Genomic DNA, 256538 nt, shown 5'->3' with positions numbered 1-256538 from the left:
AAAAAAATAAAAAACTTGTTTCAAACAATTCTAGAAAATAAATAACGGAAAAGTGGTGCGTGCATATGTATTCAACCCCTTTGCTATGAAGCCACTAAATAAGATCTGGTGCAACCAATTACCTTCAGAGGACACATAATTAGTTAGATTGCACACAGGTGGACTTTATTTAGGTGTCACATGATCTGTCACATGATCTCAGTATATACAGTTGAAGTCAGAAGTTTACATACACTTTAAAACTCGTTTTTCAACCACTCCACAAATTTCTTGTTAACAAACTATAGTTTTGGCAAGTCAGTTAGGACATCTACTTTCTGCATGACACAAGTAATTTTTCCTCTTTGCTTGACATCATGGGAAAATCCTAAGAAATAAGCCAAGACCTCAGATCTTTTTTTTTAGACCTCCATAAGTCTGGTTCATCCTTTGGAGCAATTTCCAAACGCCTGAAGGTACCACATTCATCTGTACAAACAATAGTACGCAACTATAAACACCATGGGACCACGAAGCTGTCATACCGCTCAGGAAGGAGACACGTTCTGTCTCCTAGAGATGAACGTACTTTGGTGTGAAAAGTGCAAATCAATCCCAGAACAACAGCAAAGGACCTTGTGAAGATGCTGGAGGAAACAGGTACAAAAGTATCTATATCCACAGTAAAACGAGTCCTATATCGACATAACCTGAAAGGCCGCTCAGCAAGGAAGAAGCCACTGCTCCAAAACCGCCATAAAAAAAACACTACGATTTGCAACTGCACATGGGGACAAAGATTGTACTTTTTTGAGAAATGTCCTCTGGTCTGATGAATAAAAAATAGAACTGTTTGGCCATAATGACCATTGTTATGTTTGGAGGAAAAAGGGGGTTGCTTGCAAGCCGAAGAACACCATCCCAACCGTGAAGCACGGGGGTGGCAGCATCATGCTGTGGGGGTGCTTTGCTGCAGGAGTGACTGATGCACTTCACAAAATAGAAGTCATCATGAGGAAGGAAAATTATATGGATATATTGAAGCAACATCTCAAGACATCTGTCAGGAAGTTAAAGCTTGGTCGCAAATGGGTCTTCCAAATGGACAATGACCCCAAGCATACTTCCAAAGTTGTGGCAAAATGGCTTAAGGACAACAAGTCAAGGTATTGGAGTGGCCTTCACAAAGCCCTGACCTCAATCCTATAGAACATTTGTGGGCAGAACTGAAAAAGCGTGTGCAAGCAAGGAGGCGTACAAACCTGACTCCGTTACACCAGCTCTGTCAGGAGAAATGGGTCAAATTTCACCCAACTTATTGTGGGAAGCTTGTGGAAGGCTACCCGAAACATTTGACCCAAGTTAAACAATTTAAAGGCAATGCTACCAATTACTAATTGAGTGTATTTAAACTTCTGACCCACTGGGAATGTGCTGAAAGAAATAAAAGCTGAAGTAAATAATTCTCTCTACTATTATTCTGACATTTTACATTCTTAAAATAAAGTGGTGATCCTAACTGACCTAAGACAGGGAATTTTTACTAGGATTAAATGTCAGGAATTGTGAAAAACTGAGTTCAAATGTATTTGGCTAAGGTGTATTTAAACTTCCGACTTCAACTGTATACACCTGTTCTGAAAGGCCCCAGAGTCTGCAACACCACTAAGCAAGGGGCACCACCAAGCAAGCGGCATCATGAAGACCAAGGAGCTCTCCAAACAGATCAGGGACAAAGTTGTGGAGAACTACAGATCAAGGTTAGGTTATAAAAAAAATATCTGAAACTTTGAACACCCCACAGAGCACCATTAAATCCATTATTAAAAAATTGAAAGAATATGGCACCACAACAAACCTGCCAAGAGAGGGCCGCCCACCAAAACTCACGGACCAGGCAAGGAGGGCATTAATCAGAGGCAACAAAGAGACCAAAAATAACCCTGAAGGAGCTGCAAATCTCCACAACGGCGATTGGAGTATCTCCATAGGACCACTAAGCCGTACACTCCACAGAGCTGGGCTTTACGGAAGAGTGGCCAGAAAAAAGCCATTGCTAAAGAAAAAAATAAGCAAACACGTTTGGTGTTCGCCAAAAGGCATGTGGGAGAATCCCCAAACATATGGAAGAAGCTACTCTGGTCAAATGAGACTAAAATTGAGCTTTTTGGCCATCAAGGAAAACGCTATGTCTGGCGCAAACCCAACACCTCTCATCACCCAGAGAACACCATCCCCACAGTGAAGCATGGTGGTGGCAGCATCATGCTGTGGGGATGTTTTTCATCGGCAGGGACTGGGAAACTGGTCAGAATTGAAGGAATGACGGATGGTGCTAAATACAGGGAAATTCTTGAGGGAAACCTGTTTGTCTTCCAGAGATTTGAGACTGGGACGGAGGTTCACCTTCCAGCAGGACAATGACCCTAAGCATACTGCTAAAGCAACACTCGAGTGGTTTAAGTGGAAACATTTAAATGTCTTGGAATGGCCTAGTCAAAGCCCAGACCTCAATCCAATTGAGAATCTGTGGTATGACTTAAAGATTGCTGTACACCAGCTGAACCCATCCAACTTGAAGGAGCTGGAGCAGTTTTGCCTTGAGGAATGGGCAAAAATCCCAGTGGCTAGATGTGCCAAGCTTATGGAGACATACCCGAGGAGACTTGCAGCTGTAATTGCTGCAAAAGGTGGCTCTACAAAGTATTGACTTTGGGGGGGGGGGTGAATAGTTATGCACGCTCAAGTGTTCTGTTTTTGTCTTATTTCTTGCTTGTTTCACTATAAAAAAATATTTTGCATCTTCAAAGTGGTAGGCATGTTGTGTAAATCAAATGTGGTCCTCTGTAGCTCAGCTGGTAGAGCACGGCGCATGTAACGCCAAGGTAGTGGGTTCGATCCCCGGGACCACCCATACACAAAAAAAATGTATGCACGCATGACTGTAAGTCGCTTTGGATAAAAGCGTCTGCTAAATGGCATATTATTATATTATTTATACAAACCCCCAAAAAAATCAATTTTAATTCCAGGTTGTAAGGCAACAAAATAGGAAAAATGCCAAGGGGGGTGAATACTTTCGCAAGCCACTGTATCAGTAGGGGTACAGGGACTAGGCAACAGGATAGATAATACACAGTAGCAGCAGCTTATGTGGTGAGTGTGTCTGGCGTCAGTATCAAATCAAATGTTATTTGTCACATGCACCGAATACAACAGGTGTAGACCCTACAGTGAAATGCTTACTTACAAACCCTTAACCAACAGTGCAGTTAAGAATGAATAACAAAATAGTCTGGTTAGCCATTTCATTAGATGTTCAGGAGTCTTATGGCTTGGGGTAGAAGCTGTTTAGAAGCCTCTTGGACCTAGACTTGGCGGTCCGGTACCGCCTGCCGTGCGGTAGCAGAGAGAACAGTCTATGACTAGGGTGGCTGGAGTCTTTGACAATTTTTAGGGCCTTCCTCTGACACTGCCTGGTATATAGGTCCTGGATGGCAGGAAGCTTGGCCCCAGTGATGTACTGGGCCGTACACACTACCCTCTGTAGTGCCTTGCGGTCGGAGGCCGAGCAGTTGCCATACCAGGCAGTGATACAACCAGTCAGGATGCTCTCGATGGTGCAGCTGTAGAACCTTTTGAGGATCTGAGGACCCATGCCAAATCTTCCTTAGGGGGAATAGGTTTTGTCGTGCCCTCTTCACGACTTTCTTGGTGTGCTTGGACCATGTTAGTTTGTTGGTGATGTGGAAACCAAGGAACTTGAAGCTCTCAACCTACTCCTCTACAGCCCCGTCGATGAGAATGGGGGCGTGCTCGGTCCTCTTCTTTTTCCTGTAGTCCACAATCATCTCCTTTGTCTTGATCACGTTGAGGGAGAGGTTGTTGTCGTCCACCACACGGCCAGGTCTCTGACCTCCTCCCTATAGGCTGTCTCGTCGTTGTCGGTGATCAGGCCTACCACTGTTGTGTCATCGGCAAACTTAATGATGGTGTTGGAGTCGTGCCTGGCCAAGCAGTCATGAGTGAACAGGGAGTACAGGAGGGGACTGAGCACGCACCCCTAAGGAGCCCCCGTGTTGAGGATCAGCGTGGCGGATGTGTTGTTACCTACCCTTACCACCTGGGGGCGGCCCGTCAGGAAGTCCAGGATCCAGTTGCAGAGGGAAGTGTTTAGTCCCAGGGTTAGTGATGAGATTTGAGGGCACTATGGTGTTGAACGCTGAGCTGTAGTCAATGAATGTAGGTGTTCCTTTTGTCCAGGTGGGAAAGGGCAGTATGGAGTGCAATAGAGATTGCATCATCTGTGGATCTGTTGGGGCGGTATGCAAATTGGAGTGGGCTAGGTTTTCTGGGATAATAGTGTTGATGTGAGCCATGACCAGCCTTTCAAAGCACTTCATGGCTACAGACGTGAGTGCTACGGGTCTGTAGTCATTTAGGCAGGTTACCTTAGTGTTCTTGTGCACAGGGACTATGGTGGTCTGCTTGAAACATGTTGGTATTACAGACTCAGTAAGGGACAGGTTGAAAATGTCAGTGAAGACACTTGCCAGTTGATCAGCGCATGCTCGGAGTACACATCCTGGTAACCCGTCTGGCCCTGCGGCCTTGTGAATGTTGACCTGTTTTAAGGTCTTACTCACATCAGCTACAGAGAGAGTGATCACACAGTCGTCCGGAACAGCTGATGCTCTCATGCATGTTTGTGTGCGCATGTCATGAGTGGGTGGGCGTACTGTATGTGTGTGTGTGAGGGTAGAGTCAGTGCAAGAGAGTTAGTGCAAAAAAAGGGCCAATTCAGGTAGTCCGGGTAGCCATTTGATTAGCTATTTAGTAGTCTTATGGCTTGGTGGTAGAAGCTGTTCAGGGTCCTATTGGTTCACAGACTTGGTGCACAGGTACCACTTGCTGTACCTGTGAGAACAGAGAGAACAGTCTATGGCTTGGGTGGTGATGTAGTGACCTCTTCACAACCGTGTGTGGACCATGTTAATTCCTTAGTGATGTGGACACAGAGGAACTTGAAGCTCTCGACGTGGATGGAGGCTTGCTCGCCCCTCCGTTTCCTGTAGTCCACGATCAGCTCCTTTGTTTTGCTGACGTTGAGGGAGAGGATGTTGTCCTGGCACCACGCTGGCAGGACTCTGTCAAAAGTAGTGCACTAAATATAGGTCAGTTCTTCAACATAGCTCATGACTGCTCAGTTCTTCAACATAGCTCATGACTGTGCAGTTCTTCAACATAGCTCATGAGCTACTGGTAACTATTAGCAACTGTGGATAGTTGTTTCACGCTTGAGAGTACCTGTAATTATGCCAGCTAGCTGCCTACCATTCAGCTGTTTTTCTAACCTCATTGTCTGAAGCGTTGGCGTTAGGTAGTTAGTAGCTACTGTGCTCGAAATGTAACTAGCTTGTTGCTACCTGGATAGCTAACTAAACAATAGCTGGAACGACCTAGCGAACAGATGTGAACTGGCTGAGTCGATTCAGTGGCTAGCTTTGCACTTGGCTGGCTAACAGTAGCTGCTAGGGGTAAGTTATAACCTACATTTGTGTTTTGTTTTTACATACTGGTAACCAGAGTCGTTCAAGGGAATTCGGGACATGGGTGACTAGTTAACGTTAGCTTGGCTCTCTCTGTGTGTTCGTGCCGTGGGAGGAGGGGTTTTTTCGTTGGCAGAAAGCAATGGCTAGCTAGTATGCTAACTATTCTAGCTAACTAACTGGCTGAATAAGTTGACGACGGACTCGCTCAAGCTGTCGGGACTAACCCAGAACTTTACACAACGTTAGACACGGACACGAATGATCTGCTTGGCGTGTTGACACACTGATGGTTTGTTGTGGCCGAGTATTGGTGCTAAACCGTGTTGTTGGAGGCTGGCATGCTAGTTGGCTGTGGCGTCATAGGATTCGGAGCACTGGACAGTTTTCACAGAAGAATACTGTACCAAGTTAGCTAGCTGAATAAACTAAGTTAGTCTATTCCTAGAAAACATTGAACCACTGTAGTTTACAACAATGATAGTTTCTGAGGTGGAAGTTGGGAGAGATATATTTGGGTGTTTCAGTGAAAGGTAAGTGAGGGAGGCCCTGCTCTCTCGCTTTCCCAGATGTTTAGTTAATTTAATTCCGATCTCCTTTCCATTTTCTGTAGCCTGTGAACTATGTGTCTGTCTATCCCTGTTCTCTCCTCTCCGCACAGGCTATACAAACGTCTCACACCGCGTGGCTGCTGCCACTCTAACCTGGTGGTCCCTGCACGCACGACCCACGTGGAGTTCCAGGTTTCCGGCAGCCTCTGGAACTGCCGTTCTGCGGCCAACAAAGCAGAGTTAATCTCAGCCTATGCTACCCTCCAGTCCCTCGACTTCTTGGCGCTGACGGAAACATGGATTACCACAGAAAACACTGCTACTCCTACTGCTCTCTCCTCGTCTGACCATGTGTTCTCGCATACCCCAAGAGCATCTGGTCAGCGGGGTGGTGGCACAGGAATCCTCATCTCTCCCAAGTGGACATTCTCTCTTTCTCCCCTGACCCATCTGTCTATCTCCTCATTTGAATGCCATGCTGTCACAGTCACTAGCTCATTCAAGCTTAACATCCTTATCATTTATCGCCCTCCAGGTTCCCTTGGAGAGTTCATCAATGAGCTTGACGCCTTGATAAGTTCCTTTCCTGAGGATGGCTCACCCCTCACAGTTCTGGGTGACTTTAACCTCCCTATGTCTACCTTTGACTCATTTCTCTCTGCCTCCTTCTTTCCACTCCTCTCCTCTTTTGACCTCAACCTCTCACCGTCCCCCCCTACTCACAAGGCAGGCAATACGCTTGACCTCATATTTACTAGATGCTGTTCTTCTACTAATCTCACTGCAACTCCCCTCCAAGTCTCCGACCACTACTTTGTATCCTTTTCTCTCTCGCTCTCCTCCAACACTACTCACTCTGCCCCTACTCAGATGGTAATGCGTCGTCGCAACCTTCGCTCTCTCTCTCCCGCTACTCTCTCCTCTTCCATCCTATCATCTCTTCCCTCTGCTCAATCCTTCTCCCTCCAATCTCCTGATTCTGCCTCCTCAACCCTCCTTTCCTCCCTTTCTGCATCCTTTGACTCTCTATGTCCCCTATCCTCCCGGTCGGCTCGGTCCTCCCCTCCTGCTCCGTGGCTTGACGACTCATTGCGAGCTCACAGAACAGGGCTCCGGGCAGCCGAGCGGAAATGGAGGAAAACTAGACTCCCTGCGGACCTGGCATATTTTCACTCCCTCCTCTCTACATTTTCTTCCTCTGTTTCTGCTGCTAAAGCCACTTTCTACCACTCTAAATTCCAAGCATCTGCTTGTGACGGCCGGCCGCCCAACAACCTGCCCGCTTGACCCTATCCCCTCCTCTCTTCTCCAGACCATTTCCGGAGACCTTCTCCCTTACCTCACCTCGCTCATCAACTCATCCTTGACCGCTGGCTATGTCCCTTCCGTCTTCAAGAGAGCGAGAGTTGCACCCCTTCTCAAAAAACCTACACTCGATCCCTCCGATGTCAACAACTACAGACCAGTATCCCTTCTTTCTTTTCTCTCCAAAACTCTTGAGCATGCCATCTTTAGCCAACTCTCTTGCTATCTCTCTCAGAATGACCTTCTTGATCCAAACCAGTCAGGTTTCAAGACTGGTCATTCAACTGAGACTGCTCTTCTCTGTGTCATGGAGGCTCTCTGCACTGCTAAAGCTAACTCTCTCTCCTCTGCTCTCGTCCTTCTAGACCTATCTGCTGCCTTTGATACTGTGAACCATCAGATCCTCCTCTCCACCCTCTCCGAGTTGGGCATCTCCGGCGCGGCTCACTCTTGGATTGCGTCCTACCTGACAGGTCGCTCCTACCAGGTGGCGTGGCGAGAATCTGTCTCCGCACCACGTGCTCTCCCCACTGGTGTCCCCAGGGCTCAGTTCTAGGCCCTCTCCTATTCTCGCTATACACCAAGTCACTTGGCTCTGTCATATCCTCACATGGCCTATCCTATCATTGCTACGCAGACGACACACAATTAATCTTCTCCTTTCCCCCTTCTGATAACCAGGTGGCGAATCGCATCTCTGCATGTCTGGCAGACATATCAGTGTGGATGACGGATCACCACCTCAAGCTGAACCTCGGCAAAACGGAGCTGCACTTCCTCCCGGGGAAGGACTGCCTGTTCCATGATCTCGCCATCATGGTTGACAACTCCGTTGTGTCCTCCTCTCAGAGTGCAAAGAGCCTTGGCGTGACCCTGGACAACACCCTGTCGTTCTCCGCTAACATCAAGGCGGTGACCCGATCCTGTAGGTTCATGCTCTACAACATTCGCAGAATACGACCCTGCCTTACACAGGAAGCGGCACAGGTCCTAATCCAGGCACTTGTCATCTCCCATCTGGATTACTGCAACTCGCTGTTGGCTGGGTTCCCTGCCTGTGCTATTAAATCCCTACAACTCATCCAGAATGCTGCAGCCCGCCTGGTGTTCAACCTTCCCAAGTTCTCTCACGTAACCCCGCTCCTCCGCACACTCCACTGGCTTCCAGTTGAAGCTTGCATCTGCTACAAGACCATGGTGCTTGCCTACGGAGCTGTGAGGGGAACGGCACCTCCGTACCTTCAGGCTCTGATCAATCCCTACACCCAAACGAGGGCATTGCGTTCATCCACCTCTGGCCTGCTGGCCCCCCTACCTCTGCGGAAGCACAGTTCCCGCTCAGCCCAGTCAAAACTGTTCGCTGCTCTGGCACCCCAATGGTGGAACAAGCTCCCTCACGACGCCAGGACAGCAGAGTCACTCACCACCTTCCGGAGACACTTGAAACCCCACCTCTTTCAGGAATACCTGGGATAGGATAAAGTAATCCTTCTACCCCCCCCCCCTTACCCCACCCCAAAAAAATTAAAATTAAAAATATTGAAAGTGGTTGTCCCACTGGCTATCATAAGGTGAATGCACCAATTTGCATGTCGCTCTGGATAAGAGCGTCTGCTAAATGACGAAAATGTAAAATGTAATGTAAATAGGGATTAGGGTGCCTTTGTCAAAAGTAGTGAGTATACAAAACATCAAGAACACTTGCTCTTTCCATGACATAGACTGGCCAGGTGAAAGCTATGATCCTTTATTGATGTCACTTGTTAAATCCACTTCAATTAGTGTAGTTGAAATGGAGGAGGCAGGTTAAATAAGGATTTTTAACTCTTGAGACGATTGAGATATGGATTGTGTGTGTGCCATTCAGAAGTTGAAGACAAAAAATGTAAGTGGCTTTGAACTGGGTATGGTCGTACCCAGTTGCTGGGTTTTTCACGCTGCTGGGTTTTTCACGCTCAACAGTTTCCCGTGTGTATCAAGAATAGTCCACCACCCAAAGGACATCCAGACAATTTGACAACTGTGGGAAGCATTGGCGTTAACATGGGCCAATATCCCTCTGGAACACTTTCAACACCTTGTAGAGTCCATGCCCCAATGAATTGAGGCTGTTCTGGGGGAAAAAGGAGGTACAACTCAATATTAGGAAGGTGTTCCTAATGTTTGGTATACTCAGTGTATACAGTACATTCGGAAAGTATTCAGACCCCTTGACGTTACAGCCTTATTCTAAAATGGAATAAATTAATTGTTTTACTCTTCAATCTACACAATACCCCATAATGACAAAGTGAAAACAGGTTTTTATAAAAAATAAAAACAGAAATAGCTTATTTACATAAGTATTCAGACCTTTGCTATGAGACTCGAGATGTGGGGAAGGGTACCAAAACATTTCTGCAGCATTGAAGGTCCCCAAGATCACAGTGGCCTCCATCATTCTTAAATGGAAGACGTTTGGAACCACCAAGACTCTTCTTAGTGCTGGCCAAACTGAGCAATCGGGGTAGAAGGGCCTTGGTGAGGGAGGTGACCAAGAACCCGATGGTCACTCTGATAGAGCTCCAGATTTCCTCTGTGAAGATGGAAGAACCTTCCAGAAGGACAACCATCTCTGCAGCACTCCACCAATCAGGCCTTTATGGTAGTGTGGCCAGACGAAAGCCACTCCTCAGTAAAAGGCACATGACAGCCCGCTTGGAGTTTGTCAAAAGGCACCTAAATGACTCTCAGACCATGAGAAACAAGATTCTCTGGTCTGATGAAACAAAGATTGGACTCTTTGGTCTGAATTTTTTAAAAAAAAACTGTTTTTGCTTTGTCATTATGGGGTATTGTGTGTAGATTGATGAGGGGGAATGAAGGTAATCAATTTTAGAATAAGGCTGTAACGTAACAAAATGTGAAAAAAGTCAAGAGGTCTGAATACTTTCTGAATGCACTGTATAGGGAATAGGGTGCCATTTGGGACGTAGCCTGTGTTCTGAACACTCACCACATCACTGAGATTACAAGGGACACAATATGTAATCACTGCCCCAGTTGCTGCAGATATATATTGCCTTCTTGAACACAAACTAACGCCCAAACATCCCAGAATATGTATGACACAAATTATGGGACGTATTAATGGCGTGTCCTTAACCTGCCAGGTATATATTCTAATCTCGTGGTAGTAAATGTTAATCCCAATTGGTTCATGGAAAAGCACCTTCCTGCATATTAGCAGTGATTTTTTTATTGATCCTGTAGTATTGTTGTAATTGTGCACGCAGATCAGTGTGCATTTGAGAGAGAGCATGCACCATGTTCCTTTCAACAGTTTTGTCTGACAGGACTGGTGAGCCCCAGTTAACAACAACAAACTTTCCCACAGCTTTAGAGAACATTCCTTTAAGAGTCTCATTAGGTCATTAACTATCATTTTCATAGGAATGTTCCCGTGATGTGCAAGGAATGTTTCCAAGAGACCATCTCCTTAATGGCAATTAGAATTTACACAGAATGTGGTACCATGTTCTCAGAATGTAAAATATTCATGTTCTAGACACGTTTCATGGGAACGTTGCAAGAACATTCATGTGTCCAGTTTTCTGTGGATTATGAGAATATTTCATCAATGTCCCACCAAATATACACAGAACATGGTTGCCATGTTCCCAGATTAGATATTAATTTGAAAAAATTGTATGAAAAATGTATGCACTCACTAAAACTGTAAATCGCTCTGGATAACAGCGTCTGCTAAATGACTAAAATGTAAATGTAATTTGTAAAAAATATGTATCATTTTCTTTTCACTTTGAAATTACAATTAAATCTATTTAAATCCCACTTTGTAACGCAACAAAATGTTTAAAACATTTAAGGGTGTAGAGTTTCTATTTATCTATTTATGTTTATCGGTTGTTGGTCATGTGAGACTGTTAACCAATGGCAGTAGTGGATTAGACGCCGCCGGTGTGCCTTGACCGCGGACGTAATGGCCATGGCTAGATGAGATACGGTTTATGTCAGATTGCCGTCTGATAAAGTTTTATTATTTTGCATTCTAGCTAACCAGAACCCTTTTCCTAACAGTAATCTAATTCTCCTCACCTGCTACGTTAATTCGCTTAACCTGCGGCGTAAATTATCCTAACCTGCTACGGAAAGTCAATTCTGACATAAACTGTATCCCATCTAGACATAAACTGTATCCCATCTAGTCAAAATAGGACAGAATCAGAACGCCAATTTCACTCAGCCTTTATCAACGGAGCCTACCTATTTGTACATCTTGCTGTCGTTGCTGACATGTAGCCGACACGATAATTTGTCTGGCAGAAGTATTTACGGTAATTATGATGCATGTTAAATTGTTACAATGTTGCCGATTTAACGTGATACAAATTCAAGTGAGTATGCTACGCGAACAATCGTTCTTTGTTGAATTTGTGGTTATAGTTTTTGTGGTTATAGTTTTTCCAGTAGAGCGGTTTCTTAAGGCTATCTAGGGTATATGTACTTATGCAGTGGTTCCCAGCCTGGTTCCCAACCAGGCTGGGAACCACTGTACTAGGACCCCTGGGGGTACTTGGACCCCTGGGGGTACTTGGCCTAGCTACAGGGGGTACTTGAGAAGTCTCATGAGACCTAGGCCTACTGGTAAAATGCACATGGGGGGTACTTCAGTTACCCGACAGTGGTACAGTAACAGAAAAAGGTTGGGAACCACTTAGCCGAAGATGTACTCTTAGGTGTCCTTAATTTAACATCAAAATTATTTCACAAATGCAAAATATACACTTACTGTACACGAGGGGCACCACTTTGGTTTTAGAAATGGGGGAGGACATTTTTATTTATTTATTTATTTATTTTACCTTTATTTAACTAGGCAAGTCAGTTAAGAACATATTCTTATTTACAATGATGGCCTACACCGGGCAAACCCGATCGACGCTGGGCCAATTGTGCGGCGCCCTATGGGACTCCCAATTATGGCCGGTTGTGATACAGCCTGGAATGGAACCAGGGGGTCTGTAGTGACGCCTCAAGCACTGAGATGCAGTGCCTTAGACTGCTGCGCCACTCAGCGGGGGGTCTGGGGGACCTCCCCCTGAATTGTTTTGGACATCTAAAGCTATTTTCCTGCATTTTTACACAATCCAATATGCCGTCTCTATTTAGAACAAGAAGTAAGCAAAAATGCCCACAGTCATCAAGCTAGGTAAGAGATCATTATTAAATATGTTTGTGATTAATAAGACTGAACTAGATCAAAGGTAATTCAATAACAAATATTGTGTTGCACTTTTAACCAGTAGCCTAAAAAATGAACAACTCTTTAAAAAATACGAAGACTTTTGATTGTCTTTATTAAGACATCCTCTATATCAAATTTCAGCCAGACCGACCAGCCAGCCCGAGCTACCTGCACGTCCGACCCCCACCATCTAGTCAATAACTAAACTCTCTCCCAACACAAGTTCCTTCCCAGTTCCCAGCTTTTAATTTGTTTTGTTCCCAAGGGAAAGGTTTAAAAAATACCAAAAATACTTAAGTATAAGTAATAAGTATTTGATACACTGCCGATTTTGCAGGTTTTCCTACTTACAAAGCATGTAGAGGTCTGTAATTTTTATCATAGGTACACTTCAACTGTGAGAGACGGAATCTAAAACAAAAATCCAGAAAATCACAGTGTATGATTTTTAAGTAATTAATTTGCATTTTATTGCATGACATAAGTATTTGATCACCTACCAACTAGTAAGAATTCCGGCTCTCACAGAACTGTTCGTTTTTCTTTAAGAAGCCCTCCTGTTCTCCACTCATTACCTGTATTAACTGCACCTGTTTGAACTCGTTACCTGTATAAAAGACACCTGTCCACACACTCAATCAAACAGACTCCAACCTCTCCACAATGGCCAAGACCAGAGAGCTGTGTAAGGACATCAGGGATAAAATTGTAGACCTGCACAAGGCTGGGATGGGCTACAGGACAATAGGCAAGCAGCTTGGTGAGAAGGCAACAACTGTTGGCGCAATTATTAGAAAATGGAAGAAGTTCAACATGACGGTCAATCAGCCTCGGACGAGGCAGCGCATGTCCAGGCCCGTCTGAAGTTTGCCAATGACCATCTGGATGATCCAGAGGAGGAATGAGAGAAGGTCATGTGGTCTGATGAGACAAAAATAGAGCTTTTTGGTCTAGACTCCACTCGCCGTGTTTGGAGGAAGAAGAAGGATGAGTACAACCCCAAGAATACCATCCCAACCGTGAAGCATGGAGGTGGAAACATCATTCTTTGGGGATGCTTTTCTGCAAAGGGGACAGGACGACTGCACCGTATTGAGGGGAGGATGGATGGGGCCGTGTATCGCGAGATCTTGGCCAACAACCTCCTTCCCTCAGTAAGAGCATTGAAGATGGGTCGTGGCTGGGTCTTCCAGCATGACAACGACCCGAAACACACAGCCAGGGCAACTAAGGAGTGGCTCCGTAAGAAGCATCTCAAGGTCCTGGAGTGGCCTAGCCAGTCTCCAGACCTGAACCCAATAGAAAATCTTTGGAGGGAGCTGAAAGTCCGTATTGCCCAGCGACAGCCCCGAAACCTGAAGGATCTGGAGAAGGTCTGTATGGAGGAGTGGTCCAAAATCCCTGCTGCAGTGTGTGCAAACCTGGTCAAGACCTACAGGAAACGTATGATCTCTGTAATTGCAAACAAAGGTTTCTGTACCAAATATTAAGTTCTGCTTTTCTGATGTATCAAATACTTATGTCATGCAATAAAATGCAAATTAATTACTTAAAAATCATACAATGTGATTTTCTGGATTTTTGTTTTAGATTCCGTCTCTCACAGTTGAAGTATACCTATGATAAAAATTACAGACCTCTACATGCTTTGTAAGTAGGAAAAACTGCATTAAAAAACTACATTAACACACAGAAACAGCAAATCCTCCATATAATTCATCTCGTAGGCCTAATAGTACTGTAGAGCTCTTTTTACTTGCACACAATATAGCTGGGTCGTCCTGTCCCTAGGGGTCCACCACCCTGCAGCGCCCCAACCCAACACACCCCACTCAGCTTTAGGATCTTAGTGAAAGATTCATTATTGCTTTCGGGGGTGTTAGGCCAAGGCCAGAGTGACAACCCACAGGACGGCAGACCCACAGGGCAAGGACTGAGCAGCCCAGCAGCTAGGGATTGCCTAAATAGATATCTCCCCTGACGTAGGCATGTTTTCAATACAGACTCCTTTAGTCACACTGTATTCCATATAAGGCATCCAGACCTTATGAAAGTTGACCAGTATACCCTTAATCTTGTAATAAATCAAAGCTAGTGATGCATAACTTGACATTGTGTTAGGATAACCAACCTTCCAATTAATGGCAATGCATTTCTTAGCCGCTACAGTGAGGGGAAAAAAGTATTTGATCCCCTGCTGATTTTGTACGTTTGCCCACTGACAAAGACATGATCAGTCTATAATTTTAATGGTAAGTTTATTTGAACAGTGAGAGACAGAATAACAACAAAAAAATCCATAAAAACGCATGTCAAAAATGTTATAAATTGATTTGCATTTTAATGAGGGAAATAAGTATTTGACCCCCTCTCAATCAGAAAGATTTCTGGCTCCCAGGTGTCTTTTTATAGAGGTAACGAGCTGAGATTAGGAGCACACTCTTAAAGGGAGTGCTCCTAATCTCAGTTTGTTGCCTTTATAAAAGACACCTGTCCACAGAAGCAATCAGTCAATCAGATTCCAAACTCTCCACCATGGCCAAGCCCAAAGAGCTCTCCAAGGATGTCAGGGACAAGATTGTAGACCTACACAAGGCTGGAATGGGCTACAAGACCATCGCCAAGCAGCTTGGTGAGAAGGTGACAACAGTTGGTGCGATTATTCACAAATGGAAGAAACACAAAAGAACTGTCAATCTCCCTCGGTATGGGGCTCCATGCAAGATCTCACCTCGTGGAGTTGCAATAATCATGAGAACGGTGAGGAATCAGGCCAGAACTACACGGGAGGATCTTGTCAATGATCTCAAGGCAGCTGGGACCATAGTCACCAAGAAAACAATTGGTAACACACTACGCCGTGAAGGACTGAAATCCTGCAGCGCCCGCAAGGTCCCCCTGCTCAAGAAAGCACATATACATGCCCGTCTGAAGTTTGCCAATGAACATCTGAATGATTCAGAGGAGAACTGGGTGAAAGTGTTGTGGTCAGATGAGACCAAAATGGAGCTCTTTGGCATCAACTCAACTCGCCGTGTTTGGAGGAGGAGGAATGCTGCCTATGACCCCAAGAACACCATCCCCACCGTCAAACATGGAGGTGGAAACATTATGCTTTGGGGGTGTTTTTCTGCTAAGGGGACAGGACAACTTCACCTCATCAAAGGGACGATGGACGGGGCCATGTACCGTCAAATCTTGGGTGAGAACCTCCTTCCCTCAGCCAGGGCATTGACAATTGGTCGTGGATGGGTATTCCAGCATGACAATGACCCAAAACACACGGCCAAGGTAACAAAGGAGTGGCTCAAGAAGAAGCACATTAAGGTCCTCGAGTGGCCTAGCCAGTCTCCAGACCTTAATCCCATAGAAAATCTGTGGAGGGAGCTGAAGGTTCGAGTTGCCAAACGTCAGCCTCAACCTTAATGACTTGGAGAAGATCTGCAAAGAGGAGTGGGACAAAATCCCTCCTGAGATGTGTGCAAACCTGGTGGCAAACTACAAGAAACGTCTGACCTCTGTGATTGCCAACAAGGGTTTTGCCACCAAGTACTAAGTCATGTTTTGCAGAGTGGTCAAATACTTATTTCCCTCATTAAAATGCAAATCAATTTATAACATTTTTGACATGCATTTTTCTGGATTTTTTTGTTGTTATTCTGTCTCTCAATGCTCAAATTAACCTACCATTAAAATTATAGACTGATCATTTCTTTGTCACTGGGCAAACATACAAATCAGCAGGGGATCAAATACCTTTTTCCCTCACTGTATAAATGCTTGGTTACACAGTTTCTTCAGATAACAGTGTTCAGTATCAGCATTTCCAAGCAACCAAAAACAGGGAGAAGGAAGAATCTGTTGACATGCTGAGATAAAAGAACATACTCTTTGCCAGAATTTAGCCAGCCTTCACAAGACCATAACAAATGCAAATATATCCCTTTTGTGTTTTACACCTCCAGCAGAGGAATTACATTTCTGAGTGCATGTAATGCAGTTTCACTGGCATATAGTATGTTCTATGGATGGTCTTAAACTGCAGTAATTTCTGTCTGAGATGATATGAACATGACTGGGCATTCAAACATATCTGTATCCATTCATCATCATCATCAATAGCTTCTACCAGGTCTTCCTCACATTTTTGTTTTACATGGTTTGTGTTATCGGGAAAAGCCTCTATCAACCCTTGGTACAGTTTGTAAATCAATTGTTGAGGTTTGTCAGACTGCCTTGAAATAGCATCTGGCTTGTCCAGTGTTTGCTGCACAGAGAGAATAAAGTGTTGTATCTGTAAAAATTCACCTCAACTCTGTCACAGACTTCTTTTGCCTGACCCTGCTGAGTCCCTTGTCACCATCTGATCCTCCTGAGATGAGGCATGACAAAGATTTACCTAGGTGTACACTACCATTCAAAAGTTTGGGGTCACTTAGAAATGTTCTTGTTTTAAAAGATAAATACAATTTGTGGGTTCGATTACAGGCTCAAAATGGCCAGAAACAAATAACTTTCTTCTGAAACTCGTCAGTCTATTCTTGTTCTGAGAAATGAAGGCTATTCCATGCGAGAAATTGCCAAGAAACTGAAACACCTGTCTCAATGTCAACAGTGAAGAGGAGACTCCAGAATGCTGACCTTCGAGGCAGAGTTGCAAAGAAAAAGCCATATCTCAGACTGGCCAATAAAAATAAAAGATTAAGATGGGCAGTCTGAGATATGGCTTTTTCTTTGCAACTCTGCCTAGAAGGTCAGCATCCCGGATTCGCCTCTTCACTGTTGACGTTGAGACTGGTGTTTTGCAGGTACTATTTAATGAAGCTGCCAGTTAAGGACCTGTGAGGCGTCTGTTTCTCAAACTAGACACTCTAATGTATTTGTCCTCTTACTCAGTTGTGCACCGGGGCCTCCCACTCCTCTTTCTATTCTGGTTAGAGCCAGTTTGCGCTGTTCTGTGAAGGGAGTAGTACATAGCGTTGTACGAGATCTTCAGTTTCTTGGCAATTTCTCGCATGGAATAGCCTTCATTTCTCAGAACAAGAATAGACTGACAAGTTTCAGAAGAAAGGTATTTGTTTCTGGCCATTTTGAGCCTGTAATCGAACCCACAATTGCTGACGCTCCAGATACTCAACTAGTCTCAAGAAGGCCAGTTTTATTGGTTCTTTAATCAGCACAACAGTTTTCAGCTGTGCTAACATAATTGCAAAAGGGTTGTCTAATGATCAATTAGCTTTTTAAAATGATAAACTTGGATTAGCAAACACAACGTGCCATTGGAACACAGGACTGATGGTTGCTGATAATGGGCCTCTGTACGCCTATGTAGATATTCCATTAAAAATCAGCCGTTTCCATTTACAACATTAACAATGTCTACACTGTATTTCTGATCAATTTTATGTTGTTTTAATGGACAAAAAAAATTGATTTTCTTTCGAAAACAAGGACATTTCTAAGTGACCCCAAACTTTTGAACGGTAGTGTACATTTATACATTATTTTATCAGAGAATAGAATCAATGGTTCAAAAATTGAAATGACCATTATCCCCAGATCCTAGACTGTAGCTTTAAGCTTAAGCTGCTGTCCTGCAGCTACTGTAGGTCTACCCATCAATTTAAGATGGAACTTTGTATCATTCAAAGATATTGTTAATATACTGCAAAATTCACCTGAGCTCCGTAGGCTGGTCTTCCCTGGCTGTCTGACCCTGCTGGGACCCCTGTCGCCATCTGATTCTGCTAAGACATGATGAGCATAGTGTTGTGTACTGACTGTGCACTAGAGGGCTGCATTCCCGTGGGATGCCTGCAGGACCTGCGGGTCAGACAGAGATCATTGCGGCACGGTCTGCAGGCGATCAGACAGATGACTTTGGGATGAAAATATTTTTGTTGTCTCACAGATTATTTGGAAACGGTCCTCTTTCTGCTTTGTATGCGTTAGTCTACCTATTGTATTAAAAGCACATCATTTTCGCATTATTCACACCCTCAGAATTCGCTGCTTCAACTTCAGTATCCTACCTCTCCTAGTTGGGCGTGAGAGTTCAAGTGCAGCTAGTATGTGTGGCCTCATTGAAATAGAGTAGGCTGAATACATGGTCGGAGAATCTCGTGGCAGTTAACTTAAATATGATTAGACTGTAGTTTACTACAGTGTCTGTAAATAAATATTGATAATGGAAAGAAGTGGAGGGTGTTCAACAAATGTGAGTCGAAGTGCAGTCAAAAAATTTAATTATCATTGAAAAGGCACAAAGCGCACATAGGTTATGCTACTATGGTGAGCGAGCATTGCACCTTTTCATTTTCAATAAGTATTGATTGCCCATTTATTTGTCTCTGCCTGCAAATCGTCCTCCTAAAAAGGTAGGCTATATCCTATAGGCCTATGCAAAACGTAGCAAGTGTTGCTGTCATCATTGTTGCTGCTTCCAGTTCAGTAGCCATACCTGCGAGATCAGGTGCGCTTGTGGTCTCAATTAAATAGAGTAGGCTATAGCCTATGCATGGGTGGAGAAGCACGGGGCAGTTATCTTTCCAAGGAAATGTACTTCCTAAATAGGCCTATGATTAGGCTATAGTTTACTACATTGCCTAGAAAGGCCTAAATATTGATCACCCATATTTCTCTGTCTGAAAATCTATAAAAATAGCTTGAGAATGTGCAAGTCTCTCCAACTCTGCTCTCTTCAAACTACATCTAGCATATTGGCTGATCTAGCCCAGTAATACAGATAGCCTAATATAAGGGCCAGGTGAGAATTTCTGGTAATTGAACCTATTTCTTAAGTTATTTTTGCGCATTTGATATTGCCTATAGGGCACAAAATTGCTGGGACCATGGCTGGCAAGTGAGCTGTGTCACATACGCCTAAAATAACATTGTGGGACTGCGGTTGGGTTTGGGACCCGTTCTAGCGGTAGCAACTGGGAGTCGGACAGAAAGCCAGCGGGCGGGGTGCGGTATGAAAAGCTGCGGGTGCTGGCACAGACCTCCACTGTGCACCATGACGGTGAAGCCTGTAACGTTAGAGCTGTGTATTACTGTGTCAGTGTGGAAGGCTATTCCATGAAGGTTTCATCGTTTGATTCAGGTCTAGTGTGATTGAGGCAAAGTGAATAGCTAACGTTTGGCCAGCTCACACTCTAAGTGTACATCAACTAGCGAAAGCTAGCCAAGTTCATTTACTTCTGTTGAAACGGGACAAAAAAGTTACAAAAAATGTCCGTACCAACAACAGCTGTTAGTTAGTAATAATAGCCACCTCATATCGCTATCTGACAGATAGCTAGAGGCTAGAGCTGACTTGGCTGTGGTAGCTACTAGCTAGTGCAGCTAATTCACTTAAGTCGAGAGGGGATGAAACATTAGCTAACGTTACAGTCAGTTACAATACTAGCTCAGCACTGCGAATAAACACTAGTTTAGTTTTTTTCTCTTAAGTTAAACAGCAGTTACCTTGCCAGCTACATCAGTCAACTAAAGAGTAGCCAGTTTCTGCTCTGCATGCTTTTACAACTCGATTAAAGAGCTCAACACATACAGTGCATTTGGAAAGTATTCAGACCCCTTGACTTTTTCCACATTTTGTTACGTTACAGCCTTATTCTAAAATGGAATAAATTAATTGTTTTACTCTTCAATCTACACAATACCCCATAATGACAAAGTGAAAACAGGTTTTTATAAAAAATAAAAACAGAAATAGCTTATTTACATAAGTATTCAGACCTTTGCTATGAGACTCGAGATGTGGGGAAGGGTACCAAAACATTTCTGCAGCATTGAAGGTCCCCAAGATCACAGTGGCCTCCATCATTCTTAAATGGAAGACGTTTGGAACCACCAAGACTCTTCTTAGTGCTGGCCAAACTGAGCAATCGGGGTAGAAGGGCCTTGGTCAGGGAGGTGAACAAGAACCCTATGGTCACTCTGACAGAGCTCCAGAGTTCCTCTGTGGAGATGGGAGAACCTTCCAGAAGGACAACCATTTCTGCAGCACTCCACCAATCAGGCCTTTATGGTAGAGTGGCCAGATGGAAGCCACTCCTCAGTAAAAGGCACATGACAGCCCACTTGGAGTTTGCCAAAAGGCACCTAAAGGACTCTGACCATGAGAAACAAGATTCCCTGGTCTGATGAAACCAAGATTGAACTCTTTGGCCTGAATGCCAAGCGTCACGTCTGGAGGAAACCTGGCACCATCCCTACGGTGAAGCATGGTGGTGGCAGCATCATGCTGTGGGGATGTTTTTCAGCGGCAGGGACTGGGAGACTAGTCAGGATCGAGGGTAAGATGAACGGAGCAAAGTACAGAGAGATCCTTGATGAAAACCTGCTCCAGAGCACTCAGGACCTCAGACTGGGGCGAAGGTTCACCTTCCAACAGGACAACGACCCTAAGCACACAGCCAAGACAACGCAGGTGTGGCTTCGGGACAAGTCTCTGAATGTCCTTGAGTGGCCCAGCCAGAGCCCAGACTTGAACCCGATCTAACATTTCTGGAGAGACCTGAAAATAGCTGTGCAGCGACGCTCCCCATCCAACCTGACAGAGCTTGAGGGGATCTGCAGAGAAGAATAGGAGAAACTCCCCAAATACAAGATTATAGCGTCATACCCAAGAAGAGTTCAGGCTGTAATCGCTGCCAACGGTGCTTCAACAAAGTACTGAGTAAAGGGTCTGAATACTTATGTAAATGTGTAATTTCTTTGTCTTTATTTTTAATACATTTGCAAACATTTCTAAAAACCTGTTTTCACTTTGTCATTATGGGGTATTATGTGTAGATTGATGAGGAAAATAGTGAAAGTTACGCCCTGTACACTGTTTTAACCGGCTTTATCACAGTTGCAGCAGACTGTATTTTTCAGCGATAACATGTTCCTGGCGGCCTTCTTCCATTACACACAGGTGCATGCTAGATACTGTAGCTAAAAAGCACAGGTGGTCCCGCGGTCTTCCGTAAACACATGCTGTAACATGGAGATATGGCCATGTGGGAACACTAAACTTAACCCTATAAAGGTGTGTATCAATTTCACCATTTTGGTTTAGAAACATTATTTCTTGCTGATGTGAAAAATAAGGTCCTTATGCTTCCAAAACCGTACCGCAAGTGATGCGTGTTAATGTCCCCCAAACAGAAGACGCCTTCCTCCAATGACTGTGATTTAATGGAACTGAGTCATGATCGAGGGCTAGGAACCGCTGTACTACTGCATGAGTTATTGAGAAAGGGAAGTTTCCCCCTTTTATTAGTCTAAAAGAGGACAACAATTACTTATGTGCAGCGTGGTCTACCAATGTATGGTAAATGGTATGACTTTTCGGTCAATGTATTGGAGCCCCTGAACCATATTTCAGAAGCATGCATGTGTATGGTCTAGAATATATATTAGGCTTAACACATTGTGTTAAAGCACTATTTAAATATTTTATATGTATTTCTTACTGCATTTCATTTTACAAACTTCTGATGGGGGTTAGACATTTGGATTAGAATGAAGCATATTTTCGTAGGGTAAGGGTACATCAATGTAATCAACCCTGATCTAACAGATGTATCTATATTGTGGCCCCTGAGGCCCTCATAGCATTATCAGCCTAATAGAAGTAAAAGAGTAATCAGTCTGTAAGTACTGTATGCAGAAATTCCACGGTAACAGAAGGACACTGAGAATCCTATTTATCTGCTCAGATGCAAAGTTTGGTAACAGAATAACGGCCCAAACAGCACAAACCTTCATTCTGTTTCCAAACTTTGCATCTGCATTGTTCAAGTAAATGTGTTTTTGTAAAATGTTCAGTGGAAATTGTTAAAAGTAGTCCTTGTGCATAGAGTTGTATGGTTTGTTTAACTTTGCAATCATTGGTTTTTGTTTTAAAGGGAAAAGTCTGAGTCTGTCACTATAGAGGAATTGCCCTATGGCACTCTGGGGACCACAGTCAACTGTTGGGTAATGAGTCACAAACTGTCTGTATCTAAGCGGCATGCTTCACTGAAAAAACAGTTTTGTTCTGGTTCATGAGATTTATTATGGTGCTCTCCCTCTTCCAGTGATTTGTGTAGCCTCTCTAATGTGTGTGTGAAGCCTATACCAAGAGGTCTGAACATTTAGGGTCAGTTTCATGGGCACAGATTAAGCCTAGTCCTGGACTAAAAAGCATGCTCAACAGAGAATCTCCATTGACAGAGTATTTAGTCCAGGACTAGGCTTAATCTGTGTTCAGGAAACCGGCCCTTATAGCACAGGTGGTAGGTAGTGCATGTTCCCTATAACTGCAGGATTGCTGGCTCAAGCCCCGCTCTGGCTGTTCCTCTTGAATCACTACACTGTTACTTTGCAGGGGAAGTAACACTACCTGGCAGTGAGTGGCCTTGTATCTCCATTAGCCTACCCGACTCGCATTGCACAGCAGAAAGCCTTTAGCAACTGCTGAGATTTGAAGGTCAGTGGGCTGTGTCTGTTCAAATCATAGAGATAGGAGGACTCATCTTTGTATCTGTGCCATTATAGCGTCTGTGACAGCATGGGCAGCGTCATTGAGGTTACAACCCATAGGAATCCCCACTGAGTTGACTAATTTGACTACTTTAAAACATGGCGGAAGCCCTCAATGGTGCTGCCCATGCTAAAATGGCCTGTTGGCCACTAGAGGCCTCTATCATTCTCTATGGTTCAAATAATGAAACTCTTGATTCTGAGAGGAATATTGTCTCATATTTGCAAACTGTATGTACTGAGAGTTGGGGTTAAACATTTATTTCATCTTGTGCACATTCGCGGCTAAAAGTGGAATTACAGTATAGGCCTACAGATAAAAAAGGAACGAATAAAGGAGATAACAAGCTACACTGTAGATGGCCCTGTGTAGCTCAGTTGGTAGAGCATGGCATTTGCAATGCCAGGGTTGTGGGTTCGATTCCCACGGGGGGCCAGTATGAAAATGTATGCACTCACTAACTGTAAATCGCTCTGGATAAGAGCGTCTGCTAAATGACTAAAATGTAAATGTAAAAGGACAGCGATGAAGGGTCTAGCCAGCTTCGGAGGGTTCCTTCACAACGGAGTGGGTCTGCTTAGTGCTCATGGTGAATACTGCTTCTGCTGGTAGTGGCAACCTACTAGAGTTGGATGATATAGGATTGAGGATGGGGATGGTGATGGAGTTGGCTCGCCGGCCTAGAAGTAAACCTCAGTCGGTTACAGCTCATTGTTTACATGAAAGACAGGAAAATACATTGTCTCAGATAGGCAGTGGGACGGATTCGAAGGCTACCCAGACCAACACGGTAGACTACATGTGTACACTAGGGGTGGTAGCACTAACTGACACTGCATAGAATCCCATTGAACAGTCTCTGTATGGCAGATTCATTCAACGGAAAATAAATGTGGTAAATTGATCAGAGCACAGCCCTGGAACAGCCATGTCACACAACATTTTGTGTTAATAGCTACAGAAATGCATCTTCTTATGACAAATGCATGTACTGTATATCCTATTTCCTATACCCTTCAGTTCAGTTTAATCTTGTCAATTCAATTACAGCCATTATGTTCTAAAATCCCTCTGTCATTCAATCAACCAACCCATAGGGCTATACAAGATCAGTCTCTCAAATTGCCATACGCCTGTCAATGTGGAGCTTATCAGGACAGTTGGAGGCACCTCATTTGTATTTGCATACAATTTGTATTTGAGTGTATTTTCATTATATATAAACAAATAAAATAAAAATCCTGTTGCCTATATTATTTAATTGCAGCAAGTGGGAGAGGGCAACATAAAGTACTGTTTAAATGATCTTGACTACCAGAGAGAAAAGAAACAAGAACACAATTTCTCCCAAACACAGAAGTCACTGCCTTTGTTATTCATTTTGGGGCTGATCTTTTTGTAATGTGTTTCCTGTGATCTAAATTTAGTCTCTATTGTCATTCAGAGGCTGAGCGCCGGGCAGGGGAGCCTTACATCTCACAGCAGCTTACGTAATACCCATTGATTGAGTTGAACAGTTTAGTGAATGGAGGGGAAACTGAGGCGGAATAGATGCCAGACAATGTAGCGTGCGCGTGCACGTGCACACACACAACCAGCTAGATAACCATGTTACATAAGCTCATGTTTTTCCCTCCTTTTGCTGAGGAGCTGCTCCAGAAATAGGCTCAGTAAAGATGAGTTGCCAGAGGTTTTACCATCTGACGGTGGGTAGATGCTGAATGGGAGAACAGCTAGCTCAGACTAAAAGCAGTACCTGCAAAAAGACTGTTGATTGCAGGAAAAACGGATGAAAGGGATATAATTAATATGGCGCCATACGTTGGCAGGAAACCATTTTCCTGCATGCTGTTTGGTTAGTTACCATTGCTTAATAAAATAAATAATGTTGGATGTACATTACTATACTGATGGTGGCCTAACAGCCGAAAACATTGGTCTTCTGCTCGTTGCTTTTTGGTGTGGACCTACTACTAATGAGTCTGATCTTTTCACTTTGTTCACACCAGTTCTGAGCGCAGTGGTTCCAAGAACCTTTTGAAAACTACTGACTCTACCTATCATGTATCCCTGATACCACTTGGACATAGCATTCTGGGCATCAGCCTGAAGAGACGCGGTGGCGCTAGCAGACAGATGCTGTGATGTGCCTGTGTTGACATTCAAGGTCAGTGCATTCATTCATCCATCTGATGCGAGGCAACATTCACAGCCTCTGCTCTTAACGCTGTCTGCCTTGTTTAGTAGGCCTCTTGGCCTCAGAATGTCTACATATAGAAAGAAAAGGTGAAACACTGTGTGAGTATGCCACTCCTGTGCTTTATTCCTGCACCAGCATGGACAACGTTTCGGCCACAAAGGCTGTTTTTCAGAGTTTCAGCAGGATGCAGGCAAGCACACTGAATATTGACTACAAACTAAGTTCCCCATCCAGCTCTGACATTCTCCCTCTGTCAATAGAGTACCACAGTATGAGTCATAAAACCCATCAAATCTAGCTGTCAAACAAGGAAATACTTCCAATCGTTTTTCCACCATTTATTTTTCCCATAGGGATTTTAGAAACACTTAAAATAAGGACTGTGTTTCGTGTAGGTGTAAATCTCACTAGGACAAGGTGACTTTTATCAATATATTCGCCTGTATTTACCCCCCAAAAATGAAATGCTAATTAGCTGCTAATGTGGCTATCATAAAGAACTACAAATACCATGATGATCTGGATGAGACTGCCGAATTGAGGCAAAGGTAAGAATCTCTGGATTAACTATCTAATGTTAGCTAACTTTAGTAATGAGTAAATTGGCTACATTTCTTTAAAATGGAAAATTCTGTGTGCAAGTTAAATTGACACAATACCTGTTAGCAAAGGTGTAAACTAGAGGTGACGTGCAGGAGCTTGCAGGGATTTGTAGTCTTACATGATGTCTACTTTGATGCTAATTAGCATGTTCAAATCTGAGAGTGAATAGAGCCAAATATATTGATAAAAGTCACCTTGTCCGAGAGTGATTTACATAGTTTCAAAACGTCACGCCAGGGTAAGCCTACACGAAACGCAGCCCTTATTTTAAGTGTTTCTAAAATTCCCTATGGGAAAAATGAATGGTGGAAAATAATTGGAACCATTTCCCTGTTTGAGCACTAGGTTTTATGGGTATTATGACATCTCCACTGTGGGGCTCTATAGACAAGTTCTCCTTGAGGGCAATATGTGCTGATGTCATCATCAAGGTGCTGCGCCATCAGAAGGAAATATGATTATATTATTAAGGCAGAGCATGCACATTGCACAAGCTATCAAAAAGGTAAATTATGCAAATGTTCTTGTATTTATGCGAGGACTTCTGGTGTCAGTGACATTGCTGTTAGCCTTACAAACAAGTGTTACATATTAAGTCATCATATGATCTGCCTCAAAGATGACTGGATTTGGTTGAAAATTGAATCTGTCCAACCAGCCATTGAAAAAAATGATGATGTTGTGTTTGACAAGCCTATGATTAGAATGACTCATATGATCATATTAGATAATTTGTGAGATTCAAACCGCCACTGTCTCTTCATGGAGCTGTGAGCAGCGGCGCAGTAGTAGGACGGTGAAGGTAAGCGTTGCCTCGCATCTTAATAGACTGAGGCAGTACACTCACGACACCGTCAAACACAAACACTCACGACACACACTCCCACATATTCTCACACACACACAGTGTCACACACTCGCGCACGCTCACTCAAACATACACACACGGCATGGGTGGTAGATTTTACATCATCGCTGGGTTTAATTTATGTGCCCTGTTCCATGGAGTCGTTTTTTATGTGGCTGAACAGTGGAAGTGGCAGAGAAGAGAAGGGAAGGACACATTTAAACATGTAGGACCTGACCTGGGTGGTGTTCAGTAGGCAGATTAAACTGAGTGAAACGGGCGAGTGAAACCTGAACTTGTCCAATAAAAGACAATAAAAGACAAGTTTTACGATGTGCCATATTTAGGGTTGCAAAATTCCGGTAACTTTCCCAAAATTAAGAGGTTGAAATTCCAATTGGAAGATTCCTGGAATCAGCAGGGAATGGGAAGAAAATTCGGGAATCCTCCAACCGGGATTTCTGGAAAACACTCCGAATGTTTATGCTGTATCAGAGGTTTTAACAGTGTTAAAGCGGACACACCCCTCAAGCTGTTCCTCTCGTAGACATTGTCATTGGATATTGACACTATACCAATACCTGTCCTTAAAGGGATACTTCAGGATTTTGGCAATGAAGCCCTTAATCTACTTCCCCAGAGTAAGATGAACTCGTGGATACCATTTTTATGTGTGCGTGCAGTTTGAAGGAAGTTGCTAAGGAGCGTTAGCACAATGACTGGAAGTCTATGGTAACTGCTAGCATGCTAGTTAACCCCATAGACTTCCAGTCATTGCGCTAATGCTAGATAGCATTGGCTCACAAAACGACCTCTAACTTCCTTCATACTGAATGCAGAGACATAAAAAGGGCATCCATGAGTTCATCTGATTCTGGGGATGTAGATACATGGCTTAATTGCCAAAATCCCTAAGTATCCCTTTAAACTACACCGTAAATTGAGTGAACCTGCCGTGTCCTTAGTTGTTTACATCCATACCTCCAACAACCTCTCCGTCAAGGAATTAACATGGTCCACACACACCCACGCAGTTATGAAGAGGGCACGACAGCGCCTCTTCCCCCTTAGGAGGCAGAAAAGATTTGGCATGGGCTCTCAGATCCTCAAAAGGTTCTACAGCTGCACCATTGAGAGCATCTTGACTGGCTGCATCACTGCTTGGTATGGCAAATGCAAGGCACCAGACCGCAAGGCGCTACTACCTGCATTTATCCTTTTTTGCACTGACTCTACTCACACTCTCACCCCAACACACACATACGCCCACACAAGCGCACACATGCATACTGACGCCACACACACATTCTCACACACACACACACACACACGTTCACACTCACCACATATGCTGCTGCTACTGTCTTATCTATCCTGTTGCCTAGTCACTTTACCCCTATCTATATGCACATTGACTCGGTACTGGTACTCCCTGTATATAGCCATGTTATTTTTACTCGTTATTTAATGTGTATTTATTCCTTGTGTCACTATTAAAACATTTTTATTAAATGTATTATCTTTAACTCTGCATTGTTGGAAATGGACCCGTAAGTAAGCATTTCACTGTTAGTCTGCACCTGTCGTTACGAAGCATGTTACAAATAAATAACATTTGATTTGGCATATTATGAGGACCTTGCTGAAGGAGTTCTGGGGTTAAAGGGATAGTTCACCCAAATTACAAAATACATATTGGTTTCCTTACCCTGTAAGCAGTCTATGGACAAGAGAAGCAATCCATGCTTTGGTTTTGTTTACCTGCAACTGTCTCCAAATGCTGACATTTGTGCCCCAAATCCTATACAAGTGAATATCCCTAACATAATATGTTGTGTTTCATGTCCAAATCATCGTTATCTATACTGAACAAAAATATAAACACAACAATTTCAACGATTTTACTGAGTTACAGTTCATATAAGGAAATCAGTCAATTGAAATAAATAAATTAGGCCCTAATCTATGGATTTCAAATGAATGGGCAGGGGGCGGCAGGTAGCTTAGTGGTTAAGAGCGTTGTGCCAGTAACCGAAAGGTCGCTGGTTCTAATCCCCGAGCCGACTAGGTGAAAAATCTGTCGATGTGCCCTTGAGCAAGGCACTTAACCCTAATTGCTCCTGTAAGTCGCTCTGGATAAGAGCGTCTGCTAAATGACAAAAATGTAAATGTAAAATGAGCGCAGCCATAGCTGGGCCTGGGAGGGCATAGGCCCACACACTGGGGAGCCAGGCCCAGCCAATCAGGAGTTTTTCCCCACAAAGGGGCTTTATTACAGACAGAAATACTCCTCAGTTCATCAGCTGTCCAGGTGACTGCCAAATTCTCTAAAATGACGTTGGAGGCGGCTTATGGTAGAGAAAAACATTCAAGTCTCTGGCAATAGCTCTGGTGGACGTTCCTGCAGTCAGCATGCCAATTGCACGCTCCCTTAAAACTTGAGACATCTGTGGCATTGTGTTGTGTAAAACTGCACATTTTAGAGTGGCCTTTTATTGCCCCCAGCACAAGGGGCACCTGTGTAATGATATTGCTGTTTAGTCAGCTTCTTGATATGCCACACCTGTCGGGTGGATAGATTATCTTGGCAAAGGAGAAATGCTCACTAACAGGGATGTAAACAAATTTGTGCACAACATTTGAGAGAAAAAAGCCTTTTGTGCGTATGGAAAATTTCTGGGATCTTATTTCAGACCAACACATGGGACCAACACTTTACATGTTGCGTTTTTAATTTTTGTTCAGTATAAAAGACGTGTAATGACGTAGTAATTTCAACTTAACCCAGCTGGTGACTAAGCCTACACGGCCCAACCCTAAAGATCCTTCAAAGTCAACTCTGATTGATCTTATCTTAACGAATACACCCAGAGAAATATGTTTCTACTGTTTTCTTCGCCCAAGACATTAGTGACCATTGCCCAGTTGTTTCTGTTAAAGATGTGAGAAAACAAAAATCTAAGTATTGTGTGATCACAAAGAGGAACTTTAAAAACTTTAGTGAACAGGCTTTTTTACATTATCTTTATTTTTAGTGGCCTTGATTGTATTTCAGCTATCCCGGAACCTGATTTAGCTTTCAGACGTTTTCTTCAATACTATTGTGGATAATCATGCTCCCTTCAAAGAATTAAGGGTTAAAGGTAGATCCAATGCCTGGTACACTCTGTAATTATCAGAAGTAATTCATAAAAAAGTTGATGCTTAGGTCAAGGCCAAGAACACAGGCTTAGCCCCGGATTGGGAAGCTTTTAAGCAACTGAGGAATCATTGTGTAAACCGCTCATTCGAATTGTAATGGGAACCCGGCTAAATTCTGGAAAACTGTCAAATCCCTGAAGGGTTCTACTTCCTCATCTCTGCCACAACAAATTAATTCAGATACTGGCCTCATGTGGACGTGTCAAAAACTTTTGATACTGTTGATCATGCTATTTTATTGAATAAGTTGTCCTCGATAGGCCTGAGCTCTGACGCCTGTTCATGGTTTCATGATTATCTTAGTGACAGAACTCAGGCCATGGTGATTGAGGGGGTTAAGTCTAAATTACTTGAAGTGCATAAAGGTTTACCACGGGTCGATTTTTAGGACCTATTCTCTTCACTATTTATATAAACACCGTTGGTCAATCTGTTAAAAATTGTCAACTTCATCTATATGCGGATGATACTATTATTTATGCTATTGCCCCGACTGTTGATCTGGCTGTGTCAAAACTACAGTCAGATTTTAAAGCTATGCGGGAATCCCTTGGTGATTTTAAAACCTGTGTTTTAATACAGGCAAAATGGAATACATGTTGTTTTCAAACTCTCGTAAGAATGTTTCAGATGAACTACATGTTCACTCATTAGATGATTCTCCAATCGAACGTGTTCCCGTATAAAAATACTTAGGCATTTGGATTGATATGGATTTGACCTTTAAAAAACATATAAACTAATCAAATTAAGAAACGTCCCCTTTCAGGACCCTGTCTTTCAAAGATAATTTGTAAAAATCCAAATAACTTCACAGATCTTCATTGTAAAGGGTTTAACACTGTTTCCCATGCTTGTTCAATGAACCATAAACAATGAATGAACATGCACCTGTGGAACGGTCGTTAAGACACTAACAGCTTACAGACGGTAGGCAATTAAGGTCACAGTTATGACACTAAAGAGGCCTTTCTACTGACTCTGGAAAACACCAAAAGAATGATGCCCAGGGTCCCTGCTCATCTGCGTGAATTTCCTGCAAGACAGGAATGTCAGTGTTCTGCCATGGCCAATGAAGAGCCCGGATCTCAATCCCATTGAGCACATCTGGGACCTGTTGGATCGGAGGGTGAGCGCTAGGGCCATTCCCCCCAGAAATGTCTGGGAACTTGCAGGTGCCTTGGTGGAAGTGTGGGGTAACATCTCACAGCAAGAACTGGCAAATCTGGTGCAGTCCATGAGGAGGAGATGCACTGCAGTACTTAATGCAGCTGGTGGTCACACCAGATACTGACTGTTACTTTTAGATTTTGACCCCCCTGCTTAGTTCAGGGACACATTATACAATTTCTGTTAGTCACATGTCTGTGGAACTTGTTCAGTTTATGTCTCAGTTGTTGAATCTTGTTATGTTCATACAAATATTTACACATGTTAAGTTTGCTGAAAATAAACGCTGTTGACAGTTAGAGGACATTATTTTTTTGCTGAGTTCAGATGAGCTGGTTAAGAAGCTAAGATTTAAAGTTGGCTTTTTCAACAGAAACAGATTGTGCCTTTCTTTTAAGTAGTAGGAAGCAGATTATTCAGTCAAACTTTTTTATCTGTTCTTGATTATGATGATATTATTTATCAAAGTGCAGCTGCTACTACTGTTAAACCTTAGGATGCCATCTACCGTTGTGCCCTTCGTTTTGTTACAGGTGACAGTTTTGATACTCATCACTGCATCCTGTATCAAAAGGTTGGCTGGACTTTGCTAAAGACTCATAGATCTCTACATTACTCCCTTTTTGTTTACAAGGCCCTACTTCATAAACGTCCATCTTATCTAACTTTGCTGTTGCAGTATAGACACCTGAGTTGCCTAACCCCTTTACAGGATTGGTTAACTCGAGGTTCCTAGGGTCTCCACCGAGCTAGGTAAATCTGCTTTTAGTTTTAATGCACCGTATTGCTGGAACAAAATTCAAAATACATTTAATCTTGATGTTCTGGTGCCGTTCGGGCCATTTTAAAGTATTGATAAGGGACTTATTTGTGGAGGAATGTAACTGTTTTTCTGGGTGATTTGTGATGTTTTATTTGTGCTTCCCATTACTGTGTTTTTGTATTTTAATGTGTATATGTTTAGGTATAATGTGTATATTTATGCTGTGTGTGTGTGTGTGTGTATAGAGTCGTGGTCAAAAGTTTTGAGAATGACACAAATATTAATTTTCACAAAGTCTGCTGCCTCAGTTTGTATGATGGCAATTTGCATATACTCCAGAATGTTATGAAGAGTGATCAGATGAATTGCAAAGTCCCTCTTTTCCATGAAAATGAACTTAATCCCCCAAAAAAACATTTCCACTGCATTTCAGTCCTGCCACAAAATGACCAGCTGACATCATGTCAGTGATTCTCTCGTTAACACAGGTGAGAGTGTTGACGAGGACAAGGCTGGAGATCCCTCTGTCATGCTGATTGAGTTAGAATAACAGACTGGAAGCTTTAAAAGGAGGGTGGTGCTTAAAATCATTGTTCTTCCTCTGTTAACCATGGTTACCTGCAAGGAAACATGTGCTGTCATCATTGCTTTGCACAAAAAGGGCTTCACAGGCAAGGATATTGCTGCTAGTAAGATTGAACCTAAATCAACCATTTATCGGATCATCAAGAACTTCAAGGAGAGAGGTTATATTGTTGTGAAGAAGGCTTCAGGGCGCCCAAGAAAGTCCAGCAAGCACCAGGACCGTCTCCTAAAGTTGATTCAGCTGCGGGATCGGGGCACCACCAGTGCAGAGCTTGCTCAGGAATGGCAGCAGGCAGTTGTGAGTGCATCTGAACGCACAGTGAGGCGAAGACCTTTGGAGGATGGCCTGGTGTCAAGAAGGGCAGTGAGGAAGCCACTTCTCTCCAGGAAAAACATCAGGGAAAGACTGATATTCTGCAAAAGGTACAGGGATTGGACTTCTAAGGACTGGGGTAAAGTCATTTTCTCTGATGAATCCCCTTTCCGATTGTTTGGGGCATCCGGAAAAAAGGGTGGGGGTGGGGGGAATGGGACAAGGGCAGTGTTGGGAAAAAGTACCCAATTTTCATACTTGAGTAAAAGTAAAGATACCTTAATAGAAAATGACTCAAGTGAAAGTCACCCAGTAAAATACTACTTGAGTATAAGTATTTGGTTTTAAATATACTTATGTATCAAAAGTAAAAGTATAAATCATTTAAAATTCCTTATATTAAGCAAACTAGACATTTTCTTGTTTTTATAATTTACAGATAGCCAGGGGCACTCTCCAAAACTCAGACATAATTTACAAACGAAGCATTTGTGTTTAGTGAGTCTGCCAGATCAGAGGCAGTAGGGGTGACCAAGGATGTTCTCTTGATAAGTGTGTGAATTTGACCATTTTCCTGTCATGCTAACTAAGTATTCAAAATGTAATGAGTAGTAAAGTAAAAGTTGTAAAAAATATAAATAGTAAGGTAAAGTACAGATACCCCAAAAAACTACTTAAGTAGTACTTTAAAGTATTTTTACTTATGTACTTTACACCACTGGACAAGGGACTACCTGTCCTGAACTTATCCCATAAGAACACTCTGGTTATGTCCCAAATTGCACCTTATTTCCTATATAGTGCACTAGGAAATAGGGGTACCATTTGGGATGCAGCCTCTGCCTTGAAAATCCAACCGGTTGTTATTGTCTTCCCTGTAGCTGTGCGGCTGAGGCGGGCTGGTTTATGAGCGAGCCTGGATGACCGTGATGGAGGAGGCTGCCACTCGGCTGGAGAGGGAGCATGTGCACAGCGTCTACGAGAAGATTGCTCCCTATTTTAACGACAGCCGCTACAAGGCCTGGCCCAAGGTGCGCCAGTTCCTACTTGAGCATGAGCCTGGCAGTATCATCGCTGATGTGGGTATGTATGCTACTGTGTCTGTTCTACTGCTGATGGACATGCATTAAGTCTCTATCTGTCTTAATACTGGCCTCTGTCTGCCCTACCACGGACTATCTGTGGTGGCCTGAGTTTAATTGAAACTAACAAAAAGGCCAATAACCACATACTCTGCCTATGGCTGTGGCGGTCACGAAATTTAGTCAGCCGTTGATTGTCAAGCAAATAACTGTCAGTCTCACGGTAATTGACCGTTAATGAACATAAACACATTTCGAGTCTCCTGGCTTCCACATATAGCCTACAAGCCATTTTAAATAGTCTAATGAATCCATGTAATATAGCCTACACCTTCACAATAAATCCATTATTTATTTTAGACAGGTCTAAAGAAGCATGATGTGAAGAAAATGTAGACTATTTCAGAAGAAAAGAATAGCAAACTCTGAATTGTCCATACAGTGAGGGAAACAAGTATTTGATCCCCTGCTGATTTTGTACGTTGGCCCACTGACAAAGACATGATCAGTCTATAATTTTAATGGTAGGTTTATTTGAACAGTGAGAGACAGAATAACAACAAACAAATCCAGAAAAATGCATGTCAAAAATGTTATAAATTGATTTGCATTTTAATGAGGGAAATAAGTATTTGACCCCTCTGCAAAACATGACTTAGTACTTGGTGGCAAAACCCTTGTTGGCAATCACAGAGGTCAGACGTTTCTTGTAGTTGGCCACCAGGTTTGCACACATCTCAGGATGGATTTTGTCCCACTCCTCTTTGCAGATCTTCTCCAAGTCATTAAGGTTTCGAGGCTGACGTTTGGCAACTCGAACCTTCAGCTCCCTCCACAGATTTTCTATGGGATTAAGGTCTGGAGACTGGCTAGGCCACTCCAGGACCTTAATGTGCTTCTTCTTGAGCCACTCCTTTGTTGCCTTGGCCATGTGTTTTGGGTCATTGTCATGCTGGAATACCCATACACGACCCATTTTCAATGACCTGGCTGAGGGAAGGAGGTTCTCACCCAAGATTTGACGGTACATGGCCCCGTCCATCGTCCCTTTGATGCAGTGAAGTTGTCCTGTCCCCTTAGCAGAAAAACACCCCCAAAGCATAATGTTTCCACCTCCATGTTTGACGGTGGGGATGGTGTTCTTGGGGTCATAGGCAGCATTCCTCCTCCTCCAAACACGGCGAGTTGAGTTGATGCCAAAGAGCTCCATTTTGGTCTCAACTGACCACAACACTTTCACCCAGTTCTCCTCTGAATCATTCAGATGTTCATTGGCAAACTTCAGACGGGCCTGTATATGTGCTTTCTTGAGCAGGGGGAAATTGCGGGCGCTGCAGGATTTCAGTCCTTCATGGCGTAGTGTGTTACCAATTGTTTTCTTGGTGACTATGGTCCCAGCTGCCTTGAGATCATTGACAAGATCCTCCCGTGTAGTTCTGGGCTGATTCCTCACCGTTCTCATGATCATTGCAACTCCACGAGGTGAGATCTTGCATGGAGCCCCAGGCCGAGGGAGATTGACAGTTATTTTGTGTTTCTTCCATTTGTGAATAATCGCACCAACTGTTGTCACCTTCTCACCAAGCTGCTTGGCGATGGTCTTGTAGCCCATTCCAGACTTGTGTAGGTCTACAATCTTGTCCCTGACATCCTTGGAGAGCTCTTTGGTCTTGGCCATGGTGGAGAGTTTGGAATCTGATTGATTGATTGCTTCTGTGGACAGGTGTCTTTTATACAGGTAACAAGCTGAGATTAGGAGCACTCCCTTTAAGAGTGTGCTCCTAATCTACGCTCGTTACCTGTATAAAAGACACCTGGGAGCCAGAAATCTTTCTGATTGAGAGGGGGTCAAATACTTATTTCCCTCATTAAAATGCAAATCAATTTATAACATTTTTGACATGCGTTTTTGGTTACAAAGAAATAGGTACTCCTATATGCTTAATTTAGAGTTATTAATGTAACTTTAGTTGTTCTACAAATGTTGGGCTATATGTTTTGATTTGTAATACATTGTAAGGCTGCATGATGAGACTCTAATGATGATTTGAAAAAAGTTGCTTGAAAGGCATGAGCTCTGCTTTGTTTTTTGCGCAGGCTGTACACATTCTAATAGTCTCTCATTCACAATTTCACAAGCTCTTGATAATGGCTCGAATTTCACGGCGGCATCCCCTTTGTGGCCGTAATGCACCCTAAAAAAATCCATGCCTTTTGAGGCACGGAGTGCTGCGTTGTGTCCTTCTCCCTGAGTGCTGCGCAATCCGAAGTGCCTCTCACTCACATGGCTCTCCATCACGTGATCACAGGCTACAAGTGAAGACAGACACATCGGGGACGCAACTGCGTGTGTCCTTATCCAATTCCGAGGTGCATATTGAAGATATTGGAAGAACTGTCCACATTTACTTTTCGTCAGCCAACAAGATGAGTAGGCCTAACGAACAGCAAAAGCACTAGCCTATGTCAATCTACTATTCCCCCATAGCACAAAAGTCTACCTATTCTGTGTGCGAATTTTTTTAAATAATAGTCTGGGACAGTTGTGGGATGCGATAGATCCCAAATTAATACAACCACTAGCATCAAAACATTTTTTTATGCAATGTGGCTGACGCAACAGATCAGAACATTTAGCTTAAAATGTTGAAAAACTATTAGGCTATTTCTTCACATTATAAGCGCAGCAATGTGCACATGGTAGTAGGCTATAAGAGTGAATGTTCCATTAGCGGAAAAAACACCATTAGCAAAAGTGACCGCAAATGCAATTATGCATGTAATGCTTTTATTATTAAGGTGCATTTTTATGGTGAAAATTATCTTCCCCAAACTTGAAACTCACGTGCTACATGACTATGATTTAAAAAAAGTTGCAAAAAAGGCTTTATTTCTTTACATTCACAAGTGATAATATATAATTCACAAGTGATAGGCTAATATTGTCACCCATCAGACTATTCTTGATTTAATCTTGTCTTTACATATACTAAATAATATATGTGTGACATTTGTTTTGATTTAGAATGGACCATTATCATGCACCTGTCTCTAAACAGGGGAAGCGGGAAAAAATACATGTCATCTATGCACTTAAATAGCGAATGGAGGACGCTTTTCCCCGTGGTTTATTTTCATGCAGGTAGGCTATACTCCTGTTGTAAATATAAGCAATGTGCTTAATATTAGGAAAGTTGAGAAATAAATATAGTAGGCCTAGCCTATAGAAGGCTGATGGGATCCTCCTCTTTTTATTAGCGGGCCATCACTCTGTTTTCACCCGCAATTGCATAGCCTATAGAAATGTTGCGCAACATGAGCTCATGGGCTCTCATGAAGTTTTTGATTAGATTCGAATACATTTGAATTGATGTCCGAGTGATTTAGAGGGACAATAGAGTGCTGAGTACCAGGCAGTTAGCAAGTTTGGTAGGCTACTAATGACCAGCAGCAGCATCAGAGCTTGGAGAAGCCTAATTACCGTGATCAAATAAAATAAAATGTTATTTGTCACATGCGCCGAATACAAAAGTGAAATGCTTACTTACAAGCCCTTAACCAACAATGCAGTTTTAAGAAAAATAAGTGTTAAGTAAACAATAGATAAGTAAAAAATAAAAGCAGTAAAATAACAGTAAAAATAACAGTTGTGAGGCTATATACAGTGGGGGGAAAAAGTATTTAGTCAGCCACCAATTGTGCAAGTTCTCCCACTTAAAAAGATGAGAGAGTCCTGTAATTTTCATCATAGGTACACGTCAACTATGACAGACAAAATGAGAAAAAGAATTCCAGAAAATCACATTGTAGGATTTTTAATGAATTTATTTGCAAATTATGGTGGAAAATAAGTATTTGGTCAATAACAAAAGTTTCTCAATACTTTGTTATATACCCTTTGTTGGCAATGACACAGGTCAAACGTTTTCTGTAAGTCTTCACAAGGTTTTCACACACTGTTGCTGGTATTTTGGCCCATTCCTCCATGCAGATCTCTCTAGAGCTGTGATGTTTTGGGGCTGTCGCTGGGCAACACGGACTTTCAACTCCCTCCAAAGATGTTCTATGGGGTTGAGATCTGGAGACTGGCTAGGCCACTCCAGGACCTTGAAATGCTTCTTACGAAGCCACTCCTTCGTTGCCCGGGCGGTGTGTTTGGGATCATTGTCATGCTGAAAGACCCAGCCACGTTTCATCTTCAATGCCCTTGCTGATGGAAGGAGGTTTTCACTCAAAATCTCACGATACATGGCCCCATTCATTCTTTCCTTTACACGGATCAGTCGTCCTGGTCCCTTTGCAGAAAAACAGCCCCAAAGCATGATGTTTCCACCCCCATGCTTCACAGTAGGTATGGTGTTCTTTGGATGAAACTCAGCATTCTTTGTCCTCCAAACACGACGAGTTTAGTTTTTACCAAAAAGTTCTATTTTGGTTTCATCTGACCATATGACATTCTCCCAATCCTCTTCTGGATCATCCAAATGCACTCTAGCAAACTTCAGACGGGCCTGGACATGTACTGGCTTAAGCAGGGGGACATGTCTGGCACTGCAGGATTTGAGTCCCTGGCGGCGTAGTGTGTTACTGATGGTTGGCTTTGTTACTTTGGTCCCAGCTCTCTGCAGGTCATTCACTAGGTCCCCCCGTGTGGTTCTGGGATTTTTGCTCACCGTTCTTGTGATCATTTTGACCCCACGGGGTGAGATCTTGCGTGGAGCCCCAGATCGAGGGAGATTATCAGTGGTCTTGTATGTCTTCCATTTCCTAATAATTGCTCCCACAGTTGATTTCTTCAAACCAAGCTGCTTACCTATTGCAGATTCAGTCTTCCCAGCCTGGTGCAGGTCTACAATTTTGTTTCTGGTGTCCTTTGACAGCTCTTTGGTCTTGGCCATAGTGGAGTTTGGAGTGTGACTGTTTGAGGTTGTGGACAGGTGTCTTTTATACTGATAACAAGTTCAAACAGGTGCCATTAATACAGGTAACGAGTGGAGGACAGAGGAGCCTCTTAAAGAAGAAGTTACAGGTCTGTGAGAGCCAGAAATCTTGCTTGTTTGTAGGTGACCAAATACTTATTTTCCACCATAATTTGCAAATAAATTCATTAAAAATCCTACAATGTGATTTTCTGGAATTTTTTTCTCATTTTGTCTGTCATAGTTGACGTGTACCTATGATGAAAATTACAGGCCTCTCATCTTTTTAAGTGGGAGAACTTGAACAATTGGTGGCTGACTAAATACTTTTTTTCCCCACTGTATATTATCATTTGCAATGGATGTTTAAAAAAACACTTTCCTACATTTCCGCACGCTCCCTCAACATTATCAGGACAGAGAAACCAGACACATGCTCAATGCTCACATGGAGCTCTCCAAACAAAAGACGGGGGACCGGTATGATAAAAAAAAAATATATTATGTATGCACTCACTAACTGTAAGTCGCTCTGGATAAGAGCGTCTGCTAAATGACTAAAACAATGAAAACAATGACCAATCTCATAAATGATGGTTATGAAATTAACCAAAACTTATTTCTCACAAGTGTAGCAGGTTGTGAACTCTGCAAACAACGTTTCCACTGAGAACGGTAAATGACTGTAATTAATACATGCATTAACAGAAATTAATGTAACCAAATGACAGGGATTAACGGTACATTTACTACTAGTGACTTATGTAATAAAAAAAGTATTTAAAGGCAAACAATTCACACAATGAAACAATGAATGTGCAAGAATTGGCGGGAGACAGCTGAGCCATTCTGGAGAGAGGCTTGCCTATATCTTCAGCACACACCCCTCCCTTTCTTGTCTCTACATTTTAAATTAAACTCAAGACACATTATCTTCACACACATTTTGGATGCCACAAAGGTAGTGCACAGTCAAGCAAAGGGTGCCCTTTCATATTGGCCTCATGCATGTCTTTCTCCTGGGGTTTACATCTAGGCTGCGTCCTGATTCTCTGCCCTTCTCCCAAAGGGTGCACAGATTAAACAATGGTGGAAACTCCCTCCAGCCAATTCTTACACCAATCCAATTCTTTGAAAGCTTTGATGGCGAGTGAGCAAGTGCTCACTTTTGGAAAAGGGTGGAGAATCGGGACTGGGACCTGGTGTTTGTTGTTGATTGTCTGCCCTCATCCCCATCACAGGCTGTGGCAATGGCAAGTACCTGCACATCAACGGCAGTGTGTTCAAGCTGGGCTGTGACGTGTGTCGCCCCCTGGTGGACTCCGCCTGGAGCCAGGGCCACGAGGTGCAGCTGTGTGACAGCCTCAGGCTGCCCTACAGGGACAGCTGCTTTGACGGCGTCCTCTCTATCGCAGGTAGGCCTATACTTCACTCAACATGGGAGGGTAGTGGCCTGTGTGGTCTAGCGGTTAGTGTGTCTGACCCCGGTTCAATCGGAATGGGTTTGAATCCGGCCAACTGGCTTGCATTCTGACTCATACTACTGCTACCATTAATGTCTTATTTTTACTGTCCCCCTCACTCCCCCTCGGGCCTAACCCTAAAATGTTTGCATATCGGAAGGGTCTGGATAGGTATAAGCAGTGCTTGACTTGGGGTAAAATAAGTGCAGGAGCTGTCTTTTTCCAAGTCGGTCCATTAGACTATGTTCACCGAAATTCACAAATGACATTATGCTATAGAGACCTCTGGTTATTCACTGTTAAGGGTTTATACAGATTTATCATGACTATTATTATAGCCTACATGAAAAAGTAAGCATTATTGACACTGGAAGGCTGCTGTGTCTGATCCCATGTTGGTCTACCATCTCCTGCCATTGTGCCCTTGATCGTCACTTACACCCCCCCCCCCAGTAGAACTGCACCGTTAGTCACATGTTGTCAACATGTGGTCAACCCTCCATCTGGAGAGCTCCTGGGTGTGCAGGCTTGGCTTTTGATCCAGCCCTGAAACACCCAAGTCTGCTTATCAAGGTCCTGTTGAGCAGCTGATGCTAATGCTACAATGTGGTTAGACCAGGGCAGGAACAGAAGCCTGAACACCCAGTAGCTATCCTGGAGGATGGTTGCCACCCTCAGTGGTGGAAAACGTACCCAATTGTCATACTTGAGTAAAAGTAAAGATATCTTAAAAGAAAATGACTAAAGTAAAAGTGAAAATCACCCAGTAAAATACTACTTAAGTAAAAGTCTAAAAGTATTTGGTTTTAAATATACTTAAGTATCAAAAGTAAATGTAATTGTAAAATATACTCAAGTATCAAAAGTAAAAGTATAAATCATTTCAAATTCCTTATATTTAACAAAGCAGACGGCACCATTTTCTTGTTTTTAAAATGTACGGATAGCCAGGTGCACACTCCAACACTCAGACATTATTTACAAAATATGTATTTGTTTAGTGAGTCCGCCAGACCATAGGCAGTAAGGATGACCACGTGTTCTCTTGATAAGTGCACACACAAACACGCACTGAAGGGTCATTACGATAATGGCTCATATGTAGATTTTTAAGTGATTGATCATATTTTAAAGTGTGCTATCATGAATTACATTAACAAAAATTATTAAACTCATTTCCATTACTTTACAAACCCTCAAAATAAAGAAGAACCCTGGAATGAGTAGGTGTGTCCAAACTTTTGACGGGTACTACAGTGGGGAAAAAAAGTATTTAGTCAGCCACCAATTGTGCAAGTTCTCCCACTTAAAAAGATGAGAGAGGCCTGTAATTTTCATCATAGGTACACGTCAACTATGACAGACAAATTGAGGAAAAAAATTCCAGAAAATCACATTGTAGGATTTTTAATGAATTTATGTGCAAATTATGGTGGAAAATAAGTATTTGGTCACCTACAAACAAGCAAGATTTCTGGCTTTCACAGACCTGTAACTTCTTCTTTAAGAGGCACCTCTGTCCTCCACTCGTTACCTGTATTAATGGCACCTGTTTGAACTTGTTATCAGTATAAAAGACACCTGTCCACAACCTCAAACAGTCACACTCTGAACTCCACTATGGCCAAGACCAAAGAGCTGTCAAAGGACACCAGAAACAAAATTGTAGACCTGCACCAGGCTGGGAAGACTGCATCTGCAATAGGTAAGCAGCTTGGTTTGAAGAAATCAACTGTGGGAGCAATTATTAGGAAATGGAAGACATACAAGACCACTGATAATCTCCCTCGATCTGGGGCTCCACGCAAGATCTCACCCCGTGGGGTCAAAATGATCACAAGAACGGTGAGCAAAAATCCCAGAACCACACGGGGGGACCTAGTGAATGACCTGCAGAGAGCTGGGACCAAAGTAACAAAGCCTACCATCAGTAACACACTACGCCGCCAGGGACTCAAATCCTGCAGCGCCAGACGTGTCCCCCTGCTTAAGCCAGTACATGTCCAGGCCCGTCTGAAGTTTGCTAGAGTGCATTTGGATGATCCAGAAGAGGATTGGGAGAATGTCATATGGTCAGATGAAACCAAAATAGAACTTTTTTGGTAAAAACTCAACTTGTCGTGTTTGGAGGACAAAGAATGCTGAGTTGCATCCAAAGAACACCATACCTACTGTGAAGCATGGGGGTGGAAACATCATGCTTTGGGGCTGTTTTTCTGCAAAGGGACCAGGACGACTGATCCGTGTAAAGGAAAGAATGAATGGGGCCATGTATCGTGAGATTTTGAGTGAAAACCTCCTTCCATCAGCAGATGAAACGTGGCTGGGTCTTTCAGCATGACAATGATCCCAAACACACCACCCGGGCAACGAAGGAGTGGCTTCGTAAGAAGTATTTCAAGGTCCTGGAGTGGCCTAGCCAGTCTCCAGATCTCAACCCCATAGAAAATCTTTGGAGGGAGTTGAAAGTCCGTGTTGCCCAGAGACAGCCCCAAAACATCACTGCTCTAGAGGAGATCTGCATGGAGGAATGGGCCAAAATACCAGCAACAGTGTGTGAAAACCTTGTGAAGACTTGCAGAAAACGTTTGACCTGTGTCATTGCCAACAAAGGGTATATAACAAAGTATTGAGAAACTTTTGTTATTGACCAAATACTTATTTTCCACCATAATTTGCAAATAAATTCGTAAAAAATCCTACAATGTGATTTCCTGGATTTTATTCCCTCATTTTGTCTGTCATAGTTGACGTGTACCTATGATGAAAATTACAGGCCTCTCTCATCTTTTTAAGTGGGAGAACTTGCACAATTGGTGGCTGACTAAATACTTTTTTCCCCCACTGTATATATTTACAGTACTCTTGGCATTCTCTCAACCAGCTTCACCTGGACTAAAGCATCCGCCAACCCCTGGACAGTCTGTGGTGCAACGTGGCGTTGGTGGATGGAGCGAGACATGATGTCCCAGATGTGCTCAATTGGATTCAGGTCTGGGGAACGGGCGGGCCAGTCCATAGCATCAATGCCTTCCTCTTGCAGGAACTGCTGACACACTCCAGCCACATGAGGTCTAGCATTGTCTTGCATTAGGAGGAACCCAGGGCCAACCGCACCAGCATATGGTCTCACAAGGGGTCTGAAGATCTCATCTCGGTACCTAATGGCAGTCAGGCTACCTCTGGCGAGCACATGGAGGGCTGTGCAGCCCCCCAAAGAAATACCACCCCACACCATGACTGACCCACCGCCAAACCGGTCATGCTGGAGGATGTTGCAGGCAGCAGAACGTTCTCTACGGCGTCTCCAGACTCTGTCATGTCTGTCACATGTGCTCAGTGTGAACCTGCTTTCATCTGTGAAGAGCACAGGGCGCCAGTGGCGAATTTGCCAATCTTGGTGTTCTCTGGCAAATGCCAAACGTCCTGCACGGTGTTGGGCTGTAAGCACAACCCCCACCTGTGGACGTCGGGCCCTCATACCACCTTCATGGAGTCTGTTTCTGACCGTTTGAGCAGACACATGCACATTTGTGGCCTGCTGGAGGTCATTTTGCAGGGCTCTGGCAGTGCTCCTCCTTCTCCTCCTTGCACAAAGGCGGAGGTAGTGGTCCTGCTGCTGGGTTGTTTTCCTCCTACGGCCTCCTCCACGTCTCCTGATGTACTGGCCTGTCTCCTGGTAGCGCCTCCATGCTCTGGACACTACGCTGACAGACACAGCAAACCTACTTGCCACAGCTCGCATTGATGTGCCATCCTGGATGAGCTGCACTACCTGAGCCACTTGTGTGGGTTGTAGACTCCGTCTCATGCTACCACTAGAGTGAAAGCACCGCCAGCATTCAAAAGTGACCAAAACATCAGCCAGGAAGCATAGGAACTGAGAAGTGGTCTGTGGTCACCACCTGCAGAACCACTTCTTTATTGGGGGTGTCTTGCTAATTGCCTATAATTTCCACCTATTGTCTATTCCATTTGCACAACAGCATGTGAAATGTATTGTCAATCAGTGTTGCTTCCTAAGTGGACAGGTTGATTTCACAGAAGTGTGATTTGACTTGGAGTTACATTGTGTTGTTTAAGTGTTCCCTTTATTTTTTTGAGCAGTGTATATCCTTCATGTCAAAAACATGGGTAGTGTTCAAAAAGGTAAATAACGATTATACCACTTAGCTAAGCTAAGAATGACGTGAATAATCAAGTCAATAAACGTTGGGTAGTTAGATAGCATATAGTTAATATACTGGCAAGTTCGACGATGTATTAGTAGCCAACTAATGTTAGGAAGCTAGCTAACATACCGGTACATACTGCTGTAATGATATGCTATGCGGTTCGTAAGGATAGTTTAGCTAAGAAATTGTCAGCCAACATAACGTGTAACGTAACATAATTGAAAAGTCATTACTTTATTACATTGCTCAACAGTTTCTTAACATTTGTCATAACTAGTTAAAGCAATGAATTTGAATCCGCTCTCGTCGGACTTCAGCTGCATATTTTCCGCCATTTTCTTCAAATCTGAAAGCGTTGTGAAGCCACGCCCATTTTCTGAAGAATTGCATTATGGGCCCTAAAAGTATTGAAATAGTGTCCACTGCTTGTATACTTCATATTTTGGCGAATTTAGTATGACATCCGGGAACTTTTGGCATATTAACTTTATCCATACTATGACCAATAAGCATACTACATACTCAATTTACATCACAATAGTACGGTTAGTGTGGTTAGTATGAGTATTTGAACACAACTTATATCTAATGACGTTCTACTCAATATACTCTTTAAACTAATTTCCTGTATCCCCTTCTCCCTCATACTAGATCTCATCCTCTCTATTTCCCTCTGATACTGCCCACACTGTAGCAATACATGCTCCACGGTCTCTGTTTCCTGGCAATAATCACACTTTCCTGTTGGATGCTTTCCTATCACATTTAAGGTCTTATTCAACAGGCTGTGTCCCACCCTTAATCTTGTAAAAATAGCCTCCTCTCTTCTGTCCCTTCCTGCCGTCCTCCCCTCCCTGACTTTCCTCTGTACAGTGCATTCAGGAAAGTATTCAGACCCCTTGACTTTTTCCACATTTTGTTACGTTACAGCCTTATTCTAAAATTGATTTAAATGTTTTTTTCCCTCATCAATCTACACACAATACCCCATAATGACAAAGCAAAAACTGGTTTTTAGAAATGTTTGCAAATTAAAAATAAAGAACAGAAATATCTTATTTACATAAGTATTCAGAACCTTCTCTATGAGACTCGAACTTGAGCTCAGGTGCATCCTGTTTCCATTGATCATCCTTGAGATGATTCTACAACTTGATTGGAATCCACCTGTGGTAAATTCAATTGATTGGACATGATTTGGAAAGGCACACACCTGTCTATATAAGGTCCCACAGTTGACAGTGCATGTCAGAGCAAAAACCAAGCCATGAGGTCGAAGGAATTGTCCGTAGAGCTCAGAGACAGAATTGTGTCGAGGCACAGATCTGGGGAAGGGTACCAAAACATTTCTGCAGCATTGAAAGTCCCCAAGAACACAGTGGCCTCCATCATTCTTAAATGGAAGAAGATTGGAACCACCAAGATTCTTTCTAGAGCTGGCTGCCAGGCCAAATTGAGCAATCGGGAGATAAGGGCCTTGGTCAGGGAGGTGACCAAGAACCCGATGGTCACTCTGAAAGAGCTCCAGAGTTCCTCTGTGGCGATGGGAGAACCTTTCAGAAGGACAACCATTTCTGCAGCACTCCACCAATCAGGCATTTATGGTAGTGGCCAGACAGAAGCCACTCCTCAGTAAAAGGCGCATAACAGCCCGCTTGGAGTTTGCCAAAAGGCACCTAAAGGACTCTCAGACCAGAAGAAACAAGATTCTCTGGTCTGATGAAACCAAGATTGAACTGAATGCCAAGTGTCACATCTGGAGGAAACCTGGCACCATCCCTATGGTGAAGCATGGTAGTGGCAGCATCATGCTGTGGGGATGTTTTTCAGTGGCAGGGACTGGGAGACTAGTCAGGATCGAGGGAAAGATGAACAGAGCAAAGTACAGAGAGATCCTTGATGAAAACCTGCTCCAGAGCGCTCAGGACCTCAGACTGGGGTGAAGGTTCACCTTCCAACAGGACAACAACCCTAAGCACACAGCCAAGACAACACAGGAGTGGCTTCGGGACAAGTCTCTGAATGTCCTTGAGTGGCCCAGCCAGAGCCCGGATTTGAACCCGATCTTACATCTCTGGAGAGACCTGAAATTAGCTGTGCAGCGACGCTCCCCATCCAACCTGACAGAGCTTGAGAGGATCTGCAGAGAAGAATGGGATAAACTCCCCAAATACAGGGGTGCCAAGCTTGTAGCGTCATACCCAAGAAGACTCGAGGCTGTAATCGCTGCCAAAGGTGCTTCAACAAAGTACTGAGTAAAAGGTCTGAATACTTATGTAAGTGGGTTATTTCCGTTCTTTATTTTTTATACATTTCTAAAAACCAGTTTTTGCTTTGTCATTATGTGGTATTGTGTGTAGATTGATGAGGGGGAAGGCTGTAACGTAACAAAATGTGGAAAAAGTCAAGGGGTCTGAATACTTTCCGAATGCACTGTATCAAGCTTTTTGCCTCGCTCATTGAAACTACAACATCAACATCCACACTGCTAAGTGCTTGTTTAGCCAGTACATCAACTGCCTCGTTCCCCTCCACCCCCACATGGGCTGGGAACCAAGTAAATCTAATCTGTATACCCATCTGTCTAATCCTGCCATGGGTTTGTAGTACCTCATAAAGCAGGTATTGTCTGCTATGTGAGCTAAAGGACTGGAAACTCATCAACACTGCACATGAATCAGAGCAAATAACTACTCTGTCTGGCTTGACTTCCTCCAGCCACTGCAAGGCCAACAGTATGGCCATCAGCTCTGCCGTATATACAGCCAGATGATCTGTAATATGTTTCCTGACTGCCACCCCACATTCCTGCACTACAAATGCTGAGCCAGTACGTCCTGTCCTTGGATCTTTTGAACCATCTGTGTAAATGGCGACAAACTCCTGATACACAGTATCCAGACGTATCTTAAACAAATCAGATGGATCAACACCCTCCCTATCTTTCTGTAGTCTCTCCAACACTTCTAGATCAACTACTGGAGGCAGGAGTAGCCATGGTGGATTCACAGGAATAGCTACCGTTTGACTAAACTCCCTTCCATACAGTCCCATCTCCTTCGCCTAGGTATTGTCCACCCACCCAAAGCTCGTGTTCTGTCCTCGCTCATGTTCCCAGCATGCCTGTAAAATCCCTTTCGCAGGATGAGACACCCCATGTCCCTGTAGGTTGACCCAATAATTAATTGCTAGCTGCTGTCTCCTAATCTGCAATGGCATATCCCCCATCTCCACCTGTAGTGCAGCCACTGGAGAGGTCCGAAACGCCCCACTACATATATTGAGTCCTTGCCACTGTATGACACCTTTCCAATGAGGTCCGGGCTGCCGAACCATACGCTATACTGCCATAGTCTATTACAGATCGGATCAATGCAACATACATGATCCTCAAGGAGCAACGCCCAGCCCCCCACTCCTTCCCCGTCAGACAGTGCATCACATTTAGCACCTTCTTACACTTTCCCACCACTCTCTCAATGTGTTCTACCCAGGTCAGTCTAGTGTCAAAGTATACCCCAAGGAACCTGAAGGCCCCACCCTCTCCAAGTTTCTCCCATATAACCTCAAGCATGCCTCATCTCCCACCTTCCTCCTGGTAAAGAACACTGTCTGAGTTTTCTCTACAGAGAACCTGAATCCCCACATTAATGCCCACCGCTCTACCTCATCAATTGCTTCCTGTACCTTCCTGACTATGTATGGCACATTTCTTCCCCTCTTCCATAAGGCCCCATCATCTGCAAATAACGACCTCCCAATATCCAGCCATACCTGAGAGTAAACATGATTGAGAACAACAGAGGACTAATCACGCTCCCCTGCGGTGTACCGTTATCCACCAGGTAGCTGCCTGACAGAGACTTCCCCACCCTCACCTGTATAGACCTTCCAAACAGGAAATCCTTTATCCAGTTGTACGTTCTTCCTCCTACCCCCATAATATCAAGCTTGATAAACATCCTCTCCTTCCACATCATATCATACACCTTCTCCACATCAGAAAAGACAGCTACAACAGTCTCCTTGTTCACCTGAGCCTTCCTGACTTCTGCTTCTAAGCAGAACACTGGGTCCATAGTTCCCCTACCCTTCCTGAACCCACTCTGATGTGGCGTTACTAGGCCTCTGCTCTCCAGGAAGTAAGTTAGCCTCTCCGTAATCATACGTTCCATAATCTTACATACATGTGATGTTAAAGCTGTTAGCCGATAGCTTGTTGGCCTCGTTGGGTCCTTCCCTGGCTTCCGGATTGGTACCACTACTGCCTCCTTCCAACTGCCTGGTAGTTTTCCCTCCTCCCACACTCTTGTACAACACCAATACCTTTTCCAGTGCCTCATCACTAAGATGGGCCAACATAACATAGCACACCTCATCTTTCCCAGGTGAAGTTAACCCAGCCTTACCTATTGCCCTTTTCATCTCTGCCATGGTAAATGGTGCATTCAACGCATCATTTACATCCTCCCTCCTATCCAGCACTCCAGGATGCTCCTCTCTCGTGTTCTCTCTCCCCCTTTGCCCCTCTGACAAATTTGCCGAGCTATGCACTTGGACAAACGCTTTGGCCATCATCTATGCCCTCTCCTGATCTGTTACTGCCACATCCTCCCCACTCATCAACACTGGATAATCCCACTCCCCTCTGACCCCACTCATCGTCTTAATCATCCCCCACACTTCTCCCACAGGTGTCGCCCTTCCAATGGTGTCACAGAACCGACGGCAACATGACCTCTTTGCCTGACGGATAGTTCTCCTCACCTGGGCCTGCTTATACTGAATCAGATGTTGGAAGTTATGCGTCCTTTTCAGGAACTGCGCAATCTCAAACAGCCTACTGTCACGCAGATTCACAGACTAGCAGCAAATAAACTTTAACAAAACGGAATCAGGAACTGAATGCCCACTCTCCATTGCTATTCAGTGCAGATCCAGCCTTCGTTACGCTCTGATCAATCAATCAAATGTATTTATAATGCCCTTTTTACATCAGCAGATGTTACAAAGTGCTATACAGAAACACAGCCTAAAACCTAAAACAGCAACCTTTTTTGCCTCCGTGAGTGAATCTGGGCCGGCGATAGGCTACTTTGTTTTATAGAGGAGCCGATATGCAATTCCCCAAAAATGTGAAGTGCCGGTACGGCGCTCTGGACAGCTCCGGCCCAAGTCAAGCACTGTGGTAGGGAGTGAATTGGGACCCAGTGTTAGACTAACGGGTCACTTGATTCAATTCAATTAAAAAAGCTTTGTATATCTAATTTACATTTGAAAATTGTCTTTGGCATGAGGCTCACATGCAACACATTAATTTATCAATTTCTCACTTTTAAATTCATGATATATAGCCATTGATTATTGATGAATTTAACGTATGCATGCCTCATGAGCTTAGTTCAACTGTCGTACCCCATCACCCCAAATATAAGCTTGTTTTACTCCATTGGTTGTAAATGTTGCAATTGTAATTTGTAAACAAACACTGTACAGCTTCAAAACATCGTTAAAAATAATGTTGATCTCATTTTTGGTCAGTCCTTGCAACCATAGCTCTGTCTATGAATTTGAGTGGTTACATTTCTCCAGCCCCTTCCCTCTGCTGTTTACCCCAAAAAAGTGGCTGGTGCCGTTTTGTTGTTTGAATCCCAAATTGCCCATTTTAACATACTCCCAACTGCCTCTGCTTGGGTGACATGTAGCTGTTCATGTTCAGTGCTTCACTTCAAATCAAAGTGTTTGAGTGACATGAATGAAATGTTGAAAACAAGGCGGGTTTCCTAAGTGACATGACATAAGCACTTCCTGGCACAGCACCCTCGTTGCCTCGGCAGCCAGGTTACCAAGATAACAAGGGTATGTTTGGGAAATAATGAATGGTTTTATTGCAAGGTAAAGTGGTGTCTAATTACCAATGCGTGAGTAGGCAGGATTTGGGTGCTCATTTGCCCTAGGACAGTATTAATAAACATAAACACTGGCCCTTCAGTGGTCTCGGGTGGTCGAACAGTTACTGCCGCTGCCTTCAGAGCACATGTATAGCGGCGTTGGTGTGGGTTCAAATCCAGCCCCATCAGCGTTGGGGTCAATTCAAATTGAAAGAAGTCAATTCAGGAAGTCATTTGAATTAAAAATTGACCAACAACTTTTGAAATAAATAAATACTTAGATGCCCCTTATGCTATTATTGAACTGGAATTTCAGTTTACTTTCTGAGTTGATTGCCTCAGTTTGAGTTGAACCAAGTCTGTAGTCTATGCTCTGTAGCCTTTGCTCTTGTCCCTCTTCACACTATCTCAATTCCCCCCCATTCAGAAAGATCTGTTGAACATGTGACAATACTGTAAAAGAAGCTCCAACGCCCACCACTTTCTCAGTTGCACTGCTGAACTTCAACTTTCTGACCCTCAAATGTTTTTTCTCCTACTAGTCATCCATCATTTGTCCACCAAAGAGCGTCGTATTCGAGCAATAAAGGAAATGGCGAGGACACTGCGTGTGGGCGGGCGCATCATGATTTACGTGTGGGCCATGGAGCAGACACGCCGTAAGTTTCAGAAGCAGGACATCTTCGTGCCCTGGAACCCCAACCCCCCGTCCCCCGCCATGGGCAGGGAGTGGCCCACACCCCGGAGGAGGGGCGCAGCACAGAGCATGAGCGGTAGGTAGCTGGTTAAGGAGGTGCTGGAAGGTTGCTGTTTCAAATTCCGGGCAGGGCAATATAAGAGATAAGCTGGCAATATCTGGAAGGCTGCTGTTTTGTGTTGTTGATCCCAGGTGCAGTCTCCTGCTGTTGTGCCCTTGATCAAGGCTTTTAACCCCTAAAATAGTGTTTGTGTGAATGTGTGTGCGTGCGCACGTGTGTGTGTGTTTGGACTAACCAAGTACGATTATTTTCTTACCTATCCAAGAATGCCTCTACAGTGACAACAAAGACAAGCACAGGAAGGTGAAAAGGACATCGTCCATGCTGGACGAAGAGGAAATAGCCTGCAGTCCCCAGCAGAGCCAGAGGCTGTGGTTCTTCTCACGCTCCCTGGACTCAGTCTTTGACTTTGGCAGCCTGTCCATCTCCAGGTCCACCTCCAGGGAACTCCTCAGCACCTTCTCCTCCCAGCTTGGGGAGGGGAGCAAGGTCGGCCGCAGACGCAGGGGAGCGGGCCTCATCAAGCAGGTGACCAGCCTCTTTTCTGGCTTATCCAGGAACAGCTCAGAGGAAGATGTCTTTGACTCGGTCACCGACTTAGCCAAGAGCCAGAGAGATCATGGGGTGTGCAGCAACGACAACCACTCCAACTCCACAGAGAAGACCAGTGTCTCTACGGCCTTGGTCCAGGAGTGTGGCTCTGTGGCCCTGCCTGACCTGGTCTCCTCCTACCAGAGGCAACACACAGAGGGACCAGGGCAGCCAGGGGAGAAGGAAGCAGGCCCACCAGGAGACCTCAAACAGGGACAGGACAGCAGTCTGAGCCCCCAGGACAGTGAAGGGGAGCCGGCGGCCGCCTCGTGTCTGCGCTATTACCACGTGTTCCGGGAGGGCGAGCTGGCGGAGCTGATCGAGAGCCACGTCGAGGAGCTCCACGTCCTTTACTCCTGCTTCGACCATGCCAACTGGTGCGTGGTGGCCGAGAAGGTCCAGGTTTGGAAGATATGACTTGGTTTTAACAAGTTTGATTTTATTTTTTATCGTGATTTATTCATATTGCGCCTCGATTTAAAAAAAAGACACTATTTTTTAAAGAGATGTTGAAGGTACTGTTCATATTCTTCAGGTGTTGTTTTAAGAGTTACTGTGTTTCGCAAATGAAAAGCACCTAATAAGCAGTATCCAGAGACCCAGTGGCAGGGTATACCTGGGCAGCGTCCCAAATGGCACCCTATTCCCAAGACTTCTATCCTCCGTTCCAATGCTGCTATCAATGGACCATCAATAACTATGAAAAATGTCTGCCAAGGAGTCAAGTCATTTCAGTTTTCCCCCTCTAGATTTTGCTCTTCTGTTTTTAGCCATAGAGGAAATTATGCCCCTTAGACTAACCATTGACCATTTATATTATATAGTGGTGGAATGGGTCTCTCATATGCAAATTCTGCCTGTATTTGTCTTCATATGTTCCGCAATATACAATAGGAACCAACCTTGCTGCAACATTCTGTGATGTGTTGGTATCCCTTTCTATGGGTCATGTTCTAAGGAGCCATGTGCTGTTATTAACGCTTAAGGCAAGTGCTATAATGTCAATGCTGTCTGTGTGATTTGGTGTTAATATTTTGTCCAGCTGAACAGGCGCACATCCTAGATGATACTGTGAAATGTTGCACTGTAGGTATGTTTCTGCTTGCTGAATATCAGTGGTTCGCATATGAATAGCTCTCGGAAAACTTGAAACATCTCTGTAGTCATTGAACCGGGGCGGTTGCATAAGCCTGTCAGTGCAGTGCAGCATGTATAGACCCACTGCTATGTTACTGGTGTAGAGATTGATATCTCACCTAGCCTATATTATTTTTGTCAAAAATGTTTTATGGTTGATTTTTAAGTGACATTTTTTAATAGAATTTGTCCGTGTATGTTTTTGTTTACCCCATCAATAAATAATTAGTATGAATCTCTTTTGTGAATGATTTATTGGTCCTAATTATAATCAAATGTTTATTCTACCAATGTTCTCAATTTCCTGATACACCAGGGATGCGGGTACAGAACAACATTTACTATCTGTCAGACAAAATTAGTAGACAACGCTACATAATAGTGTTAGTGCCATCCTATGGCATGCCAGGGAACTACATACATTACAGTTCGAGAGTGGAATGATACCAATGATGCACAATACCGTGCTGGCTTGGATATTTTCCTTTCACATTGTCCTTTCCAGTACGGTTTCAAGAGTCGGGATTCAATCCAAAACCGCACTATAGCGCGCGTGATATTTAAAGGTCATTTCTAATTGAGCCGATATTACCTTTTAAATTCAATCTTCACAAACACGGTAACATTGCCTTTGAAAGCTGTATTGTCTACAAGCGCGATCGGATTGAATCCCGGCCAAGGCTAGTGCAGTACTGGCTTGGCTCAGTTTGGCTCAGCTCAGTAGTGTGAAAAAGGGTTGAGTGAGGTAGCTAAACCTAGTCTCCATCATAACATGCAAGATTTTACCAAAATCAGTAGCATGTAAGAATGCTTTACGAAAACAAATGGCAATCTTTATATAGACTGTTTCCATTCAAGATCGTTTTCATTGTTGCAACAAAACTTGTTTAATGGATACTATTGATAGTTTAATATTAATGTTATTCACAAGTGATGCATCCGTTTAATGTAGCCCTGAAACACAAGATCTTAACGTGATTAAAACATCTTTGAGGTGCCATTCTTAGCGAAGTACAATATAATGTTTTTCATTGTATACGTCCTTACACTGAGAAACAAAACCAGTGAAGATGAATCCTCTCTGGGTTCTCTTGAGCCTCAGGTAAAACCATGGAGTTACATCCTCTGTTCTCTTCATACCTGAAAGGAAAGGAACAGTAGTTTAACCATTTGGACTCAGTGTCAGAGATATGCTCTGATACTTGTCTGGACTAGTGTCCGTCCTGGGTAGTGGACAGTAGAGTGTGTCTGAACTGAGTAGCTTCTCCGTGGACTAAACAATTCGTCACCCGAGTAGTAGACTAGTGTTTGACCTGGGTAGTGGACTAGCAGGCGTCTGACCTGGGTAGTGGACGAGAGTGTCTGACCTGAGTAGCTGCTCTGTGGATGATGGAGTGTCTGAGGGCCAGTTTGTGGATGTCTTGGAATAGTCTCCTATCACCGTGGCAACAGGAACACCTCTGTCCACCACTGTCTTTATCACGTACAGGTCCCTATTGTAAAGACCTGTCAAAGAAACGACAGCATTGAACACCAAGGGTGCATTCAGTTCATTAAATGACTACATCGGTGCATACAATTCTTCAACAGTCTGAGGTGTATTTGCTCCCGTTTGGTGGGTGTGGCCTGATCAATATACAGTGGGGAGAACAAGTATTTGATACACTGCCGATTTTGCAGGTTTTCCTACTTACAAAGCATGTAGAGGTCTGTAATTTTTATCATAGGTACACTTCAACTGTGAGAGACGGAATCTAAAACAAAAATCCAGAAAATCACATTGTATGATTTTTAAGTAATTAATTAGCATTTTATTGCATGACATAAGTATTTGATCACCTACCAACCAGTAAGAATTCCGGCTCTCACAGACCTGTTAGTTTTTCTTTAAGAAGCTGTCCTGTTCTCCACTCATTACCTGTATTAACTGCACCTGTTTGAACTCGTTACCTGTATAAAAGACACCTGTCCACACACTCAATCAAACAGACTCCAACCTCTCCACAATGGCCAAGACCAGAGAGCTGTGTAAGGACATCAGGGATAAAATTGTAGACCTGCACAAGGCTGGGATGGGCTACAGGATAATAGGCAAGCAGCTTGGTGAGAAGGCAACAACTGTTGGCGCAATTATTAGAAAATGGAAGAAGTTCAAGATGACGGTCAATCACCCTCGGTCTGGGGCACCATGCAAGATCTCACCTCGTGGGGCATCAATGATCATGAGGAAGGTGAGGGATCAGCCCAGAACTACACGGCAGGACCTAGTCAATGACCTGAAGAGAGCTGGGACCACAGTCTCAAAGAAAACCATGAGTAACACACTACGCCGTCATGGATTAAAATCCTGCAGCGCACGCAAGGTCCCCCTGCTCAAGCCAGCGCATGTCCAGGCCCGTCTGAAGTTTGCCAATGACCATCTGGATGATCCAGAGGAGGACTGGGAGAAGGTCATGTGGTCTGATGAGACAAAAATAGAGCTTTTTGGTCTAAACTCCACTCGCCGTGTTTGGAGGAAGAAGAAGGATGAGTACAACCCCAAGAACACCATCCCAACCATGAAGCATGGAGGTGGAAACATCATTCTTTGGGGATGCTTTTCTGCAAAGGGGACAGGACGACTGCACCGTATTGAGGGGAGGATGGATGGGGCCATGTATCGCGAGATCTTGGCCAACAACCTCCTTCCCTCAGTAAGAGCATTGAAGATGGGTCGTGGCTGGGTCTTCCAGCATGACAACGACCTGAAACACACAGCCAGGGCAACTAAGGAGTGGCTCCGTAAGAAGCATCTCAAGGTCCTGGAGTGACCTAGCCAGTCTCCAGACCTGAACCCAATAGAAAATCTTTGGAGGGAGCTGAAAGTCCGTATTGCCCAGCGACAGCCCCCGAAACCTGAAGGATCTGGAGAAGGTCTGTATGGAGGAGTGTGCCAAAATCCCTGCTGCAGTGTGTGCAAACCTGGTCAAGACCTACAGAAAACGTATGATCTCTGTAATTGCAAACAAAGGTTTCTGTACCAAATATTAAGTTCTGCTTTTCTGATGTATCAAATACTTATGTCATGCAATAAAATGCAAATTAATTACTTAAAAATCATACAATGTGATTTTCTGGATTTTTGTTTTAGATTCCGTCTCTCACAGTTGAAGTGTACCTATGATAAACATTACAGACCTCTACATGCTTTGTAAGTAGGAAAACCTGCAAAATTGGCAGTGTATCAAATACTTGTTCTCCCCACTGTAGGTGTGACCATTTGAAATCACAAAACTTATGCAGCACTCCGTAGGGACACAATCGCACTCTGGGTGTCCATAATCACAACATTCTTCTAGTGGTTGTTCAGAACAGCAATGTTTCCGTTAAATTAAATGTTGCACACCATTGTGCATTGTCTATATTTATTTAGTTTGATCTAACTTAGTGTTTCCAGGTCCTGGGAACCCAAGTGGGTGCACATCTTTATTCTTGGTTTTATCCTAGTGTAACCGGTGTGAAATGGCTAGCTAGTTAGCGGTGCGCGCTAGTAGCGTTTTTATCGGTGACGTCACTCGCTCTGAGACCTTGAAGTAGTTGTTTCCCTTGCTCTGCAAGGGCCGTGGATTTTGTGGAGCGATAGGTAACGATGCTTCATGGGAGGCAGTTGTGTTGCAAAGGTCCCTCGTTCAAGCCCAAGTTGGGGCGAGGAGAGGGACTGTTACATTGATGCTGTTGACCCGGATCACTCAGTTGGGCTCTGCCCGGTTGCTGGGGAGAAGGAGGAGGTCAAAGGTGAGTGTAACTGGTGTGAAATGGCTAATTGATTAGTTGAATCAAGTGTGATTGTGCTAGTGTAGCTGGGGATCTGTGAAATTCACTCCTCAGCCTGAAGTGTTGCCCCTTGCGCCATTGAAGAAGGGCTTTTTTAATAGCACGATGGGTTGGAACGCTTCAGGAGGGCGGTCACGTGTGTTTGCGAGGCACAGGTCCGTCGTTCGAGTCTTGGTATGAGCTGAATCAGGGGAAAGAGGTACTTGCTAAGCAAGCAGCGAGACGTCCTTTACAATGGTGGCGCTAGACTCGGATCTACGCTCAGCTCAATTGCTGGGGTCGCTGTGGAGTGAGTTTGGGGGGTGAATGTAGCAGATGGGGATCTGTGAAACTCACTCCTCAGCCTGAAGTATCGGCCCTTATGCCATTGAAGAAGGCCTTTTCTAATGGCGCAATGGGTTGGAACGCTTCAGGAGGGCAGTCACGTGTTTGCGAGGCAGAGGTCCTGAGTTCTAGTCTCGGTATGAGCTTGACCGTGACATCCTTTACACTAGGGTAAAAACTAAAACGTGCATGCCTTGGTGTCCCCAGGATTGGGAAACACTGATCTAACTCACCCTGGACAGTCAGCCGCAGCTTCCCCAGCTCGTCATCCCAGTGAGGGTTGACTCCAGCATCGTACAGAACCAGGTCTGGACGAAACGTCTCTAGCAGCCACCAGAGAAGGTGGGTTTAAACTAGCCCACAAAACAAACAATAACTTTGTGTTTATCAGTAGAACATTAGCATGTCTGAATTACATTTCTACCTCACAGGAGACACAGTTGATAAAAACATCAGAAAGTACACTGAACAAAAATATAAACGCAACATGTAAAGTGTTGGTCCCATGTTTCATGAGCTGAAATAAAAGATCCCAGAAATTTTCAATGCGCACAAAAAGCTTATTTCTCTCAAATTTGTTTATATCCTTGTTAGTGAGCATTTCTCCTTTGCCAAGATAATCCATCCACTTGACAGGTGTGGCATATCGAGAAGCTGATAAACCGCATGATCTTTATACAGGTGCTGGGACAAATAAAAGGCCACTCTAAAATGTGCAGTTTTGTCACACAACAAAATGCCACAGATGTCTCAAGTTTTGAGGGAGTGTGCTGTCGTATATGATGAATGTTGGTCGTCCTTGCTGATGAACAAAAGGGAGTCTGCTCATACTGAACATTGATCATAAGGTTTATTCAGATCATAAGCTTCAGCATGAGTAACAGGTGACATGACACCAGGAGAGCAGTGTCCTCCAATTCTAATGTCTGCTCTAACGTCTCATCGTTTAACCCCTATTTATAAACACTGATGCCCCCTCTTCTGGCCAATCACCAGTCTCCCCTGTCTACAACCCACCTCCTGTCTGTGATATGTGGTATTACACCTAAAACATTCCCTCTTGATACTACCATAAACAACATTCTATTTCTTCATGAAAAACATTTAACAAAGACATAATCTTCAGATACCATATTCCCCCCTTTCGAGACGAACTAAACGTCTCGAAACCAAACAGAATAGGATTATGACTAGTAACAACTTATCTTATTGAATATCTTTAACCTTAAACCAAACCATTCTCCTCTAGAGTGTAAATACCTTTCTTATGAAATATGAATAACTGTTGATGAAGTGTGAACACATTACTATGAATTATGAATAAATCTTTATGGAGTGTGAGAGCGAAAAACCTGTCCAGCAGCCATCCATCCATATCAATCAAGACAGTAAAATTCTCTCACGGTCCCTCTGCCCCAGGCAACCACCGTCGGTACTCCAGATAACCTCATTAACCATGTAAATACATTTGAAACTATGATGCCATTAAATACACATGTTTCCCCTGCAAACAAAATCCTATCCAGAAACATCCACTCTCAGGCTGGTCAACCCATAGGACCTGAAAGGGAATCTCTCCCTGCTTAAACCTTCTGTCCCTAAACCCCATCGAAATAAACAAAAGCATCTAAGATCCTCATCTGCATTCAATAACATCAAACATCATTCTACTAAAATCAATACCTAAGAATATGACACAATTATGTATTACACATCCAATATGTCTATATTTCATTGCTGACACTGGAATGTAGTTCACTACACTTCATCTCCCTCCGTAGTCCCCTCCTCCAATGGACTTGTTGATGATGGAATCAGTCACACCCTCCTTGTTTCATCTCCTCCAGTCATATTGTCCCTTCATATTGTCTTTGTTTCACATGTTCCCCCAAATGCTTCTGGAATGACAAGAAAATAAACGACCAAACAGTATCCTTTGCAAAACAACCACTTTCAAATTAAACCTCCATTTCACCTAAGAATTTAAAAAATGATACATAAATGATGCTTAAAAAATGATACATAAATGATGCATGAATCACATTATCCATTCCCCCCTTTGATTCATAAATCATACTAAAAATCATACTAATATTGAAAAAACAATTTGAAAAATCATCAAATAATCCAAAATGATATTTATCCCTCAGTTCCACTTGTCCATCTTTATCCAGATCAGGAACAGTCCACACCGGCATCTGAGTGTTGTCTCCAGGCACCACTTCTCCAACCTATCTCAATCTCATAACTTTCTCAAAAGTCAGTACAAACATCACCCAGTGTTATCAAAGCTTAAACTAGAATCTGACCCATCACTGCCCCTACTGGACCTAACTGATCTTGCAACCAAGACTTCGCTGACCATCCAGCTTTCTCAGATCTCCCAAAAGCATCCCTTATATTCTTCAAAGCATCTATAACACTCGTGATATTATCGGAACTATCTGGAATCAAAGTATAACAATCATCCCCCGTCAGATTCATAGCCAAACATAATCCACCTTGTTTTGCCAAAATATAATCAAGAGCCATGTCATGTTTCAACAACGTCAGTCTGTGACTTCTTTGAGCATTTGACAGAAGGTTAAACCCTCTTATTGTTTCATTCGCAAGCCCTGCAACGTATATGTAATATTATCAATATGATCTGCTAAGAATGTTACACCATACCATGGAAAGAGACCAAGTCCCCACTTCTCTCCCAGACTTATTCTCCAATGGTAGGCTTCAAGATTATTAAATTTAGCCATGTCTCGTTTAACCCTATTCTCAACAGTAGTGTCAGATTGATCTGGGGTCGGTGCTACTCCTCTTCTTATTGTAAAAACCTCATATGGAAGTTTCAACGTTGACATGTAACAACATCCTTTCCATCCATGGGGTAAGAATATATAGGCTTTATCACCACACACCCACCAAATATCTCTAAAATTCCCAATAGTTACATTGATAGGGAAATATTGATTTCTCCCTATCACAGTCCTGCCCTTCTTACTACCTGATATATAAAAAGTAACCTATTATTTGTCATTACTACCCTTAAGGTCATACTTATCCAAATTTATCATACAACATCACACTGATCTTCCCATAAACATACCCCTTACCTCATATGTTTTATTAGAACAAAAACAACTTTTATCCCTCAATATTTCACCTGAATACTTCAGGTTTCCACTGTTACCTGACTTTACATCTAACAATTCCCATAGGGTAATCCATTTACCCAAGAACACTTAAACCCTACTGTTCTGACAACTACATTATTTTATCGGTCAATGACTGTTGCCGATACCACAGTTATGACAAAGCATAACCCTGACCCAGACCCGCTAGAGGCTGCGCAACCGTCCAACACGTCTTGGGCTGGCATCCCCAACAGACATCAACCCTCAAGATTCCTCACCGATTCTTACAAAATCATTTACTGGAACCAAATATTCCTACCTGCCTATCTATCTCTAATTTTCACAACAGAAGAACAAGCGGCACTGCAGATACCTCTTCCCGTCTGTCATCAAAATCAAAGACCTCATCCTATAGCTCCATGATGAATCTATCTTCTCCATTTCAGATTAATCTATATTGTTTCTATCTGCCCTCCTATTTTCCATAACCTCCTGAGTCCCTCTTGCTACCTCTAATTTCAGAAAAGTTGTCGTCATCCTTCCTACATTTGCTATTACCATCGTATCATTAATCCCTTCCCAAAGGTACCATTAACGTTGTTGATTTAGTTGATGAATTAAAACCCTTAATTCCCTCTAGTGGGAAACTACCAACATCCTATTCGATTATTCCCTGTTGGAGTGACTACTGTAATAAACTTATCCTTAACTCCCTCTGTGACTGTGGAAAGTTTTACAGACTTCAAATCTTCCATTATTAGCATCACTTTACGAATTACATAGCCCTTTAACCAATAATTCTTAACCAAAACAAATTTTATTGCTTTCACTAGATAAGTACACATATTCTCCCTGATATTTATCTGTAACCTTACGCAAAATAATCCCTTATTTGACTAAGTGCAACAGCTTCTACTTCTGATCCTGCTAACAATACTTATTCTCCCTAATTATCTCTCTCTCTCTCTCTGTGAAAGAAACGTCATCATCCTAAATGGCATATTATAATTATTATTCTCCTACCCCTCATAACAGTATTTTCCCCCTATAATTGATGCTGGACCCTTAATCAAATGCGCTATATTTATGGCTTTAATAACTATCAATGTTGAAAGAGTTAAATTACTTCTACCTGTTATTTTAATAGACTCACGTGTTGATGTCATTATTGTTACTACCTCATCCCTAGTTTTCCCCTAAGCCCTGAACTCTTTCCTTGTACTTCCATCCATCACCCCTAGTGTCACTTTTTCCCCAAATCTCAGTTCTACCTCTAAACTTTAAACCTTTGATTACACAAAATACACCTATAATGACATTGATCTCCCTGCTGGAAACTGTAAATATAGATACTCAATCACCCTCAAATCATTCAGCAACACATACTTTCTCAATGCATCTGCTCCTAACCGATTTAAACTCCTACCATATCTTCCCACTAAACTTTAAAATGTCCTTCCTCACTGTTCTCTCTCTGTCTTACTACTAACTTTGAAACTTAGCTTACTGTCTCAGAGTCCCTTCAACCTAGCCTACCCCTAACTTATTTTAATCTAATCTTTTTCTCTCATAACATTTAAAACCTTTTCCCCTGATCTATTGACAAAATCTCTTACCACCAAATTTTGGGAATATGTGATTGGGAAAGTTCCCCACCTGCTTCTGACTCATTACACACAGACTTGGCAAAACCGACTAAACACCTTTTAGCCTAACCTCAAATCTCTTAGTGTAAGAATGTAACCCAACATAACAGTCACCCCTATTAAGTTTTTTCAGACAGATTGTCTAACAGGCAATCTAATACATTATCATCCTTCCTATGATATTTATCTTTTAAGCAAATGATTCCCCAAAAACCCTACTTCTTAAAATAGTCTACCAGACAGTCAGTCGTCTAGTGTGCATCTTATTGTACGCTTCAATTCTCTTCCCAACACTACAATAACAGTATCTTCTAATATTAGTACTTGAAGAGTAAGTACTACCTCAAATCCCTATCCTAATTAGTTATCAATTAGTTTATTTTACAGAGTGATATGTTTAACCTCTTTAGACTGAACCCAGATAAGTTTTCCCCTATTCACTATCACTTCTAATGGCCGGTGGTTTCAACTGTTAACTATTTCCTCTTCTTCTCTAATCGATGCTCTCAGCAGTGCACCCCTTCCGGATATTCTCGGCACTCTAGAATATTTAGTGTTCACCTGAAGCACAGGTGATCTTCACTTGCTCCTTAATCTTCCTCTGTTTCTTCTTCTCCAATTCTGTGTCTGTCCAGAAACTGACAGTCGATATGGAACATCTGGTCCCCCCTTGGCGGGTACAATTGCCTTTGATATTGTTCAGTTAAAGCTGTAACAGTGATTGTTGATTTGATTCACTCTGATTCTTCATAACCAACACTTATTTTCTTCTTCTCCACCACCAGTTATAAGTTGTATTTGATAGAGTTTTCTTCGTCCGGTTCTTCTCGTTGTGGACCTATCAGTATTCTTCAAAAGGTTATCTTCTAAGTTCTGTTCTTGAAATATCATCTTCCATCATCTTCTTACTTTTCTTCTGTGCCAGTCCTTGTAGGACAAACTCCTCTTGAAAATAAAGCACCTTTAATCTCCAAATCTTCATCACTTTCTTCATCAGAACTCGAATCTCTTGTCCCCTTCTTCGTTCAACTTTAATCAGAGATTAAATCTCGTGTACCCTTCTTCGTTTCTCTCTTGCCAACTTCCTTCTGATCACAGAGTCACCTCCCCCCATGCATGACCTCTCTCAATCACTCTCATCGTCATCATCCTCATCTCCTTAAGTTCCCAGACATCTCGGTTTTCTTCCGTCTTCTGGATTCATCTTCATCGTTGTTTCTGCTCGTATTCGTCTTCATCTCTGATGCCATAATCACCCTGCTGGATGATGTCTTTCTGCTGAATCCATATGTGAAAAAGGTGTACTAACTTCTGCCATTAGTCTCTCCTAACACTACTCTAACCCTACTTTGATTAAAAAATGACTATTTTAATCAATTTTCCCCTATATCAAGCCCTTTATATTCCTTTATTGTGAACTATCCTATTTTAGACTTATATAAGTTATATAGACTTCCCCCCTAAAATTCTTAATATAACCTAAACAAATCCATTAACCATCCTGAATAATTAACCCCAATTCCTATTCCTATGTCACCAATATCAATTAGTGTTGGCTATCTTACCACAACCCATCAAATGCAAGTAAATGAAGTTAGTAAACTTCATACTACAATACCCATAAACAAAGCCTTTAACCCCTTGCTCTAACCCCTAATTATCATAAATTTAAAGAATCATGTCAGTACCTGATTTCCAATCGAACTGTAATCCAGCCCAGTGATGCACATAGCCTCCAAAATGTAACTTTTATTGAAATAGAATTTGCCAAGCCCCTTGTAAAATCGTCATAACATCACATATCCTGTTAGGGAAAGATCTTGTAACCATAATCAGTACCAAAACCTTTTTGACTTGATCCTCTGCCACGTGACGTGATCACTTCCTGTATCTCCTCGCTCCTCTCACTTAGCGTTCCTCTCATATGACAGAAGAACAAAGACACAACATAACATTTTAGTCGTTAATGCAGTCACTGAGTATTTCCAACCATTCAATATTCGTTTGTTCTACATGATTCCCTGTAAGACTTTAACTCAGGACTAATTATAGATCACCCAAAAACCTTTTGCTTTCAATCCGTCATTTAATTATTTAATTCAATCTATTATAATCCGTTATCCTATATTTAATTTATAAATTCAATAGGCTACAAAACAAGTTTCATCTTTAACCAATATTCGTGTTAAACTCTCCCTGTGCCTATTTGTTCCGTCGTCTGTGTTCCTCTGTCTCCCCCTGCCCCTGCAGTTTAACCAATGTGTTGTTTTGCAGAATCCCACGCATGCGCAAATATCATTTTAAAATTAAACGCATCCCCATACATTTACTAAATAGATCGCTCCAAACCATTTCATTTAATTTTAATCGTCTTATTTTAATTAATTATACTCCGTCAACATATATTTGATCTATAAATGTACTACATCTCGCCAAATAGTTTAACGTTCACATAACAGTTACTTTAACGATTTTAAAAGATTCATGTCCAACTTTCCTCCTCGATAGCTATTAAACCCCTGCAAAGAAACCCCAAAGACCTCTGACCTTAAGCCACCATTTTGTTTTGGAGGCTCAGCGCCACCTCATGTCGTAGTTTTTAGCCCCGTAAAATCACACGCACATGCGCACAACCCCTTAAGCCCATGCTGACCACACAATAGACCGATAGCATTACGCTACAGCGTCACTATTTTATACGTTATACTCACACAATTACACATAACAGAGCTCACATTTGCGTAGAACTTTCAGTTCCATCACATACAAACAAGTTTAAGAGGCTTTAATCCATCGCAGTGGACCTCTAAGGTTCAGATTATCCTGTAGCACGCAACACAATTAGCCTTTAGCATTAGCCTTTCGCTAACTGCGGCCTACAACATGTAACAAAACCCAGCATTGCGTTCCTTTAATTGAGTACTGTTTCGTTTGCCCTAAATTTATTCTGCCGTGGGTAAGGCTATTTAAGTGAGCGATCCTCCCCAATGCAAATATCCCGTCGGACAGAAGTTGAGCAAGCCATCCCCAATAAATTTCCAACCAAACCCCAGTCCCAGACTGACCTGAAACTCCTAGTGCGTTCCAGGGTTTATGGCCCACCCTGTTGGTCGCCCCGTTCGTAACGAGGGCTTATCTAAACCTGCAATGCTCTAAAAATGTATACATATCTTGGCCCCGACTGTTCTTGACTTACTATTCAAGCAACACATCTCTATAAACAATTTTTAAAATTTGTATTATGATTAGCCAGACCCCAGTCATCAGCAAAAACACCACCTAAGGCACAGTCATAAGGGTACATTCCTCCAGTGTACACAAGCAGGAACAAAACCAACAACTTAGCTGTGTTTGGTCGGGTCATGACTCCAAACCAAAGTTAGCTTGAGTTAGCTCGGCGACTCCAAATGCAGCAAAGAAGGATTGCATCATCCCTCCTGGCTGGCTCGCCATTATGTCGTATATGATGAATGTTGGTCGTCCTTGCTGATGAACAAAAGGGAGTCTGCTCATACTGAACATTGATCATAAGGTTTATTCAGATCATAAGCTTCAGCATGAGTAACAGGTGACATGACACCAGGAGAGCAGTGTCCTCCAATTCTAATGTCTGCTCTAACGTCTCATCGTTTAACCCCTATTTATAAACACTGATGCCCCCTCTTCTGGCCAATCACCAGTCTCCCCTGTCTACAACCCACCTCCTGTCTGTGATATGTGGTATTACACCTAAAACATTCCCTCTTGATACTACCATAAACAACATTCTATTTCTTCATGAAAAACATTTAACAAAGACATAATCTTCAGATACCATAGTGCAATTGGCAAGCTGACTGCAGGAATGTCCACTAGAGCTGTTGCCTGAGAATTTAATGTTAATTTCTCTACCATAAGCCACCTCCAACGTTGTTTTAGAGAATTTGGCAGTACGTCCAACTGGCCTCACAACAAGCAGACCACGTGTATGGCATTGTGTGGGCGAGAGGTTTGCTGATGTCAACGTTGTGAACAGAGTGCCCCATGGTGGGGGTGGGGTTATGGTATGGCCAGGCGTCATAAGCTATGGACAATGAACACAATTGCATTTTATCGATGGCAATTTGAATGCAGAGATACCGTGACGAGATCCTGAGGCCCATTGTCGTGTCATTCATCCGCCGCCATCACCTCATGTTCCAGCATGATAATGTACGGCCCCATGTCGCAAGGATCTATACATAATTCCTGGAAGCTGAAAATGTCCCAGTTTTTCCATGGCCTGCATACTCACCAGACATGTCACCCATTGAGCATGTTTGGGATGCTCTGGATTAACGCGTATGACAGCATGTTCCAGTTCCTGCCAATATCCAGCAACTTCACACAGCCATAGAAGAGGAGTGGGACAACATTGCACAGGCCACAACCAACAGCCTGATCAACACTATGCGAAGGAGATGTGTTGCGCTGGATGATGGTCACACCAGATACTGACTGGTTTTCTGATCCACGCCCCTACCTTTTTAAAAAAGGTATACTACATGACCAAAGGTACAGTGGGGAAAAAATATTTTGTGGCTGCATATGTATTTAGTCAGCCACAAATTGTGCAAGTTCTCCCACTTAAAAAGATGAGAGAGGCCTGTAATTTTCATCATAGGGACACGTCAACTATGACAGACAAATTGAGAAAAGAAAATCCAGAAAATCACATTGTAGGATTTTTTATGAATTTATTTGCAAATTATGGTGGAAAATAAGTATTTGGTCACCTACAAACAAGCAAGATTTCTGGCTCTCACAGACCTGTAACTTCTTCTTTAAGATGCTCCTCTGTCCTCCACTCGTTACCTGTATTAATGGCACCTGTTTGAACTTGTTATCAGTATAAAAGACACCTGTCCACAACCTCAAACAGTCACACTCCAAACTCCACTATGGCCAAGACCAAAGAGCTGTCAAAGGACATCAGAAACAAAATTGTACACCTGCACCAGGCTGGGAAGACTGAATCTGCAATAGGTAAGCAGCTTGGTTTGAAGAAATCAACTGTGGGAGCAATTATTAGGAAATGGAAGACATACAAGACCACTGATAATCTCCCTCGATCTGGGGCTCCACACAAGATCTCACCCTGTGGGGTCAAAATGATCACAAGAACGGTGAGCAAAAATCCCAGAACCACACGGGGGGACCTAGTGAATGACCTGCAGAGAGCTGGGACCAAAGTAACAAAGCCTACCATCAGTAACACACTACGCCGCCAGGGACTCAAATCCTGCAGTGCCAGACGTGTCCCCCTGCATAAGCCAGTACATGTCCAGGCCCGTCTGAAGTTTGCTAGAGTGCATTTGGATGATCCAGAAGAGGATTGGGAGAATGTCAGATGAAACCAAAATATAACTTTTTGGTAAAAACTCAACTTGTCGTGTTTGGAGGACAAAGAATGCTGAGTTGCATCCAAAGAACACCATACCTACTGTGAAGCATGGGGGTGGAAACATCATGCTTTGGGGCTGTTTTTCTGCAAAGGGACCAGGACGACTGATCCGTGTAAAGGAAAGAATGAATGGGGCCATGTATCGTGAGATTTTGAGTGAAAACCTCCTTCCATCAGCAAGGGCATTGAAGATGAAACGTGGCTGGGTCTTTCAGCATGACAATGATCCCAAACACACCGCCCGGGCAACGAAGGAGTGGCTTCGTAAGAAGCATTTCAAGGTCCTGGAGTGGCCTAGCCAGTCTCCAGATCTCAACCCCATAGAAAATCTTTGGAGGGAGTTGAAAGTCTGTGTTGTCCAGCGACAGCCCCAAAACATCACTGCTCTAGAGGAGATCTGCATGGAGGAATGGGCCAAAATACCAGCAACAGTGTGTGAAAACCTTGTGAAGACTTACAGAAAACGTTTGACCTGTGTCATTGCCAACAAAGGGTATATAACAAAGTATTGAGAAACTTTTGTTATTGACCAAATACTTATTTTCCACCATACTTTGCAAATAAATTCATAAAAAATCCTACAATGTGATTTTCTGGATTTTTTTTCCTCATTTTGTCTGTCATAGTTGACGTGTACCTATGATGAAAATGACAGGTCTCTCTCATCTTTTTAAGTGGGAGAACTTGCACAATTCGTGGCTGACTAAATACTTTTTTTCCCCACTGTATGTGGACACCTGCTTGTCGAACCTCTCAATCCAAAATCATGGGCATTCATATGGAATTGGTCCCCCCCTTTGCTGCTATAAAAGCCTACACTCTTCTGGGAAGGCTTTTCACTAAATGTTGGAATATTGCTGCGGGGACTTGCTTCCATTCAGCCACGAGCATTAGTGAGGTTGGGCACTGATGTTGTGCGATTAGGCCTGGCTCACATTCGGCGTTCCAATTCATCCCAATGGTGTTCGATGGGGTTGAGGTCAGGGCTCTGTGCAGGCCAGTCAAGTTCTTCCACACCGATCCCGACAAACCATTTCTGTATGGAACCCGCTTTGTGTACAGGGGCATTGTCATGCTGAAACAAGAAAGGGTCTTCCCCAAACTGTTGCCACAAAGTTGGAAGCACAGAATCGTCTAGAATGTATGCTGTGGTGTTAAGATTTCTCTTCACTGGAACTAAGGGGCCTAGCCCAAACCATGGAAAAACAGCCCCATACTATTATTCCTCCTCCACCAAACTTTACAAATGGCACTATGCATTGGGGCAGGTAGCGTTCTCCTGGCATCTGTAAAACCCAGATTCATCCGTCGGACTGCCAGATGGTGAAGCGTGATTCATCACTCCAGAGAACGCGTTTCCACTGCTCCAGAGTCCAATAGCGGCGAGCTTTACACCACTCCAGCCGACGCTTGGTATTGCGCATGGTGATCTAAGGCTTGTGTGCGGCTACTCGGCCATGGAAACCCATTTCATGAAGTTCCCGACGAACAGTTATTGTGCTGACGTTGCTTCCAGAGGCAGTTTGGAACTCGGTAGTGAGTGTTGCAACCGAGGACAGACAATTTTTACGCGCTACGTGCTTCAGCACTCGGCGGTCTCGTTCTGTGAGCTTGTGTGGCCTACCACTTCGCGGCTGAGCCGTTGTTGCTCCTAGACGTTTCCACTTCACAATAACAGCACTTACAGTTGACCTGGGCAGCTCTAGCAGGGCAGGAATTTGACGAACTGATTTGTTGGAAAGGTAGCATCCTAAGACGGTGCCACGTTGAAAGTCACTGAGCTCTTCAGTAAGGCCATTCTACTACCAATGTTTGTCTATGGAGATTGCATGGCGGTGTGCTCGATTTTATATACCTGTCAGCAATGGGTGTGGCTGAAGTAGCTGAATCCACTAATTTGAAGGGGTGGCCACATACTTTTGTATATATAGTGTATACAGTGGGGAGAACAAGTATTTGATACACTGCCGATTTTGCAGGTTTTCCTACTTACAAAGCATGTAGAGGTCTGTAATTTTTATCATAGGTACACTTCAAATGTGAGAGACGGAATCTAAAACAAAAATCCAGAAAATCACATTGTATGATTTTTAAGTAATTAATTTGCATTTTATTGCATGACATAAGTATTTGATCACCTACCAACCAGTAAGAATTCCGGCTCTCACAGACCTGTTAGTTTTTCTTTAAGAAGCCCTCCTGTTCTCCACTCATTACCTGTATTAACTGCACCTGTTTGAACTCATTACCTGTATAAAAGACACCTGTCCACACACTCAATCAAACAGACTCCAACCTCTCCACAATGGCCAAGACCAGAGAGCTTGCTATGAATATGGGACCAAATATGGGACCAAATACTTAACTTTTTACTACGTTAATACACATTAATTTATCCCAATACTTCTGGTCCCCTAAAATGGGGGGGAGACTATGTACAAAAGTGCTGTAATTTGGGTGAACAGTTTAGAAAGCTGACAGTCTGCACTTTAACCACATTGTCATTGTATCATTTCAAATCCAAAGTGCTGGAGTACAGAGCCAAAACAACAAAAAACGTCACTGTCCCAGTCCTTTGGGAGCTCACTGTAGGTCAACTTTGAGCACCTCTTATCTCCTGAATGTTTTAGCATTCAGGTCCAGAAAGTCACTTTGACCACTTCTAACATGGGCAAACGTATGGAACATTTCATTCAAATCGAAAGGGTTGCGGTCAAAAAGTGATTGAATTCAAATGGAACGACCTAGGTACTAACTAACCTGCAGACAGGTACTGACCAGTAGAGAGGTACTAAGTAACCTGTAGACACTCAGGTACTGCTAACTAACCTGTAGAAGGGATACTGACCTGGAGAGTGGTACTAACTAACCTGTAGACAGGTACTGACCTGTAGACAGGTACTGACCTGTAGACAGGTACTGACCTGTAGAGAGGTACTGACCTGTAGAGAGGTACTGACCTGTAGAGAGGTACTGACCTGTAGAGAGGTACTGACCTGGAGAGTGGTACTAACTAACCTGTAGACAGGTACTGACCTGTAGAGAGGTACTGACCTGTAGAGAGGTACTGACCTGTAGACAGGTACTGACCTGTAGACAGGTACTGACCTGTAGACAGGTACTGACCTGTAGAGAGGTACTGACCTGTAGACAGGTACTGACCTGTAGAGAGGTACTGACCTGTAGAGAGGTACTGACCTGTAGAGAGGTACTGACCTGTAGACAGGTACTGACCTGTAGAGAGGTACTGACCTGTAGACAGGTACTGACCTGTAGAGAGGTACTGACCTGTAGACAGGTACTGACCTGTAGAGAGGTACTGACCTGTAGAGAGGTACTGACCTGTAGAGAGGTACTGACCTGTAGAGAGGTACTGACCTGTAGACAGGTACTGACCTGTAGACAGGTACTGACCTGTAGACAGGTACTGACCTGTAGAGAGGTACTGACCTGTAGAGAGGTACTGACCTGTAGACAGGTACTGACCTGTAGAGAGGTACTGACCTGTAGAGAGGTACTGACCTGTAGAGAGGTACTGACCTGTAGACAGGTACTGACCTGTAGACAGGTACTGACCTGTAGAGAGGTACTGACCTGTAGACAGGTACTGACCTGTAGAGAGGTACTCCTTGTCCTCCATCCCATCCTCCACACTCATGTCCAAGTCACTCTGCTGTTTACGCACCGGGAAGTTTCTCCCACAATGCACTGAGAACGTGAAAAACATCTGGCTCGTCTTTGAAGATGGAAACAGTGCCGTCTCCCTGACGAATCAACAAGACCATTGTGTGAGAACTTAAAAAGACAATGATCCAATCAAGACATATAAAGAGTCATCCATGTACTGTAAGTAGTGCTAGGAGAAATTCCATTCCGGACCTAATCCTTTTAACTGGTACTTTCTGTTCTCCACTGCCAAGATTTTGATATAGTACTCACTACCTTCTCAAAAACTTTTTTAACCCTTTAAAGCCCGGTGTGACATGTCTTTAAACACCTGGAAAGTGTCATGCGATCAAGACATAAAAGGAAACCATTATCTTCAAGAAGAGATCCTAATAAACACTTTTAGCACCATCTGGTGGCTGATCTTTGTAATTACAATGTTGGAGATTGGCGCTGAAAATGGTGGACATCACCAATTGTAAACACGCAAATTCTGCTCCTCCGAATGCTCTCGTATGTTGTCAAAAATATGAGTTTCTGAAATGTAATGCATGCAAAATGCTCATAAGATGTCCTGAGACGCCTGAGTACATTTTCAAATAAAAATATAGTATAGTCACTTTAAATATTCGTGACGGAGATGCGACATTGGCCATTAAGGTATGCAAACCATACATTTGCATAGATTTTTTTGTATATCAAAATGTTTCTTATTTGGGGTTTCCTTGGGCAGTCCTAATCACTGCTTAATTTGTAATGCAAGGAAAACTAGGTCCTGATTTCTAAGGGTTAACCTAGCAGGTGCTTTGCTGCTACCGCCAGGTCGTTGAGGAGACTGATCCGAAGCTGGGGAAAGCATGGTGGGTTCCTCCAGTCGTGCTGCATGCTAGCCCTCTCTGTAAAGCAATTTCTGCTGCTAGCACAGTGCCACCTGGAAGGTGTGTGTGTGGTGGGGGGGATACATATTTATTGTAGTCTTTCAGGCTATGTGTTAACTGTAAGGGTGCCACATTTGAAAGTCCCCTTATGATAAATAATAATATCACAGGAGGTTCATGGCACCTTAATTGGGGAGGATGGGCTTGTGGTAATGGCTGGAGTGGAATCAGTGGAATGGTTTCCATGTGTTTGATGCCATTCCATTTTGTCCGTTCCAGCCATTATTCCAGCAGCCTCCACTGGATGATATTATTTTTCAGACAGTCCAATTGATGAATGTTCATCTAACCTGCTTGAGCATACCTGTTTCATATCTGCAGCGTCGCACTGACCTCACTCCACGGAAAGCCTGTCCTCCTCTACTCTTTCTCATCGATCTGGCCATTTATGAAGTTGTTCAGGTATTATTCTGTGCACACAGTTTAAAAGATTCTGGGAGGCAATTGCAGGGGCTCATACCTTTGGAGAAAAATCCACAATATAAGGACTGTCATAGCTGAGCAAAGATCAACAATCCTCCCATATGTCACTGACTGGCCCAATATCTCTCTTTCCTTCCGAAGTGTGCAGTTGTTCACTACGTCCCACCAATCTAAAAGCATTGGATTGTTGAGGCATGTGTTAGTGGGAGTTTCCACTATATTTCTTCTACCAGTAATGTCCTTTCAGTGAAGGGAAGTGAACAAGTGCACTCTTGGGGAGGAAGGAGAGATAATTGGGACATAGCCCTTCTAGCCCATGCCTCCACCAAGACTATCCTTTTAGATTTGAGGGAAGTAGTGAACAAATGTACATTTCAGGAAAAATGAGATATTATTGGGACAAACACAGTGTCTTACCTGTTGGTCTTTGATGACTTGGTCCTTGATAAGGAAGTCTAGTACTCTGGGAAATTTCCCCATGGGAAATCTGTGGTTGGGTGGCAGCTCGCACACATACTTGCTGTGATGTACTATTGGAAGGCCTATTGTATAATGGCTAATCGATGAATAAATATATATGCATTATCAATCATCTTCTTTAATGCAATGCATTAGGGCAGTGTTTTCCATCTCTGGTCCTGGCTAGCTGCAGGGTGTGCAGGCCTTTTTTTGATCCAAGTTATCATAATGTTATTTTTGGGCTGGAATAAAAACCTGCACAGTAGCTCTCCAGGACGAGAGTTGGCGAACCCTGTATTGGAGTATGGTGCATGTGCAAGAGGAAAGACCAAGCTTCTGTCAGACACGAGGTAATACTTACCATAAATATTGCATGCTACGTTACATTTGCTACAGAATTGCAAAGTTCAATATAGACTGTGAATGAACCAAACAATAATGAATCATGTAAACTCTTAAGCTGGCCCTTATGAAAAAAGATTGCAATCAGAGTGCAGTATATATGATGCAAATAGTTCGTCCAAAAATATCTTTTTTTACTGTAGTAATTTTGCCGTGTAACTGCAATTACAGTGCAATTATTCTGCAATTACTGTGTCCACAATACCACAGTCAACTGCAGTTACTACACTTTTACTGCAGTTTCAAAACTGCAATCTTTTTTTGTAAGGGGGGTGGACACTACACGACTTTCAAAATCCTAACATCGTTGAGCCTCTTACATTAAACGACTCTTAGTTTTTGTGTGTTGCCAACGTTGTGGTGCGCACACTAATCGATGTGGCACAGACGGTGGTCACACACTATAAGATTCTTCACTTGGTCGTGAGGATTCTCAATACCATGCTGTCTCGCGAAATCAATAATGTGATTCGATTTAACGTAGCTACGAGCTGTGGCTCAGAGCAGCCTCATAAACGTTCAGTCAGACATTCACGCTTGCCATAAAGTTGAAATATCTAGCCAACATTTTGAATTGAATAACATTGCTTGTGAACTTCAGAGCTGTAACGATTTGACACTTTGGCTTTGGTTGAAGGCAAGTACAAATGCATACTATACTGAACAAAAATATAAATGTAACATGCAACAATTTCAAAGATTTGACTGAGTTACAGTTCATATAAGGAAATCAGTCAATTGAAATAAATTCATTAGGCCCTAATCTATGGATTTCACATGACTGGGCAGAAGTTCAGCCATGGGTGGGCCTTGGAGGGCATAGGCTCTCCCACTGGGGAGCCAGGCCCAGCCAATCAGAATGAGTTTCCCCACAAAAGGGCTTTATTACAGACAGAAATACCCATTGGACACATTGGACCGAAACTTTACATGTTGCTTTAATATGTTTGTTCAGTATAGTAGTAGTCATAGCACCTGCTCGAGAGTCTACACATTCTGGGTGATGTGAAACAATGTCATCTCACTCATTGGCTATTGCTGATCACTGTTCTCAAAACTTGTCATTGCACATCTCACACTACAAGAGCATGGCGATTTTGTGCCGATAAAATCCAACCTGTTTAAAAATATCGGGACGTTTGGGACTGCTCAAAGATTAGATCCGTAGCCCTCAGATAGCTATTTTTGACCCTCTCACATTAAACGGGCGTCGGTGACGGCCGCCCGCCCCGAGCAGGCAATGACATGGGGATTTTGTCTCCGATCTCAAAAACATGTCTGGGATTGCTAAATCATGGCCAACATCGTGCAATGTACACCCGGCTTTACTTGTTCAGTGTGATAACATCTCCAGACTCTACAACCTGTCCCGCTTTTTATACATTTCCTATGTCTCACCAAGTCCTTGAAGCTTAGAAGAGCTCCTTGAAGCAACCTTGGTTTTGTAAAATATGTAATTTCTGTCAATGAATGCCCAAACAAACCAGACACTACATAGCCAAATGTGACAGGTAGTTTACAGCATGAGCGCGAGTTTCTGGCTAAATCTCATTTAAGGTGCAACATGTAGCTATGTAGCTATTGTTACTGTAACACTTATCATTCTGACATCTCTTCCACAATGTTTTACACACAGGGGTATTCAAATTCCTAATTCTATGGTTTTACAGCTGCCACAGTCTTGTGTTGTGGTTGTTACATAGTAAACGGTGTTACCTCAGACAGAAGGGGTTAGTTATAAATATCTTTGCTGTTACATTAGCCTCTTAATTTCGTGGAACTCTACTGCCATCACGTGCCCTGGAGTTTGATTGGCAATGAGAAAAACATTCTACTACCAGTATTGTAGCTGGTTCTAAGAGCCAATTTATGCTTTATCCGAAAAATGTAAATGCTCTGTAAAGCTCCGCATTGACATGATTGGTTTACGGTAGGTGAGGGCGGGAGGTCCTGTATAAACACAAACTGACTTCCTTGACAACTTCCTTCACAACAGCTCTGCGCTGCTCGGCGAAGCGCAAGAAGTATGAATGCCCTGACTTCTGCAGAGGCCATATCACCGTAAATGCTGCACGGCCAATGCTGACGACCATGCAGCGCTTTTAGTGCACCATCAAATCCAAGAAGAGATCCGCCTGCCATTATCCTATTTCCGTTCTCCTGGCAGCAGGATATTATGCTTGCAGCAAGATCGCAGATGGTTTTCGTTTTCTAAATAAGAGTCCCTACAAAGACATGCTAAACTTTGGGAATATCTTTTTTTTGTCGCACTCTAGTGCATTACCACTGTTTTTCACACCATTGCAACCACCTTTAAAAAATACATATATAATTTAACATACTTTTATTTAGAATATTGTATTATTAATACCAGCATGTTTTTAGAAAGTTTAGACCAATACTGGTACTGTATGTTGAAACTAAGAAAGCTATTGTGTAGGCTATTATACAAAGAAATACACTTTCAATATATTACAAATATGTGTAATTGGAATTACTCAAATGAGTCTATAACACAGGAGGATGGTGGCACCTTAATTGGGGAGGACAGGCTCATAATAATGGCTGGAGCTGATTAGGTGGAATGGTATCAAATACATAAATCTAACATGGTTTCCATGTGTTTGATGCCATTCCATTCGTGTTGTTCCGGCCATTATTATGAGCCGTCCTCCCTCAGCAGCCTCCTGTGGTCTATAAAACTTAAATTGGTCTATTGTGCAGGGCAACTGGTTTAATACAGAGTGCTGGTGACTCCTTACTCCACCCACTCCATTCACTACATTGCAATACACTGCATACAAATTACGTTTAGGCTTCTAGAGAAAAAACTACTCTGTGCCGATGTAAAAGTAGGGTTGGGAGTACTCAGTAGGGTCTGTAGAATCTATATACAGTGGGGGAAAAAAGTATTTAGTCAGCCACCAATTGTGCAAGTTCTCCCACTTAAAAAGATGAGAGAGGCCTGTAATTTTCATCATAGGTACACGTCAACTATGACAGACAAAATGAGGGAGAAAAAAAAAAAATTATGAATTAATTTGCAAATTATGGTGGAAAATAAGTATTTGGTAAATAACAAAAGTTTCTCAATACTTTGTTACAGTGGGGAGAACAAGTATTTGATACACTGCGGATTTTGCAGGTTTTCCTACTTACAGAGCATGTAGAGGTCTGTAATTATTATCATAGGTACACTTCAACTGTGAGAGACGGAATCTAAAACAAAAATCCAGAAAATCACATTATATGATTTTTAAGTAATTCATTTGCATTTTATTGCATGACATAAGTATTTGATACATCAGAAAAGCAGAACTTAATATTTGGTACAGAAACCTTTGTTTGCAATTACAGAGATCATACGTTTCCTGTAGGTCTTGACCAGGTTTGCACACACTGCAGCAGGGATTTTGGCCCACTCCTCCATACAGACCTTCTCCAGATCCTTCAGGTTTCGGGGCTGTCGCTGGGCAATACAGACTTTCAGCTCCCTCCAAAGATTTTCTATTGGGTTCAGGTCTGGAGACTGGCTAGGCCACTCCAGGACCTTGAGATGCTTCCTTAGTTGCCCTGGCTGTGTGTTTCGGGTCGTTGTCATGCTGGAAGACCCAGCACGACCCATCTTCAATGCTCTTACTGAGGGAAGGTGGTTGTTGGCCAAGATCTCGCGATACATGGCCCCATCCATCCTCCCCTCAATACGGTGCAGTCGTCCTGTCCCCTTTGCAGAAAAGCATCTCCAAAGAATGATGTTTCCACCTCCATATTCACGGTTGGGATGGTGTTCTTGGGGTTGTACTCATCCTTCTTCTTCCTCCAAACACGGCGAGTGGAGTTTAGACCAAAAAGCTCTATTTTTGTCTCATCAGACCACATGACCTTCTCCCATTCCTCCTCTGGATCATCCAGATGGTCATTGGCAAACTTCAGACGGGCCTGGACATGCGCTGGCTTGAGCAGGGGGACCTTGCGTGCGCTGCAGGATTTTAATCCATGACGGCGTAGTGTGTTACTAATGGTTTTCTTTGAGACTGTGGTCCCAGCTCTCTTCAGGTCATTGACCAGGTCCTGCCGTGTAGTTCTGGGCTGATCCCTCACCTTCCTCATGATCATTGATGCCCCACGAGGTGAGAACTTGCATGGAGTCCCAGACCGAGGGTGATTGACTGTCATCTTGAACTTCTTCCATTTTTTTATAATTGCACCAACAGTTGTTGCCTTCTCACCAAGCTGCTTGCCTATTGTCCTGTAGCCCATCCCAGCCTTGTGCAGGTCTACAATTGTATCCCTGATGTCCTTACACAGCTCTCTGGTCTTGGCCATTGTGGAGAGGTTGGAGTCTGTTTGATTGAGTGTGTGGACAGGTTTCTTTTATACAGGTAACGAGTTCAAACAGGTGCAGTTTATACAGGTCATGAGTGGAGAACAGGAGGGCTTCTTAAAGAAAAACTAACAGGTCTGTGAGAGCCGGAATTCTTACTGGTTGGTAGGTGATCAAATACTTATGTCATGCAATAAAATGCAAATTAATTACCTAAAAATCATACAATGTGATTTTCTGGATTTTTGTTTTAGATTCCGTCTCTCACATTTGAAGTGTACCTATGATAAAAATTACAGACCTCTACATGCTTTGTAAGTAGGAAAACCTGCAAAATCGGCAGTGTATCAAATACTTGTTCTCCCCACTGTATATACCCTTTGTTGGCAATGACACAAGTCAAACGTTTTCTGTAAGTCTTCACAAGGTTTTCACACACTGTTGCTGGTATTTTGGCCCATTCCTCCATGCAGATCTCCTCTAGAGCAGTGATGTTTTGGGGCTGTCGCTGGGCAACACAGACTTTCAACTCCCTCCAAAGATTTTCTATGGGGTTGAGATCTGGAGACTGGCTAGGCCACTCCAGGACCTTGAAATGCTTCTTACGAAGCCACTCCTTCGTTGCCCGGGCGGTGTGTTTGGGATCATTGTCATGCTGAAAGACCCAGCCACGTTTCATCTTCAATGCCCTTGCTGATGGAAGGAGGTTTTCACTCAAAATCTCACGATACATGGCCCCATTCATTCTTTCCTTTACACGGATCAGTCGTCCTGGTCCCTTTGCAGAAAAACAGCCCCAACGCATGATGTTTCCACCCCCATGCTTCACAGTAGGTATGGTGTTCTTTGGATGCAACTCAGCATTCTTTGTCCTCCAAACACAACGAGTTGAGTTTTTACCAAAAAGTTCTATTTTGGTTTCATCTGACCATATGACATTCTCCCAATCCTCTTCTGGATCATCCAAATGCACTCTAGCAAACTTCAGATGGCCTGGACATGTACTGGCTTAAGCAGGGGGACACGTCTGGCACTGCAGGATTTGAGTCCCTGGCGGCGTAGTGTGTTACTGATGGTAGGCTTTGTTACTTTGGTCCCAGCTCTCTGCAGGTCATTCACTAGGTCCCCCCGTGTGGTTCTGGGATTTTTGCTCACCGTTCTTGTGATCATTTTGACCCCACGGGGTGAGATCTTGCGTGGAGCCCCAGATCGAGGGAGATTATCAGTGGTCTTGTATGTCTTCCATTTCCTAATAATTGCTCCCACAGTTGATTTCTTCAAACCAAGCTGCTTACCTATTGCAGATTCAGTCTTCCCAGCCTGGTGCAGGTCTACAATTTTGTTTCTGGTGTCCTTTCACAGCTCTTTGGTCTTGGCCATAGTGGAGTTTGGAGTGTGACTGTTTGAGGTTGTGGACAGGTGTCTTTTATACTGATAACAAGTTCAAACAGGTGCCATTAATACAGGTAACGAGTGGAGGACAGAGGAGCCTCTTAAAGAAGAAGTTACAGGTCTGTGAGAGCCAGAAATCTTGCTTGTTTGTAGGTGACCAAATACTTATTTTCCACCATAATTTGCAAATAAATTAATAAAAAATCCTACAATGTGATTTTCTGGAGAAAATACATTCTCAATTTGTCTGTCATAGTTGACGTGTACCTATGATGAAAATTACAGGCCTCTCTCATCTTTTTAAGTGGGAGAACTTGCACAATTGGACTTGCACAAACTTGCACTAAATACTTTTTTTCCCCACTGTATGTGTCAGAATGAGTCATCAACCACACAGTGCTTTGTTCAAATTACAGACTTTAGATATAACAGGCGTCTGCTTACCTTTAGTAATTAGTTGCGCGGCACAGTGGGTTGACGCTCACTCCAACAGCGGGTGGTCATTCACTCCTGGCAAACTCGCCAAAATGTAGAGGATTCTTTGCACAGTGCTGATATTCTCTTATTCTTAAACAAACCTTAAGCTTCAGAAAATGACACAGACAACGACTTCTGAGTGTATATATAAAATATCTTTAGTTATGCAATTGCAGGTAGAAGTGTATACAGAGTCACACAGGATTTGGATGGCTCCTCATAAGTTCTACAAAGTGTCTTAAAACAATCTCTGCTTTTTATACAAGTACGCCCCCCTTCCCCCCTTCCCCCCGGGTTACTCTGAAGCAACGAGAAACAATACAGGTCTATCTGTTCCTGAAGTTTAATCTCCATCCCATGTCCTTGATATACCCAGACCAGCTGCAGGGAGCTAGAGGGGACCCTCCTTATGAAAAGCACAGCATTGATAGTTAAGAAATGTCTCTACTATTGTTAAGCATATTAATTGTTAACTATTAATATTAAACAATTCAGGCAAATACGTGTATTCCCAAACAGTAGCACTCAGGTAATTCTTACTTAGATTATTCTTTTCATTCTGATCATAGTGTAAAGTACACTCAGACGTGAGTGTTTTTATTTTACCCTTATTTTACCAGGTAAGTTTACTGAGAACACATTCTCATTTACATCAATGGCCTAGGGAATAGTACAGGGGGGAGGAGAGGGGATGAAGGAGCCAATTGGTAGCTGGGGATGATTAGGTGGCGATGATGGTATGAAGGCCAGATTGGAAATTGAATGAATGTGTGATTCCTCAGAGAGCAGATGATGGCTGCTGAAGTAGGGCATTCCCAGCAGAGACTATTTAGCAGAGAACTCAGATGACAAAGGACTCACTGGCAAAGACATCCTGGAATAGCGGGAGGGGTTTATTTGTTTAAGGTTTGAGTAAGCAGGTGAGAGAACACGTTTAGGTAGGTCTAACAGAGCAGGAACAGAAACTGTATGTCATCATAAACAGGCCAGTGCATAACCAGACAACCCATGACATGGCTAGACAGTAGCAAACGTACATTTGAGGATGGCTATTAATGACAAGGATGAGGCCTGGGTCGTGTTCATTAAGGCGGAATTAAAATAATAATAATTGCAACAGAAAACAAAATATGAGCGTTTCTTATTGGATAAGTGAAGGAAGTCCCTCCTTATTTCAGTCCGTTTTCTTCTGTTTGGTGCCTAATAAACACAACCCAGAGTTAACGTAGTTAAGGCAGCGTAGATTCATTTTTGTTTCTTCAGCGATTGGTGAGGTCATATTAATACGTTCAATGTTTTGAAATTCATTTTGTAAAGTTTTAACCGATTTTTAGATTGTGGCTTGCATTGTTATTGTTAATTTGTCCTTTTAACCATTGCTCTTCTTGCAGCTGAATAACTTCAAGGCCCAGCAGAAGCTGGACATCCTAAATTCTGTGAGTCTCAGTTCCTAAGCTGTAGTGGGTGATCTTAAATGCAAACGTAGTTAAATACCCAGGTGCACACAGTGAAATGAATGACAATAAATAATTAAAACGTGAATTGTGAAGAGTAGTGGAGAGTGGGCATGTCATATTGAAACTGAAGATGAAGAATTGGTTGATCATCCCTACATTGTTTGTTTCAGGTGTTCTCCTACTTTCATGCCCAGTACACCTTCTTCCACCAAGGCTTTGACTTGCTGAGAGACCTGGAGCACACTACGAAGTCCATGGACGCACAGGTGAGACTACAGTGAAAGACGTGACCATGTGATTATTAGTTGAGATAAAGTCACTAAACTAGGGACAGGAGTTTTTACTGACCACACGACCTGACCAGGAAAAACTCTGTAGCTAAAAATACCTGGTTTGACTGTAAAAAACAAAATAAAAATAGCCTGATCTGAGCCGGAATGGCCCATAGGCCATAATCTCCTGTTTCTATAGCGTGAGGCAGCTTGATATACAAGTACAACCCCTGGACAGGATGCTAGTCTATAGCAAGGCCGTACCCCTAATCCTTTTCGTCGGCTTCTGTAACATATAGCCAACAAGGTGTGAGCCATTCAGCAGGGCTGTGCACAGAGCTTTGGGGGGGGGCACGTTCTCAACAACAACAAAGGATTAACTCTCCGTCCGGTGCCAGTAGCCACTGACTGCATGCAGAAGTCAGACGTGCACGCTTTGAGCTAGAGGGTGTGGAGGGGGATTTTTCTAAGATTCAAGAGTTAATGAAATTAGCTAGTTTGATGTGCAATTTGTAATATTTAAAATTAAAACATTGAAAAGAGACTCAAAATACAATTAAAAAGTAATTCATAAAATAAAATCAATCTGAGGACAATCTTTCAGAGGAGGGCAAAAGGGCAGGTGCTCGGGCACTGGTTGTGCCCTATCTGTGCACGTGCCTGCCACTCAGGGAGTATATAGTTCAGAATGCGGCTGCCAATATCAATGTTTACTTGTTCATTGAGATTAGATTTTTGATCATATGCCTTTTGACAGCTTGCCCAACTCTCGACTGAATGTACAGCTAAAAGAAAGGACCTGGAGAATACCCACCTACTGGTCCAGCAGAGAGTGAGTGTTATCATCAGATGCCAGATGGTCACAGTTGCTGAAGGATTATCACTTAACTAACACTAAGTGTGTGTTTTGTGTTTGTGTCCAGGATGCCTCAGGGGAGCCCATACTAAGTTCCTGTCCTGATGGTGGGGAAACCATACAGGGCTACCTCTTCAAAATATCTCGGAGAAAGAACAAGACATGGAAGAGGTGAGCGAGAGAAACACAGATTCTTTACTGTGATACCTTACAACTTATGTCACACAATGGCAGTTAATTACTGCCTTGTATTCAACACGTCACTAAATCTCAAATCTTGCTTTGGATGCTGGTTCTCCATTAAAGACAACCAATTGGTGTACACAAAGTCACATAAGGTAGGACAGTTTATGTATGTATTTATTTGGTCTTTTGAGCAATCATTTATTATAGTTGTACTGCAGAATTTTATTACTGACATTTTTGTGTCCTTGAATAGTTGTGATTGACAGTTGTCTTCCTGTAGGAGGAGCCTGTGTCGCTGTTTGATGACCTCAGGCTGTGTGCGGTGAAGTCTCTGGACAGCATTGACCGCCGCTTCAGTTTTGAGCTGTTTTCTGTTCAAACGTAGCTAAGCAGTTTTAACTTCTATGTATTTTGTTGTATTTACATTTTTTCTCAAATTTTCCACCAAAGGTTGTTAAAATTTCTGTCCATGACGCTTTATCTGTGAGATAATAAAAACTATGTCAATGATATCATCATGAAGTTTTAGCTTTGAAATTGAAGATTTAACAGTGCAAACATCGCAGCTGATTTCGGATACAGTGGAAATATTGCCGTTCAGGGGAGCATAGACATGGCCTACCGCGAGAGAGTGGAGTCCCAGCAGCCTCAGGTATTTACAACTCAGACAGGCTTACAGACACATTAACAGATTTTTCATACTACACAACTACAATTGTCGAGCACTTAGATTTTTTATTTAAAAAATAGTACAAAGAAAACAAAACAAGTCACATTTAACTAAACAAAACAGCATACAGCAATACAGTAACGATTTACCTATTCAGGAATCTCCAGGCAAATACATTCTAACTATGCCTCTTTGTGTGCCCAGCCCAAAGAAAGCCCTCTGCCCCTACAGAGCCCCTCAGACCCACAGCCAGGACAGCCTCCTCCTCTGGTTGTGGCACTCCAAAGTCCGGGGAACCACCGCTGCTGCGACTGCAGTGAGGAGGAGCCGCGCTGGGGCAGCGTCAACCTAGGTATCACCATGTGCATCGAGTGCTCCGGCATCCACAGGTACTGCCTAGCTAGTGTGTGGTGTTTATAGTCCTGGGGGACTAACAGGACTACAGGGCATGCAGGCTTTTGTTCCAGTCCAGCACTTTCACACCTAATTTAACAGATCAAGGTCTCACGAAGACCTTGATTAGTCGAATCAGGTGTGTTAGTGCTAGGCTGGAACAATAGCCTGCATGCCCTGTAGTCCTGTTAGTCCCCCAGGAGCTTCCCAAGACCGGGGTTACTGACCACCATGTTTCTGTAATGTTGTGTTTTTTTAACAGGAGCCTTGGGGTCCATCTCTCCAAAGTGCGATCTCTCACCCTAGACTCCTGGGATCCCGAACAGATGAAGGTACTGTAGCAGAATTGTCACGTACGTTACCAATTAAAGCTGAGTAAAATATTAGAATTATGAGTAGTAGCCCTGAGTTTTTCCTGATTGCATTACCAGCTGGCTATACCTAGGGCCCAGAGTTTTAATGGTCAGAGTTCATAGTCAGGAAAAACTCATGGCCCCTAAGTATGAGGTTTGTTTCTTAACTCTTCTGCTCTGTTCTACTCTGCAGCTGCTGTGTGGTCTGGGTAATGATGTCATCAATGGGATATACCAGTCCAGGTGTGCAGCAGAGGGCAGAGTAAAGCCTAGTGCTGGCAGCCCTCAGTAAACATTTTGCAACAGAGGTTCTTTGGCAACACTATCAAACCCCTTATATCCCGAGTGGCGCAGTGGTCTAAGACACTGCATCTCAGTGCTTGAGGCGTCACTACAGACCCCCGGTTCGATTCCAGGCTGTATCACAACCGGCCGTGATTGGAAGTCCCATAGGGCGGCGCACAATTGGCCCAGTGTCGTCCGGGTTTGGCCGGTGTAGGCCGTCATTGTAAATAACAATTTGTTCTTAACTGACTTGCCTAGTTAAATAAAGATAAAATAAAAATATTGGTCTCCCATGTTCCGATTGAAAGAGACTTACTCCATCAATTGAAAGGCATTGATTATTAAAGAGCTACACTGAATGAGCTGGAATCTTAAAGGTTCCATCTAGAACCTAAAAGGGTTCTTCGGCTGTCCCCATAGGAGAACCCTTTGAAGAACCCTTTTGGGTTCCATGTAGAATGTCACGATCGTCGGTGAGAGAGGAGGACCAAGGCGCAGCGTTGAAGGCGAACATATTTATTATATTAATGATCACACGATCAAAACAACAAAACGATGACGTGACAGTCAATGGTCATACACAAACCAAATACGAACAAGAAACCACAATGAATGAGTGCCAAACGGCTACCTAAGTATGACTCCCAATCAGAGACAACGAGCTACAGCCGTCTCTGATTGGGAGCCACCCTAGAAACCTAGAACACACATAGACTATACACACCCTGGCTCAACATATTAGAGTCCCCAGAGCCAGGGCGTGACAGTACCCCCCCCTAAAGGCGCGGACTCCGACCGCGCCCACCAAACCACCACAGGGGAGGGACCGGGTGGGCACTCGCTTAGGCGGCGGATCCGGCTCGGGCTGATCCCCGCTCCCTCTCCAACCCCCAAAGTACCCTGGTCCGGTCTGGCCCCGCTGTCCGGAGCTGGACTGCACACCTGGTGGAGCGGATTGCTCTAGCTCCGGCGGTGAAGCATCTGACCGGTGCGGACCAGCCACCGGTGGAACAGGCACGGCCGTGCCAGACTGGCACGCACACCACTGGCTTGGTGGCGGGGAGCAGGAGCCCGGCCGAGCCGGCTGTCGGGTGCACCACTGACTTGGTGCGGGGAGCAGGAACGGGCCGAGCCGGGCTGACGAAGCGCACCACTGACTTGGTGCGCGGGAGCAGAACGGGCCGAGCCGGGCTGGCGAAGCACACCACTGACTTGGTGCGGGAGCAGGAACGGGTCGAGCGAGGCTGTCGAGCGCACCACTGACTTGGTGCGGGGAGCAGGAACGGGCCGAGCCGGGCTGACGAGCGCACCACTGACTTGGTGCGGGGAGCAGGAACAGGCCGGACCGTACTGGGGACACACACCACTGGTCCTACGCAGGGATCTGGAATGGGCCGGACCGGACTGGTAACACACCCCAGTACCTCTCGCCGTGCCTCTACACCTTCCACCCCCTCTTCGACCAGTGGCCCCCGTAACCTGGCGGCCTCCTCTGCCAATCCGCTGGGCCGCTCTGCCGCGGTCTCCTGCTGGCCCGTCGTCACGGCGTTAGCCCCCCTAAAAATTTTCTGGCCGTCTCTCCTCCCTACTCCGTGGACCAGGTCTCCATGTCCCTCGCCAGCCTTTCGCCCTTCTGCCACAATGTCAAGCCCTTCTCTTCCTCACTCGGCTTGACCCAGTCGAGAGGCGAAGGAGATCTGTTAGAGATCTCCCTGGCGATGGCTCCTGGACACGCTGCTTGGTCAAATCTTGGTGGTTTCTTCTGTCACGATCGTCGGTGAGAGAGGAGGACCAAGGCGCAGCGTTGAAGGCGAACATATTTATTATATTAATGATCACACGATCAAAACAACAAAACGATGACGTGACAGTCAATGGTCATACACAAACCAAATACGAACAAGAAACCACAATGAATGAGTGCCAAACGGCTACCTAAGTATGACTCCCAATCAGAGACAACGAGCTACAGCCGTCTCTGATTGGGAGCCACCCTGGCCAACATAGATCTACAAAACCAGAAAGTGAAACCTAGAACACACATAGACTATACACACCCTGGCTCAACATATTAGAGTCCCCAGAGCCAGGGCGTGACATAGAACCCTTTCCACAGGGTTCTACATGTAACTCTTTTTTTCTAAGAGTGAACACTGGAGTGTGTTTCAAAAGACTTCACATAGACATTAGTAGGGCTTTATAATGTTCGATTTGAAACATTACAGTTTGCAGTCCCCTGCTTTAATAATGATTTTCTCTCTCTCTCTCTCTCTCTCTCTCTCTCTCTCTCTCTCTCTCTCTCTCTCTCTCTCTCTCTCTCTCTCTCTCTCTCTCTCTCTCTCTCTCTCTCTCTCTCTCTCTCTCTCTCTCTCTCTCTCTCTCTCTCTCTCTCTCTTTTTATTCTCTCTATCTCTCTCTCTATCTCTCTCTCTCAGCCCAGAGAAAGAGACATGGATTAAAGAGAAATATGTGGAGAAAAGATTTGCAAAGGATGCCAGCTCGCCTGAAACACGTAGGTCCCTATCGTACTACTCACCTCCGCATGGGGTTTGATGTTGTTTGTGTGTGTGTGTCTGTCTTTGTGTGAATTTAATCAGTCCTACTCCTACATTTAGTCTCAGTCCATTCGTCTTTCAATGACGCTATTATTGTTACTGTAGAGATTGGGAGGGAGAATGCAGGGCATCAGCATGGCGCAGGGGGCAGAGGTGAACTGGAGCCACGCTGAGGAGGAGGGACGCACTGCTCTCATTGGCTCAGCTTTTGGGGTGAGTAGCGCCGTGGGCATGATTTAAAGGTACAGTCAGCGATGCACAAAGTAATCAGCAATATCAAGCTGCTTTTCGCAACATATAAGGACATTCAATCTGAGGGCTTAACTTCTCTGCTGTTTCGGTTCAGCAGTTATCACATTGAAGCTATTGAAGTGCACCCATGCACATATGCAGATATTCTGTGATACTCTGTCTGAGTGCATCGTCTTGCATCATGCTTATTTGCAAAATGTTCAGTGCTGCTCGTGGCAACGTCATATCGCTGAGTCTCAGTTTGACATAGATTGTGTTTTATTTATACTTTAGCATAGTAGGCCCCCAAGTTTATCCTGACTAGGTAGTTTGTTTTATGTTTATTTTTTTTACTTCAGGGCCGTAAACATGGGTTGTGCATGTGTCTTACATGTATATGCTTTTCTGTCTGTCTGCAGGGCTCCCTATCGGCCTGTGAGTTCCTACTGCAGAATGGAGCCAATCTAAACTACCGTGACCAGTTTGTTCAAGGAGCCCTTCACACTGCAGCCACCTGGGGCCACACAGGGTGAGGGTCACACACATAGAGATACAGTTGAAGTCGGAAGTTTACATACACTTAGGTTGGAGTCATTAAAACTCGTTTTTCAACCACTCCACAAATTTCTTGTTAACAAGCTATAGTTTTGGCAAGTTGGTTAGGACATCTACTTTGTGCATGACACAAGTAATGTTTCCAACAATTGTTTACGTACAGATTATTTCACTTATAATTCACTGTATCACAATTCCAGTGGGTCAGCAGTTTACATACACTAAGTTGACTGTGCCTTTAAACAGCGTAGAACATTCCAGAAAATGATGTCATGGCTTTAGAAGCTTCTGATATGCTAATTGAGATAATTTGAGTCAATTGGAGGTGTACCTGTGGATGTATTTCAAGACCTACCTTTAAACTGAGTGCCTCTTTACTCATGGGAAAATCAAAAGAAATCAGCCAAGACCTCCGAAAAAAATTGTAGACCTCCATAAGTCTGGTTAATCCTTGGGAGCAATTTCCAAACGCCTGAAGGTACCACGTTAATCTGTACAAACAATAGTACGCAAGTATAAACACCAAGGGACCACGCAGCCGTCATACCGCTCAGGAAGGAGGCGCTTTCTGTCTCCTAGAGATGAACGTACTTTGGTGCGAAAAGTGCGAATCAATCTCAGAACAACAGCAATGGACCTTGTGAAGATGCTGGAGGAAACAGGTACAAAAGTATCTATATCCACAGTAAAACAAGTCCTATATCGACATAACCTTAAAAGCCACTCAGCAAGGAAGAAGCCACTGCTCCAAAACCACCATAAAAAAGACAGACTACGGTTTGCAACTGCACATGGGGACAAAGATCGTACTTTTTGGAGCAATGTCCTCTGGTCTGATGAAACAAAAATAGAACCGTTTGGCCATAATGACCATTGTTATGTTTGGAGGAAAAAGGGGGTTGCTTGCAAGCCAAAGAACACCATCCCAACCATGAAGCACGGGGGTGGCAGCATCATGCTGTGGGGGTGCTTTGCTGCAGGAGGGACTGGTGCACTTCACAAAATAGATGGCATCATGAGGAAGGAAAATGATGTGGCTATATTGAAGCAACATCTCAAGACATCAGTCAGGAAGTTAAAGCTTGGTCGCAAATGGGTATTCCAAATGGACAATGACCCCAAGTATACTTCCAAAGTTGTGGTAAAATGGCTTAAGGACAACAAAGTCAAGGTATTGGAGGGCCATCACAAAGCCCTGACCTCAATCCTATAGAACATTTGTGGGCAGAACTGAAAAAGCGTGTGCGAGCAAGGAGGCCTACAAACCTGACTCAGTTACACCAGCTCTGTCAGGAGGAATGGGCCAAAATTCACCCAACTTATTGTGGGAAGCTTGTGGAAGGCTACCTGAAACGTTTGACCCAAGTTAAACAATTTAAAGGCAATGCTACCAAATACTAATTGAGTGTATGTAAACTTCTGACCCACTGGGAATGTGATGAAATAAATAAAAGCTGAAATTAATCATTCTCTCTACTATTATTCTGACATTTCACATTCTTAAAATAAGGTGGTGATCCTAACTGACCTAAGACAGGGAATTTTTACTAGGATTAAATGTCATGAATTGTGAAAAACTGAGGTTAAATGTAATTGGCTAAGGTGTATGTAAACTTCCGACTTCAACTGTAGCTTCATTTTAAGTGGTATGCTATTGGAACAGTGGCCGTAACTAGGACCCAGAGTTTATGGTTAGGGTAAAGTCCTTGGCCTACATATAGCAATAGAAGAAGTCCTTCCAGGTCTTAGGCCAGGGCTTCTCTAAGTTTTTGGGGCCGGGGACCGCTTTTGTGATAGCAAATGTATAATCGGAAAACACAACTCCTACTTGAGAATTCAATAAAAAAAGCATGCAAGGAGTTTTACTATGATTTCTGCAATGCATGGTCGGACTAACCAAGTATCTGGCCCCTTTTCTTATTCTTTATTTTTTATTTTTTATCTGGTCGCTGACTCCCTGCAGTACCACTTTGAGAACCACTGCTGTCTTAGGGTATAGTAAATCAAAGTCTATGATTGGTTAAAATCAGTTTGGTGGGTGCAAATGAATAACATGTGTGCCTCATGTGTCTCACAGGCAAGTGTGTCTACTTCTAAAGAAGGGAGCCAATCAGTATGCAGCTGACGAGAGGGGGCAGGACCCACTCGCCATTGCCATAGAGACAGCACATGCCGATATTGTGACCCTGTAAGTAAATCCACTCTATGAAATGCAGGAAAAGTGGAAGCATTGTGGTAGTTTGTTAATGTCCTGTATTTTTTGGGGACTGTCTTCCAGACTACGAATGGCTCGCATGAATGAAGAGATGAGAGACTCAGAGGGATTCTTTGGATCTATGGGTAACATTCACTATGTTGATGTTTAATAAAATGATGATACCTTTATTTGTTTCTCACCTGTAGCCCTTTACACTCATACCTGTATACGCGTTGAAAATGGCAGATTTGGGCACTGATAAGCACCTGAATTGGAACACAGTGGCTGTACAGTATCATGCTATACATTACGTCAGAGCTCAGGGTCTCCGCTTCACAGCTCTGTATGGGTTTTGACTGACAGCTTTTCTGAACTTGAGCACCGCACGTGACAAGAAGTTGCCCCCATCCCTCTCGCTAATTGGGCAACTTTTGCAAACGTTTTGTTGTCTGAATGGAGGAAATGCTGTAAATTACAAGGACTGCTCAAAAAAATAAAGGGAACACTTAAACAACACAATGTGACTTCTGTGAAATCAAACTGTCCACTTAGGAAGCAACACTGATTGACAATACATTTCACATGCTGTTGTGCAAATGGAATAGACAACAGGTGGAAATTATAGGCAATTAGCAAGACACCCCCAATAAAGGAGTGGTTCTGCAGGTGGTGACCACAGACCACTTCTCAGTTCCTATGCTTCCTGGCTGATGTTTTGGTCACTTTTGAATGCTGGCGGTGCTTTCACTCTAGTGGTAACATGAGACGGAGTCTACAACCCACACAAGTGGCTCAGGTAGTGCAGCTCATCCAGGATGGCATATCAATGCGAGCTGTGGCAAGAAGGTTTGCTGTGTCTGTCAGCGTAGTGTCCAGAGCATGGAGCGCTGCCAGGAGACAGGCCAGTACATCAGGAGACGTGGAGGAGGCCGTAGGAAGGCAACAACCCAGCAGCAGGACTGCTACCTCCGCCTTTGTGCAAGGAGGAGCAGGAGGAGCACTGCCAGAGCCCTGCAAAATGACCTCAGCAGGCCACAAATGTGCATGTGTCTGCTCAAACGGTCAGAAACAGACTCCATGAGGGTGGTATGAGGGCCCGACGTCCACAGGTGGGGGTTGTGCCTAACGCCGCCCAACACCGTGCAGGACGTTTGGCATTTGCCAGAGAACACCAAGATTGGCAAATTTGCCACTGGCGCCCTGTGCTCTTCACAGATGAAAGCAGGTTCACACTGAGCACATGTGACAGACGTGACAGAGTCTGGAGACGCCCGTGGAGAACGTTCTGCTGCCTGCAACATCCTCCAGCATGACCGGTTTGGCGGTGGGTCAGTCATGGTGTGGGGTGGCATTTCTTTGGGGCCTCCATGTGCTCGCCAGAGGTAGCCTGACTGCCATTAGGTACCGAGATGAGATCCTCAGACCCCCTTGTGAGACCATATGCTGGTGCGGTTGGCCCTGGGTTCCTCCTAATGCAAGACAATGCTAGACCTCATGTGGCTGGAGTGTGTCAGCAGTTCCTGCAAGAGGAAGGCATTGATGCTATGGACTAGCCAGCCCGTTCCCCAGACCTGAATCCAATTGAGCACATCTGGGACATCATGTCTCGCTCCATCCACTAACGCCACGTTGCACCACAGACTGTCCAGGAGTTGGTGGATGCTTTAGTCCAGGTCTGGGAGGAGATCCCTCAGGAGACCATCCGCCACCTCATCAGGAGCATGCCCAGGCATTGTAGGGAGGTCATACAGGCACGTGGAGGCCACACACACTACTGAGCCTCATTTTGACTTGTTTTAAGGACATTACATCAAAGTTGGATCAGCCTGTAGTGTGGTTTTCCACTTTAATTTTGAGGGTGACTCCAAATCCAGACCTCCATGGGTTGATACATTTGATTTCCATTGATATTTTTTGTGTGATTTTGTTGTCAGCACATTCAACTATGTAAAGAAAAAAGTATTTAATAAGATTATTTCATTCATTCAGATCTAGGATGTGTTATTTTAGTGTTCCCTTAATTTTTTTGAGCAGTGTATTTTGAAAGATGAGATGTTGAGGATTATAATAAATACCACTTTGATGTCATACAAGCAAGCCAAACACCTGTGAATCCAAATGTGCACTTCACATTTCCATATCATAAAACTCATATCATATACAGTGTCAGTGTTTATGATCACTATGTTCGATGTACTGTTATAAGATGATATGGCTTCATACCCTAGGTTGTTCTGAACAAAATGAGCCTATGTTTGTTTGTTGTGAAGAACATTTGCTGCGGAACATGCACCTGAATGCACGCATGACTCCTTTATAACTCCTTTATAAGATTGTATTTTATAACTTAGCTAGTCATGTTGGCAATAGAACAAGCTTTCAAATTATGCCCACCTGACCCAGATTGCCATTTATAATGGACCGTTTTTTGGATTGCGTAAACAACAACTGTAATTGTGTGTTGGTGGGGATGCAGGGCTGTGTTCCAAACAAAACAACTACAAGTGTGCTTGCTCTAGTTCGTCAATAGCACAGCTAGGAGAGCTCAAAAAATGACCTTTGTTGGTGAACGCATAATTAGGAGAGGGAGTACAAACCATCGACGCTAGACAGAGAGGAATTTGCTTAATGCAAAAAGGCAGTTTATTAAAACAGAGAGATCTTGTCCTGCTCAAGCTACATGCATGGACCCCAATCAATTGCCTCTTATGGAGACAGTTGAGAAGGATGATAAAAAAGAGTTTTCAGCATTACTTTATACAATGTAACATAAAGGAAGGGGTCCTTCTTCTAGTCCCTTGATTGGTTCCCGAGGCGTAGGAGGCGGGTCTGCTCTGTCCAGAGTAGAAGCCCCATTGGTGCAGGCAGAGTCCTCTGCCCTTGGCACCCGACCAGTAGACAGGGGAGTGGAGAATGAGTGTGCGTTGAAAATGAAATGTTTTTGTGTGTCCAGGGAACTCGTGAGGAGTATCTTGTTGGTTTATGGCCGGAGGTGGGGGTGTTGTCCTATTATCGCATTCCTAGGCCATCTGGTGAGAAGATAAGGTGTTCTCCTGCCCTTTGTTCTCTGACCTGGAACAGCATTTATTGAAAACAGGCTCCAAATGGGTCTTACAGAACATTTTAGTCAGACCAATCTATAACAAATTATATTTACTACGACACCTTATAGTTGAAGACTCTTCTTTGAGACATAAAAGTGCATTGAAATTACTTAGAAACTGTGGCCACTTGGAGACACCAGTTAGTCGTCTTACCCAAACCCTTGTAATTTGGTCCGTGGTCCTCTGTAGCTCAACTGGTAGAGCACGGCGCTTGTAATGCCAAGGTAGTGGGTTCGATCCCCGGGACCACCCATACACAAAAATGTATGCACGCATGACTGTATGTCGGTTTGGATAAAAGCGTCTGCTAAATGGCATATTATATTTATATTTAATTTTTTTGTCTTATGTTGCACCTACACCACATTTTCCAGTAATATTCTTATCATGTTACTGAATGTATCCAGAGTATTTTCAGATTTTGTTATCAACAAATGTGGCGAAAAGTACAGCAAATGTACACTGAACAAAAATAAATAAAGCCCTTTTGTGGGGAAAAAACTCATTCTGATTGGCTGGGCCTGGCTCCCCAGTGGTTGGCTCCCAGGCCCACTCATGGCTGCACCCCTGCCCAGTCATGTGAAATCCATAGATTAGGGCCTAATGAATTTATTTCAATTGACTGATTTTCTTATATTTACATTTTAGTCATTTAGCAGACGCTCTTATCCAGAGCGACTTACAGTTAGTTAGTTGGTGCAATATTTGCCCAGAAATAGAGCACGCTTTGATTGGTTATCTCAAACGTTGAGACCTCTCATTGTTTTGGATTTGAAAACCTAACAGTTGTAAAGGAAGAGGGCGGTGCTCCGGGGCTGTGTGGCTGTCCATGAGTGTGTTTGAGAGAGAAAGACGAAGAGGAGAACAAACCAGTAAAAGCACAGCCCCCTTCATTATTGACGCATCGTGCTCACAGCATCTAACAGCCTCCCTAGACTATGACGTCAGGAGGACTTCGAGTTTTGGTATCAGCCAGACTTCTCTGTCCGTGCTTAACATGAACACTCCTAGAATGCTGTTTTGCTGTGCTGGGTCGTATTCATTAGGGCTCACCATAGCAAAACGTTTTGCAACGAAGACTAAAACGGCTTGTTCTAATTGAACAAGTACAGATAGTTCCGCTTGTTTTCTTCCATTTCATGCCTACTAAACACAACCCTTAGTCCAAACACTACATTTTGCTGAACTGCTTGTGTGTTCCTTTCCAGGTGACCATGTGACATTTCAAGACATCTTCCGTGACTTCAGTGATATGGCTTCACACGATCCAGAAAGACTCACCCGTCGACAGTTCAGCAGAAGCGGAGAAGAGGAGGAACAGGACAAGAGAATGGTGAATGACCAGCACAAGGCAGAGAAGGAGGAGGAAGAGACATAGGGAGAATCTCCAAATGCATACTCCTGGCGTCCTCTCTCCTGCCCCAATTCTTGTGAATGGATGTTACATAGGATGGATGCATATTAACTGTGTTTGCTCAGTCTGCTGTAATGCCCCAAAAGCACATAAATAAGGAAGATAAAAGTGTTACATATTGAAATACTAAAGTATTATATTTTTATGTATTGGTATGGACTGTAGCCACTTCAATATTTCAGATGTTATTAGATTACTTACACTTACTGACTGAACTGCTGCATGCAGTAGCCTATACATGTTACTATTTACAGGTCATCAGTTTTGTTTGCAGAGGAAATAAGTGGACCAAAACTGTCAAATGAGAATGCAGGGATTTAGAATGCATTATAAAGCGGGTAGTTTGGGTCCTGATTGGCTGAAACAGCATTTCAGCTGTGTGTATATCAGACAATATGATGCAGAAATACTTGTTTACTGTTCTACTTATGTGGGTAACCAGTTTATAAATGCAATTAGGCACATTTTACATTTTAGTCATTTAGCAGACGCTCTTATCCAGAGCGACTTACAGTTAGTGAGTGCATACATTATTTTTTATACTGGCCCCCCATGGGAATCGAACCCCCAACAGAGCCACATCCCAGCCGGCCATTCCCTCCCCTACCCTGGACGAATTGTGCGCCGCCCCATGGGTCTCCTGGTCGCAGGATCTCTAGTGGCACAGCTAGCACTGCGATGCAGTGCCTTAGACCACTGCGCCACTCGGGAGACCTCTGGGGTTTGTGGTATATGGCCAATATACCACATCCCCTTGGGCCTTATTGCTTAAATATAGGCCTATTATATATTATTTTACTGTGGCACAGTCAGATATAATAAAATGTGTCTTAATACTGTTTTGAGTTTTTATTGGATTATGGTGAACAATGAGCATCCATATTGCACAATGTCCCAGATGTGATTGAAATAATGAGTAAATAATGAGTACAGTCCTTAAAGGAGAAGTTATTTTTTACAACCAAATCTCTATTTTTTACGTAAATAGTTTGTTATAGAAGGGTCCAGACAAATATTTTGTGATTTCATGTTTTAGAGAAATATACTCCAAACAGCAAATCACTTCCTCATCCTCGTGTGGTATGTGGGCCCTGAAAAACATGAACAAATGCTCCAAAAAACACCAAAATACATCCTTTTTAGAAACAGCAAAGCTCTCAGTATAGGGATGCAGGTCTTTATATGTTGTACACATGAAATTGTGTCATACCGAACTTTATCTGCAACATTATATTCCATTTTGTTGTGACTCCAGAGATACCTCTGTCCATTTTTCAGGTAACTGCCAAAATAAAGGAAACACTAAAGTAAATGAGGGATACAAAGTATATTGAATGCATGGGATGCTTCCACACAGGAAGTTCCAGACACTTGTAGAATATACGCCAAGGCGCATTGAAGCTGTTCTGGCTGCTTGTGGTGTCCCAATGCCCTATAAGGACACTATATGTTGGTGTTTCCATTATTTTGGCAGTTACCTGTAGCAGCAGGCTACATGGAAAATGGAACCGCTTGAGTTGCGCAAAAGGGAATAAATATAACATTACGGATAACGTTTGGAATGACACAACTTCATGTGTACAACATCTAAAGACCCGCGTCACTATACTGAGAGCTTTGCCGTTCCTAAAATGACGTTTTAGGGTGTTTTGTTCATGTTTTTTTCAGGGCCCTTATATAACACAATGAGGATGAGGAAGTGATTTGCTGTTTGGGGTAAGATTTTTGTGAAATCACAAAAAAAGATGTCTGGACCCTTCTGTAACATGCCATTTAGATTTAAAAAAAATAGAGATTAGGTTGTAAAAAGGGAAACTTGTCCTTTAATGTAAGGTAGCCTACTGTACAATAGTACTGTACGGTGTACAACAGAAGTCCCGAAGAATTTCAAAATACATGCGCATAAGAACTACGTCATTCGAAGCGCGACCAAAGCTGAACGCATGCGCATATGACGGCTCAAATTCGTTGACGCCATTTTGGACATCGCAGGACTGTTTTATACAGCTACTTGCTAATGTTGATCAATTAACTATTGTTTTAATTTGTTGACCGGCCATAGACACTATCATTGCTGGCTAGCTTTCGACTCAGCTGGCCAGATTGTCTTATTTCGTTAGCTAGATCTTGACGTTGTTCCATTTGTGGTTGCTAACTAGCTACCAGCAGGGCCCATTTGTCCGTGCAGATTGCTTGTTTCGGAACTTGCATTTTCTCGTTGATACAATAACCACAGATACAATTGATTAATCGCCAAGCCTAAATACTGAGTTGATTGTCCATAGTGTCCTTTGGACAAATGGATGGCGAAGAGGACGAATTCTTCTCCGGGAACCACTCTGGTAAGAACTGCTTTGATTCTGCCTCGGCGCGGACAAGCTAGCTCCTATTGCTTTTTTTTGTGGTATTTGTTATGGATCTCATTAACTGCTGCCAAGGCAACAGCTACTATTCCTGGGGTCCAGGAAAAATTAACGAAGTAATATACATTATAATATCATTCACAATACATTAAGTGTGTGCCCTCTAGCCACTAAGGTGGCATTTCATGTGGGGTATGCATGGGTGTCTGAGCTGTGTGTTAGTAGGTTAAACAGACAGCTCGGTGCATTCAACATGTCAATACTATTTACAAAAACAAGTAGTGATGAAGTCAATCTTTCCTCTACTTTGAGCCATGAGAGATTGACATGCGTATTTTGTTATTTTAACTCTACGTGTACATTTAAGGGCCAGCCGTGCTGCCCTGTTTTCCCAAGTCCCTCTTTGTGGCACCTGACCACACAACTGGGCAGTTGCCCAGGTGCGACAAAACTAGTGCCTGTAGGACCTGCCTTGTTGATTTTATTGTTATAAAGACAGAGCAACACTTTATTATGGACAGACCTCTCCCAATCGTAGCTACTGTTGCATCAATGTTATTGTGTGCATGGTCGTCATGCCCCTTGTATATGATACCAATATTTGTAAACATTCATTCTGGAATGGCAAAAAATGTGTTGGTTATGTCCTGTAGATGGTGGCGGCACCCCAGTACAAGACGAACATGCTCCTGGTTCAGATGCGGAAGAGCCGCTCCACTCCGAGGTAAGGGGATAGTCATCTAAGCAAGACGTTCAGATAACCAGTGTTCATCACCACAGTCGTGGTCAAAAGTTTTGAGAATGACACAAGTATTGGTCTTCACAACGTTTGCTGCTTCAGTGTTTTTAGATATTTTTGTCAGATGTTACTATGGTATACTGAAGTATAATTACAAGCCTTCCATAAGTGTCATAGGCTTTTATTGACAATTACATTAAGTTTATGCGAAGAGTCAATATTTGCGGTGTTGACCCTTCTTTTCAAGACCTCTGCAATCCGCCCTGGCATGCTGTCAATTAACTTCTGGGCCAACATCCTGACTGATGGCAGCCCATTCTTGCGTAATCAATGCTTGGAGTTTGTCAGAATTTGTGGGTTTTTGTTTGTCCACCCGCCTTTTGAGGATTGACCACAAGTTCTCAATGGGATTAAGGTCTGGGGAGATTCCTGGCCATGGACCCAACATTTTGATGTTCTGTTCCCCGAGCCACTTAGTTATCACCTTTGCCTTATGGCAAGGTGCTCCATCATGCTGGAAAAGGCATTGTTCGTCACCAAACTGTTCTTGGATGGTTGGGAGAAGTTGCTCTCGGAGGATGTGTTGGTACCATTCTTTATTCATGGCTGTGTTCTTAGGCAAAATTGTGAGAGCGCCCACTCCATTGGCTGAGAAGCAACCCCACACATGAATGGTCTCAGGATGCTTTAATGTTGGCATGACACAGGACTGATGGAAGCGCTCACCTTGTCTTCTCCGGATGCCCCAAACAATCGGAAAGGGGATTCATCAGAGAAAATGACTTTACCCCAGTCCTCAGCAGTCCAATCCCTGTACCTTTTGCAGAATATCAGTCTGTCCCTGATGTTTTTCCTGGAGAGAAGTGGCTTCCTCGCTGCCCTTCTTGACACCAGGCCATCCTCCAAAAGTCTTTGCCTCGCTGTGCGTGCAGATGCACTCACACCTGCCTGCTGCCATTCCTGAGCAAGCTCTGCACTGGTGGTGCCCCGATCCCGCAGCTGAATCAACTTTAGGAGACGGTCCTGGCGCTTGCTGGACTTTCTTGGGCGCCCTGAAGCCTTCTTCACAACAATTGAACCTCTCTCCTTGAAGTTCTTGATGATCTGATAAATGGTTGATTCAGGTGCAATCTTACTAGAAGCAATATCCTTGCCTGTGAAGCCCTTTTTGTGCAAAGCAATGATGACGGCACGTGTTTCCTTGCAGGTAACCATGGCTAACAGAGGAAGAACAATGATTTCAAGCACCACCCTCCTTTTAAAGCTTCCAGTCTGTTGTTTTAACTGAATCAGCAGGACAGAGTGATCTCCAGCCTTGTCCTCGTCAACATTCTCACCTGTGTTAACGAGAGAATCACTGACATGATGTCAGCTGGTCCTTTTGTGGCAGGGCTGAAATGCAGTGGAAATGTTTTTTGGGGATAAAGTTCATTTTCATGGCAAAGAGGGACTTTGAAATTAATCTGATCACGCTTCATAACATTCTGGAGTATATGCAAATTGCCATCATAAAAACTGAGGCAGCAGACTTTGTGAAAATTCATATTTGTGTAATTCTCAAAACTTTTGACCACGTGGTGGTGGTCAAGCCCTCTTGATTTCCAGACCATCTTGCACATACCGATTTTAACATTTAAAAAATAAATATAATATCCCAGGGCTCTACGCTGACCTTTTTTACAAGGAAAAATTTAGGGTCACACAAAGAAATGTACGAGCACAATGAAAAATTAGCTAATAAAGCTAGAATCCTTAATATTTCTAGTCGCACTGGTGCTCCTAAATTTAAATGTCAGGTCGCACAGCAAAATATTTAGGCACGTATGCGTGTAAAATGGTCACACTTTAGAGCCCTGTATCCATTCCTAACCATAGACGTATAAAGTGTTTTATATTTCCACATTTTTAAATTCAGGATGAGAATAGTGATGGTGAGGTAGCTGCTCGGGCCATGGAGGCAAACGGCGTGGCCAGCGGGTCAGACAACGAGGGCCACAAAGGGGCGGACAGTGACTCTGAGGGGGAGGCCCCTAGGCCTGCAGACAGCGATAACGAGGAGGAGTCCCCAGTCAAACGCAGAGGCAGCACCTCAGACATAGAGGAGTTCCCACCCAAACGCAGCGGCAGCAACTCGGAAATTGAGGGGTCCCCAGTCAAACGCAGAGGCAGCACCTCAGACATAGAGGAGTTCCCACCCAAACGCAGCGGCAGCAACTCGGAAATTGAGGGGTCCCCAGTCAAACGCAGAGGCAGCACCTCAGACATAGAGGAGTTCCCACCCAAACGCAGCGGCAGCACCTCAGAAATTGAGGAGTTCCCACCCAAACGCAGAGGCAGCAACTCGGAAATTGAGGGGTCCCCAGTCAAACGCAGAGGCAGCACCTCAGACATAGAGGAGTTCCCACCCAAACGCAGAGGCAGCAACTCGGAAATTGAGGGGTCCCCAGTCAAACGCAGAGGCAGCACTTCTGACATGGAGGAGAAAGAAACCAAACGGGCTGCAGCTGGGAGCGACTCTGAGAACGAGGATCAGCCCCCGTCCCCAGCCCGGAGCGGACACACTAATGCACATAGTGAGATTGAGGCACCCAAACACAAAGCGCAGATGGAGTCTGATGGAGAGGAGGAGGAGGGCGGCAAGAATAAAGGGAAGTGGAAGGCTGTAATGCACTCCGACAGTGAGGATGAGGTGGATGCTCGGCCAGCGAAAGCAGCTGCAGGCAGTGACCAGGAGAAGGAGAGTCCCGCCAAACGGGTGGTGGAAGATAGTGAGGACGACGACGAGATGCCAAGTAAGTGCAATCTACATCAGAGACTTGGGAAGGGGAGAACAAGTTTACTCCTGATAAGTGCACAATCAATCTCCTGATCCCTATTCGAATACATTTTCTATTCACTTGCTCCAGATATCGACATGCTCTGGTTTAGTACACACATTCCTACTACAACAGTTCCACGTTATTGTTTAAGCGAAATTGGGATCGTTAACTTTTAGAAAACGTCCCTTACAGTGCAGTTATTAATGAACTACCACTAACAGGTCCCGATCATCATAAAGGGAAAAATTCAACATGCCTAACACAACAATGCTGTAATGGAGGAGATATGCATCTTTAAGATTATTTGCCACAGTTATAAAGCGCTTTGCACGTCATTGACGTTAACAGTTTGAAAAATGGCAGAGAGTGAGACAGGGAAGCGACCGCAGCATAGTCCTGTAGGGCAATACTTTGAGAAGTTAAATGAGAAAGTTGTGAAATGCAAACTTTGCCAGGTGGAATTGAGCTACAGTGGCAGTACAGGTGCAGCGCTGACGGGAGGCACCGTAAGTATATGTTAGAAATATATCAACTTAATAGGCTTAATAGATACTCTTATCCTATTTATCATATTGCTCAGCTCAGTCGTGAATTGCGAACTTTGCAGGTGTTTCTGATGAATAAACTATGCCATGCTGGTGGGTGGTACCATTAAAATAAAGCCCAGCCCTGAAATGAAACGTAGGCCAAAAAAGTATTTCCAACTCATTTCCTAGGAAAAGACATGTCATTGGCACGAATTTGCACGAAGCATGCTGTTCGGTTTTGTCACTTCAAGCCCGAATATGTCATACTTGACTAAAACGATTACTTATTCACTTGCATTGTTGTGTAACATCATGGGTAAGCTCTGGCAATTGTCTTTCAGCTTGAAAAAGTGGATTTCTACTGGTGTGGGCATTTAAAGATATGAGTTCATCGGGCCGCGGGATCCCAAACCGATGATTCTCTGGTTCACATTTTGTCTTTGTTCATATTACTTTCTACCTAAAATTATCTCACTTTGGGACAACTGATGCGCCCTATCCTTCAGTGTCGAACTAAGCATGTAACTGTGTTAGGGCTGACCCCATTTAGTCGACTGGTCGATTGTTTGGTCGATAGGCTGTTGGTCGACCGAGATTTCTTTAGTCGAGCATATAGCAACAAAAAAAAAAACAAGACACCTGTCTGATTCGCGCCTGTCTGAGTGGACTGATCCATTGTGGAGACCGTGGGGGTGGCACAGTCCATCGGTCTAAGATGCTGACTAGACCGTGCGCGGTGCATGTTGATTTTGTCCACCCACACCAGATGCGATCAGGACACGCAGGTTGAAATATCAAAACGAACTCTGAACCAACTATATTAATTTGGGGACAGGTCGAAAAGCATTAAACATTTATGGCAATTTAGTTAGCTTGCTGTTGCTAGCTAATTTGTCCTGGGATATAAACATTGGGTTGTTATTTTACCTGAAATGCAGAAGGACCTCTACTCCGACAATTAATCCACTGATAAAAGGGTAAACCGAGTTCGTTTCTAGGAATCTCTCCTCCTTCAGTCTTCTTCTTTAGACTTTATATGGCGGTTGGCAACCAACTTTAAGGTGCATTACCATCACCAACTGGACTGGAGTGTGGACCTCAGTTCATCTTTCAATCACCCACATGGGTATATGCTCTTAAAAACCAATGAGGAGTTGGGAGAGGTGGGACTTGCAGTGCGTCATGCGTCAAAAATAGAACCAAGTTCTATTTTAGCACCTGCCTGTGTAGACACTCGTGAGCAGTGTGGCTGCAATGATTGAATAGCATGTATGTGTAAATGTATTTTGCACCGCGAGCGGTGTGGTCAGCATGTAAGACATGTTGCTACTGAAATTGTATATGGTTATATTACATAATAACAATGGTGCAACTAGGGCTGTGGCGGTCATGAAATTTTGTCAGCCGGTGATTGTCAAGCAAATAACTGCCGTTCTCATCGGTAATTGACTGTTAATTAGCCTAAACACATTTAGCATCTCCTGGCTTCCACGCTGATGCAGACCTTTGGAACATCGTCATTTTAAAAAGTCTAATAAATCCATGTAATATAGCCGACACATCACAATAAATCCATTATTTATTTTAGACCGGTCTAAAGAAACATGATATGAAGAAAATGTAGTCTATTTCAGAAGAATAGAATAGCATACTCTGAGTTGTCCTTATGTTAGGCCCTGATCTGGCTATGCCAAATGGCTGTGGGCTACACTACTTGATTTAGCAGACAAGATTTGCTTATTTTATAGAATGAAGAACAGAATTGAACATAGCTGAATAAAATAGAAAGGATGTTATGAGGGAGTTTGCACATGCGGCTATTCTGTGTTGAGCGGTTAACAAAAACACAGGTACTCCTGTATGCTTAATTTAGAGTTATTTATGTAACTTTAGTTGTGATACAAATGTTGGGTTATATGTTTTAGATTTTTTATACATTCTAAGGCTGCATGATTCGATACTAATGATGATTTGTAAAAAGTTGCATGAAAGGCATGAACTCTGCTTTGTTTTTTTGCGCAGGCTGCACACACTTCATCAGTCTCTCATTCACAATTTGACAAGCACTTGATATAACGCCTCGAATTTCCCGGCTGCATCCCCTTTGTGTGGCCGTAATGCCCCCCCAAAAATCCGTGGCCGTTGTGCCCTTGGGCTGAATATAATAATTATAATTCCCTTCTCCCGGCTGCGTGCCGAAGGACCTCTCACTCGTACCTCTCACTCACATGGCTCTCAGTCACGTGATCAGGTCTTTCTCCTAGGCTACAAGTGAAGACAGACACATTGGGGACGCAACTACACGCGTCTTTATCCAATTCCGAGGTGCATATTGAAGATATTGGAAGAACTGTCCACATGTACTTTTCGTCAGCCAACAAGATGAGTAGGCCTAACGAACAGAAAAAACACTAGCCTATGTCAATCTACTATTCCCCCATAGTACAAAAGTCGACCTATTCTGTACGAGAAATAAATATTCCAAACATAGTCTGGGACAGTTGTCTGATGCGATAGATCCCAAATTAATACAACCACTAGCATAACATTTTACATTTACATCATAACAAAACCGGTTTTAAGCAATGAGGCTGACGTTTAGCTTAAAATGTTGATAAACTATTAGGCTATTTCTTGACATAAGCACAGCAATGCACACAAGGTAGTAGGCTATAAGCGTGAATGTTCCATTAGCAGGAAAACACCATTCTCGAAAGTGACCACACATGCGATTATGCATTTAATGCTTTTATTATAAATGTGCGTTTTTATGGTAAATAATTTTTCCCAAATTTGAAACTCACGCACTGCGGATGTATGCCAGTTAGGCTTTACACCCGTTGTAAAGCGGAGGAATATGCTTCATTTTAATAAGTTATTTGCCCACTTTAGTTGTGATTCAAACCTTATCAAAACATATAGGCTTATGGGCTAGGCTACATGAGGTATGCGACTATGATTGGAAAAGTATATCATTCTCAAGTGTCATGACCTGCCCTCATGGGTTGAGGATCAAACATGCCGGCCAGGCAAAGGTTTGAACACCCCCTTTCCTGGGGGCCAGTTTTATGACCGGTTGTAAATATTGTGCAGACGTTCTCTTCCTTGCCATGAAGTATTGGGAGAAAGGACCCCTTTTGTTAACAAAGGAAGTCTTCCCGCCAAGACTCCAACATCCAAAGGTGGATAATAAAACAATATTCCTACTTAAAAGAATGTGGGAAATGGTTGGTGGGGACTTAAAGAACAAACATGTCAAATTCGTTACTATGTTGTGATGTCATTAAAGACAGTGGAACAACATAACTATCTCTGGCAGAATACACTTCCCAGTTATGAAGTTTGCATGTAATTGTTGTATAAAACGAATGATTTAAGTATAATAATAATTTTGTGAAGATAACTGTGATTTTAGCATTCTAGATGAGATGATTGTTTTCCATATTGATTTGTTCTCAGTCAGTGGCCACGCCCAGATGAGCACAAACATGATGGAATGCCCCTTTTACCCCGAGTGCATAAAAAGCCTTGAAAAACATTTAAACATTAGACCAGCAGACGTGAAGCGTGAGCTAAACATTGCAAATGGTTGAATTTCTAGCAGACCAGGAAGCCCACGGCTTAAAATGGTTGACACTACAAGACCAGCAGACGTGAAGCGTGAGCTAAACGTTTCAAAATGGTTTAAAACTACAACTCCATTACCAAAGGAAGACCAAGCATACTACGGTATAAGCAGAATGTTGCTAATGGTTGAATTTCTACAAGACCAAGAAGCGTGAAGCTGAAGCTACACGTTACAACATGGTTAGACCAGAAAACGTGAGACGTTAGTCCACACGTTTGAAATGAAGAAATTCAAACTCTCAACCTCTACACGAGTTGAAGAAGACGATGCACTAGACCTTATCATCTCAGTCTGCAGCTGGCATGTATAGTCGTCTAGAGAACTTTCACTAAAGACTCGAGAGGAGAGGACAATTCCTCTCAGACAACCGCTTGTACATCTGAAGTATCCATTCTAACCACAACTACGACCAGAAGCTCTACCAAGGACATTGGGATCTCTGGTGGGTGAACCAGAGTCCTACATCAAGTTACAATTCAACATAGTTAGGTGATTTGGTAAATAACAGTCATACATTAAAGTAAGTCACCTCACAAGTGATAGGCTAATATTGTCACCCATCACACTATTCTTGATTTAATCTTGTCTTTACTAAATAATATATGTGATATTTGTTTTGATTTAGATTGGACCATTATCATGCACCTGTCTCGGAACAGTGGCAGCGGGAAGAGAAAAAAAACATGTAATCTATGCTCTTAAATAGCGAATAGAGGATGCTTTTCCTGTGGTTCATTCTCATGCTAGCCAGGTAAGGCGATACTCCTGTTTTTAAGAGAAGCAAATGTGCTTAATATTATGAAAGTTGAGTAATACATTTAGTAGGCCTAGCCTACAGAAAGCTGATGGAATCCTCTTTTTAAGAGGCCGTCACTCGGTTTTCTCACGTAATTGCATAGCCTATTGAAATGTTGCGCAACATGGCCTCGTGGGCTCTCATTAAGTGTTTGATTAGATGTTCAATTACATTTGCATTGTCAGAGTGATTAGCGGGAGGAGATGGATGCCTAACCAATTGTGCTATTATGTGTGTTTCTTCGCGTTATTTGTAACTTATTTTGTACATAGTGTTTCTGCCACCGTCTCTTACGATCAAAAAGAGCTTCTGGATATCAGGACAGCGATTACTCACCTCGGACTGGACAAAGTCTAGTTTAAACTGACAGATTTTTATGTGGATTTTTGTATTATGTTAATTATATTTCAGCAATGGCTCAGACATCAACCTTAGGCGGCTAAACTGATTGTTTAAAGCAAAAGTACCAAAACTATTGCCAGTGGTGAACCTGAACAATCAAAATAAAATTAATATAAGCACGATCAGCAGTATAGCCAAATGATAGTTGTCTCAGGCGGTAGCTTACTTTTATTCCGGTAAAACAATTTTCAACAGCGCATTTGTTAACAATAACCTAGCAAATTACATTAGTTGTCACTCAACTAATAAAGCCTAATGTTGTGCAAGCCATTTTACAAACATTTCAATGCTGGAGGTGACGCGCAAATGTGCAAGTTCAGGAATAGACCTCTCGCTGGTCAGTGCGCGAAGCAGCGCACCGTTTGACTTGGCTACTGACATTGCATGAGGTTGTTCGCCATGCAAAATGACTTGTAGATGAATAGGCAAATTTTGTCTAATAATAGGTTTATTAGACAAAAGCAACGGTGCCAAATAAATAAATTGCGACGTGTCATGGAAACGGCAGCTGTAGGAGAGATGTTCTGAAGATCGCCAACATTTTTATATGTTTGACAGGTGGGATTTTCTTTTATGACACTTTCTGTATTGCGACAAATTATGATAGTGTTTTTAGAATAAATGATTGCTGAATAATTTTGAAGGTATGTGATGTCATCGCGTAACAAAGCGCCACTCCATATTTAATTATTAATGCCTACTGCTTGCTAAATAAATGTGTTCAACTATAAAAACAAAGTTTATTTGCAGGACAAGGATTGTCCTGACTTTCAAGAATGCCTGAATTGCTTCTCCTTGCTTTTCTTGATGGAAGTTTCAGCATCCAATTATTTCAGATCTACAGGAGGGCAAAATTCAAGGCATTATCAAGTGCTTGTCAAATTGTGAATGAGAGACTGATAGTGTGTGTAGCCTGCGCAAAAAAAAAAGCAGAGCTCATGCCTTTTCATGCACGTTTTTTCAAATCCTCATTGGTCGCATCATGCATCCTTAGAATGTATTAAAAATCAAAACATATAGCCCAACGTTTTGTATCACAACTAAAGTTGCATAAATAACTCTAAATTATGCATATAGGAGGACCTCTGTAGCTCAGCTGGTAGAGCACGGCGCTTGTAATGCCAGGGTAGTGGGTTCGATCCCCGTGACCACCCATAAAAAATAAAAAATGTATGCACGCATGACTGTAAGTCGCTTTGGATAAAAGCGTCTGCTAAATGGCATATTACATATTATGTTTCTTTGTTAACCGCTCAACACAGAATAGCCGCATGTGCACACTCCCGCGGAAATCGTTTGGAGAAAATATCCTTTCTATTTTATTCAGCTATGTTCTATTGTATTATTCATACTATAAAAAATCATTTAGAATGTCATTGTATGCTGTAGCGTTAAGATTTCCCTTCACTGGAACTAAGGGGCCTAGCCCGAACCATGAAGAACAGCCCTAGACCATTATTCCTCCTCCACCAAACTTTACAGTTGACACTATGCATTGGGGCAGGTAGTGTTCTCCTGGCATCCGCCAAACCCAGATTAGTCCGTCAGACTGCCAGATGGTGAAGCGTGATTCATCACAGAGAATGTGTTTCCACTGCTCCAGAGTCCAATGGCGGTGAGCTTTACGCCACTCCAGCCGACACTTGGCATTGCGCATGATGATCTTAGACTTGTATGTGGCTGCTCCGCCATGGAAACCCATTTCATGAAGTTCCCGACAAACAGTTATTGTGCTGATGTTGCTTCCAGAGGCATTTTGGAACTCGGTAGTGAGTGTTACAACCGAGGACAGGCGATTTTTACGCGCTATGCGCTTCCGCTCTGTGAGCTTGTGTGGCCTACCACTTCGCGGCTGAGAGGTTGTTGCTCCTAGACGTTTCCACTTCACAGTAACAGCACTTACAGTTGACTGGGGCAGCTCTAGCAGGGCACTAATTTGACGAACTGACTTGTTGGAAAGGTGGCATCCTATGACGGTGCCACGTTGAAAGTCACTGAGCTCTTCAGTAAGGCCATTGTTTTTCTATGGCGATTTCATGGCTGTGTGCTCGATTTTTATACACCTGTCAGCAACGGGTGTGGCTGAAATAGCCAAATCCACTAATTTGAAGGCGTGTCCACATACTTTTGTGTATATATGGAGACTGTTTAGTGCCAAAAATAAGGGGTGAAAAAAAAACTTTCCTGATCTTTCTTATCTCTCAGATATATGACAGACACTTCAGAACAAAGTTCCTTTTGATTTTATTTGGGGACGACCTGTTCCATGTAGTGAATCTGTAATTAAATTAAATGGTTATTCTGTCATGGAAAGAGCAGGTGTTCCTGATGTTTTGTACACTCGGTGTATATGTTCATTTTTAGATATACATGGTAAAGTTGATAATTTCATATCAAGGACAGCAATCACTTTTGCGACCTGCACTGAACCGTCCAAGCAGGAGGAGAAGAGAAGCTAATGGTCTAAAGTTTAACCATTCGATTTTGAGACCGTTGTGAAATCCAAAGTTGTGCTATATATTAATGGCTATGTCATAGAACATTTTTACAGATCAATATTGATACATTACTAGCTCAAAACATATATATCTGCAAAAATGACAAGTCAAAAGGCTACATTGCCCAGTCTCCCTTATGGCTCAGCTCAGGTGCCTGCATACACCATAGACATATACATGTCACACACACATACATGTTGGTTTTACTATCCAAGTGGGGACCAACAAATGTATTTCCATTCAAAATCCTATTTTCCCCAGACCCCTAACCCTAAAACTAATCCTAACCCTAATTGTAAACCTAAAGGCGTCACCATGCTAGGCGAACCAAACGAGTGTGCTCGCAAACTCCCTTAAAAGACCTTGGACAGATGGACGTCGGCCCAGACAGATCCAGCTCAGAGAGGCCCAGCCCATGTACTCAATCAGCAGCAGATTTGAATTTAGAATGGAAAATGAATGTGTTTATGCAACAAATGTTAGGGCATTGAATCGAACCGAATTGCACAGAATTGTTTCAAACTAAAACGTACCATTTACATTTTGAAGTGAAAGATGCACATCCCTACACTGTATCTATCAGGTATCTAACTCCATCTATCTGTCGGTATCTTAATGTGATTTTGATGAAAGTCTATGTACCGTTACAGTGAAGAGGAAGAAAGCCATCCTGTCAGACAGTGAAGATGATGAGGAGAAGGCTGACGAACCAGGTAATATAACAGACCGGCAGCTGGGCCAGCGCAATTGGGTGGCTCAGGTCAAAAGTAATATATTGTATGGGGAATAGGGTGCCATTTAAGATGCACACCTTCTGACCTCAATCGGACTTTCTGGATAAATAAAGGTTCAATCAAATAAAATAGTTTTGGTCAGAGCCATGGGGCTGAGGATGATGATAATGATGGTGACTCCTCTTCCTCAGCGGTGAAGAAGAGCCGCACCGTGTCTGACGATGACAACTCTGACAGCGACGCAGGCTCGGAGACGCCCGACAAAACTATGGCCAAACTGCGGGAACTGGGCTCAGAAAGCGAAGACGAGGATGGTGGACAGAAGGCGGAAGGAGGGAAGAAGGATGAGAAAACACTGTTTGGTAGCGACAGCGAATCAGGCGATGAGGAAGAGTAAGTATTCCGATCCCCCACACACACTCCTTTTTAGTTTGAGTTCTGATTTTCCTTACATAAATGACAATTTGTTGTTTACTTTGCGTTTTATGCACTAGGAGATTATTTCTGTAATGAAAGCACTATACAAATTATTATAATTTTTAGTAGTATATTTATTCTGGAACTTGACATAAATTCGATCAAATTACATTTTGTCACATGCTTCGTAAACAACAGGTGTAGACTAACAGTGAAATGCCTACTTACGTGTCCTTTTCAAACAATACAGAGTTAAAGATGGATTACAAAAAATTATGTTGAAATAGTGACACAAAGAATAAATACACAGTGAATAACGAATAACAATGAGTAAAAATAACAGGTAAAAGTACAGAGTCAATGTGCTGGGGAATGAGGTATTCAGACCACTTGACTTTTTCCATATTTTGTTACAGCCTTATTCTAAAATTGATTATTACTTTTATTTTGTTTCTCATCGATCTACACACAATACCCCATAATGACAAAGCAAAAACAGGTTTTTAGAAAATTGTGAATTTACACTACCGGTCAAAAGTTTTTGACACCTACTCATTCAAGGGTTTTTCTTTATTTTTACTATTTTCTACATTGTAGAATAATAATGAAGACATCAAAACTATGAAATAACACATATGGAATCATGTAGTAACCAAATAAAGTGTTAAACAAATCAAAATATATTTTATATTTTGAATTCTTCAAATAGCCACCCTTTGTCTTGATGACAGCTTTGCACACTCGGCATTCTCTCACCTGGAATGCTTTTCCAACAGTCTTGAAGGAGTTCCCACATGCTGAGTACTTGTTGGTTGCTTTTCCTTCACACTGCGGTCTGACTCATCCCAAACCATCTCAATTTGGTTGAGGTCAGAGGATTGTGGAGGCCAGGTCATCTGATGCAGCACTCCATTACTCTCCTTGGTACAATATCTCTTACACAGCCTGGAGGTGTGTTGGGTCATTGTCCTGTTGAAAAACAAATGATAGTCCTACTAAGCCCAAACCAGATGGGATGGCGTATGGCAGCAGAATGCTGTGGTAGCCATGCTGGTTAAGTGTGCCTTGAATTCTAAATAAATCATAGACAGTGTCACCAGCAAAGCACCCCCACACCATAACACCTCCTCCTCCATGCTTTACGGTGGGAAATACACATGCGGAGATCATCCGTTCACCCACACCGCTTCTCACAAAGAGACGGTGGTTGGAACCAAACATTTCTAATTTGGACTCCACCGGTCTAATGTCCATTGCTCGTGTTTCTTGGCCCAAGCAAGTCTTTTCTTCGTGTCCTTTAGTAGTGGTTTCTTTGTAGCAATTCGACCATGAAGGCCTGATTCATGCAGTCTCCTCTGAACAGTTGATGTTGAGATGTGTCTGTGACTTGAACTCTGTGAAGCATTTATTTGGGCTGCAATTTCTGAGGCTGGTAACATTTTACATTTTAGTCATTTAGCAGACGCTCTTATCCAGAGCGACTTACAGTTAGCGAGTGCATAAATTTTTTCATACTGGCCCCCCATGAGAATCGAACCCACAACCCTGGCGTTGCAAGCGCCATGCTCTACCAACTGAGCTACACCGGGCCCTAATGAACTTATCTTCTGCAGCAGAGGTAACTCTGGGTCTTCCATTCCTGTGGCGGTCCTCATGAGAGACAGTTTCATCATAGCGCTTGATGGTTTTTGCGACTGCACTTGAAGAAACGTTCAAAGTAATTGAAATTGTCCGTATTGACTGACCTTCATGTCTTAAATGTATAACTGTCATATCTCTTTGCTTATTTGAGATGTTCTTGCAATAATATGGACTTGGTCTTTTACCAAATAGGGCTATCTTCTGTATACCCCCCCACCTTGTCACAACACAACAGATTGGCTCAAACGCATTAAGATGGAAAGAAATTCCACAAATTAACTTTTAAGAAGTCACACCTGTTAATTGAAATGCATTCCAGGTGACTACCTCATGAAGCTGGTTGAGAGAATGCCAAGAGTGTGCAAAGCTGTCATCAAAGCAAAGGGTGGCTATTTGAAGAATCTCAAATGTAAAATATATTTTGATTTGTTTAACACTTTTTTTTGGTTACTACATGATTCTATATGTGTTATTTCATAGTTACAATGTAGGAAATAGTAACAATAAAGAAAAACCCTTGAATGAGTAGGAGTTCTAAAACTTTTGACCGGTAGTGTATAAAAAAAAATAAAGAATGCTGAAATACCACATTCACATAACTATTCACACCCTTTACTCAGTACTTTGTTGAAGCACCTTTGGCAGCGATTACAGCCTAGAGTCTTCTTGGGTATGACGCTACAAGTTTGGCACACCTGTATTTGGGGAGTGTCTCCAATTCTTCTCTGCAGATCCTCTCAAGCTCTGTCAGGTTGGATGGGGAACATTGCTGCACAGCTATTTTCAGGTCTCTCCAGAGATGTTCGGTCGGGTTCAAGTCTGGGCTCTGGCTGGGCCACTGAAGGACATTCAGAGACTTGTCCCCAAACCACTCCTGTGTTGTCTTGGCTGGGTGCTTAGGGTCGTTGTCCTGTTGGAAGGCGAACCTTCGCCACAGTCTGCTGTCCTGAGCGCTCTGGAGCAGGTTTTCATCAAGGATCTCTCTGTACTTTGCTCCGTTCATCTTTCCCTCGATCCTGACTAGTCTCCCAGTCGCTGCCGCTGAAAAACATCCCCACAGCATGATGCTGCCACCACTATGCTTCACCGTAGGGATGGTGCCAGGTTTCATCCAGACATGACGCTTTGCTTTCAGTCCAAAGAGTTCAATCTTGGTTTCATCAGCCTTTTGGCAAACTGCAAGCGTGCTGTCATGTCTTTTACTGAGTGGCTTCTGTCTGGTCACTCTACCATAAAGGCCTGATTGGTGAAGTGCTGCAGATATGGTTGTCCTTCTGGAAGGTTATCACATTTCCACAGAGGAACTCTGGAGCTCTGTCAGAGTGACCATCGGGTTCTTGCTCACCTCCCTGACCAAGGCCCTTCTCCCCCTAATTGCTCAGTTTGTCCCGGCGGCAAGTCCTAGGAAGAGTCTTGGCGGTTCCAAACTAATTCTATTTAAGAATAATTGAGGCCACTGTGTTCTATTGGATCTTCAATGCTTCAGAAATGTTTTGGTACACTTCCCCAGATCTGTGCCTCGACACAATCCTGTCTCGGAGCTCTATGGACAATTCCTTCGACCTCATGGCTAGGTTTTGGCTCTGACATGCACCGTCAATTGTGGGACCTTATATAAACAGGTGTGTTTGCCTTTCCAAATCATGTCAAATCAATTGAATTTACCACAGGTGGACTCCAAGTTGTAGAAACATCTCAAGGGTGATCAATGGAAACAGATGCACCTGAGCTCAATTTTGAGTCTCATTGCAAAGGGTCTGAATATTTATGTAAATAAGATAATTCTGTATTTTTAATACATTTGCGAAAATGTATAACCTGTTTTCACTTTGTCATTATGGGGTATTGTGTGTAGAATGATGAAGAAAAAATGTATTTAATCCATTTTAGAATAAGGCTGTAACGTAACAAAATGTGGAAAAAGTGAAGGGGTCTGAATACTTTCCGAATGCATTGAATGTACTAAAAGGATGTGTGTATTGTAGACTGTTTGGTTGGTTCTTATTGTAAGGTTCCTATGCTCTCTCTCGTATAGGAAAATGATTGCCGACATTTTTGGTGACTCTGGCGATGAGGAGGGGGAAGAGTTTACGGTGAGTTTTGCTCACTTTACAAATCCAAATTTATTTGCACATGCTTCGTAAACAACATTGAAATGCTTACTTACGGTCCCTTCCCAACAATGCAGATAGAAAGAAAATGGAGAAATAATAGCAAAGTAATAACACATAATAAATACACAGTGTGTAAAGATAACTTGGCTATACACAAGGTACCAGTACCAAGGCGATGTGCAGGGGTACGAAGTAATTGAGGTCGATACTTTGCCTTGAGAAAGTAGTCAACCTCCTTGACTCTTTCCACATTTTGTTACAAAGTTTTTATTTTGGATCTACACAAAATACTATGTCAAAGTGGAAGTAAAATTCTATTTTTTTTTTTAAAATATGAATGAGAAATAAAACACTAATATACAGTATCTTGATTAGATAAGTGTTCAACCCCCCTGAGTCAATACATGTTAGATTCACCTTTGGCAGTGATTAAAGCTGTGAGTCTTTTTGGGGTAAGTCTCTAAGAGCTTTGCACAATATTTGCCCATTGTTCTTTTTTTAAACTCTTATTGTTGATCATTGCTAGACAGCCATTTTCAAGTCTTGCCATAGATTTTCAAGCCAATTATAGTCAAAGCTATAACTAGGCCACTCAGGAACATTCAATGTCCAGTGTGTATTTGGCCTTGTGTTTTAGGTTATTGTCCTGCTGAAAGGTGACACTGTCTCCCAGTGTCTGGTGGAAAGCAGACTGAACCAGGTTTTTCTCTAGGATTTTGCCTGTGCTTAGCTGTATTCCGTTTCTTTTTATCCCCCCAAAAACTCCCTGGTCCTTGCCCGATGAAGAGCATATCCATAACATGATGCAGCCACCACCATGCTTGAAAGTATGAAGATTGGTTCTCAGTGATGTTTGATGTGCCCTAAACATAATGCTTTGTATTCAGGACAAAAGGTTCATTTCTTTGCCACATTTTTTGCAGTACTACTGCCTTATTTCAAACAAGTTTTTTTCTGTACAGACCTACTTTTCACTCTGTCATTTAGGTTAGTATTGTGGAGTAACTACAACGTTGTCGATTAATCCTTAGTTTTCTCCTATCACAGCCATTAAACTGTAACTATCTTTGTAGTGACTGGGTGTATGCTGAAAGGGATATTCAGTATCTGCTTTTTTTTAACCAATCTACTAATAGTTGCCCTTCTTTGTGAGGTATTGGAAAATGTCCCTGGTCTTTGCTTAAATCTGTGCTTGAAATTCACTACTCGACTGAGGGACCTTAAAGATAATTGCATGTGTGTGATACAGAGATGGGGTTATCATAAAAAAATCATGTTAACCACTATTATTGCACACAGTGAGTCCAACTTATTATGGGACTTATTAAGCAAATTATTTTTCCTGAACGTATTTAGGCTTGCCATAACAAAGGGGTTGAATACTTATGGACTCAAGACATTTAAGCCAAAAAAAAAAAAAAAAAGAACTAAAATGTCTGAAAACAAAATTACACTTTGACATTGTGGGGTATTGTGTGTAGATCAGTGGCACAAAAGCTCAATGTAATCCATTTTAAATTCAGGCTGTAATACAACAAAATGTAGAAAAGGTTGAGGGGTGTGAATACTTTCTGAAGGCACTATGTACATATACAGTGTCTTGCAAAAGTATTCATCCCCCTTGGCATTTTTCCTATTTTGTTGCATTACAACCTGTAATTTTAAATAGTTTTTATTTGGATTTCATGTAATGGACATACACAAAATAGTCCTAATTTGTGAAGTGAAATGAAAAGAAATAACATGTTTCAAAAAATTCTAAACAATAAATAACGGAAAAGTGGTGCGTGCATATGTATTCACCCCCTCTGCTATGAAGCCCCTAAATAAGATCTGGAGCAACCAATTACCTTCAGAAGTCACATAATTAGTTAAATAAAGTCCACCTGTGTGCAATCTAAGTCTCACATGATCTGTCACATGATCTCAGTGTATATAATACACCTGTTCTGAAAGGGTCTGCAACACCACTAAGCAAGGGGCCCACCACGCGGCCCACCAAGCAAGCGGCACCATGAAGACCAAAGAGCTCTCCAAACAGGTCAGGGACAAAGTTGTAGAGCAGTACAGATCAGGGTTAGGTTATAAAAAAATATCTGAAACTTTGGACATCCCACGGAGCACCATTAAATCCATTATTAAAAAATGGAAAGAATATGGCACCACAACAAACCTACCAAGTGAGGGCACCCACCAAAACACATTTGGTGTTTGCCAAAAGGCATGTGGGAGACTCCGCAAACATATGGAAGAAGGTACTCTGGTCAGATGAGACTAAAATTGAGCTTTTTGGCCATCAAGGAAAACGCTATGTCTGGCGCAAACCCAACACCTCTCATCACCCCGAGAACACCATCCGAGAACACCATCCCCATGCTGTGGGGATGTTTTTAATCAGCAGGGACTGGAAAACTGGTCAGAATTGAAGGAATGATGTATGGCGCTAAATAAAGGGAAATTCTTGAGGGAAAGCTGTTTCAGTCTTCCAGAGATTTGAGACTGGGACGGAGGTTCACCTTCCAGCAGGACAATGACCCTAAGCATACTGCTAAAGCAGCACTCGAGTGGTTTAAGGGGAAACATTTACATTTCTTGGAATGGCCTAGTCAAAGCCCAGACCTCAATCCAATTGAGAATCTGTGGTATGACTTAAAGATTTCTGTACTCCAGCGGAACCCATCCAACTTGAAGGAGCTGGAGCAGTTTTGCCTTTGAAGAATTGGCAAAAATCCCAGTTGCTAGATGTGCCAAGCTTATAGAGGCATACCCCAAGAGACTTGCAGCTGTAATTGCTGCAAAACGTGGCTCTACAAAGTATTGACTTTGGGGGGGGGGTGAATAGTTATGCACGCTCAAGTGTTCTGTTATTTTGTCTTATTTCTTGTTTGTTTCACAAAAAAACATGTTGCTTCTTCAAAGTGGTAGGCATGTTGTGTAAATCAAATAATACAAACCGCCAAAAAATCCATTTTAATTCCAGGTTGTAATGCAACAAAATAGGAAAAATGCCAAGGGGGGTGAATACTTTCACAAGCCGCTGTAACTAGGAATAAAGTGACTAGGCTACAGGATAGATAATAAATAGTAGCAGCAGCGTATGTCAAATCAAATTTTATTGGTCACATACACGTGTTTAGCAGATGTTATTGCAGGTGTAGCGAAATGCTTGTGCTTCTAGCTCCGACATTGCAGTAATATCTAACAAGTAATATCTAACAATTTCACAACATATACCCAATGCACACATCTAAGTATTAATTAATTAAGAATATATACACTACCGGTCAGAAGTTTTAGAATACCTACTCATTCAAGTCCATATTATGTCAATACAGACAATTTCAAGAACTTTGAAAGTTTCTTCAGGTGCAGTTGCAAAAAAACATTAAGCGCTATGATGAAACTGTCTCTCATGAGGACCGCCACAGGAATGGAAGACCCAGAGTTACTTCTGCTGCAGAGGAAAAGTTCATTAGGGCCCGGTGTAGCTCAGTTGGTAGAGCATGGCGCTTGCAACGCCAGGGTTGTGGGTTCGATTCTCATGGGGGGCCAGTATGAAAAAATGTATGCACTCACTAACTGTAAGTCGCTCTGGATAAGAGCGTCTGCTAAATGACTAAAATGTAAAATGTTACCAGCCTCAAATTGCAGGCCAAATAAATGCTTCACAGAGTTCAAGTCACAGACACATCTCAACATCAACTGTTCAGAGGAGACTGCATGAATCAGGCCTTCATGGTCGAATTGCTACAAAGAAACCACTACTAAAGGACACGAAGAAAAGACTTGCTTGGGCCAAGAAACACGAGCAATGGACATTAGACCGGTGGAGTCTAAATTAGAAATGTTTGGTTCCAACCACCGTCTCTTTGTGAGAAGCAGTGTGGGTGAACGGATGATCTCCGCATGTGTATTTCCCACAGTAAAGCATGGAGGAGGAGGTGTTATGGTGTGGGGGTGCTTTGGTGGTGACACTGTGATTTATCTAGAATTCAAGGCACACTTAACCAGCAAGGCAACCACAGCATTCTGCAGTGATACGCCATCCCATCTGGTTTGGGCTTAGTTGGACTATCATTTGTTTTTCAACAGGACAATGACCCAACACACCTCCAGGCTGTGTAAGGGCTATTTTACCAAGAAGGAGAGTGCTGCATCAGATGACCTGGCCTCCACAATCCCCTGACCTCAACCAAATTGAGATTGTTTGTGATGAGTCGGACCGCAGTGTGAAGAAAAAGCAGCCAACAAGTGCTCCGCATATGTGGGAACTCATTCAAGACTGGAAAAGCATTCCAAGTGAAGCTGGTTGAGAGAATGCCAAGAGTGTGCAAAACTGTCATCAAGACAAAGGGTGGCTTTTTTAAGAATCTCAAATATAAAATATATTTTGATTTGTTTAACACTTTTTTGGTTACTACATGATTCCATGTGTTATTTCATAGTTTTGATGTCATCACTATTATTCTACAATGTAGAAAATAGTAAAAAAGAAAGAAAAACCCTTGAATGAGTAGGTGTTCTAAAACTTTTGACTGGTAGTGTACATATATGGACGAGCGTTTTATGAGCGGCATGGACTAAGATACAGTAGAATACAGAGATGAGTAATGCAAGATATGTAAACATTATTAAAGTGGCTAGTGTTCCATTTCTTAAAGTGGCCAATGATTTCTAGTCTGTCTATAGGCAGCAGCCACTAATGTGCTAGTGATGGCTGTTTAACAGTCTGCTGGCCTTGAGATAGAAGCTGTTTTTCAGTCTCTCGTCCCAGCTTTGATGCACCTGTACTGACTTCGCCTTCTTGATGATAGTGGGGTGAACAGGCAGTGGCTCGGGTGGTTGATGTCCTTTAGGATCTTTTTGGCCTTCCTGTGACATCGGGTGCTGTAGGTGTCCTGGAGGGCGGGTAGTTTGCCCCCGGTAATGCGTTGGGCAGACCGCACCACCCTCTGGAGAGCCTTGCGGTTGCTGGCGGTGCAGTTGCCGTACCAGGCGTTGATACAGCTCGACAGGATGCTCTCAATTGTGCATCTGTAAAAGTTTTGAGGGTTTTAGGTGCCAAGCCAAATTTCTTTAGCTTCCTGATGTTGAAGAGGCTTTGTTGTGTCTGTGTGGGTGGTCCATTTCAGTTTTTCGGTGACGCGTACGCCAAGGAACTTGAAGCTTTACACCTTCTCCGCTGCGGTCCCGTCGATGTGGATAGGGGGGTGCACCCTCTGCAATTTCCTCAAGTCCACGATCATCTCCTTTGTTTTGTTGACGTTGAGTGAGAGGAAATTTTCCGGGCACCACACTCCCAGAGCCCTCACCTCCTCCCTGTAGGCTGTCTTGTCATTGTTGGTTATCAAGCCTACTACTGTTGTGTCGTCTGCAAACTTGATTATTGAGTTGGAGGCATGCTTGGCCACGCAGTCATGGGTGAACAGGGAGTACAGGAGTGCGCTGATCACCTACCCTTGTGGGTGTTGTTTCCTACCTTCACCACCTGGGGGCGGCCAGTCAGGAAGTCCAGGACCCAGTTGCACAGGGCGGGGTTCAGACCCAGTGCCTCGAGCTTAATGATGAGCTTAGAGGGTACTATGGTGTTGAATGCTGAGCTATAGTCAATGAACAGCATTCTTACATAGGTATTCCTCTTGTCCAGATGGGATAGGGCAGTTAGCAGAGTGATGCGATTGCATTGTCTGTGGATCTATTGGGGTGGTAAGCAAATTGAAGTGGGTCTAGGGTGGCAGGTAAGGTAGAGGTGATATGATCCTGGATTAGTCTCTCAAAGCACTTCATGATGACAGAGGTGAGTGCTACGGGGCTATAGTCATTTATTTCAGTTACCTTTGCTTTCTTGGGTACAGGAACAATTGTGGCCATCTTGAAGCATGTCTGGACAACAGACTGGGTTAGAGAGAGATTGAATATGCCTGTAAATTCACCAGCCAACTGGTGATGTGATGAGTAAACGAACTATATAGCAATCTTATAGCTTCGGGGTAGAAGATGTTCAGGGTCCTGTTTGTTCCAGCATCGGTACTACTTGCCGTGCGGTAGCAGAGAGAACAGTCTGACTTGGGTGGCTATTTGGTCAATTTTTAGGGCCTTCCTCTGACACCGCCTGGTATAGAGGTCCTGGATGGCAGGGAGCTCGGCCCCAGTGATGTACTGGGCAGTACCCTCTGTAGCGCCTTGCGGTCGGATGCCAAGCAGTACCCATTTGTCTTGCTGTTCTGCCTCCTCTCCTAGCATTCCGACTCCATTGGTCCCCCTAGCATTCCGACTCCAATTGGTCCCCCTAGCATCCTACCCCTGCACTTTTTATATATCAGGAAGGAGTGAGGGCTATTTGTCGGAGAAGGCTAGGTTGAATCATCACCAATTTGCTTAGACTTAGGGCTGGGGGGGGTGTACCATAAACTATATAACAGTGTTCGTTCCCAGACCGGTTTGGATTTTTACTTTACCTTCTATAAAATCATTTTTATGATCGATTTGTTACATTAAATAATTCAGTAATGACTCAAAAAAAAGTATTTCATTTATCCGTTTTTATCAACAGTAAGAAACTGCTGAGAACTGCTAGCTAAATTGCTAACACAACAAGTCAACAACTTCGGTAGGGCAAGCTTGCCAAATAGACACCCCCGGAAATCGTCCAATTACCCCTAGTGGCGAAAGTAAGAACTGCAATTCAAGCCGAAAATGCAGTCCGAGGAGAACAATTATTCTATCAAGTATTTTTTTTTTTTTTACGTAATAGAGGCATACTAAGACAATAGAAACATGACAGTGTGTAAGTGATAATAAATTATTGCAGGAAATTAAGACATTTATGAAATGAACAAAATAACTTTGCAAATTGAAACCATCGGTCGAGTACCAGAGTTAGTCTACAAAAGAGGATTTTGATTCTTATCCAGTGCCCGACGCCTTCACTGTCAGTTTTGTTCTATACAGTGCATTCGGAAAGTGTTCAGACCCCTTACTTTTTCCACCCTTTACTTTTTTGTTACGTTACAGCCTTATTCTAAAATTGATTAAATGTTGTTTTTTTAATCACTCTACACACAACCACATAATGACAAAACAAAAACAGGTTTTTAGAAATTTTTGCAACTGTATTGAAAATAAAAAATTGATATCACATTTACATAAGTATTCAGACCCTTTATTCAGTACTTTGTTGGAACACCTTTGGCAGCGATTACAGCCTCGAGTCTTCTTGGGTATGCCGCTACATGACGCGGTGTCTAGTTTCCTCCAGACGTGACGCTTGGCATTCAGGCCGAAGAGTTCATTCTTGGTTTCATCAGAGCAGATCATCTTGTTTCTCATGGTCTTAGAGGCCTTTAGGAGCCTTTTGGCAAACTCCAAGCCGGCTGTCATGTGCCTTATACTGAGGAGTGGCTTCCGTCTGGCCACTCTACCATAAAGGCCTGATTGGTGGAGCGCTGCAGAGATGGTTGTCCTTCTGGAAGGTTCTCCCATCTCCACAGAGGAACTCTGGAGCTCTGTCAGAGTGACCATCGGGTTCTTGGTCACCTCCCTGACCAATGCCCTTCTCCCCTAATTGCTCAGTTTGGCCGGGCAGCCAGCTCTAGGAAGAGTCTTGTTTGTTCCAAACATCTTCCATTTAAGAATGATGGAGGCCACTGTGTTCTTGGGGACCTTCAATGCTGCAGACATTTTTTGGTACCCTTCCCCAGATCTGTGCCTCGACACAATCCTGTCTCGGAGCTCTACGGACAATTCCTTCGACCTCATGGCTTGGTTTTTGCTCTGACATGCACTGTCAACTGTGGGACCTTTTATAGACAGGTGTGCCTTTCCAAATCAGGTCCAATTATTTGATTTTACCACAGGTGGACTCTAATCAAGTTGTAGAAACATCTGAAGGATGATCTATGGAAACAGGATGCACCTGAGTTTAATTTGGATTCTCATAGCAAAGGGTCTGAATACTTATTTAAATGTTTATTTATTTATATATAAATAAATTAGCTACAATTTCAAAAACTGTTTTTGCTTTGTCATTATTGGGTGTTGTGTGTAGATTGAGTATTTATATTTAATCAATATTAGAATAAGGCTGTAACGTAACAAAATGTGGAAAAGTGAAGGGGTCTGAATACTTTCCGAATGCACTGTAAGTTTGATTGAACGTTATGAAGCAATCAGAATGGAGAAAGCCCATTTAAAACCACTTAGAATTAATTTGTTGCCATCCTGGGGTCATGCACTCCCCATAAAGCATATTTAGCCTATAACTTTTATTATTCAGAAACATAAAATACTGCCATAATGTCAGAAATGAGAAAAATATAGTAAAATGGTAGTTTGACCATATCCAGTCCATTCAGATCTGTTAACAACAAGGGTCGGTTTCCCAATCACAGATTAAGCTTAATCTGTCTGGTAAACTGCCATCAAAGGTTTAGGGACTCTTGGGAATTGTCTAGACACCCAAACTATACCGCATCTTTGGTTCCCGTTCCCAACGGCTGACTTTGTTGTTTCTGCATCAATAGGGTTTCAATCAGGAGGATCTGGAGGGGGATAAGAACCAATCACAGGCCTCTGCAAAGAAAGCAATGGCTGATGACTCTGACTCTGATGAGGGCGTGGACAGGGGGGGTGGCCAAGAGTGAGTATCTCATGAAGTCTCTGTCAATGTTTTCAATCAATCGATTTACTCTTGTCACTATATTTTCATTCTATAGCGGAGGCATGGCTAATTGGCTGATTCTGTCTCTATTCAGCACCAGTTTCATGTCGGACTTTGACGTGATGCTGGCTCGTAAGAAGGCCCAGAGCGGGAAGCGACGACGGAACCGTGACGGGGGAACTTTCATCAGTGATGCTGACGACGTGGTCAGCGCCATGATCACCAAGATGACAGAAGCTGCAGAGGTGATGTTCTGGCCCCAAACTGTGTGTGTTCTGTCATAGGTCTTCACAATGCTGGTGTGGGTGTATCATTCTATGTGATTTACAGGAGGACAGAACACTGAACGCTCAGAAGAAGCCAGCCCTAAAAAAGCTGACCCTCCTTCCCACTGTAGTTATGCACCTGAAAAAGTGAGTCCATCCATAGCTCTCAATACTACCACAAGCATAGTGTGTAGACAGTGTACAAAACATTAGGAACACCTGCTCTTTCCATGACATGACCAGGTGAACGCTATGATCCCTTATGGATGTCACTTGTTCAGTCCACTTCCATCACTGTAGATGAAGGGGAGGAGACATGTTAAAGAAGGATTTTTTTAAGCCTTGAGACAATTGAGACATGGGTTGTGTACGTGTGCCATTCAGAGGGTGAATGGGAAAGACAAAATATTCAAGGGCCTTTGAACAGAGAATGGTAGTAGGTTCCAGGCGCACCTGTTTGAGTGTGTCAAGAACTGCAACGCTGCTGGGTTTTTCGCGCTCAACAGTGAGTGTCATGACTAGCCCACCACCCAAAGGACATCCAGTTTTCGACACCTTGTAGAGTCCATGCCCCAACGAATTGAGGCTGTTTTAAGGGAATAAAAAATTATATTTTAGTCATTTAGCAGACACTCTTATCCAGAGCGACTTACAGATAGTGAGTGCATACATTATTTTATTTTATTGAATTTTTCATACCCGTGGGAATCGAACCCACAACCCTGGCGTTGCAAACGCCATGCTCTACCAACTGAGCTACATCCCTGCCGGCCATTCCCTCCCCTACCCTGGACGACGCTGGGCCAATTTATTTGGGCTGCAATCTGAGGTGCAGTTAACTCTAATGAACGTATCCTCTGCAGAAGAGATAACTCTTGGTCTTCCTTTCCTGTGGCGGTGCTCATGAGAGCTAGCTTCATCATAGCGCTTGATGGTTTTTGCTTTGGCACTTGAAGAAACTTTCAAAGTTCTTGAAATTGTACAGATTGACTGACCTTGCCATAATATGGACTTGTCTTTTACCAAATAGGGCTATCTTCTGTATACCCACCCCTACCTTGTCACAACACAACTGATTGGCTCAAACGAATTAAGGAAAGAAATTCCACAAATTAACTTTTAACAAGGCACATCTGTTAATTGAAATGCATTCCAGGTGACTTCCTCATGAAGCTGGTTGAGCGAATGCCAAGAGTGTGCAAAGCTGTCATCAAGGCAAAGGGTGGCTACTTTGAAGAATCTGAAATATAAAATATATTTTGATGTGTTTAACACTTTTTTGGTTACTACATGATTCCATATGTTACTCTACAATGTAGAAAATAGTAAAAATAAAGAAATATCCTTGAATGAGTAGGTGTTCTAAAACTCTACAAAGTGTCAAAAGCGTTCCACTGGGATGGTGGCCCATTTTTCAAAGGGAATTAACTTTTGTCTTGCCCATTCAATCTCTGAATGGCACACATACACTATACATATCTCAATTGTCTCAAGGCTTAGAAATCCTTCTTTAACCTGTCTCCTCCCCTTCATCTACACTGATTTGAAGTGGATTTAACAAGTGACATCAATAAGGGTTCGTAGCTTCACCTGGTCAGTCTGTCATGGAAAGAGCAGTTGTTCTTAATGTATTGTATACTTGGTGTGTGTATGTACAGTGCATTCGGGAAGTATTCAGAGCCCTTGACTTTTTCCACATTTTGTTACCTTACAGCCTTATTCTAAAATTGATTAAATCAAAAAAGTTCCTCACTCAATACCCCATAATGACAAAGCAATAACAGGTTTTTTGACATTTTTGTAAATGTATTACAAATAAAAAAAAACATACCTTATTTACATAAGTATTCAGACCCTTTGCTATGAGACTCGAAATTGAGCTCCGGTGCATCCTGTTTTCATTGATCATCCTTGATATGTTTCTACAACTTGATTGGAGTCCACCTGTGGTAAATTCAATTTATTGGACATGATTTGGAAAGGCACACACCTGTCTATATTAAGGTCTCACAATTGACCGTGCATGTCACAGCAAAGCCATGAGGTTGAAGGAGTAGTCCGTAGTGCTCCGAGACAGGATTGTGTTGGGGCACAGATCTGGGGAAGGGTACCAATTGATTTCTGCAGCATTGAGGTCTCCAAGCAAGGTCCCCAAGAACACAGTGGCCTTCTTAAATGGAAGAAGTTTGGAACCACCAAGACTCTTCCTAGAGCTGGCCACCTGGCCAAACTGAGCAATCGGGGGAGAACGGCCTTGGTCTGGGAGGAGACCAAGAACCCAATGGCCATCTGACAACTCCAGAGTTCCTCTGTGGAGATTGGAGGACCTTCCAGAAGGACAACCAATCTCTGCAGTACTTCACCTTTATGGTAGAGTGGCCAGACGGATGCCAGTTGTCAGTAACAGGCACATGACAGCCCGCTTGGAGTTTGCCAAAAGGCACCTAAAGGCCTCTCAGATCATGAGAAACAAGATTCTCTGGTCTGATGAAACCAAGATTGAACTCTTTGGCCTGAATGTCAAGCGTCATGTCTGGAGGAAACCTGGCACCCATTCCTACGGTGAAGCATGGTGGTGGCAGCATCATGCTGTGGGGATGTTCTTCAGCGGCAGGGATTGGGAGACGAGTCAGGATGAGAGAGAAATTAACTGAGCAAAGTACAGAGTGATCCTTGATGAAAACCTGCTCCAGAGCGCTCAGGACCTCAGACTGGGGCCAAGGTTCACCTTCCAACAGTAGATGACCCTAAGCACACAGCCAAGACAACGCAGAAGTGGCTTGGGAACAAGTCTCTGAATGTCCTTGATTGGCCCAGTCAGAGCCCGGACTTAAACCCAATCTAACATCTCTGGAGAGACCTGAAAATACCTGTGCAGCGACGCTCCTCATCCATCCTGACAGAGCTTGAGAGGATCTGCAGAGAAGAATGGGAGAAACTCCCCAAATACAGGTGTGCCAAGCTTGTAGCGCCATACCCAAGAGGACTCGAGGCTGTACTTGCTGCCAAAGGTGCTTCAACAAAGTACTGAGTAAAGTGTCTGAATTATTTTTCAGTATTACATTTTTTATAAATTAGCGAACATTTCAAGAAAACTGTGTTTGCTTTGTCATTATTGGGTATTGTGTGTAGCTGGATGATGGAACAAAACAATTTAATCAATTTTAGAATAAGGCTGCAATGTAACAAAATGTGGAAAAAGTCAAGGTGTCTGAATACTTTCAGAATGCACTGTGTATACATATATGTGTGTACTGTGTGTGTGTGTGTGTGTGTGTGTGTGTGTGTGTGTGTATACAATATATATACAAAAGTATATGGATACACCTTCAAATTAGTGGATTCGGCTATTTCGAGCACACAGCAATGCAATCTCCAGAGACAAACGTTGGCAGTAGAATGGCCTTACAATAACTGTTCGTCGGGAGCTTCATGAAATGGGTTTCCATGGCCGAGCAGCCACACACAAGCCTAAGCTCACCATGCGCAATGCGAAGCGTCGGCTGGAGTCGTTTAAAGCTTGCTGCCATTGGACTCTGGAGCAGTGGAAACGCGTTGTCTGGAATGATGAATCACGCTTCACCATCTGGCAGTCCGACGGACAAATCTGGGATCGGCAGATGCCAGGAGAACGCTACCTGCTCCAATGCATAGTACCAACATTAAAGTTTGGTGGAGGATTAATGGTCTGGGCTGTTTTTCATGGTTTGGGCTAAGCCCCTTACCTTCAGTGAATGGAAATGTTAACGCTACAGCATACAATGACATTCTAGATTATTCTGGTTTCCAACTTTGTGGCAACAGTTTTGGGAAGGCCCTTTCCTGTTTCAGCATGACAATGCCTCTGTGCACAAAGTGAGGTCCGTACAGAAATGGTTTGTCTAGATCTGTGTGGAAGAACTTGACTGGCCTTCACAGAGCCCTGACCTCAACCCCATCGAACACCTTTGGGATGAATTGGAACGCCGACTGCGAGCCAGGCCTAATCGCCCAACATCAGTGCCCAACCTCACTAATGCTCTTGTGGCTGAATGGAAGCAAGTCCCCGCAGCAATGTGCCAACATCTAGTGGAAAGCCTTCCCAGTAGAGTGGACTCTGTTATAGCAGCAAAGGGGGGACCAAGTCCATATTAATGCCCATGAGTTTGGAATGAGATGTTCGACGAGCAGATGTCCACATACCTTTGGTCATGTAGAGAGTGTGTGTGTGTGTGTGTGTGTCTGTGCACGTGTGTACACACACAGTACCAGTCAAAAGTTTGGACACACCTACTCATTCAAGGGTTTTTCTTTATTTTGACTATTTTCTACATTGTAGAATAATAGTGGAGACACCAACTGTGAAATAACACAGGAATCATGTAGTAACCAAAAAAGTGTTAAACAAATCCAAATACATTTTATATTTGAGATTCTTCAAAGTAGCCACCCTTTGCCTTGATGACAGCTTTGCGCACTCTTGGCATTCTCTCAACCAGCTTCATGAGGAAGTCACCTGGAATGCATTTCAATTAACAGATGTGCCTTGTTAAAAGTTAATTTGTGGAATTTCTTTCCTTAATTCGTTTGAGCCAACCAATTGTGTTGTGACAAGGTAGGGGTGGTATACAGAAGATAGCCCTATTTGGTAAAAAACCAAGTCCATATTATGGCAACAACAGCTAAAATAAGCAAAGAGAATTGACAGTCCATCATTACTTTAAGAGATGAAGGTCAGACAACCCAGTTTCTTCAAGTGCTGTTGCAAAAACCATCAAGCTCTATGATGAAACTGGCTCTCATGAGGACTGCCACAGGAAAGGAAGACCCAGAGAGAGTTACCTCTGCTGCAGAGGATAAGTTCATTAGAGTTAACTGCACCTCAGATTGCAGCCCAAATAAATGCTTCACAGAGTTCAAGTAACAGACACATCTCAACATCATCTGTTCAGAGGAGACTGCGTGAATCAGGCCTTCATGGTCGAATTGCTGCAAAGAAACCACTACTAAAGGACACCAATAAGAAGAGACTTGATTGTGCCAAGAAACACGAGCAATGGACATTAGACCGGTGGAAATCTGTCCTTTGGTCTGATTATTCCAAATGTGCGATTTTTGGTTTCAACCGGCGTGTCTTTGTGAGACTCATAGTAGGTGAGCGGATGTTCTCTGCATGTGTGGTTCCCACCGTGAAGCATGGAGGAGGTGGTGTGGGGGTGCTTTGCTGGTGACACTGTCAGTGATTTATTTAGAATTCAAGGCACGCTTAACCAGCATGGCTACCACAGCATTCTGCAGCGATACGCCATCCCATCTGGTTTGCGCTTAGTGGGACTATTATTTGTTTTTCAACTCGACAATGACCCAACACACCACCTCCAGGCTGTGTAAGGGCTATTTGACCAAGAAGGAGACTGATGGAGTGCTGCATCAGATGACCTGGCCTCCACAATCATCCGACCTCAACCCAATTGAGATGGTTTGGGATGAGTTGGACCACAGAGTGACAGAAAAGCAGCCAACAAGTACTCAGCATATGTGGGAAAAGCATTCCTCATGAAGATGGTTGAGAGAACGCCACGAGTGCAAAGCTGTCATCAAGGTGGCTACTTTGATTTGTTGAACACTTTTTTGGTTACTACATGATTCCATATGTGTTATTTCATAGTTTTGATGTCTTCACTATTATTTTACAATGTAGAAAATAGTAAAAATAAAGAAAAACCCTTGAAATGAGTAGGTTTGTCCAACCTTTTGACTGGTACAGTGTGTTTTTGTGTATATATATATATTGACTGAATGATTAGAGAGTGACTTTAAATGAAAACATAGTACAATTGAGTTTACATGTATTATGTAGGTGTTTTGCCTGTGTATATGGTCTGACGTGTGTGTGTGTGTGTGTTCAGGCAAGACCTCAAGGAGACGTTCATCGACAGCGGGGTGATGTCGGCAATCAAGGAGTGGATTGGCCCGCTGCCAGACAAGAGTCTTCCGGCCCTCAAAATCAGAGAGGATCTCCTCAAGATCCTACAGGAAGTAAGTGCTAGGGATTCCATTCCCCCGAAAAGTCACCATGGTTTTTAATCTTTATGAAGACCTGTGTTTTCATATTGTTGTCCGTTCTCCCCCCAGCTCCCCAGTGTGAGTCAGGAGACTCTCAAACACAGCGGGATCGGCCGAGCCGTCATGTTCCTCTACAAACACCCCAAGGAGTCGCGCCCCAACAAGGACCTCGCCCTCAAACTCATCAGTAAGTGCCTACATACCTACGCTCAAAAACATATAAAATGTGCATTCAATAATGTGCATTTGGCTGAAGTAATAGCTGCCCAAGTATTGTCTGACTCTGAGTCAAGTAAATAATGAATTAGGTCATTAAAGGGATAAAAAATGTTTATCTCATTTTCACTCACCTGTTTCATAGTGTTGTTTTTTTTAGCAAGTTCCAGTAGCTTCTAACTAGCATGTAGCAATGGGACACGGCTCCTCTGTAGAGGTTTGTTTGAGTGTTGGTGGTATAGTATTAGTGTTGATAGTGGGTATACGTGTTGTGTCTGTACAGACGAGTGGTCCAGGCCTATTTTTGGCCTGACGTCTAACTACAAGGGCATGACGCGCGAGGAGAGACAACAGAGAGACCTCGACCAGCAGATGCCGCAAAAAAGACGCCTCAGGTAAATGTGCGCACACACCCCAGGGTTTCCGTTAGGAAAATGTGGAGCCGGACAACTTGACCGGGAAGGTTTTTTATTTACCGCACATTTGAGAAATTTACCGGACCCATATGCATTGGGTGCATAACCCATTAGGGCGTCTACCCACAGCACTCAGAAGGATATAAATCACATTTAGATTATGGCAACTCGTATTGAAGAGGACAATACAACATCATTTTCAAACATTTTTCGAAATGCAATTTCGTGGGAAAACACCATACTAAACAGCGCACCTGGTTCCATATGTGACAGAGATGAAAATCTCTGTTAGAAACTTAAAAAGAGGAGGAATCTAAAGATGCAACAACTACGATGGCTTGCTAATATGAGTAGGATTGTGCCTTTGGCTTCTGGACAATAAAATAAAGTTGATATGAAAACCAGTAGAACAGGAGAGAAATGGCATAGCGGTGGGTCCAATGGGGAAGTAAATGGAAATACATTTGCCAAAATTATATAATTACTCTTGTCTATACATAAATAAATAAAATTATTCAAAACACTTCACCAGAAAGCATGACTTGGCCACAGAGGAATTAATTAAATTAAAATTAATGTAGGCGGTGGATCAGCTTTAATATTGCATATAGATTATGGCTTCCATCAATGCAATTGTCTTCATAATTTCCAATCCCCCTTATATATATTATTTTTAAATATATTTTCCTTTATTATTTTCCGCTAACACTATCACCCCTCCCCTAATTGGAGTAAACTAATGGAGAACAACACTTCGGCTTCTACTTCAAGCTTATACCTACTATATACATTTTACGGACACAGTATATTTTACATTAGATTTTATTTGTTTTTAGTTTCATGCTTGATCTACCCTCAACCCCTCCCATCTGCACTTCATGACCAAAAGTATGTGGACATCTGCTCGTCAAACTTCTCATTCCAAAATCATGGGCATTAATAGGGAGTTGGTCCCCCCCTTTGCTGCTATAACATCCTCCACTCTTCTGGGTAGGCTTTCTACTAGATGTTGGAACATTACTGTGGGGACTTGCTTCCCTTCAGCCACGAGCAATAGTGAGGTCAGGCACTGATGTTGGGCAATTAGGCCTGGCTCGCAGTCTGCGTTCCAGTTCATCCCAAAGGTGTTCGATGGGGTTGAGGTCAAGGCTCTGTGCAGGCCAGTCAAGTTCTTCCACACCGATCTTGACAAACCAGTTCTGTTTGGACCTCGCTTTGTGCACAGAGGCATTGTCATGCTGAAACAGGAAAGGGCCTTCCCCAAACTATTGCCACAAAGTTGAAAGCACAGAATCGTCTAGAATGTCATATGCTGTAGCGTTAAGATTTCCCTTCACTGGAACGAAGGCGCCTAGCCCGAACCATGAAGAACAGCCCTAGACCATTATTCCTCCTCCACCAAACTTTACAGTTACCACTATGCATTGGGGCAGGTAGCGTTCTCCTGGCATCCGCCAAACCCAGATTCGTCTGTCGGACTGCCAGATGGTGAAGCGTGATTCATCACTCTAGAGAACGCGTTTCCACTGCTCCAGAGTGCAAATGGCGATCTTTACACCACTCCAGCCGACGCTTGGCATTGCGCATGGTGATCTAAGACTTGTGTGCGGCTTCTTGTGCTGTTGCTTCCAGAGGCAGTTTGGAACTCGGTAGTGAGTGTTGCAACTGTGGACAGACGATTTTTACGCGCTTCAGCGGTCCCGTTCTGTGAGGTTGTGTGGTCCTCCACTTCGCGGCTGAGCCGTTGTTGCTCCTAGACGTTTCCACTTCACAATAACAGCACTTACAGTTGACCAGAGCAGCTCTAGCAGGGCAAGAATTTGACGAACTGACTTGTTGGGAAGGTGCTGTGATGTTTCACAAAGTTCTGAATCTATATACATTTTACGGACACAATATATGTTACATTATCTTGTTTAAAAAAAAATGTTAGTCCCACTCTTAAGCTCCCCTCAACCCCTCTCTAAACACCATCCAGTTTTGATTTCTATTTGCCATATATTTTTCAACTGTGCTATGATACTTCACAAAAGTTCTGAATCGAGGCTCATTAGCTTCTTTTAATAAATAGCTGTGGATTGTTTCAAATCACAAGCTCATAGACCTATGCCTATTTGAAAAGACTGTGTCGTGGAAATTCTACACAGAAACACTCGAAGTCAATCTTAAATGAATCGTTGTTTATTATCCGCACGTTGGAGAGGTTCCAACCAACTCAATGCAAATTGTGTGACTTGTTTGCCCTTACATTTTTTATTTTGATCAATTCCCCATTATGTATGTCACCAGTAGTAAATGTACTCTTAATCCCCGTCATTTTGTTAAATTAATTTCTGTTAATGCATGTATTAATTAGTCATTTTACCATTCTCATTCTCTGAGTTGAAACGTTGTTTGCAGAGTTCACAACCTGCTACACAGTTTATTTTATAACCATCATTTACGAAATTTGTCAATTATTTTATTGTCTTTTGTTTAAAGTGCTCCATGTGAGCAATGAGCATGTCTGGTTTCTGTGCTGATAATGTTGAGGGAGCACCCGTACAAATACCAGGCCTGCTGTGCATATATGTAGGAAAGTGTTTTTTAACATCCATTGCGAATGATAATATATTACAATTATAGTTCCTCACAGTAAGCTGTTGATAAGATTTTTCCAAATAATTTCCCCCTCGATAATCACCAATCCTCAGTGTGAAAGAGCAATGGAAGTTATAGGCCTACTGCGGCATTTGCCTATATGCTGTGAGTTCCATGCGCTCATTTCTTCAGCCGCCAATGGATCACGGTGTATCAATGTGTCCATATGAGGCTGGTGATCTCGCATTAGTTGACTTTTAACTTTCATATTTGTATATTTTTAATTCTGTTTTTTTATGATTAACCACGTGACAATGATTTTAAGAAACTAAAAGGTTATTATTGGAATGAAACTGTTCCACGAAAACTTGCACACAGAACGGTAGAAATGGTAGGGTAAATTGCCTATGAAGTCTTTATTTTAAAAAATCCTCCCAAGTTTCCATGGTTAAATTTAGCCTATAGGCTACTTTGAAGCAAGGTAAGACATGCCTCATAATATTAAATAAAACATTCAGGTTTCAAACAATTAAGTATGTTTACAAAATGCATACTGCCTCCAGCTCACATTGTAAAGTGGTGGGTGATGTGCTGATAACCTGTTGCCTGCACTTGAATGGTAAATGGGAGGCGTGCTTCAATTACCAGTTGAGAAATAAAAATAGCGCTTTTCAATCGTGCACCAAAACGGTTTTTAACACGTGACTGGATTTAGAATTGTTGCACAATGAATGGGTTTATAAAAGCACATGTTTTACTCCAGCAGCAACCACCTGAGGAGCTGCAGCAGAACTCCTGCTCTAAATAGGCTGTGTATGTGTGATAGTTGTGTTGGATAAATAAGATACATAATGACTAACGAAAATACACACACAGGCCAATTTAATTCCACTAAATTATGCAAATTAACCCATAGACCGATAAGCATGATGGTCAAATGTATTTACATTGACTATTTACATAAATGAATAAAAGGCATTATTTTGCAATGGGATTTTGTTTCTCCCGGTCATTTTTATCTGCTTAATTTTTTCCTGCGGCCAAAAAAGGCTGACGGAAACCCTAACACACACGCGTGGATGTCCCACACTCACTTGTTCTACAATATACCCCTTAAACACACGCATGCAGTTGTCTCACATTATCACAGTAGACATGATCTGTTCACTCCAACCAACCCCCTCCCACCCTTTCCAGCTCATTGTCCCACTGTTCCTATCTATTCCTCCTGCCTGTCCTCCATTCATTCACTTTTCAGTCCTCTCACTCCTTCTTTCACTGTGTCACTCTGCTCATCTTTGTCAAATCCCCCTCTCTCTCCATGACATCTGTCTATACTTCCCGACGTCCCCCTTCCTCCTTCCCCCCCAGTCAGCCCCAAAAGGTGGAGAGGTCCAAGGAATCGGATGTCTTCTCCCCGCAGCAACTCAGGTTCAGTGTGGTTGCATGGTTGCTCTGCCACCCGAGTGACTTTGGCTGCAGTCAGATTTTCAACCCCCCAGGTTGTTATGCTTAGTTTTTTACCCAGAGACAATGATCCAGTTGTTGGTATGAATGATAGTAGAGGAAAGAGTCAGATTGAGCCTAGAGTTACTGAGGCTTTGTTGTGTGAGTATGGCTTCATTTTGAGCGGTGTTAGTGTGGGAGATTCTCTTCATTTTCACCATGTTGGATCAGTGTTTGCTGTTGTAACTCTTACTATGTCTGTCAGAAGCTAAAACGCATCACTGGGCCAGGGCTTCTATCTTAGCATAAAGCAGAGTATACAGTGGCTTGCGAAAGTATTCACCCCCCTTGGCATTTGTCCTATTTTGTTGCCTTACAACCTGGAATTAAAATTGAAACAGGTTTCCCTCAAGAATTTCCCTGTATTTAGCGCCATCCATCATTGGTTTGGTGTTGGGTTTGTGCCAGACATAGCGTTTTCCTTGATGGCCAAAAAGCTCAATTTTAGTCTCATCTGACCAGAGCACCTTCTTCCATATGTTTGGGGAGTCTCCCACATTTTTTTCTTTAAGCAATGGCTTTTTTTCTGGCCACTCTTCCGTAAATCCCAGCTCTGTGGAGTGTACGGCTTAAAGTGGTCCTATGGACAGACACTCCAATCTCCGCTGTGGAGCTTTGCAGCTCCTTCAGGGTTATCTTTGGTCTCTTTGTTGCCTCTGATTTAATGCCCTCCTTGCATGGTCCGTGAGTTTTGGTGGGCGGCCCTCTCTTGGCAGGTTTGTTGTGGTTTACATTTTTTTATAATGGATTTAATGGTGCTCCGTGGGATGTTCAAAGTTTCAGATATTTTTTTATAACCCAACCCTGATCTGTACTTCTCCACAACTTTGTCCCTGACCTGTTTGGAGAGCTCCTTGGTCTTCATGGTGCCGCTTGCTTGGTGGTGCCCCTTTCTTAGTGGTGTTGCAGTCTCTGGGGCCTTTCAGAACAGGTGTGTGTGTGTATATATACTGAGATCATGTGACACTTATATTGCACACAGGTGGACTTTATTTAACTAATTATGTGACTTCTGAAGGTAATTGGTTTCACCAGATCTTATTTAGGGGCTTCATAGCAAAGGGGGTGAATACATATGCAGGCACAACTTTTCCGTAATTTTTTATTTTTTTTTTACTTCACCAATTTGGACTATTTTGTGTATGTTCATTACATGAAATCCAAATAAAAATCAATTTAAATTACAGGTTGTAATGCAACTTTTGCAAGGCACTGTAGCTATGGATCTCTTTCTCAGTTAGCAGTGAAGGTTGTCTGGCCATTGCCCTCCCGCTGACCTTTTAACCCTACCCTCTGTGTACTTCATACCCTCTTGCTCTTCAAATGACATCTCTCTCTAGCTGAGGAATAAACTACTTAGTTTTTTTGGTGTTTCTTCATATGTAGCTTGTACGTTTTGTTTGGGTGTGCATTGTGTGTTGATAGAGTTCAATGCTGTATTGATACATGGTTATGTTAGGACCTAAAGAACTGAGTCAGTTCGGGCAGTACACAGAAGGGCAGTACACGAGTGACATTCAGAGTAAATTTCCTATTTGGTATAGCCTATTTTATTAAATATTATATACACAACTCAAGAGTAATGTAGTCTAGACAGAGCAGAGAATTCCTCCGAATCAGTGCCAATAGGGGGCGATTTAAATCATATATCAAAATATTTTATAAGTACATAATCACGATAGGGCAAAGGTCGGCATCGCCTAACCCTACTACCACAGAGTTTCTTAACCCAGAGGCCCAACGTCTTGAGACTTCCCGGGAATGCTTGCGAAACAGTCCAAGCAGACCAGGCCTGGGTTTGGGGTCTGAGAAGTCTATGAGAGAAGGGAAAATGTGTTCCTTAGTTGTCGCCATGACATCGCCGACAAGCGTGATCAGGGATTTTTATTGAAGAAGCAGTTTCTGCCCATCTTCATACTGTACGGTCTTTGCTACTACTCTCAAACTCTAACCTTTGAACAAGAAAGTGGCAGTAACGGCATGTGTTAAGACTTAAGACCAGAGTGCTAGCTGCACCCTTACTGTTGGTTAACTGTGTGTGGCCAGGTCAGTCAGTAGTCACTCAGACTGTATGTCAACTCTTTCTCTCTCCCTCCCCCTCTCTCTCTACAGTTCAGGGGGACAGACTCCTCATAGAGACCTGGAGAAAGTGCTGACAGGAGAAGAGAAGTGAGTAGTTGTGACCTGGGTGTTCACATGTTATGTGTGTCTGAGTTCTTTGTCTGTCTTGAGTCCATGTGTGTGTTGCTCTCTGCTGACCCCTCCTGTGTTTGTTGCCCGACAGAGCTCTGCGCCCAGGCGACCCTGGGTTCTGTGCCCGAGCCAGGGTGCCCATGCCATCCAACAAGGACTATGTTGTGCGGCCCAAATGGAACGTGGAGAGCGAGTCCAGAGCAGTGAGTGTTTGTCCGTCCATTTGTCTGCCTGGGAGAAGGGAGGAGAAAGGACCCCTGATAGTTTTCCCATTGCTTTTAACTGTCTAGATCAGACCAATTTTCTTCTCATCAGACCTGAAATCCTGGATTCCGGACATAACCGTTTCTAGGTCATTTTAGTTAAGTTACCTTAGGTATGACTGTGAACTGGGTCTGAATTGTAGCTTGTTAGATGTTTTGTCACTACATGACGTGGGCATTAGTAAGGGAAGGACAGTAAGGAGCTGAATGTGATTGGTTCCCGACTGTAGACAGGCTTTAAGAAAGGGATAAGCCGATTGGAAAAGCACAAGCGTCGCATCGCCCAGCAGAGGTCACAGCGGCGCATCACGGCGGTGAAGATCAACGTGGACGGCAACGGCATGCCCCTGTAATTCCTACTGTCGCCAGACGGGGCAGTAAGTGCCACCTGCATGTCTTGCTGGTCCTGGGTAGGACAAAGTTGCCCATATACACTGATCTTAGGTCAGTTAATGGTTACCCCCACTAATGGTGAAGGTTGGGAATGAGAGAGGGTAAGCTGATCGTAGGTCAGTTCCTGAGGCAACTTCTACCCAGGGCCACTGTGTGCAGTGTGGACTGGAGAGCAACTGTCCCACCACTTACCAAGTCAAACGGTTCTGCACGCTGTTGCTCAACCGCCTAATGAATGAGTCCCCTGTTTATAACATATAACACACAGTACTACACTGTTTGAGCTGTGACCTGTGAACTTCCCTGGTTTTAAGACATTAGGCTATACCAGCATGTCGCTTGAGTTTCTGTGTCCAGCACGGTGGGAATGTGTTACTATTCAACTTAGTGTTCAGAGTTTGTTTAAATACTAGGGTTACAAAACGTAATGCACTCCAACAGATACGTTGTTGAAACATCAGATCGACAGAACATTCCAAATTTGATGTGTGTGTTTGTGTGTCTCGGTAACCTTTCTCGCTAGGCTTATAGTGTTACTACCATATTACCACTTTGGCCAATATTGTGGCGAAGACGCACTGATGTGTTTTGGTGAATGTTTGCGACAGAGTAGTTCCACTTTCCTGTCTCTCCTTTTGTAATCCTCTCTTATCTCCCCCCTCTGTCTCCCAGGCCCCGGTTAAGAAGGGCATGTCACGGGTGGACAAACAGTTGCGTCGCTTCGCCGACATAAAGCGTATGACGAAGACAGGCCACGCGGTGAAGATCAGCGTCCAGGGCAACCGGATGCCCCTCTGATTTTTTTTTTTCTTGATTTTTCTAGCTTTCCCACCTTTTTTTCTCCCTTTTAATTTGTTGATCTTATAGCATGGTCCCAGTTCAAATTCTTCATCCTCCTTCTTTCCTTTCTTGAAGTGATTGGCTACTAATCTGACAGCTGGCTAGGTGAAAGCATAGGTTTCAATACATAGCTTTTACTGATCCAGTAATATCAGAGCTGTGATAATTCCAAGGAAGGGAGGATGGAAGAATGCAATTATTTAAATTATTTGATTAGGGCCGGGGTCCCAGTTCTGTGTGCTTTAGCCAACTCCTCTAACTAGCATGACAATGGTCAGAGGAGTTGGCTAAAGCACATACAGATGGGACCATGCTATCGTCCCCTATACAAACCCCCCCAGCCCAGCCTGACTGTATGATAGTGGTGTGGCTTCACAGGCTGGTTGGCCTTCGGTCCTCTAGACTTTGGGATAGATTCAATACAGATTGTGGAAGATTCGCGTTATAGCGCAATTTAAATTTTAAGGTAATTTCTGATTGAGCAGACATGCAGTGTTTACCGAACATTGCCCTTAAATTTCTATAGCGCTGATCTTCCGTGCTCCGTATTGAATATACGTTAGGCCATTATTGTTTTACTTTGTTTCTGAAGAAGCTGTACAGACGTAGGAGCTGCCTTTGTGTGTCTTCACTGTGTGCCGGTTGGTTCCGAAGTTACTTTCGTAATAAAGAGGGTTTCACCAGATCTTAAATTCTCTTCATCATCTTTATTTGAGAAAGGTTACCTATGGCCTTTAACTAGAGTCATCTCAATCTCATTTGACCACTGTTGATGTCTAAAAACATGATCCATTGATTTGAGTGAACTATCACTTTAATGCACATATAATTCAAACTACTTATTGCTAGTGGCAACTTATGTACTTTCACGTAAAGTTTCAGTTTCATTACAATTTCATGAAACACTGGGGCAGTGAAACTGATAAAGTGCTCTTAGAACCAAATCTTACCTGATTAATAATGTGCACAGTTTGTATGTGGTCAATTCTTTGGTAACTTGTAATATGTTATTGACAATAAAATGAAATAAGGTAACTGTTTGAACCTCTCATCATGACCGAAGCACCAGGGTCATGTTCAGTGATGTAAAACAGTCAACAATGCAGATAGAAATGCAATGAATAGAGCTGACATGATTCCCAATTATACATAATCGTGACAGAAAATCCAGTCTTCAAAATGCATTTATCTGAACACTCTGTTACATTGTATCCTCCTGAACTCACCCCAGGTGCAACTCATATTTCATAATGCACTCAGGCATTTCTGTAGATCTGAAAGGATTGGATGTACGCTATATGGTGAAAATTCCTCCTAAAATTCCTTCCTCAGAGGGCAATTACAAGCTATTCATGTATTGCTAATACCGGTCAGATCCAATCTACATAAATTGGTTGGGGGCTAGGATTTGACTTGGAATTCATCAGGACTCCCAATTTGTTCTTTACCCTTGTCCCCAACCCTTTGATCTTTGCATATGTGTAAGCAATATGGTAAAAGCGCCACCACTAAACTGCTTGCACCTATCCAGACCCTTCAGATTATCAGAGCTGCAATCATCGAAGGGCCAAGGGGTAGGGAATGAATTGGGATCATCTCCGAGCTGCACTTCAGGTATCTGTACTGTTATGCACCTGCCTTTATAGTATCCAGTGCAGGTAGTTCACTAGCCGGGTGTAGATGCCATACTTCCCCTTGGCGGCACACTTCTCCCCCCAGCTCACCACCCCTGTGAGGAACCAGGTCCCGCGGTAGTTGACCACAAAGGGACCCCCACTGTCCCCACTGCAGGCATCCAAGCTGGCCTCCAGGTAGCCCGCACAGAACATGTCTGTGATGACCTGCTCCGTGGAGCGGATGCACTTCTGCTGGTCAACCATGGGCAGAGCGACTTTCATCAGGAAGCGTGAGTAACACCACAGGTACTGTGTGGTGCCCCAGCCTGTGACCATGCCCCTCACATCCTCCCGCTGGAGGTGGCGGGCCAACTGACCATTGGGAAGGCAGGCGGGCATCGCTATCGAAGGTGTAGTCGTGGAAGTGAGGGTGGACGACGACCTTCGCCACTTTGATTTTCTGCTCATCTGGGTCGGGACGCCGCTTCTCATAGTCCCCTGTCATGATCATCGACATGTTGCACTCAATAAAAACTGCTGGAGCATTCGACAGTGTGCTCACTACTTCTAAACAGTGGCTCTCATAGCCTCACTGATAGTCACATGGTCAGGGGTTTCTTGCATGCAGTGTCCAGAGTTTCCCCCACAGAAGCCATACCCATCCTCCCTCCAGATCATGACCTGCAGGGGCATGGAACAGGTAGGACTAGTATTAGGGGTACGCCACAAATACTATCATCATACACTACATGCCCTATGATTTCTGAGATTAGTGCCTGCAGTGCCATTGATGCCTTCCACAGGGTTGTGTCAGTAGGGCACACTGTAGCAAACCGTTTTGCAATGGGATACAATAATCTTTGTTCTTATTGGACAGGTTCAGGGGCCTCATTTATAAAATGTTCTTTGTTTTTATTTAACATATGTTAATTTCTTAAAAAGCTGCATTGTCGTGGTCTAGCGGTACATACAGTTGAAGTCGGAAGTTTACATACACTTAGGTTGGAGTCATTAACTCGTTTTTCAACCACTCCACAAATTTCTTGTTAACATACTATAGTTTTGGCAAGTCGGTTAGGACATCTACTTTGTGCATGACAAATAATGTTTCCAACAATTGCTTACAGACAGATTATTTCACAGCTTCTGATAAGCTAATTGACATCATTTTAGTCAATTGAAGGTGTACCTGTTGATGTATTTCAAGGCCTACCTTCAAACTCAGTGCCTCTTTGCTTGACATCATGGGAAAATGAAAAGAAATCAGCCAAGACCTCAGGAAAGAAAATGGTTGACCTCCACAAGTCTGGTTCATCCTTGGGAGCAATTTCCAAATGCCTGAAGGTACCACGTTCATCTGTACAAACAATAGTACGCAACTATAAACACCATGGGACCACGAAGCTGTCATACCGCTCAGGAAGGAGACGCATTCTGTCTCCTAGAGATTAACGTACTTTGGTGCGAAAAGTGCAAATCAATCTCAGAACAACAGCAAAGGACCTTGTGAAGATGCTGGAGGAAACGGGTACAAAAGTATCTATATCCACAGTAAAACAAGTCCTATATCGACATAACCTTAAAAGCTGCTCAGCAAGGAAGAAGCCACTGCTCCAAAACCGCCGTAAAAAAGCCAGACTATGTTTTGCAACTGTGCATGGGGACAAAGATCGTACTTTTTGGAGAAGTGTCTGATGAAACAAAAATAGAGCTATTTGGCCATAATGACCATCGTTACGTTTTGAGGAAAAAGGGGTTTGCTTGCAAGCCGAAGAACACCATCCCAACTGTGAAGTACGAGGGTGGCAGCATCATGCTGTGGGGGTGCTTTGCTGCAGGAGGGACTGGTGCACTTCACAAAATAGATGGCATCATGAGGAAGGAAAATTATGTGGATATATTGAAGCAACATCTCAAGACATCAGTCAGGAAGTTAAAGCTTGGTCGCAAATGGGTCTTCCAAATGGACGATGACCCCAAGCATACTTCCAAAGTTGTGGCAAAATGGCTTAAGGACAACAAAGTCAAGGTATTGGAGTGGCCATCACAAAGCCCTGACCTCAATCCTATAGAAAATGTGTGGGCAGAACTGAAAAAGCGTGTGCGAGCAAGGAGGACTACAAACCCGACTCCGTTACACCAGCTCTGTCAGGAGGAATGAGCCAAAATTCACCCAATAAGTTGGGAAGCTTGTGGAAGGCTACCTGAAACATTTGACCCAAGTTAAACAATTTAAAGGTAATGCTACCAAATACTAATTGAGTGTATGTAAACTTCTGACCCACTGTGAATGTGATGAAAGAAATAAAAGCTGAAAGAAATAATTATCTCTACTATTATTCGGACATTTCACGTTCTTAAAATAAAGTGGTGATCCTAACTGACCTAAAACGGGAAATGTTTACTAGGATTAAATGTCAGGAATTGTGAAAAACTGTGTTTAAATGTATTTGGCTAAGGTGTATGTAAACTTCCGACTTCAACTGTACATACCGGATTTTGTGTGAGAACTGTTTTATTGATGTACATTATTAATTAAACTGTATTACAGTGAGTTCCAAAAGAATTGTGACAGTGGCACATTTTTTGTTGTTTTGGCTCTGTACTCCAACACGTTGGACCTGAAATGATAAAATGACTGAGGTTAAAGTGCAGACTGTCACCCATCACAAAATGCTAGCCTACCCTGTTATTGTAATGGTGAGAGGTTAGCATGTCTTGGGGGTATGATATTTGTACGTCTGTAACTTTCTCACTCATCATTATTCACGATTCATTCACGATTATCTGTAATCAAGATAGCATCCACATTAATGTAGAAGTGTTTAGAAACATATTATATTCTTATTTACAATAAAAGTGACTCCAAAATGACAGAATACATTATTTACCCTTCATTTCTGTTGGGCACAAAATAATCTGAAACACAACCAAAACAAACAGCAAAAGCATCCAAATAAATGTGTAGAGTCACAAGCTTCATGTAGTCATGGCGTGCTATGAATATGGGACCAAATACTACACTTTTTACTACTTTCATACACATTGGTGAATTTGTCCGAATACTTTTGGTCCCCTAAAATGGAGGGACTGTGTACAAAAAGTGCAGTAATTTCTCAACGGTTCATCCGATATGGATAAAAAATACCCTCAAATTAAAGCTGACAGCACTTTAACCTCAGTCATTGTATCATTTCAAATCCAAAGTGCTGGAGTACAGAACCAAAACAACAACAAAATTGTCACTGTCCCAATACTTTTGGAGCTCACTGTATTCCCTGAGCTATTGTCAAACCTGACTCATTAAAGACATCATACAATTAGAAATCTTATTTCAGTTTATTTTGTCCTGTAATATTTTCTCTCTTTCTGTCATGCACGGGACCAACACATTGCTGAAATGGCTAAGCAGATTCCCTCCCTGACCATAAGTGTCCAAATTGAATTCCTCAGAATGGGAGGCTAGAGCTGCGATCATCTCCTTCAGTGTTGCTCTGGAGGAGACCAAAATACCTTTATGTAAACATATGGTTGAATTTTTTTGAATGAGCAATATGTGAAAAAGATTGCACAATGTCAATGGATTATCACAGCTCAAATGCCATGGCAGGCCAGTAGTGATTGTGCTATTGTGTATTACTTTTGAATAAACAGTTGCAATGATACACTACAGTACTATCATTATATTGTTATTCATTGCATTATCATACATAATACATTTACTGTTGCACCCCAGCAAGCTCTACTATCTGGCATGGCCCAAGGGACATGTTGTTGGCAGCTCCTTTAAAAACTATAAAATGTACTTGCCAACATCCTGATGTCCCTTCTTCCTTGGTCAGCAGTTTCACCTGAAACAAAACAAAACTCGAAGTGGACTTAAATAAACATTAAGTAATGTTTTGCATTATTGCAACCACCACAACATACACGAATAGTGAGCTTCCCTGAATCTATCAAACTTCTATTTCACTAACTTCACATTTCAGAGAAAATCCTTTAGAATACCCTCTGATCTTGGTGCAGAGGCTTGTTTGGCCTGAGGGCTTTGCTGAGTTAATCCCTCCCTGCCTCACATAGCTGCCTACGGATCTTTGGCTTTTTACTCTTGGCCTGGCGCAGGTAAGCAAAGAGGCCATTTGCAGAGCTTCTCAGGACTCCCACACCTCCTTTTCAACTCCCCTACACTAACCTTGTACCTGACAAAGAAACATTCATAATAAATAATGATCCTCCATAATGTCATCATTATCTTATCTACCGCTCCATAACTTTCAGTGTTATATGGCATATACAGCCGATAGCATACCTACCTCTTCTGGTGGTTTCAAAGGAGATTCCACTTCAAATAATGTCTGATTCATTAAATTCATTAATCTCATCTGGGGTGGTGAACATAATTAGGGTGTGCTAGCAAAGCACAACTCTAGATTTCTTACATACTCATATATACTGTATTCTATACTATTCTACTGTATCTTAGTCCATGCCGTTCAGACATCGCTCGTCCATATATGTATATATTCTTAATTCATTCCTTACTTAGATTTGTGTGTATTGGGTACATGTTTTGAAATTGTTAGATATTACTGCACTGTCGGAGCTAGAAGCACAAGCATTTTGCTACACCCGCAATAACATCTGCTAAACACGTATGTGACCAATAACATTTAATTTGATCTGATTATTAGATGTGCTTGCTGAAAGCAAAGCACAACTCCAGATTTCTTACATATTCATTATTATTTTATTTATTTAGCCCGCTTTAGAGCTTAAACGATTTAAGCTATTAACACAAAACCAACTCCCAAATGTCCAGACTGCCCCAACTCGGATTGCTTAAGAAATCGTTTTTGATAATGTAGTATCGCGTCAATGCTGGTAATTATTGCTGTCAAACAAAGAGTCCGCTTAGGCTGTACTTTGATTATAAGTTTTATTTATATCACAAGATGTCAGCATAAGTTTACAGACCCTGCAGGGCTGGAGAACAGTGTCCAAAGATAATATGTCTGTTCCAACCTCTTCTTTGTCTAGCCTATACTTATAAGGTATACAAAAATATGGGTTGCTCCCTCTGCTGTCCAATCACCTGTCTCCCCTGGGGCGTCACCCTAAAAACGGCTCTTTTTGAACTAAAATAAACATCCCCTCAGGTTCCACTAGAATACATTCACCAAGTCATAATCTTAATACACTACATATTCCCCCCTTCGAGAAGAACTAAAAGTCTCGAAAACAAAAAGAACAGGATTATGACAAGTAACAATTTATCTTATTGAGTATCTTTAACATTAAACCAAAAACATTTTCCTCTAGAGTGTAAATACCTTTCTATGAAATATGAACAAATGTTTATGAAGTGTGAATACATTACTATGAAATATGAACAAATCTTTATGGAGTGTGAATACATTATTATGAAATATGAACAAATCTTTATGGAGTGTGAGAGCGAAAAACCTGTCTGGCAGCCTTCGTTCCAAATATCCATCCATCAATCAAGACAGTAAAATTCTCTCACGGTCCCTCTGCCCCAGGCAACCACCTAGGTACTCCAGATCAATTCATAAATCTTTATCAATGCATTTGAAACTATGATGCAATTAAATACACATGAAAGCCCCAGCAAACAAAATACTATCCAAAATGTCCACTCTCAGGCTGGTCGACCCATCGGACCCTACAGTGGATCTCTATCCCTGCCTAAACTCCATGTCCCTAAGCATTCCCGAAATAAACAAAAACATCTAAGATCCCCACATGTATTCAATAACATCAAATATCATTCTACAAAAAGTAATACCTAAGAATATGACACACATTATGTATTACACATGCAAATATGTCTATATTTCATTGCAGACACTGGAATGTAGTCCACTACACTTCATCTCCTCAGCAGTGTCGATCCAATGCATCGTTGATGATGGAATCGGAACCTTTCCACACCTTCCTTGTTCCATCTCCTCCAGTCATTGTCCTTTCATATTGTCCTTCTTTGCGTATTTCAATCTCTACATATTCCCCCATATGCTTCTGGAAGAAAAGAAAAGACCAAACAGTATCTTTTGCAAAACAACACTTTCAAATTAAAACATCAATATCAACTAAGAATATAAAAAATGATATATAAATGATGTATGAATCACATTATCCTATTTCCCCCCTTTGATTCATAACATCATACTAAAATCACACTAATATTGAAAAAAATATTGAAAAATGATCAAATCATCAAAAAGGATATTTATCCATAAATACTCCATCCATCAGGAACAGTCAACAACGGCATCTGAGTGTTGTCTCCAGGCATCACAACTCCAACCCATCTTAATATCATAGCTTTCGCAAAGGTCAGTAACAAAGTACAAAAGCAAAACATCACACAAAGCGCTATCAGAGCTGCAACTAAAATCTGAACCATCACTGCTCCTACTGGGCCTAACTGATCTTGCAACCAAGTCTTCGCTGACCATCCAGCTCCTTCAGATCTACCAAACGCATCCCTTATATTCTTCAACGCATCTATAACACTTGTGATATTATCGGAACTATCTGGGATCAAAGTATAACAATCATCCCCCGTCAGATTCATAGCCAAACATAAGCCACCTTGTTTTGCTAAAATATAGTCAAGAGCCATGTCATGTTTCAACAGCGTCAGTCTGTGACTTCTTTGAGTATTTGACAGAAGGTTAAACCCTCTTATTGTTTCATTCGCAAACCCCTGCAAAGTATAGGTAATATTATCAATATGATCTGCCAAAAATGTTACACCATACCATGGAAAAAGTCCCAGTCCCCACTTCTCTCTTAGACCTATCCTCCAATGGTAGGCTTCAAGACTATGAAATGTCGCCATGTCTCGTTTCACCCTATTTCCAAACCTAGATTCAGATTTATCTGTGTCCGGTGCTACCCCTCTTTTAATGGTAAAAGCCTCATATGGAAGCTTCAACGTTGACATGTAACAACATCCTGTCCATCCATAGGGTAAGAATATATATGCTTTATCACCACAAACCCACCAAATATCTCTAAAATTCCCAATAGTCACATTGCCAGGCAAAATCTGATCTTCCACCATCAAAGTCTTGCTGTTCTTACTACCGGGAACATAAAAAGTAACATTATATTTCTCATCTCTAACCTTATGTTCATGCTTACCCAAAGTCATCATATAATCATCACAATCTGATATTCACATGAACATACCCTTTCCATCATATGTTTTATTAGAACAAAAACAACTTTTAGCCCTCACAGCTTTCACCTCCAATGCTTCAGGGTTCGCTGTTACCTGATTTTCCTTCCCATCTAACAAATTCACATAGGGTAATTCATTTAATCAAGAACACCTAAACCTAGACTTAAACAAATGTTTTGACAACGACATTATTTTATCTGTTAATGATTGTTGCTGATACAACAGCCATGACAAAGCATAAGATTGACACGTACTCGATAGAGGTTGAGCGACCGTCTCTAAAATGGAACCCCACGTGCCTGGTGCTGGAATTCTCAACAGACATGGACCCTCAAGATTCCTCACTGATCTTACAGAATGAGTTAACTGTTGGAACCAAAGATTTCTACCTGCCCATTCATCTTTAATCTTCAAAACAGAAGAATCAAATCCATAGGCTTTCCATTTAGTTTATCTTTTCCCTAACGAGCGGTATTGATCAGATGTATCTTCTGATGTTATGTTGAAATCAAAGAACTCATCCTGTACCTCCATGATAGTATCTTGCACTATTTCAGATGAATCTATATTCTTCTCTACCACCATCTGCTCTCCTATTTTAACCCTATCCTTACTCTCATTGACAGCACTCTCCATCCGTATCATAAACTCCTGAGTCACTCTTGCTACATCCTTTAATTTCAGAAAAGTTGTTGTTGGTGTCTGTGTCATACTTCCTACATTTGTTATTGCCGTCGTACCATTAATCCCTTCCAAAGTTACCATTAAAGTAGTTGATTTAGTTGATGTATTAACACCCTTAACTACTTCTAGTGGGAAAGCTACCGATATCCTCTGTGTATTATTTACTGTTGGAGTGGCTACTGTAATATACTTCTCCTGAACTCCTTTGGTGACTGTAGAAGCTTCAACAGACTTCAACTCTTCCATTATAAGCGTCACTTTACGAATTACATAGCCTTTTAACCAATAATTCTTAACCGGAACAAATTTTAATGCTTGCACTAGATAAGTACACATATATTCTCCCTGATCTTTCTCTGTAACATTACGCAAAATAAGTGAACAATCACTCATAACCCTCTTCCCCTTCATATTGTTGTACAAAATATACTTCCTTTGACTAGGGGGCACAGCTTCTACATCTGGTCCTGATAACAATACTTCTTCTCCATAATTATCTCTCCATGTGGGAGGAACGTCCCCTCCCCCACTCCATCTCTCACAGCTACAAGGAAGATGAGCTGTATCACCCATCCTAACCCCAATAATAGTATTTTCTTCTAAAATTGGTGCTGGAGCTATTGGTTCCCTTGTAATCAAATGCGATATATTTATGGCTTTAATAACTATCAATGTTGAAAGAGTTAAATTGCTTCTCACTGTTGTTATAATAGACTGAAGTGTTGATGTCATTGTTGTTACTTCATCTAGTTTCCCCAAAGCTTTGAACTCTTTACTTGTACTTCCATCTATCACCACTAGTGTCACTACATTCACTCTCAGTCCCAACTCTAAACCCTCACTTTCAAACTTTTGATTATAAAAAATACACTTATAATTACCTTGATCTTCCTGCTGGGAATTGTAAATATAGATACTCAATCACCCTCAATCTTCTCTTATCATTCAGCAACGCATACTTTCTCAATGCATCTGCTCCTAACAGATCTAAACTCCTACCATATCTATCTTCCCACTAAACTCTAAATTTTCCTTCACCACTGTTCTCTCTCTCTTACTACTAACTTTGAAACTTAGCTTACTGTCCTAGAGTTCCTTCAACCCTAGTTCTCCTAACTTTTTTAATCTAATATTTTCTCCTAACCTTTAAAAACCTTTTCCACTGATTTATTCACAAAATCCCTTTTACCACCAATTTTTAGAATATGTGATTGGGTAATCCCCACCTGCTTCTGACTTCTTTACACACAGACTTGGCAAACGACCGAACATCTTTTAGCCTAGTTTGAAATCTCTTTCCCCTCTTGGTGTAGGAATGTAACCAAGAATAACTGTCACCCCTTTTAACTTTATTTTCCGACAGATTGTCTAATAGGCAGTCTAATAGATTGTCATCCTTCCTATGATATTATCTTTTCAAGCAAATATGATTCCCAAAAACCCTACTTTTTAAAATCTTCTACCAGACAGCCGTCTAGTGTACATCTTATTGTACAGTTCAATTTACACAATGCATCTCTTCCCAACAATGCAATAGGTATATGTTCTAATATTAGTATGTGTATTTTAATTTCTCTTTGATTTTTTATAGCATAGCTCAATTGGTTCCTTAAGAGTAATCAACTGTTTTACTCCCTCAAATCCTATCCTAATTAGTTAATTTTACATAGTGAGATGTTTAACCTCTTTAGGCTCAACACAGATAAAAGCTTTTCCTCTATTCCTTCTCCTAGTCCTTTTTATTTTCACTTCAATTGTTGGATATTTTCTATCAGCTGACACCCCCCTTCGGATCTTCTAGGCACTCTAGAATCCTTGCTCCTTTAAGGGTTCACCTGGAGAACAGGTGATCTTCACTTGCTCCTTTATCTTCCTCAGAAATTTCCTCTGTTGTTTCCTCCTGGCGCATTGCACTCACAGGTAAAGTAACCAATCTGTCCACAATTATAACACTCTTCTGAAAGTTGCTGGAAGTGTGGCTGAAATCTTCCTCCTCCTTCTAAGCCTTCTCGTCCTCTTCCTCTCCAATTCTGTGTCTGTCCAGAAACTGGCTGTGGATATGAACCAACTGGTACCGCCATTGGTGGCTGGTACCCTTGCGGTTGGAACTGGTCTGGTTGAAGCTGTGGCAGTGATTGTTGATTTGGTGCACACTGATTCTGCATAACCAAAGCTTGTTTCTTCTCCTTCTTATTTTCCACCAGTTGTATTTGATTGAGTTTTCTGAGAGTTTCTTCGTCCTGTTCTTTCTGGTTGTGTTCCTTTTTCCTGTACAGATCCACTTGATGGGCTATATGATCGGTATAGACACCTTTTGTCATGCTTCCAAGTCCAACAACTTCTGCCAGTTTGCTCCTTACTGGTGAGGGCAGTCCCATCTGCAGTTTAGCTCTCAAAATTGACTGCTCAATTTGACTCACATCTGGATCATTTCCAGTAATATTTCTCCACACTTGATGAACTCGACACATAGGCTCTCGGATTTTCTTGTTGTCCTAGTGGGTCAATCAGAATATTATCAGGATGCACATTTGTTGGAAATGTATCTTTCAATGCTCTCCACAGACGATTCCTACTTGCAGCCAACAATTCAGGATCGTTCACTGCAGTCCCTACATATCTATTAAGTCCAGCTCTCTGAAAGACTTCTTCCATATCTGGAATCCCAAAGAGATTAGCCAAAAGTCTCTTAACGTCTCCTATGGCTGACTGTGTTCCCACCGTCATTTCTTCCAATTTCGAAATCCAAGGATAGGCCCCATCTTGAAGAGTAGGCAGCTTCTCAAGTATATTTGACATATCGGTATTTTGCAAAGGCTTATATTCTAAGTTTTGACCTCGAATGATAACTGGCATCATTTTCTTACTCGTGGCCTTTTTCCTTGGCCTCAATGTATATTTTCCCTCAACTTCTTTGGATTCTTTTCTCCGCAGTTTCTCCCTCTTTATCTTCAGCGTCTTGAGTTGTTCCTCCAGTTCTTTTACTTCTTCGAAACTACACGCTTTATCCAGGCATGATACGCATCGGTCTATATCTCTTTCTATTTCTTCTGTGCCAGTCCTTGTAGGATAAACTCCTCTTGAATACACAGCACCTTTAGTCTCCAAATCTTTATTGCTGTCTTCATCTTTGCTTTCATCAGAACTAGAATATCTTGTATCCTTCTTCTTCAAACCTTCCTCACCCCTTCTTTCCGTTCTGGCCAACCTCCGTTTGATCACAGGATCATATCCACCCATGATCCCCTCTGCATCACTCTGATCATCATCATCGTCCTCATCCAGTTCCATCCTACTTAACCTCATTCCACCCTTAGTTTCCAGACATCTCGTTTTCTTTTTACTTTTGGAGTTTGGATGCATTTTTATGGTCGTTTCTGTTTGTCCTCTCTCTATTATTCGTTCATCTTCATCTCTGATGCAATAATCACCCTCCTGGATGATCACTGGAAGCTGAGGATAAACATCCCTAAGCTCTACTTCCTTCTCATAAGGTGGGGTCTTTTTGCTGAATCCGTATGTGAGAAAGGTATACTGACTTCTGCCCTTAGTTTTTCTGTCGCCTTCTCTTCCTTTAGCATTTTCTCTATACCTTTGTTTCTCTTATCGTTGGTATCTTTCATCAGTTTTTGTCCTTCATCTTCAAACAGCTTAAGAACACCCAGCTCTCTTTGTCTCTTTTCTTTACGTTGTTCCCTTTTTTTCCCCTTCTTTTGATCTGCCTTGTAAATTGACAGAAGCACTTTCATGATGTTGATGACGTTAGGGTTAAGAGTCCCTTCCACTGGCCATGGTTGTTCAATGTCAGGCCAACGTTTGTTCCATTTGCCGGATAACCTCGCAATACCCTTAAGTAAAGGATTACTATTTTCAACTATATCAACTGGTGTAATGACTTTCATAGCCTTGATGTCCTTTTTCCCCATTGTAACAACTCTTTTATATTCCTTCATTGTGAATTATTTAATTTTAGACTATATAGCCTATGGCTTCCCCCCTTTAATTATTAATATACAAAAATATGAATATTCAAAAAATTCAATTAAAAACATTTATTCAAAAAAACTTTTTTTATTAAAATAAAAAATCAATTAAAAAATCAATAAAAAATGTATGAATAATCAAAAACAATTTTTTATTTCTATATCCTATTTTACCAATTTATCAATTAGTGGCTATCTTACCACATCCCATCAGGAAAGTAAATGCAAGTAGTCAACTTCACAGCAATCCCAAAAAATAAAGACTTCCAATCCTACAACACTCATAAATTCCATTGTTTAATAAGCACCCAATTATCTTAATTTTACAGAATAATGTCAGTACTCGATTTCCAACAGAACTGTAATCAAACCAACTCATGCACAGAAACTCAAAAAATGCCAATTTTATTCAATCAGTCTTTTGCCAAGTCTCTGTGAAATTGTCATAACATCAAATATCCTGTAGGGGAAGATTTTGTAAACAGAACAGCACCAAAACCTTTTGACTCGATCCTCTGTCGCGTCACCCCTTGTCACGTGATGTACACGTCAGCACTTCCTGTATCTCTCTCTCCTCCCTCTCGTCTCATATGACTGAAGAACAAAAGAAACAGACAAGAATTTAGCAGTTTATGCAGTATTGAGCTACTTCAACCATTCAATATTCCTCCAGTCACATTCGCTCTAAGAATTAACTCAGGAAAAATTATAGATAGCTCAATAACATTTTTTATTTATTTTAATCCGTCATTTTATTTTATTTAATCCGTCAACATATCTCTCTCATTTATCAATTCAATAGATCTCAACAAATAGTTTCATCTTCAAACAGCCGATGTAACAACTAGAACATTCCATTCGTGTTCAAATCTCTCCTCTTTGTTCCTTCGTCTGTGTCCCCCCCTTGCAGTGTAACAGAGGCATATTCTCCCTACGTCACTCTAGTGTAGTAAAATCCCACGTGTCGTAATGTAGTGCCGTAAACTCAGACGTGTCGTAATGTAGTGCCGTAAAATCACACGCATGCGCAGTACATTTAACAATACGATTTCACCGTGGAAGGGAGCTTCTCAGCTCTCTCCCCAACCCAAACAGACAGTTAACTCCGTTTTCTCCTCATAGTCAAACAACATTTAACAAAGCTCACAAAGCATAGAACCTACATTCTACACACACAAACATAATTTAAGAGGCTTTATTCCATCGCAATGGCCCTCTAAGGTCACATGTTAGCATGCAGCATGTAGCACAATTAGCATTTAACATTAGCATTTAGCCTTAGCATGTATGTACCATGTGGCATGTAACAATGTAACAATGTAACCTGCATTGCGCCTTAAATTCCTTTTTCCTTTGTCACTAACTTTATGCTGCCGTGAGTTATGGATATTATATGAGAGGTTACATCAGACAAATGCTTCGTCAAACACCAGCTGAGCGGTAACATGCAACAGAATGTATATTCCACTCTCCAGTTCCCAGAACTCACCTAATACACATCTAACGCGTAAAAGGATTTTCAGCCCATCCTATGATCGCCTCGTTTCAGAGGTCTTTCCAGATTAGCAATGCCCTAATGTGTATACGTATATCTGCCTTGTATATCTGCCTTGTATATCTGCCTTATTCACTACCATCGATTGTTCTAGAATTCCTATTCAAGCCTATTTCTTATAGACACTCCCCCCTATTTGCGCCGTTTACCAATGCAAACAAAATTTTGAATAATTATGACAGACCCTTAGTCGACAGCAACAAAACCATATCAGCACACACAAGTAATTTACACGGTACAACTTTCCAATGCACACCCATAAGCCAGCGAACCAACTAGCGCCCAAAATTTGTGAGGAATCTCACCTTATAGCCGGCTTGAGCGGGAGTCACCTCGCGGCTCATGAATGGAACACAAGGAAGATGCAGACCGATCCCGGACGAGCCCCCATTTGTAGTATCGCGTCAATGCTGGTAATTATTGCTGTCAAACAAAGAGTCCGCTTAGGCTGTACTTTGATTATACGTTTTATTTATATCACAAGATGTCAGCATAAGTTTACAGACCCTGCAGGGCTGGAGAACAGTGTCCAAAGATAATATGTATGTTCCAACCTCTTCTTTGTCTAGCCTATACTTATAAGGTATACAAAAATATGGGTTGCTCCCTCTGCTGTCCAATCACCTGTCTCCCCTGGGGCGTCACCCTAAAAACGGCTCTTTTTGAACTAAAATAAACATCCCCTCAGGTTCCACTAGAATACATTCACCAAGTCATAATCTTAATACACTACAATAGCATTTATACTTTTTGAACTATAACACTATTTAAATGAGCTCCCAATGCATTTCAATGGCAAAAAAAGTTAAAATAATCCTCCTACACCGTTTAAGCTATCAACACCAAACTAACGTTGAGATGTTCATACTGGCCCAACTTAGATTACTTGTCAAAGGATATTTGGTACTATGTATACTTTTGGAACTATAACCATTTAGAATTTGCATAGATTAACATGGGTTTGAATGAGAACCATAGTAATACAGTGGTTGCTATTCAAAATTGTCCTGCTCCTTTAAAATGTGCAGGCTAGCCTAACGTCAAATTCTCTAAAACCTTTATAAACAAAATGTGTTATTCATTAGCACAAATCAGCATAAAATAACTAACCAACAGTAACTCTTAACTGTTCAAGCTAGAGACACCAAACCAACTTTAACATGTTCCGGCTATGCATGTTCCGGCTATGCTGTTCCGGTTCTGTTCTGGAACAGTATAGATCACTTTCGATTTCGGTTCTAGTTATTTTCCCGGTTTTCGATTCTGTTGCCTGAACCTGTTCCAACCCTTGATTATACCTATAAATGTGCATACATTTGCATAAAATAACGTACCAACAGTAACTCTTGAACCATTCAAGCTATAGACACCAAACCAACTTTCTCATGTTCAGGCTATCATAACTTCAAATTCTTAATTACTTTTATCAACTATAACTACACTGAACAAAAATATAAACGCAACATGCATCGATTTCAACGGTTTTGCTGAGTAACAGTCCATATAAGGAAATCAGTCAATTGAAAAAAATTCCTTAGGCCCTAATCTATGGATTTCACATGACTGGGCAGGGGCGCAGCCATGGGTGGGCCTGGGAGGGCATAGACCTACCCACTTGGGAGCCAGGCCGACCCACTGGGGAGCCAGGCCCAGCCAATCAGAATGAGTTTTTCCCCACAAAAGGGGAAATACTCCTCTGCACCCTCCCTCCCTCCCCCCTCTGACAATCCCACAGGTGAAGAAGCCAGATGTGGAGGTCCTGGGCCGGCGTGGTTACACGTGTCCTGCGGTTGTGAGGCCAGTTGGACGTACTGCCAAATTCTCTAAAATGACGTTGAAGGCGGCTTAAATTAACATTGAATTCTCCGGCAACAGCTCTGGTGGCATTGTGATGTGTGACAAAACTGCACATTTTAGAGTGAGCTTTTATTGCCCCCAGCACAAGGTGCACCTGTGTAATGATCATTCTGTTTATTGCTTCTTGATATGCCACACCTGTCAGGGGGATGGATTATCTTGACAAAGGATAAAATGCTCACTAACAGGGACCAGCACATTACATGTTGTGTTTATATTGTTGTTCAGTGTATAAAAAATAGCATGAATTAGCATAAAATAACTCAAACTTTCATATATTTAGGAGAACTTAAAATTCTTTAAAATCTTTATCAACCTTAACTATAACATTTGCATAAATGTGCATTAGTGTTTTAGCCAGCTGTCACAATAGCAGCTTTAAGATTAGATGTTAGTTAAGCCAATTATTTATTGGTCCAACTTCCACAGACAGGTAACGAAATCTTAGACTTGTTAAACAAACTAACCAGCAGAGGTTTCCCCAGACTGGAGTTCACACTGGCTAAAATAGAAAAATATGATTTCGTTCGGTTTTTAACTAGTGATAAGTTCAAAACAATATATCCGAAATGTGCTTATCTTGTGGGTTCAGTCATCATTGATTCATTAGGTAGAGCCATTTTGCACCACCAGTGGGATTCCCTTCATGCGCAAAAGGCTTGTGAAGCTAGCCAAGCGCCCCGACGGTATTCCAGGGAGCGTTCACAGAGCATGCGCAGAACAGCTGGCAGGCATTTTCACGGTAATTTTCAACCTCTCCTTGTTCCAGTCTGTAATTCCCACGTTTTAAGATGACCACAATCATTCCTGTTCCTAAGAAGTCTTCATGCCACAATGACTACCGCCCTGTAGCACACTTATGTAATCATGAAGTGCTTTGAAAGGCTGGTTATGGCACACATTAACTCCTCCATCCCAGCCACCCTAGACCCACTCAAATTTACATACCGCCCCAACAGATCCATAGACGACACAATCTCAATTGTGCTCCACATTGCCCTCACCCACTTAGATAAGAGGAATACCTACAGTTGAAGTCGGAAGTTTACATACACCTTAGCCAAATACATTTAAACTCAGTTTTTCACAATTGCTGACATTTAATCCTAGTAAAAATTCACTGTTTTAGGTCAGTTAGGATCACCACTTTATTTTAAGAATGTGAAATGTCAGAATAATAGTAGAGAGAATGATTTATTTCAGCTTTTTATTTCTTTCATCACATTCCCAGTGGGTCAGAAGTTTACATACACTCAATTAGTATTTGGTAGCATTGCCTTTAAATTGTTTAGCTTGGGTCAAACGGTTCGGGTAGCCTTCCACAAGCTTCCCACAATAAGTTGGGTGAATTTTGGCCCATTCCTCCTGACAGAGCTGGTGTAACTGAGTCAGCTTTGTAGGCCTCCTTGCTCGCACACGCTTTTTCAGTTCTGCCCAAACATTTTCTATAGGATTGATGTCAGGGCTTTGTATTGGCCACTCCAATACCTTGACTTTGTTGTCCTTAAGCAATTTTGCCACAACTTTGGAAGTATGCTTGGGGTCATTGTCCATTTGGATATATCCACAATATATCCACAACATTTTCCTTCCTCATGATGCCATCTATTTTGTGAAGTGCACCAGTCCCTCCTGCAGAAAAGCACCCCCACAGCATGATGCTGCCACCCCCGTGCTTCACGGTTGGGATGGTGTTCTTCGGCTTGCAAGCAACCCCTTTTTTCCTCCAAACATAACAATGGTCATTATGGCCAAACTGTTCTATTTTTGTTTCATCAGACCAGAGGACATTGCTCCAAAAAGTACAATCTTTGTCCCCATGTGCAGTTGCAAACCGTAGTCTGGCTTTTTTATGGCGGTTTTGGAGCAGTGGCTTCTTCCTTGCTGAGCGGCCTTTCGGGGGGGCAAGCAAGCACGCCCCCATCCACATCAACGGGGCGGCAGTGGAGCAGGTAGACAGCTTCAAGTTCCTCTGTGTCAGTGCCTCTTCCCCCTCAGGAGGTTGAAAAAGTATGTCATGGCCCCTCAAATCCTGAAAAGGTTCTACAGCTGTACCATTGAGAGCATTTTGACTGGCTGCATCACTGCTTGGTATGGCAATAGCACTGCCCTCGATCGCATGGCGCCACAGAGGGTTATGCGGACAGCCCAGTACATCACTGGGGCCGAGCTCCCTGCGATCCAAGACCTCTATATCAGGTGGTGTGAAAAGAAGGCCCGGGAAATCGTCAGACTCCAACCACCCAAACCATAGACTATTTTCTCTGCTGCCGCACAGCAAGAGGTACCGGTGCATCAAGTCTGACACCAACAGGCTCTTGAACAGCTTCTATCCCACAGCAATACGACTGATAAAAATAACTAACAAAATAGCCACACGGACTATCTGAGTTTAACTTGTATCTTTATTGACCTTTTATTTCAATCTTTGCACTGTCTTTCTGCACACTCACAGGGCCCTACACACACTCAGTCACTCCAACACACACACAAACACTCACTCCATCATTTGCTCACACATAATATGCACATACAGTACCAATCAAAAGTTTGGACACACCTACTCATTCCAGGGTTTTTCTTAATTTTTTACTATTTTCTACATTGAAGAATAATAGTGAAGACATCAAAACTATGAAATAACACACATGGAATCATGTTGTAACCAAAAAAGTGTTCAACAAATCAAAATATATTTTAAATTTGAGATTCTTCAAAGTAGCCACCCTTTGCCTTGATGACAGCTTTGCACACTCTTGGCATTCTCTCAACCAGCTTCACCGGGAATGCTTTTCCAACAGTCTTGAAGGAGTTCCCACATGTGCTGAGCACTTGTTGGCTGCTTTTCCTTCACTCTGCGGTCCATCTCATCCCAAACCATCTCAATTGGGTTGAGGTCGGGTGATTGTGGAGGCCAAACTTTTTTTGTTGTCCAAACTTTTGACTGGTGCTGTACATTTATGCTGACTCTACACACCTGCTCACATACAAGTTGCTTTACTCTGTTTATCTTATATCCTGTTGCCCAGTCCCCTTACCCCTATACATATCTACCTCCTTCACTCCAGTATCCCTGCACATCTAAATATGGCATTGGATGTGACTTTTTAAATATTTCCTGTATGTAGTATGCTTATTTACTTACTTTGTATATTTCCTATTCTTATGTGTTTTTTTCTAGTAATACATTGTTATTGATTATTGCATTGTTGGGTTTTGAGTTTGTTGAGTAGTTGTGCATGTGACATTAAACTTGAAACAAAGCTTGCCAATCAGAAACTAGAGTTTACCCGCGCTGTGAACTGACCAATCAGCGATGTGGAGTAGCAGACTGTTCTGAGGGCAGTTTTTGTTTCCACTAACGCGATTCTGCTCTGAATTTGTTGTTGGTGAAAACCCTATGTAAGCTTTTGGGTCTAACTGTACGTGTGCAAAATACACGGCAATCGCCAAATGCGTTTGGGAACATGAGCAGAAAAAGTTAACGTCGATCCACTGAGGCAAAAAGGACAATGTCGGAGTTGAATTCAATAAGAGAAAATCTGCTAAATGGATAGTTAATCAATAAAGAGAAGGGAGGGCCAGAACATTGTTTGGGAAATATTTTATGAAGTGGTTAAAGAGGATGATAGCAGTGCTGGCTATGATATGCATGATGATTGTGAGGCGCTATACAAATTCAAGAGTCAAGAAGGGGACTTCAAATATGGCATGTCAAGGGAACTGTAGCCTACTGTTTGGAATAGTAGCCTAACTGAAATCTGGGCGCTGACTGTAGATCTGTAACCTTTCACATAGCCTATTATAATATTACCTCCTGCAGAATTAAGCATTTGTTGCAGTAAAGTTATACCCCAAATGTACATTTTGACTCCGGAAAAGGAGTGGAGAAATATGAATGATTTATTTCAGCATCTTGAGAGAATGAATACGCTGTTAGGGACCGTCTGTAAAGGTGCTATCTTTATCAGCATCATACAAACTGTAGTATAGTAGTATTTCAACCACTTAAAATATGCATCCAAGCCGAACTGAAATCTTATCAGAAACATGTTGGGTTGTTTTCACTGCTTTTAATTTCCTTAAAACTGTTCAAACTGATGTCATTTGGAAATTTCGCACAGAAAATCTTTCCAGTTAATTCATTTTATTTTATTTTTCGGTCCCTAAACGTCTGCTGCGCGAGAGAAGCAGCATTCATACATTTATGACATTCTGGTGAGCAAGGGTTTAGTTCGTGTTCTTGGGCAGTAATGACGGAAGAGAAACTGCATGTATCTAATTATAGACAAGTTGACTAACAAATAGCCTAGGAAATGTCGGAAATTATAAGCAGAAACATATCTAAATTAGGCTTAAAAAAAGAAAATGTGTTATGCCGTCCATGTCTGTACAGCGCATTTTCGATCTGTCTATTTACTGGTTAGGGTTGTGTGCGGACCTCAGATTTTCACTTTATCACAGAGTCGGGCGGTTGCGGATGGGTGAACAACCAGCTGACCCGCGCATCACTAATGTGGTTCTCTTTCAATTATTCGGTTTGACATCTCACTAGTGGAATTCACCAGAATCTCCTAAGTAGCTTGAAGAACCCATCATACTAAGGTGCAGGGTTGATTAGCTGGGTGGTAGCCGGCTAGTGATGGCTATTTAACAGTCTGATGGCCTTGAGATAGAAGCTGTTTTTCAGTCTCTCGGTCCCAGCTTTGATGCACCAGTACTGACCTCGCCTGGAGAGCAGGTAGTGTGCCCCCGGTGATGCGTTGGGCAGACCGTACCACCCTCTGGAGAGCCCTACGATTGCGGGCGGTGCAGTTGTCGTACCAGGCGGTGATACAGCCCAACAGGATGCTCTCAATTGTGCATCTGCAAAAGTTTCTGAGGGTCTTAGGGGCCAAGCCAAATTTCTTCAGCCTTCTGAGGTTGAAGATGCGCTGTTGCACCTTCTTCACCACACTGTCTGTGTGGGTGGACCATTTCAGATCGTCAGTGATGTGTACGCCGAGGAATTTGAAGTTTTCCACCTTCTCTACTGCAGTCCCGTCAATGTGGATAGGGGCATGCTCCCTCTGCTGTTTCCTGAAGTCCACGATCAGCTCCTTCGTTTTGTTGATGTTGAGGGAGAGGATATTTTCCTGGCACCACTCCGCCAGGGCCCTCACCTCCTCCCTGTAGGCTGTCTCGTCATTGTTGGTAAACAGGCCTACTACTGTTGTGTCGTCTGCAAACTTGATGATTGAGTTGGAGGCGTGCGTGGCCATGCAGTCATGGGTGAACAGGGAGTACAGGAGGGGGCTGAGCACGCACCCTTGTGGGGCCCCAGTGTTGAGGATCAGCGAAGTGGAGGTATTGTTTCCTACCTTCACCACCTGGGGGCGGCCCGTCAGGAAGTCCAGGACCTAGTTGCACAGGGCGGGGTTCAGACCCAGGGCCCCGAGCTTAATGATGAACTTGGAGGGTACTATGATGTTGAAGGCTGAGCTATAGTCAATGAACAGCATTCTGACGTAGGTATTCCTCTTGTCCAGATGGGATAGGGCAGTGCGATGGCGATTGCATCATCTGTGGATCTATTGGGGCGGAATGCAAATTGAAGTGGGTCTGGGGTGTCAGGTAAGGTGGAGGTGATATGATCCTTAACTAGCCTCTCAAAGCACTTCATGATGACAGAAGTGAGTGCTACGGGGAGATAGTCATTTAGTTCAGCTACCTTTGCTTTTCTGGGTACAGGAACAATGGTTGACATCTTGAAGCAAGTGCGGACAGCAGACTGGCATAGGGAGAGATTGAATATGTCCGTAAACATTCCAGCCAGCTGGTCTGCGCATGCTCTGAGGACGCGGCTAGGGATGCTGTCTGGGCCGACAGCCTTGCGAGGGCTAACACGCTTAAATGACTTACTCACGTCGGCCACGGAGAACGAGAGCCCACAGTCCTTGGGAGCGGGCCGCATAGGTGGCACTGTGTTATCTTCAAAATGGGTGAAGAAGGTGTTTAGCTTGTCTGGGAGCATGATGTCGGTGTCCGTGACGTGGCTGGTTTTCCCTTTGTAATCTGTGATTGTCTGTAGATCCTGCCACATACGTCTCGTGTCTGAGCCGTTGAATTGCGACTCCACTTTGTCTCTGTACTGACGTTTTGCCTGTTTGATTGCCTTACGGAGGGAATAACTGCACTGTTTGTATTCAACCATATTCCCAGTTACCTTGCCATGGTTAAATGCGGTGGTTCGCACTTTCAGTTTTGCGTGAATGCTGCCATCTATCCACGGTTTCTGGTTTGGGTAAGTTTTAATAGACACCGTGGGAACAACATCCCCTATACACTTCCTGCTGAACTCAGTCACCGTGTCCGTGTAAACGTCAATGTTATACTCTGAGGCTATCCGGAACGTATCCCAGTCCGCGTGATCAAAACAATCTTGAAGCATGGATTCCGATTGGTCAGACCAGTGTTGAATAGACCTTAGCACGGGTTCTTCCTGTTTGAGTTTCTGCCTATAGGAAGGGAGGAGCAAAATAGAGTCATGATCTGATTTGCCGAAGGGAGGGCGGGGGAGGGCCTTGTAGGCGTTTCAAAAAGGCGAGTAGCAGTGATCTAATGTTTTTCCTAAGCGAGTACTACAGTCAATGTGTTGATAGCACTTTGGTAGCGTTTTCCTCAAATTTGCTTTGTTAAAATCCCCAGCTACAATAAATGCGGCCTCAGGATATGTGGTTTCCAGTTTGCATAAAGTCCAGTGTAGTTCCTTGAGGGCCGTCGTGGTATCGGCTTGAGGGGGAATATACACGGCTGTATATTCTCGCCCTGAGCGAGAATATACAGAGATCCTCGCCCTGAGCTTGTCTACTTTATTGTCCAGAGACTGAACATTAGTGAGTAATATACTCGGAAGCGGTGGATGGTGTGCCCACCTCCTGAGCCGGACTAGAAGTCCACTCCGAATACCTCTTCTCTGCTGGCGGCGTCTTGGAGCAGCCTCTTGGATAAGTTAAATTGCCCTGAGGGGTACGAACAAAGGATCCAATTTGGGAAAGTCGTATTCTTGGTCGTAATGCTGGTGAATTACCGCCGCTCTGATATCCAAAAGTTATTTCCGGCTGTATGTAATAACACAAAAAACGTTCTGGGCTAATAATGTAACAAATAACAAACCAAAAAACTGAATACTGCAAAGTTGCTTAGGAGCTAGAAGCAGAGCTGCCATGTCTGTCAGCGCCATATTACTTACAAAGGCATCTCCTTGCAGGAGATTTGCGATGCGGTTTGTTGGGCATCCCCTTATACATTTATGAGGATCTACCGACTAGACGTCACTGCGCCCTCTTTGGCGCATATTGTCCTCAGTGTCGGGGCCTCTGAGGGTTGATATTGAGACTACCTGGCTTCGGAGAGTGTGTGCGATATGGGGGTTAGCCATATCCCACTAGTGAGATGGCGAAACGAATAATTGAAAGAAAACTAAAGGCTACTTACGTAACCCTGGTCCTCTGATATAATGAGTGAGACATCTCACCACATTTGGCACACTCGAGAATGATCAGAGGGCAGGCGGGTGGCTCTTCAGTATGAGGAGAGGGGCACCGACAGACATATATGATTGGTTCTTTGAGCTACTTAGGAGATTCTGGTTAATTCCACTAGTAAGATGTCTCACTCATAACATCAGACAACATGATCCAATCACTATCTAATCAAGGCTCGGTGAGTCTACACATGATATTAAAATGTATCTCTTATTGGTCCACTGAGTCCGCACTGTGACCAGATGAGGGCACAATCAGAATGTGGTCAAGATCCTGACATAGGACACGTTAGTGCAAACTGCAAAGTATAAACAGAGCATTCATAAGCTCTGGTCCATAAGCTCTGGCTTTCATGTGATGGAGTTGTTCTAGTACCGTCTTCTCCTTGGTCTGGAAGATCTCGGCAGCCTCCTCCTGGGAGCAGGTCTGCTCATAGCACTCCCGCTCCAGGTTGCCGGGCATCATCTCCTCAAGGAAGAAGTTCACCCTGGGCCGCCGGGCCCCTCGGAGCAACTGCACTGCATCCCTCTGCTTCAGAAACACTGTGTACAACAGAGTAGGGTGAAGTTGCCCCTAGATGCTGATCTTGGGCCAGTTTAGCATTTTAGTTAGGATTGGGGAGGGGAAGCTGATCCTAGATCTGTACCTAGGGGAAACTTCACCCCAGAGCTGGCACAACACTGTAGTCCTGTGTGGCTCAGTTGGTAAGAGCATGACGCTAACAATGGCCGGATTGTGGGTTCAATTCCCCCAAGGATCACAACACATAAAAAATGTAGGCGTATGTACTGTAAACTGCTTGAAGAAAAAAAAAGTGTCTAAGTGGCATTTATATACAATACTGATGTCTGTAACCCATTGACTAGAGCAGAGATTTGCAGGTTTTAGTTGTGTAGCTTAATCATATCACTGAATTGAGTTATATTTTAAGTCACTGGAGTGAGAATATCAACCATCACAAAAGTAAATATCTCATCAAGTATCTAGCAAGCTGGAATTGAGGTAGGTGGTTTAACTACAGATTGCAAATACAGTACAATAAATGGGCACTTTCCACTGACTACAAGGTGAGGTGTTACCTTTTGATTCAAACTGTGACATCCCTCCTATCCAGGTAGAAGTTGAAGGGAGTGAACTGGGAGCAGCTAGACTTTTCTGAGTGGACAACAGTTCACAAATTGGTAAGAAAGGCAGGAACTGGAATAGTAAACCAGGACTTCCTTATCCGTATTACCTCATATAATTTCCATGGTAAAACAACCCAATTGACAGCACTTCGTATAATCCTTTAGCAGAAGGTCTGAATTTCTGAGGATCCTATTGCCGTTTTACTTCATCAGTGTCCATGTAGTACAGTCGTGGTCAAAAGTTTTGAGAATGACACAAATATTAATTTTCACAAAGTCTGCTACCTCAGTTTTTATGATGGCAATTTGCATATACTCCAGAATGTTATGAAGAGTGATCAGATGAATTGCAATTAATTGCAAAGTCCCTCTTTGCCATGAAAATGAACTTAATCCCCCCCAAAACATTTCCACTGCATTTCAGCCCTGCCACAAAGGACCAGCTGACATCATGTCAGTGATTCTCTCCTTAGGTGGAGTGTTGACGAACAAGGCTGGAGATCACTCTGTCATGCTGATTGAGTTAGAATAACAGACTGGAAGCTTTAAAAGGAGGGTGGTGCTTGAAATCATTGTTCTTCCTCTGTTAACCATGGTTACCTGCAAGGACACACGTGCCGTCATCATTGCTTTGCACAAAAAGGGCTTCACAGGCAAGGATATTGCTGCTAGTAAGATTGCACCTAAATCAACCATTTATCGGATCATCAACAACTTCAAGGAGAGAGGTTCAATTGTTGTGAAGAAGGCTTCAGGGCGCCCAAGAAAGTCCAGCAAGCGCCAGGACCGTCTCCTAAAGTTGATTCAGCTGCGGGATCAGGGCACCACCAGTGCAAAGCTTGCTCAGGAATGGCAGCAGGCAGGTGTGAGTGCATCTGCACACACAGTGAGGCGAAGACTTTTGGAGGATGGTCTGGTGTCAAGCAGGGCAGCGAGAAAGCCACTTCTCTCCAGGAAAAACATCAGGGACAGACTGATATTCTGCAAAAGGTACAGGGATTGGACTGCTGAGGACTGGGGTAAAGTCATTTTCTCTGATTAATCCCCTTTCCGATTGTTTGGGGCATCCAGAAAAAAGCTTGTCCGGAGAAGACAAGGTGAGCGCTACCATCAGTCCTGTGTCATGCCAACATTAAAGCATCCTGAGACCATTCATGTGTGGGGTTGCTTCTCAGCCAAGGGAGTGGGCTCACTCACAATTTTGCCTAATAACACAGCCATGAATAAAGAATGGTACCAACACATCCTCCGAGAGCAACTTCTCCCAACCTTCCAAGAAGAGTTTGGTGACGAACAATGCCTTTTCCAGCATGATGGACCACCTTGCCATAAGGCAAAAGTGATAACTAAGTGGCTCGGGGAACAGAACATCTACATTTTGGGTCCATGGCCAGGAAACTCCCCAGACCTTCATCCCATTGAGAACTTGTGGTTGATCCTCAAGAGGCGGGTGGACGAACAAAAACCCACAAATTCGGACAAACTCCAAGCATTGATTATGCAAGAATGGGCTGCCATCAGTCAGGATGTGGCCCAGAAGTTAATTGACAGCATGCCAGGGCGGATTGCAGAGGTCTTGAAAAAGAAGGGTCAACACTGCAAATATTGACTCTTTGCATAAACTTAATGTTATTGTTAATAAAAGCCTTTGACACTTATGGAGTGCTTGTAATTATACTTCAGTATACCATAGTAACATCTGACAAAAATATCTAAAAACACTGAAGCAGCATAATTTGTGAAGACCAATACTTGTGTCATTCTCAAAACTTTTGACCACGACTGTACATACTTTGAGAGATCTACTTTGTGCCTCGAGCACACAGGACGCCTTGGGTTCACTAATCTAGATTTAGTTATGAGAGAAACGACCGTTTTCTGTGGGTGTCTGCTAAAATGGTGGCTTTTCCGCACAAGCTTGGCTGTTGACCTTTAATTATATTCTAAATATTGACACAGTGAATCATTGGCACTGGCCAGGGCAGCATTAAAGTCACTCAACAGTTTTGCACTACTCATCATACTCATGTGTCTGATTCTAAAGTATCATGAGACAATGTCTTATTGAGAAATAACTGTTTATCTGCCATAGTTCTAAAGTGTGGCCAGGGAAGCCGTCTACGTGTTCAGCACAATGTTGGACCTTCAAATTATGAACGAAACATTTTTAACATGCCTAAACATTTAAATCTTGAACGTAATCCACGTGATGGGATTGACTAAAGAAACGCATCCAAAGACCCAACTCACACATAAGACAATTTTTATTACAGGATGGTGGTATTTCACTGTACAGGACATACATATTTACAGCCCAGGGAGTCGGGCTTATGTACATGGAAAAGAGAGGTATAGCATACAGTATTATTTCTAACGTATAAATTATCAATAAATACTGGAACGGAAGAGACCGCTTCCCAGGGGTTCTCGATTCAGGACAAGCAAAGAAAAAAGGGACAACCCCAAAGGTTTAGAGGAGGGAAATGATATGACCATACAGACCATAATATGACCATAATTAGAACGATTGCATCACTGCACAGCCAGACATAGAACATAAAACACAACTCGGATATCCACACGGGACTGAGCGGGAGAGAACATGACTAGGCCAAAGAGTTTCTCCTGACCCAGGGACTTGACCAGGAAGAACACTGGGTCCTACTTATTATACCCTAGGTATTCCCCGAATCCCAAATAAACCCTTAGTCCCTACCTCCTATTCACTTGTGCAGACTTAAGAGGATAGGTATAAGCAATTGGCGACAATTCCACCTGGCCCGTCAGAGGGCAAAACTGAGCTATCACCATATTGCTTATTGACCTATCCAATCATCTCAGATCTACACAAGTGCCCACGGGGGTAGGGGCTAGCGGTTGAGTTGAGTTTCAGGATATAACATGGTCAGGAAAAACTAGAGGCCCTAAACATTACCGGCAGGTTTCTTGGACCCAGATTGAGTTTCCTCCTGAACTAAAAAGTACTTTCGAGGTAGATTCTCCATTAAGTGTGCTTTTCTAATCCAGAAGGAGGCTTAATCTGGGTCCGGGAAACTACATTCACCGAGGAGAATAATCTTAAGGCAGTGTTCATTGTTTGAAAAATGTGACAGATCTACTGTAAATCTACTTGACACCAAAGAGTGCCGAGACGTGCTCCACACACCCCGAGACCTGCCTGATATGTGACAGTTTGTAGATTATTTAAGGCATGGTTGAGTTGGGCTTTTCCCTACAATACATAAGTGTTGTTCAGTAGGTGGGAAACATTTTGAAACGGGAGACTACCTGAATCTCCGATAAGAACAAAGACCTTTGTTTTGCCTTGCAAAACAATTCGCTATGGTGAGCCCTACTGAACACGACCATCGGGAGCCCTTCGCGCTCTAACATAGGACGTCTGGTGACAAAGCAGGGTCGTCGCTTTCGTCTAGTTTACCAGCCCCGCATTCAACCTAGGTAGTTGAAATTGTAATTGTTATCTGTATAAAAAGGACAGGGATGAGGAGAGCCATACAGAGAAAGAGAAATTACACATGCACCTGGGAAAAGGCTGGAGGTTGTTGGTTCGATTCATTGGAGTGATTGGTTGATTGTCACTGCTTATGCTTGTAGTTCAGACCTCTTCCAGTCTTTCATATTACCTGGCATCCCATGTCATTTTCAGAAACATCCTGGTTCAAACACATTCGAACTCTGGGACAACATATTCAGTACAACGCATATAAGAAATAAATAGATGCATATTTCAATACAAAAACTCAGTCTGTTCCATCAGTCTTTTCCATGATCCAGTCAGTGGAAACTATGGAAACTATAGTCTATCACTCTGACCACTCATACGTTGGGCATCTCAAAAGACACCTCCTATTATCCCCCATGCACTACATTACCTCTTGACCAGAGGCCTATGAAGCTCTGGTCAAAAATAGTGCACTATATGAGGAATAGGGTGTCATTCGAGATGCAGCCTTGCTAGTTTCTACATCTTCTGTGACTTGGCTAACGAGCTTCTGAAATGTATCAACGTTTTAAAAAGTTTAATTGGTCAAACGTTAATTGGTGGAGTTTGGTGCTGGTTTGTTGCTAAGGCATCCTGGGTAGTTGAGTTTTTCTATTGGCAGGCTTTGTTCCTGGTTGTCAGCCCGACTGGATTCCCTGCAATCTCTCCTGACTTTCCCCTCTCAACTGACGTCATTGAACACCCCTCCCCTGTGGTGATAGTGGTTTGGCCTCCCCCGTTTGCAGTTCAGTTGGTTGCTACTGGACATGAATGCTGCAGAGCTGGTGTGTGAAGAAAGGCACTGTGTTAAATCTGATTGGTTGACTAAACTCAAATCCATATTTGAGTGTATAGAGGTTAAGGTGAGTTGTTGGTCCCCTTGGGTTCAAGCTGTTCAAGGCTTGGTCAGGCTTGGGAGGTGTGGGTACAGCATGGCTGGGTACAGTCAGTTTGGGTAGAGAGTCCGGTGCAGCACACACAGGCGTACAGGAGAGAGCCTAGGCTTCGCTGGCAGTGCTGCTGCTGCGACTCAACTCTCTGATACCCTGGAGGATACGCTTCATGTGGCCAACCTTCGTCACCCCCAAGTCCTGCAATGGACGGACACACACACACACAAATTAGAACAAACACCAAGACACACGTGGACCCATGTACCATGTAGGGTCAGGACTTTTTCCAGACGTCACCTGGCAGGGAAAACCCCAAGCTCTATAAATACCTTAAATCAATAGCCAGGGAATAAAATCAAAACACCCATGAGCCCCAGAGTAGCGAAACATAAGAAAGCTCTACCTGGCACCTGAAAGAATGGGTATGTCCAATAATATCTCCTTTCACATGACGTGTGCACTCGTTCACAGTGTTGGGGAAGCTACTCTGAAAATATAGTTTACATTTTACATTTTAGTCATTTAGCAGACTACACTAAAGCTACCCTTAAAGAAACAAAGTTTACTTAACTAAAGTTACTTTGAAAAAGTAGTAAACTACATCCAAACTATGCTGAACAAAAAATTTTACGCAACAATTTAAAAGATTTGACTGAGAATACAGTTCATATAAGGAAATCAGTCAATTGAAATAAATTCATTAAGCCCTAATCTATGGATTTCACATGACTGGGAATACAGATATGCATCTGTTCGTCACAGATACCAACAACAACAAAAAGTATGGCCGTGGATCAGAAAATCAGTCAGTGTCTGGTGTGACCACCATTTGCCTCATGCTACGCGACATCTCCTTCGCATAGAGTTGATCAGGCTGTTGATTGTGGCCTGTGGAATGTTGTCCCAATCCTCTTCAATGGCTGTGCGAAGTTGCTGTATATTGGCAGGAACTGGAACACACTGTCGTATACGTCGATCCAGAGCATCCCAAACATACTCAATGGGTGACATGTCAGGTGAGTATGCAGGCCATGGAAGAACTGGGACATTTTCAGCTTACAGGAATTTTGTACAGATCCTTGCGACATGGGTCCGTGCATTGACGTGCTGAAACATGAGGTGATGGCAGAGGATGAATGGCATGACAATGGGCCTCAGGATCTCGTCATGGCATCTATGTGCATTCAAATTGCCATCAATAAAATGCGATTGTGTTCGTTGTCCGTAGCTTATGCCTGCCCATACCATAACCCCACCGCCACCATGGGGCACTCTGTTCACAACGTTGACATCAGCAAAACACTCGCCCCACAACGCCATACAAGTGGTTTGCGGTTGTGAGGCCGGTTGGACGTACTGCCAAATTCTCTAAAACGATGTTAGAGGCGGCTTATGGTAGAGAAATTACCATTCAATTCTCTGGCAACAGCTCTGGTGGACATTCCTGCAGTCAGCATGCTAATTGCACGCTCCCTCAAAACTTGAGACATCTGTGGCATGGTGTTGTGTGACATAACTGCACATTTTAGAGTGGCCTTTTTTTTCCCCCAGCACAAGGTACACCTGTGTAATGATCATGCTGTTTAATCAGCTTCTTGATATGCCACACCTGTAAGGTGGATAGATTATCTTGGCAAAGGAGAAATGCTACCTAACAGGAATGTAAACAAATTTGTGCACAACATTTGAGAGAAATGGAAAATTGCGTATGGGAAATTTCTGGAATCTTTTACTTCAGCTCATGAAACATGGGACCCACACTTTACATGTTGCGTTTATTTTTATTTTTGTTCAGTATACTTTGTGAAAAATTATCATATCGAAAATGTCATAGATTACAAATTGCACTCTGGAGTCAGATGCTAACATAATGTGTAATTTAGCCTTTTAAACCCAAAACGAATGTTTCAAGTGAAAATTAGGCAGGTCTGATGCCGAAAAAGAAAGGACATCTTGCCTACTTCACCCATATTTTCTGTTCTTTTTGCAAAAAAATAAGTGTGTAGTTCCAGTAGTTAGCTACACCGCAAAATGGCAAAAACCTACTGAAAACACTACCAATATTTGAATTTAGTTCAACTACCACCAAGCTACAGAAAAATGTAATGAAATTACTAGTTGAACTACATTTAGTTCTCTACTCCCCATCACTGCTCTTTCACTACTTCCCACAAACCTAAAAGCATTGGATTGGTGGAGGCATGGGCTAGTGGGAGTTTCTTATGCCACTCATTTCCTTTCAAATCACTGAAGGGAAGTAAACAAGTGCACACTTTGGGAGGAAGGAGAGATATCTGGGACAGCCTGTATGTGTGTGTGTGTGTGCAGTACCTTGAGGTCCCTCCTCTCCAGGTGCAGCAGCTCGGCGCCGCGCACGTCGTGCCCAATAAAGATCTCCTTGTACTCGGTGAGACAGATGAGCTCCAGCCAGGTGGCTACCTCCTCTGTGCCCCACTGGTGCACTGCAGAAAGCAAGACCCCCTTCAGACCCCCAACCACACCACAGAGAGACGCCACAACCCTGGTACAGCCCTTAACCGCAGCTCTAGGATCAGATGAACCTACCGTCAATCCTAACGTTGACCATTAGGGGGATGAAAAAATATATGACCCTGTATCAGTGGTTAAGGGGAACTTCGACCTACTCCAGTCCAGACCATAAACACACTGGGTCAGGGTAAGATTAGGTTGTCAGAAGATGCTGATCTAAGGTCAGTTTTGTTTACTTTTAATGGTTAAAGTTAAGATCAGGGCAGGGTAAGCTGACCATAGATGCCATAGATCTGTGTATACGGGTAGACTTCTACCTGGAGCCACTGGGCCAGGAGCTCTGCTTATGATAGCCAATCAGAGCGAAGGTCTTTGATCGGTTAACCAATCAGAAGAGAGATCGGTGGTGTGTGGAAGGTTGTGGCGACCTCAGAAAGAATTGAACGTGATTTTCAAAGAGTGTTGACACTGATTTGTCATCGTCCAAAGATGATTTAACCCAGAGTGTTCCAGACTAATTGCTGTGAGAGAGAGATTGGGAGAAAAAGAGAGGTAGATAGTACCTGGCAGTGTGAGAGTGGCACAGGCCTCCTTGTTCTTGTTGTTTTTGTCCTTCTTGAACTTGGGGACGAGACGGAACTTGGCACTGCGGCTACGCTTGGAGAAATCTGTCAGGTGTCCCTGCAGAAACAGACAGGTTAGAGAGAAAGACAGCCAGGTTAGACAGACAAGACAGATAGGTTAGAGAGAAAAACAGCCAGACAGACAGGTTAGACATTGGGTGATACAGACTGTCCAGTACTATAGACCCACAGAGTTGAACAGTTTTACTCTAGCCTAGCACTAACACACCGACCTGATTCAATTAATAAATCATAAAGACCTTGATTAGGCAGCCCTTTACACTCGTACCCGTATACGCGTTGAAAATGGCAGATTTAGACACTGATAAGCACCTAAATTGGAACAAAGTGGCTGTACAGTAACATGCTATACATGATGTCAGAGCTCAGGGTCTCCGCTTCACAGCTCTGTATGGGTTTTGACTGACAGCCTTTCTGAACTTGAGCACCGTGCGACAAGAAGTGGCCCCCATCCCTCTCGCTAATTGGGCAATTTTACCACATTTATTGTTGTCTAAATGAGGGAAATGCTGTAAATTACGAGGACTTGAAAGATGAGACGTTGTGGATTATAATAAATCCTGCTTTGATGTCCTACAAGCAAGCCAAACACCTGTTAGTCCAAATGTGCACTTCACATTTCCATATCATAAAACTCATTCAATATACTGTGTCAACAGTTTATGATCAATTTGTTTGATGTACAGTTACAAGATGACATGGCATTATACCCTGGGTTGTCCAGAATAGAATGAGGCTGTTTGCTGTATTCTGACGAAAATGTTCCACGGACCACGCATCTGAATGCACTCCATTCTATGCGCACCAAAATTACGATCTGCTTCTCTGAATTGCCTAGTGAGATCGTATTTGATAATTGAGCTAGTCATGTTGGCAATAGAACAAGCAAACAAATTATGCCCACCTGACCGATTGCAATTTATAATGGACCTTTTTTGGACTGCGTAAACAACAACAGTAATTGTGTGATGGTGGGGATGCAGGGCTGTGTTCCAAAGAAAACAACTACAAGTGTGATCGCTATAGTTCCTCAATGGCACAGCTAGGAGAGCTCAAAACAGCACCTTATAGTTGAAGACTGTTCTTTGAGTCATAAAAGTGCATTGAAATTACTTTGGAGAGGTGTGTGGCCACTTGGAATCACCAGTTAGACCTCTCACTCAAACCCTTGTCATTTGTTTGTCCTATGTTGCACCTACCCCAAATGTTCTTATTATTTTACTGAATGTATCCAGAGTGTTTTCAGATTTCGTCATGAACAAATGTGGCGAAAAGTACAGCAAATGTAAAAAGTACAGTAAATGTAAAATGCACATAAAATCAACAGTATAATGTTTGGATTCAGTCTTGTGTCAGGTGAACTGTTGTGCCATCACCTTTAGTCTAATAATTTCCCCATAATCTCCAAACTGTTCCCTTTTAATTGTTACCATGGTTATAGATGTTTTTCATATTTCCACTTCAGTAAGAAACATTTCAATGTAGCCCTATCCATACAAGCCAATTCCCACAAGTGTAAGGGGTTAAATCAGGTGTGGTATTACTGGACTGGGACTAAAATGTACTCCCCTGTGGGTCCCTAGGACTAAGATTGAAAAACACTGAGGTAAGTGGCTGGTGTGAATAGTGTGTGTGGTAGCATCTAGATCTACCTCATCATCCCCAGGTTCGATGAGCTGACCCAGCCAGGGTATGTCTGGCAGTCTGAGTAGCTGCTGGGCCACAGTGCCCAGGGCTCCAGTCAACTGCTCCTTCTGAGGAGGGTCCAACTGCTGGGAAGACATTCTCAGTTACAAAAACATATGTAGACTGACACACTGACAGGCAGGCAGACAACAGCTTTGAGACTTACCAGGCACATCTTGCCTGCCAGTAGCAGCTCTGTCTCACTGTGAAGGGCCTTGACGTTACTGACCATCTGAACCACAACACTGCAGTTCAGACCCTGCGTAGAACAGACATTAACACATAACATATGTACACCAACCACAGATGCATTTCGTTAACCACAGAAGCAGGGGGACAATGTGCATTGTACAGTGGGGATAACAAGTATTTGATACACTGCCGATTTTGCAGGTTTTCCTACTTACAAAGCATGTAGAGGTCTGTCATTTTTATCATAAGTACACTTCAACTGTGAGAGACTGAATCTAAAACAAAAATCCAGAAAATCACATTGTATGATTTTAAACTAATTAATTTGCATTTTATTGCATGACATAAGTATTTGATACATCAGAAAAGCAGAACTTAATATTTGGTACAGAAACCTTTGTTTGCAATTACAGAGATCATACGTTTCCTGTAGGTCTTGACCAGGTTTGCACACACTGCAGCAGGGATTTTGGCCCACTCCTCCATACGCCTTCTCCAGATCCTTCAGGTTTCGGGGCTGTCGCTGGGCAATACGGACTTTCAGCTCCCTCCAAAGATGTTCTATTGGGTTCAGGTCTGGAGACTGGCTAGGCCACTCCAGGACCTTGAGATGCTTCTTACGGAGCCACTCCTTAGTTGCCCTGGCTGTGTGTTTCGGGTCGTTGTCATGCTGGAAGACCCAGCCACGACCCATCTTCAATGCTCTTACTGAGGGAAGGAGGTTGTTGGCCAAGATCTCGCGATACATGGCCCCATCCGTCCTCCCCTCAATACGGTGCAGTCGTCCTGTCCCCTTTGCAAAAAAGCATCCCCAAAGAATGATGTTTCCACCTCCATGCTTCACAGTTGGGATGGTGTTCTTGGGGTTGTACTCATTCTTCTTCTTCCTCCAAACACGGCGAGTGGAGTTTAGACCAAAAAGCTATATTTTTGTCTCATCAGACCACATGACCTTCTCCCATTCCTCCTCTGGATCATCCAGATGGTCATTGGCAAACTTCAGACGGGCCTGGACATGCGCTGGCTTGAGCAGGGGGACCTTGCGTGCGCTGCAGGATTTTAATCCATGACGGCGTAGTGTGTTACTAATGGTTTTCTTTGAGACTGTGGTCCCAGCTCTCTTCAGGTCATTGACCAGGTCCTGCCGTGTAGTTCTGGGCTGATCCCTCACCTTCCTCATGATCATTGATGCCCCACGAGGTGAGATCTTGCATGGAGCCCCAGACCGAGGGTGATTGACTGTCATCTTGAACTTCTTCCATTTTCTAATAATTGCGCCAACAGTTGTTGCCTTCTCACCAAGCTGCTTGCCTATTGTCCTGTAGCCCATCCCAGCCTTGTGCAGGTCTACAATTTTATCCCTGATGTCCTTACACAGCTCTTTGGTCTTGGCCATTGTGGAGAGGTTGGAGTCTGTTTGATTGAGTGTGTGGACAGGTGTCTTTTATACAGGTAACGAGTTCAAACAGGTGCAGTTAATACAGGTAATGAGTGGAGAACAGGAGGGCTTCTTAAAGACAAACGAACAGGTCTGTGAGAGCCGGAATTCTTACTGGTTGGTAGGTGATCAAATACTTATGTCATGCAATAAAATGCAAATTAATTACTTAAAAATTATACAATGTGATTTTCTGGATTTTTGTTTTAGATTCCATCTCTCACAGTTGAAGTGTACCTATGATAAAAAGTACAGACCTCTACATGCTTTGTAAGTAGGAAAACCTGCAAAATCGGCAGTGTATCAAATACTTGTTCTCCCCACTGTATGTGTGATTACTGTATGCAGGTTGTGTATATATTTGATTAATTAGTTGATTATATGTCATACACCATTTGGTGCCCACTGCCCAGCCCATATAGGCTTAATCCCAAGACACAAATCATCAAAGCACAAAACCAATGACATATTACAATTTAAGATGTATACAGTGGGGAGAACAAGTATTTGATACACTGCCGATTTTGCAGGTTTTCCTACTTACAAAGCATGTAGAGGTCTGTAATTTTTATCATAGGTACACTTCAACTGTGAGAGACGGAATCTAAAACAAAAATCCAGAAAATCACATTGTATGATTTTTAAGTAATTAATTTGCATTTTATTGCATGACATAAGTATTTGATACATCAGAAAAGCAGAACTTAATATTTGGTACAAAAACCTTTGTTTGCAATTACAGAGATCATACGTTTCCTGTAGGTCTTGACCAGGTTTGCACACACTGCAGCAGGGATTTTGGCCAACTCCTCCATACCTTCTCCAGATCCTTCAGGTTTCGGGGCTGTCGCTGAGCAATATGGACTTTCTGCTCCCTCCAAAGATTTTCTATTGGGTTCAGGTCTGGAGACTGGCTAGGCCACTCCAGGACCTTGAGATGCTTCTTACGGAGCCACTCCTTAGTTGCCCTGGCTGTGTGTTTCGGGTCGTTGTCATGCTGGAAGGCCCAGCCACGACCCATCTCCAATGCTCTTACTGAGGGAAGGATGTTGTTGGCCAAGATCTCGCGATACATGGCCCCATCCATCCTCCCCTCAATGCAGTGCAGTCGTCCTGTCCCCTTTGCAGAAAAGCATCCGACAAAGAATTATGTTTTCACCTCCATGCTTCACGGTTGGGATGGTGTTCTTGGGGTTGTACTCATCCTTCTTCTTCCTCCAAACACGGCGAGTGGAGTTTAGACCAAAAAGCTCTATTTTTGTCTTATCAGACCACATGGCCTTCTCCCATTCCTCCTCTGGATCATCCAGATGGTCATTGGCAAACTTCAGACGGGCCTGGACATGCGCTGGCTTGAGCAGGGGGACCTTGTGTGCGCTGCAGAATTTAAATCCATGACGGCGTAGTGTGTTACTAATGGTTTTCTTTGAGACGGTGGTCCCAGCTCTCTTCAGGTCATGACCAGGTCCTGCCGTGTAGTTCTGGGGTGATCTCTCACCTTCCTCATGATCATTGATGCCCCACAAGGTGAGATCTTGCATGGAGCCCCAGACCGAGGATGATTGACCGTCATCTTGAACTTCTTCCATTTTCTAATAATTGCCCCAACAGTTGTTGCCTTCTCACCAAGCTGCTCCAAATATTAAGTTCTGCTTTTCTGATGTATCAAATACTTATGTCATGCAATAAAATGCAAATTAATTACTTAAAAATCATACAATGTGATTTTCTGGATTTTTGTTTTAGATTCCGTCTCTCACAGTTGAAGTGTACCTATGATAAAAATTAAAGACCTCTACATGCTTTGTAAGTAGGAAAACCTGCAAAATCGGCAGTGTATCAAATACTTGTTCTCCCCACTGTAGTATACTGACCCTAACATTAACCCTCCTACCCGATGTCTTGTTTTGACTTTGTTCCAGATTTCAGAAGGACTTTGGGCCACACCTCTGGTGTTTTCCTGCGGGGCACCCCCCTCCATGTTTTTTTGCGCCATAAAAAACATATTTTCTTGAAAAAAGTGGTAGGCCTACATTTAAATATAGATTTTCATTGCATTTCAAATGTTATGATTACTTACAAAATTAACATCCAACTGGAGATCCTAATGTTGTATTTTTGCGTTAATGCTTTTATTTGACCACTAGAGAGCAGCCTCTTATAGGCTGAGGAACATTGATGAAGTTTGCCAATGAACATCTGAATGATTCAGGGGAGAACTGGGTGAAAGTGTTGTGGTCAGATGAGACCGAAATCGAGCTCTTTGGCATCAACTCAACTCGCCGTGTTTGGAGGAGGAGGAATGCTGCCTATGACCCCAAGAACACCATCCCCACCGTCAAACCTGGAGGTGGAAACATTATGCTTTGGGGGTGTTTTTCTGCTAAGGGGACATGACAACTTCACCGCATCAAAGGGACGATGGACGGGGCCATGTACCGTCAAATCTTGGGTGAGAACCTCCTTCTCTCAGCCAGGGCATTGCAAATGGGTCGTGGATAAGTATTCCAGCATGACAATGACCCAAAACACACGGCCAAGGCAACAAAGGAGTGGCTCAAGAAGAAGCACATTAAGGTCCTGGAGTGGCCTAGCCAGTCTCCAGATCTTAATCCCATAGAAAATCTGTGGAGGGAGCTGAAGGTTCGAGTTGCCAAACGTCAGCCTCGAAACCTTAATGACTTGGAGAAGATCTGCAAAGAGGAGTGGGACAAAATCCCTCCTGAGATGTGTGCAAACCTGGTGGCCAACTACAAGAAACGTCTGACCTCTGTGATTGCCAACAAGAGTTTTGCCACCAAGTACTAAGTCATGTTTTGCAGAGGGGTCAAATACTTATTTCCCTCATTAAAATGCAAATCAATTTCTAACATTTTTTACATGCGTTTTTCTGGATGTTTTTGTTGTTATTCTGTCTCTCACTGTTCAAATAAACCTACCATTAAAATTATAGACTGATCATGTATTTGTCAGTGGGCAATCGTACAAAATCAGCAGGGGATCAAATACTTTTTTCCCTCACTGTATACGCAGGTCATTGGGGGAAGAATGCAAGGTCATATCCATCACTTTACCATAAGGGCTCTGCTAGAGTGGACATATCATGGAATATGATCAATAATTCCAAAATCAACATTTCTCTCTTCACTTTACTGTATCCTCTGTAACCTATAACTCACCTTGCTCTAACATAGGGGACTGAGTGGCGCAGCGGTCTAAGGTACTGCATCGCAGTGCTAGTGGCGTCACTACAGACTCGGGTTCGATCCCGGGCTGTATCACAACCGGCCGTGATCGGGAATCCCATAGGGCGGCGCACAATTGGCCCAGCGTCGTCCGGGTAAGGGGAGGGTTTGGCCAGGGTAGGCCGTCATTGTAAATTAGAATTGGTTCTTAACTGACTTTCCTGGTTAAATAAAAATATATATTTTTAAAAACATACAGTTGCGGCCAAATATATTGGCACTCTTGCACTTTTCTTAAATAATTCCCTATTTCTTCTAGAATAAGTTGAAATTGAAAAACTATAGAACCAATTATATTATTGTAAACTTAAGTTCATAATTTTAATTTACAAATTAATGACAAATGGCATGGACAAAATTATTGGCACCCCGAAGCTAGTACTTGGTTGAACAGCCTTTGGCTAAGATACACTATATATACAAAATTATGTGGACACCCCTTCAAATTAGTGGATTCGGCTATTTCAGCCACACCCGTTGCTGACAGGTGTATAAAATCGAGCACACAGCCATGCAATCCCCATAGACAAACATTGGCAGTAGAATGGCCTTACTTAAGAGCTCAGTGACTTTCAACGTGGCACGGTCATAGGATGCCACCTTTCCAACAAGTCAGTTCATCAAATTTCTGCCCTGCTAGAGCTGCACTGTAAGTGCTGTTATTGTGAAGTGGAAACGTCTAGGAGTAACACCGGTTCAGCCGCGAAGTGGTAGGCCACACAAGCTCACAGAATGGGACTGCCGAGTGCTGAAGCGCGTAGTGCGTAAAAATCGTCTGTCCTCGGTTGATACACTCACTACCAAGTTCCAAACTGTCTCTGGAAGCAACGTCAGCACAAGAACTGTTCGTCAGGAGCTTCATGAAATGGGTTTCCATGGCTGAGCAGCCGCACACAAGCCTAAGATCACCATGCGCAATGCCAAGCGTCGGCTGGAGTGGTTTAAAGCTTGCCGCCATTGGACTCTGGAGCAGTGGAAACGCGTTGTCTGGAATGATGAATCACGCGTCACCATCTGGCAGTCCGACGGACGAATCTGGGTTTGGCAGATGCCAGGAGAACGCTACCTGCCCCAATGCATAGTACCAACTGTAAAGTTTGGTGGAGGAGGATTAATGGTCTGGGGCTGTTTTTCATGGTTCGGGCTAAGCCCCTTACCTTCAGTGAAGGGAAATCTTAATGCTACAGCATACAATGACATTCTAGAGGATTATGTTATAGCAGTAAAGGGGGGACCAACTCTATATTAATGGTCATGATTTTGGAATGAGCTGTTCGACGAGTCCACATACTTTTGTCAATGTATTGTAACTGCCAACAAACGCTTCTTGTAGCCATCAAATGAGCTTGCTGCAGCTTTCTACTGGCTTTCTACAGCAAAGAGTCCAGATCTGAAACATCCAAAACCTATGGTGAGATCTGAAAACCGCACTTGGTGGCGGGCACCACTCAAATATTGAAGAATTAGAGCAGTTTGCTGCTGAAAAGTGGGCCAAATTGTCAGTAGAAAGGTGCAGCAAGCTCATTGATGACTACAACAAGCGTTTGTCTGCAGTTATCTTGGCCAAAGGCTGTGCAACCAAGTACTAGCTTACGTGGTGCCAATCATTTTGTCCATGCCATTGGGCTTTCTTTTCTAAATTAAAATTGGTTCTGCAATGTTGAAAATTCAATAAACTTATTTTTTTGAAGAAATAGGGAATTATTTAAGAAAAGTGCAAGGGTGACAATATATTTGGCTGCAACTGTATATAGTCAAGGACTCCCATTGCTCTTATTAAACCAGAGAATTGAGTGAAAGCAGGAGACTCGCACTGAAATACACTGCCGTAAGCTTGTGGCTTATGGTATTATAATATAAGACATGGGCACGTGACTGAAAGTGGGGGTGCAATTTTATTTTATATTAAACATTTTAAAATTAAGGCCTCCCGAGTGGCGCAGCGGTCTAAGGCACTGCATCGCAGTTCTAGAGGTGTCAACCGGCTGTGATCGGGAGTCCCATAGGGCGGCGCACAATTGTCCGGGTTAGGGGATGGTTTGGCCGGAGGGGGCTTTACTTGGCTCATCGCGCTCTAGCGACTCCTTGTGGCGGGCTGGGCGCCTACAGGCTGACCTCGGTCGTCAGTTGAACTCTGTTTCCTCCGTCACATTGGTGCGGCTGGCCTCCCGGTTAAGCGGGCGGGTGTTAAGTAGCGCGGTTTGGCGGGTCATGTTTCGGAGGACGCATGACTCAACCTTCACCTCCTGAGCCCGTTGGGGAGTTGCAGCAATGAGACAAGATCGAAATTGGGGAGAAAAAGGAGGTAATAAACTAAAAAACTAAAACCAATTTTTAAATAAAATAAAATGTCTAAACAATTTCCTTCAATTCTACACTGTTTCTTCACAGGGGGAATCCATATGTATCACAACTAAATGTCTTAGGTTCTGCCACAATAAATTATATTGAACTCATGAACTCAAATGAAAAACTAGATATATTTTTAGAACACAAGGCCAGATTATAATTTTTTTTGCATTTAACTAGGCCTGCAAGAAATGTGGCAAAGCAATTCACTTTTTGTCCTGAATACAAAGTGTTATGTTTGAGGCAAATCCAATGCAACACATTACTGAGTACCAATCTCTATTTTCAAGCATAGTGATGGCTGCATCATGTTATGGGTATGCTTGTAATCATTAAGGACTGGGGAGTTTTTCAGGATAAAAAAGAAACGGAATGGAGCCAAGCACAGGCAAAATCCTAGAGGAAAACATGCTTCTGTCTGCTTTCCACCAGACACTGGGAGGTGAATTCACCTTTCAGCAGGACAATAACCTAAAACACAAGGCCAAATCTACACTGGAGTTGCTTACCAAGAAGATAGTGAATGTTCCTGAGTGGCCTAGTTGCAGTTTTTACTTAAATCTACTTGAAAATCTATGGCAAGACCTGCAAATTGTTGTCTAGCAATGATCAACAAACAATTTGACAAAGTTTGAAGAATTTTGAAAATAATAAATGGGCAAATGTTGCACAATCCAGGTGTGGAAAGCTCCTAGAAACTTACCCAGAAAGACTCACAGCTGTCATCGCTGCCAAAAGTGATTCTACAAAGTATTGGCTCAGGGGTGTGAATACTTATGTAAATGTCATATTTCTGTATTTCATTTTCAATACATTTGCAAAAATGTCAAAAAACATGTTTTCACTTTGTCATTATGGGCATTGTGTGTAGATGGGTGATTTTTGTATTTATTTAATCTATTTTGAATTCAGGCTGTAACCCAACAAAATGTGGAATATGTCAAGGGGTATGAATACCGTATGAGCCAAAAAAGACTGGCACTCAGCTGCATTTGGCACGCGGGCCGTATGTTGGGCACCCCTGTACTACTAGAAGTTGGTTGACTAGTATAAAATAAAGGTAGAACAGGAGCCGCACGTACCCCTGTGCTCTTGGAGTTGGCGTAGACCACGTCCATGGCCTTTGAGCTTGCGTTGACGGCATGGGCCAGCTCCTGCTCCATACTGGGGTGGGACTGGGCGATCTCTCGGATACTGGGAACACACACACAGTTCGTGACGACCTCTAACAACTAATGTTACTGGGAAACTACACTGCAAGCATATCACAAGCATTCCGTAAGTGCTGTTTTTGGCATGCTACGCCAGAAGCAGCAAACGGTGCATCGGAGTGTCTGGTATAGTTTGGCCGTTAGATAACCCACGAGGGCATTGTATATCATGGTCATGGACAAATCCATTTTGATGATCTGAAATTCCAATTTGAGAAAAAATAATATTTTCAAGAATGGTTTTTTCAATCTAAATGGAATTTAACCCTACCCTGCTTTAATCTAATGCTATTATTAATTAATTAATGTTATCTTACCTGTGGATGAGGGCGCCGGCCGCCTGGCCAAACAGGTTGATCTGGGAGGCTTCTTCCTCGGATACGATCTCCGGCTGCAATGCATACTGGGGCAGGGGACGGGGGAACTCGCACCTCTGCTTGTCTTCCCACGACTTCAGCGTGCTCTCAAAGGCCTGGGACAAGCAGGCAACAGGTTAAATAGAATAGAATAGGATAGAATAGAATAGTTGTATTCTTCCCAAGGGAACTACAGTTGTGGCAAGTCAGATGCGATATGTCAAGTTAATATATGACTGCAATATAACGGCAACATTTACACAAGATAGATACAAATACTGTACAAACAAATCATGTCAATTACAACTGCAGAACATGATAAGGAGAACCTGTACCTTTTCTGATAATTTGCACTTTAATGTAATATATACAGTAGCATATTCACAGAATGAGCCTCAATGTCAGGTTGAATGCCAATGTTTGGATGCCGTGTATTTCCAGACCACGACTGGACCTGGAAAAACTGGATCTTACTTGGTCAGGCAAAACTCAAGGCCCTAGAAATAAGGAATCTGTGTAACCCCACAGATGTGTACTCACTCGGTCTCTGGTGAGGGTCTGGGTGCGGTTCTTGTGGATAATCTTGATATACCCAGGGGGCTGGACCCAGGCCTCTCCGTCCACCTGCACCGGCACCCCCTCATCCCCGAGGATGGTGATCTTCACTGTACGACACTGCAACAGGAGAACAGACGGGGAGAAAGATTCAACCAGACAGTACGCTATGAAACCACGAAAGAGACTGGTCATTTGCTATCTATGTCCATATTCATGGTCATACGCTCATGATTAAAAACATAAGTACTGGGCTAATAAAGTATACAGAAAGGCCTGCACACTGTATATGCTTCCATTTACAACCCAAATTACATATTGGTCTCCTTACACTATAAGCAGTTTATGGACAAGGTATGACAGCAATCGATGATTTGCTTTTGCTTTTTTTTATTTTACTAGGCAAGTCAGTTAAGAACAAATTCTTATTTACAATGATGGCCTACACCGGCCAAACCCGGACGGCGCTGGGACAATTGTGCGCCGCCCTATGGGACTCCCAATCACGGCCGGTTGTGATACAGCCTGGAATCGACCCGGGGGTCTGTAGTGACGCCTCAAGCACTGAGATGCAGTGCCTTAGACCGCTGCGCCACTCGGGAGCCTGGTCACTGTTTCCAAAAGCACATTTTTTAGCATTTGTGGCACAGTCAGTGGTACAATACTGTGGAGTGTACGGCTTAAAGTGGTCCTATGGACAGATACTCCAATCTCCGCTGTGGTGCTTTGCAGCTCCTTCAGGGTTATCTTTGGTCTCTTTGTTGCCTCTCTGATTAATGCCCTTCTTGCCTGGTCTGTGAGTTTTGGTGGGCGGCCCTCTCTTGGCAGGTTTGTTGTGGTGCCATATTCTTTCAATTTTTTAATAATGGATTTAATGGTGCTCTGTGGGATGTTTATAACCCAACCTTGATCTGTACTTCTCCACAACTTTGTCCCTGACCTGTTTGGAGAGCTCCTTGGTCTTCATGGTGCCGCTTGCTTGGTGGTGCCCCTTGCTTAGTGGTGTTGCAGACTCTGGGGCCTTTCAGAACAGGTGTATATATACTGAGATCATGTGACAGATCATGTGACACTTAAGATTGCACACAGGTGAACTTTATTTAACTAATTATGTGACGTCTGAAGGTAATTGGTTGCACCAGATCTTATTTAGGGGCTTCATAGCAAAGGGGGTGAATACATATGCACACACCACTTTTCCGTTATTTATTTGTTATAATTTTTTGAAACAAGTAATTTTTTTTATTTCACTTCACCAATTTGGACTATTTTGTGTACATGAAATCAAAATCAAAATCAAAATAGGAAAAAACGCCAAGGGGGATGAATACTTTTGCTAGGACTGTATGTAGGCCTATGTACTTCTGTACTAAAACATCCGTTAATACAAAAATACAAATATGGGCAGAATATTGTATGAACTATTTGGATGGTTAAAGGCCAACATTTGGTCGTTTAAATTAAATCTGGTCGTGTCAATTAAAATGTGACTCGTTCCATTCTCGTTCCATTCTCAATTATTTTGTTGATTTAATATCCTGTCCTTTATTTACGATTATTATCGTTTTAAATAATGTATTTTTTTCCTGAAGAACACACAAACCTCTACTCTCATTCAAATTAGTTTTGATCACCAATTAACTATTATGAGAGTTTGGGCTGGCTATTGTCCAATTTAATGGCTCATCAAGGCGTGAACTGTGACCAATGTCCAACATTGCTGTAAGCCCAGTACTGTATCTAAAAACAAAAAACACAGCATCTGCATCTACAGTAGTAGAAATATATTATCGAATTAGATTTTTTAAAAGACTGTTTCAAAGTGCAGATGTTTATTAGGCTACTGTACAGTGTGACAAAAAACAACAGGACAATGACATTTTTACTGTAACCTAATTCCTTAGATAAGGGAGAGAAGCCATGTCTGGACTTCCTCGGCGACCTCAAGTACTCATTTATTGTTTTTTGGGGTTGCATCGCTCATGGAGGGAAACTTCTGAGACACAGTATTCATGATGAACACTCAGAGGTTCACCTGTAAGTCAAATTTGCCTTGGGATCCATCCCAGTTGGTATTCTGTGTCCACTCGTGGTATTTTTCGTCGGTTACACATCCTTGGAATAGCAGAACAGCATAACGGTCTGGATGGCCATTGCTGTGCCTGGTGAGCAGTTCATCAAGTTCTGGTGTCAGATGAGGAATGGAAATGTCAGGGTGAACCGACGACCTGACGAATCCGCCACGGTTGTTGCCTCTGCCTGTCAGAGGTGGAGTTTCAGAGATCAAAGGTGTGCCTGACATGGATTGTGACTCCAAAATCTCATCCCTTCAACACTTCATTCTCCGCCCCGCCAATGTGGCCTGGCACTCCGTCAATGCCGCCTGGCTCTGGACCAATGCGTCAGCTGTCGCCCATATCTCTGCCCTCAGAGAATGTTTATCTTTCTGCTGGTCTGACTTCAAATTACTCAAATAACTCTACATGTAGGTCCCTGAACAATTTATGGTTTATGTTCTCTCCCAGCTTCATGGTTTGAAAGAGGCGCGTAATTCCAGTCCATATAATAGGCCTACAGTGGGCTATGCATAGCCAAAATCACGGATACCATCCAATAATCTATTTAAGTCCTGCCCCCCAGCCCTGCCTCTTTTGTGGTTCACTGTCGGGACCACCTTTGGACTAGTATAAGGCAAGTGGTCTGACTCTCTGCCAATGCGGCCTGGCACCGTCAATGCCGCCTGGCTCCGGATAAATGCATTAGCCGTTGCCCGTATCCCTGCCCTTCAATGACTCGATCTCAGTCTTCAAAGCTTTAATCTGATGAGTGGAATCAGATGAGTGGAATGGTACTGCCCTGAGTCCCCAATCTTTGCTGTGCTAAAGACTTTAAAACCTTTTTTCGTTAGAACAGACTATCTGGGATTGATGATCATTTGTTCGCCTTCTTTTCGCCTTCTTTCTTCAATATAATCAAATCGAATTGTATTTGTCACACGCGCCGAATGCAACAGGTGTAGGACCTTACCGTGAAATGCTTACTTACAAGCCCTTAACCAACAATGCAGTTTTAAGAAAAATACTAAATAAACTAAAGTAAAAAAAAGTAAAACAATAAAATAGCAATAACGAGGCTATATACAGGTGGTACCGGTACCGAGTCAATGTGCGGGGTACAGGTTATTCGAGGTAATTGAGGTAATATACAATATGTAATTCAGCAGGTTAAACCCATTCATTCAGAAGGTTAAAAACGTACTCCTAAACCTTGCTCAGATGACTGACTGCAGCATATCGGTAGCCTAAACTGTGGCACAAATTGGCTGATTTTTCACACCTAGCCAAGCTATAAGCCTAACCTTTTGTAAATGAATGGAGGTGTGAATGTTTCTGTCCGAGAATGTCTCTCCTCTCCCACTAGAGTCCTGCATCGGGCAAATAAATCAGGTGGTCCCGGAGTTGAAAGAGAACTTGGGTAAATACAATCGTGTGGACTGACAAAAAATAGGATACTTGTGCCTTACAGCCACTTACATAAACAAAGAGTGAGTGCGCGTGTAGAGAGTGCTATCCACCACAGAGTGGGACAGTTCCCTGTGCAAAACTGAAGATAATATAAGGCCAGCTATTGTAAAAGAATACTTGGGGATCTTGTTGATTTCTTCTATTGCTTCAGTGGCCACACTCACCTTAGAAACAAGCAAACAGCCTACTCTTCACCTGGTAATTGTGTGGTTCCAAAGGATAAACTGTCACCTACAGCTGAATTTGTGGTGACAGAGAGGAGAAGCCAGCTGACTAGGCACGGTGGATGACATCCTTTTCCCGCACAGCAATTTGAAGAAAGCCAAGTGACGAATGGACTGTTTTGAAGTTATTGTTTTAGTAGCTTTATTTGTTGGCTAATTCAGGCTTTCGTTCAAGGGATGACTGGAATATTTTTGCTAATTAAATTGGCTACTTCTATGCCTAAAGATTGTTTTAGTAGCTTTATTTGTTGTCTCATTCAGGCTTTTGTTCATAGACCATACTCAGACCATATAGGCCTAGAGTTTAAAGAGGTGCAGCTGGTAGAAGTTTGATTAAGCCTATACTAAATACAATGTAGGATTTTTGCAGCCTTTATTCGATTCTGGAATTATTTATTTAAGTTTCAATTAAACTATTTTATTATCTAAACCAGTGGTTCCCAACCGGGGCTACTAGGCCAAGGGGTACTTGAGAAGACTCATGAGACCATAGGCTTACTGGTAAAATGCACATAAGGGGGTACTTCAGGGGTTCTCCGAGCAGAGAAGAATTCAGTTGGTGGTACAGTAACCGAAAAAGGTTGGAAACAATTGATCTAAACAATATTGAATGTACATTTCTTGTTTTGTTATGTTGACTATATTATATTACCAGGTTCATTTTGAATTCGATATTACTGCCTATAGTATGTATAGTAGAGAGGGGGTGGCATATTATAGCCTTGTACTCAACATTGTTAATGAAATTCGAACGCTATAGGCTAATAGGTATGTCGGAAAAATTACAAACTCGCAACACGCATCTGATTATTAATTATGAATAGGATTTATTTGATTTAATTTGTTTACATTCTTCATTGAAACCACAATGTCACAAACAATTGAACACACACACAACATTGTCAAAATGTTTTTTTGTTTTGTTTTTTTTTTAACGATCTGTACTTATTTATTTTAAACCAAAGCCACGAATGAGTGAGTCACTCAGCTTTATGCGGACTAAACAAATAAATTGCCTAAATAAACTAGTAAATGTAATAAATAAAACAAATAAATTAAATAGCTCAGGTCTTGACCTTTTTCCCTCCATATCCACAATGTCAAGTCAGTTTTGTTTTGGCTTGGCTAGCTAATACAGCTAGCTAGCTATCTAGCTAGCTAGCTAATATGATTTGAAAGATGCAGTAACACCAGATCAACAGCATCAGCTTTTTGGCCACCTGCCCCTGGTTCCTAGAGGGAAGTGGACTGCGGTGTGAGGGGATGCAGGATTGAGGGATCACTGTATCGTAGGGGGCTTTTCCAGACTACTGCTGAGGTGTGGTGGTCTTACTGGAGCTTTTACTGGCGCCAAAGTGTCACTCAGGTGGGTGCTACATTTCAGTAGTGGATGATCCAGCCTACTTACGGAGGATGAGCTGTGAACATCAAAGACGACGAGGTGCCCAATGTGGAGCTCCGTGGCCTGTTTGTCAGATGTTTCTAACTCCCTGCCTGTGTGTGTGCCATTCAGAGGGTGAATGGGCAAGACAAAATATCGAAGTGCCTTTGAACGTGGTATGGTAGTAGGCAATGTCCCTCTAAGCTGCGCACGTGCGTGGGTGATCAGTAGAGCAGTAGCCCGAGACTGCCGCGCAGCTCCCCAGGACTGCCGCGCAGCTCCCCAGGACTGCCGCGCAGCTCCCCAGGACTGCCGCGCAGCTCCCCAGGACTGCCGCGCAGCTCCCCAGGACTGCCGCGCAGCTCCCCAGGACTGCCGCGCAGTAGAAACATCAGCCCATAGAGAGAAGCACAAGATTGAACTTCACTCAACTTTATAGAGCAATGGTCACCAACCGGTCGATTGCGATTGACTGGTTGATCTCCAAGGCATTTCTAGTCGATCGCCAAACATTTCTGTAAAAAAAACAACGATAAAGCCTTGTGTTCCTATTATTATTTTTTGTCTCGGGCTGTTGGCGGTAGGTGCACCCGATTCAGCTGCCCTGTGCGCCGGGTGTCTGAAGGTACAAACTCTGCCTTCCCGGCGGGCCCGGAGAGCAAATCAAGTGCACTATAGGCCTACCGCTGGCCAATCGGATGGCTCAGTTTACAGTGTCTGCAGGCATAAAATACATCTACAGCAAAGTTGATACTGTGAGATTTCAAAATGTGTTAAATCATGGTATTTCACGGAAAACTTTAGATTTTGCATGAATGACTCATGGGTGAAATATGTGTGAAACCCCAATGAATGCACAATTAAAGGTTCTGACCATAAAGATAGGGGGCATTACAAGTGTTATCAGTTTAGAGATTGGTACTTAGAGTTTTGAAAATACACCACCTACAACTGAAAGATTCGCCAAATAAGTGATTGAAAAAAACTAACAAATTACAAGAAAATCATATGAAAAGTGAGAAAGTGACTTTGTGAATTTGTTTGTTGTACTCAGTAAATTGAAAATGTGCTTAGTCTGTTTAGATTATTGTCCTTAATTGCACCAAAGTGATTGAAAAGAACTGTAACATCATGCACGGGTGACAAGCAAAGCAGAGCAGCACAACTAACGATTGTTTGTCAGATAAGCATTAGCGAAGTATCTCCAAAGGTGTTTTAGCTTTCATAGTGTATTATGATGCATGAAAACTTGGACAGACAGCCTCTTCTGTCCATTGAGACAATGCTGCTGACCTGTTTCAAGGGAATGTATGTCTCTAGCTGACAACTCTGTCTGGATGCCTCACCTAAGCGATGTTGTGGGTGGTGCGGCAGGTTAACCTGTGACACAGGCTGTGTCCCAAATGTCTGTATATAGTGCACTACTGTTGAGCCCTGGTCCCAAAAGGGAATAGGGTGCCATTTGGCACACAGTCCGTGTCACAGGAATAGGATGCCAGGGTCACAGGAATAGGGTGCCAGGGCCCATTTGGGATGCAGACACAGTCATCTGTATGTTAACAGAGTCTGCAGTGTGTGTGTGTGTGTGTGTGTTATGTGTTACCTGTGCAATACGGTGGTGCTGCAGGTTGATGACTCTGGACACAGCCATTTGAATGCTGCCAAACACCGCCACCACCTCCAGGATCTTATCGTCAAAGGACGGCGCCGTGAACGTCTTCAGGGAAGAGGACATGTAATTGTTAAAATACAATGAGTTTACAAAACATTAGGACCTTCCTAATACTGAGTTGCACCCCCTTTTGCCCTCAGAACAGCCTCAATTCGTCGGGGCATGAACTCTACAAGGTGTCGAAAGCGTTCCACAGGGATGCAAGCCCATGTTGGTATGGTAGCAGGTGCGCCTGGCACCTGCTACCATACCCCATTCAAAGACACAAATCTTTTGTCTTGCCCATTCACCCTCTGAATGGCACACATACCCAATCCATGTCTCAATTGTCTCAAGGCTTAAAAATCCTTATTTAACCTGTCTCCCCCCTTCATCTACACTGATTGAAGTAGATTTTCACCTGGATTCACCTGGTTAGTCTATGTCATGGAAAGAGCATGTGTTCCTTATGTTTTGTACACTCAGCATATGCCACATATATTGTGAAGAGCTGTGGTCGAGTGGCAACACACAATATTAACACCGCTTCATTTTTTCCACATTTTGTTGTGTTACTGTCTGAATTTAAAGTGGATTAAACTGAAATTTAGTGTCACTGGCCTACACACAATACCCCATAATTTCAAAGTGGAACTATGTTTTTAGAAATGTTTACAAATTAATAAAAAGCTGAAATGTCTTGATTAATTTTCTGTAAGTATTCAACCCCTTTGTTATGGCAAGCCTAAATACGTTCACACTGTGTGCAATAATAGTGTATAACATGATTTTGTTATGACTACCTCATCTCTGTACCACTAACATACAATTAATTTTCTGTAAGGTCCCTCAGTCGAGCAGTGAATTTCAAACACAAATTTAACCACAAAGACCAGGGAGGTTTTCCAATGCCTCGCAAAGAAGGGCACCTACTGGTAGATGGGTAAAAATAAAAAACAGCAGACATTAAATATCCCTTTGAGAATGGTGAAGTTATTAATTACACTTTGTAATCCATGTCTCATTTGTCTCAAGCTTAAAAATCCTTCTTTATCCTGTCTCCTGCCCTTTACTTACACTGATTGAAGTGGATTTAACAGGTGACATCAATAAGGAATCATAGCTTTCACCTGGATTCACCTGGTCAGTCTATGTCATGGAAAGAGCAGGTGTTCCTAATGTTTTGTACATTAACTGTACATCTCACGTGGTTAGTCACACATTAACACAACAACGCTGACTGGGAGGATTGATGTGATGTGGGTTAGATTTGTGCTGGGGTATTCTGCTTTTGTAGAGGGAAGGGGTTATAAATAATAATAATAATAATAATTTGTATTATTATTATTATTATTATTATAAAAATATTACTTATTTACATAGCACTTTTCAAAAGACCCAAAGATGCTTAAAACATTAAAAACAAAAATGTGGAGGAAACATGTGAGTACTGTTAATGTCATGTAATCTTTATGACCTTGTATTATTGTGTTATAAAAAAAAGATCCAGCTGCCTATGGAGTCATATTAGGATTTTGATTACACTTACATCATCCTCTTTGGTCCCGCCCCAGAAGTTGGTGCCGCCTGCGTAGCTGGGGATGTTCAGGACAGCTATGCCCTGCAGACTGGGGAGAGGGATAGGCCTCCCGTCGCACTGAAACACACACACATTATCATACTGTAACAGAACAAAACTGTCTGCATATGCTCTGTTACAAACACCCACAATCACAATAATAACACCAGACATTCATCGAAAAGTCCAAAAACAGATGTGCCAATCCCAAATTGCCCCTTAGGGTCAGGGTTAGAGTTATGGGATGACAGTCAAGTCTCTTTAGGGAATGGCACATTGAGGCGCGTGACACAGATAAAATAGTATATGACGTACATCATTGTCCGTTTCCATCTGTCGAAAGTACAACTCATCTATGCTTTTTTCCCCGGACGAGTTGCATACGTACAAAGGCGTATATATTGTTCTTTGTCTGAGAAGTTTTTTGTTGGACAATTTCAACTAATCTCCGTTGTCATTCATCCAGCAACGGATGACAGCCATTGAAAAACCATGGGCTCCATCCGGAATATTCAGACAAAATCTCAATGTGGCCGTACCCTTAGTTGCACCCACTTGGTTATTGTTGTGTTTTCTTACCTCCAGCAGTACCTTCTGCTCTAGGTTCTTGTAGGTGCGATGCAGCAGCTCCTTGGTGCCCAGAACCCCGTACCACATCATGTTCTTGGTGCGACTCCTGAACACAGACCGACCCACAGCTTAACACAGTGACCGAGCACACACACATATACTGTATACATAGAAACAAAGCACAACACAAAGAAATGTACTCTGTTCTACAAACAAACATTAGGCTCTTTGTGAAGAGCAGTAGCACATAAATGGAAGACATTGCTATTCTAAAGGACAAAACACACCGTGAGGAAGAACAGTTTAAGCAGCAGGTGAAAGCTAACATGTCGCGGCCACTCACTGCTTTTAGCCGTTGGTCTTTGCGGTTTGCCTGAGCTATAAACAGTCTCTCCAGGATTTGGGGTGATATTTTTGTGATATTTGCAGTAAGAAATGCTTGATTTTGCTGCGGCAATACAGACATTTTGCATGGCAATTTGCGAAGATTTGTGTCCAAATTATCACGGAAATGCACTGACGGGGGACTAATTTCGGACTAATTTTCAACAATTCTACGCATTTCGCCTTGGCTAACGCAGCGTTCTTATGCTCAAACATTATAAGAAAATCAAAGTGGGCCCCAATTGGTGTGCCCTTCTTGCCCGGTCGGAATTCAGTGTTTTTGGAATTTTCGATTCTCCCTGACTGTCTAGGTTTTACATTGGTGATTGTTCTTTCCACAATCTTTCTACATTCTTTCTATGTGGTTTTAGTCTTTTAAGTTTACACTGAAATTGATTTCTGAACTGTTTGGTCTGTTTTACACTGACCCAGACTAGACCCCTTGAGACCCAGACCCAATCTATCAAAACCCAGATTCTGTGTATTGAGACCATGACCAGACCAACACTGTATTTACGTGGTCTCAAGACAAAGACCACGAGATCAAGACTCCATCTCTGCTTATCACCCTATCCAGGACTGGGTCTATCTGGTTTAGTTAGCAGGGGCCTCCGCCTCATTCCTCAGTTACCTGCACTTCTCTGGATGCTCGTCCCGCTTATTGTTGAAGTCCAGTGAGATCTTAGCATCCAGGCCGATCCCAAAGTAGTTGTTCATCACACATTTCTCAGTGTAGCAGTCACTGAAACCAAACACAGTACAAGGTCACTCACGACTCTGGGGCAAGAGGTAGATGATGATGATGATGAGGTTGAGCTTAAAGGAATAGTTCACTTGAAAAGCATGGGGAAAGCAGGGACATGGAAAGAGGAAGGAAGAGATCTTTCCCATGCTTTTTAATACACCACTAGCTAGTTCAATCCGTTTCCACTAGCATTACTCCATGCTCCAAAGACGCTGGCCCAGGAGATTCTGGACGTTGTTTAATAACCAGCTAACAAACCTAAAAACAGTTTGCATGAAATGACAACACCAAAGGTATGTTGAAAATAAGCTAAAACCTAAAAAGTTAACTAACCCTTTATGGGAAGGAGGAGAAAGACTGAAACGTGGACACTCACAAGGTCTCTGGGTCGAAGCTGAAGGAGTCAGCGTTGACCAGCAGTCTGCTGATGACCGAACTGCTGGAGAGGGAGCCAGAGATACCAGCCCTGAGACCTGAACCCACACATAAACACACACACACACACACACACTTAACACATACTGAACACTGACAATTGAGAACAGAGAGAGCAAAATTACATCACAGGAATATAAAGTGTAATAGTGTCAAAAATATAAGTCAATTATTTCCGGTGTACTAGTGCTGAGCGATTAACCGAGATGTCGGTTATTTTTTGGTTTTTAAACAACTAATTGTCCAATGTCAGTTCCATTATTTGATTTCCATTTCATTCTGTTTTTTTCTGTGAGCTCAATGCGTACAATGCGCTGCAGTTTCTCTAGAGATTAATCAGATCATGCCCAAACTGTGCGATATAGTAGGGAGTTGTAGTTTCCAACAGGCCAATGTTCTACATAATTATCACGTTTTCTGCGCTAAACTAACTGCAATGACCATAATCCAATGTGCGCCTACTTGTCCGGTCTGTGTTTCTTTTACAGCCTGCTATGTAAGGGACAGAAGAATGCGGATCAAGAGGGGATACATAGAGAGCAGTTTCTTCGCGAGGTATCTCTACCTGAAAATACATGATCTAAGTAATTGATAGTTGGTATTCAGCAGTCATAAAAGTATGCTTTATTTACTTTAAAGAACTACGAAAATAGTGATTTTATCAGACAGCATAGGCAGCAGCTCTATAGAGGAGATGATGACTTGGAATTAAATAATCATCAAATAAAACAAATGTAATATACACAACAACTGAAATATTTTATGAAAGTAAAGTAATGCGAATAACTGATAGTTATTAAGTGATAAGCAGTAATGGGCAGTCACTACCATCATGGGACTTTTATTAATTGTTTTAGTCTGTGTTGTTACAGCATTTAACACACATAATGCAATCCTGATTTGTTTAAAAAAATAATCGAACCGAAACCGAACCGACCTCAAAAAGCACTAATCGCGCAGCACTACGGTTTACACAAGTATCCAAGGGGGTAGGGGTCGATTTGGGATTGGGGAACTGAAGGCCCTTGGTACAGAGCTGGTGAGAACTTGTGCCCTTACTTGGGTAGAGGATCTTGGTGTTGAGCATCGGCATGTTCTCTCGACTTCCTGTCTGGGCAGGAAGTGACGCAGAGCTGCCCATTGACAGGCTTCCTTTGCTGATGAGCTTTTCACAAGGAGTCTTGGACACTACGGGATCAAGCAGAGACACAGAAAGACATGAGACACTGGGATGTTGATTTAAGGCCCACTCTTTAATTTGAAAAACAACACACATTTAGAAGTGATAATCTTCAAGAATAAATGGGCACGCATCATTAATTAAAATGATCCGTTTTGTCTGGGCCGTCCGTGTGCATTAGGGCACGCAATGAAAAACACTTTAAAAGGTAGTCCTTCCCTGGTTCGGTCTGTTTTCTTACGACCCAGGTTAGGAGACTCAGGGTTCAATGACTGACCTCTGCGGACTGGATGGCTCCTGGTGCTGTTACAGGCGTTCCCACTGTAGGACGACTGCAAAAACAGCTTGTCATGCTCTTCCTCCTCCTCCTCCTCCTCTGCCCCCAGAGAAAACACCTCCTGAGTCTGGGCATTCTGCTCGTCCACCACTGATAGAAGAATGGAGAGGAAGACCGTTCAGCAACAAGAGTAGGTACAGTGCCTTCGGAAAGTATTCAGACCCCTTGGTTTTTCCATATTTTGTTACATTACAGCCTTATTCTAAAATGGATTAAATACAAATTATCAGCAATCTACACACAATACCTCATAATGACAAAGCGAAAACAGGTTAGACATTTTCGCAAATAATAATAATAAAAAACAGAAATACCTTATTTTCATGAGTATTCAGACCCTTTGCTATGAGACTCGAAGTTGAGCTCAGGTGCATCCTGTTTCCATTGATCATCCTTGAGATGTTTTTATAACTTGATTGGAGTCCACCGGTGTTAAATTCAATTGATTGGACATGATTTGGAAAGGCACACACCGGTCTATATAAGGTCCCACAGTTGACAGTGCATGTCAGAGCAAAAACCAAGCCATGAGGTCGAAGGAATTGTCCGTAGAGCTCTGAAACAGGATTGTGTCGAGGCACAGATCTGGGGAAGGGTACGAAAAAATGTCTGCAGCATTGAAGGTCCCCAAGAACACAGTGGCCACCATCATTCTTAAATGGAAGAAGTTTGGAACCACCAAGCCTCTTTCTAGAGCTGTCCACCCGGCCAAACTGAGCAATCAGGGGAGAAGGGCCTAGGTCAGGGAGGTGAAACCGATGGTCACTCTGACAGAGCTCAAGAGTTCCTCTGTGGAGATGGGAGAACCTTCTAGAAGGACAACCATCTCTGTAGCACTCCACCAATCAGGCCTTGTAGAGCGGCCAGACAGAAGCCACTCTTCAGTAAAAGGCACCTAAAGGACTCTCAGACCATGAAAAACAAGATTCTCTGGTCTGATGAAACCAAGATTGAACTCTTTGGCCTGAATGCCAAGCGTCATGTCTGGAGGAAACCTGGCACCTTCCAACAGGACAACGGCCCTAAGGGGGCTTCGGGACAAGTCTCTGAATGTCCTTGAATGGCCCAGCCAGAGCCCGGACTTGAACACCATCAAACATCTAAGGAGAGACCTGAAAATAGCTGTGCAGCAACGCTCCCCATCAAACCTGACAGAGCTTGAGAGGATCTGCAGAGAAGAATGGGAGAAACTCCCCAAATACACGTGCCAAGCTAGTAGCGTCATACCAAAGAAGACTCAATGCTGTAATCGCTGCCGAAGGTTCTTCAACAAAGTACTGAGTAAAGGGTCTGAATACTTATGTAAATGTGATATTTCCGGGAGTTTTTTTTTTATTATAATAAAATCAAAAAAACTGTTTTTGCTTTGTCATTATGGGGTATTGTGTGTAGATTGATGAGGGAAAAAAACAATTTAATCAATTTTAGAATAAGGCTGTAATGTAACAAAATGTGGAAAAAGTGAAGGGGTCTGAATACTTTCCAAAGGCACTGTATGTTGAAAACTTAGAGGAGAGAGGTAAAACCACTCTCTTTTGGATGAGTATAGACAGCAACTATATTATCTCAGGGTCGGGGTACGTCCATTCCATTTCACCTCACTCAATTCAGGAAGTAAACTGAAATTCCAATAACTTTCATACTCTGCAAGTCTGATCTGAGACATGGCTACAAGGAGTCCTGCTCTACTGTGGCAACTGCTTTTCATGGAGGTCTGAATTGGAATTGGAAATTCAGGTTACTTTCTGAATTGACCCCAACAGAACAGAAGTAGCAGTAGGAAGGTAACATCTCACCTTTCTCAGTGTGCTCGATAATCTGCCTGATGGCTTTCTTCAGGCTGTTGGCTCTCAGCATCAGCTGTTCCCTGGGTTTAAAGATGGCTGTCAGGGGCCTGGGGGAGCACGGGGGGCGGGCGGGTGATGGCACAAGAACCTCCTCGCCCTCTTCCTGCTCCTCAGTGATGGTGGGAGGAGGGGCAGGCATCATAGTAGATGCCTGTGCCTCCTCGTTGAGTGTCTTCAGCAGCGAGTCCAGCTTCTCCTTCAGAACCCCACACTGCAACCAATCAACACAGATCGTATTCACTTCATTAGTGCAAACATGGCTGGAGGGATTATCCACCATATTTCCTATACCAATTATTTACATAAAATCAGTGAAGGGATGTGAACAACTGCACACGTTGGGAGGAAGGTGAGATAATTGGTACAAAGCAATGGTTCCTCACAGCTTACCTTTTTGGCCATAGCCTCTGACTCCTCTGAGCTCTCCTTGTTCTTCTCATAGGCCTTCCCCACTCGAGCCACAAAGTCCTTCACTGTTTCACACAGTACCCTACGAACACGCACAACACAGTCAGGGCAACGGAAACCTACTCCTAAATACACTTGCGATAGTGAAGCTGGACATAAGAAACGGTATGGACATAGCAGGTAGGCAGACTGATTGAAGCGACAGACATACTTAGCCGAGGAGATGACCACTGAGTGCTGATCTGAAGTCAGGATCTTGGACAGGTGGGCCGCCACAGAGTCCTCGTAGGTCAGAATATGTTGCACCTGTGGCACAGGTAACAATCAAGGTCGAAAACAGGCTAGTCTTTAGGAAATGTGTCTTCAACTGCACAGCATCACCACATACAGTGCATTCATGGTCAAAACATGTTGATACGACAGTAACTAAAATGGGGAGAAGTCTGACAATCTCTCATGGCTCAAAGTGGAGGAGAGATTGACTTCATCACTAATTGTTTTTGTAAGAAGTGTTGACAAGCTGAATGCACCGAGCCTTCTGTTAAACTCCTAGCACACAGCTCGGACACCCATGCATACACCACAAGACATGCCACCAGAGGTCTCTTCACAATCCCCAAGTCCAGAACAGACTATGGGAGGAGCACAGTACTACATAGAGCCATGACTACATGGAACTCTATTCCACATCAGGTAACTGATGCAAGCTGTATAATCATATTAAAAAAACAGATAAAAATACACTTTATGGAACAGCGGGGACTGTGAAATAGACACACACACACAGGCACAGACACACGCATACGCACACAAATGCTTGGCAGCAGCTTGTTTACAGACAGATTATTTCACTAATAATTCACTGTATCACAATTTCAGTGGGTCAGAAGTCAAGACCTCAGAAAAAAAATTGTAGACCTCCACAAGTCTGGTTCATCCTTGGGAGCAATTTCCAAACGCCTGAAGGTACCACGTTCATCTGTACAAACAATAGGACGCAAGTATAAACACCATGGGACCATGCAGCCGTCATCCCGCTCAGGAAGGAGACACGTTCTGTCTCCTAGAGATGAACGTACTTTGGTGCGAAAAGTGCAAATCAATCCCAGAACAACAGCAAAGGACCTTGTGAAGATGCTGGAGGAAACAGGTACAAAAGTATCTATATCCTCAGTAAAACGAGTCCTATATCGACATAACCTGAAAGGCCACTCAGCAAGGAAGAAGCCACTGCTCCAAAACCGCCATAAAAAAGCCAGACTACGGTTTGCAACTGCACATGGGGACAAAGATTGTACTTTTTGGAGAAATGTCCTATGGTCTGATGAAACAAAAATAGAACTGTTGTTATTGGATATATTGAAGCAACATCTCAAGACATCAGTCAGGAAGTTAAAGCTTGGTCGCAAATGGGTCTTCCAAATGGACAATGACCACAAGCATACTTCCAAAGTTGTGGCAAAATGGCTTAAGGACAACAAAGTCAAGGTGTTGGAGTGGCCATCACAAAGCCCTGACCTCAATCCTATAGAAAATGTGTGGGCAGAACTGAAAAAGTGTGTGCGAGCAAGGAGGCCTACAAACTTGAGTCAGTTACACCAGCTCTGTCAGGAGGAATGGGCCAAAATTCACCCAAATTATTGTGGGAAGCTTGTGGAAGTCTACCTGAAACGTTTGACCCAAGTTAAACAATTTAAAGGCAATGCTACCAAATACTAATTGAGTGTATGTAAACTTCTGACCCACTGGGAATGTGATGAAATAAATAAAAGCTGAAATAAATAATTATCTCTACTATTATTCTGACATTTCACATTCTTAAAATAAAGTGGTGATCCTAACTGACCTAAGACAGGGAATTTTTACTAGGATTAAATGTCAGGAATTGTGAAAAACTGAGTTTAAATGTATTTGGCGAAGATGTATGTAAACTTCCGACTTCAACTGTATATACAACAATGTAAGTCAAACAATATTACAACAACAAACTCATGTGGATAAGCTACAATTTCAGTTCATGGGAGGGGGAGAGTTAGTGTTGTTGGGCAGAGTTAGTTATTTAATAGTTACCTGTTAAAGACACCTGTCCACAGAAGTAATCAATCAATCAGATTCCAAACTCTCCACCATGGCCAAGACCAAAGAGCTCTCCAAGGATGTCAGGGTTAAGATTGTAGACCTACACAAGGCTAGAATGGGCTACAAGACCATCGCCAAGCAGCTTGGTGAGAAGGTGACAACAGTTGGTGCGATTATTCGCAAATGGAAGAAACACAAAAGAACTGTCAATCTCCCTCGGCCTGGGGCTCCATGCAAGATCTCACCTCGTGGAGTTGCAATGATCATGAGAACGGTGAGGAATCAGCCCAGAACTACACGGGAGGATCTTGTCAATGATCTCAAGGAAGCTGGGACCATAGTCACCAAGAAAACAATTGGTAACACACTACGCCGTGAAGGACTGAAATCCTGCAGCGCCCGCAAGGTCCCCCTGCTCAATAATAATAAATAATAATATGCCATTTAGCAGACGCTTTTATCCAAAGCGACTTACAGTCATGCGTGCATACATTTTTTTTGTGTATGGGTGGTCCCGGGGATCGAACCCACTACCTTGGCGTTATAAGCGCCGTGCTCTACCAGCTGAGCTCAAGAAAGCACATATACAGGCCCGTCTGAAGTTTGCCAATGAACATCTGAATGATTCAGAGGAGAACTGGTTGAAAGTGTTGTGGTCAGATGAGACCAAAATCGAGCTCTTTGGCATCAACTCAACTCGCCGTGTTTGGAGGAGGAGGAATGCTGCCTATGACCCCAAGAACACCATCCCCACCGTCAAACATGGAGGTGGAAACATTATGCTTTGGGGGTGTTTTTCTGCTAAGGGGACAGGACAACTTCACCGCATCAAAGGGACGATGGACGGCACCATGTACCGTCAAATCTTGGGTGAGATCCTCCTTCCCTCAGCCAGGGCATTGAAAATGGGTCGTGGATGGGTATTCCAGCATGACAATGACCCAAAACACATGGCCAAGGCAACAAAGGAGTGGCTCAAGAAGAAGCACATTAAGGTCCTGGAATGGCCAAGCCAGTCTCCAGACCTTAATCCCATAGAAAATCTGTGAAGGTCAGGCTCGAAATGTCAGGCTCGAAACCTTAATGACTTGGAGAAGATCTGCAAAGAGGAGTGGGACAAAATCCCTCCTGAGATGTGTGCAAACCTGGTGGCCAACTACAAGAAATGTCTGACCTCTTTGATTGCCAACAAGGGTTTTGCCACCAAGTACTAAGTCATGTTTTGCAGAGGGGTCAAATACTTATTTCCCTCATTAAAATGCAAATCAATTCATAAAATTTTTGACATGCGTTTTTCTGGATTTTTTTGTTGTTATTCCGTCTCTCACTGTTCAAATAAACCTACCATTAAAATTATAGACTGATCATGTCTTTGTCAGTGGGCAAACGTACAAAATCAGCAGGGGATCAAATACTTTTTTCCCTCACTGTATATCTGAAGACAAGTGTCTAATGACTCCATAAATGGCATGTAACTGCAATTGTACTCTAATTCAATTAAAATTATCAGGATGTGTATGACAGGAATGTATGTAATTGACAGGTACCTCAGAGTCATCGCTGCAATCCTCCGTCACCATGGAGCTGGAATGTTGCCGCGGGAACTTCGTCTCGTACACCATAATACTCCACCTGGGCACAAAATAAAAACAATGGATAGTTTACGGGCTGGGAGTTTTTTCTTCCTGACCTGACCAGGAGAAACTCCTTTGAGTAATGATAGCTGGCTTAAAGCTACAATATGTAACTTTTTGGGCGACCCGACCAAATTCACATAAATAATTGAGTTATAGATCTGTCATTCTCATTGAAAGCAAGTCTAAGAAGCAGTAGATCTGTTCTATGTGCTCTATTTCTATGTTTCCCGTTCTTAAGTTTAGTTTTTTCGTCTTTTATTTTCGGTTTTGTACACAAGCTTCAAACAGCTTAAAATACAATATTTCTGGTTATGGGAAACATATTTCACAGCGGTTTCGATAGTACAATGATTCTCTACACAATTACTGCTTGTTTTGTCACATAAACTGAAATTGGGCCAACTGTTAGAATTTTAACAACCAGGAAATGGTGGAGCGATTTCTGCATATGGTTCCTTTAATGGTGTCTTTTTAACAGTTAGTTACCTGCTCTTCCTCCCTCTTCATCCCTCTCTCACCTGTCAAGCATCTTGGTGATTATTTCCCTCACCCCCTGTTCTCTCTCCTCCTCCCTAAGTCTCTTTTTCTTTCACTCCTCACCGTCCTCCTCCCTCTCCCTCACCTACCTGTCGAGCATCTCGGTGCTGGCTCTCTACAACTTCTCCCCCCTCTACCTCCTCCCTCCCTCTCTCTGTCCTCCTCCCTCCCTCCCTCTCTTACCTGTCAAGCATCTTGGTGCTGGCCCTCTCAAGCTTCTCCAGTATTTGAGGCAGCTGTGTGTCGTCGTCGCAGGCCGAGCCCCAGCCCAGGACACGGGCGAGGTCATTTCCTGTCCCCAGGGGCAGAACACCCAGCTGGCACTGCAACACAACAAGTTATTTATCCTGTTACAACTGACCCCTGTTACATTTAGCCCTGTTCTCCCCCATTTAATCCTAATTCAGAAAACATGAATACAGCTCACTTATACAAAATCTTTGATTAGTAACTCCTACCATTTTGTTTTTGTCATAGAAATGCATATTGATGGTTATAGTTATTATCTATTGAATGGTGAAATTACCTACTCATTCATTGACAAATTATGCTGTTTTGATGGTTTCAGCTTGATTTTTCACATGTATTACATGCTCTAGGATGTTGCAAAAGTCATCTCCTCATTAAACGACAAATGATACTGTTTTGATAAGAGTTATTTTATGACAGGTATTTTAAGTTGATGGTGTTAGTGCATTTTGAAAGAGAAAAGTGTTGTTTTGGCAAACACAATTGAGTTTAGTGGGATTTGGTAACTGTTTTGCAAAAGTGAACCCTGTTTCGAGCAAAGAGTTCGTGTAATCGAGAAAAACGAATACATGTGAACAGAGTCCGGAAAGCCAGGACTTCACTACCTCACAACCAGCAGAGGGCAGTGTCTGTTTGTTTATCTGTCCATCTATCTAATAGAGGCAGGCAGTGTGACAAAACGGTATCTTTGTTACTAGATTGTTGAAAGAGGAACAAGGGAAACATGAGAGCGGCTGGCTGGCTGGCACAGTAGCCAGAGCTGCCTGCTAGGCTCAGGGCTTGCTTAGGGATGATGGGAGCGTAGCCAAAGCTCTTTCTCAATTCGTCTTTTCTCGAGTTCTCTCCTCGCCTCCTTCCCAAAACCCATTGGATGAGAAAGTCTGATGTCCAAGAACGTGAGTAATCAAGGAAACACGAATTGAGAAAGAGCCCAAGATTCAGTGGTTGTAGCCCAACTGATGGAAGTTTATTTTCAGCTCAGTGCAGATGAAGGGGGGGTGTGTGAACTTGCCTGTTTGTGGAGCGTCAGAGTGTCGATCTCAGAGAGGACCCAGCCCACGCTGCCGTCACCCCCACACACTAGGATCCGGAACGTGTCGAACTTCTGAAAGAGCCGCAAACTAGGAGAGATACAGAAGAGAGAGCCCTCTAAGACAAGCAGCAATACACACAGTGCCGTCGGAAACACACACAGCATGTAAGACGCATGCACGTATGCACGCACACAGGGCAGACTCACCCGAGGTGCGGCCCCCCGTTCATGAGGTCAAAGACTTGGGCGGGGTTGAGCAGCTGTTTAAAGCGCCGCAGGAACTTGATGCCCTGGTTGTCTCCGCTTTTACTGTTGACGAACACCAGGAGAGGGCTGGTGCAGGAGGGCGGGCAGGTGGCCTTCCAGAACCCTGAGGACCAATGACAGGCAGATGAGGAACAATGAAAAACAGTAACAGACAGATGAGGACCAATGACAGGCAGATGAGGACCAATGACAGGCACATAGAGGGCCACAGACAGGAACAGCATCCAACCCCTGTTGCCAGGAGAGTAAACAAGGTCCGGAGTCAGGAGCTTTAACCGCTATACCAGACTCTGGCACACACCTGAACTTCTAGGGTCGGTTTCCCGGACACAGATTAATGGAGAATCTCCATTGAGCATGCTTTTTAGTCCAGGAATAGGCTTAATCTGTGTCTGGGAAACCAGCCCCTAACATCTAATAAGAAAGAGCGTATAAAACAAAACAAAAAATGCTACGTTAACATTCCCAAAATGTCCAGGTTTTGCTTAAAAAATTGTTGGAAAATTCTGAATTTTGTGCTTATTACCTTATAATTCCGAGAGTCTTCCAACTGGGATTTCTGGAAAACCTGGGAATTTTGGGAAAGTTTTGAATTTCGCAACCCTAGGCCTAATGAACACTCCCTGGCCGGTCACGCAGACATCCCTATGTGTCCTGTTCACCCACAAACACAGGTGTAAAGTGAAGTTGCCCCTGATCTTGGGTCAGTTTAGCACTTTCCCCAATAATAGTTAAGGTTAGGATTGGGGGAGGGAAAGCTCACCGTCTGAGTCGATGCTGTTGAGGGCTGTGGGGGGGATGACCGACACCTTACACTGCCCCAAAGGACACTTAGTGGATAGCTGCTCCTTACACACCATGTGCACCTGGACATAAACATGCATGCACGCATGCGCGCACACACACACAAACACACACTCTATTTTTAGTCACACTACACAGAGCATTACGACAAGTATGTAGAGTCAACAACCTGATAAGTACAATGGCCTAGTGACTGTTGTGAATGTGTCATGAATCAGTGCATGCAGAAATAAAAAATACATGACTACTGTATTGTGGCTGCTGAAAAGTATAGTAATGCAGTTTGCACTTATCCCTCAAAAACATACCCAAATACGCACGCACGCAGACTCACCATGGCCTTGCACCAGAGGCAGCGCCAATCCTGCAGTCGGAGCACACTGCCACACGTCTTGTCACACACTGTACACTTAGCACTGACCGGCAGGTTGCCCTCCAGCCACTGGTGAGGCAAAGAGATCTACAGTGAGGGAGAAGTTACTGTTATTTTCAGTAAGTATTTATTTCTGTCATCATTGCCTTGCAAACACTATGTGGTTACACTTTTCATGCCAATAAAGCCTTTAGAATTGAATTGAGAGACAGAGCGAGAGAGTGGGTTAGAGAGGGAGGAAGGGAGGGAGGGAGAAAGAGGGCAGGAGAGAAAGAGGGAGAGAGAGAGGGGAACCATCCTTTGCCCATAGACAACAAATTGCACTAAAGGGAAGCCGGATGTGGAGGTCCTGGGCTGGCGTGGTTACATGTGGTCTGCGGTTGTGAGGCCGGTTGGACATACTGCCAAATTCTCTAAAGCGAACTTGGAGGCAGCTTATGACAGAGAAATTAACATTAAATTATTTGGCAAAAGCTCTGGTGGACATTCCTGCAGTCAGCATGCCAATTGCACGCTCCCTCAAAACTTGAGACATCTGTGGCATTGTGTTGTGTGACCAAACTGCACATTTTAGAGTGGCCTTTTATAGTTCCCAGCACAAGGTGCACCTGTGTAATGATCATGCTGTTTAATCAGCTTCTTGATATGCCACACCTGTCAGGTGGATAGATTATATTTGCAAAGGAGAAATGCTCACTAACAGGGACGTAAACAAATTTGTGGCAAAGATTTAAATACGTTTTTTGTGCGTCTGGAAAATTTCTGGGATCTTTTATTTCAGCTCATGAAACATGGGACTCTTTCAATGTTGCATTTATATTTTTGTTCTGTGTAAATGTGTAGGCTGCATTTCTTCACAAAACTAACAACACAGTGGCATATTATTCCAGCAGTTTTAAACTCTATATGATAAAAACATTTGAAAACGGACTTGAGATATTTAGTAATGCAAACAAATAGTTTCTTTCTGGTGAGTTTGTCTGAACAGCATCCTCTTACCTCTCAAATATCCACCACACAGTACAAAACCAAGCCCTGTCCTGCTTTATACACACTACACCACTGCTTTTAGTGCTTTGTTCCCACAGGATGTTTTGTACCCAAAGTGTGAGTGAATGAGTAAGGGCAGTGAGTGTTTATTTATTTATATTAATTTTTTATATTATTTATTATAATTTATTTATGTAGTAGTGAATGGGAATTAGCTTTGAGAACAAACTGATTGACCCTGTTGTACAGTGAGGGAAAAAAGTATTTGATCCCTTGCTGATTTTGTACGTTTGCCCACTGACAAAGAAATGATCAGTCTATAATGTTAATGGTAGGTTTATTTGAACAGTGAGAGACAGAATAACAACAAAAAAATCCAGAAAAATGCATGTCAGAAATGTTATAAATTGATTTGCATTTTAATGAGGGAAATAAGTATTTGATCCCCTCTCAATCAGAAAGATTTCTGGCTCCCAGGTGTCTTTTATACAGGTAACGAGCTGAGATTAGGAGCACACTCTTAAAGGGAGTGCTCCTAATCTCAGTTTGTTACCTGTATAAAAGACACATGTCCACAGAAGCAATCAATCAACTCTCCACCATGGCCAAGACCAAAGAGCTCTCCAAGGATGTCAGGGACAGAATTGTAGACCTACACAAGGCTGGAATGGGCTACAAGACCATCACCAAGCAGCTTGGTGAGAAGGTGACAACAGTTGGTGCGATTATTCGCAAATGGAAGAAACACAAAGAACTGTCAATCTCCCTCGGCCTGGGGCTCCATGCAAGATCTCACCTCGTGGAGTTGCAATGATCATGAGAACGGTGAGGAATCAGCCCAGAACTACACAGGAGGATCTTGTCAATGATCTCAATGCAGCTGGGACCATAGTCACCAAGAAAACAATTGGTAACACACTACGCCGTGAAGGACTGAAATCCTGCAGCGCCCGCAAGGTCCCCCTGCTCAAGAAAGCACATATACATGCCCGTCTGAAGTTTGCCAATGAACATCTGAATGATTCAGAGGAGAACTGGGTGAAAGTGTTGTGGTCAGATGAGACCAAAATCGAGCTCTTTGGCATCAACTCAACTCGCCGTGTTTGGAGGAGGAGGAATGCTGCCTATGACCCCAAGAACACCATCCCCACCGTCAAACATGGAGGTGGAAACATTATGCTTTGGGGGTGTTTTTCTGCTAAGGGGACAGGACAACTTCACCGCATCAAAGGGACGATGGACGGGGCCATGTACCGTCAAATCTTGGGTGATAACCTCCTTCCATCAGCCAGGGCATTGAAAATGGGTCGTGGATGGGTATTCCAGCATGACAATGACCCAAAACACACGGCCAAGGCAACAAAGGAGTGGCTCAAGAAAAAGCATATCAAGGTCCTGGAGTGGCCTTGCCAGTCTCCAGACCTTAATCCCATTGAAAATCTGTGGAGGGAGCTGAAGGTTCGAGTTGCCAAACATCAGCCTCGAAACCTTAATGACTTGGAGAAGATCTGCAAAGAGGAGTGGGACAAAATCCCTCCTGAGATGTGTGCAAACCTGGTGGCCAACTACAAGAAACGTCTGACCTCTGATTGCCAACAAGGGTTTTTCCACCAAGTACTAAGTCATGTTTTGCAGAGGGGTCAAATACTTATTTCCCTCATTAAAATGCAAATCAATTTATAACATTTTTGACATGCGTTTTTCTGGATTTTTTTGTTGTTATTCTGTCTCTCACTGTTCAAATAAACCTACCATTAAAATTATAGACTGATCATTACTTTGTCAGTGGGCAAACGTACAAAATCAGCAGGGGATCAAATACTTTTTCCCCTCACTGTAGGTATAATTCCAGACGTCTTTAACTTTATACTATATAGGCTATACGTACATACATTTATTGATACACTGTCCATATAGGATATTATGGATTTTTTTAACCCGTTTTTTTATGTTGCATGTTTTTTCTTTTTAATATTGTATGACATATTTTAGGTATGCTTTTGCATAATTTTAATTATGTTTAATAAACCGGCTATACTGCACTCCTATCTAGCAGGGGTTCAGGGGACCTATTTTTGAGGAGCCCTCACACAGCTCCAGGGTGATGTTTCCCCTAGGTACAGATCTAGGATCAGCTTCCCCTCCCCCAATCCTAAACCTACCCAAGATCAGCACTCACCCCATCCTCATCTTCGATGATGTCCTTCCCAATGGATGCCAGAGTAGTCCACTTGCAGTTGTTGGTGGCTCGGACAGCACAGCGTTTGTGGGCCTTGAATTTACACACTGTGGGAAGGAGAAGCGGCAGGTAGCTTAGTGGTTAAGAGTGTTGTGCCAGTAACCGAAAGGTCGCTGGTTCTAATCCCCGAGCTGATTAGGTGTAAAATCTGTCGATGTGCCCTTGAGCAAGGCACTTAACCCTAATTGCTCCTGTAAGTCGCTCTGGATAAAAGCGTCTGCTAAATGACTAAAATGTAAAATGAGAAATGCATCAGATTGATACACACACACATACAAAAAGACAGACACACAGACACCCACATGCACACACTGTGACGCAACATTACACCAGTACACAGAGACAGATGGTGTGTTAGATAGATAGCATTACCTTTGACATTGCGTTTGGATAGAATAACACGAGGGTGAAGTTACTAAAGATCACCCTGATACTATGTGTTGGCTATAGCATTTCCCTTCCCTGCCGCATTGCATTACAGTGTTGCTTGAACAGATGTAGCATGGAGCATCAGATAGAGCATCCCAAATGGCCCCCTATTCCTTATATAGTGCACTACCAGAGCCCAAAGTAGTGTACTACACAGGGAATAGGGGGGCATTTGGGATGCAGATGTAGAGATCAGCAGCAGCAGTGTAACCCACTTCCCACAACGATACAATGTGCCTTCAAGGCCCAAACTGTGATATACAGCAGTTTTGGTTCATTCTCCCCCTGCTGTGCTCCACATACATTCCTGAGGCTCCTTCTAAGAAAGCCAAGAGGAGAGATGTATGTTTTACAAGCTTTTTGGACATAAAGGGTCTGGGACTTCGTTTTGCTTTTGCTCTCTAGCTTCTATATTGCCGTTTGTTAATAGTTTTGGGAAGGGAATCACTCCCTCTAGGCAGACCGCGGCAGATATTTGTCAGAGCGGATGCTCGGGGGCCGGAACATAATTATAATAATTTGAACACTGCAAATGAACCACAAGTAAGCCCAAAAAGAGATTGTTATTTTCAAATACAATCATTTCATAGCTTGAATACATTGAGACGCAATCACATACAGTGAGCTCCAAAATTTAATTGGGAAAGTGACAAATTTTTTGTTCTTTTGAATCTGTAATCCAGCACTGAAATTATACAATGACTATGAGGTTAAATTGCAGACTGTCAGCTTTAATTTGAGTGTATTTTCATCCATATTGGGTGAACCATTTAGAAATTACAGCACTTTTTGTACATAGTCCCCCCATTTTAGGGGACCAAAAGTATTGGGACAAATTCCCTTAAATGTGAATTATAGTAGTAAAAAGTTAAGTATTTGGTCCCATATTCATAGCATGCAATGCATGACTACATCAAGCGTGTGACTCTAGCTGACATCAGCTAGCTAGGCTAATTGAGGCTGCAGTGCATGCGCTTTCTCATCCTACAGTTACAAATAACAACAACTCCTTAGAATATTAAGTAGCAGCCTACCTGTTGGCTCTTGGTCGTTGTAGCCTACCCTTCTCCTTTAACTTTTAATTCCGTCATTTTTATTCTGTCTTCCATTGATTAGATATCTCCTAACTTTTGCCACACACTGAGGCTCTATGACTGTAGCCTATTGCCACTTTGATGACTTATGATTGGCCAACAACAACAAGCTACACTCCAATCTCGTGAAAAGCAAGAACAGCAGCATAAATTATTCTATGATTCTCCCCCTCTCCCTCTCCCTCTCCCTCTCCCTCCCGGACAAGTCAGCTAAAATTACACATACTCGAGACCCATGACAATCATAACAGATCCTAACATTATTTAGAATTCTGGATCCGGACCTTTAGCTGGCATATAGCCAGGGCAGTGTGTGTGTGTATGTGTTCGGAGAGGTACGTACCTTCACAGGACAGTCCGTGCGAGGTGACTCCGGAGAGGGCCTCGCGGCAAACGTTGCAGTAGGTGGGGCGGGCGTGGGAGCAGGCATACCAGTTATGCATCCCAGAGAAGTGGTCCATGCTATACTGGGTGGACTGGGAGGGAAACAGAGGAGACGAGAGAGGGGAAATAAGTCCTAAATCGTCCCCCTGATCCTGTGGACCCACAGAGGATTGGATTTCTGTTCTTCTTCTTACCCACCACTAATAGGCTACACTTGCTTCAACTAATCAAAGGCTTCCTGTTTTGATGAGAAGTTGAATCAGGTGTGTTAGTGTTGGGCTATAACAAAAACGTGCACCCGTCAAGTCCAACAGGACCAGGTTTAAGAAACCCTGTGCAGACATTAGCGTAGATATACATGGATTAGAAAGGTGCGTCTTGTTTACGTACCTTCAGGGATTTGGAAGGAAATTACTGGTATATGGAAACTCCCTCTAGCCCATGGATACACCAATCTAACGTTTCACAATTTGTGGGGAGTAGTGAACGAGTGCACACTTCAGAAGGAAGGAGAGATTATTGGGATGCACCCTGGGATTGGATGAGAAGAGAGGGAGAGAAGAGTGACCCCTGACCTCTGACCTTGCCCTCACCTCAAAGTGTTCTCTGTTCTGAACGCTCTTCAGGGCTGACATCCAGTCCTCCATCTCTTTCCTGTTGTCCGCACACAGAATCAGCCGACGACACGGAGTGATGATCTACACAGAGAGAGAGAGAGCGAGAGAGAGAGAGAGTGAGTGAGTGAGAAGAGAGAGAGAGAGAGAGAGGACAAGACAAATATCACTTGAGAGAGAGAGAGAGAGAGAGAGATGAAGAGAAAGCGAGAGAGCAAGACACACAGTGCTCAGAGAAATGAAACCCGGGGTTGTGCAATGTCATGTGGCCAGGAAAGCAAACAGAGGAGGAAGCACATCCAGTCCCATGCTTAAAGCACTCCTACTGAATGGATGGGCCAATTTGAGTGTGTGTGAACAAATGTGACACAGAGATGTGAGCGTGGGTGAGTGTGTGTGCGTGCCTGTGTATTGTGTATCAGCCTTTTTAGATGTACGACTGTGCTTTTTGAGTGCTTGTTGTGCAGTTGTGCGTGAGTGAGCGGTGCGCAAGTGTGCTTGCGTGTATGTATTGATAGAATGATTGGGTCAGAAGAAGTGGATGAATGTGGGTAAGTAACGCTATTTCTACAGAGCGGACTTCAGTTTCCAATCCATTTCCTTTCCTCCATAGTTGCTTCACAAAGGGGCTCCTGTTCCCAGACGGATAAAAATAGTTGCACGCCTTTCCTCTCTGCCAGAGAGCAGCACCGCAAACAGGTACGTACTTAAGATGGCCCATCTACACACAGGCACATACCATAGACTTACTTAGAATTCTCCCCCTTTTTTTCTTTTTTTGTGTGTGTGTGTATATATATATATATATATATATATATATATACACACAAAACACACACATCACATTGTATGATTTTTAAGTAATTAATTTGCATTTTATTACATGACATAAGTATTTGATCACCTACCAACCAGTAAGAATTCCGGCTCTCACAGACCTGTTGGTTTTTCTTTAAGAAGCCCTCCTGTTCTCCACTCATTACCTGTATTAACTGCACCTGTTTGAACTCGTTACCTGTATAAAAGACACCTGTCCACACACTCAATCAAACAGACTCCAACCTCTCCACAATAGCCAAGACCAGAGAGCTGTGTAAGGACATCAGGGATACAATTGTAGACCTGCACAAGGCTGGAATGGGCTACAGGACAATAGGCAAGCAGCTTGGTGAGAAGGCAACAACTGTTGGCGCAATTATTAGAAAATGGAAGAAGTTCAAGATGACGGTCAATCACCCTCGGTCTGGGGCTCCATGCAAGATCTCACCTCGTGGGGCATCAATGATCATGAGGAAGGTGAGGGATCAGCCCAGAACTACACGGCAGGACCTGGTCAATGACCTGAAGAGAGCTGTGACCACAGTCTCAAAGAAAACCATTAGTAACACACTACGCCGTCATGGATTAAAATCCTGCAGCGCACGCAAGGTCCCCCTGCTCAAACCAGCGCATGTCCAGGCCCGTCTGAAGTTTACCAATGACCATCTGGATGATCCAGAGGAGGAATGGGAGAAGGTCATGTGGTCTGATGAGACAAAAATAGAGCTTTTTGGTCTCAACTCCACTCGCCGTGTTTGGAGGAAGAAGAAGGATGAGTACAACCCCAAGAACACCATCCCAACCGTGAAGCATGGAGGTGGAAACATCATTCTTTGGGGATGCTTTTCTGCAAAGGGGACAGGACGACTGCACCGTATTGAGGGGAGGATGGATGGGGCCATGTATCGCGAGATCTTGGCCAACAACCTCCTTCCCTCAGTAAGAGCATTGAAGATCGGTCTTCCAGCATGACAACGACCCGAAACACACAGCCAGGGCAACTAAGGAGTGGCTCCGTAAGAAGCATCTCAAGGTCCTGGAGTGGCCTAGCCAGTCTCCAGACCTGAACCCAATAGAAAATCTTTGGAGGGAGCTGAAAGTCCGTATTTCCCAGCGACAGCCCCGAAACCTGAAGGATCTGGAGAAGGTTTGTATGGAGGAGTGGGCCAAAATCCCTGCTGCAGTGTGTGCAAACCTGGTCAAGACCTACAGGAAACGTATGATCTCTGTAATTGCAAACAAAGGTTTCTGTACCAAATATTAAGTTCTGCTTTTCTGATGTATCAAATACTTATGTCATGCAATAAAATGATAATTAATTACTTAAAAATCATACAATGTGATTTTCAGGATTTTTGTTTTAGATTCCGTCTCTCACAGTTGAAGTGTACCTATGATACAAATTACAGACCTCTACATGCTTTGTAAGTAGGAAAACCTGCAAAATCGGCAGGGTATCAAAAACTTGTTCTCCCCACTGTATATATACATATATACATATATACAGTACCAGTGAAAAGTTTGGACACACCTACTCATTCAAGGGTTTTTCTTTATTTGTACTATTTTTTTTCATTGTAGAATAATAGTGAAGACATCAAACCTTTGAAATAACACATATGGAATATTATAGTAACCAAAAAAGTGTTAAACAAATTAAAATACATTTTATATTTGAGATTCTTCAAATAGCCACCCTTTGCCTTGATGACAGCTTTGCACACTCTTGTAATTCTCTCAACCAGCTTCATGAGGTAGTCACCAGGAATGCATTTCAATTAACAGGTGTGCCTTCTCAAGAGTTAATTTGTAGATTTTTTTCCCTTCTTAATGCGTTTGAGCCAATCAGTTGTGTTGTGACAAGGTAGGGGAGGTATACAGAAGATAGCCCTATTTGGTAAAAGACCAAGTCCATATTATGGCAAGAACAGCTCAAATAAGCAAAGAGAAACGACAGTCCATCATTACTTTAAGACATGAAGGTCAGTCAATACGGAACATTTCAAGAACTTTGAAAGTTTCTTCAAGTGCAGTCGCAAAAACCATCAAGCGCTATGATGAAACTGGCTCTCATGAGGACCGCCACAGGAATGGAAGACCCAGAGTTACCTCTGCTGCAGAGGATAAGTTCATAAGTTACCAGCCTCTTAAATTGCAGCCCAAATAAATGCTTCACAGAGTTTAAATAACAGACACTTCTCAACATCAACTGTTCAGAGGAGATGTGAGTGTATGGATGATCTCCGCATGTGTATTTCCCACCGTAAAGCATGGAGGAGGAGATGTGATGGGGCTTTGCTGGTGATACTGTCAGCGATTTATTTTGAATTCGAGGCACACTTAACCAGCATGGCTACCACAGCATTCTGCAGCGACACGCTATCCCATCTGGTTTGGGCTTAGTGGGACTATCATTTGTTTTTCAACAGGACAATAACCCAACACACCTCCAGGCTGTGTAAGGGCTATTTTACCAAGAAGGAGAGTGATGGAGTGCTGCATCAGATGACCTGGCCTCCACAATCCCCCGACCTCAACCTAATTGAGATGGTTTGGGATTAGTCGGACCGCAGTGTGAAGGAAAGCAGCCAATAAGTGCTCAGCATATGTGGGAACTCCTTCAAGACTGTTGTAAAAGCATTCCTCATGAAGCTGGTTGAGAGAATGCAAAGAGTGTGCAAAGCTGTCATCAAGGCAAAAGGTGGCTATTTGAAGAATCTCAAATATAAAATATATTTTGATTTGTTTAACACTTTTTTGGTTACTACATGATTCTATATGTGTTATTTCATAGTGTTGATGTCTTTACTATTATTCTACAATGTACAAAACAGTAAAAATGAAGAAAAGCCCTTGAATGAGTACGTGTTCTAAAACCCTTGACCGGTAGTGTACATTTTACGGACACAATCTATTTTACAATAGTTATATTTTGTTTGTTTTTAGTCCTTCCTCTACCCTCAACCTCTCCCATCTATTTCTGATGATTTCTATTTGCCATATATTTGTAACTGTGCTGTTTCACAAAAGTTCTGAACCTATATACATTTTACAGACACAGTATATTTTACATTTGTTATCTTGTTGTTATTAGTCCCACCCTTCAGCTCCATTCAACTCCTCCCATCTACAGTGGGGGAAAAAAAGTATTTAGTCAGCCACCAATTGTGCAAGTTCTCCCACTTAAAAAGATGAGAGGCCTGTAGTTTATCATAGGTACACGTCAACTATGACAGACAAATTGAGGAAAATTTTTCCAGAAGATCACATTGTAGGATTTTTAATGAATTTATTTGCAAATTATGGTGGAAAATAAGTATTTGGTCACCTACAAACAAACAAGATTTCTGGCTCTCACAGACCTGTAACTTCTTCTTTAAGAGGCTCCTCTGTCCTCCACTCGTTACCTGTATTAATGGCACCTGTTTGAACTTGTTATCAGTATAAAAGACACCTGTCCACAACCTCAAACAGTCACACTCCAAACTCCACTATGGCCAAGACCAAAGAGCTGTCAAAGAACACCAGAAACAAAATTGTAGACCTGCACCAGGCTGGGAAGACTGAATCTGCAATAGGTAAGCAGCTTGGTTTGAAGAAATCAACTGTGGGAGCAATTATTAGGAAATGGAAGACATACAAGACCACTGATAATCTCCCTCGATCTGGGGCTCCACGCAAAATCTCACCCCGTGGGGTCAAAATGATCACAAGAACGGTGAGCAAAAATCCCAGAACCACACAGGGGGACCTAGTGAATGACCTGCAGAGAGCTGGGACCAAAGTAACAAAGCCTACCATCAGTAACACACTACGCCGCCAGGGACTCAAATCCTGCAGTGCCAGACGTGTCCCCCTGCTTAAGCCAGTACATGTCCAGGCCCGTCTGAAGTTTGCTAGAGTGCATTTGGATGATCCAGAAGAGGATTGGGAGAATGTCATATGGTCAGATGAAACCAAAATAGAACTTTTTGGTAAAAACTCAACTCGTCGTGTTTGGAGGACAAAGAATGCTGAGTTGCATCCAAAGAACACCATACCTACTGTGAAGCATGGGGGTGGAAACATCATGCTTTGGGGCTGTTTTTCTGCAAAGGGACCAGGACAACTGATCCGTGTAAAGGAAAGAATGAATGGGGCCATGTATCGTGAGATTTTGAGTGAAAACCTCCTTCCATCAGCAAGGGCATTGAAGATGAAACGTGGCTGGGTCTTTCAGCATGACAATGATCCCAAACACACCGCCCGGGCAACGAAGGAGTGGCTTCGTAAGAAGCATTTCAAGGTCCTGGAGTGGCCTAGCCAGTCTCCAGATCTCAACCCCATAGAAAATCTTTGGAGGGAGTTGAAAGACTGTGTTGCCCAGCGACAGCCCCAAAACATCACTGCTCTAGAGGAGATCTGCATGGAGGAATGGGCCAAAATACCAGCAACAGTGTGTGAAAACCTTGTGAAGACTTACAGAAAACGTTTGACCTGTGTCATTGGCAACAAAGGGTATATAACAAAGTATTGAGAAACTTTTGTTATTTACCAAATACTTAATTTTCCACCATAATTTGCAAATAAATTCATAAAAAATCCTACAATGTGATTTTCTGGATTTTTGTTTCTCATTTTGTCTGTCATAGTTGACGTGTACCTATGATGAAAATTACAGGCCTCTCTCATCTTTTTAAGTGGGAGAACTTGCACAATTGGTGGCTGACTAAATACTTTTTTTTCCCCCCTGTATCTCTTAACACCATCCATATTGGATTTCCATTTGCCATATATTTTTCAACGGTGCTGTGATGCTTCACAAAAGTTCTGAACCTTTCTATTTTCATAGTATCTACAGATTGTAAATTAAAGATAAACAGTTTTGCTAAAAGTATTATTATATTATTGATCGATTGTCTATGACTTTTCAAATCACCCAGTATTGCTATCTGCAGCGTTAGCGCCAAGTAAATGTTGCAATTCTTCAGCCATTCCTGGACCTGTGACTAAAAACAAGCTACATATGGACAGTACCAAAATAAATGATCTAATGACTCTGTCTCTTCGCAGCAAAATCTGCAGAGCTGGGAAGGTTGTATCCCCCATATATATATATATATATATATATAGGATTATTGAAACCAATAGAATATATAAATATATATATATATATATATATATATATATATATATATATATATATATATATATATATATATATATATATATAACATTCTATTGGTTGCAAGAATTTTGTATAATAATTTAAATGGAAAAATTCTACATTTTGAATCCGGCGTCGTTTTGCGTATCAGTTCATAAACCATGTGTCATGGAATTGGTACATCGAAAATCTCTTCCCAACTATTTTGCAATCTATATTGCACAGCTGTCAATTTTTTGTTCCTTAAATGAAACTGGTATATATTTTTATTTATCACGATTTTCTTTAAACCATTTTGGTCTTTAATGCAGGGCCAACAGACAAGTTCCTTACTTTTTCCCCCTTCCACTTGCCTCTTTAATTTTTGCAGTAATACTGCATTAGTTGGTTGTAATTTTGGGTAGAGCAGACATTTCCATATATTTTTGTTAGCTGCATATGTGACATAGCTCCACCAGTCCTTTTTTGTTTTAATCAATTAGTATATTTGAGTTTAACCACAATATTTGTTGTATTATTAGTTCTGTCTTTTCTGGTGGATTAAACAAAAATTGCAACCAACTTTCTATGGTTTGTTTTAATAATAACTATATTTTGGAGATTATTTCGTTTTCAAATAACCAAAAGTGAGATGTTGTAATCTGAATAAAAGGAAAAAGGCCATTCTTGAACATGGGGTGAGACATTTTTAATAATTTGCTAGAGAACCAATTCGGATTTAAGAATAGCTTTTGTATGACTGACGCCTTTAGTGCGAGGTCTAATGCTTTAATATTTATCAATTTCTGCCCTCCGAATTCATATTCATTATTTAAATAGGCCCTTTTAATTTTGTCTGGCTTGCCATTCCAAATAAAATGGAATCTTTTTTTCTCATATAATTTAAAAACCAGGTCACTAGGTTTAGGCAAGATCAAAAGCAAATAGGTAAACTGGGATATGACTAAAGAGTTAAATCAGGGTGATTTTTCCACAAATAGACAGGTATTTTCCTTTCCATGGTAACAAGATCTTATCTACTTTCTATTTAAATGTATTGTAGTGAGATCATTTCTTTATTTTGGGTTATGAACACTGAGTATGTCCACATCACCACCAGACCATTTTATTGGTAAACTACATGGTAATGTAAAAGTTGTATTTTTTAGTGATCCAATATGTAATATAGTACACTTTCATAATTTGGTTTTAATCCAGAGAGGTAAGAAAAAGTATCTAGATCCTCTATGAGGCTATGGAGGGATCCAAATTGTGGATTTAAAAGAAAACATGAATCATCAGCGTACAATGACACCTTTGTTTTTAAGCCCTAGAATTCTAACCACTTAATATTAATGTTGGATCTGATTGTAACAGCTAACATTTCGATGGCAATAATAAATAGTAATGCCAATAGTGGATAACCTTGTTTTACTCCTCTTGACAGTTTAAAACTTTCTGAGAAGTAGCCATTATTTACTATTTTACACATAGGGTTACTATACATAACTTTAACCCATTTTATAAGAGATTCTCCTAAATTTAAATTTTCCAGGCATTTATATATGTCGTACTTTATCAAAGGCCTTTTCAAAGTCAGCAATGAATACCAGGCCTGGTTTCACAGATTTTTCATAGTGTTCTATTGTTTCTAGTACTTGTCTTATATTATCTCCAATGTATCGTCCATGTAAAAGCCCTGTCTGATTAGGTTTAATAATATCCGACAATAACTTTTAACTCTATGCGCTATAGCATTTTGCTATACATTTTGCATCACAAAACAGTGTAATGGACTGGATCTTTATATTTACCACTTGGATCCTGTTTCAGTAATAATGAAATCAGACCTTCTTGTTGAGTGTCTGATAATCTACCATTTATATAGGAGTGATCAAAACATGCTAATAACGGTCCTCTGAGTATATAAAAAAAGGTTTGGTATACCTCCACTGGTATGCCATCCAGCCCTGGAGTTTTCCCGGACTTAAAGGCTTTAATTGCATCAAGAAGTTCCTCCTCTGTAATTTGGCCTTCACATGAGTCTTTCTGTACAGCTGTTAATTTTACATTATTAATAGAAAATAAATCCAAACAATTAGCTTCGGTTAGTGGAGATGGAGGAGACAAATGAAAACATATGCTTGAAGTACTTCCTCTTTCAAAATATCATGACTCCTTCATTTGTAACAAGTTTCAGTTAATTATTTTTGGTAGCGTCTCTATGTTGAAGATTAAAAAATTATTTGGTGCATTTTCCCCATATTCCATCCAGTTTGCTTTATTTTTTATAATATATTACACTTGACCTTTCTTGAATAAGTTCCTCCATTTATTTTAGTTTTTCCTCTAACTTATTCTGAGCCTCTATGGTACAGTTTTTATTGCTATCTATCTGTTGTTAGACGTTCTATTTCCTTTGTTAGTATGGACTCTTTTGCCCTAAATTGCTTTTGTTTTAGAGATGAGTACTGAATTGCATGGCCTCTAAAAGCACATTTAAAAGTGTCCCATACAATAAGGGGATCTGCTGTACTTATGTTATGTTGGATAAAGTCAGTTATAAATTATTCTGTCCTAGTTAAAAACAAGTCGTCATCATCCAATAGGCTTTGATAACATTTCCAATACCCTCGCCCAAGTGGAAATTCTGTAAGAGTAATATATATGCCAATTATGTGATGGTCCGACCGCATTCTGTCCCCTATCAACAATTTTTTAACTTTTGGTGCCAGAGAGAATGACATAAGAAAGTCATCAAGACAACTAGCTTGAATGAGCCTCCACCATGTATATCTCACTAGGTCAGGATATTTAAGCCTCCATATATCCACTAGTTCAAATATATCCATGACATTCGTGAAGTCCCTCAAAAAGTACAGTTGCCTACATCTAAAAAGGCTGATATAACACACACACACACACAAACACACAGAGTCTTGTATTTGTGACCAATTTAACACACACACACACACACACACACACACACACACACACACACACACACACACACACACACACACACACACACACACACACACACACACACACACACACACACACACACACACACACACACAGGAAGTCCAACTATGAGTTGTCCGCTCACTCTCTGGCATAGACTGTGGTTGAGTCCCAACTGGAACCATATTCCCTATATAGAACACTACTTTTGACCCTGGTCAAAAGTAGCACAGTCACTAGACCAGGGGTTTCAAACTCATTCCATTGAGGGCCTAGTGTCTGCTGGTTTTTGGTTTTTCCTTTCAATTAAGACTTAGACAACCAGGTGAGGGGAGTTCCTTACTAATTAGTGACCTTAATTCATCAGTCAAGTACAAGGGAGGAGTGAAAACCTGCAGACACTTGGCCCTCCGTGGAATGAGTTTGACATGTGCACTAGACACTTCTAGGCTATAGGCAGGGCTCTCCAACCCTGTTCCTGGCGAGCTACCGTCCTGTAGGTTTTCACTCCAACCCTAATCTAGCACACCTGATTCTAATAATTAGCTGGTTGATAAGCTGAACCAGGTTAGTTACAAATGGGGTTGGAGCAAAAACCTACAGAACGGTAGCTCTCCAGGAACAGGGTTGGAGACCCCTACTATAGAGAGATGGAGAGAAGATACAGCACCGATAAAGTGTAAGTGAGCCACAGCAGGGCTCTACAGTGCGACCATTTTACTCACATATGTGCCTAAATATTTTGCTGTGTGACCTGGAATGTTAATTTAGGAGCAGAGCCCTGCAAAGATGTGAAGACATAGATCGATATCTCGAGTACCCATGCACACACACATGCACAACCATGACCTTGACTCAACTTCATGTATCTCATGTATCATATGACTAAAGGGTTGTATTTCACTTACATAACAGACAAGGACTCGAGGCAGGCTGAGAAGAAGGGAGGGAGACGCACGCACACATCCTGTTTTCACTGCTACTCAACCAGCCAGGGACTCATTAAACCTTTCCCGGCAAGTCGGCAACAATGTTATCACTGATATTTTATCTCTGCAGCCTTAGCTAAAGGAGATACACCTACACGATAATGTCCATAGTCCAAGGATCCGGCCCTGGCTAGGTCAGAGGGCTGTCCTAGGGTGTATTCTCACTAGACAGCAAACGGGTCGAAACAGGGATACCTGAATTTGTCCAATAAGAAATACCCGCTTTCCTTACAAAACCTTTTCTGTTGCAAAAAGTTTTGCTGCGGTGTGCACTAATAAATGCACTCGTCCTGCCCTTCCTAGAGTATAGACCGGGTACTTCACATGAGGGAGTGGATAACACAAAGGGAACTGACAGTCAACCCACACACACACACACACACACACATCAGCACATTTTAGAGCCAACTATAAACAACGTCATGACACACACACAGAAGGACGGAGGGAGAGTGACCAACTGGGGAAACACACATCTCTGTGCTCCCCCCACCCACTCTCATTCTTGACATTCTTCTGCCTTACTTCCAATGTGAAGTCCAGTCAAATTTGGCTCCAGCGGTTCTCCTTCTCTCTCCCTCACTCTACTCTCTTCTTCTCCAGACTGTGCCGAGTGTGCTCTGTTACATTTGGTCTGAGGTTTTCCTTTCCTGAAGAGTCCTCCTGACGAAGACTTGGACAGACAAGAGTTCTCCGTGGCTGGCTGAGAGTTCTATCTTATTTAAGAACTGTCCCGGGGTAGCCTCTCTCTCCAGAGTCCCGACAGAGGTACCTTCCGTTACTGCCTGGCTTTTCTTCCTTTTTTCCCTAGTCTGAGTGTTCTAGCCAGCAGAGAATTCCCAGAATTCCCTCAGTCGTTTCTTTCTGTGGCTCCCTGTAGCGGGAGGTTTTTCCAGAAGGGTTTTTCTTCTCTCCCAGCTCGGCTGTTAGCCTAGCCAGCTTAGCGGTGCTCTGACTGGGAGAGAGCCGGGAACCGTGGTGCAGGCCCCTCCCCCATCCGCCTGCCTCTGTTCTCTGACTCACATATATAAACTTCCTGTCGTCAAGGTGATCCCACACAGGGGGCTGGAATGGAGGGAGGGGTGTGAGTAGGGGTGTTGAAGGCCACAAAGCAGCCCCTCTTTACAGCACAGAGAGAGAGGGGAAAGGAGAGCACTTCATTTGGTTGTCTGTAACTGAAAGACCACCTTCGCCTGAGCTCAGACCTGGGTTCGAATACTATTTGAAATCTTCCAAATACTTTGAGTGTTTGCTTTAGCCTTCCTGGAGCGCCTTCCTGGAGTGCCAGATGTTTTGCGACTATTCTATTGGTTCCATTGCAGCAGTCAAGTTCAATCAAGCAAAACTAAAGTATTTGAAACTATTTCAAATAGTATTTGAACCCAGGTATGCCTGGACTTGGGCTGTCATCAACGAGAGACCAAGGAGATCTCCACTCCAGCCAGCGTGAGAAACCGATAAAAATAGAGCAGGAGGAAGTACCCTCTCTCTTTAACCTCAACACAGAAAATGCAACTCTGTGGACGCATTCGCATACTGTACATACTGTCAACATTCTCTGTCGCACACGCGCACACACACACACACACTGTAAACACACAAACTCAAACACAAGCCACCACTCACTCACTGACTAACACAGCTCCACCCAGTTATTAAATGTAAATGAGTCTGAAAGGGTCTTTCCATGTCATTTCAGCAAGCCATGACACCCACCATCTCAGATTGTTCTGAAATCATTTCTGTAGTTAGAAACAGATACGATAAGAATTCCTGCAACATTATTTTGTTGAAATATAATTTGATCTACCATAAATTAAGCTAATTGATCGCACCCAAATTGGACATTTTTAATTTATAGGATACATATAATATTCAATAATTATGGTACCTAACATCTAATAATGAGTAAGACATGAGGAATATAAATAAGTGGCCAAAAGCCATCCACGGACCCCCCACAACAATCCCACCCCAACAACGAGTATATAGTATCAGTTCTCTATGTTTGACAAATAGTATGGAGCTGTGGTTTGGAGTATTGTTTCTTCATCCTATGTAATATATTCCCAGTGAATTTGGTGATGTTTCCACCCCCTGTTCAGATACATTTGTCATTGAAGTTGTTGGGTTTATGTCCCAACCTACATCCTGCTATTATCAGGATCTGACCATTAGTTGGTGTTGTTCCTGCTATTAGGTTATATATATATATTTTTTTTTAAGAATCAGTATGATTTAAGAATCAAGTACTGGACCAGGTATGACAGCAACCCATGCTTTGGTTATGTTTATCTGGCCACTGTTTTAAATGATAAATTTTTCATCTATAAGTAACATCATTGAGTTACACAATAAAACATTTGTATACTTTAGGATGATTTGGACATGAAGCATGAACATGCTAATACAAGTACCATTGACTACAAAGTTAGCATTTGAAACAGTGGCCAGGTAAACAAAACCAAAGTATTGGTAGCTGTCATACCTGGTCCATAGACTATTTACAGGGTAAGAACATGTCATTTTGTAATTTGAACCTGGTAATATCAGGATGTAGAATGGGACAACAACTTCAATAGCTAGGTTTCCATCCAATTGGCGAACGATTTTCATGCGAATATAAAGCAAATTCCTCATAAAAACCATATGCGCATTTTCCCACCAGAGATGTGTTTCCATCAAATTGATTTGTTGTGGATAAAAGGATGTGCGTGATGACATAATACACTTAAAAATAACTTTTGCGGTTAAATTCGCATGTACTGAATACAAAATAAAAAATAAAAATAAAGTTAAAGGAAAAATCCACCCAAAACAACTAATTCCTATAATTTACAGTGTTACATAACAATATGTGAGAAAAATCTTGTTTGTGAACAAATGTTTCATTTTGGCATTATAATACGTTTGGTAGCAACATGTGAAAATCGTTGTGGAAATCTGTTGCAGCTCGACAACAAAGCCCAAAATACAATGCTCTCTCTATGGGTTGGCTGGCTAGCTAGCAAGCAAACGTAGCTACACAGAATAATAACAAAGTCAATATCAGCATGTGAAGTAGCTAATTAGCTGTAAAATCGCCTAAACAAACTGCACTATCAATTTAGGAGTCTACAATCTCACCAGGTTCAACCTGCAGATCGATGTGCCTCACAGAGTGGAGTCTAACATTTTATTTACCTTTATTTTTATCAGGGAGTCCTACTGAGACCAAGGTCTCTTTTACAGATGAGCCCTGAATCACATAAATTACAGAAAATTCACACATCAATATAAATTCAAAATGCAAGCAGAAAGAAAAACACGGTCATAAAAAACTAACACATTCATCAGTAATAAGGTCCTCAATCAGCTTTTTTAAATTGCCCAAAACATCACATTTAAGAACATTTTGAAGATTGTTCCACAAATAATGTGCAAGAAAACTAAAAGCTGATTTATCTATTTGCATGATTATGACATTCGCAACGGTACCATGCAATGCACCCTGGACTGAAGAGGCAGACAAATAGGAGAAATGTGTTAAGTTACACATTACACAATTACTCATTTCTCGAGGTAGGAATATCGCAAAAATATGATCAAAGCCTCATTCGAGAGAAGACAATCTCCCGCGTTATAAAATCGGCCAGTATTGAAATCTGACATTTATGATAGATGTTTTTGCGATCTAAAAGTAGTATTCTTATTTACTTCCAGTGTAGTGAGAGCGGGTTTACCGCAAGGCTACGTCACGCCGGCCGAAATACTGCCTGCTTGAATGGCAATAGCTCAGATACACATGAAAATATGAAATGACCCAGGGAATTGATAGAAGATGGCTCAGAGATGCACAAAAACAATATAACATTCAAAATGGGTTAATCTTTACTTTAAATGGGTTTCCAACTTATTTTCAACTCTACTGATGGTTTTGTTACAAAGAATGTTGCGTTATATAGCGAATGTGCCCACTCTGGTCTTGGCACGTGCGCTTTAGACAAAAGCTTGCAGACACAGTGTGGGTATAGCCTACATGATCAGATTATTATGGACATTATTTTATTTGTCAAATGGCAGCCAAGCATCAATCATCATGTCACTAGAATAAGACCCTCGATATTTATTGGAAAGGAGGATCAAACTCATCACTGTGCACTTTCACTACCCTGTGAAGTTCATCATAACTTATTTAATCTGCAGCTCCATTGTACTTGTCAAACAGAGAACTGATACTATATACTAGTTGTTTTGGTGGTATTGGCATGGGGAGTGGGGGGTCTGAGGGTGGCTTTTAAGCATTTCTTTGCATTTCTCATGTCTAACTCAGTTAGAGAAAAGTTTGGTCCAAATCGGATGTTAGGTACTATATGTATTGAATATTATATGAATCCTATAAATTAAAATGACCAATTTGGGTGAAATTAATTAGCTTAATATCTCAGAGATCAAATTATATTTCAACAAAATAATTTTGCAGGAATGATAACCTTATCTGTTTCTAACAACAGAAACGATTTCAGAACAATCAGATGGTAGGTGTCGAAATCCTCTTTCTTGTGCTTTTTGAGGTGGAACGACCCCAAAGGCAACCTATAAATACACTTCAAAGCCAGACTCTAAACTTATTTTGTGTCGTGATTTTTTGCAGAGAAAGAACCCCCTATTGCAGAGTAGCGTATGTGATGAAATGTTATTCATGTCATCAGGAAATGTTATCATTATCAACAGTCAGGAATTGTAAGTGATGAACACGGAGCGTAGGTTTGGTGATTTTACTGGTGTTCATCCTGCGGTTTGGTTGTCTGACCACTGCATGACCACATGATGATGAACCTTAGGTTAGAATGACCACGGCCGACACAAGGCTGATATATTGGTGGACAGTAGCCAAGAAACTTAAGAGATGTACAGAGAGAAAGACAGACAGGAAGAAAGGGGGAAAGAAAGTAAGAAAGAAAAAAAGAGGGGACTCACAGTGACTGTCACAGGCTGATATTTGGATGGACAGTAGCCATGAGAGACAAAAAAGATATAGCCTACAGACATAAGGACAGAGAGAAAGAAAAAGCAAAATAAGTAGGCTAAAGAAAGAAAAATATAGAAAAAAGGGACTCACTGTGAAACTGTTGTTGACGTTCTTAATGCTGGATTCGGCCACGCTTGCGTCTGTCAGGTCAACCTCATCAAAGATGATTGACTGAAGAGAAGAAAAAATGAGTTTTTTTTCTTTACATCATCCGACTGTTAGGTCTAAATCAAAAAGCTTGAAAATAGTCTGTGGAGAGGTACTACTGACCTCTTTTTATTAAGTGTAGAAAATAATGTGGCCTGTGTGGTCCAGGGGTTAGTGTCACTGACCCTGGCACATGTACAGCCTAGGCTTACAGAGTTGGCATGAGTTTGAATCTGATCCACTGTCCTTCTGACTCGTAATCCCTCCCATCTTTCCTGTCTCCTCTTCACTGTCTAAAAATAAAATAATTATATATACTACCAGACAAAAGTTTGGACACACGTCCTCTTTCAAGGGTTTTTCTTTATTGTTACTATTTTTTAAATTGTAGAATTATAGTAAATACATCAAAACTATGAATGGAATCAGGCAGTAACCAAAGAAGTGTTAAACAAATCAAAATATATTTGAGATTTGAGATTCTTCAAATAGCCACCCTTTGTCTTGATGACAGCTTTGCACACTCTTGGCGTTCTCTTAACTACATGATTCCATATGTGCTATTTCATAGTTTTGATGTCTTCACTATTATTCTACAATGTAGGAAATAGTAAAAATAAAGAAAAACCCTTGAATGAGTAGGTGTGTCCAAACTTTTGACTGGTAATATATATATATATATATATATATATATATATATCACACACACACACATATACACACACACAGTGCCTTGCAAAGGTATTCATCCCCCTTGGCGTTATTCCTATTTTGTTGCATTACAACCTGTAATTTAAATGGATTTTTATTTGGATTTCATGTAATGGACATACACAAAATAGTCCAAATTGGTGAAGTGAAATGAAAAAAATAACGGACAAGTGGTGCGTGCATATTTATTCACCCCCTTTGCCATGAAGCACCTAAATAACATCTGGTGCAACCAATTACCTTCAGAAGTCACATAATTAGTTAAATAAAGTCCACCTGTGTGCAATTTAAGTGTCACATGATCTCAGTATACAGTTGGGAAAAAAAGTCTTTAGTCAGCCACCAATTGTGCAAGTTCTCCCACTTAAAAAGATGAGAGAGGCCTGTAATTTTCATCATAGGTACACGTCAACTATGACAGACAAATTGAGGAAAAAAAATCCAGAAAATCACATTGTAGGATTTTTTATGAATTTATTTGCAAATTATGGTGGAAAATAAGTATTTGGTCACCTACAAACAAGCAAGATTTCTGGCTCTCACAGACCTGTAACTTCTTCTTTAAGAGGCTCCTCTGTCCACCACTCGTTACCTGTATTAATGGCACCTGTTTGAACTTGTTATCAGTATAAAAGACACCTGTCCACAACCTCAAACAGTCACACTCCAAACTCCACTATGGCCAAGACCAAAGAGCTGTCAAAGGACACCAGAAACAAAATTGTAGACCTGCACCAGGCTGGGAAGACTGAATCTGCAATAGGTAAGCAGCTTGGTTTGAAGAAATCAACTGTGGGAGCAATTATTAGGAAATGGAAGACATTCAAGACCACTGATAATCTCCCTCGATCTGGGGCTCCACGCAAGATCTCACCCCGTGGAGTCAAAATGATCACAAGAACGGTGAGCAAAAATCCCAGAACCACACGGGGGGACCTAGTGAATGACCTGCAGAGAGCTGGGACCAAAGTAACAAAGCCTACCATCAGTAACACACTACGCCGCCAGGGACTCAAATCCTGCAGTGCCAGACGTGTCCCCCTGCTTAAGCCAGTACATGTCCAGGCCCGTCTGAAGTTTGCTAGAGTGCATTTGGATGATCCAGAAGAGGATTGAGAGAATGTCATATTGTCAGATGAAACCAAAATAGTGTTTGGAGGACAAAGAATGCTGAGTTGCATCCAAAGAACACCATACCTACTGTGAAGCATGGGGGTGGAAACATCATGCTTTGGGGCTGTTTTTCTGCAAAGGGACCAGGACGACTGATCCGTGTAAAGGAAAGAATGAATGGGGCCATGTATCGTGAGATTTTGAGTGAAAACCTCCTTCCATCAGCAAGGGGATTGAAGATGAAACGTGGCTGGGTCTTTCAGCATGACAATGATCCCAAACACACCGCCCGGGCAACGAAGGAGTGGCTTCGTAAGAAGCATTTCAAGGTCCTGGAGTGGCCTAGCCAGTCTCCAGATCTCAACCCCATAGAAAATCTTTGGAGGGAGTTGAAAGTCTGTGTTGCCCAGCGACAGCCCCAAAACATCACTGCTCTAGAGGAGATCTGCATGGAGGAATGGGCCAAAATACCAGCAACAGTGTGTGAAAACCTTGTGAAGACTTACAGAAAACGTTTGACCTGTGTCATTGCCAACAAAAGGTATATAACAAAGTATTGAGAAACTTTTGTTATTGACCAAATACTTATTTTCCACCATAATTTGCAAATAATTTCTGGAATTTTTTTTCTCATTTTGTCTGTCATAGTTGATGTGTACCTATGATGAAAATTACAGGCCTCTCTTATCTTTTTAAGTGGGAGAACTTGCACAATTGGTGGCTGACTAAATACTTTTTTCCCCCACTGTATATACACCTGTTCTGAAAGGCCCCAGAGTCTGCAACACCACTAAGCAAGGGGCACCACCAAGCAAGCGGCACCATGAAGACCAAGGAGCTCTCCAAACAGGTCAGGGACAAAGTTGTGGAGAAGTACAGATCAGGGTTGGGTTATAAAAAAATATCCCAAACTTTGAATATCCCACGGAGCACCCTTAAATCCATTATTACAAAATTGAAAGAATATGGCAAAACAACAAACCTGCCAAGAGAGGGCCACCCACCAAAACTCACGGACCAGGCAAGGAGGGCATTGGAGATTGGAGTATCTGTCCATAGGACCACTTTAAGCCGTACACTCCACAGAGCTGGGTTTTACAGATGAGAGCCAGAAAAAAGACATTGCTTAAAGAATAAAATAAGCAAACACGTTTGTGATCGCCAAAAGGCATGTGGGAGACTCCCCAAACATATGGAAGAAGGTACTCTGGTCAGATGAGACTAAAATTTAGCTTTTTGGCCATCAAGGAAAACGCTATGTCTGGCACAAACCCAACACCTCTCATCACCCCGAGAACACCATCCCCACAGTGAATCATGTTGGTGGCAGCATCATGCTGTGGGGATGTTTTTCCATCGGCAGGGACTGGGAAACTGGTCAGAATTGAAGGAATGATGGATGCCGCTAAATACAGGGAAATTCTTGAGGGAAACCTGTTTCAGTCTTACAGAGATTTGAGACTTGGACGGAGGTTCACCTTCCAGCAGGACAATGACCCTAAGCATACTGCTAAAGCAACACTTGAGTGGTTTAAGGGGAAACATTTAAATGTCTTGGAATGGCCTAGTCAAAGCCCAGACCTCAATCCAATTGAGAATCTGTGGTATGTCTTACCAGAGTCATTCGTAGATGGCGGGAAGTAAGCTTGGCTTATATGGTGTCGACTAAAGCTTAAACCATGTATTTAGATTGTAGGTAGGTAGGTATTGTAGTTAGGTATTGTAGGTAGTTTATCTAGGTAGTTATTGTAGGTAATTATTGTAGGTAAGTATTGTATTCGGCTGAGCCCGGTGAAGCACGAGGCTAGCTAACTCACTACCTGGACCAATAAAGCTAGCTAGCTAGCGGGTAGCTGCTGGTAACTATTAGCAACTGTGGATAGTTGTTTCCAATGTTATCTCAGTACCTGTCATTATGCCAGCTAGCTACCTACCATTCAGCTGTTTTTCTAACCTCATTATCTGAAGCGTTAACGTTAGGTAGTTAGTAGCTACTGTACTCGAAATTTAGCTACCTGGATAGCTAATTAAACAATAGCTGGAACGACCTAGCTTTAATATTTGGAGACGCGTTCTCTCCGTTGGGACAGACGCGAACTGGCTGAATCGATTCAGTGGCTAGCTTTTCACTTAACTGGCTAACAGTAGCTACTAAGGGTAAGTTATAACCTACATTTATTTTTGTTTTGACATACTGGTAACCAGAGTCGTTCAAGGGAATTCGGGACATGGGTGACTAGTTAACGTTAGCTTGGCTCTCTGTGTGTTCGTGCCGTGGGAGGAGGGGTTAGCTCGTTGGCAGAGAGCAATGGCTAGCTAGTATGCTAACTATTCTAGCTAACTAACTGGCTGAATAAGTTGACGACGCACTCACTCAAACTGTCAAAACTAACCCAAAACTTAGACACGGACACGAATGATCTGCTTGGCGTGTTAACACACTGGTGGTTTGTTGTAACCGAGTATTGGTGCTAAACTGTGTTATTGGAGGCTGGCATGCTAGTTGGCTTTGGCGTCATAGGATTTGGTGCCCTGGACGGTTTTCATGGAAGAATACTGTACCAAGTTGCTAGCTGAATAAACTAAGTTAGTCTATTCCTAGAAACATTGAACCGCTGTAGTTAACAACAATTTATATAATTTCTAAAGTGGAAGTTGGGAGAGTTATATTTGAGTGTTTCAGTGAAACGTAAGTGAGGGAGGCCCCGCTCTCTCGCTTTCCCAGATGTTTAGTTCATTTCATTCCGATCTCCTTTGTATTATTGTAACCTTTTTCTGTAGCCTGTCAACTATGTGTCTGTCTATCCCTGTTCTCTCCTCTCTGCACAGGCCATACAAGCGCTTCACACCACGTGGCTGTTGCCACTCTAATCTGGTGGTCCCTGCACGCACGACCCACATGGAGTTCCAGGTCTCTGGCAGCCTCTGGAACTGCCGTTCTGTGGCCAACAAGGCAGAGTTCATCTCAGCCTATGCTACCCTCCAGTCCCACGACTTCTTGGCGCTGACTGAAACATGGATTACCACAGAAAACACTGCTACTCCTACTGCTCTTTCCTCGTCTAACCATGTGTTCTCGCATACCCCGAGAGCATCTGGTCAGCGCAGCGGTGGCACTGGAATCCTCATCTCTCCCAAGTGGACATTCTCTCTTTTTCCCCTGACCCATCTGTCTATCTCCTCATTTGAATTCCATGCTGTCACAGTCACTAGCCCATTCAAGCTTAACATCCTTGTCATTTATCGCCCTCCAGGTTCCCTTGGAGAGTTCATCAATGAGCTTGACGCCTTGATAAGTTTCTTTCCTGAGGATGGCTCACCCCTCACAGTTCTGGGTGACTTTAACCTCCCTACGTCTGCCTTTGACTCATTTCTCTCTGCCTCCTTCTTTCCACTCCTTTCCTCTTTTGACTTCACCCTCTCACTGTCCCCCCCTACTCACAAGGCAGGCAATACGCTTGACCTCATCTTTACTAGAAGCTGTTATTCTACTAATCTCACTGCAACTCCCCTCCAAGTCTCCGACCACTACTTTGTATCCTTTTCTCTCTCGCTCTCCTCCAACACTACTCACTCTGCCCCTACTCAGATGGTAATGTGCCGTCGCAACCTTCGCTCTCTCTCTCTCCCGCTACTCTCACCTCTTCCATCCTATCATCTCTTCCCTCTGCTGAGTCCTTCTCCCTCCGATCTCTTGATTCTGCCTCCTCAACCCTCCTCTCCTCCCTTGGCAACCTGCCCGCTTGACCCTATCCCCTCCTCTCTTCTCCAGACCATTTCCGGAGACCTTCTCCCTTACCTCACCTCGCTCATCAACTCATCCTTGACCGCTGGCCATGTCCCTTCCGTCTTCAAGAGGGCGAGAGTTGCACCCCTCCTCAAAAAACCTACACTCGATCCCTCCGATGTCAACAACTACAGACCAGTATCCCTTCTTTCTTTTCTCTCCAAAACTCTTGAGCGTGCCGTCTCTAGCCAACTCTCCTGCTATCTCTCTCAGAATGACCTTCTTGATCCAAACTAGTCAGGTTTCAAGACTGGTCATTCAACTGAGACTGCTCTTCTCTGTGTCACGGAGGCTCTCCGCACTGCTAAAGCTAACTCTCTCTCCTCTGCTCTTATCCTTCTAGACCTATCCGCTGCTTTTGATACTGTGAACCATCAGATCCTCCTCTCCACCCTCTCCGAGTTGGGCATCTCCGGCGCTGCTCACTCTTGGATTGCGTCCTACCTGACAGGTCGCTCCTACCACGTGGCGTGGCGAGAATCTCTCTCCGCACCACGTGCTCTCACCACTGGTGTCCCCCAGGGCTCAGTTCTAGGCCCTCTCCTATTCTCTCTATACACCAAGTCACTTGGCTCTGTCATATCCTCACATGGTCTCTCCTATCATTGCTACGCAGACGACACACAATTCATTTTCTCCTTTCCCCCTTCTGATAACCAGGTGGCGAATCGCATCTCTGCATGTCTGGCAGACATATCAGTGTGGATGTCGGATCACCACCTCAAGCTGAACCTCGGCAAGACGGAGCTGTTCTTCCTCCCGGGGAAGGACTGCCCGCTCCATGATCTCGCCATCACGGTTGACAACTCCATTATGTCCTCTTCCCAGAGTGCAAAGAACCTTGGCGTGACCCTGGACAACACCCTGTCGTTCTCCTCTAACATCAAAGCGGTGACCCGATCCTGCAGGTTCATGCTCTACAACATTTGCAGAGTACGACCCTACCTTACACAGAAAGTGGCACAGGTCCTAATCCAGGCACTCGCTGTTGGCTGGGCTCCCTGCCTGTGCCATTAAACCCCTACAACTTATCCAGAACACCGCAGCCCGTCTGGTGTTCGACCTTCCCAAGTTCTCTCATGTCACCCCGCTCCTCCGCACACTCCACTGGCTTCCAGTTGAGGCTCACATCTACTACAAGACCATGGTGCTTGCCTACAGAGCTGTGAGGGGAACAGCACCTCCTTACCTTCAGGCTTTGATCCTACACCCAAACGAGGGCACTACGTTCATCCACCTCTGGCCTGCTAGCTCCCCTACCTCTACGAAAGCACAGTTCCCGCTCAGCCCAGTCAAAGCTATTTGCTGCTCTGGCACCCCAATGGTGGAACAAGCTCCCCCACGACAGCGGAGTCACTGACCACCTTCCGGAGACACTTGAAACCCTACCTCTTTAAGGAATACCTGGAATAGTATAAAGTAATCCTTCTACCACCCCCCCCACAAATTTTTTTTTTTTTAAAGTGGTTGTCCCACTGGCTATCTTAAGTTGAATGCACCAATTTGTAAGTCGCTCTGGATAAGAGCGTCTGCTAAATGATGTAAATGTAATGTAAATGTTATATCCAGCCAATGTAGGCCCCGTGTAGCTCAGTTGGTAGAGCATGACGCTTGCAACGCCAGGGTTGTGGGTTCGTTTCCCACGGGGGGCCAGTATGAAAATGTATGCACTCACTAACTGTAAGTCGCTCTGGATAAGAGCGTCTGCTAAATGACTAAAATGTAAATGTATGACTTAAAGATTACTGTACACCAGCGGAACCCATCCAACTTGAAAATCTGAGCGGCTAGATGTGCCAAGCTTATAGAGACATACCCCAAGAGACTTGCAGCTGTAATTGCTGCAAAAGGTGGCTCTACAAAGTATTGACTTTGGGGGGGGTCAATAGTTATGCAAGCTCAAGTTCAGTTTTTTTGTCTTATTTCTTGTTTGTTTCACAATGAAAAATATTTTGCATCTTCAAAGTGGTAGGCATGTTGTGTAAATCAAATGATCAAAAAAAAAAAAAAAATCAGCAAAAAAAGAAACGTCCCTTTTTCAGGACCCTGTCTTTCAAATATAATTTGTAAAAATCCAAATAGCTTCACAGATCTTCATTGTAAAGGGCTTAAACACCGTTTCCCATACTTGTTCGATGAAACATAAACAATTAATGAACATGCACCTGTTGAACGGTCGTTAAGACACTAACAGATTACAGACGGTAGGCAATTAAGGTCACAGTTATGAAAACTTAGGACATCCGAACATCACACCTGCGGGACAGGTACAGGATGGCATCAACAACTGTCCGAGTTACACCAGGAACACACAATCATATGTAATATCAATAGAGATGTATACTTTCTGGGTGATTGAAATATTGACTAGCTATCACGCTACCCACTAAAGAAAAAGCTTTAAACTGTAACTAGTGCCTGCAACCTGGTTCAGGTTATCAGTCAACCTACCAGGGTATTTACAAACAGCAGAGAAATTAAATCAACCACATTTATTGATCACATCTTTACGAATGCTGTAGAAATCCGCTCTAAAGCAGTATCCAAATCCATTGGATGTAGTGATCACAATATATAGTTGCCATATCTAGGAAAAACAAAGGCTGGGCCTAATATCGTGTATAAGAGGTCATACAATCTTTTTCGCCATGGCAGCTACCCACTGGGAAGACTCTGTCAAAAGTCTGAAAGGTGTGATTTTAGACATGATGCTGGGGAAGACGGCGGCACTCCAATTCCAGGCTCCGTAGAAGCGGTGAAAAGGCTAAAGGCGTCGGATCTGCAGCTGCGTTTCTGTACCAACGAGACCCAGGCCACACGGGAGGAGTTTGTAGCCAAGCTGCAGAGGATGGGCTTTGATATCTCGGTGTCTGAGGTGTTCTCCCCAGCCCCGGCTGCCGTGGCTGTCCTGAAGGAGAGGGGGCTACGACCCCACCTACTGGTCTATGATGGTGTTGTCCCTGAGTTTGACAGTGTTGAGAAGGCCAACCCAAACTGTGTTGTCATAGGAGACGCAGCAGAGAAGTTCTCCTACCAGAACCTCAACGATGCCTTCAGAGTTCTCATAGGGCTGGAAAAACCAGTGCTGTTCTCTCTGGGCAGAGGGAAGTACGTGGTCCTCTGTAGCTCAGCTGGTAGAGCACGGCGCTTGTAACGCCAAGGTAGTGGGTTCGATCCCCAGGACCACCCATAGACAAAAATGTATGCACGCATGACTGTAAGTCGCTTTGGATAAAAGCGTTTGCTAAATGGCATATTACTACAAAGAGGATGACGGCTTGAAACTGGATGTTGGGGTTTACGTGAAGGCACTGGAGTATGCCTGTGATATAGAAGCTGAGGTCATTGGGAAGCCAGACCCCATGTTCTTTCAGAAAGTTCTAGATGACATGGGGATTCAGTCACACCAGACTCTGATGATTGGTGAATGATGTGGGCGGGGCCCAACACTGTGGAATGAAGGGTGTCCAAGTGAGGACAGGAAAATACAGACCCAGTGATGAGAAGCACCCCACAGTGACAGCTGATGGCTATGTGGACAACCTGGCGGAGGCTGTGGATACCATCCTGAAGCTCCGGGGCCAGTGAGGAGAGGACCAGGAAGAACCACCCTCACCACCACAATACACCATACACACACAATTACTGACTACTACTAGTACGACCTGACAACAGGGAGTAACCCACTAACATAGAGAGCCATGGAGGAGATAGAAGAACAGTCTTATAAGAGATAGAGCCATGTTGGAGCCAAGATGGAGGAGATAGAAGAACACTTTCTTAAAAGAGATAGAGCAAGAGAAGGTACTGTAGAAACATAGTTCAAGTAGCCCGTCTTTGCTAGAGCAAGAGAGCTATGCAGGATGATACTGGGTCAGAGGGTAGCTAGTTAGGTAAGTTAATAACCTCATGGTCAGAGGGTAGCTAGTTAGGTAAGTTAATAACCTCGTGGTCAGAGGGTAGCTAGTTAGGCAAGTTAATAACCTCGTGGTCAGAGGGTAGCTAGTTAGGTAAGTTAATAACCTCATGTTTACCTGAAGGTGCCTAAAGCCAGTTGTCTGGCCTCTTTACACAATGAGTGTAGACTATAATGGAATCCATCCTATAGCTCTATTTCACACAGTCAACTGCTTTAGAGTATCAATCAATCAGCAACCCTAGCTCTGAGGGGTCTCTGTGTACACACTGGGACCGCATTACCGTAATGACTATGGATGTTGATTTTCTCATTGCTATGCTAATAATGAAACAATGTAGCATTTATAACATTCAGAGTAGAGGTCAGGACATTGATAAGGACGTTGACGTTGTGCAATAAAAATTCCTGATGGACTCCGTTGGCTCACTGCCTCTGGTAATGTAGTCATGTAGATGCCGCTGTGGCTTGGACTGGTGTGTACAGAATCTATATCTGCTACTAGTGTTCTCATCCTCACACACACACACACACACACCCATACACACAACCTTGACACAGTTAAAGAGCAGGACAGAACCTTGACAGAAGCTTTGACTAATCACATTCTGAAGGGTTCTAGAACAGGAGAACAATTTATCCTGAACACTCCAAGAGATGTTGAACATCTTTGTCTTCTCTTTAGTCATTTTGTTCTGCCAAATCTTGGTGGGAGCCATTGTCATCATAGACTGTTTTTAAGTGCTCAAGGCCCTAGTGTGTGTGTTGTGTGTGTGTGTGTGTGTGTGTGTGTGTGTGTGTGTGTGTGTGTGTGTGTGTGTGTGTGTGTGTGCACAGCCTTGGCCCTGAGTTGTAGCCGAGTTCATATCCCAACAGTCTTTGTTAGACTACAACAAGCCATTGGAAGTGGGAGGAGTCTGTGGGTGAGATGGTCAACATTGGAAGTGGGAGGAGTCTGTGGGTGAGAGACGGTCCACATTATAACTAGGGATGTGGTGCTGCCGTGGCGCGGTGGAGCGGCTCTCCCTCACTGTTTTCAATTTGAGAATAGACAGAGCTGGTAAAAATATTTCTGAAAAAATTTATTCTGATAAATTCTGAATAAATTATATTGAATTACCACAAAAATTCCATGAAAATGATAGAATGTGTAGGCTATAGCAGCCTATATGTAGGTAAATGGTGGTTTCTTCCCTGTCTGAATGTGTAGGCTATAGCAGCCTACCAGAAACCTACCACTTCTACTGCGAATGTAGACTAACTGATCCACCCTGCTGTCAGAGTGCTTAGCTTACAGAAACCTACCACTTCTACTGCGTTTGCAGACTAACTGATCCGCCCTAGTGCTTAGCTTACAGAAACCTACCACTTCTACTGCGTTTGCAGACTAACTGATCCGCCCTAGTGCTTAGCTTACAGAAACCTACCACTTCTACTGCGTATGCAGACTAACTGATCCGCCCTACTGTCAGAGTGCTTAGCTTACAGAAACCTACCACTTCTACTGCGTATGCAGACTAACTGATCCACCCTAGTGCTTAGCTTACAGAAACCTACCACTTCTACTGCGTATGCAGACTAACTGATCCGCCCTACTGTCAGAGTGCTTAGCTTACAGAAACCTACCACTTCTACTGCGTATGCAGACTAACTGATCCACCCTAGTGCTTAGCTTACAGAAACCTACCACTTCTACTGCGTATGCAGACTAACTGATCCGCCCTACTGTCAGAGTGCTTAGCTTACAGAAACCTACCACTTCTACTGCGTTTGCAGACTAACTGATCCGCCCTAGTGCTTAGCTTACAGAAACCTACCACTTCTACTGCGTTTGCAGACTAACTGATCCGCCCTAGTGCTTAGCTTACAGAAACCTACCACTTCTACTGCGTATGCAGACTAACTGATCCGCCCTACTGTCAGAGTGCTTAGCTTACAGAAACCTACCACTTCTACTGCGTATGCAGACTAACTGATCCACCCTAGTGCTTAGCTTACAGAAACCTACCACTTCTACTGCGTATGCAGACTAACTGATCCGCCCTACTGTCAGAGTGCTTAGCTTACAGAAACCTACCACTTCTACTGCGTATGCAGACTAACTGATCCACCCTAGTGCTTAGCTTACAGAAACCTACCACTTCTACTGCGTATGCAGACTAACTGATCCACCACACCAATGAGCTCTAGGATCCAAATTCACAGTGTCTGCCTTGATGTTCATAAAACTCCACGGACCCCCTCTTGCGATGTGGAGCCCCGAACGATATGTGACCACTTGGTTACGGTGCTGTCCTTTCAGCATCACTTAAAGTAACCCTAATAATCATGCCTAATAGTCCTACTCATTTAGTTTTACTATAATTATTGCAAATAAAATGTAACTTATCACAATGGTACTTGTTTAGTCAAGTTAGAGCAAAGCTGAATTAGTCTCGTAATGATTCATTAGTATATGATTAAGTAGCCTATTTGACATAACATAACCTAATATAATAGCAGTGTAGCATAGTATGCCTGTAAGATGTTACACCAAAAACACCTCTTCAGTCATTTTTTATCTGAAGCTGAATAGTCAAATGTTTTCCTCGTGGATGATGCGTCCAAAACTCAACAGAGCACGCAACTAGGAGCTACACCACTGATAACTCAGCTGAATGCAACGCCAGGGTTGTGGGTTCATTTCCCACGGTGGGCCAGTATGAAAATGTATGCACTCACTAACTAAGTCGCTCTGGATAAGAGCGTCTGCTAAATGACTAAAATGTAAATGTAAATACAATAAGTTTTGTAGTGATTCCTATGTTGAAGATGTAAAGAATATTTGCTGGTCTGTGGTGTGTAATGACGGGAAACCAGACGCTGCACAATTTATGAAATTGCTTATTCCAGTTACTAATAAGCATGCACCCATTAAGAAAATGACGGTAAGAAATGTTAAATCCCTGTGGATTGATGAGGAAATGAAAAATTATATGGTTGAGAGGGATGAGGCAAAAGGAATGGCAAATAAGTCTGGCTGCACAGACAATTGGTACAGATAGATCACAAAACCCACTGATATTACCAACTACTTTAATGATTTTTTTCATTGGAAAGATTACCAATTTAGGCATGACATTCCAACAACAAATTCTGAATCTCCACATCAATGCATAACTGACCAAATTATGAAAGACAAGCATTGTAATTTTGAATTCTGTAAAGTGAGTGTGGAAGAGGTGAAACAATTATTGTTGTGTATCAACAATGACAAGCCACCTGGGTCTGACAACATGGATGGAAAATTACTGAGGATGATAGCATATGACATTGCCACTCCTTTGGAAAAAATGGTGTTTGACCAGATACAATGCTATTTCACAGTAAACAAATAAACAGATTTTCAGTACGATACTTACAAAAATGACTGATGATAGGCTGAGAGAAATGTATAATAAAAAGATTGTGGGAGCTGTTTTGTTAGACTTCAGTGCAGCTTTTGACATTATCGATCATAATCTGCTGCTGGAAAAACGTATGTGTTATGGCTTTACATCCCCTGCTATATTATGGATCGACAGTTACCTGTCTAACAGAACACAGAGGGTGTTCTTGAATGGAAGCCTCTCTAACATAATCCAGGTAAAGTCAGGCATTTCCCAGGGCAGCTGTCAAGGCCCCTTACTTTTTCAAATCTGTACTAATGACCTGTCACTGGCTCTGAGTAAAGCCTGTGTGTCTGTCAGTGGTGATTTTAAGTGGGATGCATGCCAGCAAAGCCACTACACAACACAACACAAGACTAAACAATACATTAACTGCACTATAACGGTGACAAACGGTGCCCACAAACTGTTAGGGCCTAGATAAAGCTGTCCCAACAGCAGAGTCCCAACACCTTACCACTGCTACACCTGGCTATCAGCAGAGCCTTGTCTGACAGTGAAACAGTTCATTCAGCCTAATTTACTGCCTTTAAAAACAACATAGCTGATATGGCTGACTTGCTTAAACAAAATGTGGTTTCTACTGACAATTGAGATGTACAAACTATGGCATAAGGGGACAACAAGCGGATAAAAGGCAATCCGTCATTTCGATTAAGACATTAATGAACGAGCTAGGAGGGACGTAGTCAATATAATTATTTGTTCAGCACTTGAAATGTACAGCGACAGAATTCAGAACATGGGCCATTCTTACACTGTTCTCCCTGTACACCATGTCAGAACCGTAGGATAAATAAAGGGGGCATATAAGCAGACAATGTAATCAATATTCGATGATTACTTTCTTTAAAACAGGTTATAGGCTACATGTGCACCACCAAGTCAGAACAGTAGGCGAAATTAAGAGGGGGTAAAGGGACCAAATTATTAGGGCTACTAACAGCTTACTACACAACATACACTTAGTATTACATTCTTAGCTACAGTATACATATCTCCCTGGCATATTACATAATTTTAGCAGCAGCATACAATACATTTTTGGACTCACCTTGTTGTGCTGTGCTCACTTGAACAGGAAGGTGGCGCGGCGGTCCTTCATGGGCAAATTTTGTCATCAAACTTTGTAATCAAAGTCTGGCATTCTCTGGATTTATGGTGCTTTCAAGACAACTGGGAAATTGGAAAAAAAACAAGGTCGAATCATGATGACGTCAGTGATCTTCAGGTCGTAGCCCTAGAAAGAGGCCAGAGTTTCCGATTTACAATTCCGAGTTGGATGACCGTTGAAAACGTTTTTTTCCCAGTAGGAGCTCATTTTTTCCAGAGTTCTCAGTTGTCTTGAACTCACTGAAGTCAGATTTCCCACTTTCGAGTTAACAGTTGTTTTGAGCGTGGCACAAATCATGCTTCATTGACAGCATGGCCAATATTGAATGTTTATCATTTTAAGCTTGGAAAAAATACCCTTAATCGCAGACTTGGGACCACACAGCCAGTCCACTGAATAGCAGGCTAGTGATTGCTTTGCAATGCTTGCAGTTAGCCACTGATTCCTATAATTTCTCTTCATTATTTCTCTTCATATGACAAGGATTAAAAAGGATTTGCCACTAGATTGTCAACTTGATTCATGATGATGACTGCTAGATAAGATCAGTCCAATCATGATCAGTCCAATCAAAGCTACTGTAGATATAACGTGATTTGAGATGTAATTTTATCTGTGGCCAATGATCTTGAGCCTTCTTGGATGGGCACTTCTAATGTAACTCTATGGCAGCACCCAAGGGGCTTGAATGTTCGAACGCTACCCTTAGACTTGGCGGTGACGTAGTGTCCACATGAGTGACAGAAAACTGAGACAATCACAGCGCAACTAGGGAACATTACCAACCCCTACGCTCTGGCTGCCCCACCACCACAGAAAGCACTGAGCTAGGCTGAAATACCTGCATTTTGGAGCTGCCTTACTCAAGAAAGCCAAAAAGAGACCATGTTTGTATGCGGCTTTATTAACTATTAAATGTTGTTTTGTTTTTTACATTGTTTGCAAACTGATATGTGGCACGTATTAATGCCAAAATAACATGCAAAACAGGCAAGCTTTTTTTATAGCACCTGCCCTGAATGACGGGTCGCCACTGGTGTCTATGTATGCTGATGACTCAGCTACCACAACAAGCAAAATCACTGCAACACTTAACAAAGAGCTGCAGTCAGTTCCAGAATGGGTGGTATGAAATAAATGAGTCCTACATATCCCAAAAACTAAAAGCATTGTATTTTGGACAAATCATTCCCTAAACCCTAAACCTCAACTAAATCTTGTAATGAATAATGTGGAAATTGAGCAAGTTGAGGAGACTAAACTGCTTGGTGTAACACTGGATTATAAACTGTCATGGTCAAAACATATTGATGCAACAGTAGCTAAGATGGGGAGAGGTCTGTCTATAATAAAGCGCTACTCTGCCTTCTTAACAACGCTATCAACAAGGCAGGTCCGACAGGCCCTAGTTTTGTCGCACCTGGACTACTGTCCAGTTGTGTGGTCAGGTGCCACAAAGAGGGACTTAGGAACATTTTAATTTGCCCAGAACAGGGCACCACGGCTGTCCCTTATATGCACACGGAGAGCTAACATTAATAATATGCATGTCAATCTCTTCTGGCTCAAAGTAGAGGAGAGGTTGACTTCATCACTACTTGTATTTGTGAGAAGTATTGACATGTTGAATGCATGAGCTGTCTGTTTAAACTACTAGCACACAGCTCAGACACCCATGCATACCCAAGACATGCCACCAGAGGTCTTTTCACAGTCCCCAAGTCCAGAACAGACTATGGGAGGTGCATAGTAATACATAGAGCCATGACTACATGGAACTCTATTCCACATCAAGTAACTCATGCAAGCAGTAAAATCTGATTAAAAAAAAAACTGATAAAATACACCTTATAGAACAGAGGGGACTGTGAAGAGACACACGCATACACATGATAACATATGCACTATACACACACGTACACATGGATTTTGTGTTGTAGATATGTGGTAGTAGAGTAGTGGCCAGAGGACACACACTTAACGTGTTGTGAAATCTGTTGAGAAATGTACTGTAATGTTTAAAAATATATATATATAACTGACTTAATTTTGCTGGACCCCAGGAAGTGGTGATAGATAATAAATACAAATACGTGATTATGTCCCAATACTTTTGGTCCCCTAAAATGGCTGTATTTCTAAACGGTTCACCCGATATGGATGAAAATACCCTCAAATTAATAGTAATTGTATCATTTCAAAACCAAAGTGCTGGAGTACAGAGCCAAAACAAAAAAATATGTGTCACTGTCCCAATACTTTTGGAGCTCACTGTATATATAAAGAGTAAAGATTCATACCAACCTTGGCAGTCTGGGCATAGTAAAGAGTCTTCCCACGCAGTTTGAAGTAGCGTCTCTTCCAGCGCTGGAACGAGTTGGTCTGCTTTATCAATTTGCCCTCCTTCAGGATTGTCTGCACAGGAGGACAACATAGGGAGACTAGAGTCAGAGACGTACCATCCTCCCAAACACACACACACACACACACACGCACGCACGCACGCACAAACACAACCACCAGTGATGCATGGGACCATCCATGTGCAGCCTTATCAAAACATCAACCCCATGACTATATAAAAGGGTAATAATATAATATCATTGTGAACCACACAACCTTCTCTCGGGAACGGCCGTGAAATAGGGTGTATAATCCCCTCAGAGCTGCACTAACAATGCCAGCCATTCATGACGTCTGAACGATGTCTCTCTCAACCTAGCCTAACAAAACAAACAAAAAAACATGTATGCATTCACTAACTGTAAGTCGCTCTGGATAAGAGTGTCTGCTAAATGACTAAAAATGTAAAAATTTAAAAATAAGACTGCTAAATACTTAGTTGAATAGTAAACCAATACCTACCCGGACTATCTGCATTGAACTCTTTTTACTCTGCACTGCTGTTACTGTTTATTGTCTATACTGTTGCCTAATCACTTTATGCCTACCTATACAGTGAGGGGAAAAAAGTATTTGATCCCCTGCTGATTTTGTACATTTGCCCACTGACAAAGAAATGATCAGTCTATTATTTTAATGGTAGGTTTATTTGAACAGTGAGAGACAGAATAACAATAAAAAAATCCAGAAAAACGCATGTCAAAAATGTTATAAATTGATTTGCATTTTAATGAGGGAAATAAGTATTTGACCCCTCTGCAAAACATGACTTAGTACTTGGTGGCAAAAGCCTTTTTGGCAATCACAGAGGTCAGACGTTTCTTGTAGTTGGCCACCAGGTTTGCACACATCTCAGGAGGGATTTTGTCCCACTCCTCTTTGCAGATCTTCTCCAAGTCATTAAGGTTTCGAGGCTGACGTTTGGCAACTCAAACCTTCAGCTCCCTCCACAGATTTTCTATGGGATTAAGGTCTGGAGACTGGCTAGGCCACTCTAGGACCTTAATATGCTTCTTCTTGAGCCACTCCTTTGTTGCCTTGGCCGTGTGTTTTGGGTAATTGTCATGCTGGAATACCCATCCACGACCCATTTTCAATGCCCTGGCTGAGGGAAGGGGGTTCTCACCCAAGATTTGAAGGTACATGGCCCCGTCCATCATCCCTTTGATGCGGTGAAGTTGTCCTGTCCCCTTAGCAGAAAAACACCCCCAAAGCATAATGTTTCCACCTCCATGTTTCACGGTGGGGATGGTGTTCTTGGGGTCATAGGCAGCATTCCTCCTCCTCCAAACACGGCGAGTTGAGTTGATGCCAAAGAGCTCCATTTTGGTCTCATCTGACCACAACACTTTCACCCAGTTCTCCTCTGAATCAACAGCTCATCATAGTAGCTAGCATACTTTGAAGTTGACAGTTTGCTGGTTTTTCTCTAGCGGACTAAACTCCACTACATGAAGGACGTTTCTGATTAATCCACCAACAGAGTGGAGCAGAGACCAGGCTTTGTTGAATCTAGCTCCGACTACATCGATTCGCCCAAGGTCAATACTTCAAAATGTTTAATTATGAAACGCCTACTGCGTACCTATGTTTGTCTTCTATAGTTGCATGTCTTTCTTTGTTTGCTGAAATCCATACTTTTTCACCAAATGAAAGGAGGGAACGTCTAGCAACCCAAAGGTTGCGTGTTCGAATTACATCACGGACAACTTTAGCATTTTAGCAACATTTCAACTACTTACTACTTTTTAGCTACTTTGCAACTACTTAGCATGTTAGCTAACCCTTCCCCTAACCTTAACCCTTTAACATATCTCCCCTAACCCTGATGGATGGATGACGCTGGAGGGGATGGACGCAATTTTAAAGGCTCCTGACCAATTGTGCTATTTTGTGTGTTTTCTTTGCGCTTTTGTAACTTTGTTTTGTACATAATGTTTCCGCCATCGTTTCCTGTGACCAAAAAGCGCTTCTGGGCATCAGAACATCGATTACTCACCTCGAACTGGACGAGGATCTTTTCTTTAATGAGTCGGACGTATACTGCTCTTCCCGGACCAGGCCCAAATCCACGTCATTCATAAGAAGAGGAGACAAGCCGGATGCCTGGCGAGACTTTACCCTCCGTTCTACTGGCTAACGTGCAATCACTGGAGAATAAACTGGATGAGCTCCGTTTGAGACTATCCTATCAACATTAAAAACTGTAATATCCTATGTTTCACTGAGTCATTGCTGAACAAGGACATGGAAAATATACAGTTAGCTGGGTTTTCAGTGCATCAGCAAGACAGAACAGCAGCCTCCGGTAAGATCGGCTAGTGCGCAATCTCTCAAGGTTTTGCTCACTTGAGTTTGAGTACCTCATGATCAGCTGTAGACCACACTATCTATCAAGAGAGTTTTCATCTATGCTCTTTGTAGCTGTCTATTTAACATTTTAGTCATTTAGCAGACGGTCTTATCCAGAGCGACTTACAGTTAGTGAGTGCATACATCTTCATATTGGCCCCCCGTGGGAATCGAACCCACAACCCTGGCATTGCAAGCGCCATGCTCTACCAACTGAGCTACACGGGACCGGTGTATTTACCCCCACAAACCAATGCTGGCACTAAGAACGCACTCAACGAGCTATATGAGGCCATAAGCAAACAAGAAAATGCTCATCGAGGCAGCGCTCCTAGTAGCCGGGGATTTTAAAGCTGGAAAACTGACATCCGTTTGATCTAACTTCTACCAGTTACTAATCTCGCCCTCCATTTGGCAAATCTGACCATAACTATATCCTCCTGATTCCTGCTTACAAGCAAAAACTCAAACAGGAAGTACCAATACTCAATACGGAAGTGGTCCGATGAAGCGGATGCTAAGCTACCGGACTGTTTTGCTAGCACAGACTGGAATATGTTCCGGGATTCATCCGATGGCATTGAGGAGTATACCACATCAGTAACTGGCTTCATTAATAAGTGACTCGAAGATGTCGTTTCCACAGTGACCATACATACATATCCCAACCAGAAGCCATGGATTACAGGCAACATCCGCACTGAGCTAAAGGCTTGAGATATACGGAAACGTATAAGAAATCCCGCTAAGCCCTCCAACGAACCATCAAACAGGCAAAGCTTCAATACAGGACTAAGATCGAATCCTACTACACCGGCTCTGACGCTCGTCGAATGTGGTAGGGCTTGCAAACTATCACGGATTACAAAAGGAAACCCAGCCATGAGCTGCCCAATGATGCGAGCCTACCAGACGAGCTAAATTCCTTCTATGCTCGCTTCGAGGCAAGCAACACTTAACCATGCATGAGAGCACCAGCTGTTCCGGACGACTGTGTGATCACATTTTCCATAGCCGATGTGAGTAAGACCTTTACACAGGTTAACATTCACAAGGCTGCGTCGCCAGACGGATTACCAGGACGCATACTCAGAGAATGCGCTGACCAGCTGGCAAGTGTCTTCACTGACATTTTCAAACTCTCCCTAACCCAGCCTGTAATATGTACATGTTTCAAGCAGACCACCATAGTCATAGTCCCTGTGCCCAAGAACGCCAAGGTAACCTGCCTAAATGACTACCGCCCCGTAGCACTCACATCTGTAGCCATGAAACGCTTTGAAAGTCTGGTCATGGCTCACATCAACACCATCATCCCAGAAACCCTGGACACACTCCAATTTGCATACCGCCCCAACAGATCCACAGACGACGCAATCTCTATTGCACTCCACACTGCTCTTTCCCACCTGGACAAAAGGAACACCTACGTGAGAATGTGAAAATGCTGTTCATTGACTACAGCTCTGCGTTCAACACCCTAGTGCCCTCCAGGCTCATCACTAAGCTAAGGACCCTGGGACTGAACACCTCCCTCTGCAACTGGATCCTGGACTTCCTGGCGGGCCACCCACAGGTGGTGAGGGTAGGCAACAACACATCCGCCATGCTGACCCTCAACACGGGGGCCCCTCAGGGGTGCGTGTTTAGTCCCCTCCTGGCCACGCACAACTCCAACACCATCATTAAGTTTGCCGACGACACGACGGTGGTAGGCCTGATCACCGACGACGATGAGACAGCCTATAGGGAGGAGGTCAGAGAACTAGCAGTGTGGCGCCAGGACAACAACCTCTCCCTCAACGTCAGCAAGACAAAGGAGCTGATCGTCGACTACAGGAAAAGGAGGGCCGAGCACGCACCCATTCACATCGACGGGGCTGTAGTGGAGCGGGCCACCCAAGTCATAGATTCTCTCTGCTACCGCACAGCAAGCGATACCGGAGCGCCAAGACTGGAACCAAAAGGCTCCTTAACAGCTTCTACCCCCAAGTCATAAGACTGTGAACAGTTTATCAAATGGCTACCCGGACTATTTGCATTGACCCCCTTACTTTAATGTAATTTTTTTGCACTGACTCTCTTGCACAGGCTCGATGTACACTCATTGGACTCTAACTACACACTCACACATACTACACTGACACCAACACACACACACACATTCCTTCAAATATGCTGCTGCTACTCTGTTTATTATCCATGCATAGTCACTTTACCCCTACCTACATGTATCAATTACCTCGACTACCCCGTACCCCTGCACATTGACTCTGTACGGGTAATCCTTCTATATGTTATTGTTATTTTATTGTGTTACTATTTTTCCTTTAGTTTATATAGAAAATGTTTCTTATTATTATTATTATTTTTACTCTGCATTGTTGGTTAAGGGCTCATAAGTAAGCATTTCACCTGTTGTATACGGCGCATGTGACAAATAACATTTGATTTGATTTGAATTCGTAACACATCATACGTTTTGCAAATTCATGACATATTATATATGTTTTGCATATCATACAAAATTAATGATGGGCATTCACAAACTAATACATACCATACGAAAAGTACCATATCATACTAAATGGAGTGTCCGGATTTAGGAAAATAATAATACGAAATGTTCTGAGACCACTGGGCACACACTGGTTGAACCAACATTGTTTCCACGTCATTTCAATAAAATTACATTGAACCAACGTGGAATAGACGTTGAATTAACGTCTGTGCCCAGTGGGTTATTTCATCGGCAATTGTGACTAGTTTCAGGAAACGAGGCATATGTCGCAGGTTACTACTTTACAGGACAGGCATTTGAACGTAAACATTTATGGTTTTATCAAAATGTGTTTCTTGGCAAAAATCCCTTTTGGAACATGTGAACTTTCATGTGCCTTAATAACAAACTTGTATTCCATCCATAAATACAAATACAATTGTTAAATTACGAGCCTAGTTGGTTTAGCCATGGAAAAAGACAGGAACCTTCCCGCTAGCCATGATTGGCTGAGATACTTGATGGGCTGGACATACCGGGAGTTGAGTTTGGAATGGTCTGCCATGTAGCATGCTTCTGTCTATAGTGTGAGCTGTTCAATATGTGTTGACAGTCCTTTCTACCGCGCCGTTTTTGAAAGATATAACGTTAGCCATCGAGAACTACAAAAGTTTTGCTACTTTTCTCAACATTGATGCCCTGAATTTAGCAGGCGCTATCGTCAAATCAGTTGGAAAAAGTGATGGGCTACTTTCTGCACATGCCACGGTCAGTGTGAACCGGAGTGACTTGACACAATGCTAGCCAAACAAGATGTAGCTACAAACAAAACAGAGTTAAATGGTTCCAGTCTGCCGTGAAGTGTTCATCCATTTATACGGTTAAGAGTCTAGCTACATTTTCAGATATAAGTTTTGAATGTTGTCAGAAAGTCGTTTTTATTGGAAGTTAAAGCGTACTGTTAGTTAGCTAGCAAACATTTGCTTGCTGGCTCGCTAGCTAACGTTATGTGTATGATCTGTGTAGTAATATTATTCTAATCAGAAACCCATTTGCATTGCTAGTTATAGCCTAATGTTAGCTAGCTAACATTGAACCTAGTTTGTTAGCTTTAGCTACCTGCAGATTCATACTACAGCTATGACAATGTTTGTATCGGTAGTAGTATGAGTTGGGATTATGCCAGTTCATTGTTTAGCTAGCTAGGTAGCTAGCTACATGTCTAAATAAAAGACTCCACTTCGGCCGGATTATTACATGACCCATCAAATTAGCCAGGCGTGTCTGGGGGTGATTACGGCCATCTATTGTATTTCATGAACATGTGTACATGTCTAGACTATAGTGACCCATCCACTTAGCTAGATATGGCTTGGGGGTGGTTATATCATTTCCTTCACATGACCCATCAATTTAGACAAGTGTGTCGGATAAGCATAATCTAATAATGATAAAATATTTGTATCTGGACACTTTCTGTTTTTGATATTGCACTTCACTGTACCGTTTACACCTTCTGTATCCTGTGCATGTGACAAATAAACTTAGATTTTATTTGATTTAGGGTGTGTTTACCACAAGGCCTCACGTGTGAATCCTTAAAGAGATGGGTGGGGCTAATGCTTAAGAAGGTGTGAATGATGCTGAATGGGTGTAGACAAAGAAGAGCTCTCTAGCAGGTGTACCAAAAGATTCAAGAGCCATTTTCTCAAAAGCGTTTCAACATTCAACAAGTTTATCAACATTCAAAGCAACATTACTTTCCCATTGTTCCTCAACTGCAGTGTATGATATATCATTTTCTAGCTCTGAGTCTCTACTTGCATCCAATGTAAAAAACACCATTTCTAATTTTGCTACATAAGATCGAATCGATGCGGTCGGTCACAATTATTCTTCTGCTATTCATTCTGTTATCAATAATATTAACATGTTAATAGTATTTTTTTATTACAATTATTATGCCTCATCTTTTAACTAAATGCATCTTTTAACTACACTGAACAAAAATATGAACGCAACATGTAAAGTGTTGGTCCGCTGTTCCATGAGCTGAAATTAAAGATCCCAGAAATGTTCCATATGCACAAAAGGCTTATTTCTCTAAAATGTTGTGCACAAATGTGTTTACATCCCTGTTAGTGAGCATTTATCCTTTGCAAAGATAATCCATCCACCTGAAAGGTGTGGCATATCAAGAAGCTGATTAAACAGCATGATCATTACACTTTGTTCTGGGGACAATAAAAGGCCACTGTAAAATGTGCAGTTGTGTCACACAACACAATGCCACAGATGTCTCAAGTTTTGAGGAAGCGTGCAATTGGCATGCTGACTGCAGGAATGTCCACCAGAGCTGTTTCCAGATAATGAAATGTTCTGAAACAAAGCTGAAAATGTTCCAGCTCTTCCATAATATGCCATTTATAATATGCCATTTAGCAGACGCTTTTATCCAAAGCGACTTACAGTCATGTGTGCATACATTTTTACGTATGGGTGGTCCCGGGGATCGAACCCACTACCCTGGTGTTACAAGCGCCATGCTCTACCAATTGAGCTACAGAGGACCCATGGCCTGCATACTCACTAGACATGTCACCCATTGAGCATATTTGGGATGCTATGGATCGACGTGTACGACAGTGTGTTCCTGTTCCCACCAATATCCAGCAACTTCGCACAGCCATTGAAGAGGAATGGGACAACATTCCATAGGCCACAATCAATAGCCTGATCAACTTTATGCGAAGGAGATGTGTCGCGCTGCATGAGGCAAATGGTGGTCACGCCTGATACTGACTGGTTTTCTGATCCACACCCCTACCTTTTTTTTAAAGGTATCTGTGACCAACAGATGCATATCTGTATTCCCAGTCATGTGAAATCCATAGATAAGGGCCTAATGAATTAAATTCAATTGATTGATTTCCTTATATGAACTGTAACTCAGTAAAATATTTAAAATCGTTGCATGTTGTTTATCTTTTTGTTCAGTATAAAATCTATTAGCTTCCAAAATGTAAGTAGGTACACTACATGGCCAAAAGTATGTAGACACTCGTCTAACATCTCATTCCAAAATCATGGCCATTAATATGGAGTTGGTCCCCTCTTGGCTGCTATTACAGCCTCCACTCTTCTGGGAAGGCTTTCCACTAGATGTTGGAACATTGCTGCGGGGACTTGCATCCATTCAGCCAAAAGAGCATTAGTGAGGTCGGGCACTGATGTTGGGCATTCCAATTCATCCCAAAGGTGTTCGATGGGGTTGAGGTCAGGGCTCTGTGCAGGCCAGTCAAGTTCTTCCACACCGATCTCGACAAACCATTTCTGTATGGACCTCTCTTTGTGCACGGGTGCATTGTCATGCTGAAACAGGAAAGGGCCTTCCCCAAACTGTTGCCACAAAGTTGGAAGCACAGAATCGTCTAGAATGTCATTGTATGCTGTAGCGTTAAGATTTCCCTTCACTGGACCTAAGGGGCCGAGCCCAAACAATGAAAAACAGCCCCAGACCATTATTCCTCCTCCACCAAACTTTACAGTTGGCACTATGCATTGGGGCAGGTAGCGTTCTCCTGGCATCCGCCAAACCCAGATTCGTCCGTCGGACTGCCAGATGGTGAAGCGTGATTCATCACTCCAGAGAACGTGTTTCCATTGCTCCAGAGTCCAATGGCGGCAAGCTTTACACCACTCCAGCCATAGCTTGGCATTGCGCATGGTGATGTTAGGCTTGTGTGCGCCTGCTTGGCCATGGAAACCCATTTCATGAAGCTCCCGACGAACAGTTATTGTGCTGACGTTGCTTCCAGAGGCAGTTTGAAACTCGGTAGTGAGTGTTGCAACAGAGAACAGATGATTCTTATGCGCTACGTGCTTCAGCACTCGCCGGTACCGTGATACAATATTTTGGCCATATTGCCCAGCCCTACACTTCATCAGTCTCTCATTCACAATTTGACAAGCACTTGATTATATTGTAGCATATATCTAGCTTTCCAGCCTGGTCTCATAGACTAGACGTAACATAGTACAATTAAATCCGGGACACTCAAATTAATATGATATGTTACGTTTGGTATGGTTACATAAGACCGATGGTTGGTCGGGGTGGATGGGTGTGCGTATAAAGCGAACGTCTAGCTACCCAAAGGTTGCAAGTTTGAATCTCATCACGGAAACTTTTGCATTTTAGCAATTTTTCCAACTACTTATTACTTTTGAGCTACTTTGCAACTACTTAGCAGGTTAGCTAACCCTTCCCCTAACCCTTTCACCTAACTCCTAAATGTAACCCTAACCTTAACCATAACCCCTAGCCTAGCTAACGTTAGCCAGCTAGTTAACGTTATACTTCTAGCTAGAATTCGTAACATATCATACGTTTTGCATATTCGTAACATTTAATACGAATTGTAATTCGTAACGCATCATACGAAATGGGTGAAGGACACCCACAAATTAGTACATACCATACAAAACGTAACATATCATCCTAAATAGAGTGTCTTGGGTTTACATACAGAATAATATTAAATGCTTTGAGACCAGGTTGCAGCCAGCCATCTGATAACACATTCTGATGGAATGGCTTGTCCTGCACTTTGTAGAAACCCAGAGAATATCCTTTCTTTCTTTCCTTCCTTTCTTTCTAAACATAGCAATGTGAATGCTTTTTTTTTTACCCCTAAATTCACTTTAAAGAGGACTAAGATTTTAAAAGGGACTGAGTATTTGTGAAAACACCCTTAAAAGGAAAAGCATTAGCGAAGACGTTGCACAATATTGTAAATTACAACATATTTGTTGGCATATAAGTGCTCCTGAAAACGTATAGCTAGTTATGAATAGCAAACGAGATGCCGAATGAATCAAATGGGATAGTAGCCAAGTAGTAGTAGGAGCAACAACTAGCTAGCTAGCTAGACTCGAGGAGTATCACAGATAGAACAATGAGACAGATATTTCACTGGATGTTTAAATGTGAAGCATCCGCTTGGCGTTTCCACTCACTACCAAATATGGTAGTAAGAGAAAGCCCACTGGTGGGCAGTGGGAGAAGATGGAACGAGATGGATTTTGGCCGAATTTCTGCAAAGTTTCTCATCGATGAAACATTTGATCTCAATACAGTTTTCTGTTCTCCAAACTAAAATAATTTATGAACAGAGTGGACTAAGGTTTGTAGACTTTACCCTTTGCAAACGTTTTTAAAAATCGTGTTGTTTAGGAGCGCAAAGGCGAATTGAGTTATTGCACAGGCGCACCCACAGAGTGGGCGTTCCCTAACGGAAATATGCAGATGATTCCAGAACGCGCCAATAGGATCTCGCTAGCTCGTGCTTGGCTCTGCCCTCTCCTTCCTTGTTCTGCCCACTATGGCTCATTTGTTTACGTGAAACGACAGGCTGTGGTCAATCTTGGTTTAGTAATACAAATCTTTGGTATCATCTTGCAATGAAACAGCTGGCCATACACTTAAGGAACTATTTAGCAGCAGTAATCCACGGATTGAATGTATTTTTTGTTAAAATAGATTATGGTTTTGATGAAGGTTAGCTACCATTTTATCAACACCCAGTAATGATACCGTTATGTGTGCTGCTGATGATAGTACTGATAACGAGAGCTCGAGCTATTATCGTTCCTTCTAGCTAGCTAGCTCAAGCGAAACTATCCGGGGACCCTGCTAGCCATCTCGCGGATGAAGAGAGACAGGAAAGAGCGGCGTTTCACAACTGGCCTTGCAAAGCTAGAAAACTAGCATAGTGTTTGGAGATAACAGCTACCGAAACGTATGCTCGCCTTTTGCTTTGAATTGCAATGTTACCAATGAAATTATAGGTTACCTTGCTTCGTATCTGACCCGATGTGGAAACTTTGCGTATCAATTTCTGCGGAGATCCATGTTCCTGCTCTGGTTCACTATCCGAAGATTCATCCAGCCATTTTGCGGTGGTCTCTCCGACTGCCACCGCCATATCATTCGCCCCCAGGGAATGATATACACAATGAGTGGAAGGTGGATTCAAGACTAATTAGCACCCCCTTGTGGTCAAGACAGGGCAATGCAGCACCTATGTGGACTCGGGCCCTTTCTCAACTCATCTGTCCTCTCCCTGCGTTCTCTCTCGCCATCTTTTGGAAAAAGGTCAAAGGTAATCGAGGAGAGGGAACGTGGACGAAAATGTGCTTGTATGAAATGAGACTCTCCTCCATTCGCGCTTCTGTGCTTCCTCTTGAATATAAAACTGTATGGATCAAAACTGTTAGGCCTGGCCCATAGTTTCTTCTTACCACCACCATCCAATATTAAGTTTCCAAACCAGTCCACTTCTACCATTGAAGAGGTTGTCACAGTCAAATATTTTCAGGTTTAAAAATAGATTAAGTTAAGGAGAAAATAGTCCCCTCGATCAGCTTTCCCTAAAGTAAATTGAATTAAATTGCCAAAATTATATAGCCTAATTAGCCTACTCCTGTCCTGTCTATACAGAAATAAATACAATAATTCAAAATAGGCTACTAAAGCAAGATTTGGCCATAGAGGATCATTAGATTCTTAAAAAAAAAAAAGTTGTGGCTTGTTTTAAATCACATTGCCTACGGTCAGAAGGAAAGGCAGCACGCGCAATTTGGGCAGCGCACCCGGCGAATACCAAATAGATGATTGTTGAGTTGAGACTGTCAGTGGAAAGTAGAGGCCCAGCCAGGCATATTGCAATATTTCAAAATAAAATTGCGGTAAAACATAGTTTGGAAAGCAAATGGCTATTGCTGTAAAGAGAATACGATTAAAAGACTCTAATCTGTCTTTTAGTTAGGCTATCAAAATTCTCAATTTAATTGAGCGAACTCTGCACTATACTCTGCTATACACCCTGAGAAAAAAGGTGCTATCTAGAACCAAAAAGGGTTCTTCAGCTGGGACAGGTCAGCTGAAGAAACCATTTTGGTTCTAGATAGCACCTTTTTTTCTAAGCGCGTATAGCTAGAGTACACCTAGGCTATATCAGATACGTTTCTCCTTTTTTTGCACAACATTTTGCCTTTTATAAACACATTGGGGAACATAGGAGAACCCCTTGAAGAACCCCTTTTGGTTTCATGTAGAACCCTTTTCACAGAGGAACCAAAAAGGGTTCTACCTTGAACCAAAAAGGGTTCTCCTATGGGGACAGCTGCAGAACCCTTTTGGAATCCTTTTTTCAAAGCCATGCATTGAACAGTCTTTTTTGCAGACAGTGATTGAGTTAAATTATGACTATCCAATCTACTCATCACATTATGAATATAAAAGCTTGCAAGCCTTACATACAGTGCATTCGGAAAGTATTCAGACCCCTTCCCTTTTTCCACATTTTGTTACGTTACAGCTTTATTCTAAAATGGAATCAATCTAAACACAATAGCCCATAATGGCAAAGTGAAAACTGTTTTTTTTACATTTTTGCAAATGTATAAAAAATAATAAACTGAAATACCTTATTTGCAGTATTCAGACCCTTTGCTATGAGCTCAGGTACATCCTCTTTCCATTGATTATCCTTGAGATGTTTCTACAACTTTGTTACGTTACAGTTGGAGTCCACCTGTGGTAAATTCAATTGATTGGACATGATTTGGAAAGGCACACACCTGTCTTTATAAGGTCCCACAGTTGACAGTGCATGTCAGAGCTAAAACCAAGCCATGAGGTTGAAAGGAATTGTCCGTAGAGCTCCGAGACAGGATTGTGTCGAGGGACAGATCTGGGGAAGGGTACCAAAACATTTCTGCAGCATTGAAGGTCCCCAAGAACACAGTGGTCTCCATAATTCTTAAATGGAAGAAGTTTGGAACCAAGATTCTTCCTAGAGCTGGCCGCCCGGCCAAACTGAGTAATCAGGGGAGAAGGGCCTTGGTCAAGGGTGGTGACCAAGAACCCGATGGACACTCTAACATAGCTCTAGATTTCCACTGTGGAGATGGGAGAAACTTCCAGAAGGACAACCATCTCTGCAGCACTCCACCAATCAGGCCGTTATGGTAGAGTGGCCAGATGGAAGCCACTCCTCAGTAAAAGGCACATGACAGACCTTAAGACTCTCAGACCATGAGAAACAAGATTCTATGGTCTGATGAAACCAAGATTGAACTCTTTGGCCTGAATGCCAAGTGTCACGTCTGGCCTATGCTACCCTCCAGTCCCTCGACTTCCTGGCGCTGACGGAAACATGGATTACCACTGAAAACACTGCTACTCCTACTGCTCTCTCCTCGTCTGACCATGTGTTCTCGCATACCCCGAGAGCATCTGGTCAGAGGGGTGGTGGCACAGGAATCCTCATCTCTCCCAAGTGGTCATTCTCAATTTTTCCCCTAACCCATCTGTCTATCTCCTCATTTGAATTCCACGCTGTCACAGTCACTAGCCCATTTAAGCTTAATATCCTTGTCATCTATCGCCCTCCAGGTTCCCTTGGAGAGTTCATCAATGAGCTTGACGCCTTGATAAGTTCCTTTCCTGAGGATGGCTCACCCTTCACAGTTTTGGGGGATTTCAACCTCCCTACGTCTACATTTGACTCATTTCTCTCTGCCTCCTTCTTTCCACTCCTCTCCTCTTTTGACCTCACCCTCTCACCGTCCCCCCTACTCACAAGGCAGGCAATACGCTTGACTTCATCTTTACTAGATGTTGCTCTTCTACTAATCTCACTGCAACTCCCCTCCATGTCTCCGACCACTACTTTGTATCCTTTTCTCTCTCGCTCTCCTCCAACACTACTCACTCTGCCCCTACACAGATGGTAATGCGCCGCCGCAACCTTCGCTCTCTCTCTCCCACTACTCTCTCCTCTTCCATCCTATCATCTCTTCCCTCTGCTCAATCCTTCTCCCTCCAATCTCCTGATTCTGTCTCCTCAACCCTCCTCTCCTCCCTTTCTGCATCCTTTGACTCCCTGTGTCCCCTATTCTCCCGGCCGGCTCGGTCCTCCCCTCCAGCTCCGTGGCTTGACGACTCATTGCGAGCTCACAGAACAGAGCTCCGGGCAGCTGAGCGGAAATGGAAGAAAACTAAACTCCCTGCCGACCTGGCATCTTTTCACTCCCTCCTCTCTACATTTTCTTCATCTGTTTCTGCTGCTAAGGCCACTTTCTACCACTCTAAATTCCAAGCATCTGCCTCTAACCCTAGGAAGCTCTTTGCCACATTCTCCTCACTGCTGAATCCTCCCCCCCAAACCCCCCCACCCTCCTCCCTCTCTGTGGATGACTTCGTCAACCACTTTGAAAAGAAGGTTGACGACATCCGATCCTCGTTTGTTAAGTCTAATGACACTGCTGGTCCTGCTCACACTGCCCTACCCTATGCTTTGACTTCTTTCTCCCCTCTCTCTCCAGATAAAATCTTGCGACTAGTGACTGCAGGCCGCTCAACAACCTGCCCGCTTGACCCCATCCCCTCCTCTCTTCTCCAGACCATCTCCGGTGACCTTCTCCCCTACCTCACCTCGCTGATCAACTCATCCTTGACTGCTGGCTATGTCCCTTCCGTCTTCAAGAGAGCGAGAGTTGCACCCCCTTCTCAAAAAAACCAACACTCGATCCCACTGATGTCAACAACTACAGACCAGTATCCCTTCTTTCTTTTCTTTCCAAAACTATTGAGCGTGCCGTCTTTAGCCAACTCTCTTGCTATCTCTCTCAGAATGACCTTCTTGATCCAAACCAGTCAGGTTTCAGGACTGGTCATTCAACTGAGACTGCTCTTCTCTGTGTCACGGAGGCTCTCCGCACTGCTAAAGCTAACTCTCTCTCCTCTGCTCTTGTCCTTCTAGACCTGTCTGCTGCCTTTGATACTGTGAACCATCAGATCCTCCTCTCCACCCTCTCCGAGCTGGGCATCTCCGGCGCGGCTCACTCCTGGATTGCGTCCCTACCTGACCGGTCGCTCCTACCAAGTGGCGTGGCGAGAAGCTGTCTCCGCACCACGTGCTCTCACCACTGGTGTCCCCCAGGGCTCAGTTCTAGGCCCTCTCCTTTTCTCCCTATACACCAAGTCACTTGGCTCTGTCATATCCTCACATGGCCTCTCCTATCATTGCTACGCTGACGATACACAACTAATCTTCTCCTTTCCCCCTTCTGATAACCAGGTGGCGAATCGCATCTCTGCATGTCTGGCAGACATATCAGTATGGATGACGGATCACCACCTCAAGCTGAACCCTGGCAAGACGGAGCTGCTCTTCCTAAGGGAAGGACTGCCCGTTCCATGATCTCGCCATCACAGTTGACAACTCCGTTGTGTCCTCCTCCCAGAGTGCGAAGAGCCTTGGCGTGACCCTGGACAACACCCTGTCGTTCTCCGCTAACATCAAGGCGGTGACCCGATCCTGCAGGTTCATGCTCTACAACATTCGGAGAGTACGACCCTGCCTTACACAGGAAGCGGCACAGGTCCTAATCCAGGCACTTGTCATCTCCCGTCTGGATTACTGCAACTCGCTGTTGGCTGGGCTCCCTGCCTGTGCCATTAAACCCCCTACAACTCATCCAGAATGCCGCAGCCCGTCTGGTGTTCAACCTTCCCAAGTTCTCTCACGTCACCCCCCTCCTCCGCACACTCCACTGGCTTCCAGTTGAAGCTCGCATCCGTTACAAGACCATGGTGCTTGCCTATGGAGCAGTGAGGGGAACGGCACCTCCGTACCTTCAGGCTCTGATCAGTCCCTACACCCAAACGAGGGCATTGCGTTCATCCACCTCTGGCCTGCTGGCTCCCCTTCCTCTGCGGAAGCATAGTTCCCGCTCAGCCCAGTCAAAACTGTTCGCTGCTCTGGCACCCCAATGGTGGAACAAGCTCCCTCACGACGCCAGGACAGCGGAGTCACTCACCACCTTCCGGAGACATTTGAAACCCCACCTCTTTAAGGAATACCTGGGATAGGATAAAGTAATCCTTTTACCCCCCCCCCCAAAAAAAAATATCCCACTGGCTATAGGGTGAATGCACCAATTTGTAAGTCGCTCTGGATAAGAGCGTCTGCTAAATGACGTAAATGTGCCCTTGAGCAAGGCACTTAACCCTAATTGCTCCTGTAAGTCGCTCTGGATAAGAGCATCTGCTAAATGACTAAAATGTAAATGTAAAAAAAATGGAGGAAACCTGGCACCATCCCTACGGTGAAGCATGGTGGTGGCAGCATCATGCTGTGGGTAAGTTTTTTAGCGACAGGGACTGGGAGACTAGTCAGGATCGAGTGAAAAATGAACAGAGCAAAGTACAGAGAGATCCTTGATGAAAACCTGCTCCAGAGCGCTCAGGACCTCAGACTAGGGCGAAGGTTTTACCTTCCAACAGGACAACGACCCTAAGCACACAGCCATGACATTGCAGGAGTGGCTTCGGGTCAAGTCTCTGAATGTCCTTGAGTGGCCCAGCCAGAGGCCGGACTTGAACCCGATCAAACATCTCTGGAGAGACCTGAAAATAGCTGTTCAGCGACACTCCCCATTCAACCTGACAGAGCTTGACAGGATCTGCAGAGAAGAATGGCAGAAACTCCCCAAATACAGGTGTGCCAAGCTTGTAGCGTCATACCCAAGAAGACTTGAGGCTGTAATCGCTGCCAAAGATGCTTCAACAAAGTACTGAGTAAAGGGTCTGAATGCTTATGTAAATGTGATATTTCTGTTTTTTTCTTTGTCATTATGGGGTATTGTGTGTAGATTGATTAGGGAAAAAAACGATTTAATCCATTTTAGAATAAGGCTGTAACGTAATAAAATGTGGAAAAAGTCAAGGGGTCTGAATACTTTCCGAATGCACTGTAGCTTGATGTACACCACAGATGGCGTGGGATGTGGACATATGGTTTACTTTTGAGGTCTGAAAACATCTGACAAACTTTCATTTTGCAGTGAAATGTCCCTTTAAATGTCCTGTATCTGTCTGTCTGCTCACCATTTTAATCATGACAGGTTTTTTTCCATTTCACAAAAGGAATGCCTTGGCTTTTTTATAGTTGCTAGTTTCGCTCAATGATGTACTGTATATAAATACAGGATATACCAGCAATGTTTATATCATGTTTATTATGTTTAATATTTCACAACCCGAGATTCAAGATACAATCATTCTTTCTCATGATTTATTAAATGACTCGTCATCTATCACACTTACTTTCACCACCATCGCCCAACTCTTAAAGACGGGAAAATATACACAATGCCAACACTGACCAAAAGCATAGTAAATTAAAAGTTCTAAATTGTATCTGACTGAAGTGTGCAGAGACTCCTTTTTCACTTTACAAAACACCTGATTGTTAAAGATCTCAAAGATCAAGAATGAGATCTACTTCCTACAATGGATATACTATAGGTCATTGAGTGACCCGTGGTGCTAAACTATGTAGCCTAGATAAACCACAAAACCGCAGAAGATAAATCTAACACATTGGAATAACCCACTGGGCAAAGATGTCAGTCCAACGTCTCATTTTGAGTTACATTTGATTGAGTTCTCAACAAACGTGAATTCAAAGTGAAATCTTTTTTTTTTTACCAAGTCATTACATTTAGGTTAAAAGTTGAGTCCGTTTTCCACATCGATGCAACATCATCAGAAGGAAAAATATGTTTTTGTTGTTGAAATGACACGAATCAAAATTATGTTACTTCAACCAGTTTGTGGCCAGTAGGAATTGAGAGGGGGGAAATAATGTGTGTCCATATACAGTATGTGAACCATAACATAACCCATTGTAGAAAGCCGAGCCAAATTAGTGCACCTAGGTAGTCCTTGTTCCCAGGCCCCAGTAATCAAATAATACCTAGGGATCCCAGCAGGATCCGATGACACGTCTATGGTCACAGAGACCTCAATCGCTTGAGCTGTATCACCCATACATGGGGGATTTCTCTTCCACTCTCTTTATTATTAGTTATTAACAGTTTTTTGGACGGTGAAGGTGTCAACTATTAAGGTCAACTTACGCATGAAAGGGAACAAGGCAGAAGCGTTAGTTTTCAGACGCATCCAAAGGCCTGCTATTGGGCCACCACCCCGCTACCCTCCTGAGTATGACACTGTGATGGGAGGGGCCTGGCTTTTACAGGTGTATAAAAAGGGCTGCTCGCCAAGGGAGACTATTCCAAGGAGAATCATCCAACTTGAGGAAGATGGCTCAACTCTCCACCACA

General features: G+C 43.0%; 6 protein-coding genes and 1 pseudogene across 15 annotated transcripts; 4 read left to right on the top strand and 3 right to left on the bottom strand.

Annotated features, from left to right (window-relative positions):
• Positions 1 to 11607: 11607 nt before the first annotated feature.
• Positions 11608 to 53084, top strand: trmt9b (tRNA methyltransferase 9B). Of its 2 annotated transcripts, XM_041874320.1 has the most exons (6): positions 11608 to 11721; positions 25161 to 25318; positions 33715 to 33916; positions 40076 to 40249; positions 50906 to 51136; positions 51387 to 53084. In XM_041874320.1, exons 3-6 carry the CDS (start codon positions 33754 to 33756, stop codon positions 52127 to 52129), a joined length of 1311 nt encoding a protein of 436 aa, XP_041730254.1. In that variant the 5' UTR covers positions 11608 to 11721; positions 25161 to 25318; positions 33715 to 33753; the 3' UTR covers positions 52130 to 53084. The 2 variants fall into 2 exon arrangements, with proteins under 2 accessions (XP_041730254.1, XP_041730247.1); XM_041874313.1 differs by lacking the exon at positions 25161 to 25318.
• Positions 53085 to 53892: 808 nt separating this feature from the next.
• hdac12 (histone deacetylase 12) lies at positions 53893 to 72689 on the bottom strand. Its single transcript, XM_045211438.1, is given in 7 exon segments — positions 53893 to 53989; positions 54191 to 54272; positions 54275 to 54355; positions 57220 to 57339; positions 70795 to 70915; positions 70917 to 70946; positions 72627 to 72689. Coding segments are annotated over 7 exon segments (594 nt in total).
• A 10678-nt stretch (positions 72690 to 83367) lies between these two features.
• On the top strand, positions 83368 to 93755 carry LOC121567075 (arf-GAP with coiled-coil, ANK repeat and PH domain-containing protein 2-like). The gene is made up of 7 exons (XM_041877016.2): positions 83368 to 83429; positions 86171 to 86247; positions 86396 to 86503; positions 86941 to 87050; positions 89154 to 89264; positions 89355 to 89416; positions 93586 to 93755. The coding sequence occupies exons 2-7, from the start codon at positions 86203 to 86205 to the stop codon at positions 93753 to 93755; spliced, it is 606 nt and encodes a 201-aa protein (XP_041732950.1). The 5' UTR covers positions 83368 to 83429; positions 86171 to 86202.
• Positions 93756 to 95728: 1973 nt separating this feature from the next.
• On the top strand, positions 95729 to 136531 carry LOC121561898 (protein IWS1 homolog). Of its 4 annotated transcripts, none has more exons than XM_041874333.2 (17): positions 95729 to 96133; positions 96808 to 96878; positions 98809 to 99685; positions 108214 to 108276; positions 108489 to 108690; positions 112391 to 112448; positions 120992 to 121107; positions 121223 to 121373; positions 121459 to 121541; positions 127283 to 127412; positions 127509 to 127626; positions 127939 to 128050; positions 132023 to 132082; positions 134270 to 134326; positions 134442 to 134553; positions 134844 to 134990; positions 135679 to 135767. In XM_041874333.2, the coding sequence occupies exons 1-16, from the start codon at positions 96091 to 96093 to the stop codon at positions 134964 to 134966; spliced, it is 2376 nt and encodes a 791-aa protein (XP_041730267.1). In that variant the 5' UTR covers positions 95729 to 96090; the 3' UTR covers positions 134967 to 134990; positions 135679 to 135767. The 4 variants fall into 4 exon arrangements, with proteins under 4 accessions (XP_041730267.1, XP_041730276.1, XP_041730262.1 ...); XM_041874342.2 differs by lacking the exon at positions 134844 to 134990 and having other exon boundaries at positions 95731 to 96133; positions 98809 to 98954; positions 99039 to 99685; positions 135679 to 136531; XM_041874328.2 differs by lacking the exon at positions 134844 to 134990 and having other exon boundaries at positions 95731 to 96133; positions 135679 to 136531.
• A 94-nt stretch (positions 136532 to 136625) lies between these two features.
• On the bottom strand, positions 136626 to 161378 carry LOC121557021 (coagulation factor IX-like). Its single transcript, XM_041870908.2, has 4 exons — positions 161357 to 161378; positions 160653 to 160819; positions 138066 to 138143; positions 136626 to 137960 (listed from the first exon to the last, which is right to left on the bottom strand). The coding sequence occupies exons 1-4, from the start codon at positions 161376 to 161378 to the stop codon at positions 137487 to 137489; spliced, it is 741 nt and encodes a 246-aa protein (XP_041726842.1). The 3' UTR covers positions 136626 to 137486.
• Positions 161379 to 163650: 2272 nt separating this feature from the next.
• Positions 163651 to 249329, bottom strand: LOC121561928 (diacylglycerol kinase delta). Of its 6 annotated transcripts, none has more exons than XM_041874353.2 (30): positions 249194 to 249329; positions 238388 to 238498; positions 221958 to 222038; positions 206939 to 207043; positions 206305 to 206437; positions 204379 to 204485; positions 201171 to 201296; positions 200796 to 200898; positions 199973 to 200135; positions 199745 to 199853; positions 198667 to 198806; positions 197857 to 197941; positions 194442 to 194536; positions 194213 to 194312; positions 193772 to 194033; positions 191916 to 192065; positions 191518 to 191646; positions 190400 to 190496; positions 189910 to 190020; positions 188904 to 189000; positions 188295 to 188402; positions 186698 to 186811; positions 179951 to 180085; positions 179372 to 179526; positions 178926 to 179037; positions 170786 to 170878; positions 170586 to 170705; positions 168853 to 168970; positions 168131 to 168261; positions 165811 to 165997 (listed from the first exon to the last, which is right to left on the bottom strand). In XM_041874353.2, the coding sequence occupies exons 1-30, from the start codon at positions 249323 to 249325 to the stop codon at positions 165905 to 165907; spliced, it is 3615 nt and encodes a 1204-aa protein (XP_041730287.1). In that variant the 5' UTR covers positions 249326 to 249329; the 3' UTR covers positions 165811 to 165904. The 6 variants fall into 6 exon arrangements, with proteins under 6 accessions (XP_041730303.1, XP_041730287.1, XP_041730294.1 ...); XM_041874360.2 differs by having other exon boundaries at positions 170586 to 170702; XM_041874366.2 differs by having other exon boundaries at positions 201171 to 201278.
• Positions 230274 to 231213, top strand: LOC121567017 (annotated as a pseudogene).
• Positions 249330 to 256538: the final 7209 nt, after the last annotated feature.

Source organism: Coregonus clupeaformis, chromosome 5, assembly GCF_020615455.1.
Source record: "Coregonus clupeaformis isolate EN_2021a chromosome 5, ASM2061545v1, whole genome shotgun sequence".
Lineage (NCBI taxonomy): Eukaryota > Metazoa > Chordata > Actinopteri > Salmoniformes > Salmonidae > Coregonus > Coregonus clupeaformis.
The sequence above is the reverse complement of the archived record's forward strand: the minus strand, read 5'-3'. Positions and strand labels throughout refer to the sequence as shown.

Coding starts and splice junctions, on each gene's coding strand:
- trmt9b (XM_041874313.1), top strand. CDS start 33,754: ATGACCGTGATGGAGGAGGCTGCCACTCGGCTGGAGAGGGAGCATGTG. Junction 40,250..50,905: donor CGGCGTCCTCTCTATCGCAG/GTAGGCCTATAC, acceptor TTCTCCTACTAG/TCATCCATCATTTGTCCACC. Junction 51,137..51,386: donor CGCAGCACAGAGCATGAGCG/GTAGGTAGCTGG, acceptor TACCTATCCAAG/AATGCCTCTACAGTGACAAC.
- LOC121567075 (XM_041877016.2), top strand. CDS start 86,203: ATGTGGAGAAAAGATTTGCAAAGGATGCCAGCTCGCCTGAAACAC. Junction 87,051..89,153: donor GCCACCTGGGGCCACACAGG/GTGAGGGTCACA, acceptor TGTGTCTCACAG/GCAAGTGTGTCTACTTCTAA. Junction 89,265..89,354: donor CATGCCGATATTGTGACCCT/GTAAGTAAATCC, acceptor ACTGTCTTCCAG/ACTACGAATGGCTCGCATGA.
- LOC121561898 (XM_041874328.2), top strand. CDS start 96,091: ATGGATGGCGAAGAGGACGAATTCTTCTCCGGGAACCACTCTG. Junction 121,374..121,458: donor AGATGACAGAAGCTGCAGAG/GTGATGTTCTGG, acceptor TGTGATTTACAG/GAGGACAGAACACTGAACGC. Junction 128,051..132,022: donor CCGCAAAAAAGACGCCTCAG/GTAAATGTGCGC, acceptor CTTCCCCCCCAG/TCAGCCCCAAAAGGTGGAGA.
- LOC121557021 (XM_041870908.2), bottom strand. CDS start 161,378: ATGTCACAGTTTGAATCAAAAG. Junction 138,144..160,652: donor TCCAGACCAAGGAGAAGACG/GTACTAGAACAA, acceptor ATGCCCCTGCAG/GTCATGATCTGGAGGGAGGA. Junction 137,961..138,065: donor TGCAAGAAACCCCTGACCAT/GTGACTATCAGT, acceptor TGATCATGACAG/GGGACTATGAGAAGCGGCGT.
- LOC121561928 (XM_041874353.2), bottom strand. CDS start 249,325: ATGGCGGTGGCAGTCGGAGAGACCACCGCAAAATGGCTGGATGAATCT. Junction 200,899..201,170: donor GCCTCTGGTGCAAGGCCATG/GTGAGTCTGCGT, acceptor GTTTATGTCCAG/GTGCACATGGTGTGTAAGGA. Junction 198,807..199,744: donor CTCTGACGCTCCACAAACAG/GCAAGTTCACAC, acceptor GTTGTGTTGCAG/TGCCAGCTGGGTGTTCTGCC.